The sequence below is a fragment of the Onychomys torridus genome, chromosome 4 (genome assembly GCF_903995425.1).
Source record: "Onychomys torridus chromosome 4, mOncTor1.1, whole genome shotgun sequence".
NCBI classification, from domain to species: domain Eukaryota; kingdom Metazoa; phylum Chordata; class Mammalia; order Rodentia; family Cricetidae; genus Onychomys; species Onychomys torridus.
Window position 1 is genome coordinate 15,005,050 of NC_050446.1, and position 288,358 is coordinate 15,293,407.

Genomic DNA, 288,358 nt, shown 5'->3' on the forward strand with positions numbered 1-288,358 from the left:
GGTAGACCCAAGGAAAGGCCAGCTTCCTTTCTCCCAGAAGAGCTTGAGTTTCGGCACTTTACAGCCTTGATGAGTAGTCATGCCGCACAGGTAGATATAAGCGGAAGCCCATAGAAGCTCCCTTCCTTAGTCACCCTTGCCTGTTTCTGTGCAAACACTACGCCTCCATACCACATCTGTCTCAGGACAGAGATGTCCATGTTGGTAAAATCAAATTTGTGTGGTGTGGGGTGTGTTGTATACTTCATGCAGCATCCACACAGTACCTAAACTTTTGTTGATAAACACAGGCCTATTTCCAAGGTTCCACTAATAAAAGCTGTGCTGGAAAGAAGAATCTTGTACATTGTCTTCTTTACTAGTCATGTTCTTGGGTAAGGGTACCTTAGTTAGGGTTTCTATTGCTGTGAAGAGACACTGTAACCATGGCAACTCTTACAGGGGAAACCATATAATTGGGGCTGGCTTACAGTTCAGAGGTTCAGTGAATAATTGACATTTGGAGAAACATGGAAGCATGCAGACAGACATGTGCTGGAGAAGTAGCCAAGAGTTCTGCGCCTCAATCTGCAGGCAGCAGGAAGAGAGAGTGACACTGGGCCTGGCTTGAGAATTCGAAACTCAGAGCCCACTCAACAGTGACACGCTTCCTCTAACAAGGCCACACCTCCTCCAACAAGGCCACAGATCCTAATCATTTCAAATAATGCCACTCCCTGTGAGTCTATGGGGACCATTTTCAAGGGGATAAGGAGATAGATATGTGTTGTAATGTGCTAGGAAATGAAGCCACAGAGTACCAAGACCTGTCACAAGGTTTGAAGACTGAACATAGTTGTGCAAGTCCAGCCAAAGGCTTGGAAGGCACTGAAGATCTCTTGACTGAGAAGCCCTACTAACTGATGAGAATACATCTGCAGTTTAAAATTTCTGTCAGCTAGTGAGGTACCTCCATAGACCCTTTTTGTATAACCCTCTTTCTACATTGTCCTCACAACTCAAGGTTGACCTCGTAGGACTCTGAATTGCAATTCTGTGTTTCCCAGTAAATGCTATTGACTTTTGCCTTCCTATCTTTCATTTAACAGTAACTTTGGAATCTATTAACAAACTGCCATAGAATGGCTTGGGTACACTTCATCCTATTTCATTGTCTGAAGGGAAATACTGTAGTGTGCTGTTGTGCACTTCTTTGATTATTGGTAACATTAACATTTGTTGCAGGTTGATGTCCCCTCCCTGTGAACTGCCTCTGTACAGTATTCCACTGTGCTGTGTCTCACTGATTTTTTTATTGTATAGTCTATTTAGAAAGACCTCCAGGGCCAGTCATAACGGCACACACCTTAAATTCCAGCACCTAGGAGGTAGAGGCTGGGTTGGTCTGTGTAAATTTGAGGTCAACTTGGTCTTCATAGCAGGTTCTAGGCCATCCAGGGCTACATAGTGAAACCCATGTCAGACAGAGAGAGAGAAGGAGAGACAGAGAGACTGGGCCCTTCATCAGTACACCTTCCTCTATTTTGGCTTGGACAAGGTCTCACCAAGTTGTTCCAGCTGGCCTTTAGTTCATTTTTTTAACCTAGGCAGGCTCCTCACTGGGGTGGTGGGCATACTCCTCCATGTCTGGCTTCTACCCACAAAATCATAAAAGACGTTCTCCAGCAGCATTCTGGCACATTTTGAAAAGTTTGCTCTTGTATACAAGTGGAGTTCCTGTATGATGTGTGGTAACTCTTAAGTTGACATGGTTTTCCCAAGGCATGACTTACAGGTTTAAACCACAGGTCTTGTCATCCCAGCCATGTATCTGCCAGGTAGCCTTACCATTTCCCTCACCCAGTAAATACCTTGGCTTCTTCCAGGCAGCTGCTGCAACCCCAGGCTGTCTCCTGTGTTGACTTCTGTCACAAATTGGTTTGTGTGTGGTAGATTTCATAGAAGTCTATGCAGGCGAACTTGCTTTGTGTCTGGGTTTTCTGCCCTTGGCTTGTAGAGCACTATACTGCCACTGTATTGGTCTTTTTTCAAACCCCCCCCCCCCCCAAGGAATTGCATAATGGGAGACTGTAGTTACTCACTCTCCTGTGCGTGTGTGTTTAAATCTTTCCTAGTTTCTGCTGCTGTTATCGAAGCGGCGCTGAACTGAACATTCTTGCCTAGGGGCATGTGCTTTGGTTCTTCTGGGATGACTATTGGAAGTGGATTGGCTAATCCATGTAGTGTGTAAAGTTTACATGCTGCTGTGGCTGCGTCATCATACATGCATGCTAGTCATGAGCACTTGTCCCATCCCCCTTACCCATGCTAGGGCCCAAACCACTGAGCTTCAACCCCACATCTCCAAAAGCATTTGCCACTTGCAGCCTTAGGAACAAAAGTGTGTTTTGTTTTGTTTTCAGTATCCCCTCCCCCTACTCCCATGTGTAACTCACTCATGTCTTCTGTTGGTTTCTTCAGAAGAAATAGAAAATTCTTTGCTGTGTTCTAAAGCTCATTGTGGCCTGGATGTGGTGTCACACATTGAAGTTCCACCTCCCTCCCCTTGAGATATTAAGAGGATGGAAATTCAATCCAAATGTGTGCGGAGGGGACCTTTGTGAGGGGTCTAAGATAGAATGAGGTCATCAGAGTGTTTCTGTGGAGACAGGCAGAGAACCAGAGCACGTGCACACATCCTCTCCCTGCCTGTTGTCATGTGGGACTTTATCGCCACCTCAGGTCCCTGCCAACAAGATGGCTATCACCAGGTGTGTCCTGGACCTTAGGCCAGGATTGTGACCCACAATGAACTTTTTGTCTTTATAAGTTACCCTGTCTTAAGCTCTACATTTTATTAAAGTAATGAAAAACAGGCCATACAAATATTGTAATTGGGCCACTTGAGGTGGCACATACCTTTAATCCCAGCACTTAGAAGGCAGAGGCAGGCAGATCTCTGAGTTTGAGGCCAGCCTGGTTCATAGTTAGTTCCAGGACAGCCAGGACTAACTACATAGAGAGACCCTATTTCAAGAAAACAAACCACAAATGCAGTATTAGAGTTTGAGTACAACCCATCTTCCATTCATTTTTGTAAATGAACAAACGTAGATATTGAGATACCTTTTGTTCAGAGACCCAGCAGTTACAGCCTCATTTCTTGACTAGAAACTTCTTTACCCTGAATGAGCTCTGGTGGTAAGAGAATAGTGTGGAGAAACGGGAGCATCAAGATTATTATAATGAAAGAAACAAGGGATAGAGAAGACTAAAAACCCTTCCCCACTAAGGGTTGATACATAGTAGAGCATGGCAGACAAAGTCCATACTACTAGAATATAGTATACTTGGGAAAGTATAGCATTTGCCATTGAGATTTTAACCTTTCTCACTTCCAAGGCCCAAGTACTTGTTTCAAATTGCTTTCTTAATACTTTTTAAATTCTTTCTGTTTCTGCCATTATCTGTACATCACTGGTTCAATTGTCTTTTCTAGGACACAATCTGGAAGTCCCAGCAGGTGCCCTCTGCATCTAGACCCTTGCCTGTAGCAGAACTACATTGGCCCTCGTAGAACTCCAAGTGACTTATGCTTATTCCCAAACTATATTTTTATATGCTTTATTGTCTTTCTATATATAAATACTACAGTCTTACTATTGTAATTTTAAATAATGAAATCACACATAGCATTTCAACTTCTATTATCCCTCAAAAAACAAAATCAATACCAGCGCTCAGGAGGCAGAGGCAAGTGAATCTCTGTGAGTTGAAGGCCAGTCTGGTCTACAAAGAGAGTTCCAGGATAGCTGGTGCTATACAGAGAAATCCTGTCTCAAAAAGCTAACGAAACAAAAGCAAAAACCCAAACAGGATATTGTTGACCTTTAAATCAACTTTAGTGGAATCTCAGTCACATGTTATAAAATGTTAAATATCACTGGCCCTTGGAAAACAGGCCTAGCCTCTTGCTGGGCACCACAGCAAGAGAGCTGGCCCCTACACTGGGGAGAGATAGCCCCACCCCTCACCACAGGCCATGGTGAACTGACCCTAAGGATGTGGACTGACCAGTTCAGCTACCACCCTGGATTGGCCCACCCTAGCATCTACCCCATCTAGGACCTGCTGGAGCTCATGAAGGGACTAGTCCTGCAGAGCGATAACCACAAGGTCTCCAAGACTCAGGGCAGCCACAGGATATCCCAGAGGAGTTCCAGAGAGGATCCAGTGATGACGGTGTCAGAAACAAGAGGCCTTGAACCAGGCCAGTGACTCATTGCAATGAACATTTACTAGTAAAGCTGACAGGACAAAAGGGTACACTGTGTGACATACTGAGGCCCCCAGTGACACCAGGACGAATGATGTGTTGGAGAGGCAGGAAAGATGGAGAAGCAAAGAGTTCTTGTTGTTTTGGTTTCTTCTGTTCTTGGGTTTTGTTTGTTTGCTTGCTTGCTTTGTTTTATTTTGTGGGGGGTGCTGCAGGGGTGAGGGGAAGATATGGGGGGCCAGGAGGTGGGAGGAATTGGGGTACATGATGTGAAACTCCCAGAGAGTCAATAAAGAAGTTAAATTAGAAGAAAAAATAAGTATCTGGAAAATTTTGATCATTATATGGACATTTATCTTGTTGGGGGCAGTTTTATTATATTTTTACATTTTACATTTAAGCCTATAGTCAATCAAGTGAATTTTTGTGGAAAGTATAAGTCATGTGTCTAGATGGATTTTTTGCTCCATATAGAAATATAAAGATGCCTCTATTCCCCTGAGAGAGAACACTGCAGGGTCCATCGAAATCCAGCCTGGGGGACCACTGAGTGAGAACTCAAGAGAGACACTGAGGCAGATTGTCCTGTTGGGTGTGGGATTTGTTAGAGTTATTAATGCCATAGAAAGACAGCATGGCAGGGACTCTGAAAAGAGTTTAGGTACACAAGGCAAAGCAGGGGTCCACTCTTGAAGGTTTAAAAGAGGGAGAAAGGTTTCATGATATAGTGAGGAGTAGCCCATAGTATGTGCTTGCAGTCAGGTTGTCTCTGATTCCTGATTGGCAGGGGAGGGACAGATTCTACCCTTGGTTTAATGTGTATCCATCATATGGGGTGTTCCACTTGTAGCCTCTGATAGCTTAGGGTACTTGATAAACTTCTGTGGTGGCTCCCACAGGTTCGTGCATTTGAATGCTTAGTCTCCAGTTGGTGGACATGTTTGGGAAGGATTAGGAGGTGTGGCCTTGCTGGAGGAAGTGCATTTTGCTGAAGTGTAAGCCAAATAAACCCTTTCCTCACCAACCTGATTTTTAGTCATGGTGTTTCATTGTAGCAATAGAAACCCTGACTCAGACAAGTTGGTACCATGGGTAGGGTATTGCTATGGCAGACTTGACCTGTGTGGGTTTACCTCTACATTTTACATCTTGTTTATCTTAAAGGTTTGTATCCTTGTTATGTCTGTAGATCATTAGACAAACTTGATTGTTAGTAATATTTTAATCTAAACTTACAGTTTTGGGGGTGGAGAGAGCTAGATTATCAGCATTTGGGTGGAATAGCAAACTTAACAGGCTGACAACAGGAGCCCAGTGTTTCCTGGTCTTCTGTAACTGAACCTTAGGCTGACTCAGTGTATTTAAACTAGACCATCAGACTTTAGTGCTTACAGGTGTAAGCACTAGTTTTGTTTCACTCCATAAATTCTCATAAGTGATAGTTTCAATTAAGGTTGGTTTAAAGTATTTTCAAAATTCATTTTTGCCTTTGTTTTCACCCATGTGTCAGCTCTGTGGGATTTTTTTATTCCATATATTTATTTATGTATGTGTGTACATGTGCTACAACATGCCTATGGAGATCAAGTGTGAGATCATAGTCTGTGCCCTAACAATCCAGGTTCAGCCACTGGTCCTCCATAAGCCAATCAAAAGAGATAAATTAATAGTGAAAACCATAGAATGATTTGTTAATGTGGCCATATTGGGAGAAGGATAATGAGAACCAGTAACCACATCCAAAGTCATGGGTCCTGACATGAGGTAAGTTTTAAATAGAAAGCAAGCAAAACACAAAAGTAAGCAATCTGACCAAGGGTCCTGCCCATCCCTCCAAGTCTCTGCTGTAAGGTCAGTTGACAAGATCTTCCTCTGCCTGCGCCAGGGCTCTCTAGTTGTCTTTTCCTCTAGAAAGAAAGGGTTGCTGGGAAAATTCTGTCTTGGAGCCCATTGTTTTAGTAGTCTGATAGCAAAAGAGAGGTACAAATACCTTTTTAGAATATATTCATTCCTGCAAGGTAGATGCTACAAGGGGACAGCTTATGGGAATTGGTTCTCTCCTTACATGATGTGTGTGGGGATTAAACTCAGGGGGTCTTCTTGGTGGCAAATGTCTTTACCCATTGAGCCATCTTGCCAGCATAGCAGTGTGTGTGTGTGTGTGTGTGTGTGTGTGTGTGTGTGTGTGTGTGTGTGTGTGTGTCTGTCTGTCTGTCTGTCTGTTGTGCACACGCATGATAATGGACTAAACCTCTGAAACTGTAAGCCATTCCAGTTAAATGTTTTCCTTTATAAGAGTTGCTGTGGCCATGGCATCCCTTCACAACAACAGAAACCCTAACTAAGGCATTCACTTTCAATGTCTTCCTTAGACTAATCAGTTGTTGATTTTGATAATATACATCTAATCATCCAATCATTTTATATAAAAATAGATTGAGGAATGGGTATTTTAATTATCTTCTATTTCTGTGATGAGACACCATGATCACAGCAACTTATAAAAGGAAGCATTTAATTTGGTTCATGGACTCAGGATAAGAGTCCATGATGACAGAGCAAAGCCATGATGACAGGAACCGCTGAGAGCTCACATCCTGATTTGCAAGCAGGAGACAGAGAACACACTGGGAATGACAGGAGTCTTTTGAAAACTCAAAACCATCCCCAATGACACATCTCCTCCAACAAGGTCACACATCCTCATCCTTCCCCCAAACACTTGGTCCATCAACTGGACCAAGCGTTTGAGCATATGAGCCTATGGGGGTCTATTCTTATTCAAACCCCACATCTAGTAAGGTTGGCACACACTTGTACTCATGGCACTTAGGAGGGAGGCAGGGCAACCAGGAATTCAAGGCCAGTTCTGTCTATATGTGCTGCAAGATATTTGGTCATACTATGAACCCCAAGATTGTGCAATTTACTAGAAAAATGTGTTTCTAGTTGTGGTGTGGCTCAGCACTAGCACACACCTTTCATCCAAGAGAATTCTTCTTGGATATTGTAAACAGGATTAAATAAAGTCAACCATAGGTCAAGAGGCAGAGCAACCAACCAGTGACAGGAAGTGAATGACATAGAGAGTAAGAGTGAGTCAGGACGATGGATAGAGAGACATACAGGAACTAGAAGGGAGGGACTTTGTGTTGCAGGAGCCTTGTTAGAGATAGTGTAAGAGAAAGGTCCTCTTTCTGGGATGTCAGTGGAGGAGGAAGGTCAGTGGGGTGCTTTCTGTGCCTATCTGAGCTAGCAGGTTATCACCCCAACATCTGGCTCCCAAGTTTTTATTGGTAAAATTGAACAATTGAGACTTAGTTAAAAACAACATATATGAGACCCTGTCAAATCCTGTCTCCTCTGCAAATATATAGAGAAACAAGGGAAGTAGTTAAACTCTGCTCCTTCTGTCTGTCCTATGTACAGTGTCCCAGCTCCTACTCGGGCTTTTCAAATGTAAGTCCCTTTGTTCTTCATAGTGACTCTCTTTAGGAGAATTGCCTCCCCACACAAGCAACCAGCATGGAGCTTACACAGCTCATAAAAGCAAAGTTGCGATCTGTGTAGTGTCTGCTCCAGAGTCCTGGAGTACCAGAGTTGTTGCTTCATCTCAGGACAGTCCCATTAAATGCCTGCCAAGAATCTAAAAAGCCTGCACCATCAGACCTGTAGTCCTGTATGTGGAAAATTCTTTTGGGATAGTAGGCAAAGCAACTTTTCACATCCTTTCCCTGTTTCTGGTTGAATTACTAATGCCTTTATTATTGATCTTAAAGAGCTCTTTGAATATTGAGAAAATGCATTCCTTGTATTACAGATTGCCAGTATTTTAGTTGTGATTATTTGCTTTTCTGATGATGTTCTTAGGACATTAACTTTGAGTGATTTCCTACATTTTCAACTATTCTGCAATTAGGTGAGCTGTCTGTGCCTGAAATTGGTGGCTCTCGGCCCCAGTGGTACCGTGGGCCCCTGACACTTCTGACCTGGTTCTCGTATGAGCGGTAGGCAGTGACCCTGCCTTGGCCTCCCCACTTGGACACCATAAAATCACTGCCCCCTTGCATTAGCGACTTTTCTTGCTGTTGTTTCAAATACCTAGCAAACACAACTTCAGGAGGGCAGGGGCTGCTTTGGCTCAGGGTTTAAGAAGGGATAGCAGGGCAGCAGAGGCAGGGTAGCAGCCACATCATGTCCAGTCAGGAAGCAGAGAGGCGCTCTGGTGCTCAGCTCATGCTCTTCTTTTTATTCAGTCCAGGACCTTAGCCAATTCTGTGGTGCTGCCCACATTCAGAGTGGGTCTCCCCTCCTCACACTGTCCTGGAAATACTCAATAGACACACCCAGATGTGTGTTTCCATGGTGATTCTAAATCCAGTCAAGTCAAAAATGAAGGTTAACCGTCTCACTCTCCTTGCTTCTCTATAGCGTGGTCTGCGCTTGCCTCATCTGATCTAGACTTCATTGCAGTGTCTACATGCTGCATCATTTGAGTTGTGGTCATTCTGAAGAATGTTTTCATGTTATCCTTCATTCTTCTGCCTCTGTTGTCTCATTTTCATTTCTCAGCTCTTCCAGATTAGCTTTCTTATAAACTTGACAATTCTCTCCCGACTGTCTGAAATCCCACTTCAGTGTATAGGAGAGAGTGTCTAGAAGAAAAATGGACCCTTAGGTGCGAGGGCCTGGACAGAGCTGTGGGTCTGGGAACTCAAAGCACTGGGCAGCAGTTTTTACCTGGAAATGGCGCAGGGTTGACATGGCAGGCAGTGACATCACCCAGTGTGTAGGCCTCACGAGAATACTCCAGGGACTTGTCTAACCCAAATGTCAGTGCTGTTAAAGGGCCAGTGCAATGATGGACAAACTAACCGAACTCAGACTGCTGGGTGTTGTTACCCGGAGCATCCTTGGGAGACATGGGGAGGCCGAGAAAAGGTCGTGATACAGTGTTCTAGAGACTCAGCAGCCATGAGTTCCACAAAAGAGTCGGGGAGAGGACTCTGTTAACCGTGGTTCCCATGAGCCTGTTGGGGAACACAGGTCTGAAAGTGGCAGTGAGGGAGGGGGATGAGGTTACTGTTGTTCTCTGAGGGCTAAAGAAGGGCACAGAGCCCACTGCTGGTGGTGCTGTGGTTCCTAGTGGGAGGCAGGTCTACAGGTGAGATCTAGGTGACACAGTGAGAGAAACTGCAAGTCTGAACTTAAAAAATTCAAGAGGGAAAGTGTGTGGCCAGCAGTGTTTGGCATTTGGCCAATGGCTTTTTCATCCTGCCCAGTACGGTACCACCAGTCAGAGGGCAGTGCAGACTGGCTCATCCTCAGACTGTCTGCAAAGATGAAATGGTATGCACAGTGATGGATGAGCAGAGATGGGTAGGCTTCTCCAAGACCTGAGCCAGCATGGCCCATGCCAGGCCTGCAGAGACATGTGGTGGACATTGGTGGGTAAGTTTTTATTTGAACTATGCTTTGAGGTCTATTAATTTTGATCAATTCCAACTCAATTTCATTAACAAATAAAGCCTTTGCTCCTGGATGGATAGCTGTCTCCCATACGCCACCGTCACAAACTATAACCTTGTACACTGTGCCATCAGCAGGATGCCTTTAAATCTCTTGAGCATTGTCTTTAAATTGCAGAGTTCTCTATTGAGACCATGATTGGTAAAAGCACAGGGACAAACAGCCAAACTAGTGGAAACACATGAATTATGAACCAGTAGCTGAGGAGCCCCCATGGAACTGGAGCAGGCCCTCTGGATAAGTGACACAGTTGATTAGCTTAAACTATTTAGGAGGCCCCCAGGCAGTGGGACCAGGACCTGTCCTTTGTGCATGAGCTGGCTTTTTGGAACCTGGGGCCTATGCAGGGATACTTTGCCCAGCCATGTTGCAGGGAGGAGGTGACCCCCCTCAACTGAATCTACCGGGCTGGGCTGACTCCCCAGGGGAGACCTTGCCTTGGAGGAGGTGAGAATGGGGGGGGTGGACTTGGGGGGAAGGCTGGGGGTTGGGAAGAAGGAAGACAGGGGAATCTGTGGCTGATATGTAAAATTAAATTAATTATAAAATAAAAATATTTTAAAAATTGCATAGTTCTTACAGAGGAACCACAGACCAATACCCTCAGATTTATCTGGCCAAGAAGTAAGTGTGGTGGGCAGAGTATTAACCTGCCCATCCTACCAGCTTCTCCCTCCTAGGCTGGCTGCCTCCTTCAGCAGTAGGTCCCAGGCCTGAAAACTGAGGCAGGGATCTGAACTCTGGACTCCCATGTTTAATTACATCCATGCAGCATCTTGAACCCAGATCGCCTCCACATAACTCTGGTTTTCACAGAACAGCATGGCCTGGTCTCTTCCACTCAGTGATAGGTGCTACTATGGGGCACGCTGATCTGCTGCTGAGACATCAGCTGCTGAGATAGCTCTGTCTCCTCATCTTCCTGCAGGTTGTTTGGACACAGGAGTCAACCAGTACCATCTTTATGGAGCTTGGTTCCCCTATTGCTGTTGCTCTTCAAAGGCCTCATTAGGCACAGCATTTTCTTCTTCAGGTTGCCTCTAAGATCACCACTCATGAAGCTCCATCTGTGTCAGGGACACCTACCTCCAACAACTGGGGAACCCCCTTCTTCCTTGTACGATGGTGCTGGAGCCAGTTCCACATCATCTCCTGATGCCATGTGTATGGGGTTCAAGCCTTCAAGACACAGGTACAGCTAGATTTGTGTGGGTTAGATCAGGCCTCATGATAGAGTGATGATTAGATATTATTGAAATTCCTAGAATTAAACCTGGGGACAATTGGGAGCGCAAGCAACCTGAAGTGTTGCAGTTCCAACTTCAGTGAGGATGAGAGACAGAAGGTAGGGGAGCTCTGGACCAGTGGCGAGACTTCAGCATCACCATGGGGTAGATCTAGATCCAGAGCATGGAGCTGACCTTGAATCACGCTTCCTGTGGTTTCATGTTATTGCATGGAGGCAATAATGTCCTAGATGGATTTTTCTTTTTAAAAGAAAGCCCCCAAATTGAGCAAAGACAAGGCAGTTGGGCTAGTAGCTGGGTTGGTAAAGGCTTGTCTTGCAAGTGTGAAGATCTGAGTGATCCCCAGAACTCACTTTTTTTTTAAAAAAAAGATTTATTTATTATGTATACAGTGTTCTGTCTGCATATGTCCCTGCAGACCAGAAGAGGGCACCAGATCTCATTACAGATGGTTGTGAGCCACCATGTGGGTGCTGGGAATTGAACTCAGGACCTCTGGAAGAGCAGTCAGTGCTCTTAGCCTCTGAGCCATCTCTCCAGCCCCAGAACTTACTTTTAGGAAGCCAAGTATGATGGTACACACTTGTAATCTCCACACTGGGAGCTGTGTCAAGTGTATCCCTGAGACTTGACGATTAGCCATTCTACACTTGCTGGTTAACTTTAGGCCAGTGAGAGACACCTGCCCCCCCTGCCTCTCCTCCCTCCCCCCACCTCCTTTTTAAAAAAACAAGGAAGAAAGTTCTTTGGGAATGACACTTGTGGCCCATGTCTGGCCTCCACTTACACCTGAACATATACATCTGTACATACATGTGCATGTCTACCTGAACATACATGGCCGCATACATATGAAAACTGTTTACAAGACATCAGAGGTGAACAGAGACTCTATTAGGAACAGGGCTAGAGGCTTAGTTATGCTCCGAGGAGAAAATGTGGTTGCTTTCTTCCTGAACATTTGACCATGCTGACTTAAAAGATAATGGACAAGGGCATTTGCTACAGGAAATCTGAAGACAGGTTAGCATTCAGACTGCAACACAGCTACTGCTCACTGCTTTTACTCAGATCTGCAGGAAGAAAGAGCAGCCAGAGGAGCAGAAGGATATGAAAAATGTGCTTTTTTTTTCACCCAAGGAAGGAAGTGTGAGCAGTGATAAGGTTGCAGAAAGGAGTGTAGAGAAAGCAGCTGTGATGTTAAAGTGATGCATACACTGAAGACAGAGCCTGGAGATCTGCATGGGACAACAGGAAAGACACAAAATCACGACACTGAAGGCTCCAGCCTGTGGAAATGCAAATTTGATTCGAAAGGAGGCAGACTCAGTTGAGAATGCCACTATGCTGGGGTTCCTGCTCAAACCGTCTCCTAGGGAAGTGCTTTCTCAGGCTCAGCCTCCAAGACTCACAGAGGCTGCTACAAACTGTAGTCCGAGAGCCAGGCCACATCTCAAGCTGACAGCAGAACTCGGCAGTGTTGTGCTGCTCATCTTGCAGGCAAGAAAGCTGAAGGACTGAGGGAGTCATGGAGACTCGTGCAGAGGTTCCAGAAAGACATCAAGGATAAGCAGTGCACAGTGGGATCAGATTCCCTACAAGGAGACCCTGAGAGGCCACTCAGCCAAGTGGCAGAGGTGAAGCCTAAGTTGCAATGGAGATGCAAATATGTTGGGGATGCCAGGACTGTGATCGCATAGTCCTGTGCCAAAGAGAGCTGTTGGTCCAGTGGGCAGCTGGCCTAAGAGGAAGTCTGTGTGTTGCAGATGGCAGCGTTGAGAAGGGAGTACACTTCCAGGGCTGTGGAGCTTAGACGATGCCACCAAGAGTGTCATTTCCACTGGAAATAGAGTTGCAGCGGTTGTTCACCCTGCATGGTTTCAGTCTTCGTGCTGGCCTGGTCGTTCCTTGTTGTGTCCCCATTCCCCTGTTTGGTTAGAAGAAAGTGGACTCGGAGAAAACAGAGATGGCAGCGGCAGCCAGCACCCACCATGGAGCTCCTTGGGGTCTTGAGAGACTAGCCTGTTGGAGGCTCCAAAGGGTGATGAGATGGTGACAGAGACTAGCCTCTTTGGAGGCTCCAAAGGGTGACAGAGCCCACATCAGCTATGGGAAGATGCTCTTAGAGGGTGGACTCCATACATTGGTAAGAAAGATGGCCGAACAGAGAGTCACCAGCGCGGTGCGGAATGACCAAACTATATCCTCCGCTGCAGTGTCTCAGCCAGGAGGCTGCAAGCACAGAAGTCCTGTTTGATGAGCCCTGGGGGCTACCAGAACCAAAGATAGGGAGATGTGCAGCGGCCTGGAGCTCCTGCAGAAACAGGTCACTACTGATGAGGGCCCGCCCTAGACCTGTAGGCCGGCTCCCATGGTGGAACCCCGGGTGCTGCTTGCTGCTTCCCTGCTGGGAGAGCACAGGACACTGGTGCTCCCCACAGACTACAAGATCAACGGTCATGCCTGGTGAGCCATGAGGCAGCCGGCACTGAGGACAGGGTGGTATATAGCAGCCTAGAGCTCCCTCAGAAACATGTCATTACTGAATAGGGCTGGTCCTAGGCCAGACAGCTGACCCCACAGCATGGAGCTTCTGTGGCTGCAGCCTTTGCTGGGAGAGGGAGAGCCCGGGGCAGTGGAGAAGATTGAGCACAAAAATCGAGCCCAGCGAGCCTTCCAGTGAGTGGCAGCCAGGAGCTCTTGTGGAACCTGTCCCCCAGAAGCCCTGCTTAGCCACAACATCGCCCTGACTCTGGGCAACAGCAAGATATCCAGACGAGTCTCTGCGATGGTCCAGTATTTATGGTGCTTCAGAAACCAGAAACCTTGTACCAGACCAATGACTATTTGCAACAAAAATTTGCATGTAAATCTGTTTGGGCAAAAAATACATTTTGGATATACTGCATTTTCCAATGCCACTATGATGACCAAATATGCAATGGAGAGGTGGGAAAATGGAGGAATGGATTGGTGACTGCAGGTGAAGAGAGGTGGAACTAGAGGCTCAACAATGGTGGCAGGTGCAAAAGGAGGCTGTGGTGGATGGGGAACATGTCCTGGCTGAGTAGGGCCAGTGGGGTAGTGTGCAGGAGCCTGGAGCTTGTGCTGACTCAGCCCCTGAACATGCTGCCCAGCCACATGATAGCCCTGGTTCTGAGCAATGACAGGATGTCCCAGATGAAGAACAGTTAATTTTCTGGATTTAACATCCTTGAAAGACCTCTATGGTCCATGCTGCCCCTGGAGGTCATGTTGGTATCCATGGTCCCTTGCATCTGGCCGTGTTGAAACTTGATGTTCATGTGGATGTCTGTGGTCTGAGCTGCCACTGGAGGCCATGTGGATGCCCAAGGCCCTTGCTACTACTGGAGACCAGGTGGACTTCCATAGTATATGCTACCACAGGAGGCCATATTAGTTAGTATTCATGGTCTGGGTTGCCACTGAAGGCCATGTTGATGTGAATGGCCTGTATTGCCACTGAGGGCCATGTTGGGGTTCATTGTCCTGTTGCACCTGGGGCCACGCTGATGTGGTGGCCTGCGCTCTCACCTGAGGCTATGTTGATATTTGTCACTTGGGCTGCCATCAGGGACCATATTAGTGTCCTTGGACTGTGTGGTCACCAAGAGCTGTGATGGTGTCTATGGCCTGTGCTGTGCAGAGGGCTGTGTTGATGATGTCCATGGTCTGTTCTTCCACCAGAGACTATGCTGAGGTCTGTGGCACTTGCTGATGCTGGAGACCATGTGGGTGTCTGTGGTCTGTGCTGTCTCCAGAAACCAGATAGAAGTCCATGATAGGTGCTCTCTCTGACTGTAAAGGGCTACTTCTGCAGTGCCATCGACTGAGACTCACAGTTCAGAAAGAGGGACGTAGAAGGCTTCTGTGACAACCCCTGTTGCCCCCCTAAAGTAACAGACTAGACAGGAAACCAGCCAAGAGAACTCTTAAAGATTGTCATAGGGATGCTGAAGTGGAGCTCTCCACAGCTGAGGGCCTCTGGTGGAGGTGCAGGTGGGAAGTGTTGGAGCCCACTGGGTTTCCTCGTGGCTGTACCCAGCAGGACTGCATAAGAAGTTGATTAGACCACAGGCCTGGGTTCCAGGTGACTGTAACTAGCAAGGGGGAGGTCTTTTGCGCCACCCCTTGGCATGGTTATAAACAGACCTTTGGAATAAAGTTCTGGCCTGGTGGATAAGGATCCAGACCCACCCGAGTCTATCCTACATTTCTCTGTTTCTCTCCCCTCTATTTCTAACTAAATCTCTTATTCCTCAATCCTCAAGAGTCCTGGGGTAAATAAATGTGGGGGCCACTCCCCCACAGGGAAGGACTGTTTTCTCTAAGGGGCTGGCCACTGGGAGTTTGGCCATGCTCCAGTGGGTGTATAAGCAACACAAATTGGACTTGTATTTGTCTCTTTTCTTTTTCCTTTTGTTTTTGGTGTGTGTGTCGGGGAGGTGGCAAGGGTGATGGGGGCTGACCTGGGAGGTCTGGGAAATGTGTGTGACGGGGTGCATGATGTGAAATTCCCAAATAAAAATATTGTATTGGAAAAACAAGAATGTTTACTGTGTCATTGTCGATTGGAAATATATAAATTGCATTTTAATTTCATAGAGATTCATAGTTAACAGAGCACCTTGAGTCTCAGAAGAGACTTTGGGTTTTTGAACAGAGATAAAATAAATGCATCTTGTATTATTAGATAAATATGATGATATGTTATTTAAAAAGCTTGTGTTTAGAATCTGAGCATGGTGGCACATACCTTTAATCTAAGCACTCAGGAGACAGAAACAGGGGGATCTCTGTGAGTTCAAGGCCAGCAGGGGCTACATGATTTCAGAAACAAAACAAAACTTACATGTTTAGGTGTCAAGTTGACAAGGGATAGGATTTTCACAGTTAGTCCTCACTGTCAGCTTGACTAGATTTTGAATCAGCATGGAAACAAACTTTCGGATGCTTGAAGGCAGAGGTTCTCAACCTCTTGAAGAACCCTTTCACAGGGGTCACCTAAGGTCATCAGAAGACACAAATATTTACATTACAAGTCATAACAGTAGCAAAATTATAGTTATGAAGTAGCGACGAAAATAATTTTTGTGGTTGGGGATCACCATAACACGAGGAACTGTATTGAAGGCTGGCAGTGTTTGGAAGGCTGAGAACCACTGCTCTAAGGGTATTCCAGAAAGGTTTGATGGAGGAAGGAAGACTACTCTGAACATAGGTGGCACTATCCCATGGGCTAGGGTCCTTCACTGAGTGAGAAGGGGAGAGAGCAAGCTGAGCGCCAGCATCCATCTTTTTTCTGCTTTCTGCCTGAGGACGTAAGATAACCAGCCTCCTCACGCTGCCATACCACCACCCCACCACAGCACACTGCATTTCCTTAAACTTGAGCCAAAATACATTCTTCCTTCCTTAAGTTGTTTACGGTCAGGCATCTAATCACAGCAGAGAAATAAGTAACTAATCCTATTATAGCATGAAAACAGATAGAACATCTCAGAAAGCAGCAGCATAAATGTGTAGAATTTTTATTAAAAAGTGAAAGATTTGACTGAAATGCACTAAGAATGGTCCTACCCATCAGAGATACATATTGCTCTGGTATCAGAAGCTCAAAATTACAAGGATTTATATTTGCCTCTGATTATCTATTGATAGTAAGTCATTTCTGCGGAAAGCCCACTATGTGTATGTTTAACTTGACAGGATGATTATAAAATCTACAAGGGTGAATCAAGGCTCAAGAAGAGTAAGGCATTTCCCAGTGAAAATCGAGTGTGGGGATATTTGCCTTTCTGTGAGTCCATGCCTCACACTTATCTGAAAGGAAGGCTGAGCCAGGAACGACAGTCCTTCCCATAAATGGTGTTGTGGCAATTTGATACTTTAATAAAAACAAGCAGTACCTCCCTTAAATCATGCAAGAAAATTAGCTGACGTGGTTTAAAACAGAAAAGCCAAATCATACCAGTGTTAGGAGGGAGCACAAGAGAACGTATCATCAGCACTTCACAAGGATGGCAGAGGGTTACTGTCATAGTGGTGACTAAGAACCTCTTCGGGTTCAGCACCCCAAAACATAAAAGCCAGTTGGATGGGGAGTTTAATGGAGCTATTCAGGGTATAGCAGCACAGATTCATTTGAAAGGAGAGTTCCTTACCAGGTGAAACCTCACGGGGTTGGCAGGATGGGGCTGCCAAACCTGATGACTTGAAATTGATCCCCAATACAATGAAAAGTTAGGAGAACAAACTCTCAAAGTTGCCCTCAGACCTCCACACACAGTCCTTAACGTGTGTGCTTGTATGTGCACATATGCATACATAAACAATAATAATAAACAGAAATTTCTGAAAGGATGAGACCTCGGGTACCTTGTTGGAAAGTGACTGCCAAGGGAAGTGAGTTGGGGAGACTCTAGATTTCAAACAGTGGCTGCTTCTTAGATTTGGTGTCTCTTAGAAATGGACTAAAAGCATTTTGCATTATTAAATGTTGGGAGCGCAAAGGCCCTTGGGCCTGGAGATCACTAGGGAGACCAGGAATGTTAAGTAAGCATGAAGTTTTGTCTTTTCAAAGAAAAAGATGTATAACCTGTTTTTCCACCCAGAAGGCTAGAAATTGGAGATGATTAATAGCGTGGTAATCTGTGTTATCTGAAGGGCCAGGCCATATCAAGCTCCCACAAGCAGGACCAGAGGTGGCTGTTAGTCTGGGTGATTTTTTGCATTATCTTTATGGCCAGGGGCTCCCCCAAGCTCCCACAACCAAAACTGAAGGTGGCTAATAGCCCAATGCTATCTGTGTGACCAAGACCATATCGGATCTTCCCCTAGGCTCTTAAGCTAATCTATGTAGCCTATCTCTAGAACCCACCTTCTTGGAAGAAGTGACATGTACTTTGAGTTGAGTTTCCTGTCCGTCTAAGGACGTCATGCTGAGCCGAGTTTCCTTCTTGGCTCTCGAGAGGTTCCTTTCTCTGCTTTAGTAGAGCTTGCAGATACTCCCATAAACAAAGCGATCATGATACTTCAAGGGCCGTGGATGCAGTGTTATGTGTAGTGGGTAGCCATCCCAGCAGAGGCCTGGAAGTTCCAACTCCCACTGAGGCTTCGGTAATGGTCACGCCCACAAGGCAGGGCGGAGGAGGAAGCGGAAGACCCAGGGCTCTCTCTTGGTTCTGGGATGCTGGACGCAGGAGGTAGACTGAGCAGAGTTCTCCAGAGAACACCTCCAGACTGCACCATACCTTTGCCAGACCCTACAACCTATCCCTTCATTTGTAAGTTACCCCACAGAATAAACCTCCCTTTTAACTACGTGGAGTGGCCTTAATAATTTCACCAATAGTTACGGTTTGAAGTGACGTGTTTGGGGTCAAGTTGATGTAGACTGTGGTAGCTAATTTCAGGTTTTAACTTGCTTAAACTAAGAAGCACTTAAGGAGCTGGGCATGGTGGTGCATGCCTTTAAATCTAGCACTTGGGAGGCAGAGGTAGGAGGATCTCTGAGTTTGAGGCCAGCCTGGGCTACAAAGCGAGTGTCAGGACAGCCAGGGCTACACAGAGAGACTCTATCTCTGAAAACAAAACAAACCAAACAAACAACAAAGCATTTAAAGCATTAATGAGAGCATAACTTGGGGTGTGTCTGTGAAGGCATTTCCAGAGAAGATTAGCGGAGGGAGATGAGCTGCCTTGACTGTGGGCAGTATCTGGGCTGCAGTCCTGGACTGAACGGAGGGAATAAGAAGAAAGCCCATGCTGGCATCCCTTTTCCCTGCTTGCTGGTCTTTCATGTGCCTGCTGCCACACCTGTAAGCCTTTCTGGCTGACTTGTCTTTGTATCCATGAGGGACTGTACTCCTTATGTCATTAGTCAGAATACACCCTTCATCTCCTACGTGGCCACACCCACAAGAAACAGAACTAGCACAATATGTTTAGGCTATGTTACAGCTATGGAAGCTGTAAACTTCCACATCAAAAGAATCACAAAACAGCAAGAGAGAAGTCAGAATAAGGGAAGATACTGTGACCATACACTTGTAGCAGAGGACTCACTTGGGAGAGAAAACTCCGCTGAGAAGTGAATGAAAATTTCAAAGAGCCCTCTGACAAAGAGAAAAACTCAAATGGTAACAACTGTGAATACATCCTCGGCTTCATTAGTAATTAGGGAAATGTAGATTAACACCAAAGTGTGACACTTGAAATACCGAGCAGATTGGCAAAATTATAGCTGACGTCACAGGAGTCTCAGAGGGGATGTGAAGTACTATGCTGTGGGTGCTACCTGTGTTGTGGCAGTATTAGCAGCGTCTCGTGGGGTCACAGAGCATGTGCTATGGCTACAACTTCTCCCCTGGGGTTGGATCAGCAGGTTCTTGGCTCACACCAGAAGAACCACATCAGCAAGAAATAATCCAGTACGTGGGTGAAGAGCAAATGCTTACACAACAGACTAATACGTGTGGTAACAACAAACGATTCATACTGAGGTGCAGGACACGTAAATCTGTGTTCATGTATTTCCCAGGGTTACAGCTCAGAGAGGACAAATGCTGAGCACTGTCATGGCTTTGAGCAGGCTCAGGGCTGCAGAAGAAAGGGGGTAGGGATCAGGTGGAAGACAGGGCTCCTCTGCCTTGTCCATAGAACCGCTGGTCGTGTCTCTCACTTTTAAGGTAAATGCTCATCCTACTCAAAAGTTCTTGTTCCTCTGTATAGCCAGGAGGATGACACAGTAGCAGAGGAGGCTTTACCTAGCAGACATCAAAAACAAAGAAAGAAAGAGGGGGCTTGCCAGGCTAATGCAGAGGCCATGTAGTACCCATTCCCACTGAGAGTAGCGGGGGCCTGTCCTTGGACATTGTCAGAGCATGGTTATAAGCAACCCAGGGACTGTAGGGTCTTCCTGGGAGATGTGAATGACAGCAGTCTGCAGTGCGGGACTGTCAGCAGCTGGGACCTAGTAGGTATGACCCTGGGAATTTGAGCATTTGGGGGTAAGGTAGGCAGATATGAGGAGGAAAAGAGCCAGAGGTGCTGGAGTGGGAGAAGTTAGAAGCAAGTGAAGGAGAGTGGTGCCTGGCATAGTGATACAGACCTGTAATCCCAACACTCAGGAAGCTGAGGGGGCAGGGTTGAGTGAGGTTCCATATAGCAAGAATCTGTGTCCAAAAAGTGGAGGAAAAGGTAGGATTACTGAGAGCCATGCAGTTTCCAGGAGGTGGAATAGGCCCATGGAGGTAAGTAACAGTTTTCTTGGTCATTCTTTCCCAGCCTCCATCCCATTCCCTGACATTTCTGTAAGGAGAGTTCCTAGGATGTCCTTGAATAACCATTGAAAACCCATTCTTCTCATGGCTGACCAGCACCTATCATGCTGTCTTAGTCAGGGTTTCTATTGCTGTGAAGAGACACCATGACCACCGCAACTCTTATAAAAGGAAAAACATTTAACTGGGGTGGCTTACATTTTCAGAGGTTTAGTCCATTATCATCATGGTGAGACATGGTGGTGTGCAGGCAGACATGGTACTGGAGAAGGAACTGGAGTCCTACATCTTGACCCACAGGCAATATAAAGTGGTCTGAGACACTGGGCATGGCTTGAGCATATATAAGACCTCAAAGTCCACTCCCACAGTGACACACCTCCTCCAACAAAGCCACATTTCCTAATAGTGCCATTCCCTATGAGCTTATGGGGGCCAATTACATTCAGACTCCCACATGCACCCATCCTGAGAAAGTACAATCAAGACAAAGTCTTTGACTTTCCCAGTTAATCTACAACCCAAGCCGCACAAGCAGCTTGGGCTTGGCCTCTGTTCCACTGGAACAGGATTTCCCCAAAACCAAGTCTCCTATCTAGACCTGGCACCACAGCATCCTCCTGCATCAGCAGCTTTCCTTTATAATTAGTCAGTCATTAGTACACAAGTCCAAGGACATTGCTTATCACTAAGGAAAAACAAACGACAAAACCCTCAAACTCCTGGTGGATTCCTGAAGCTCACTGACTAGCCAGCCTGGCTACATAGACAAGGTTCAGTGAGAGACTTTGACTCAAAAAATAAAAACCATAGAGAGCAATTGAGGAAAGATACCCAACAGTAGCCCCTCTTCTTTGCACACATGCATGTGCCCCGCTGTAGCTGTGTACAACTGCTGCATACACCTCCTCACTGAATAAACTGTCTATACCCCTAAGCTGTCTACACTCCTGTGTGCACTTCCTCACTAGACACGCTATTTACACACCTGCTCTGGGCAATTCCTTACTGAATAAGCTGTCTACACCCACTGTGGTCACTTCTTCATTGGACAAGCTATCTACCCTGGTGTGGGTGAGTCTGCTTAGGAAGAACTGTCTGTGGTGCTATGAGTATCTCCTCCACAAAGACGTTATCTGTGACTGGTGTCCCATGGTTCCTACTGCTCTGTAACACCTACTTTATGGAGGTGACAGTTACTCTGATTTCCTCCTTCAGGGCTGCATGTCTGTCCACATTTCTCTGGGAGGCAGAACACAAGTCCACTCTTGGCTTACGAAGTCTTGGTGTTCCTCCTTGCCTACTATAAGCTGGACTCTTAACTGTCTCCCTTAGTCCCCTGGGAATGTTGATTCTGAGGCAGGTTGACAGAGTAGAAGGTGCACCCTACCAAGCTCTGTGTATGGTACAGTGAAGCCTCAAGAGGGCATCTGTGTATTGTGCCCATAGGGTGTAGAAACAAAAGAGGAAACAAGAGCCAGAGGGAGAGAGAGGACACAGAGTGGGGGCTGCCTGGCGGACCAGGCCTTGGGGTGTATGTATGTATCCTGCCTTTACCCCGTTCTTTCCTTGGGTGCCTGCTGGCGCTTTCACTAGCCACTGAAGCAGGGTTGTGTGGGAGAAAGGAAGAGGCCTTGGGATAGGTATGAGGGACAGCCCTACCTATGGCCTTCTATGTGGACCTCTTTTGACATCTGTGCCCAATACCCTGTGATGAACAAGCTCTTCTCTGTTTCATTAAAGAGCACAACTACCCACACCATTCCTCAGGTCCAAAGCCAAGAGTCTCAATTTCCTTTTCTTTTGCTAGAATATCCAACTTACCCACAGTTCAGTTTGCTCTAGACCAGCCACAGCCTTTTCTTTTTTTTCCCCTCAAGACAGGGTTTCTCTGTTTAGCCCTGGCTGTCCTGGAACTCACTCTGTAGCCCAGGCTGGCCTCGAACTCACAGAGATCCGCCTGCCTCTGCCTCCTGAGTGCTGGGATTAAAGGTGTGCCCCACCACTGTCCAGCAAGTTATGGCCTTTTCTATTATTCAAACCATGCCACTCAGTGTTGGTGGCCATCAAAGCCATTGACTAGCCTATTTCTCTCTGCAACGGGGCAGTTGGCAGCCCCATACCTCTTCAGTCTTCTCTTTTACTATTCAGAGAAAGAAACCAATCCTGATTTCTGTCTGCCCAGTGAAATTTAAGAGTTTAACTAGGAAAGAGAGAGCTCACAATGAGGTGACCAAGGTTGTAGTTTTCCACGTGTTGTGTGACCAAACTTTTGTGGGGAGATGCAACACACACATCTACTCACCCCACCTTGGGATCCCATGACAGACCAAAGTATGGATACCACCACAGTCCCAACTTGGTGAACCAATGAGTTTTATTCAGGTTACTTACAAATGTATAGGTGAGGGGTTACTTACAGGAACAGAAATGACTCAAAGATAACTGCATTGCCAAGGTCCACATCAGCAAGGGTGACAGCTCACAAGGCTGGGAAACCTAGAGCACCCTGCACTGCCAGTAGGCAGCTTAACATGTTGGAGATTGTCCTTTCTAAGTGACAGTGGTGTAAACCCCTTCCAGGCAGTTCAGCTGGTTCTTCTTCTAAGTATCTGGTCTGGTCTATCATCTTTGCCACTTGGCTAGTCTGAGCACAATGCTCAGCAGTCTTTATTGCTTACTCAGACAGGGAGGGCCTAGTCAATTTGGTCAGTTTCAGGGACTTCCTGAAGCTATTTTGAGTTGTTTACCCTCCTGCTTAAAAGAGTGTAGATGGATTTTTCTTTGGGCCACCAGTTCACAAATAATGACATGGAGACTTATTATTAATTATGAAAGTTCAGCCTTAGCTTAGATTTTTTTCCCCTAACTAGTTCTTATAACGTAAATGAACCCATCTTTTAAAATCTACATTCAGGTGTGTGGCTTAATACTTCATCTGTATTGTCCATCTTCCTTCCTCTGCGCCCGCTGTCGACTCTGCTTTTCTTCTTCCCAGAGTTTTCTCTGTCCCTGGAAGTCCCACCTAACCTCTTCCTGCCTAGCTATTGGCCATTCAGCTCTTTATTAAACTAATCAGAAGGCGCCTTGGCAAAGACTCATCTTCACAGTATAAATAATTTTGCAACATTTCCCCATTTTTTATCTAAATAAAAGAGAAAGGTTTTAACTCTAACACAGTAAAACTATATACAATGAGGACAATTATCAGGTATTGTCTAAATAAAAAGGAAGGATTTTAACTCTAACATAGTAAAACTATATACAATAAGAACAATTATCAGGTAAGAATTACATTTACAATATCCAGTCCATTTGTATTTGGCAAATCAGAGAAAGTACTGTTTTATGTATTGTATCTTAGTGAGTCCAAAGTTTTGTAATTCACTTTCTATCCTGACTTTTATTACCAACCCAAAACTATCTTTTTTAGGCCTCAAAAAATTTTCTTAGATAAACAATCTAGGCTTTTATGTCTCTCAACCTTATACACTTTATACCTCTTTTGTGAGTTTCTTTTCTGAATTTGGTAACAAGGAAAACTGTAACTATAACTATCTAGTCTTCAACTCCATTAGAGACCTGAAAAGGATATAACATCACCCATAAATAGAAAGTGCAGTGCAAGCAACTTCCAAAACTATAGAAATGACAGAAACAGTGGGCTGCCTGGATAGTCACCCAAGGTTCCCCTGCATTGTTGGGGTACCTGTCTTTGGCCCATGGACCTAGAATATCTGACAGACTTTTCTGTGAAGCAGGAATTTTGAAGGGCTGTCCTGCCTTGTCTTGGCAAAGTTTGGCAGTTGCCTTCTTTTGTGTCCTGCACATAGTCAGCAGTAGAGGCAAGGGTAGTTTCTTGCCCAGTGGCTACCTTTGCCACAATGAAAGCAAACTCCACATGGAGTTGCTTTGATGCCCATCATCTTCTCTGAAGGAGATTGGTGCTGCAGGAGCAGATGTGTCTCATTGTCATAAAAAGCCTTATGTTATTGAAACATCTTAAATGCCATATTCTCTAGATCTCTGAAGTGTTTGAAAACCACCTGTTTTTTTTAAAAATAGATCTCTGTTTGACCTTAAAAACATACCTAACATGGCCACAAATTTGATTGTTATAGATGACTAACTACTAATCTACATGTCTTAACTATCTTTTTTTATTTCTTTCTGAGACAGGGTTTTTCTGTGTATCTTTTTGGTGTCTGTCCTGGAATTTGTTCTATTATAGACGAATTTCTAAATGGTCTTATTAAATAAAAAACATGGAGACAAATATAGGAGTGAAAGCCTTAGAGATCAGGGAAGCCACCAGCCAACCTTAACTCAGCAACTCTGCTGCTTCCAAATGTGTGCTACTTCCTATCTACCTGTGCTTTTATGGCCTTGCTGTTCTGCCCTCTCTTTGGCTCTTAGCCCAGCTACCTCACACTTCCTTGTCACTGCCTGTCTGTACAGACTTCCAGGTCTCTATGGTTGGTACTTAGATTAAAGGCTTGTGTCACCACGCTTGGCTCTGTTCCCCAGTGTGGCCTTGAACACACAGAGACCCTGCCTGCCAAGTGATAGGACTAAGGGCGTGTGCTACCACTGCCTGACTTCTGTGTTTACCTAAAATGGCTTGCTATTTCCTCTGATCTCCAGGCAAACTTTATACATACAAATAAAATATCACCACATTCTGTAGCTCAGGCTGCCTTCAAACTCACAGAGAGCCACCTGACTCTGCCTACCAATTGCTGGGATTAAAGGCGTGTGCTACCACTGCCCAGCTGTCTTAATTATCTTAAAGAGTTTGTTATAATAGCCTTTAAGGACTACAACTTTATATACACTTTAAAATGAGCTGCATAAGGTACAATACCTTAAACAAGAATCGAAATGTAAGCCAGGTGGTAGTGGCTCATGTCTTTAATCCCAGCACTTGGGAGGCGAGACAGGCAGATCTCTGTGAGTTCAAGGCCAGCCTGGTCAATAGAGTGAGATCCAGGACAGGCACCAAAACTACACAGAGAAACCCTGTCTCGAACGCCCCTCTCCCCCCAAAAGAAGAGTAGAAATGTATGTACAGTTTGTTATAACAAAAATAACCTTAAATTTGTATCAATATACAAAATTCCTTAAACAAGAGTATAAAAATATATACAGTATAACAAAAGTAGCCTTAAATTTGTTTCAATATACAAAAATCTATACCATTGTAAAGTATTTAAGACTTTACTTTGAAAGTTACTGTTTTAGTTTAAAAGTAGATTCAATTATCTACTCTTTTATCTAACATTTCGCCCTTTTTCTTTTCAGAATGAGATCCTGAATCTAATTTCCTTTGTTCAGCTTTTTCCCCCTGACCATTACCAATAACAACTTGTAACAAATCCCCCTAAATTATGATAAATATCCATAACCCACTGAATGACCAAAACCCACTCACCCTACCTCTTGGGAATGTGGACATCATGTTCTCTAGACTGCTTGTCTGGGAGGCAAACAGCATCTCTAGGGGATCCTGAGAAAATTGAAGGAATGGTTAAGTCCCAGGAGAGCTAGCTGCAACCTTTGCTGCCAGTCTCTGTGAAGTGGGAAAGTGTAAGGCTTATCTGAAGTCTTGGCTCGAGAAGTGCATGAGGCTGGATCATCTCAGCTGGCTGTCTTAAAATTATCCTGAGCAGTTTGTAGGCCAAAGCTGATCTCTGGGTGGTGTTTGACAGCTTAGTGGCATTACCACAATCCAGGTAGAATTGTTGTTGTGGGGCTCCATCATCCTTTTGGAGACTTCAAAAGTCACTGTTGGGAATGGTCACAGTTCACTGCAGAAAACTTAAATATTTTATTGATTGATTGATTGATTCATTTATGAGTGCTCTGTCTGCATGTATGCCTGCATGCCAGAAGAGGGCATCAGATTTCATAGATGGTTGTGAGCCACCATGTAGCTGTTGGGAATTAAACTCAGGACCTCTGGAAGAGCAACCAGTGCTCTTAACCACTTAGCCATCTCACCAGCCCCCAACTTAAACATTTTAAATGTCATATGCAGCAGATCTTGGAGAGGTTAAAGGACCACAATTTGTTAAGTACAACTGCGGTACACAAACTTAATTCCTAGTTACCTTATTCAGACTCAAGCCTGAAATCATGTACAGGAAGCTAGATGAAGCTTTTTTCTAGAATTTGTTAGTATTCTATATGACCATTAATATCATGACAGAAAGTTTAAATATATATGCTGTGGGATAATGCTCTTGTACACTGGTTTAATAAAATGCTGATTGGCCAGTAGCCAGGCAGGAAGTATAGGTGGGATAAGCAGACTAGGAGAGTTCTGGGAACAGGAAGGCTGAGTCAGGAGTCTCCAGCCAGACACAGAGGAAGCAAGATGACAAGGCAGAACTGAGAAAAGGCACCAAGCCATGTGGCTAAACATAGATAAGAATTATGGGTTAACTTAAGTGTAAGAGCTAGTCAGTAATAAGCCTGAGCTAATGGCTGGGCAGTTATAATTAATATAAGCTTCTGAGTGATTATTTTATAAGCGGGCCGCAGGACTGAAGGGGCTTGGCAGGACCAGAGAAAACTTCTGACTATATATATATATATATGTGTGTGTGTGTGTGTGTGTGTGTGTGTGTATTAATCTTATAAATTTTTGAGATAATATTTATACCTTAAGGAAAGTTTTAAAGAGTCAAAACCAAAGGATTATAAGATTAGTAGCAATAAAATAATCCTTTAATTTTGTTTTTTCTTCTGTCCCATACCAGGTGGCTCTTCTCACATGAGACAGAGATTTTGGATTTTCCTTTAAGAGATATGTTTGGATTTAGAGAAGGAGAGAGACATGCTCCAACCCCAAAGACAGCTTTAATTTTCAGTTGAACTGGGACTAAAAAAAGACCATATGCCTTATATGTCTGTAGAGAACAGCAGAAACAAACATTTGGGAAGATTTATGATATTATATCCTATTGAAAACGTGCTATATCATTAGGCCAATTTACTCTTTTTCATGGGATATTTTCTCTAGATGATTCATCCTCTTTCCTCAGATGTCTCATTTGTCCAGTGGTCTTCAGATTCCTTAGTTGGATGCCTTCATTTTCCTGGAAAGACAAACACAAAACTGCTCCAACCCCAATTTTGGGGAGGTTCCTTTTTTGGTAAGTTATATCTGATCAAATGAAAGGCATTTGGTAGTCTTTTTTTTTTTTTTTTTTGTTTTGTATGTGGAGCTGAGGATTGAACCCAGGGCCTTGCGCTTGCTAGGCAAGCTCTCTACCACTGAGCTAAATTCCCAACCTCGGTAGTCTTATAAGTTAGTTTAGTTTGAATGGCCACACCGTTTGATGAACTATAGACTCTTCTAATCAAGAGGGCTCTCCTGTTTGAATCTAATCTTTATCAATTTTGATAGTATCTGTAGCTTTTCTTCTCCCATGGAAACAAAAGCAAAACATCTTCCCCAAAATAACACATATCCTGGTTTCCACTCTGAGATCAACACATCTTTAAAGTACACAGGCTGACTTAATTCAGTAGTTTTTTTTCTACTATGCAGTGTCTCTCTGAAGCTGTCATTCCTTTCTCATTAGCATTTAGAAAATTTAAAGTTAATAAAGCATTGTGCAATCTATTTCTGGGGATCTTTTTATCCTTTTCTGTTTATTAAGCATATCTTTCAAAGTTCAATTAGCTCTTTCTATAACTGCTTGCCCTATAGGATCATGTAGTATACCTAGAATATACTTTATATTGTAACATGAAAAAAACTGTTTCATGTTACTAGAGACATATCCTGGAACATTGTCAGTCTTAATTTGTGCAGGTATCCACATAATGACCATAACTTCTAACAAATGTGTGATTACAGAATCAGCCTTTTTAGAACTCAAGCAGTTGCCCATTGAAATCCAGAATATGTATCTATAGTATGGTATACATATTTTAATTTTCCAAACTCTGCAAAATGAAACACATCCATTTTCCAAATTTCATTTCTTTGAGAACCCTTTGGGTTACTTTATACAGGTAGTGGAGTTTGGTTACACAAAGAACAAGTAAGACATTTCTTTATAATTTCCTTGGCTTGTTGTCAAGTGATAGAAAAATCTTTCTTCAAACCCTTGCTATTAACATAGTGTTTCTTATGAAATTCTGAGGCTTCTAGCACATTTCCTACCAATAGCTGATTAATTTCATCATTAACTTGTGGTAGAGCCATATGGGATCTGATATGTGTTATATACAAAGGCTATTTAAATATATAATACAACTCTTTCTGCATATTGAGAGTCAATAACTATTAAGAGTTTTTGAAAAAAAAAATTTTTGTGTGTGTGGAGCTGAGGATTGAACCCAGGACCTTGCGCTTGCTAGGCAAGTGCTCTACCACTGAGCTAAATCCCCAACCCCTGAAAAATCTAACAATACCATGAGAATAACATATCATTCTGAGTTTTGAACAGAATCATAAGGACTTTGAGCCACTTTACTTAAATTTCCTGACTTATAATCTACATTTCCTGGTTTATTTGCATCAGTATAGAATGTAGAGTCTACAGAAATCAGTGTTCCCCATACAATGTAAGGATCAAATTAATTCTCTTTGTAAACTGAAGTCTCTTGCTTTTGGGATATTTGTTGCTAATCTCTTAACAAATTACTTCACGCTTTTTGCCAATGTTCATTTTCTGTCCATAATGAGTAAATTTCAGCATCAGTAAAAGTACCATAATTTCTACTGGGTCTATTCCTATTAATCAACAAAGTCTTAGTTTTCCTTTCAGAATCAATTCAGAAACCTTTTCTACATAGGTCTTTAATTTTTTACTGTTTGTGTGGCAAAAACATCCATTCCAGAACATTATCTTTTCTCTGCATAAGAATTCTTGTCGGAGAGTGTGTAGAAGTTAAAATAACCAGAATACAATCAAGCTCTGGATCCACCTGATCCACATGTGCATCCTGTACTTTCTTTTCCACCAGAGCCGATTCTCTCTCAGCCTCAGCTGATAATTTTCTTGGATTATTTAAGTCCTTATCACCGTGTAAGGTTTGAAATAAATTACTTAGTTCTTGAGTTGTCAGTCTAATTGTGGGCTGTAGTCAGTTAATATCTCTCAACAATATTTGAAAATTATCAAGTGTTTACAATTGATCTCTCCTGATTTGTATTTCCTGTGGCTAATTTTTTTTTTGTAAACCTATCTTATATTCTAGGTAGTTAATAGAATCTTTTCTTGCCGGGCAACGGTGGTGCCTGCCTTTAATATCAGCACTTGGGAGGCAGAGGCAGGCAGATCTCTGTGAGTTCAAGGCCAGTCTGGTCTACAGAGTGAGTTCCAGGACAGGCTCCAAAACTACACAGAGAAACCCTGTCTCAAAAAATCCAAACAAAACAAAACAAAACAAAACAAAACAAAACAAAAAAACCCACTTCTGTTTTAATGTTGAGGAATATTTGTTTACACAGTGAAGATGTGTCTTTTGCCAAGGTGCCTTCTGATTGGTTTAATGAAGAGCTGAATGGCCAATAGCTAGGCAGAAAGAGGTTAGGTGGGACTTTCAGGACTCTGGGAAGAAGAAAGGCAGAGTTGTCGTCAGCTCAGAGGAAGCAAGATGGGCAGTACAGAGAGATGAGGTACTGAGCCACATAAGTGAACGTAGATGTAAAAAAATATGGGTTAATTTAAGTTCTAAAAACTAATTAGAAACAAACCTAAGTTAAGGCTGAGCTATAATTAACAAGAAATCTCCATGTCATTATTCGGGATCTGGCTGCCCAAAGAAAAAAAATCCATCTACCTATATATAGTTTTACTGTGTTAGAGTTAAAACATTTCCTTTTTTTTTTTTTTAACTTAGACAAAAGGAGGGAAATATTGTGGGATAATCTTTTTGTACACTGTGAAGATGTGTCACTTGGACTGGTTTAATAAAAAAGTTGAATGGCCAATAGCTAGGCAGGATTTCCCAGCACAGAAGATAGGGCAGAGATGTGAGGAGACATTGAGGAGGCAGGAAAGCAGGGTGGACAGTACATCAGTGAGGTAAAGGAGCCTTGGGGCACCACATAGATTAATAGAAATGGTTAATTTAAGTTATAACAGTTAGCTGAAAGCAAGCCTAAGCTATTGGCCAGCCTTTCATAATTAATAAGTCTCCTTATCATTACTGGGGAGCTAATGGTCTGACAAAAAAGTCCGAACACACTTCTCTGAAGGAAAGAATGTTTCAATCTGGAGGAAACTATTACATAACACCAACAATGCCAGCTACTCAGTGGTGTTTAGCTTTCCTGGAGAGATAGGAAATTAGTGATGTGGGGAAGTAAATAAATGGGCTGGCAAATACCCACAGTAGAGTACCCACAGTAGATTGTTTATACCTGCCTGTCTAGATCTACAGCCATAAGATCCCCATGTACCCATATACAGACAGTGTTACACATATAATTTAAAACAAAAATTATTATTATTTTTTGGAAAGAGTCTCACTATGTAGGTCTGGTTGGTTTGGAACTTGCTGTATAGACAAGGTTGAACTTGAACATAGATGAGGCTGGACTTAAACTCACAAAGACAAACCTGCCTCTGTCACCTGAGTGTCTAGATTAAAGGATGTGTCCATGACATCCAACTTCAAAAATATTTAAAAATTTTAATTTTTTGAGATTTTATTTTTATTTCATTGTATGAGTATTTGTCTGAATGTTTGTTTGTTGTACCATTTTCATTCAGTGCCCTTGGAGGCTAGAAGGCATTGGATCCCCTGTGACTGGAGTTATAGACAGCATGAGCTGCCATGTAGGTGCTGTGAATTCAACCCCCATCCTCTAGAAGAACAGCCAGTGCTCTTAACCTCTGAGTTATCTCCACCGCCCATCAAAAATAAATCTTAAGGTAAATAAATGTTTTAAAGTGAAAAAAAATCAAAAGTTTAAGAGTTCCGAACAAATTCTTTCCTTCATTATAAAAGATATAATAAACTGATTTTAAAAATAGGTGCTTTTATACCTTCCTTCCCTTGCTTGATATGGTAAAGATGTAATGGCACGGCAGCCCTTGAGTCACAAGGTAACAAGTGTGAAGACAAAAGGAGGAGTATTCAGTGAAAGAAGGGGGATAAAGACAACGGTTCTAGAGCCAACTTTTCATTACGTGATGTTAAAACTGTTTCTTATACGCTGCTGCCTGCCTCTGCTTCCTAAGTCACCATGCACTGTGTCCTGCAGTCTCTGTTCTTTGTGCAGCCAGTAGGATGCTTTGGAATGTGTCAGATGCCTACAAGGAGAGCACCCCACTTCCACTTCCGGGAGAGGACTGTCCTGGCTGTGTCCTCTGCTAGGTCTGGTTTTGCACGCCTCACCTCCCAGGAGCACTTTGGAGGCACATGTGGATCAGTTTTCATTCACTAAGAGCAACTTTAAGGAGGAAGGGTGTATTTTTGCTCACAGTTTCAGAGGTTTCAGTCCATGGTTTCTGTGGTACCACTGTTTGAACCTGTATCATGCCAGAAAAGGTGAAGTACAGAGGAGGGAGGGAGGGAGACAGAAGAATGAGACACACAGAAAGCGCTGTAGACCCATACAGACCCCCGCCCCCATCCCTGGCAGCATGCCCCTCAACGGTCCGCTCACTTCAGCTAGGTCCCACCTCTGCTTTCCACAGCCTCCTAGAAGCCCATCCATTTATGAATCCATCAACGGATTAATCCATTCATGAGGTCAGAGCCCTCTTGTGATCCCAACGCCCTCGCTTCTGATTACTGCTGCAATGGGGACCAAGCTCAACATCTCAGATCCAAGCCATAGCAGGGCAGAGAGACTCCCCCCGCCCCCCTTCCACAGGGCTGTGGCTCTGTGACCCGCCTTTGTTTATTTTCTGCAAGGATGAAGAGGACCCTTTCTCTTCCTCTGCCACTCAAGTGTGATTTGGGAAGGGGTTAATCCCAACGCTGTTAAGACCCACAAGCCGTCCTGTGTACTCACCTTGTCTGCTATCACCTATTAAGTGCAATATAGATGTTGCTATCTTTGGTAGAAAAATGTCAGCTCGGTGAAGGTGGATCCTGGGCGTGGCAAACAGGTGCACCACGAAGGCTCTGTCTGAATGTTTATAGAATGAATGGCAGAACAAGGACTGTCTGAACTGAGATCGTGGGGCGTCTCAGAGTCCGGTATATATGAAAAACCGCAGATGGAACTCTTGACAGGGTCCATTGCGAAACCTTCAGGGGCCAGAGATTTCAAAGTAGGGCATGTAAGTATATCAAGAAATGGAGGGGCGACGATAGCCTCAGCATCCGATGGCCAGCAGCGAGAGGGAGTGGCTGACGACATGGCCTCCGCAGGACAGGGGTGTGGACGCCAATGGGAAGCTAGGCTGCCGCTTCTGGATGCCACGGACATCTCCCCACCCGGGAGGGTCTGTTCGGGTTCGAGGAGCGCGAGGGCACCCGGGGACCTCTCAGGCTGCTGAGCTGGGGAACCAGAGGCAGCGAAGGCTTTGGGCGGCGCCCCGGGGGCACGCAGAGCCTCACGCTGCCTCGAGCTGGGGACACGCAACTCGGCGTCCCCCGAGGACCGCCGCGGACTCCGGCGGGGGCGGCCGCGGGGGCGGGGTCTGGAGGGTCCGGGGGTGGGACCGGCGCGGATTGGCTAGGCGCGGCCGCGTGACCGACCCCTTATAGGGCGTGGCGTAGGGCCGCGGCTCGGGTGCGGTAGCAGCTGGCGGGCGAGGTCCAGGCGGCTCGCTGCGGCTCGGCTAGGAGCCCCTGGCGCGCCGCGCCCTCGGTGCCGGGCCGCGGAGCCGGGGATGCTCGCGGCGCCCAGGAGTCATGGTCCGCTTCGGGGACGAGCTGAGTGGCCGCTATGGGGGCACCGGCGGCGGGGAGCGGGCTCGGGGCGGCGGGGCCGGCGGGGCGGGCGGCCCGGGCCAGGGAGGTCTGCCGCCGGGCCAGCGGGTCCTCTACAAGCAGTCCATCGCGCAGCGCGCACGGACCATGGCCCTGTACAACCCCATCCCAGTCAAGCAGAACTGCTTCACCGTCAACCGCTCGCTCTTCGTCTTCAGCGAGGACAACGTCGTCCGCAAATACGCTAAGCGCATCACCGAGTGGCCATATCCTACGGGGGCCTGGCCGGGCGGGGACCGGCGGAGGTCAGGGGCAGGGGCGACGTCGGTGTCCGCGCGGCGGGTCCGGGAGGGGCGGCTGGGGCCTGGGCGGAGGCGCCCAGTGGCCATCTTTCTGGTGCTGGGAGGGGGTGCGACCCGGGAGAGGCGCGTCGCGGACCCCACGGCCCGGCGAGGAGGAGCGGGGCGGAGCCTCTGGGGCGGTCTCCGAGTGCGTGTGTGCGTGGTTTGGGTGTGCGCGTGTGTGGTCGTGGAGGCCACCACGGACCGGGTGCACGCTGGGCGGAGCCCCTTCTGACCTGGGGCTTGTCTCTTCGTGCACTTGGTCTTGGGGAGCCAGGTTGGGTCACACAGCATGCGGCCGGCCTGGAGGACACGGGAGGGCGAATCTGAGGCTTGCAGGTGTGAGGGCTGAGTGGCTGCAGGTCCGTGCGCGTGCTGACTGCAGGTGCCTGCGTTTGTGTGCGGGCATCGCATGAGCCGGTGCTGCGCGTGCGTGGGTTCGGCATTCTTGGTACATTATGTTCACGTGCGGATGTAGATACTTGTGGCTGTGTCTTTAGGTAGAGTGTGCGCCTGCGCAGGGCCCGCTTCTGCTGCTCTTGGGGGGCTACAGGAGGGTTCCCCTGTGGCGCTGGCGGGCTAGGCAAAGCAGCTGTCCGTGGTGCTGACGGCGTCGGAACTAGCGGAGGGGCTGGGCAACTGCAGAGGCCCCGCCTCTTGGCTGCCCCCAGAAGTAGGGCGGGGAGCTGAGAAGACTAGCCTTGAAGCGGGGAAGGTGGGTGTAGGCCAGCAGTACTCAGCCCTGGCTACTACTGCACTGCGCTGTCCTCATCTTCACTACCTCCGTAGCGCCTCCTAGCCAGTCCTTAACCCACACACGCCCTTCGAATACATGATCCTGGCCACCATCATCGCCAACTGCATTGTTCTGGCCCTGGAGCAGCACCTTCCTGATGGGGACAAGACTCCCATGTCTGAACGCCTGGTGAGTGCTGGCTGAGGGTCTGGGGGACCAAAAGCTGGGGGTAGTGCCAGGTTGTCTGATGTACCTAAGCTGGACAGGCAGAGCCCAGTCTTACATCTGAGGGCCCTTTGACTCCCCATCCAGTCAGTGCCAGGAAACTGGGGTGGCCAGTTGAGCCTGATGAAAGACCAGGGAATCACCAGCTGGTGTGTCTTGTGTCTTTAGGTATCCCTACTCCACAGATAGTTGGGCATGCTCTGCTGGTCTTGGCTTAAGCACCCAGTTCTAGACCTGGAATGAGGGGAGGGGCATTTCTCATAGACAGAACAAGAATATCAGGCTTTATGGGTAGCCCTGTAGCCAGCTGACCACCCTTCCTGCCATGCTCCCTAAGGAAGCACTCCTTCCCAAATGTTCTGAATCCATAGTTTCCTCTAGTGTCCTGCCAAAAGTTTCCAAGAACCCAGTGGTGTCCACTTATCCACTCCTGGAATCAGGGGCCGGTGCCTCTGGGATTAGGACTCTTAGGGTGCAGGAGGCAGAATTGAAGGCCAGCGTTCTGGACTCTGGAGGTTTGAGGGGCTAGCACAGCTCACAGGTGAGCACACAGCCACAATTCTCTCCTGTTGCCCTTTTACCTGGGCTTAGCACGTGCAGGGTATGACTGTGAGACTGTAGCACTTCATAGTATGGAGGAGAAGCGAGTGGGGGTCAGAAGGGCTCTGGGGACTGAGGTCTTTAAGGAGAAGAGGCTGCTCCATCCTTTCTCCATCCTGGTTGTTATTTCCCTGACTTCAGATCAGATAAAGCAATGCTTAGGCTGGGACCTGCTGAGCTCTGGGGTGGCCTGTCTTCCCACTCTCTTTTGAAGTTTGGAAGGGGGGGTGGCTCTGGGTAGGTGGGCATCAAGACAGACCAACTAAGAGCATGTCTAGGATGGCCACCTGGGGTCGAGAACCTTCCTGGAGGACAGGAGAAGGCTAAGTGGGCTTAGAGATTGTAGGTTGGGAAGGAGGAGTGTGAGTTAAGACACATTTCAAGGCATGCCCAGTAGGGTTCCTCTGTTCCTCTGGGCTTCTGGTGGAGTAGGTCCTCTGCCTGCTCTATCCTTGTGGTGAGCATCCATTCCAGAGTCCAGAGAAGGGAGTGAACTTGGAGGTTTCCCAGGTTGAGCATCACTAATGCCAGGCCACAGGCCATGACCATGTCTCTAGGGAACTCTGGCAGGTAGGGCCAAGAGGGTCACAGGCCAGACTGAGGCCAGCGCAAGGAGGCCATGAACGTAAGCATCCTTTCATAGACAAGTCTAGTGTTCATCTTTTTGAGTACCTGTGTCAGTGGAGCAGGCTTGCTTGGTGTTGGTGACGATGAGGATGGGGAGGTGTATCTTTTGTGGCTAAGCTATTGGGAAAAGAAGCAGTATATGGAGGTCCGAAAAGCTCTCTGCTGACCCCAGTCTTGTCTGTCGGCTCAGTCCTCAGCGGCTGTTAGGATGAACAGAGGAGAGATGGGCTTGGAAACGAGTTGCTTTCTACCTGGCAGGAAGGGGTTGAATGGTGTTAGGACCCCCCATGTTTGTAGCCTTGCTTGGCTTGGGTTTCATCTCTTGGGACTCTGCTTCCTATTTACTTATCTTCTCTGGCTGCCTAAGCCTCCAGCTTGCAGCCCAGTGGCTCCCAAGCCATCAGCATGCCCGTCCTCCAGCCCCATCAGCCTCAGTCATGGGTCTGGCTTATAGGAGCTGGGCAGAGGAACCTAGGGGAGGACTTCCTTGCTAGTGGCCCTGGAGTCTGGTCTGCTCTTCTAGTTCTGTCCAGGAGCTTTCTGTAAAGGCCTTCTGAGGTCAGTTATTTTTTTGGTGGAGAGTCAACAGCCCCTCCCCTTGAGGAATGAAGACCCTCCCGCCTAAACTAGACCAGAAACCTTGAGGCCAAGAACAGTTCATGCATTCTTCCAGGAGCTTCATCCTTCATGAGTCAGCATCGGGAGGCCGGACAGGGACACCAGCCCATCATGGATGGCTTAGTTGCCAGGCCCCTCAGATACTTCCTCTCGTACTGCTCATACCTTCTCATAGCCAGCTCCCCTTCCAAACTTCGGTGTCGTCAGTCAGACAAGAGAGGGATGGCCAAGCCCATGTGTTGGCAAGGCATGGGGCCCTTGAGGGCCTTACTTTTCACAGAAAGGCTCCAGCTGCAGAAGTTAGGGCCCCATCTTATCGGACACAACCTTGAAATATCTAGGCCACAAACCTATTCTTTCTTCATGGGGCTATTGTGGCTCTTGAAGAGCAGTTTTTTCTGGAGCTGGTCCTAGGGGCCAACCCTTGTGAATGGACTCTGGAAACTGGCCTCCTCCCCATCATTTCTTCCTCTTTTTAAAGCCACTGTTTCAGAGTATAGCAGCTGACCATGCTAATCCTCCTTGTCCAGCTCCCTAAAGCTCTCTGCTCTCCTCCCTTACACATGATGCTCCTCTTGCTTTCTACATCTGTGGTCCTGTAACAGTCTTTATACCCTTTGCTCAGTACCAGCCTTCCCCAGCATCACACTTTGTAGACGTGGGCTAAGAAGTAGACTCGGGGATCTTGTTAGAGTCCCTCTCTCTATTCTGTTTGTCCCACTGTTTTCCCCAACAATAAGATTCTGGCCTTAGAAACCTTTGTTGCCACACCTTTGACGAGGCTCCCCGAGCCGTGGTCTATCTGGGTTGCTCCCATCTCCCAGTCTCGTGCCTACTACCGGGCTTTAGGCCTGGCCTGTAAAGGCACCGTCCTCTGGTCTTCACAGTATCATCACTGTAGTATCCTTAATGCTGGAGCATTTCTTTTCTTTCTCCCCTGTCAGAATTTGCATGTTCTGCTTGTCTGTGTGTGTTGCACATGTGAGTGAGTCCCAAAGCAAAGACTGAGGATGTCAAGCTTTCCAGGTAACTTGGCATAGTGGCCAGAGCCCAGGGTCAGACCCAGCTGGCTGCTGGAGTTACCTATGGTCTCTGGCCTGGTTCCGCCCACTGTACCTTTGTGCCCTTAGAATGGAGAAGACGTGAGTGTATAGAAAGAGTTGTTCCAGTTAATACAAGGACTTGATTTACAGGCGTTCCCTATGAGCACCTTTTTACCTCCTTGAGCGAAGTCTTCCTGATTCCAGCAGGACAGTCCTGGTACCCTGTAACTGGAGCAGAAGCTGGGGTAACATAGTAGAGGCCCAAGGACTCCTAGGCATGATCAGGACCCTGTTGTCATATCAACAAATGATAGATCCCATTATTAGTTATGTCAGATGAACACACTCATGCTAGTAGGAGCAGTGCATGCTAGAGAAGTCTGCAGCGTGCTTGGCAGGGTCAGCCTTGGGGTAGCAGGTATGCCCATCAGACAGGGACTGCTGTCTAGCTATTTTGCTGAGAGGACAGAGGTGAACACTGACCTGTGCTCCTCCTCAGGATGACACGGAGCCTTATTTCATCGGGATCTTTTGCTTCGAGGCGGGGATCAAGATCATCGCACTGGGCTTCGTTTTCCACAAGGGCTCCTACCTTCGAAATGGCTGGAATGTCATGGACTTCGTGGTGGTCCTCACGGGGTAGGTGGGCCAAGCCTGAGTGCACTCATGCGTGCTGCCCTGCTGTAGAACTGAGGTGGCAGAAATGTTCATGTTGGTACCCCATCCCCTGACTGTAGTGCGGAGTGTAAAGAGGTCTCTGATTGTACTTCTGAGTAAATGGGGACTGCTTCTCCCCACTCAAGTAATGGCCTCTGGGCTCTCAACTAAGGCCGTCAAAGACATTGGGGGTCTGTTCCCATCTGCTGCGCTGTGGTTTCTGGTGTAAGGACCATGTTTGTGTTTGTAACATGTTTTCTCAAAGGGCTCACTCCTAGTGGCCTATCTGGAGGAGTCTGCTTACAGACCCTAAAAGCAAGGTGGACACTATGGTCATAGGGTCCTGGGTACTATAGATGGTATGACCAGCAAGTAAGGGGCTTCTTCAAGGCTCTTATCCATCTGTGATCTTGGAGGATCACCTGGTATATGAGCCATTTCCTGTCTGAGAAGCTGCCTGGGACATCTTGCTGATAGCTCTGTGCCTCTCCACTGTGTGAGGCAGAGTACATGGTCCTGGTTCTAACCCTGGCAATGTTTTTGTTTTTAGATTTATTTGATGTATGAGTGTTTTGCTTGCATGTGTGTATGTGTACCACATGTGTGCCTGGTGCCCTCTGAGGTCAGAAGAGGGCATCAGGAAGTCCCTTGGAATGGGAGTTACTGTGTGGGTGCTGGAAACTGAACCTAGGTTCTCTGCTAGAACAACAAGTATTCTTAACTGCTGACCCGTCTCTCCAGCCCCTCTGCCCTGAATGTGTTTAGTCACAATGTATGCCTGCTGCTTCCTGTCTATCCTTCCTTGTAAGGACCAGAATAAAACTCCCTACTCTCCAGGAGCTTCAGAAAGCCAGTGTGTGGCCCATCTCCTGGCCACCTCAGTTGATGTATCTCCCTAATGGGTACTGTACGTCCTTCTTCTGTTTCTCTGGTGTCGGTTGAGGACTGTGGAACTCCTATGTTGGGGACAAAAGCTATGGTTGGGATGAGGACTACTCACACAGAGCCTGTGGCCTTCCCAGAGGCTCTGTCCTGGTCTAGGGATGGCAGTGTCATCTTCCGTAGGGCCTTGTGGTTGGGGATTAAGTGCCAAGATGAGAGCACAGGGAGCTGGCCCACTACAGGTGAGAGCCTCTGATAGCACTTTTTAAAATGGGAGCTGGGGTGGCTCCATCTCTGCCCGTTGACCTCCATGAAGGCCTGGTGCATGTGGGTGTGTGTGGGACGGGGCTGAGCAGATGGAGAGCAGGAAGGAGGTGACTGGGAAGCCTGGGTCTGGGGCCTCAGCTACCATGGCTCCCTGTATTTGAGGAATAAAGGAAGTCAGGTAACGATGTCTGTCCTGCAGAGACATGAGGGGCCTGCCCCCCATCTTTGTGTTGTAGCTTCTGTTGGGAGGACCATGTTTGTAAGGCTGAGGCTGGGGAAGATCCATATGATGGTGATCTTTGCACACTTCTGTGGGTTGCTCCTTGTTCCAAAGTGGGAGTGTGTTAGCCTGGTGTTTACAGAAGGTCCTCCGTAGTTTTATGGAGGCTTGCTTTCCACTGATGACATAAGTGGACAATCACGAGGGTTGGTGCACAGTGTGGCCCCTGTGGGTCGGGTGTTCCCCACGTCCAGGGCTACTACCTGGGGCATCCGGGAGTAACTACAGCTGTTTACAGTTCTCCTTCTCTTGAGATCAAGTCCCTGAAGACAAGAATGGCATCTTATTTTTCAGAGTGTCCCCTGAGCCTATCTTGGGGCAGGCATCCAGGAGGAGGCAAAACTGATGGATGTTGAGGGGAGAGGCTGGCAAGGGAATCTGCCACCCATGACGTGGGGTGCCTGGGAATAAGGAGGCAAGGAAGGAGACCAGAGCATCCCATCCCACCCCTGCCTATAGGACCTCTAGATCTTCTGGAACTCTGATCCTAGGAGAGGCCCGAGGGCGGGAGACGCAGCCCATTGCTGGTGGTGGAGGACAGGAGTGCTCATCTTCCTGTGAATGCCCGTGAAGAGATGCCAGGGCCCCACGAAGGAGGGCAGACTGTCTCACTCGAGTCTTGGAGATCCCTTGTCCATTTTCTGTTTACCCCTTCTCCTTTCTGTCTCTTTGTACAGCTGTCTTTTCTCTTCTTCCACGTCCCCACCCTTCCTGTGTCCCTCTCCCGTCTTCTTCCCCTCCGCTGTCTCAGCCTCTTGCTCTGTGTCTCCGCCCTCTGCCCCGTGTCTGCAGGAAAACTGGCATTACTGTCAGGGTTTAAGGCATCTCCCCTCACATTGAACTCCTTGAGGTAGTGCCAGGTCTGGGGTAACCCCCAGGGTGAAGGAGTGATCCATGTCTCATGGAGGCCAGCATGCAGGACCAGAGACACACTGGGAGCTGCTCTGAAGCTCCTATAGGATACAGAGTCACAAGGACCTGCGTGTGTCTGTGTTTGTGGGAGGTTTTGGTGGGAAACCCAGGGAAGAACCCATCTCTAACCCTCCTGAGCTGAGGTCCCTGTGGCAGGGCATATGTGGCTGTGTGGCACATTCTTGTTATTTTGTTGTTTTAATTAGGCTTTGTTTAATTGGTGCTTAGGGGTTTGAGACCCAGAGGGGAGAGGCAGACAGCACCCTGGCCTGTTGCTTAGTGAAGCCAGGCATATCCCCAGTGGCCAGCAGGGGTCTCTCTGCTCCTGATGCTGGTGTGGTGGTTGTGAGAGATGCCTGGGCAGGGGTAGGATAGGGAATTGTGTGCCACCCCCCTGCTCTTCGAGAAGCCAAGGCTGGTGCCTACTGCTCTCTGCCTTGCTTCCTTCTCTGGTGCATCTTGTCATCCACACCAGTGTATATGGTGAAAAGACTGTAATAACTAGATGTGCTGGGTGGGCGCTTGCTGCTCTGGGGCACAGATGTGATCTGGTTGGGGTCTATATTGGTCACAGGGATGCCTCTGGGACCCTGGGGATTATGAGAGATGTTGGTAGGTTCTGAGCATTGAGGCTGGCCTGTGGAATATGGGCCTGTGCTCAGGGAGTCTGGCCCCTCAGTTGTGAGTTCCTGTTCCCAATTGGAGCAGCCCATAGATTACCAACCAGACTGTTGTCCCTTGGTAGAGTAGGGACAATAGCCTAAATCTCCTAATATGGGCTCTGACTCACTGCTAGGAGAAAGGTTCCCTTCCTGGTTCTACAGCTGATTGGAGGGGTAGGGGAAGGCTTCCCTGCCCATCTCCTTTTCCAAGAATACTTCTTTCTGCACAGTAGGATGAGCAGGGCCCAGAAGTGCCCTGATGGGAGCCCTAGTTGGAAGAGGACAGAAAGAGCCACCATCCCAGCGCAGTCAGGGGCCACCTGAGAACTGCTATTCTTCTGCCTGTCCACCCTGTGTCTGTCCACATTCTGTCTACCTGTAACTGTTCATTTTCCGGAGCGTTTGAGCTTCTCATCTGCTGACATCGCTCCATTCACCATTAATCGCTTCCATACTCAGTGTTTGCCAGATGGTGTGAACGTGAGAACAAAACCACAGAGCCCTTTCCGGTGAGTGGTGTCCAAAGTGGCATGTGTTTTTCCCAGCCTGTTTCTTATCAGTACATGTAATCTCATGCCTGGATGGGGCTTAGATATGCTGTAGTCACTGGCTCTGGGTTCCCACCACCTAGACTGTAGCTGGGGCAGGTCTGCATCTTGGCTGGGCCATAATGCTTCTTGGCATGGACTAACTCCACATACATCAAGGAAGGACTGAATAATCTTGATCTTGGTGGGAAAGTAGGTAAGGATTTCATAGGGCAAGCTTTGTCTGTAGGCAGGCAGGGAAGGCTTCAGGTTTGGGAGGGCATGAATGGGCTTCAAGGCTTAAGGTTGTAAGCTACTTGATTTCTGGGGAGAGCTGTGGCTATGGTCCTGACCAAGAGTGTAGAGAGACCAGACAGGATCCCCAGGAACTAGAGAAGCTATCTTGGACTGTACCCTCGTGCCCATAGCTATAGGCTGCCTGGGCAAGGAGGTGGTGGAGAGCCAGGGGAGCACTTGTGTGTGCAGCTGGGGAGTCAGGAAGAGTATATTCTGCACCACAAAGCTGACATTGGAGGGAAATGTGTGCCGTGATCTGAAGTGGATTAGGTGTGTGGGAGTGAGAATGGTGGGCCCCGGGGCCTTGTGGGGGACCTGTTAGTAAAGCTCATTGTAGCATGCTTCTCAGCAAAGTAGAGAGGAAGTTGGGTGGTGTGGGTAGAGGATAGAGGCCCAGCGTGCCTACTTGAACATTAGTGGGAGGTCCAGGAGGAACTGATGCAGTTGGAGGAGGCTGGCCCTGGAGTCTGAGTGAAGACATGTCCAGGGCCTTGGTCAACGTATGGGTCTGTCCAGTGGAAACGAGTGTCTGGGTGCTGAAGATGGGTGTGCTTAGGTGGGCAGGGGTGGCAGAGATGGCTGGAGTCTTCACAGACTGTTGACTGAATTTGGAAGCAAGTGCGTCAGCTGAGATGTGTGAAGACGAGTGAAGGGATACAGCAGACAGAGATGTAGGAGAGAAATGTAGGGCAGAGCAGGGAGGGATGGCTGAGAGAGGGGAGAAAGCGAATGAGTGGGGCCGCTGGAGCTCCCCAGCCCAGCACCCCAGTCTGTCCTTCCTTGACTGCCTGGTCAGCAGCACCTTGCCTGGTCACCTGAAAGGTACCTTCTGGAGACACCTCTTGCCTTCTACCCTGTGTAGGTAGGTTTCTTGGGACACAGAGGTGACCAAATACATCTTGCTCTTCTGCAGGCCATGTTTTTCTGGATACATAGAGCAAACTGTCCATTTGGGGAGAGGGAAGACTCGAAGTCGCTAGAGTGGAGAGTACCTCACTGTCAGGAAGGAGATCCCTGAGAGACAGTTTCGGTGGATGGTGGGGAAGAGGATGCAGGGCAATCTAGTTGGGCTGACACTGGGCACAGGAAGGAAAGCAGACAGTTGAGAGCCAGGCTACTGGATACAGCAGCAGCTCAGGTAGAGGCTCCAGGGCCAGTCACAGAGCATTCAAGAGGCATACTGAGAAGGCAAAGTCTACAGGAACCTCTGGCACCTCCCATACCCAACACTCACTTTTGCAGGCTGCTGTCTTTTTGTGCTCTCTATGGTGCCCATCATGCTGCTTCCCCACCCCCACCACGTTGCTGACTCCTCTCTTCCAGGCCCCTATAACACCATGCTATAGCCTTTTGCCTGGAGGTCTTCAGTCCACAGGTAATAAGGACCTCTGTTGTGGCCTAGCCTGCTGCTTTCCTCATGGCCTATGGAGACACAGAGAAACATGTCTTGGCTCAGGCAGGTGGTTCCCTGGGGGACGTTTCCAACCACAGCTTCTCATTTTACTTCAAATTAAACTGAGATTCCTTTCCAGGACGTGTAATTAGAGCTCAGGCTCCTCTCTCTGGATCCATCTCCTGTGGGAAGAGGCGAGGAGTGTGGGTTGCCTCGGGGGAGGGGAGGTGGACAGTCAGTTCAGAATAAGGCATGGCCTTCTTGGACTCTGAACTTAGTGCTGCTGGTGTCTAATGGCTTTTAGGGGACAAGGACGTAGCCTGATTTGGGAGGTGTTCCTGAGGACTGGGGAGGCACAAGGAATTAAGGACAGAACAAATAGATGAGCACTATGGATATCTGCCACAGGGCAAGGGGACAGTGCTTAGGGATACTGTGCCTGCCAGAAAGTGACTCGAGACATATCTGAACATGGTAGGAGAGACAGGGGGTGCCAGTGGCATGTGTTTGAATGAAGACTGACCCGCTGTGTGTCAAACAGTGGTTAAAGCCAGCTCCATACAATGGGGCATTCTCTAGCTCCCCAGTGTTTAACTGTGGCTCTGCTGGGGGATGGCTTCTGGTGCTGGTCAAATTGAGGTTCACTGGACTCCCTTTCCCTTCCTTCATCCAGGGCCCTGATTATTTGCTGCCCCTAAATGTGGCTAGAGCCATTGGGGTTAGGAGTTCAGTTTTGAGAGATAGCCTCTGTAGCTGCATGGGGGAAAACCTTTGCTCCCTATCTTTTAAGATCAGGGTTCAGGTTTTCTAGCTAATATCTATGGGGCTTTATTGCAGGCTCATGGGGCTTTACAACCTTTCCTGGTCCTGTGGCATCTGAGAACTTGCCAGACCCAGGACACGGGGAACCCTACCTTGTACAGCAAAGCCTCTGCTCCGAGCAGCCCTGTGAATGATGCCATGTGAATGTGGGCACTGGGTGAGTAGTGGTGACATTGTGGGTCATCACTGGTGTTCATATCTCAGATGTCCTGTGTTGATAGTGGCCTCCCACTGGACTCATGTCCGTGGGACAGCTCTAGAGCCCTGTGCTGGTTACATAAAGTTCCAGGGATGCCCTGCTCTGATGAGTGGCTCCCAGCCTCCCTCCTTGGAACACACCCCTGCAAGTGGGTATTTATAGAGGACCCAGCTCACTCTCTGCTCTGTCTCCTCCCTCCCCCAACTTTTTCCTTTGCTTTAGGACTCTACAGTTCTGGATCATGGAATAGAACCAGGCCCTTCTCAGGGGCAATCCTCATTGACTTGTGTTCAGGGGTTCAGGCTCTTCCCTGGTGCTAGGTAGGTTGGGATCCACAGTCCCCTAGCTGAAGTAGCTTCAAGCTCTCATCCTGTCAGTCATTTCTAGGATCTAAGAGTCCTTATGTGCTTCTAGGTTAGGAGCAGCCCCTGGGAAAAACTAACTGTAAAATCTACCTTATATGAAGGTAGAGCAGGGCCTTCTTGATGAGTTGGGGTATGGGCTGGTTGGTGTGCAGGCCTCAAGGCCCTATGCTACTAAGTGGGTGTACAGAGGCCCACCTTCCTCTGGGCTAGACCACAGGTGAGTGTGTGGGAGGCACTCCTGAAGTCCACTAACCACTGACTAGTGGTGGAAAGCATCCATGATCCCCAATAGCCCAGACCTCTGGCTGGCTACAGGGTCTAGGAGTGGGATATACTTCCAGTTGCTTCCTGCTATTGCTAGCCACCACCTTCCAATACCCAGCTGTGAGAAAGGGTAGAGAGCAGGAATCCTAGGCCCTCGGACACATGCCCACTTACCCCTCATACTTCCACAAACTGTGCCCTCAGACTTGGGTGAATTTTAGGCTAAGACACTCCTAAATCCAGCCTCCACTGCCTCTCAGATTATTCAGAAAGAAACCCAGAAGTTTCTTTGTAGTCAGCACCTGGGGTGGTCAGCCAGGAGACTTGCCTGTTCCCACTTGATCCCTCTGCATCTGACCACTGCAGCTCAGAGATGAGGAAGTGAAGCCTTTTTACAGAACCTCTCAGGGAAAGGGGCATGCATTTGTAAAACCTAGCATAGTTGGTGCCCAGGCTGATGAGGGACTACAGCCAGCCTGGCAAGGTCTATAGAGCTTGGGACACAGAGTGGACCCAGGGTGCTAGAGATGCCACTGTGAGTTATGAACAACAGTTCATGGCCAGGGAGCTGGTCCTATAGTACCCATTGAGGGCCTGGCACATACAAGGTGTCAGACAAAGGATTAAGGGTCTGGTGCAACATGGACCTCACTTGGGTTTATGGACTCTTTTCCTGACTAAGCCAGTAGCTGATAGGCTGTAGGCCTGGCCAAGGTTTTGAGGTGGGCTCTAAATTAGGTGTCACCATTTAGGAGAGGGGGCCTTGTAAATCCCCAAGTTTCCATTTTGAATAGGCATTCTAATTCCATCTAGTGGTCTCTGCCTGTCTGGTTCACTTGCATTGCCCTGTCCTGATTGGCATTTCCTTGATAGGCTCTGGCATGGGTGCTCCGGTGTGTGGTGCTGTGTCCAGGCCAGTGATATAACCTGGGGCAGTTGGCATTGCATCCTGTGGCTATCCCCCACAGATGTCACAGGAGTTTAAGTTCACACCCAGTGAGGGTGGCACTTGGGAGCAAAGGGTAGTGGACTCACTGGCTCCACCTCTTCCGGCTGGGCTCACTATCCCTCCACACACCACGGGCCAGAGCTGTGATTCACACTGAGGTGAGAATGATTGCTAATGGTTTCTCTCTGTTACTACTAGGCTTGGAGCTAGTCCCTGGCCTGAGAGCAGGGTGGCAAGCAGGCCTCTTTCTCAGCCTGGATTTCTTGATGGGGGCTCAGGAGCCTCAATCTCAGGCTCTCCCTGGGCTGTAACTTCATTGGTTGACCTGTTTTGCACTCCACCATGCAGCCAGGCAGATGTTTCTAGAGCGGCTTCTCAGCAGTCCACATAGCTGCTCCTGCCATCCCATCTCTTATCTGCTTTCCTGCCTTGTTGCTGTCACACCCTTTAGTGTTGTTCCAGGCCTGGGGTAGGCTTCACTCTAGACTTCGCATCACACCATCACAGCAGAGCCCTGTCTGTGGGTCTGCCCCTTGGAAAGGGCCCTGTGCCTAGGAGGCAGTGCAGGGCCCATTTAGAATGGGACTATGTCACGACCCTCTCTTCTCCAGTGCTAGTCTTAGCCGTAACTCCCCCCACCCCCAGGGCTGTGTGTGTGTGTGTGTGTGTGTGTGTGTGTGTGTGTGTGTGTGTGCAGGCATAACACAACCCAACACAGGCTGGATGGCTTTCACTCAACTGTAATCTTACCTGTTCTGGGGGCTGGAAGCCCAAGCTCCTGGTTTTACATGGGTACAGGGGGACGTGATTATGGGCGGGTTATTATTATGGGTTGCAAGCCCAGTTGTTTTGTGACCCCTTGGCACTGGCATCCTGGGCTGGCCTGCTCTTCTAGTGCCGTGAGGCCCTAGCTAAGCATTGTGGAGTGCTGCGTCACCCTGCTTGCGGCCTCTCTTGATGCACTTCTTTCATTTCCTCCCGTTAGCCACAGAACCTGGCCACACAGCGCCCAAAAGAGGCTGAGGATGGGGAGCAGGAAGTGGGTGGCGTATGAGGGCAGTAAGTTGTTTAAGGTGGACTCCCTGGTTCCACCTTTTCTCAACACCTGCCTCAGACCCTAGCTCAGGATGTGTTGCTCCCTGGTGGGTAGGAGGCCAGAGCTGCCTTTTCTGCTTGCAGTACAGGGGAGGTGGTTGACTCCTGCCACACATGGACAGACAGGAGGGACCATGTGTTATAACTGGGAATGGTTGACATGTGGGTTTCCACAGAATCACCAGACTCATACCGGGGCACACTGGTAGGATCAGGGCTAGGAGTATAAGGGATGTGCGCCCGTGGACCAGGCATGATCAGTGGCTGGGCACTGTGAGCTCTGAAATTAACACCGTCTTTTCCTTTCTTTCTTTCCTTCTTTCCTTCCTTCCTTCCTTCCTTCCTTCCTTCCTTCCTTCCTTCTTTCTTTCTTTCTTTCCTCCCTCCCTCCCTCCCTCCCTCTTTCTTTCTTTCTTTCTTTCTTTCTTTCTTTCTTTCTTTCTTTCTTTCTTTCCTCCCTCCCTCCCTCCCTCCCTCCCTCTTTCTTTCCTCCCTCCCTCCCTCCCTCCCTCTTTCTTTCTTTCTTTCTTTCTTTCTTTCTTTCTTTCCTTCCTTCCTTCCTCCCTCCCTCCCTCCCTCCCTCCCTCCCTCCCTCCTTCCTTCCTTTCTTTTTTGTAGCTCTTTTTTTATTTAATTTTTTTTTTCATTTTTCATACCAACCCCTGTTATCCCCTTCCCTTTCGCCCCTCTCTCCATCCAATCCTCATCTCCTCCTCATAGGAGGTAAGGCCTCCCTTAGGTAGTCACACAGGTTGGCATACCAAGTTGGGGCAGGACCAAGCCCCTCCTCCCCTGTGTTTATGGTTGAGTAAGGCATTGCACCACAGGGAATAGGCTCTAAAAAGCCAGTTCGTATTCCTGGGATAAGTCCTAGTCTCATTTGCCAGGGGACCCACAAACACATCAAGCCGTGCAACTTTCATTCACATTCAGAGGGCCTAGTGTGGTCCCATGCAGGCTCTCCAGCTGTCAGTCCAGAGTCCATGAGCTCCCATTTGCTTGGGTCAGCTATCTCTGTGGTTTTTTTCCATCATGATCCTGACCCTCCTTGCTCCTATAATCCCTCCTCCCTCTCTTCAACTGAACTCCAGGAGCTTGGCCAAGTGCTTGGCTGTGGGTCTCTGCATCTGCTTCCATCAGTCACTCACCATTGCTGAGTCTTAGCTGGGGATATGCTTGTGAGTTCCTGGGGATTTCTCCCTAACTCCTTAATGGTTCACTCTGTCAAGATCTCTTTCATTGCTTTCCTTCTCCGTCCCTCTCTCAACTCAGCCATCTCAAACTCTCATGTTCCCACCTCCTATCCCCTCCACTCTATTCCTCCCTCCCAGTTTACCCTGGAGATCTTAACCCTTTCTCCTTCCTGGGCAATCAATCCATGCTTGTCCCTCTTAGGGTCCTCCTCTTTACCTAGTTTCTCTGGGATTGTGGATTGTAGCCTGGTTATCCTTTGCTTTGCATCTATCCACTTATGAATGAGTACATACTGTGTTTGACTTTCTGGGTCTGGGTTACCTCACTCAGGATGATATTTTCTAGTTCCATCCATTTGCCTACAAATTTCATGCTGTCATTTTTTTTTTACTGCTGTATAATACTCTACTGTGTACCTGTACCACATTTTCTTTCTTTCTTTCTTTTTCTTCCTTCCTTCCTTCCTTCCTTCCTTCCTTCCTTCCTTCCTTCCTTCCTTCCTTCCTTCCTTCCTTCCTTCCTCTCTCTCTCTCTCTCTCTCTCTCTCTCTCTCTTTCTTTGTTTTTTGTTTTTTTGTTTTTGTTTTTTGTTTTTTTTTCTGAGACAGGGTTTCTCTGTGTAGCTTTGCACCTTTCCTGGAACTCGCTTGGTAGCCCAGGTTGGCCTTGAACTCACAGAGATCCGCCTGCCTCTGCTTCCTGAGTGCTGGGATTAAAGGCATGCGCCACCACCGCCCGGCTACCACATTTTCTTTATCCATTCTTTGGTTGAGGGGCATCTAGGTTGTTTCCAGGTTCTGGCTATTACAAATAATGCTGCTATGAACATAGTTGAGCCTATGTCCTTGTGGTTAACACCACTTTTTTTTATAAGATCTTTATTGACAGATAATTCACATAGTATACAATTTTTCTGTTTGCACAATTTGATAGACTTTAGTCCAGCATCCTCATAGGCCCATGACACCATCACCACTTCCTGTTTTAGAACATCACTGTCTTCAGTTTCTTTCTTTCCTTTTTTTTTTGAATGCTGAATGCCATTTATTGAAGGAGGGAGGAGGTATTGAATACAGGCTTACAGCACAATGGGAGAACCCTGGAGGACAGAAGTTCGCTTCTGATGTTTTACAATCTTGCATCTAAGCTGTTAATGCCCAATATGCAGGATACACAGACAAGGAACTTCCCTTAAGCATTCAGGAGGGTGGAATCTTGCAGGGAATTAGCATAGGGAGGATATCAAGGTCAAGGTCAGCAAGCAAGGCAACAGTTACCCAAAATGGGGGGAGGGGGGGGGGGGGGGGCGCCCGCAGGGCTAACACCACTTTTTTAAGAAAGGTAAAGTTTTGCTTTTGAGCTAATTGTAGATTTATCATATATTCATAATAAGTATTATGGAATGAGTATTGCATCCTTACTCAGATTTCCCAAGTGACAACTCCTCACAGGTGCAATACAATACCACAGCTAGGACATTGAGCTTGCTGTTCCCTGAAGGAGCCCTCATGTATCCTTCTGTAGCCTACCAACTTCCCACATCCTCCCCACCCTGACCTCTGGAAACTCCTAATCCTTTCTATGTTTCTGTTGTTGTTGTTTCAAGAATATTATGTGAGTGGTATATGCTGCCTTCCGGTTCCCCTTCCCACACTGAGCACAATCATTTGCAGGTAATGTGGCCACAGTTTGCTTCTTTTATTGCTAATTTCAGGCATGCCTCAAAGATGTGGTGTGGGTCTATACTACATTGAAGTACATTTTGCAATAAAGCAAGTCAGGGGTTTTTATGGCCATAATGCATATGAAAGTCATACACTTTATCTACTAAATTAAGTGGAACAACATGTCTAAAACATGTGCATTCCTTACTTTAAAAAGTGCTTTATTGCTGACAATGTTAACTGTCATTGAGCCTTTTTGTTGAAATCATCTTTTTGTTGGTGGCAGCTGCCAGAAGTGGTGCCTGGCAGTTTCCTACGGCAACGGTAAAGTTGGCCTTTGGACAGACTCTTTTGTTCACATCTCTTCAGTCTACAGTGCTGTTTGATAGCACGCTATCCACAGCAGAACTTCTTTCAAAATTGAGGTTGCCACTGCCCTGCCAACCAAGTCATGTGATGCTGTGAAGTGTAAACATTGCTTGTCTGCAGCCTCTTCATCAGGAACAGACTCCACCTCAGGAAACTTGTGTGCATCCTCTAAGGAGCAACTCGCTTGATTATGAAATGACAGTATTCAGATAGTTCTTCAGGACCCATTCCTAACTCCAGGTCTCTCACTATTGCTCCATAGCTACAGTCAGCTCCTCTGCTAGATCTTTAGACCCAAACATCCCCATGAAGGTTAACATCCTCTTCCACTCCATGTGAGTTGGTGTTTTGATTTGACCCACCCCAAGTTGCCAGTGTTCCCGCCTCTTAGCACAATGAGTCCTCAGAATTGGTGATGTTTGTTTTCCCAGATTTATCAGGAGAGTAAATTGGAATTATGTCTCCCTTTGTGAGCCTCAGAATGGCTATTGTATTAGCCGGTTTGAAAACAACATCCATCTCATTTAAGATCGACATCACAGCGCTTTAGTGATCAGGTGCATTATCAATGGATAGTAATAGTTAACAGAATCTTTGCCTCTGCAGTGGGCCCTGTGTTCAGTAAAGCATACTTTAACAGGTGTCTGGTCATTCAAGCTTTGTTCATTTGCAGAGCCGAATAGACTTAGTATAATTTTTAAGGCCCGAGGATTTCAGAACAGAAAATGAGCAGTGGCTTCTCCTTCTGCATCAGTACCCAGTGGAGTCAGCCGGTCCTGTCTTTATACCTGGGACAGCTTTCAGTGGCTTCTTCCTCCCAGGAAGCTACTGCTTCTGTCCTGTGAGTCAGCTGCTCAGCTGGGCCTTCTGGATTTCCTGCTATCACTGTTTCAACAGCATCTGCTGCTTTCACTTGGCTCTTATGGTGCAGCCTTGGGCCTTGGAGAAGGGGAGAAAAGTTGGACTCTGCTGAGTGAGGTGTTAGTTTAGGGAGCTGTGGTGGCTAGTTGATTTCTGCAGACCACTAGCACTTTGCCCTTGTCAGCAGTGGCTGGTAGCTTTTCCTTATGTGGATGTCATTAGACTTCCAGAATGTTCGTTTAGATTTACAACTTGGCTGTTTGGAGTAAGAGGCCGCTTAGCCCCTCTCAGCTTCTGACATGCCTTCCTCACTAAATTTCATCTTTCTCAGCTTCTCCTTAAGGTAAGAGATACACAATTCTTCTTTTCACTTGGACGCTTTGAGGGTCATTATAGGGTTATTGCTGATTTTAATATCGTGTCTCAGATTAGAGAGGCCCAAGGCAAGAGGCAAGATGGGAGATTTGCTGATTAGGGAAGCCATCATATCATAACATTTCTTAAGTTCATTGTCTTTTGTGTGTAATTATGAGTCTTATGATAAATGTTGCTCCCAAACAAGCATAGTCAGAGTGTTGGGTATCAGCTTCAAGGGTGGGGCTGTGTCCTTTGCACTGAACATTACTGAGGTCATTTTGACAGAGCATCTGTGATGTCTTACCTGAGACCCTCGGGGATCGGTCTGTTAGTCCCTTTCCTTGTGAGAAAAGGCTTACAGCATCCCTTTCCCCACTCTGCTCTTCATAGTACAGCTGTTCAGAAGTTGCTAAGTGCACTTCCTGGTGGGGGAGCCACCTCTGAGTTGCCCACATTCCTATAGATAACCAAGTAAACTCACTGCTTGTCAGACCAGACTTAGAAGCAGTCTCCTTTGGTTTATTGGTGCCGTATTCAGGGTGAATAGATGTTTTTATATCTCCTCATGAAAAATCATGCCACATAGGTCACCAGAGCAAATCAGTAAGAACAGTACTTAGAATACTGTAATAGTTACTAAGTTGTGGCAAAAGCCAAAAGCAAGAAAATGATGTTGGAGAGATGCTCAGTATACTTGATGGACATAGTTATCGAAACACTGTCTGAAGCACAATAAAGCCAAGTACAGATAAAGGGGTTCAGTTTGCTGACCATCTCCCTGTGCAAAGTCCAGACATCTCCAAATGTGTGAAGCTAAAGAATATATTAATCAGGCTATATTCTGGCTCCCGTGTTTAGTGTTTTTAAAAGAAATTATTAAATGATAGCCCAGAGTAGGTCCACTATTGCTGTGTTTGCATTCCCACTGGCAGTGTGCAGAGATCTCCATCTTTGTTGCCCTTTGGTGTTGTCATTATCTTTATTTACCTGTCCTCACAGGCACGGATTTTGCCTATGATGTATTGAAATCATTGTAGTTTGATTTCTGTTTCCTAATGACCAGTGAATAGACATCTTGTATCAAACACTGGAACTGAGCTGAGGAGGTAGCTCAGTGACAGAGGACTTGCCTGTCATGTATGAGACCCAGAGTTCAATGCCCATTATCATAAAAAATAAAACAGACAAAAAAAATCAGCAAAATATATAGAGACTCAGTTCATGGGCTAGGTCTCAACAGGTGGCAAAGCACTGTAGCTTCCTTTATTTTGTGTTTTTCTTTTAAAAAATTTAAATTCCCCCCCCCCTCTCTCTCTGTGTGTGTGTGTGTGTGTGTGTGTGTGTGTGTGTGTGTGTGTGTGTGTGTGTGTGAAGGTCATCAGATAGTTTGTAGGAATTACTCTCTCCTACATTGTGGGTCCTGGGGTTTGAACTTTTCACTGGGTTTGGCAGCAAGTGACTTTACCCACTGAGCCATCTTGTTGATGCTCTATCTTTTAAAAATCAAATTAAAAAAGTTTTTGTATTGTGGGTTTTGCTAGTAGATACAATCTTTTACAAATTAAATTTGGAAATGTTCTCTTTTCTGGAGTCACTACATCAATATGACAGTTCTTGAAATGTTCAGTAGATTTCTGGAGTGAATCCATCTCTAATACTGGAGATTTATTTCTTTGGGAGTTTAAAAAATTTAAAATTCAATTTCTTTCATTGTCATGGGGATATTCAAATTATCTGTTTCATACAAGGTGGGTTGTAATAACTTGTGTTTTTCTGGAAGAATGCCAATTAGGCTGAAGTCTCATGAGAGGCAGCTTCTATAGGGGCTGTAACTGGCATCTACCTTTTTGTTTTTGTTTTGTTACTGTTGCTGGAGGTTGGTCAATTTTAGAAATCTTCTGGAAGATTACTAAACCCTGATTTTTTTTCTCATAATGTTTGAAAACCTGTTCTGCTCTTATGTTGTTCCTTCTCTCTGTTCTCTTTAAGTTTATTCTAACTTCTCAGTCTCTGCAGTGAGGGTTTAGAGTTTTTTAATGCATGTATATATGTTTTCAGTGCTGTACATTTGCCTGTTAGCACTGCCCTAGCTGCCCATTTCTTCTGATACAGTGTATTGCCAGTTTAACTCAGGTCCCTGTGTTACTGAATTTTACTTTGGATTCCTGCTGTGACTTAGGCATTGTTCAGTGATGTGCCCAGTTTCTAAGTGCTTGGAGAGTTTCCAGAGTCTTGTCATTTCCATTTGGATTCCATTGTGGTCAGAGAGCACGCTCAGTATGATTTCAGTTTTAAAAGTTTGTTAAGATTTCTTCTGGGGACAAATTTGATTTATGTTATATGCTCCCATGGATACTTGGAAAGAGTGTACATAATGTCATGTAGAACGTTTCTCAACAGTTTCTGTTAGTTGCATTATTCTAGAAATCATTGTTGACTTTTCCTTGTCATTAGAGAGTGGTACTGAAGCCTTCAGTCCTCACTCTGAGTCTATATATCTTCTTCCAAACTCACTCTGGGTTTCTTCTTTTTTTCTGTTTTGCAGCTCTGTTGATTGGTGGACACACTGCTTTGGTTTAGAACCAGTGGTTCTCAACCTGTGGGTTGTGACTCCTTTGGCACTCCAAAAATATTTACATTACAATTCATAGCAGTAATGAAATTATCGTTATGAAGTAGCAATAAAAATAATTTTGTGGTTGGGGGTCACCACAACATGAGGAACTACATTAAAGGGTCAGCACATTAGGAAGGTTGAGAACCACTGGGAACTTTAGATGTTTGTACTCACTCAAAACTCACGTTGAATCTTAATCTCTTATGCAACAGTATCAAGAGGTGGACCTTTCAACGGCAATTACAATGTGAGGACTCCCCCTTCGTGGGTGGGATTAGTGCCCCATAAAAGGCCTTTCCATTATTTTGGCTCTGTAGAGATGCAGCAACAAGGTGCTGTCTTGAAAGCAGAAACTGGTCCTTCACCAGACATCCAATCTGCTGTTACTCCATCTTGGACTTTCTAACCCCCAGAACCATTAGAAATATAAACCTCCAAGTTTGTAATTGTTGGTCTTTGATATTTCATTATACCCAAGAAATTGTGTATAGTAGCACAAACGGCAAGTAAATGAAAAAAAAAAAAAAAAAAAAAGGAAGGCTATGACTGTTCCTAGTTATGGTGGAGGAGAATGTTTATTGTAGATAAAAGGGAGACATAGCCAGAGGCAGGAACATCTGGAAGAGTCCAGAGCAGATATGACCCTGAGCCATGTGAGGAGAGGAAGGAGGGGAGGGGAGAAGGGAGAGAGGGGAACCAGGTACAGAGGCCAAGAGGGCAAAAGGTAAAAAAGAGACAGGTAACCAAAATGGCTGGATTATAGGGAGGAGCCTGTGGGGGAAGGGTAGCTGGAGAGTTAGGAGGTACAGGTAGGGACTGAGGGATGATGGAGAACTTGGCAGCCAGGTCTGTTTTGATATACTAAATAGGCACCTCAGCCATTTGTCCCAGGGTTTGAGACTTAACAGCAAGGACCTTTATGTTTGGAATCATCGTATAGTCTTGGTACATATTGGCAATATTTTTGTTCTGAAGTCTGCTTCCCTCTCCCTTCCTGATATAAATGTAGTTCTTTTTTTTATATCTGCTTTTCTTTGGGTAGTATTTACATAATAGTTCTTTTTCAATCCTTTTTTTTTTTTTTTCTTGCCAGAGCTGAGGACCGAACCCAGGGCCTTGTGCTTGCTAGGCAAGCGCTCTACCACTGAGCTAAATCCCCAACCCCCTTTTCAATCCTTTTATGTTCAACCTACCTATGTCATTATATATACAATGATTTTAATTAATTACTTTTAGATTGATTTTTATTTATGTGCATGTGTATGTCTGTATGTGTATATGCCACATGTTTGCAGGTTCCCAAGGAGGCCAGAAGGGGTCATTGGATCCCCAGGAGTTACAGACAGCTGAGAATGCAGCTGTGTAAGTGGTGTGTTGTGGATGAAAAACTTGCCCCAGTCTCCTGAGGATATTTTACTAATCTGCCATTACTATACTCTGCTTATAATTGCCTTAAGTATTTCTTCTGTATATATTTAGAAGTAAGTTAGTAAGTCTAAATAAGTTGACTTTGATTCAACCATCAAATATATTTCACAGAACTCAGAAGGAGAGGAGATTATATTTACTCTTCACTCATTTGAGGATGTCCTGATTTCCCCTTCATTCTTGAAGGATATTTTTGCAGTTGACAGTTCTTTTCTTCTAGCCTCTAAAATGTGCCATTTCCTTCTGTCCTGTGTGGTTTGTGATGTGACATTAATTAATGAATTGCTTTCCATGATCATCAAGATGTGTTTTTCTGTCTGCTTTTAAGACTTTTTTTTTTTTTTTTTTTAAGTTTTCGGTGGGTTACTGTGTTGTGTTTTGTTTGGAGTACCTATGAGTTGGTCCTGTTCAGAGTTTGTTCATATTTTTAAGACTATATTTTTGAGTACTGTTTCAGTCTGTTAAATCTGAAAATCACAAGAGAAAGACAGTTCTACAATTTTTGAGCCAAATTTGAGGAAAATGTTAAATACTGGCCAGGATGATGGGCTCTGGCCAGGACCACTACAGAATTCCCAGAAAATGGTTTGCAGAGGCTTAAAAATGCCACACCATAGGGCCACTTATTTTTCAGCAGGTCCAATCAGGGCCAAGCACACATCCTGTTGTATTTCCTTCCTACATACCTCCCGTCCACATCCAATCAGGGCCAAGCACATATCCTCTTGCCTATGTACTTCCCGCCCATATGTGATCAAGCACATCTGGTGCAGATGGGTCAAACAAACCTGTTTAGGGGAATAAAAAACACTTTGCTTGTTACTTCTCACAAACAATAGCCTACAGCATTTCAGGAACTATCTGTCCTTGGGCAAGGGGCTTGTAGATCAGAAATATTTTTATTTCATGGATCTCTTAGGCACAATAATTAAAACTTGAAACATAACTTTGGCTCCTCCAGCCTTTCTCTTTCCCTTCTGGAACTGTGATGGCATTAATGTCATAGTTTTAGAGGTGCAAGCCTCTATTGTTGTTTGTACTTGTGTTTTTCCTTATGTCTGTGTTCTGTCTGTTCACAGTGGATAACGTCCATCATTCTGTCATAACAGGTCATTGGTTCTGTCCTCCGTCCCTGTCAGTCTGGTGTTGAGCTCATCCACTTAGCTTTTCACTTGAGGGGTGTGTGTGTGTGTGTGTGTGTGTGTGTGTGTGTGTGTGTGTGTGAGAGAGAGAGAGAGAGAGAGAGAGAGAGAGAGAGAGAGAGAGAATGTGTTGCACACACATGACACTGCACACTTTTGGGAGATCAGAGGACAACCTGCAAGATTCAGTTCCCCCTTTACGCCTTGTGAGTTCCAGGTGTTGAACTCAGTTTGCTCAGCTGGGCAGCAGGTGCTTTCCCCACTGAGCCTTCTCTCAGGCCCTTTGTGGTGTTTTCTGAGTTGTTTTTACATGAAAATATGGACATTCCCATGTTATATTCTGGTCTCTGGATCTTACTTAGACCTCCTGCTCTAGCTGGGCCCTTTTGAACATAACACTAAAGGTGTAGAGGTTGAGTGCTGAGGGCTCCTTGTTGAGGAAGGAGGTAAAACTATTCTGCTAGCTAGAACTCAGAGGTGTTGGGCCCCGGATCACAGATACAGAAGGTTCAGCACCAGAATGAAGCTGATTCTAGCTTCTTAGTTCCTAGAGATGCATGAAGAGTAAAAATTGCTGGAAGGGCTGGTGCACAGCTCAGGGAAGGGCACTTGCCTGTCACGCCTGGAGCCATGACTTCAGTCTCTAGCACTGCACATACTGGGTGTGGTAGTGTATACATGTGGTTCCAGCACCCAAGGTGTGTATGGGGTGGTGGGAGAGGCTGGAGGATCAAAGTTCATGGTCACCCTAAGCTACTCTTTGAATTCAAAGCCTGTCTCAAAACAACAATAACAGCAACCAAACACCATTCAAAAGAAAGACAGATGGTGCCACCTGAAGCATTTCCTGGTCTTGTGGACGTCCTCGTCACTCACTGAGCTTTGCTGGCCAGAGCCCTCCTGTACTTGATCATCCCTAGGCCTCTTCTGAGCGATCTAGAGCTCTCTAGCCAGCCCAAGGACTAAATGTCTTCCTAGGTCCCTTCCTCCCAGTAGAGGTGAGTGACAAAGGCCTGAGGATGCTTGTGAAGGGCAGGGCAGCCTGTCAGATTGCCTTCCCTGCCTTGAAGAGGAAGTTTGAGGCCTGGAAGTCACTGGATAATGTATTGTCTGTCTGTCTGTCTGTAGTGCTTCCTTAGGGATGACTGAGAGGATGATGGCACACAGCCAGAGCCTTTCCTGAAGGGACTGTGACATCCCTCTGCACGTGTCACTATGGGAGGAATGAGGCGTTGGGATTTCGTGGTTGTGATTCGAGGTCTTTCCTGAGGTTGGTTCTGTTCCCAGCTGCCTTTCCTGTGTCGGTGCTGTACCCTGTGCTCTGTGCCCGGGTCTTCTGCAAGTGGCCCTAGCAGGGTGTCGTGAAGGAGCCTGGCATGCAGTGGGCAGCCCACAGTTGCCTGCTGTCGAGTGTGTTTGCAGGGTCTCTGCATGACAGGCCAAGCCCTTGTGCATCCTACCTGAGATCTCCTGGGTTTAGAGTGGAGCAGGGGCTTGTACTGCTGAGAGGCAGGGAGCCCTGGGTCTGCTCTTCTTGTCCGCTAGGAGTGGGGATGGGACTTGGAGGCGGGGATAAAGCCAGAGCGGCTTTGGATGAGACTCAGAAAGTCTATCTCCATGGAAACCAGCAGCAGCTTCTTGGGTGACACCAGCACCTGGAAAGTCAGTGACAAAGCAGTTCCTAGGAGATGATGTCTCTGCTGCTCTGTCTGCTGTGTAGCAGGCTGCCTCCCTGGGCCTGCCCTGGCCTAGAGGCTCTTCCTTTGCCCTGGATAGGCCAGAGCCAGGGTGTGCAATGCAAACCTTTTCCAAGCAGAGCATCCTGAGCTGTGGGACCCAGATGTAGCAGGTCACAAGGACACTGGTATCTGATCCGGCCACTAGGTGCCAATGCAGGTGGGCACATCTGCAGAGTGTTTCAGGGGAGTCTCACTACAGACACGACACTTGTCTATGACCTCTGTGTCAGGGATAAAGGATATACAGATAGGCTGGGCAAGCAGACACGCCAAGTGTCTGTCACTCAGATTGCTGTCACTTAGACCTCTAGCTCTTAGCCGCAGGAGCCTATAACTTTAAGTTCCTCCAGGCATGACTTGCTGAGCTGGAGTGTCAGTCAGTCGAGAGTGGAGGTATCCCTAGCTGCCTGGTCTAGTAGATGAAGAGATACCTCCCATCTCAGCCCTTAGCAGGACAGAGGCTCGTCTCAAATTTCCATCACTAGAGTGGCAGCCCATTAGAGACGGGCTTCCTTTTCCTCTAGGCTTTTCTTTTAAATTGCCCAAATGTTTCTAAGTGTTAGAGGGTTTCCTGTAGTGATGCTGGGATGGCATTGTCTTGCTGTCTTGTTCTGGTGGCTGGAGACACCAACGGTCATTCTGTGTTGTTCCCTTCCTGGGACTTTATGTAATGGGAACTCCAAGGTAGGGCTGCCAGCTCTGCTCAGAGGATCCTCGGCCACAAGACTGGCAAAGCGGAAGACAGTTGCCCTTGCCCAAGAGGCAGTCTGGGCTCAGTAAGCCTGTATGTGCCTGCTGGGCAGAGATTGTGTGCAGACTTGGTGCTGCCATCATGGTTTTGATGGCTGTCCCCAAATAGCTCCCAAAGTATGCACACATAGCCTTGGGACTGCTGGGTGCCATGAGCTTTGTGGCCACCCCCATGCTTGGTACTGGTGCTCTGAGGAGCCAGCCCCGGTGGATGGGGCAGAAAGAAGCAGAGAGAATATGCAGGCCGGGCCAGGCCAAGGTAGCCCCAGGTGCATGGGGCCTGAGGACACCAGTTTTCAGTCACCTCTGGTGTTCCACCTGGCATGGCTGGACTCAAAGGATGAGACCTGCAGATCATGGGAGCAGCTAGCTGTGAGGGCTCAGATGTTGCTCCAGACAGATATTTACTCAGTCATCTTTGCCAGCTCATGACTTGTGGGTAAATGGCTTTGAACACCCAGCTGGGACTCCAGGTTTGAGGAATATGGGGTTAGTTTCAGGGTTGTCTCAGGGTTATAGTTATAAGGGCCTATCCCTTCTCCATGCCTCTCTGTTCCTGGGAGGGCTTCCCTCTGTAGGCACTATAGTTCACCAGGGGAATGCTATTGTAGCTATCCATGTGTCCACATGTCTCTTTGTGTGTCCACATGTCAGTGCCATGTGTCCCTATGTCCATGAGTGTACCCCTTGCCTGGGTTGTGTCCACCTGTCTGGGTCATGTTGGCTGTGTTTCCATGTCCTTGGCATGCTTCTGTGTCTGGCTGTAGCAGTGTGTGCAGGGTATGGAATGAAATGCCCACAGTTGCAAGCTGTGTGGGAGTATGCTCTGAGGTTTTTATAAGTGAGGTAAAAGTTTGCACTTGACCTTTGTTTTTTTAATTGAGGCTTATTGAGACAGACATTGTCACCTTCATCTTTTGTAGCATGCAATCACTGGCACTTTGTGTGAGATGCTCATGGAGTTGTACACCTTGGTCTAATTTTAGGACATTTACGTCACTCCCTAAAGAAGCTCTGTGCCCACCACTCCACTTGGTGCCACTGCTGACAAATGCGTGTTTGTTTTTGTCACATCTGTGAAAGATCACAGGATGTGACCTTTGCGTGTGATGGCTTTCTTTTAGGATGTGGGAGGCCTATCTGTTCTGTACATGTGTCAGCCTTTAACATTGTGTCCCATGGAGACGTCCACATATTGCTGTTGTCCACAGTGACCACTCTATGTTCTCTTCTTGTATGAAGTGCTCTCTGCTGAACACCGAGAGCTCTGAGTTGGGGTCATGGATTGTAGGCCTGCAATGCCCAGCCTTGGCAGCACTTCTTAACTCTGCATTGTTTTGATGGGGCAGGTTCCCAGAATGCGTAAACAAGTATGTGACTGTTACAACACCAATGTTTTGCCAGGTTGTTTCCAAATGGGCTGTGCCAGTTTATGTTCCCACCAGTTCGGTTATATCTTTATTTTCATGTCTACTTTGCTGCCACTCAGCATTCTGTTTTCTAAGCTTTTGTTAACTCATTCTTTATGAGTCTGTACGCCATTACTGTTTAGCTTCCATTATCCACACATCACTGAATTGTGCTCACTTTTATAAATTTACTATGGGTCCTTTGCCATTAGGTTTAGAAGTTTCTGGGCCCTTCCACTAGAATCCATGGAACTTGTATTCCTTCCCAGGATTCATGCTAACCCTCATGACAGGTGAGTGAAGAAGGGAGGTGAAGGGCAGCTGGCTCTGAGCATCTGCCAGGCTGTTCCAGGGGTTTGTAAAGCCGAGAACTTAGGATGTACAAAGCACTCAAGAAATACTTGTTGACTGTAGAATGTGTGTTAGACCAGGCTGGCCTTGAACTCAACAGAGCTTGCTTGCCTCTGCCTGCCAAGTCCTGAGATTAAAGGTATGTGCCACCATTTCTGGCATTGAACTTTCTTCTTTATCATTGTTAATATAAATGTTTAGACAGTTACCTTGAAGTTGTTTTTTTGTTTGTTTTTATTTTGTTTGGGTGGGGGATTTATCTGTGACTTTAAAGGATAGTCTGTTTCTCTTCATTTCAGATGGAGAGGGCAGCAATAGACCAAAGGGATGATTCTGCCCAAATGTAGCTTGGCAAAGCAGTGATTTTAACTGGGTTTACTTACAGGAGCATGGGTAACTTAAAGGCCACTGCACCCCTGAAGAAGTTTCCTACGCCGTCAACGATTTGTTAACTGCTCATCTGTGCTTAGAGAGGGGATGGGCCTCCTGTGCCTTGTAAGGAATGTTTATAGATTCCAGTGTATCAGACTCTTCTGTGGGCAGTTCCAGCTGCCCCCTGATTTTAAGATAGCAACAGCCATGGCATGCTTGGGAGACCGAAAAAGAATCCTGGCCACAAGAAGGATAGCAATTTTTTTTTAAATAATTAAGATACCAAATAAAAACAAAAGTAATTACTGTAAAATGCTTATTACAAGGAGTATGACGGTGATACTAGTGCTGGCATCTGGCAGGAGGGGCAGTTCAGAGTCCTTTATTTGTCTTGTCTCTGTCTGTCTGTCTCTGTCTCTCTCTCGTCTCTGTCTCTGTCTCTCTGTGTGTGTGTGTGTGTGTGTGTGTGTGTGTGTGTGTGTGTGTGTGAGTGTGTAGATGTCAGAGGACAACCTGTGAGAAAGAGTCAGGTCTTTTATTTCACCAAGTCCTTGAATGTCCAGCTCAGCTCTCTGACTGTTGGGCTTGGCAGTGCCTTTACCAGCTGAGCCAGCTCACTGGCCCTCATATCTTTTGAATTAGACTCACAGTGTAGTTGCTTATGTTCTGATAAATTCTCTTAGTCATAATTAAAAAATATTACCACAGAAGGTTTGAGTTTTCATAAACATTTTTGTGTTATTCAGGGTTCTCTAACTTCCTGATGCTGTGACCCTTTAATACATTTTAATGCATGTTGTGCTGACTCCCAATCATAAAATTATTTCATTGCTACTTCATAACTGTAATTTTGCTACTGATATGAATCATAATGTAAACATCTGGCATATGACTCCCCCACAGACTGAGAACCACTGCTTTGGAGGCCCAGAACTGGTGCAATGAATCTATATGGAGAAGGGGGAGTTACTAGACTGTTGTCCAACTAGTCCAGAAATGGCTGTCGACCAACAGCAAGCCTAAGAATCCAGTAGTTGTTCAGTCTGTGAGGCTGAATGTCTCAGCTGGTCTTCAGTAGATGCCTGAATCCCGAAGAGGTAGGCTCCAATGCCAGTGAAGGTGCAGACTTGACACTGAGAGCGAGAGCCAGGGCCAACACGAAAGCAGGCAGGCAAAGAGAGCAGGTTTCTTCTTCTGCATCCCTGTATATAGGCTGCCAGCAGAAGTCGGGGTCCAGATTAAAGGTGGACCTTCCCATCTGAAAAGATCTGGGTTAGAAGTGGGCTTTCCCACTTCAAATGACACAATTAAGGAAAAAAAAAAATGCCTAACAGGTGTGCCTAGCGACTTCGATTTTAGTTAATCCCAGATGTAGTCAAGTTGACAACCAAGACTAGAACCATGTTTACTTCCAAGTCTTTCTGGAGCTTAGAATGCTAAATCCACTAAGGAACCTGCCCCTGAACAACAGATGAAGTTGAAGATTCTGGCACCTCTGGCACCATTTGTGGGTTTTAGCATAACACTTGATGGCTAGCATAGTGGGCTAGGACAGGGGCTCTTGCTTAGGTTAGACCCTGGGGTCTCAGAGCCTGTAGTGACAATTGTCTGTGAGCTATTACACAGGACTGCGTATGGTATTTGGGCACTGATCAAATTCAGGGCTTCACGCGTACTACGTAAGCACTCTACAAACTGAGCTACAGTCCCAGCCCTGTTTTAAACATTTTATGTATTAATGTATGTAGGCCTATTTAATTTCGCATACTCATCCATTTTTAACTGTAGTATAATGTGCCCAGTATATGCATATTCCATGATTATTTCTCCCCCTTTCTTTGTGAAAAGCAGTAGGCTATTTCTGATCTTGACTTTTATAAGAACTACACGAGCATGCCTGAATATATTGTCTATATAGTTAGCAGTGGCTTCCTGAGTCACAGGCTGCTCATTTTAACATTTGCTGGGATTAGCCGGGCACTCTCTGACATGATTCTGCAATTTTTTTTCTTTTCTTTTCAGCAGAGCTGTTGGGAGAAACAGCACCAGGCTTAACATAGCCTGCTCAGCTTGGGGTGTGAATTTCCCTGGCTGCCAATGGCTCTGAATGGCTTTTTTTTTCTTCTTGTGACATTTGATTTTTCTGATAAGCATTTTGCAATTTTCATGTGAATTTTTAGGAACTTACTTCCCTGGGTGTCGTTTGGCTTCTTCTAATTGCACTGGAAGTACTTTTCCCTTCCTTTCTTTTCTTTTTTCTTTTGTAGTAGTGGTGACTGAACCCAGGTCTTTCACAAGCTAGGCAATACCCTACCTGGTAACAAGGCATCCCAGGCTTCTTTTCACTTTTAATTTTGTGACAGCGTCTCACTAATTTAGGCATGCTGACCTTGAACTCAGCCTGTAGCTGAGGATACCCCAGAACATCTGGTCTTCATGCCTCAGCTACCCAAGTAGCTGAGATTGTAGGCCTGTATCCTAAGGCCAAGCCATAAATATTGCTTTCCTTTCCTTCATAGTATTCTTTGTGGTATTGTAGTAAGACTTTTCAATTATTACTTTGTAATTTGTGATTTTTGTGCTCTTTGACATACTTCAGTGTTTTAATACCAGTTTTAAAAAATTTATGTATATGGATATTTTGCTTGCTTGTATGTCTATGAACCAAATGCATGCAGTGCCTATGGAGTCAGATTATGGCATTAGATAGATCCCTTGGAACTAGAGTTAGGGACTGTAGTGTGACGTGGGTGCTGGGAATCAAACCCAGGCCCTCTGCAAGGGTGGCCAGTGTTCTTCAGCTCTTCATTCTTTCCTTTCTTTTTAAAAAAGATTTATTTATTTTATGTATATGAGTGCTTTTCATGAATATATGTGTATCATGTGTGTGCCTAGTTCCCAAAGAGGCCAGAAGAGGGTGTTGGATCCCCTCCAACTGGAGTTGCATATGATAGTGGGTCACCATATAGATGCTAGGACCCAAACCTGTGTCCTCTATAAGAGCAACTGTGTTTTAACAACTGAGCCATCTCTTCTCCCCCAGATATTCTCCAGTGTCTCCCAAGACCCTTTGTCCTGGGACAGGCTGGTCCCCTGACATGATGGCAAGGGACAAGGAGACCAGCAAACAGCCTAAGGGGACAAAAACATTGTGTCTTTGAGAACAGCTAGGAGATAAACCATTTCCAGCAGAGGTTATGTTGTTTAACCCATGCTACAAAAATACAGCTAAGGTGGGAATGGGAAGCTGGAAACCCATCTGTGGAGAGACCTCTGCCCAGAACACTAACTAGGGTGAACACTCCAGCGGTGTTAGTAGGCTTCCTGGTCCATTTCTGCAGGGTGTTAAGTGTATCCAGTTGGATGACCTGACCTGTCTGCCACTTGCTACTTGTTTTGGACTCTTGCTTGCTGCATATTTAATAAGCTCGTTCCAAATGGAAAGTCTGGTGGTTGTTTCAGGACATTCTCTGAACCAGCAGCTTATCCTGCGCTAACTTCACCTCTTGGACTACTCTTCTCTATCCCATATAAAGTACGGTTCTCCTGGCGGGTGTTCATGCAGTGAGAAGAATTGTGTTCTGTCCTTTTGGTCTAGACTTCATTTGGTTAATGTTCTTTGTTGATTTTCAGTGTAGGTCATCTGCCGTTGGTAAAAGCGGGTTTTGAGACTTTCAGTTACTGTTGCAGGAACCTGGCTTCCTTGTAGGTCTAGTATTTGCTGGTGTTTCATATATATTTACAGTTGTTGTGTTCTGTTGCTAATTTGTCTTTCCATCACTATACAGTTACCTTCTTTGTCTTTCTTTTTCCAGTTTGTGAAGTTACTTGAAGGCAATGTGTGTCTTGTCTTTCTTTCTTTCTTCCCTTCCTTTCTTTTTTTTTCTTTTCTTTTTTTTTGAGACAGGGTTCCTCGATGTAACAGTCCTGGCTGTCCTAGAACTCACTTTGAAGACCAGGCTGGCCTCGAACTCAGGGATTTGCCTGCCTCTGCCTGAGTGCTGGGATTAAAGGCGTGTCCCACCACCACCTGGTGTGTGTCTTTTCTTATGAAGTGAGTTCCTTGTAGTCAGCAGATAGTTGGGGCTTCTATTTAAATTCATTTAGCCAATAGGGATTTACTTAAATTAAAGATTATTATTCATAGGTAACAAGTGACTCCTGTCATATTAATTACTTTTTGGCTGTTCATGTATATATTTTATTTTTCCTTTTTTTTCACTATCCCTTATAGTTTGGTGGTTTCTATAGCAATATGGCTTTCTTTCCTTTCTCATTTGTATATCTTCTCTACCAGTGAGTTCTTCATTTTCGTGTGCTTCATGGTGGCTGTTTTCACTTCTAGATAAAGGATTTCCTTACTCCTATATCATAGGGCTGCTCTGGGAGTGATGATTTCCTTCCGTGTTTGCTTATTTGAGACAGACCTTAGTTCTCCACCTCTGAGGGCAGGCTTTGCTGGGTGTGGTATTTGTGGCCCACATTCCATTTCAGCACTCTGAATGTTATCCTGTTATCTCTCTGCCTGCGAGATTTGTCCTGAGAATCTACTGTAACAGGAGTCCTTTAGATGTGACTTTTTCCCCTCTGATTTTAGAATTCAGTCTTGGCCTTTAACCTTTGACCATCACGTTCTAATGTGTCTTGGAGAGAGTCATTTTGGATTAAGTCTCCTTAGGCCAATGGTTTCATGAACCCAGATGTCCATATCTCTCCCAAGTTGAACACTTTTCAGATATTGTTTTGTTAAATGAGCTTTCTGTGCCTTTCTCAGTCTTACTCATATGCAAGTTTTTGTTTGTTTAGTCATGTCTTGTAGGCCCAGGCCCCATAAGCTTTGGTCACTGTTTTCATTCTTTTCATCTGGTTGAGTTAGCTAAAAATGCCCATCTCCAAGGTCAGAAAACTTAACTTCTACTTAATCTAGCTTGTGTAGCCATCACCAACTATTCTTATTTCATTCATTAACTTCATCAGCACCAAGTATTCTGTTTGATTCCTGGTTGACTGCTGGGCTGGGCATGGGCGCCTTAAAGTACTGCAAACCAGTGTCTTTGTGTTGGCTTAGTGAGGGCAGGGCCATTTTCTGGTTGGTTGTTGAGCTGGGCATGGGTGTGTGCGATTGATTGCTTCTGGCTGGCTGACTACAGCAGGCAAGTGTGGTAGCGTTACCATCTATCTGGCTGTAGGACTAGGCTTGGCTATGTGTAGGGTCACATAGCTGTGTGTGGCTTTCTTCAGAGGGAGGAACAAGGCTACAGCCTGACTATTTGTCAGGCCAGGTGCAATATATGTGGGTGTTCTGGGCTACTGACTGTGCACGCTTCCTTTCTGTGAAAATTGACCTGTATCTGTGAGATAGGGGCTATATTAGTTTAAATGCCAAGTTTCAGTCTTTCTTCTGAGTCAGTGCTCTGAGCGGCTCTTGGATCTTGGTGTTGCAGCCATTTCTGTGTTCATGGCAGTGTGAAGGTAGAGCCTTAGAAATGAAGATCACCATGGCAACTCTCCTGGGGCCAGAGAACTCAAGTAGTAGCCAAGTTTCAAGCTGCTATGGAGCTGTCTTAGCGTGGGTCACTGGGTGAAGTGGAATTTATAGTGGGTGGAGCACCTCTCTGGCAGTAATGCCATATGAACTCTGTGTTGAGGGTCTGTGAGGGCTGTGGGAGTCTTCTGTGCAGTCACTGGCACAGCAGTGACTTGACAGTGTGTTATGGGTTTGTATGTCAGTTAATTAAACCTCTGCCTTCAAGGTAGGAGTCTCACTAGTTCATGGCTTCTAACTCTAGTAAGAATGACAGTTTTTCCCAAACTTTTCACTATTGACCCATGGGAGCCAGGCAGCAGGAAGAAAGGAACTGACATGTATTATTTACTGCTTGTTGCTGTGATAAAATACCATGACAAAGGCAACTAATGGAAGAATTTGTTTGGCTAATGGTTCCAGCCTTCTTGATGACATCACCCCATGATGATGTTTTTCCGAGTCCTGAATCTACCTTCCATTCTCTATTCTCCTAGAATAACATGAAGAAGGGTGATGGGAGGTGTGGCTCAGGCATCCTTCAGGGTCTAGTCTACCTCTGCTGCTACACGCTGTCATCTTTTATGAAGCAGCAGGAAGTGCGGTTAGGGTTGATTTGGGAATGTGGTTTAGGCATGGACTCAATTGGAGTAAGATTCACCCCCAGGCCAATGGTTGCGTGCCCACTCAGATGATGTCCCTCTGTGAACTAGAGGGACAGCATACAGATAAATTCCTTGTCGGCATTCCTTCAGGAGTCGGCTCTGTCCCCCTTTGCTTGGCCATGACTTGCCCTGGCTTGTGGGTGGATGGCAGGGGACACAGGAAAGAACGTGTGCTGCTCTTGGGAGACAGGACCCAAGTAGTGAAATGAGTGTTGTTTCTTTGTAGACTCAGTGCAGAAACTCTTATATCCCTTGCCCTTGTTTTTGCCAGGATTCTCGCCACAGCTGGAACAGACTTTGACCTCCGGACCCTGAGGGCTGTGCGTGTGCTAAGACCCCTGAAGCTGGTGTCTGGAATTCCAAGTAAGTCTAGACATTCAGGCCCAATATAACTCTTCCACCCTCATCAAAGCTGTGGCTCCTAAGTATTGGGCCCTTTGAACACTCTTGTGTGTGTGTGTGGGTGTTGGGGATTGAACCTTGAGCACATAAACACTCTACCACTGAACTACATCCTTACCCCCAAGATGTTTACTTTTGACTTGTATTAGTTACCTTTTCCTGCTGTGAGAAAACACCATGACCAAAAACAACTTACCAAAGAGTTTATTTTTACTTTTGGTTCCAGAGAGAGAGTCCTTTGTGGTGGGGGGAGGCATGGCAGCAGGGGCAGGAGCAGGAAGTCGGAAGGTCACATCCCAGTGACACTTAGGAAGCATCGGGAAAAAACTGGAAATGAAGCCAGGCTGTAAAGTCTCACACCCCCTCCTCAGTGATGTAATTCCTCCAGGAAGGCTTTATGTCCTAAAGTTCATAACCTTATCAAACAGTGCCACAAACTGAGGACTAGGTATTCAGATACCTGAGCCCCTGGGGAGCATTTCTGTCAAACCACTACACAACCCTCTTCAGTTCATTTTTCACAAAATCCCAGAAGGTGGCTGTCTCAGTTAGGGTTTCTGTTGCTGTGAAGAGACACCATGACCACAGTGACTCTTAAAATGGAAAACATTTAACTGAGGTGGTGGTTTATAGTTCAGAGGTTCAGACCATTATTATCATGGTGAGGAGTATGGTGGCATGCAGGCAGACATGGAACTGGCTCCATCTCAATCAGAAGGCAACAGGAAGTGAACTGTGACACTGGGTGGCATCTTGAGCATAGCAAACCTCAAAGCCTCACAGTGACACACTTCTTCCAACAAGGCCTTACCTGCTCCAACAAGCCACACCTCCTAATAGTGCCACTCCCTATGAGCTTATGGGGGCCAATTACATTCAGACTACCGCAGTGGCCCTGCTGTTTTTCCAGACTTGTGTTTCTACCTCTTACCTTCATTTTCTGGGATTGAAAAACAGATTAGAGACCTGGCAAGGTTGTAGAACAGGAAAATGTCTAAGGCTACAATGGGCAACCTTGTCTTAGTGCCAGAGGGGCCTGGTACTGAGTTGGCTAGGAGGCAGATATGGGCAAGAGATTGGCTGGGGGACTTAGTAAGCATGTTGGACACAGGCTGTTCTTGTGACTATTTCCTTGGCCTGGCAAAGATTTGGCTTCACACTTACTAAGGGCCTGAGTGGGCAGGGACTTGGTGTTGTGCTGTCCTGAGAGCACTACGAGAAAACCCGTGGTTGACATCCTGTTCTTCTCAGAATAGACGAGGGTTCAGCTCCATGTCTAAGAGCTGAGGCCAAGAGGAAAGGGTAAAGGATTGCGGGTTATAATCTATCTTGGCAGTTTCTCTGGCCAGCTCACTTGTGCCCTGTGGCCAGTGACAAAACGCTTTCTGGTTTTGGAGAATTGCCTTCTTTTCCTGAGGAGATTGGTCTGCTAGGAATCTCTGTGTTTACTTTTCCAGGATCCCCTGCTCCTCATTCCCAAGATTCCCCGGTCTTCCCCTAGGATGCTTCTTTTCCTTCTGCATACTTCATTCTCATTCTTTCTTATCCCCCATCTCCCTCTCCCTCCCCTCTCCCTCTCCCTCTCCCTCTCCCTCTCCCTCCCCCTCTCCCTCTCCCTCTCCCTCTCCCTCCCCTCTCCCTCTCCCTCTCCCTCTCCCTCTCCCTCTCCCTCTCCCTCTCCCTCCCCTCTTCGGCCCTTTTCAGACTCTGACTTCTCCTTTCTCTCTCTCACCTGTGCCCATTCCCTATCCCAAACTCCTGCTCTTCGAATCCCTTGTCTGTCTTCTTCCCTCACTTCCAGATCCTGTTGGTCTCACTTCTTCCTCAGACCTCATACTTGGCCATAGAGGACTCCCTGTCTTGCCTACATAAGCACCCCCTGTCATGTCCTTCCTCTCCTGTCACTCTGCCTCTTCTGTCCTCTGACTGCAGGTTTGCAGGTGGTGCTCAAGTCCATCATGAAGGCCATGGTCCCACTGCTGCAGATCGGGCTGCTGCTGTTCTTTGCCATCCTCATGTTTGCCATCATTGGGCTCGAGTTCTACATGGGCAAGTTCCATAAAGCCTGCTTCCCCAACAGCACAGGTGAGTCGTGCAGTGCTGCTCGGGCTCAAGGGAGGACCCCAGATGTATTACTCACCAGACAGACCCTGGTCCAGGGCCACAGGGGCTTTTGAGCTTCCAGACCAGTAAAGTAGAACTTATATTCTAGTAGCCTTATAAATAGTAAGAAGTAGATAGATACGTGAATAAAATAACACTATAAAAACATCTATGAAGGAAACAAAAGTATTTGATATAGAACAGCTTGGGGCCTGCTTTGCATGAGCTCCCAGGGCAGCCTTCCTGCTAGCAGAGGGCTGCTGCTGAGCAGAGTAAGGACAGCTCCTGGTCACCCTTCCAGAGCACTCCAGTTCCAGGGACAGTAAGTGCAAAATGCAAAGTGGAAGAACACTGAGATGAGGAAATCATGTGGTTTCAGGGCCGTGCTTCAGAACTTGAGCCTGTACGAGAAATAGGGAGGCTAGAGGGCAAATCATGGTGTTTTTGAAGGCTTAATCAAGCAATTGGAGAAGGAGAAATAAACTTAGTAATCATTTATGAGACATCATTTATCAGTCCCTCTCACTCTTCCGCAGGCTGGGAGAAAGAAGAGAAGTTAGAGTTGGCACATAGGTGTCTGCTTGAGTTGCTTTCAAGATGAAGGGGTCTTGAGCCCATTTGAATGGCAATGGGAAGGTTTCAGGAGGGAGAGGGAGAGAGAGAGAGGTGAGCAAGTTGCTCCAGAGAGGGCAGATGATTGGCTGCAGTGGAGGCGGGTGTAAAGTTAGTGAGAGGACCGTTCAAGTGCAGGCATGATAAAGGGTGGGGTGATGGTGGAGACTTAGGGAGCAGAGATTCACGTTTGCTCCTCCTCACAGATGCAGAGCCTGTGGGTGACTTTCCCTGTGGCAAGGAGGCCCCAGCTCGGCTGTGTGAGGGTGACACTGAATGCCGGGAGTACTGGCCAGGACCCAACTTTGGCATCACCAACTTCGACAACATCCTGTTTGCCATCTTGACAGTGTTCCAGTGTATCACCATGGAGGGCTGGACTGACATCCTCTATAATGTGAGTTATATCTTTGCCCTAGCCCTGGTGGTATGGTCTGGAGCTCTCAGGATGGTGCTGCAGGGGGCTGGGGTATGTGTCTCTCTTAGGGACACTTCTGACTGAGAACTCTTTCCCAGTCCTTAGCCCATTCTCCTACTCTAGGGTACAATATAGGCCCCTTTATCCAGGTGTTTCTTCAAGATACTGTGGTCCATGTCAACTCCTGCTCTGGCTGTAGGTCTTTCTGCAGTCTTCTTTTATGAAGATGAGACTGGGGGCTATTCGATAGAGCAGATGAGCTAATGCAGAGATGACAGCAACTGATGCTGTGAGCCTGTGCATAGTAGACCTGGTGTGACATATCATGCCACACCCCTGTTGACTTGTACAAATGATTAAAAACGGGTTTTAGAGAAGTTGATTACTTTGTCCAGGCCCTAGGCCTGTGTCTGCTGTTAACCACTAGTATATTCCTGTTGGAATTTTCTAGATTGAGTCAAGGGCCCGTGAGGTCTGAGGGCCAAGTAAAGATGGTATGGAGTAGGATTAGGACTGCTCCTCCATGGCATGCTGGGACTCCTCCAGAGCTTGTGTTTTGTATGGTTGTTTTGGGTATACTGTGTCCATTGTCCTGGTTGGTCTGCCAGCTTGACACAAGCTAGAGTCCTCTGAGAAGAGGGAGCCACAATTGAGAAAATGTCTCTGTAAGAGCGGTCTGTAGGCAGGCCCATGGCACAGTTTCATAATTAGTGATTGATTTGGGAGGCCCGCTGTTTGTGGGTCATGCCAGCCCTGGGCAGGTGGTCTTGGATTGTGTAAGCTAGCAGACTAAACAAGCCAGTGCGCAGCACTCCTCTATGGCCGCTGCTTCCGTTCCTGCTTTTAATGTTCCTCCCTTGACTTCCTGCATTGACTTCTTTCGATGATAATTATGTGGAAGTATAAGACAAATAAACCTTTTCATTTTCCCCCTCATTCTCATTAGGATTCTAGCCTGTCTCAGCAATTTGAGGTAGTCTGGATATGGTGGATGACTTACTTAGTCAGTGTTCTGTTCCTGTGAGGACACACCATGACCAAGGCAGCTCTTATGGGGAGAATTTAACTGGGGACCTGCTCACAGTTTAGAGCTTTAGTCAATTATCAGCATGGCAGCAGCAGCAGGTGCTGGAGCAGTAGCTGAGAGCTACATCTTGATCTATAGACAGAGAAGCAGACTCTGGGCTTGGTGTGGGACTTTGAGCCCTCAAAGCCCACTCCCTCCAACAAGGCCACACCTCTTAATCTTCTCAAATAGTGCCACTCCTGAATGACCAAATCTATGAAACTGTGGGGCCATGAAGGATGTCCAACATAAGGCCCCTGGAGGTGCTGGTGACCCATTTAATTACTATTTCCCAAGGTTTTTCTTAATGATTCTACAACCAACTCTAGAAAATCTCAATCTTCTTGTAGGAAGATAGCCCTGTTACCTCCCTCACCCTGTCCCAGAGTCTTGTGAACCATCTGCTAGGGAACAAGGATAAGGAAGAGTACCTCATGAGCTTTGGGAAGTAGAGGATGAAAGTACACTCGAGCCAGGAGTCTGGGAAGGTGTGACCAGTGGACACTTGGTTTTGGATAGGTAGAGGATACAGTAGGGATTTAGAGAATGGCCATGAGGTACTGTCTTAAAAAACTGAGAAGGGGGGGTGGTTCTGAGTGTTAGTTCTGCATTGGAGACAGGTATTTTGGTGATCGTCAGTGCTGAGGGCTCAGAAGTTAAAGCTGCACTCAGTCTAGGTATCTAGGGCTATTTAAGAACAGAGTCTGCAGATCTGCCAGGCTGGGGAGCAGAGATCCTGACAGTTGCCTTGGTGACCAGCCTAGCTTGGGACAGAGCTCCGGGGTCCTGCTGTCTAAAGGGAGGTGTCCATCCTCACCATCCACTTCACTCACAGTTTGCTTCTGGCAATTGACACACACGGAGATTCATTATACTCTTTGGCCGAGTCCACCGAGTTCATACAGTAAAATAGCCATGGAATTAAGCTGCGTTCGGGGGAGCTTTCTCTTCAGTGGGCTTTGTTATAAGCAAAGGGGATGGCCTTTATGTTTTCAGCTATTCAGATCATGCCTGGGTGCTGCACCATCTTGGGCTAGGCATAGGACGAGAGAGATATTCTAGGGACTTGTGGAGAATGCATTGTGGAGGCACATGTAACCTGAATTGGGGACCTGCTGAAGACATGATTAGACAGGATGAACCCTAACCGTGGAGCTTATGGGGTTCCATTTAGGAGGAAGTATCCTTGGAGCTGCTCAGGGAGGCCATGAGTATCCTATCAAGGAGCTATCCTATCAGACAGAGGCCAGGCATGTAGTCCTCAGTGTATCCTGAGCAGCGGTTGGCTATCTGGACTGGCTCTTGGCTTTTTAGTATCACTTGGCAATGACTGGAGATGCACAGTTTCCCTGGTCTCTGGGAGCCTCCACCCAGGGAAGGCTTTGTGGGGCAAGAACAGGTCCGACCAAGCCTGGACTCCCTGCCTGGACCTTTCTGAGGAAGCCTGGAGGCCAAGCCCACTGATGTGGCCATGGCTGTTTGTCTCATTTCCTCCTTTTTTTTCCAGACAAATGATGCAGCTGGCAACACCTGGAACTGGTTGTACTTCATCCCTCTCATCATCATTGGCTCCTTCTTTATGCTCAACCTAGTGCTGGGTGTGCTCTCTGGGTAAGAACTACAGGCTGTGGTGAGCCCTCTGGATTGGAGCCTGTGAGCACACACAGCACCCTTCTCCTCTGCACTTGGGCTCCTGTTTACAGCTCCCACCCTTGTATGGTCCAAGGAAGTTTATGTCACAAAGATGATAAAGAGGACAGGCCTGACCTGACTCTGCCCCTACTTCAGCAGCAGAATCCCTGGATGGCTCTATTCATCTCACCCTGAAGACTTCTGACCAGGCCTATGGCTCCCAAGGTGGATGGGAATAGAGCCTGGTGGGCCCCCAGAACAGCTGCCAGGATAAAGACTAGATGTAGAGGACAGCATGCTCTGGAGCTGAAGTGGCCTCTGGGTTCCATGTGTCCTATAATAGGTGTGGCTGTCACTAGCATATCTTCCCAGGTTTAGGTGACTGTCTTAGTCACTGTTCTGTTGGTGTGAAGAAGCACCATGACCAAGACAACTGTTATAAAAGAAGACATTTAATTAGGGCTTGCTTACAGTTTTAGAGGTTTAGTCCGTTATCATTCTGGCAGGGGAATCATGGCGACATGTAGGCAGGAGCTGAGAGTTCTATATCCTGACAGAGACAGAGAGACAGAGAGACAGACAGAGTCAGAGAGACAGACAGACAGAGTCAGAGAGGGAGGGAGAGACAGAGGGACTGAGGGAGGGATGGAGGGGAGGAGAGAGAGACAGAGACAGAGAGAGACTGAGACTCCTACTGACTGAGACGGACTCTTTGGGCGTGGCAGGGAGGGGCTTTTAAAGCCTCGAAGTCCACCCGCAATCTCTCTCAAATAGTGCCACTCCCTGATGACGAAGCATTTAAATATATGAGCCTATGGGGGACATTCTTATTCAGATCACCACAGTGACAGAGTAGAATTAGTCTGATGAGGAAGTTTAAAGCTGAGAAGGCACCTGAGGATGAGGTATCTGAACTGCCATCCAAAGAGAGGATTAGAAATGAGCCAGGTAGAGGATGGATGAGAGCCGGCTCAGTAGAGCACAGTGGGCTGGTGGCTCAGCAGTAGTGAGGGGTATGGATTCCCAGAGCTGGAGCCGGAGCATGTGGTGGGTGAGGTGAGGGTGCGGGAGCTGGAAGGAGCCTGCCTCCAGGCATGACGCTTCTAGAGCAACACTGTCCTGCAGACTGTGTCCGCTGGAGCTGCTTGCTTTTCTCTCCTACACAATATAGCGAGTTCGCCAAGGAGCGGGAGCGAGTAGAGAACCGCCGTGCCTTTCTGAAGCTCCGCAGGCAGCAGCAGATCGAGCGAGAACTGAACGGGTACTTGGAGTGGATCTTCAAGGCGGGTGAGTCTGTGAAAGTGGGCAGCTGCACTTCCGCTCTGTCCACTGTCCACCCTGCGGCCGTCCCGGACTCCTGGGCCCTGGGGCGGAGCGGTGAAAAAGGCTGATCATAGTGCATTGCTATCTGACAGTCACAAACCCTCTGAGCACCCTGCTCTTGCCTTTTGTTTTTCTGTCCTCCTTGCTCTGGGCACTGTAAACCTAAACTCTGACCTGCCTCCTCCGTCCCAGGTAAAGTAGCTCCCCTCTGCATGGGCTTCTTTCCTCCATCTGGGAAACTCCCTTCATAGGGCTATCCCTCTCCACGTGGGCTGTTCCCTCCATGTGGTGTACGCCCTCTGTGGAAACTGCTACCTCTGGGCTGCTCTTCCATGTGGGCTGATCTATCCATGCTGGCAGCTCCCTTCCATGTGGGTTGCTCCATTGGTGTGAGCTGCTCCCTTCTGTGAGGGCTGCTCCCCTCTGTGGGGGCTGGGGGCTGCTCCCTGCTGTGTGGGCTGCTTCCTTCTGTGGGGGCTGCTGTCCTGTCCTGCCTGAGGTCCTTCCAAATGATCCGTCAGTGGTGAAGTCACAGCTACAGCTGCCGTCTAGGAGGACCATTTGTAGGTTGGACATGGGATGGTGAGGTCACTGGGCCTCTGCTTGGGGCATGGTTTGGGTGTTGGTAGAGGGCATGCAGTCACAGCCTGCTGATGTGGATGTGTATAGAGGGCAGGCAGGTGCTTCCAGACTACTTTTACAGGTTTTCCTGGAATGAGTCCCTTTTGGGGGAGGGGTAGAAAGGCCCTGACCTGAGCTTTGCCCCTCACAGAGGAAGTCATGTTGGCCGAGGAGGACAAGAATGCTGAAGAGAAGTCCCCTTTGGATGGTAAGTGGTCTCAATGGCACTCCTGCACAGTGGGAGCTCAGTTACCTGTTTCCCTGGGGCCTTGTGCCATGGTAGGCCCCTTTAGATCTGTCATAGTAGCACAGGAGCTATAGAATGTGAGCAGCCTGGGCTTCTGACACATGCATAAATTACCTTTTGATGGAAGCTATGCTGGACAGTGTTGCTTCTAGAAGCTTCATACCTGCAGGATTTGAGATGAGCTGTCTGTCACTGGAGTTGCAGTTATCTCTAAGGCCCCAGAAGACTCCAGGCACTGTCCAGAGCCCTTAGTAGACAGAGTTGGGGGCCTCCACTGCTGTTGGTGCCTGTAGTTGCCTGCACAGCCTGAGCCACAGGCAGGCTTAGGTTGGGACCAGACAGCATGGAGTGCTGTCACCTCTGCAGGTCACCCCACTCTGAACAAATCTGTACCCGCACCTCTGCATCCCTGGCCCGGCCCCAGATGATAGATCTGTCTTCTTGGTGGTCAGGCCTCCCTAGTGTCCTCGCTTTGGGTGGAAGAGGAAGAAGTGCGGCCCTCAAAGTCCCATGTCCTTTCCACGGGAGGAGCGAGAAGGGCCTAAGGGCCAGGGTCAGGGAATTGCTTTGCCTCAGTGTCAAGACAGGAGCTCAGATAAAGTGGACCATTCTCAGGAACGATAGTGCCACACAGCTAAAAGATGCCCTGAGTGGGTTCCCTGATGCTGCAACTCACACTGGTCTCCACTACCCATTGTTTAAAGCAGTGTTGAAGAGAGCTGCCACCAAGAAGAGCCGAAATGACCTGATCCATGCGGAGGAGGGGGAGGACCGGTTTGTGGACCTCTGTGCTGTTGGTGAGTCTCTGGAGGTCCTTCTCTGAGGCTGTGAAGCCCTGACTGGATGCATATATAGTGCAGACACGGGCTTCTTCTGTCATCCGCCCGGGTTCCTCCCTTTACGGTGCCTCAGGGGAAGTGCCCTTCTCTGGGTGCTACAGCTTTTGGCTCCACGACACCCTGTAGTCAGAACCCAGGGTGGAAGGCACAGAGGGTTTCTGCTGGTTCTCCCCTGGTCCTCCCTTTCCTTGGCCTGGGCCTCTAACACCCTGGCTCTGTGCCCTCCCTCTTACATAGTGAAATGAGCCTGGTTGATTTCTCCTGCAGAGTTAGGCGTTTTAGTTCCCGTAGTGCCCAAAATACCTGGCATTGCCCTACCAGAAGCCTTACTGTGCTTCATTCTGCCTGGATGGTGCAGCCTGGGTCTCCTGCAGCTGTGTAGGAGAGGCACAGACCCCAGCCGAGGCCACACAGCAAACCCATCTGGCCTGCCTAGGCCTTCTGCGGTCTGAGTGTCCCAGAGTAAGGTCACAGTTGGAGCCTGCCTCCTGCTTGTCGGTGTCTGCGCCTCTCTCCCTCTTCTGGCTGTCCCCTCAGCCATGCCATTTACTTTTTCTATTTTTTTTTCCTCATAATGAGAAATGTTGCCCTAAATTCCTGTGACCATTTGTCTTTTCTTACCAGCGCCTTTGTCTCTACAGATGGGCTCCCCAGGGTAGGCTACTGAGGGTAGAGGTGTCTACACTTTTGAGAATTTCAGTTTTGGTATCTTTCATTAGCAGCTCAAAAAGATATTTGCCTTCACCTCAGTGCCTGTTCCTTTAAAACTTTTTCCAGGTTTTTTGTTTGTTTTGTTTGAGATGGGATCTCTGTAACTCTCACTGTCCTGGAAGTCACTGTGTAGACCAGGCTGGCCTTGAACTCACAGAGACTGACCTGCCTCTGCCTCCCAAGTGCTGGGATTAAAGGCTTGGGCCGTTGTACACGGTCATTCCCCCAGTTTTGAGGCTAGTTGGGTGGGCACAAAGTGGCATTTGACTGGGACTGTCATTCTCGTTTTGTTGGCGCTGGTAGTTTTGGTCCTTCTGTGACCGGAAACGAAGTGACAGGCCGATGTGTGTTAGAGGTCTAAATCTAATTTTAAAAATTACTGTTATAGTTACATAATTGTCTTTGAGAATCATTTTACCTACATTCTGATTTTGTAAAATGAATTAGAATTTTTGAAAAACCTTTTTTAACTGTGGTGTATACGCATTTAATGACTATTAGAATTGTGTGGCTCCTGGTTGGTTGGTTGGTTGACCACACTTCACTGGATGGCCCCACACCCACGAATGTATCGGCAGTACAGAGTGAACTTGGTGGATTATTTTTTAAAAAAGTAAATAAGGATATGAAGTTTGGAGGGGGTGGGGAGTGGGGGTGGGTCTGGGGGGAGTTGGGGGAGGAACAGGAGGAGATATGATCAAGATAAATTGTTAGAATTCCTCAAAGGAATTCTTGAAAATATTATACTAAAGAGAACACTATAATTGTTTATTGGTGAGATTAACTGAAGACCTGTGTGGTCCTAGAAAAATCGAGGGGGGTGGGAATGTACTTGGGCCAGTTTTGTAATTTGTACTTTATTAAGAAATCTAGTTTTTTGTTTCTGTAGAGTTGCATGTTGTATTCCCTTAATTAATTTAATCTCTTGTATGTTTAGTCATTTGTGTGTTTATTCACTCAATAAATATTTAGTAAATACTACAGGAGTTCTTTGAGGCATTTGAGCTGTGGTGTAGGACAGATGATCAAGGCCCTTCATCTTTAGGGGGTCTGTTTCAGCAAAGCATCAGATGAGACAATGATCATCACGTGTGGCTCATCAGATGCAGCTGTGTTAGAAGGAAGACAAATTCGGGAAGGGTCGAGATGTAGTGTTAGAATTTATGGCTCTAGGACAAAATACCCTTGAGTAAGGAGCTGGGAAAGAATGGGAAAGAATCTTCTAGAAATAAGTATCCAGGCAGGAACGGAGCTAGCGTTCACGAGCAACACCGAAGGCTAAAGGTAGGCTGGGTCCCAGCAAGGATTCCAGGTGGCCATCCTTGGTCTAAAGTCTGCTGTCTGGCTTTCACTGCAGTGGGAGCTGTGTCTCCTTGGGATGCTGAAGAGAAAATGAAATGGGAAAAGGTACAAGCAGGGAAGCCAGTGTGTGAAGGCCAGGGTATAAATCAAACAGCCTGGATGCTGGGCCTGGCTTTGTGTGGTAGAAAAGGAGATGATAAAAGCTTGGACTTCAGGTCGATTTGAAGACAGTCCAGTCAGGTGTGTCTAAGAGCAGGGGAGCTTTCAAGGAAGCTCTGGGTTTTGTCTGAGGAAAGCAGGGATGAGGAGCTCTGGTTAGGAGATGGGACTGTGGGCTGAGTTGGGGGCACAAAGGTTTGGTTTGTTGAGAGCACAGGGTATTGGAGATGTCTGTTGGAGGCCAGGCACAGGCCCAGCCAGGTGTGTGTATGTGTGTAGTGTGTGCAAGCTGCTCATGGCTCTGAGGAGGATACAGACTCTGTCAGCACAGCTTTGCTGCTGTTGGTCCCCAGTGTATCCTTTGGTTTCTTTTTTTCCTAATTAGGATCATACAGATGACATATGATCATTATTATTGTATCACATATTAACATGTATATATTAATGAATGTTAGAACCTGGAACTCCTGCAAGAACACTAAGCACTCTTAACCACTGAGCTTTCTCTCCAGTCCTATTTTCTTAATTTCTTTTTCTTTAAAAAATTATTTTATTTTGCTGGGCAGTGGTGGTACATGCCTTTAATCCCAGCACTAGGGAGGCAGAGGCAGGCGGATCTTTGTGAGTTCTAGTCCAGCCTGGTCTCCAAAGCGAGTTCCAGGAAAGGCACAAAGCTACACAGAGAAACCCTATCTCGTTTAGAAAAACAAAACAAAACAAAAAAAATTATTTTATTTGCACGAATGTTTTGCCTGCATATATATGTATATGCAACCGTGTGTTCCTATAGGTAACTGTGAATCACCACGTGGGTGCTGAGAACCAAACCTGAGTCCTCTGCAAGAACAGCAAGTGATCGTAACTGCTGAGCCATCTCTCTAGCCCCTTTCTCATTTTCTAAAAACAGATCACTTGTTTCAGTTTTTCTTTCTTCCTTAATAATGAAGGTGCTTGGATTGTGTGTCTTCCTTTCTATACAGCTTTGCTATAATGTATCACTTTTTGTTGGCATCTATATCATATTGCTTATTTTCCTCTTTGAGCCAGAGGTTGTCTAGGAGTTTGCTTCTTAACTGACAAGTAGGGGCAATATCTGGATGAGCTTCAATTTGATATAATTATACCAGATAATGATTGGGAAATGAGGCCTATAAATCTCCTTAAGTTTATAAATTTTCAAAGTAAGGTTTGTAACTAATCTTAATATTTCATTAGCATAAACAAAAAGTATGTGTCCTGTAGCTGAGAGTTATCAAGCTTGTTAATTAAACTGCTACTTCTTTGCTTTCTGTCTTGTAGGACTGTCACTTTGGAGGGGCGCTGTTGGTGTTTGGGCTGCATGCTTTTTCTCTTGTATTCCCGGGTTGTTTGTGAGGCTGTGATCACCATGCCTTCCTCAGTTCTTCTGAGGGTCTGTCCTTACTCCACTGGACACTTGGCTTTCTCCCTCCCTCCCTCCCTCCCTCTCTCCCTCCCTCTCTCCTTCCCTCCTCCATTCCTTCCTTTTTCTTGACAAGGTCTTACTCTGTAGCTCATGCTGACTTGGCACTCACTGTCTAGTCCAGTCTGGCATTGAACTCATGATGGTCCTCCTGTGTCTGCTTCTTACCTACCAAGTGCTGGGATTATAGGCACGATGCCTGGCCTTGATCTTGTCTGATGTTATGCCATGGTTCTGTTCTTTTTATTGTTGCTATCAGTGTTTTTGGTTTGCATTTACCTGGTAATTTTTTTCTTCTTTATTCCTCTTTAGAATATTGTCTTAGAATTCCTATTGCTGCAGTGAAGCACCATGACCAAATACGATGGGTAGAAAGGGTTGATTTGGCTTACACTTCCACACTGTAGTCTATCAGTGAAGAAGTGGGATAGGAACTCAAGCAGGGCAGGAGCCTGGAGGCAGGAGCTGATGCAGAAGCCATGGAGGGGTGCTGCCTACTGGCTGCTTCCTCAGCCTGCTTTCAAATAGAACCCAGGACCTCCAGCCCAGGAAGGGCAACACCCACATGGGCTGGGCCCTCCCCCACTAATCACTAATTGAGAAAACGCCCTGCAGGCAGATCTCATGGAGGCATTCATTTTCTCAGATGAGGCTCCCTCCTTTCAGGTAGCTTGGGTCAAGTTGACATAAGACCCGCCAGCACATGTATCAAGTTCCTTTATAAAATGTATTTAACTGGCCTTAGCTTCCCCTCAAGTCCTGGTCTTGTGTCTAGTGTGACCTCTTTCCTTGTTGCTTCATGTTTATTATTTGTATGACATTTCTGTGGTGTCTGGATCAGGTTGGTATTTGTCATGTTCCCTGTTCCTTTGCCCATCTCTAGGTTCCAGTTCTGTTCCACAGATGAGCTTTTCCCTAACTTGCTCTCATTAATTAGAACGGATATTCTATTTACTTTCCTTCTTTAACTTGGAGATGCCTGTTTCAGTCACTAAATTGTGGTTTCCACTTACTCTGTCCCACCCGAACCTAGGAGGTGTGACCTTTGCGGAGCTTCTGCACATGGTTGACCCCTTGCATCCTGCTGTGGGATTCCCGAGGACCCCCTGCCTGAGAGCCTTTCCCACTCGCTCTCTTCTTCAGGTCTTCCTCACAAGATGGTTTCCTGTTTTCCCACTGTGCTGCCCACGTTAGGGTACAGACTCTGAGTCCCTCCCCTGGTTCCTGTGCTTTTCCTGGACCATCGTCAGGTGGCACCTGGACTGCTGGGGACAGTTCCTCCTTGGCTCTGGCTGTGACGTCGTCAGTTATTGGTTCCTGTTGACCTCTTCTCTGCCTCAGTGTCAGGCTCAGGCTTGCCATCAGTGGGACTGTTTGTCCACCTGTTCATTTCCTCTCTTTTCACTGGCTGAATGGCTTAGAAATGAAATTCTTTTTTCTCTAAAAAGTCTCTCTTAGTTAACTATTATGTTTCTGTGAAGAGACACTAAGACCAAGGAAGCTTAAAGAGAAAGCATTTAATTGGGGCCTAACTAACCATTTTAGAGGGCCACCAAGACCAACATGATTGGGAGCATGGTGGCAGGCAGGCATGGTGCTGGAGGAGTAGCTGAGAGTTCACATCTGATTCACAAGATGGAGTCAGAGAGAGATGAAACTGGGCCTGGTATGGACTTTGGAAACCTCAAAGCTGGTCCCCCATGACACACCTCCTCCAATAAGGCCATACCTTCTAACTCTTCTTAAACATTCTATCAGCTGGGAGCCAAGCATTCAAATATATGAATCTAGCAGGGGGCATTCTTATTTAGACCACCACAGATTCTTTCTCTCTTTGAGTTTCGTTTTGTTTCGATTAACTTGGTGCTATCCTTAAATCTATAGGACTGTGAGATTACTCCCTTTCCCCACAGAACCTAAGGATGTTGGCATGTGGCTTATACTATGTCACTTTCAATGCCACATCCTGGGATAGGCCAGTTAGGCTGGAAGGATGCTTGGAACCTTCCTTCTTCTTAGTAGTCCTTGATAGGCAATGGCAGTGTGAGTCTTGGTTATCCTTTGTTTTCTGTACCTTCCTTAGAGCCTGAAGTGGATAACCCATTCATGTATACATGTTGTTGAACTAGTGGTGCTGAGGACCCATAAGGATCCTGTATTCACTGATGCTCCTTGTAGTTGAGTGGAGGGAGTCTTTGTGTGTATCTGGCTAGGTTCTGCTGTCATTCATTTTAATGCTCCAATACCTGTAGCTTGAAGATATCAGATCTTGTTTTTCTTAAGAGACATGCTTTCATTATAGATAATACGTGCTGGCATTAGTTATGCCCAGGAAACAAAGAAGAGTGAAAAAGGGTCCCAGTCTCTGTGGTTTCCCTCATAGCCTACAATGTGAATGGTGTGTTTACCAGAGACCTCGCTGGAGACCTATCTAGAGCAGACTAGGATATATATGGTCTGCTTGCTGGGAAATGCAGCCCAGAGACCCAGGATCACAAAGCGCCCGAGAGGGATATTGGCATGGTTGCCTATGCTTCCTGCCCAAGGGCACCAGGCTTCAGTGTATCTGCGGCTGTCATGTCTATTTTTTTGGTGCCGAGGAGTGGAAGTGCCTTCAGATTGCACTCTGAGGGCCCTGTCATGCTTTGAGTGTGTGTTAGAGTGAAGAGCCGGGGGAGGAGTGGTGTGTGGCTGGGGAGCTGTAAAAAGACATTCCTGTGAGGCTTTCCTACATAGTCTTGCTGCCCCTTTCTTGGATGGTATGGTGAGCTGGGTGTGGATGATCTTGCTGTCTCCCCTGAGACTTTGTTGAGTGATTCAGTGGTTTGTATGTTCTCTGTATTGTGTGTGGCCCTGTGCATGTACATACATTCCTGCTGTGTGCCTGTTGAATATGTGAGCACCTGGATGGGTCTCCAACCAGAGTGAGCCTGGCCAGGCACTAGATGTGTGCTCAATGTGCATGTATGACTCTGAGGTTTCTGTGTGACCACCGTGTGAGTATGTACTATGTATGTGGGGTCTGAGGCGGTGCCTTGCTCTGCACGTCTGCTGTCCTCCGGGTAACAGATCTTTGCTTGTCTGTACAGCTGTGTCTTCACCAGCCCTGTGGGGAAGAACAGTGCCTTATTTGCACCCCTTCCCAGAGGTTTCTTTATATGACTCAGCCCTGGTTTGTGGAAGTAGCCACCTCCATAGTGCACATGTGAAGCTGAGGCTGGCTTAGTGGGGAGTTGTGAGGGAGCACAGGCTTCTGTAGGAGTTTGATGGAGTGACATCCAGAACCAGGCCTTCACTGGCTGGTGGACTTCCTCTGCACCTTCCTCTTGGTCCTGGCCGTTGTGAAAGCCTCTGCCTATGGAGATGGAGAAGTTCCTCCAGAGGCTCAGGGACTTGGCTACATTTCCCCAGACTGATAATGTTTTCAGTGTACCTGGGTGTGTACACACTTATGTGTGGGAAAACATCCATTCTACATCCATTCTCAGAGACCACCAGTCCCAGATGTTCAGAAGCCCCTTAGCTGGGATGCAGTGTATGCTTTCAGAGGAACACAGAAACAACTGATATCTAGGCCCTCTGTGCAGAAACTATGACAGTAGTACAGACTTGAAGAAAGATTCAGTGGTATCTAGACACACCCTTTATTCTACACCCACCCATCTGGAACATCAGGTACCCAGAGACTAGTCTCATTTATATGTCAGCACTTATGGAAACCATCTCTGAACAGGGCTCATCGGCAAACAAACTGATTATTGGTGATGAGGTTGTTGTCATTGTTGGGAGTGGGTTGAGGACCATAGTTTAGATAGTGTGTTAGAAAAGGACACTGTAGAGGTAACCTTGAAGCCAAGACCCAAATTCAGGAGCCAGGATGTAAAGGAGCCAATGAAGAGAACTGTAAAGGGCCAAGGGAGCAGGAATAGTGAATGCTGGAGGGAGAAGAAGGTAGCCATTTGGTTATATTTAGAATCGGATTACAGCAGGGGTCAGCAAACTTTCTAGACCATGATGAGTATTTCGGGCTCTGGACAAGATAGTAGCTGCCACTAACACATACATACATTTAGCTGTGTTCCAGAAGAATTGCTTAAGAAACAGGAGGACAGTGGTTGCTGATCCTAGTTGATAGGGAGAAAGGGAAGGCCAGAGACTGCAGAGCCTCAAAGATAGAATTGTGGTAGGATTTATTTATATCTTTGGAGGAAAATCATGGAGTACTTATAGAGGGTACCTGTGTCAGAGTTGTCCTTTTGGAAGTTGGCCAGGGTCTTGGGGACCAGAGTCATTGATTGTTGATCATCAGATCTGGTACCTAGTAGCCCTGGACTCCCTAATCTGAGAAATGAGAAAGTGTTGGAATCCATTCAGGGGCCATGGAGGTAAGCAGCTCAGTTGCCTGTGGTCAGGAAGATGTCTTCAGAATGCTTAAGAATGAGTATATACCTGAGGGTTGTCTATAGGTGGGTGGTTGCTTGTCCTGGGAGCCCACTGTTCCCTGAGCCCTCATCAAGACTTGTCCTACAGGGTCTCCCTTTGCTCGTGCCAGCCTCAAGAGTGGGAAGACGGAGAGCTCATCATACTTCCGGAGGAAGGAGAAGATGTTCCGGTTCTTCATCCGGCGTATGGTGAAAGCACAGAGCTTCTACTGGGTGGTACTGTGCGTGGTGGCCCTGAACACATTGTGCGTGGCCATGGTGCACTATAATCAGCCTCAGCGGCTTACCACTGCACTGTGTACGTACTCTAGTCCCTTCTCCAGGGCCCTTCCCAACCACTCTACTCTGTAGCCTGGAAACCCTGGTACTGGATGCTCTAGATGGTATCCCATTTCTACTGTACAGTCATGGGCCTGGCCTGTGTTCAGGGCCTGAAGATCCCTCCATCCTTAATTGATCTGGCTAGATGCTCATCATGTTTGTATCATGATATGAAATGAGTGGTTCTTAGGGCAGTAGATCAGTGCATGACCAGGGGCAAGCCAGACTAGAAGATTCAGTCATTTGGTGACTTAGTTCCTGGCCTCTTTGCCCTGAGGCGACTTCTGGATGCCTGGGGAGGCAGAGTCGGGTTTCTGCATTCTCCCAGAGCTATCCTAATCACTCCATCTCTTACCGTGGGCTAAGTTGGGGAGTTTTCCATGTTCCCCACAGGGCCAACTTGATGTCTCATGTCATGAGCCCCTCACTAGTCACTGGGATGTGAGTCATATTCAGCTGGTCCCAGCTACAGTTCAGAGAAAGCAGGCAGGAGGACCCTGGAGGGTTGAGACTTCCTGTGCTTGCCGAGCATAAGTACTGATCCTCAGAGAATGATCCCCCAAGTCATATGAGAAACAGCTCACTCAAGTGTTAAAGAATCTACCAATGTTCTACGGTCAATGTGTTGCTTTCCATTTCCTCAGGACTCAGCTGCACTAACTCTTGTTATCTGCAGTGGGTATGGAGGGATAGGACCTAATTAAGTTCACTTTCTCCAGAGGGACCTGTGTGCCCAAAGTTGCCTGAGTCCTTCAGGAGAGCCCTGTCTGACCTAGCGAGACTCCATCCTGGCCTCTGCTGGCTGAGTGCTCTTCCCTGATGGTGGCCCTTTTGTAACCACACTCTGTGGACCACTAAGCCTGCTAATCCCTTGAAGAGCTCCCATCTGGTGTAGGCACTGTCAACCCCATAGTAGTCAGTCACATGCATGCATGTGCATATTGTTTGGGGAGTAGGGTTCTAGGCTATATCTTCCTAAATTTCTGTGCTGAAATCTATTACTTGCCTCAGAGGGTAAAGGTATAGAGGCAGCAGAGTGAAAAGGAACAGAGGTGGTGTCAGCTGTCAACCTGACTTGTGCTCCCAGGGTAGGATGAATGGCAGGCTTAGTTAGTGTATGTCATGCAGCAGCAGGTCCTGGCCTCCAGGGCCTGTGTCCTAGGGCTGGTGGTTTGATGTCTGAGGACTTTTCTATTGGTTCTCCAGGCTCATGTTTTCTCTACCATTGGGTTTTGGTGGGAATCGAAGGACCTGATTCCTGCTTTCTCAGTTGTTGAGGCTTGTCCTTCTCTCATGGAAGCCATGGTATCTTGTCACTTTTAGTTACTCCTGGGTGGTTGCTGTCTGACCAGGTCATGTGTATATGTTGTGGGGGCATTTGTCCGCTTGCATGTCTAATGTGTGGGGCACAGGCTAGAATGGCCCCAATGTTGGCTTAGGCCACAGATAGCCTGCTGGGCAATGTGTCCCTTGGTCTTCTGTGCTTTCTTTTCTAATTTTTTTCCTGTAATCCCTGGCTCTCTTGGCCTCATTGAGGGAACATTACTGAAGGACGGTGGGCCTTTACAGGAACTGAATGTTTCTACCTAGAGTCTGAGGCGTTGTCTTTGATAGCTAGACTGACTCAGCAAGGTAGGACAGCCTTGCCAGAGGCTGAGGGAGTGTTGGATCTTGAACAGACCAGTGGGAGCTCTGCCACAAAACAGGTGATCCCAGAGCACAACCAGGACCTTTGAAACCAAAGCTTGGATGGTGAAGGGGGAAGCTGCTGAGTCTTGTCATCCTGTGAACCCTATGAAGTCGCACCCATAGATAGACATCATTCCCCTCTGTTCCTATGGCATACTGGTCTCTTACTGTAAAGAACAAATAAAACCCCCAAACAAAACAATTTTTTGAAAAATATTGTGTGTGCAGAGGTCCTTGGACAGTTTGTGGGAGTTAGTTCACTCCTTTTACTGTGTGGGTCCTGGGAGTCAATCCTCAGGCTGTCAGTTTGATGTCAGCCTTTACCACTGAGCCATCTTACTGACCTTAGAAAAACACATTTCCTCATCTCTCTCTGCTTCCCTTTAGCTTGTAAGCCTTACAGAAAGAAAATGATGAGTATTGTCTCCCAGCAGCTCTGGTGCCAGTTGAATGAATGACACAGGAGTGAATGAAGGAACCTTTGTTGCCTCAGAGGGAGGTTGTGTCTAACGCTGTGGCCCTTTGACAGGACATAAGGGCATTTTTGACCTTCTCTCTGAAAGTTTAACCCCTGGCAATTCTGTCCAAACCCTCTTATTTTATTTTTCTGAAGAGCAAGCTCAGTGCATGGATGGACAGCCTCACTTTGGTATGTAGGTGGCAGGTATTCCAGTTTCCATGGGGAGCTAAATGGAAGGAGCTTGTCTTTTGAGTATGGAGGCTTCAGATAGGAGAGTTGGGTCACTCCATTCTGCTATGTGTCTCCTTTGTCTACTGAGCTGTTCCAGGCTGGTATGTGTAACGGTAGCTTTTCTTCTTTATTTCACACCTGCTGACTAGGACATTTAGGCTGGGTGTTGGTCACTTGGGCAGTGTCAAGCCTTACTGGGGAGGGTCCTGTCTCTGACAGGCTCCTCGGCCTACTGATTAGCATCCCATGCTAGAAACAGGTACCCCCTGGCTCTGAGGGTGTGCTTACTGGGTTGAGTTGTTGTTGGTGTATAAAATGCCTGCCCCCACCCCATTTGTATGATGCATGGAGCTGGCATTGCAGCTGCTGCAAACTCGCCCCCAGCTGAAGCATTTGGATCTTCACAGAATGACCTTTGGAGAGTGGTGGGTGCAGGCAAATCTCAGAGTGTACTGGCATGGAGGATGAATACTCTTCTACTCTTATCAGAAGCTGTGTCTGCTTGCAGTCCCATCTCCTTGACAGAGACCCTGGGATGGTGACAGGGATCTTAGAAGCTTGTCTTTGCTTCTTGGTTATGACTTTGTGCTCTGTGTGGCTCTGCTCTGAGTTGAGGTCACAAAAACTGTTGGCACCTTTGGGAGCTCACACGAGATGGGTGGTGGAGAGTTTTCCACTTAGTAGTTGAGGCAAACACATGAGTAAAGTTAAAATCAAATCTGGTTCTCTTGGGGTCCTAAGAAAGGATGTCAGGAAGTTTTTATGGGAGACTCTTAGGAGGAGGCTGGGATCCCTAATGGAGACTGGAACATGGTAGAAGGTAGAGCAAGGAACTGGAACATGGAACAATGTAGAAGAGCCATTGGGCTGTGCCCAGCCTTATTGTCCCAGCCTTCTCTGAAGTGTCCTAAGGCAGCTCACTCCTAAGTGACCCTGTACTTGTGTCCTATAGACACTGAGCATTTGTTACCATTGGAACTGGTGCATCTCATGACCTTTCAATTCTTTACCCCTCTCCTGAGCTGTGGCCAGAGCAGGGCAGGGGTGGAGTGGGGTGGGGTTCAGACCAAGCCCAGAAGGCTCAGAGGTGTGCTGCTGTCAGGCTTGGGCTAGAGGCTGGGTGAAGGAGCCCGAGCTAAACCTTCTCTTCTCTGCCTTCTAGACTTTGCAGAGTTTGTTTTCCTGGGTCTCTTTCTCACAGAGATGTCCCTGAAGATGTATGGCCTAGGGCCCAGGAGCTACTTTAGGTCTTCCTTCAACTGCTTTGACTTCGGGGTGAGTAAGATGCCTCACTAGGTCCCTTCTGTTGAGTGAGTCTGAGATGTGCACAGCCCCACCCCTATATATACTCAGAGTGGGCTGAGCTCTATGACCCTGTGTGGGCCAGAAAGGCTGCTGGAGACTGGGAGGTAATAAGAGTTGTAGAGGGAGGCCTGTCCTAGCTGTGCCCAGTGGCAAGAGTGTCAACAGCTGCTTTCCTGAAGGAAATATGCTCTTTCCTCCCTGATCCTATGTGTAGATTGACAGTTAGGGCAAGGCTCTGTAGCTCCTTCTGTACCTGAGACCTTGTCACTTAGCAACTCAATTTTCCCAGTAGATTTGGGGACTGTGGTCTAGCATCCTACCATCCTGCAGTCTGGCCTGGGCTAGTTCTGAGGAAAAAAACCGTGCTAGACTTGCCGTTTTGGAGAGTGTGTGGTAGGATTGGCCTGGTCTCCTCCTAACCTCTGTGGGTCAGAGAGGCCTCAGTGAGAGCGGTTGCTATGGCCCACCCTGAGAGTAGCGACCAGGCTCAGGGAGGGGCCACGTAATAGAGCATGCAGGGTGTGCCTAGCCCGAAGTCCCAGGATTGGTCCTGTTGGCACCTGCCGAGGTGATGAGTGGAGGCCCACAGCCATGTGCAAGACTTGGAATGCTGGAAGCAAACACGGAGGGAGACTTGGCCAGATGGACAGAAACTTCAGCTTAGAGGGAAGTTTTCTCTTCTCAGGCTCAGGTGTGCAGTTCTTGGAGTCCTCAGTCCGCTGGCATGTGAAACTGTGACAAGTGACCATTTCCACAGTCAGGATCCTTCCTCACAGCAGCAGCAGGCTAGGGTAACTGTCATAGGCATTTCTATCAGAAAAGGGCCTATAGGAAGCACAGCGGAGCCACAGGAACAGAGAGGGAATGGTGCTGGTATCGCACCTGCTTTCAGCCTGGGTGTCCACGGGGCTCTGAGTTCTATCCCTGGAGCTCTTTCTCTTTCTGTGAGAAGTACATATTTGCAGCTGGACAATTTTCTCAACCTGTCCCTGTTAGTAGGGTTTTGGGAATCAAAAGACCTAATTTTTTTTAAAAAAAAAATTTATAGAGGGCTGGGGATTTAGCTCAGTGATAGCTCAAGGCCCTGGGTTTGGTCCTCAGCTCCGACAAAAAAAAAAAATTATTTTTAATTATGTATGTATAGGTGCCTCTGGAGGCCAGAGGTGTCAAATGTCCCCAGAGCTGGAGTTACAAGTGATTGTGAGCCATCCAGTGTGGGTACTGGGAAGCAAGCTCAGCTTCTCTTCAAGATCAGTATGTGCGCTTAAGTACTAAGCATTCTCTCTCACCCCAGAGACTAGTTTTGTATTGCCTTGGTTCTTTTCAGTCAACCTGGTATGCCTCTCCATGCATTTCTTTTCAGAGCATATTGGGCATTTGAGGTTATTTTTATGGATATATTATAGACCTTCTTGGAGTTTACCCCATTAGATAAAAACCAACTCCTACGGAACAGGTCCTTTGCTCATATTTCCTTGAGATACATTAGGGTTAATATCCTTTAGTGTCCTGGGGCACTCACCATCTCAGGAGTGAGTATTGGTCATACCCCAGTCTCTTACCTCCTCAATACAGAGTTGATAGTGCACCCCAATGTCCTATTACCTCAAGACTAGGTGGAAAGTGCACTCTAACCTAACTCCTTTACAGCTGGTCTGGGAGGTACACCCTAACCAGGACCAAGTTGGGAGTCACACTTCGATTTTCTTGTCAGAACTGCCTTTAACCTTTTTCAGATCCAAATGGAAGCCATAGTGGTATTCTTGGAATCCTCTTTAGACCATGCTCTCTTGCAATGCTGGCACCTTTTGGTATCTGGAAAGGCTGGGCATTTTCTGAACCAGCAGGTCCTGGCTCCCTTCTGTTGCTTGTTCTTGCCTTTTACATTTGACCTAAGCAGAAACAGAGTCCAGGCGGTCCTGTAGCACTTGGCTTGAAAATCTCCAGAGCAAATTATACCTCACAGTTTATTGAGCTCATTTTCTGCTCTTCCCACATCTGCAGGCAACAGTGTGGCCAGATGTCTTACCAGGGTATCATGGCACACACCTTCTCTTGTTGTCTACAAGATGTTCCTTGTGTTCTTTAGGTCCTGCTGGGCAGTGTTCCCAGTGTCCAGGGCACTTTATGCTTTCACTGACAGGCTACTCGGTGCTTGTTCTGTGGCTCCAGAACCACGACTACTGTTCCGTTTCATTACAACATTGCACTACTCTGTTTCTAAAACATATGCTGGTGTTTCCCGCTTGGAAACAAATTATCTTGATGGTGAGTGGCTTAAAGGAATAAACACATGTTGCCTCACCGTGTCTGAAAGTGACAGATTCTACTGTGACCCACTTGAATGCCTCTGGCTCAACCTTTAAAGAGGTCTTAAGTTATCCCAGTTTCATCTGGGTATAGAGAATTCACTCCAGGCTCATCTTGAAGCTATTGACCAGGCTCACTGCCCAGCCTGCCACAAAGCTCTGTTCCTAGTCACCTGAGTGCTTCCACAGGTTACTAGAATGTTATCACAGTGGTGTATCAGGGAATTTGGGAAGATGAACCCAGAGCGCCAAGATAGACCCATGGTATTTATGGCTTGTACAACATTCTCTGGGTTACCAAGCCCATGTAAAACATACACTAATGGACAGGAGGTAGGGTGGGTATTTACTGAGAGAGGCAGCCACACCAGTGCACACGCGAGGACATGTGCATGTGTTTGTCAGTTTTGTCCATATATGCACATGTGTCCAGGTACATATGTGCCCTGTGTTGATGCTGTATTTCAGGTGATTGTGGGGAGCATCTTTGAAGTAGTCTGGGCTGCCATCAAACCAGGAACCTCCTTTGGAATTAGTGTGCTGCGGGCTCTCCGACTGCTGAGGATTTTCAAAGTCACAAAGTATGTCATCTCTGTGCTCCCTGTGGGAGAATGGACCGAGGCCACATGTGAGGCTGGATGGGGGTGGATGGTATCTGGAAGCTTACTCTGTGGCTTACTGCCTTAAATACAGCACTGGTTGTGAAACAACACACTCAGGGACTATCATGGCAAGAGCCTTTGGACCTTTGGGCATCTTTAGGGTTGTCCCCCTGCTCACAGTGCTACGGTCATTTTCCTGGTTCTCCTGATTGATCATTTGTCATAATTCTATACCATCTCCTCTTAAAGCTACCAGTTTTATCTTCCAGACCTTCAATTTTTTTTTTTAAAGGATACAACTAGAGGTCATCATATTAAGTGAGCAGAGTAAGTTGGAGTCAGAAAGATACATATTGTATGTTTTCTCTCATTTATGGGTCCTACACAGACAACATCAAAACAGAGGGAGACAAGGCTGTCTGGAGGAAGGAAGGAAAGGAGTTGGAGAGAGTGAGGGGTGAATGTGGCAAAAAAGTACATGATACATTTGAAAGAAAATGTCTTTATGAATATATGCTAATAAAAGTAAAAGAAAGCAGTTCTCAGAAATTTCCCCTTAGCCCTGTCCCAGGTTTGCCCACCCACTGTGCAGAGGGTGGGTGGCCTTGGCCCTTGCCTCATGGCAGCCAGCCTAGTGCCTACATGGCTCCTTTGCCCGGGCTGGATTTCTCCACCCTCTTGATCCCAGCGCTGGTAGTTATGATGGTGACAAGACTCTGTTTTTAGTTCCATTTCACATAAATCTTAACTCTGGAAGAAAGTTGTTTCGTTTGTCTGTGAGGAGCCTGGAGCCCAGGGAGGTTGATGTGAGGTTGAGCATGGGGCCGGGAGTCAGAGATGCAGGTGGGAGGAGCAGGGGGAGAACACTCTCCATGGTGGACCTGGCAGTTGCAGAGGCTGGGTGGGCTGAGCTCGTTCTGTGTTTCAGAGGTCCTGTGCGTCATGCTGTCCCAGTGGCTGTGGTACCAAAGCTGTTGACGCTGGGCCCGTGCAGCACATGGGCTCATAGTTCCTCCCGTGTAGACTGAAGTTCTGCTCACCCTTTCCAACTGTTTTAAATCTCTAATCCAAACCTTTTGAGGACAGAGATGGATGACTGAGAAGAGGCTGATGCAGGAATTCTGTCCAGTTAGGTTTACAAATAGGCTAAGCATGTCCTTTGACCTGTCCTCAGACTTCCTTGAGCACCTGTGGGGCCGGTAAGAGAGGCTTCAGAAAAATGCCTTTTACCCAAGTCTTGGGGCTTCAGATTCCCCCAAGGAGGTCAGTGACCCTTGTCCTGAGGTGGGTTTGCGGGCCAGAAGGCTGGACCCTTCATGAGTTTTCTAATACTCCTGAATCTATTCATGTTTCTTATAAGAGAGGCTGTGGAGGGTGTCTTGGCCCCTGACATGGGACCAGGAGGAAGGAGAGTGCATCAGAGTTCCAGAAGCCCATAAGAGGGGGGGAGCACAGGGAGACTGGCATCTGTTCTGCTGTCCCTCATTCCCTGTGTCAGGGTGTCAGAATAGCATGTGCACAGGTGCAGAGGCTGGTGGCATCTCTCCCTGGGGGAAAGCTGAAGGCTCCTGGGAAGCACATTCTAGAGACCAGGATGGCAAGTGGAGCTGTCACTCAGCAGCAAAATCATTGCCGATAGAGATGGGCCCTGTATGCCATGAAGATTGGCTGTGAATGAGGGAGTCATATTTTCTCTTCAAGGAGTGTGGTGAAAGGGGCCTTAGGAAGCACCAGGTCAGCCATAACTTGGGTGGCCAGTTGAACACTGGGGTGGTGAAGGAGCTAGAGCAGCCGTCCTCAAACTGTGACCCTTCCACGGGGTCGCCTAGGACCATCGGAAAACACACATATTTACATGATGCGTCGTAGCAGTAGCAGAATTACAGTTACGAAGTAGTAATGAAACTAATTGTGTGGTTGGGAGTCACCACAACATGAGGAACTGTGTTAAAGGGTTGCAGCATTAGGAAGGTTGAGAACCACTGAGCTAGAGGGTTGGGGAGTGTGAAGTCTGGGTTTGGGCCTGGCCACCTGACAGGCAGTGGTATCTTCTGTTAAGGAGAATGGTGCAGTTGGGGAGAGTGGATGAGTCCAGCATACAGTCAAGTGTCTGCTGTTGCTGCCCATGGCTGGATTGAGGGTCCAGGACCGTGGGTTTTGGTTCCTGGGGAGATGCATGGTTCATGTGGAGGCTGGGCTCAGCTTGAGTACAGGGGCCTGATGAGTGTGAAGCAGTACTGGGTGGCCCAGCAAGGCTTCAGCCATCCTTCCTGCCTGACAGGTATTGGAATTCCCTGAGGAACCTGGTGGTATCCCTCCTCAATTCCATGAAGTCCATCATCAGCCTCCTCTTCCTGCTTTTCCTCTTCATTGTGGTCTTCGCCCTGTTGGGGATGCAGCTGTTTGGGGGACAGTAAGTAGCCAGGAGGAGGAGGGCAGGCCAGGGCCCCTGGGGAGGCAGAGCTCGGAGCAGACACTGCCACCCCAGGCCTTTTCCACCTGCCTCCTTCCCGAAGGTCCTCTAATGGGGCTGAGAATACTGAGACACCAGAATTGAGCATGTTGATGCCAAGGGACTGGTCCCCTGGCTCCTGATGGGACTTGTTCTACTCAAGACTTCTCTTTCCCTCAGGTTCAACTTTCAAGACGAGACCCCGACCACCAATTTTGATACCTTCCCAGCTGCCATCCTCACTGTCTTTCAGGTGAGGCTTCTTGCTCTCTCATCTCCTCCAGGAGCTAGGAAGGAGTTAGTGAACTTAGAAGTCCCATGTTTAAACATAACTACACAACAAAAGATAAGCCTTGGCAGGTCCTGGGTCTGGGTGTCCAAGGGAAGGTGGGTTGCCAGTCTGGGGGACCAGATGGAGCTCCCTTGGGTGTCTGTCTTTGTGAGCCTCCACTTCTTTAGGTTATTAGCTCTCAGGCATGAAACCACTTGTTTTCTATCCTCAGAACAAAACCAAAGCTCTTCCTGAACTTCTCCTGTGGGGTCTCAGGCCCAGTGGCCTCCTATTCTCTTTTATTCTGGGATATGTGCCTACCATTCCCCCTTGGAAAGCCACAGCTGTGGGCCTATTGTCTGTTTGATGGGGGCCGCATTGGCTCAAGGGATCACCTCCTCTCTTGGATGGTTCATTTTGGGTGCTCTTGGTTGTATACTTTCTCCTCCCATAGTAAGCCTTCTCATGCTGCCAGAGCTGGCCTCACTGGTCATGCAGCATCCTGTGTATGTGTTCCATGATTCCTGCTTGGATACCCTGTCTGAGACAGGACAGGACAGAATGAGCTGCCAACCTGTCAAGGTAACTCTTGAGAGGGAAACCGATAGTCTGAATGGGGCTTGGTTCAGATCTTGGTCTCTGAAGGGGCTGAGCTAAGCCCAGAGCTGAGCCCACATATGTGGAAGAGCCTTTGCTTCCCACTCAGAGGGAGGGCATGTTGACAACAGCTGATCTAAACCCAATCGACAACTGGCCAAGAGAGTAGTTTAGTCCTGGGATTTCCGTTCCTGCCCCATCCTTGGAGTCCAGGTGCTACTGTCCTTCCTCCATTTCTCTCACAGGTACCTGGGAAGGGACTTTGTGCTAACAGGTCAGTGGCTTCCAGAATTTGAGGCCCTAGTGTGGGATAGGGCCTGTCAGCCTCTGGAGACAGAGAATGTTGCACCAGCCTGGGTCCTTGCAGAGTACATTGTGTCTGCTTGGGGAGTAGATACTCATGATGGGAAGGAGAGCGTCTTCATCTGGTTCATGGGTCTAGGGTGCTGTGATACCAAGGAAAGGAAGCTGGGGGGACCATATCCCAAGGCCTACAGTGAGCAAGCACGTCAAGAGAGCAGGCATGGACCGAGGCCCAGGGGTTTGGAGGCCAGGTTAGAGGGCCCTGTAAGCAAGCAGGTTTTGACAGATTCTGTCCAGTGGTGTGGCTCCAGGCCATGGTGGGTGACAGGCTTATTGTGACTCTGCTTTTTGTGTTTGTTGCCAGCAAGGAACTAAGCATAATGGGGGCACAGTTAGGAGAACTGGTTCTTTTTGTCTAAAGAGTTCTGACTGGACCTCTGTTCTTGTTTGCTTTCTGGGGCTGTGATAAACACAATCACCAAAAGCAGTTGGAGAGGAAAGGGTTTATTTGGCTTACACTTCCATGTCTGAGTCCATCACTGAGGGAAGTCAGGGTAAGAGCAAAGATAGGAGCCATGGAGGAAAACTGCCTCCTAGTTTGCTTTCAGTCTCTGAAGCAGAAGGTAGTGGTCAGCTACCTTTCTTAGAACTCCCGGGACCACCTGCCCAAAGGTGACACCACCCACAGTGGGATGGGACCTCCCACACCAATCAGCAATAGGGAAAATGCCACACAGACCAATCTGATGAAGGCATTTCCTTAATTGAGGTTCCCACTGACAGAAACTAACCATCACGACCTCACATACTTTCTGCTCTGAACACAGCAACAGGACAGTAGCAGAGGATTTTAGCCCACCGCATCAGTGGTGTGCACGCATGGCTAGGCACTGAGTACTGGAGGAGGCCAGAGATGTTGACAGGCCAGCCTGTCTTTAACAGGATGTCTTTGGACTGGAGTCTTAAGACCCAGGAAGGGAGACCCTGCCTCTGGAGTAGGATCAGAGTGTGTGTGGGAGGGCACAAAGGGTGAAGAAAATAAAAATCTTCCAATTTTCCCATGGGGGCATGCAAGTTAAATACTGGGAAACACTGGTACCCTAGAAGGGGACCAGCACCCACAGTTGGGAGGTGAGATGACTTTCAAAGAAAAGGGAACAACAGAGCAGGTGTACCTGATTCTGGGCTGAGTCAAGGGACAAAGGAAGAACCCTCAAAAATCCCCAAATTGAGGAAAAGCATCTAAGTTAAAGAAAAAGAACTAAGCAGCAATCCTAGACACTAAAGCTGTAGCAATTCAACTTAAAAATGTAGATAGACAGCACTCTGGATACTGTCTAAGGGAGGGTGGACAGCTGAGTTAGAAAGAGTAAGATGCTCAGCTGAGTGTAGCCTGGAAACAAGGGGGTTCATGCATTGTATGTGCTGGGCTTGGAGATCAGAGGGACTGGGTGGGGATGCAGCTGAGTGGTAGAGATTTTGCTTAGCATGCACTGACCCTGAGTTCAATTCTGGAAACTACAGAAGGAAACGAATAAAAAGAGAGAGAGGAGTGGCCAATTATAGGTAGACTCAGAGTACATGTGTTCATAGAACAGAGTGAAGAGTAAGTCTAGACCAAGACATACGACAATACAGAAGACCATATCCTAAGGGCTTCCTTAGAATAACGCTTCATAAAAAATGACAACTCTTCTGATGGCTGTTTCATGAGTGACAGGTACCAGGTCATGGAAAGCAACTTGGGAATATTGGGGTGCAGTGTCAGAGCCCAGAATCCTGAGTCTTAGAGCTGTCAATGTGAGGGAAGAGCAGAGAGTCCTTTAGGAGAAGAAATAGGAGGCCTGGGTTACTTCTGACCAATGCCAGCAAGTTAAGATAGCTCTGTTAAGAAATCCTCCTAAATATTTAGAGGTTATTGCAATTCTGTGTGGACTACAGAGAATATATAAGTTCCTCACTCATTTGATGAGGCTAAATGTCATGATAGGAAATACTAAATGAGGATAATAAGAGGGGAAAAATGTATGTCATGGTCACAAACAGAGGCTAAAACATCCAGAAGGAAAAAACTGAGGAGTCAAATCTAGGCACACTTTAACTTGTCTACATAAACTTGGTGTAGTTGCTCATATGTATAATTCTAGCATTCAGGAGGGTGAGGCATGAGGATTGTGAGTTTGAGGCCAGCCTGGACTGTATAGCAAGGAGTGCCCTCCCCCCAAAAAAAGTTAAAACAGAATCATAAAATAGTAAGGAACAGAAGAAAAAATTGTCTTTATAAATAACTCACATTTTTTTTCTGAGAATACCAGATAACTTAATGTTAGGGAGTCCTTGAATGTGACTCATAATGTTATCTCAGGTAATGGAACATGAGACAAAGTACATCTGGCAGGGGGAAGAGACAGGTGTGTGAAATTCTAGCAGATTATGCTAGCATTGGCAGCCTAGGTACAGTAGGATAAGAAAAAAAAAAAAACCCGAAATTTAAGATTTGTGTAGAATTGACAATTAAGGAAAATACTCATTAAAAATAAAATACATGTGCTGCCATTGCATGTGGCATGGATAAACTAGTTAGTCATATAGAGGAACATGAGACTGGGCTGTTGAGATGGCTGACTGAGTAAGAGCACTTGCCATGCAAGCCTGAAAACCTAAATTCAACTCCCAGGGCTTACATAAAGTTAGAAGGAAAGAATTAACTGAACAAATCTGCTCTCTAACCTTCACATGTATACCTAAACATGCACATGCCCCCTCCTTCACATGTATGTCGCAGCATGCACATGCCCTCAGCATTCACATGCCCCCTCTACATGTAGACCTCAGCATGCACATGCCCTCTCCTCCACACGTACACCTCAGCATGCACATGCCCCCTCCTCCACACATGTATCTCAGCATGCACATGCCCCCTCCTCCACACGTATGTCGCAGCATGCACATGCCCTCAGCATGCACATGCCCCCTCTACATGTAGACCTCAGCATGCACATGCCCTCTCCTCCACACGTACACCTCAGCATGCACATGCCCCCTCCTCCACACATGTATCTCAGCATGCACATGCCCCCTCCTCCACACTTACACCTCAGCATGCACATGCCCTCTCTCCACACGTACACCTCAGCATGCACATGCCCCCTCCTCCACACGTACACCTCAGCATGCACATGCCCCCTTTGTCTCCCACTCTCTTACATGCTAATAATGAATTTAAAAATGAAAAAACATAAGCAGGATTTCTGCATTGTACCTGGTATGAAAAATAAGCAAACCTAAAATTTTAGAGCCCATGTGAATGCCATGTCATTAACTAATGGCAGGAAAGGCATTAAAGAAAATATAAACACAGCATAAAGGCAGTGATCAACCAATTTGATTATGTAACAAGAAGTTTCTGTGCATTGGAAGATACCATCAAAATATCTTCCTAGTGTCAGCAGATAACAAAGGATTAGTTTCTAGAATGTATTGAAAACACTTACAAATCAAAAGAAAAGATGCTGTCGTAGGAGAGGGCTAAGATAAAGACCAGTGACAGGTTAGGAAGGCCTGGTGAATAAGCTAGGAAATAAGCTTTTACTGAATCCAGGGAGATGCAAATTAAACCCACAGCGACCATCTTCCCATTTAGCCAAAATTAAGAAATCTTACATCAGAGTTTAGAGTGGATGTGGCTTTTAGAGCCTCCGTGTGCTAATGGTGAGTGGTTAAAGTTGTGCTGGACAGTGATTTTCTAATGTCCTGTGAAATCCATGTATCAGCAAGTCCTGTGCTAGCTGTGCTGCCCTGCTCAGGTATATCGATGTGTGGGGCGGCTGAGCAACACCAGCTGTTGTGATGAGACCAGAACATCAGTGCTCATGTAGGGACTGTGTAAGAAGCGTGTAGTTTGGAACCAGGAAACAACTGACCTAGAACTAAATGTGTCAGCTTGGATGCATCTCACAAATGTAATTTTGAGCAGAACAAAGTTTCAGGGTAATTTTATATTGTTACACACTGTTGTATGCCATGTAGAAGGAGCTTTCATGAGATGATAAGCACCAAAGTCAGGAAATTGTGACTGGTGGGAAGGAACAAAACTGGAGAGGCCCATTGAGAGACTTTGGCCTCATTTAGTCGTTTACTTTTATTTTAAAATAACAAAAATTATTTTAAATTATGTGTATGTATATATCTCTATGTGGGTATATGTGAGTGTGAATGCCCACAGAAGCCAGAAGGGGAGAACTGGAGTTTACAGGCAGTTAAGTATTGTGAAATGGTTTCTGCTTAAAATGTTACATAATTAGGGGTTAGAAAGATAGTTTAGGAGTTCCAAGGAATCTGACAGATGGTTATGAACCACCATGTGGGTGCTGGGAATTGAATTTGGGTCTTCTGCAAGAGCAGCAAGTGAGTGTTCTAAACTGCTGATCCATCTATCCAGTATGAAATTTATAATCTCAAATGCAATGATCAAAATCTAAGTTTTATACTTTAATGAGAGTAATAATTAAGAAAAAGATTTTTGAAATCCCCATATTTTATGGCAGCTTTTAGCCAATAAATTCGAAAACTTTGATGAAGCATACATTTTAAGAAGAAAAGAGTAATTACTTAATTTGACTTAAAAAGAAAGGAAAAGAGCTGGACACTGCCTTTCTGCTTCCTGCCCTGAGCCTGTTAGCTATAAATTGTGTTTTATAGCCTTCAAGGAACAGATGATAGTTAGCAGAAGCAAGACATTTCAGGGAAAACAATTTGTCCATGGTGTCAGTGTGTTTTGACACCATGGCCACAGTAACAGTATAAGTCAAGCAGAACACACACCAGAAAGTGAGGTCTAGAGTGAGGCCCTGAGGTCTTGCCTGTCTCAGCTGCCAGCTTGGGCCCAGCATCAGACACGCATGATGTGGACGGGAAACATCCAAGAGTGACCAAGACTCAGGAGGGAGCCTCAGGACTGCTTGGGCGGGTCCAGTTATGGTAGTGACGGCATGTGTACAGATAAGATACTAGAAGTAGAATATGGTGCTTAGGGACTTGCTTTCCATGGAGAGAAAATGGGTTCTATGAGAAATATAACTGAACTCAATAGGGAAGGCTGGGATATTCAAAACATGGGTCTGGAGAAATGGACTCCATTAAGAAAAAACAGGATAACCATCCCCATAATACATAAGATTCCATTTGGGTTAAAAAGCTAGAAACTTATGTGAAAAATCATACTTTACAAAGATCAATAGAATATCTGACCAGGACAAAGGATGGGAAGGGGTCAGGGCAGGGAGAGAACTCATGACCCTTGGGACAAGGGAGCTGCCTAGGATCTGACTCAGACTGGAACTGCCCATGCTGCTTCTACTTTTCAAAATCAATCAATCAAAGTAGAGATAATAGTTCACTGGTGGAGCAAAGATTGCACATATCATGTCTGTGAGAGTGGACCTACATGGCCAAAGGTGGCAGGAACCTGGAGAGTCATGTGACATTGAGCAGCTCGTTTCCTTCTCTGACCCTTGCTCTCTATGGTAAAATGATAGTGTGGTCAGGGTGGTCCCGGATGGCTTTACCTTCCTGTGTCACCACCCTCTGTTGCCTGGACCTCTGGAATTCCTGTCCTCTAAAGACACACTGCCCATTGATGTATGTGTGTGCTGACTCAAGTCTGTGTTTGTGTGTGTACATAGATGTGTGTACATCTGTGCTGTGTGCTCTTGGGCGTGACCCTCATGTATTCCATGTTTCCCTCCTGTAGATCCTGACGGGAGAGGACTGGAATGCAGTAATGTACCATGGGATTGAGTCACAAGGTGGAGTCAGCAAAGGCATGTTTTCCTCCTTTTACTTCATCGTCTTGACGTTGTTCGGAAACTGTATCCTTCTTGGGGCCAAGGGCAAGCGGCTCATACTCAGCACTCTTCCTGTGGCCACCTCATGGCTTCCTCCAGAAGGGCTGGGGTATTCTAAGCAGTTCCTTTTCAGAATGTGGGTGATGATGCCGGAGCACTGAGTATGGAGGTGCTGTATGGGGAAGGGGTGTCTAGAGGTTGGGATGGGCCATGTAGTTACTGGGGACAGAGGAAACACTGAATAATCTTGGAGTCCTTATAAGAAGACGTGGCTATGGAATGGGTGGGGAAGAAGGCTTTTTTCCTCGTTAAGTTTAATGGCGTAAGTTTTGGCACTGGACCTTAAGTAAATCTCCCTACCGGAAATAGAAAGTTGCAGAGCTTGACTCTCACCTTTGCTTCAGGCCAGAGATAGGCCTGCAAGGCAGGGGAGAGTGGGGATACCCACCCTCTGGACCAAGGCAGACCCAGCAGCAGCCGCCCAGGGACAGTGTGGGCAGAGAATTGGGGCCAAGAAGAATCCACATGGCTCACCATGCCTGCCGGGGTGAGGGCTAGAGGACACAGGTGTGAATGTGGTTTGAATGCCCTTGAGACAAGAAGTGGAGCCTCAGCAGGGTTAGGGTTCCTATCTTCTGTGGAATGCAGCTGGGTATCAGACCTCTGAGATGATAAAGCTGGGGTCCTGGCCTTTGCTAATAGGTTTGGGTTGGGGTCTGAGAATGTGTCTTATACCAGATTCACAAGCAGGACCTGATAGACTGGTCTAGGAGCCCCATTTAGAGAATGTGGTAGAATGTTGTGGAGCCCAGAAACAAGTTGTAAGCTGGAGCCAAACATCTGTGAATTGTTTTATAGATACCTCTGCAAAGGGGATTCTTTTATAGCTCAGGATTGGTGTTTATCCTTTCTCATGAGGCTGTGTGAGGCCCGGAGAGCAAGTGTAGCCCTGGTGTCAGAGAGGACAAAGTCACAGCAGTGGTATTAGGCAGGGTTCTCTAGGGTCACAGAATTTATAGGATGAATCTTTCTCTATATATATTGAAAGGGGATTTATCAGGATGACTTACAGGCTGTGGTCCAGCGAGTTCAACAATGGCTGCCTATGAGCAGAAAGTTCAAGAACCCAGCAGTTGCTCAGTTTACGAGGCTGGATGTCTCAGCTGGTCTTCAGTAGATGCCAGAGTCCCGAGGAAGTGGGCTCCAGTGCCAGGGAAGCGATGAACTTGCTAGCAAGGTGAGAGTAAGCAGGCAAAGAGCAAAGCCCTCCTTCTGTATCTCCTCATATAGGCTTCCAGCAGAAGATGCGGCCCAGATTAGAGATGGTTTCTCCAGCTCAAATGGTCTGGATTAGAAATGGACCTTCCTCCTTCAAATGAAGCAAAAATCCCTCTATATCTGGGTTTTAGTAAATTCCAGATGTAGTCAAGTTGACACCAAGAATAATCATCACAGCCGTTAAACACTGACATTAGGTCAGGCATATCAGCCATCAGGTGTCTCCCTTTCTGTTCAGTTAGGATGGCTTCTGATGCTTTTGTCTTTCCCTCTGCACAGGAATGCAGCCTTTAGCTTTGCTTTGGGCATGGAAGAGCCTCAAGGTGTGTGTGATACGGTTAGTCCATAGGGTATGTAGTGCTTGGAGGTGTCCTGCTTGCTGTCAGTCTGACCATGATGTCCTATCCCGTGGGTGCTGTTTAAGCCCTGAGCAAGAGGCTTGCCTGTAGCAATTCCCTGGGCCATGGGCACCAGACAGAAGGCCTGACTTGGGTTGGTTATGGCTACCCAGTTGTTGTTTGCCTGGGTAGAGGCCAGGGCAATAGGGAGAATGGCACCGCCTGACGAGGATGCATCCCCAGACATAGGTGAAAGCGGCTTAGTCCAGTGATCACTTCCCCCAGGGGACATCAAATAGGGTCTGCAACATTTTGGATTGTCAGGATTAAGGACATCAGGATTAATGCCAGGAATTGCACTGGCCAGTGTGCCAGCAGTATCAAGATGATCCCCAACTTTTAAGATAACTGAGAAGGGCAAACCTACATGGGAGGTGAGCAATAGCAATGCTGTCATTACCGGCATAGTTCTCTTCCCTTGTGAGAAGAGGTTTATGGGAACGGCAGTGACAGACTAACCAGGCCCTGGTGAGATTCAGGGAAGACACGCCACTCTGGGACCTAGTGCAGCTGTTTTATTGATGTGAAAAGATACTATGACCATAGCAACTCTTATGCAAGAAAGTACTTGATGAGGGCTGGCTTACAATTTCAGAGGTTCAGCTCATTGTCGTCATGCCCTGTAGCATGGCAGCATGCAGGCAGACAGTGCTAGAGAAGGAGCTGAGTTCTACATCCGGTCTAAAGGCAGTAGGAAGAGAAAGACTCCGGGCCTGGCTTAGACTTCTGAGACCTCAAAACCCACCACCAGTGACACATTTCCTCTAGTAAGAGCACACTTTCTAATCCTTTCAGAAATGCCACTCCCTGGTAACCAAGTATTCAAATCTATGAGCCTGTGGGTCCAATCTCATTCAGACCACCACACACGCTGTGTAACTGTGGCCTCCTTGTTCCCAAAGGGTGGTGGCAGCACTTCACCATAGGGCTTCAGGGGCTAGTTTAGGGTGGGGTGCAGTGTTGGGCACTCAGACCACTGTATGTAACCACCCTCCCATTTCCAGTGTTACTCAGGGGAATATGTTGAGGAAGGGTGCCCAGGATTTCACAATGAAACAAAGTAAAAAACAAAACAAAACAAAAAAATGGGAACTTGTGAGCCTCGCTTAGGAACTGGTCTGGAAGGTGCTGGTCATGGGTGGATTTGTGTGTTAGATTGGGTAGGTTATATTCACAGCCATGTCTGGAGCCTGTGAGTCAGGGTGTGTTTGTTTCAAGGCTTCTCATACAGACTAGAAAAGAGAAGAGTTGGGGCTAGTGGTCTGTGTATCCTCTGAAGGAGTCAAAGGTAAATGGATTGAACACGACCTTTAATCTCTGGTTCTACAGCATCATCCCCAAAGATCTTGGTGAGAAGAGAGCGCACTCTCACCCCTCTCCCATTGTGTGTGTGTGTGTGTGTGTGTGTGTGTGTGTGTGTGTGTGTGTGTGTTTATGTGTGTATTAGAGAAGGCTGAGCTATGTGAAACTGTAGTCACAATCCTGCTTGTGAGATCAGAGGCTATGGGGGGAGGGTCTTTGTGCATCTGGTACAACATCCTGGAATGGGCTAATGGTTTTGGGGGATAGAGACTGGGGATTTGGTAGATGGGTGTTTCTGTCTTTCATGGACAACCATGGTGGGATGCTATGAGACAGTATGTGGGGCAAAGGGCTCTCTTCCTTAGCTGGAGCCAACCAGACACCCTGCTGAATGTTTTCCTAGCCATTGCTGTGGACAACCTTGCCAATGCCCAGGAGTTGACCAAGGTATGTAGAAACACCACCTGCAGCCTAGAAGGTGCTAGAAGGTCTGGGATTCAGTACATGTTACTGGGTGAAGTTATGGAGTTATGAGGAAGGACAACTCCTAGGTCAGGGTCCATGTGACTTCAGGGGAGTTTCCCTAAAGTCATGAACAAAGGGACATTAATGAGAGCTCTGGGTATAGAGGACTGCAACAGAAGCAAGGCAAGATATGGCCATAAAGGTAGGTACATGTGTGGACAGGCTCCCAGAGAAGCTATGGCTTTGGAAGAAAGCCTGGACAGCGGGATAGGGTGTCGGAGCACAGGAGGTACAGACTGGCCAGGACTACCCGTGTCACAGAAGTGCAGGGTCCCGAGATACGCTGAGCAGTGTGTGATGAGCGTGGGAAGTGTTCCCAGACAAGAAGATGTAGGAGTGGGCCTAGGACAGACTCAGTTGTGAGAACCCGAAAGGGCAGTGAGAGGACGCCTGCAGTGCTGTCCTCAGATGTGCAGCTTGGCTGGAAGCTGGAGAAGCAGGGGTGGTTCTGTCTGTGCACATCTGTGTCCCAGCAGGACAGCTCCTTCTCTAGGCAGCTCTACCCAGCAGGGACCATTCAATATTCATTTCCTATGTACAAGCCCAGTGGGAGACATGATTATACACAACCTCTCTCTCTGGTTTCCCTCTAGAAGACATCACCTCCTATCTGGTGACCTCAGTCACCTGTCCTGCTGCCTGCTAGGTAGCTAGACTGCCTGCTGTCAGCCTTAGGCTTGTGTTTTGATTCAAGTTTTGGGTCTAGTATGGAGGCTGCTACCGCGTGCATTACAAATGTTGTATGTGTGTGCATGTACTGTCTCTGTAAGGGGTGCTGTGTGTTCTCTGATGCTCAGGTTGGCACCTGTGCACTTCTCCCAAGTCTGACCTTCTCAGTCCTCTGTTTTCCTCATGCTGGGTCTAAGGAATGCAGGCTTAGATGCTTTGAAGAGGGCCTCACTTATTCAGTGTAGTGGGCCATGAACCTCCTTTGGCTTCCACTTAGCCTTCCTCTTCTGCATGCAGCCCTAGGCTGTGCCTAAGGCCTGGGATACCCCTTTTGCTCTGATCCCTGGCTTCTGAGGACTCAAGAATTCTGTCAGCTTGCTTATTGTTGTCATCAGTCTGGCCAGTGTTGATGATTGCCATCCTGTTGTGGTCAGATCCCTGGCTGAGATGCACAAGCCGGGGAACCCATATATTTCCAGAGCTGTCTTTGGTGTTAATGTTTCTGGAACCATGTGAATTTGGGATACCAGCAACATTAGTTCCTGTGCAGAAGAACACATGTGTCCTGATGTCTTTCTTCTAGTTCTCTTGTGGGCAAGAATAAGCTGAGGAGGCAGTATCTTCAGGGACCTGTCTGTATACAGAACTCTGTCTGATGGATCCTATACAGGAATCCTCCTGCCTTGGGAATTGGGACCAATGGAGGCCTGTCTGATCACATGACACTGCCTAGGTTGGACAGGAGCCCTAGAAGGGAGGACTTAATCCATTCCGTGTTAGCTCTGCATTGCTGTGACACCTAGAGAAGCAGGATGAGTGGGTGGAAGACTCGATTTTGCCTCATGTTTTCGGAGCTTACAGTCCATTGTTGGCTGACTCTTCTGTCCCTAGGCCCATGGCAGAGTCAGACATCATGGCAGAAAGTTGTGGTGGATCACAGTGGCTCTCTTATTGGTGGTTAGGGAGCAGAGATGGATAGGAAGGGGCCAGATCATGATACAGGATCCAGTGACATCCTCTGGTGACCTATGTCTTCCAGCTAGACCTCATTTCTTAAACAAACATTTGATAGATGAGCCTATAGGGCTTATTGAATAGTGAAATGGTAATAACTTAACACTTTGATAAGTGTGTTATAGCACTAATTATGTTTCTGTGAAGTGGAAATAAATTCAGACAAATTATTCATAGGATATTTAGGGCATTTAACATATACCTACCTTGGAGTGATTAGGAAGGCTCATTCCCCAGGGGCTGTAAATCAGGACTGGTGTCCTACCTTTAAAGAGTACGTGGTTGGGAGTGCTGTATGAGGCAACTAGTTATCTCTTTCCTGGGCCTGAAGCCTGAGGGTCTTCACTTTTGTGCTCCTCAAGCAGATTAAGGTACATTTTGAGGGATGCTAGCTTTCAAGGGAGCTAGGTAGGCCTAGGCTTGGGGGTTTTAAGAAACCATGGGGGCCCAGTAGCTCACATGAACAACATGGAGGTCTTCCTTCTTGGGTCATGGACTCAGCAGCGGTATTGGTTCAAAGTCCTGGAGCATAGCTTGTTGGTTTTGCTTAGCGACATGGGATCAAGGTCAGAGGGTCTCTCAGCTGGTGACTCCTCTTCCTGGACAGGTAACTGTACAAACACAAGTCCTATTTCAATTGCAAACAGCCATGTGGGGCTTCATGGAATCTGAGTGGTTCAGGCAGAGAAACTCAAAGGTGGAATATAGTTCTAGTGGGAACAGGAAAAGCTTGGCATCTTGTCCTCATTCCTGGCCTTGTGGGGTAGGCCACATTTGTTCAAGTGGTTCAGGAACTCCTAGAAGGCCATGGGGATGGAAAGAGGGACAGGTTTGCTGGTCTAGGGATGCTCAGGAATAAGGTCTGGCTACAGGCACATATATGGAGTCATCACGTTGTGAAACATGCTGGAGACGGCACAAGCTAGACAACACTGATGCAGGAATCTTGGATACTGTCACTTCTAGCCACAGACTTAGGAGGGGAGGCCTTGAAGAATACTAAAGAGCACTCATCCTGGGTCACCCTGCCCACCAGGACCTAGATGTCTACCCCAGGGTCTGGAGGGCAGAAGGCACATACAGGCATTAGGAAGAAGGACCGGTAGGTAGCCTCAGAGTGGCCACAGAACCACAGAAGACAGTCTGTTTTGTTGTTCATACAGGATGAAGAGGAGATGGAAGAAGCAGCCAATCAGAAGCTTGCTCTTCAGAAGGCCAAAGAAGTAGCTGAAGTCAGCCCCATGTCTGCTGCCAACATCTCCATCGCTGCGTAAGGCTCCCGGGGATGGAATATGGGTGGCTTTGGGGAGCAGCAGAGCCTATGTCTTCCTCAGAACCCCTGCCTTGACCAGGGCTGGTGAAGACACAGCCGACCCCTTGGACTGTGTTGAAAGGAGCCTGAGCAAAGGGCTCACTTGAGCATACTTTATGGCTTTCCCCAGCCTGAACATGGGCAGAGTGTGAGGGTGTGGCCTTCATGTTGGATAGAGTTAGCTGGTCTTCTGATTCACTGGATGATGTCTGGGTGGCCCGAGTACTCATTCCTTGGCAAAGCCCTGGCTGGGGTCAGGGGAGCAAGGAGTCAGCATGTAGATTTTACACATAATTTTCCAGAAATGTACTTTGTGAGACACAAGGTTCTAGTGGCACCTTGACAGCCCAGCCACTTCCAAAAATGTCTCTGCAAATGCTTGGCATGGAGGCATCTGTGATGAGAAAGGGCAGGTGTACTCTGGGAAGATCCAGTCTCCTTGCCAGCTTGCTGGATCTCAGGTAGTGACATTCATAGAGGTCTAGGGACTTTGGGAGGAGTTTAGTATGTAGGAGTCAGGACAGTTGGGCATGTGGCTTGGCCATAGGTGACTCTTTGGAGAAGTACCCTGCTGGCATTGAAGCTGCACACTCATCTTGCCGCATACTTTTCATAGGTTGGCACATGACCTTGACTTGGCACCTTGTGGTGACTTATGCCTGCACTGCCAAATTATGTGTTGGAATTGGTTGGTTTTGGATGTTGGTGTAGTGATTGAGTGCGTGAGCTGGTGTGTGTGTGTGTGTGTGTGTGTGTGTGTGTGTGTGTGTGCGCGCCCAAAGTGGTGGTCTGTTTCTTCCAAGAGGTCATCAGATAGTATTTTCAGAGCACTTGTCTCTAAGCGTGGAGAAAGCATTTGGCATGGGAATTGTCAGCCAGAATGGCTGCATCCCATAGGGACTGAGCTCCTGGGAACCAGGCGGCTTGGGGCATGGCATTTGTTGCTTAGCTGGCTTGTGGAGCTCAGTGTTCTACCCTGTTATTTCACTGTCTGGCTAGTTCAATTACTGACTAGCTGGCCAGGTTAATTCAATAACTAGATCCTAAGGTTGATGAGACCTGACAGGTCTCTTCTCGTTCATGTCTTTTATATGAGCTCTGTGAGCTGGTGGTGGTCAGTTGGAGAGAGGATGGCAGGTAAACATTTGCTACGATGAGCTCCCAGCCTCATGTAGACCTGTGGCATGAAGTGATGGTCTTTTTAGCATGTGCCTTCTCTGCTGTTCTTAGATATGAGCAGCTCCTGCTGCCTCTAGGGCTGCTGTTCCTGGAGGTGTTCCTGTCTAGACTGATGCCTAGGGAAGAGAGTCTAGGGTCCTTGGCATAGCCCAGAAGAAACTGCCCATACATTCCTTCCTCCACTGTCCCCACTTGGAGACACTGTTGCAGATGTGCATTCCCAAGAGTGGGCTATGTACAACAGTATATGTTAGTCTGATTTGACTAGAGCTTGTGGGGAATCGGCCACACTCGGCGAGCCCTCTTCTGTGTGTGTGGTGCTGAGTGTGAGGGCTGCTGCTATTGGCTCTTGCCACTCTCACTGAGACCTCTGAGGGCTCAGGAGCTGTATGCGAGCCCCCTCTGGTGGTTTGCTGCCAGACTCGGGAGAATGTAGCTGTCAGAAACCTTGGCAGTCTTAAGGCAGTGTCTCCCGGGGTGTCTGGGTGTCGTGGGGCTGCTGAAGGACCTTCAGTATGCATGGTGAGTGAGTGAGACCTTCTGTGCTCTGGGGAGCATGGCAGGTGGTTCCAGAATTGCTGGTGTGAGGCACAGTCCTATATAGCCCCCATGGCAGCTCCTAAGGAGTAGGCCACTAAGTGTGGGGTATCTTCCTGCTGTCTGCTGTGACTCCTCATCCTTGCCTAGTCTTCACATGCGCGCGCGCGCGCACACACACACACACACACACACACACACACACACACACAAAGACCACTCATGTCTTGCATAGTCTCACATTCACAATATTACATGTTATCACACACATTCACACATATGCTTATAATCTCCCACTCACAATTCACACACTCAAAAATCTCACAGTCACAAGTCCTGTATTCATGCTCCCAATCTCACACTCACAGCCACTCTCTCAGCATAACTGTGACATACTTACATGTCTGCTCACACTGGGGCCTTTGTGAAGGTGAACTACAGTGTGTAAAGATCTCGGCCTTTAGAAAGGGACACTGGAAAGCTTCCCAGCCATCCCTGGGAAGCCAGTGTGAAAAGAAATGACTGTAAAGAGATTTTTGCTTTCTCTGTTGTTTTTGGAAAAACTTCTACCTATCACTTGGAAATGGCTACAATAGCTACATGGAAGGTGGGTTGGTGACATAGTCTGACTCCTTCCTGGGGGTCATTGTGACCTAGAAGCCATGGGACTTGAATCTGGGAACTGAGGGTCTGGGAGCAAAGACCAGGTGCTTTTGGGGAAGGTAGGTGGGGTGGGTGCCAGTAGCCTCGCATGGTATTTGCCATGTGCTCATTCAAGGCCCACAGCTTTAGGTCAGCCTGCCCGGGTCTCTGGGTGTAGGAGACTGCTGGAATTGCTATAAAGGTGGCTGTAACTCTTCCCAGACCATTCCTCCTAGGGCAGTGTGGGCCAGGCTGTGGTGATGGATGGTCTCGGAGAGAACTGTGTCTTGTCTTCTGGCCATGTAGGGTTTGCTGGCTCACTTTAGCCTCACTTTTCTGCACATGTAGAATTGGTTCTCAGCTTCTCTTTAGCCCTGCTCTTGGCCAGTGCCCGTCTGGTGGATGCATCTGCAGCCTTCTGCCAGATGTGCACTGCGGCCCGCAACTGCACTGATGTGGTGCCCAAGTGCCACTTGTGTCTCAGAACGTTCCCTGGTTTTCTCACTCCTGTTTATGTTTTGTTTCTTGCATGTGCAGTTTTGTAAAGCAAACTCGAGGTACTGTATCTCGCAGCTCATCTGTCTCCAGCGTAAACTCACCGTGAGTGGCTCTGCTATGATTCTCCATCTGTGGCTCCATGATAACTATGTGCACACACCTCCCCTGCACACCCGACTGCTTCCCCAGTCATTTGCTTCATGGGCAGCTCCAGCCCAGCCTTCTGTGGGAATAGTGGGCATGTTCCCTGTTGCCCCCTAGTCCTCCTCACAGGCCCAGATCTTTCTGAGCTTGGCCCTACTCTCCCTTCTGGTCTCTGTCCTTTTGTCTGCTGTCTGTCTGTGTGCAGTCACTCTAGTACCTTGTATGTATCTACTTCTTGGATAGGGTGGCACTCTGTAGTCTCAGGTCTTCTGTGCTTTTCATGAAGTCCTGTGCACAGGGGTGGCAGAGAGAGTTCTTGATGACATTTCTTGGCTCCTCCTAGCCCCTCCTTACTTCGGGGAGATATGTCAGTTATTCTGAGGCAGCCTTGTTTTAGTATGAACAAAGCTTCTATAGAGCTTGTAGTACATAGATAGGCTAGGGGAGAAGGAAAAATCCAGGCACGAATGCTGAGGGCCGGAGCAGAATGGGGTAGGTAGCAGACCACGCTGGCCTTCCTGGTGGTGACACTAGCCTGCCTAGTTGGCCTGAGGAGCTCTTCCTGGGAGATGTGCTCCTGATTCTTCCCTCAAGGAAGGGGCCAGGACCTGTTTCTCTCCTGACTTCATCTGAGCTCCCAGGGGAGGTTTTGGTGCTGGTACTGCCAGCCGCTCCTCACGTTAGGGATAGTCAGGTCCCCTGTGTCTTGTGGCTGCTTTGTGTGCCTCCTTGACTGACAACAGCACAGAGCAGTATGAGTCTTCTCACAAGTGTGAGATGCCCCTGGATGGGTGTGGGCCCTGATGCCTGATAGAGTGAGAAAGCCTTTTGAGTCCTCAGTAGCTTCCAGGTGGCAGAAGTGAGGAGTCAGTGGTACACACCGGGGATGTCTCACCCTTCCGTAGCATCAGGTGACAGGCCAGCTCTGTCCAGAGACCTCACAGCAGGAGCACAGACACTCAAGATTCCTTTCTGAGCCTTGAGTTGTCCAGGGTGCTTTAGCTGAGAGCCTTGCACCTTCCATATATGGCTGGATAGCATTTAAAACTGGTACCAGGACATCCTGAGAGCAGCTCTTCCCCATGGCTCTTTAGAGAGCCCTGTTCAGTATGGATTCTGCCTGAGTAGTGCTGCCAGCCATATAGCAAGATAGGTCAGCAAGGAGTCGCCCTTCAGGAGAGGATCTTGAATCGCTTGTGAAGTAGTTGAAGAGGAACAGAATGAGCTGTCTGTCCTAGGCAAAATGAGCAGAAGTCAAAGAAGAGCTGTAGAGAATGACCAGGGCAAGGGCAGGATGGCCCAGATGTGTAGAGTGAGACTTGGGAATCTGTTCTGGGAGGAGCCCGTGGTCTCTATGGGTTTGTGAATCAGATAAACGGTCTGGTGTTATTTGGTCCCAGAGCAATGGACTGGGGGGCTGTAGCAGCCAGCAGAGGTGAGTGGGTGGCCCTTGCCCAGCTAGTTGGTATTGTTCTATGTTTTGAGGGGCCCTGCAAGCTCAGTGATACCCTTCAGTCCCATGGGCAGCCTGTATTCTTTCTGTACTTGAGGTGGTTCCTGAGAGAGGGTCATACCTGGGGCAAGGCTAGGGCTGAGTGAGCCCGGTCCTGCCATCCCACAGAGCTGGAGCATCAGGCCTGTGTATACCCTTGTTGTCTTCAATGCCCATCTTTCACAACAGAGAGCTGTGACGCTGGCCCTAGTGCTCGTTTGAGCCAGCCAGCTCTCTGCTGATCAGAGGACTCGGAAGCCAGGCCCATCTTGGTGTACTGACTGGTTGAGAGGTCCAGGTAGTGAGTAGACATCAACCCTCCCAGGATTCTTGAAGATGGGTGCATATCTTCAGGCCCTCTTCCTTTTCTTGTCTTCCAGCCTTGTGCAAAGATGAGCCGTACAGGGACAAGGAAGCTCTGTGGGTATTAGAGGGCATTCTTGGAGCAGAGATATCATGGTTGTGATGCCCTGGTGAGGACAAGGAGCAGATGCTTCTTGTTGTTCTGTCAACCTCACCTGAGCTCCTAGGGGAGGAGGCACAGATTCTGTTGTTCTTTATTGGCTTTCAGACTTGCCCGGGGCTGGCTCCTCACACAGAGAAAGGATAAGATTTGCTGGCCTCCCACTGAACAGTCTGTTACCGTGACTGGGCTGTTCCCTGGGGCGCGGTTTGCACCTGTGTTTTGAGGCAGTTGGGGTCTGACTGAGAGCTTGCGTGTTGTTCAGGCACTTCTTCCCTCCTGCCCTGTATGCATGTGAACCTAACTCCATCAACGACTAACTCTGGACCCTGAGGAGACCATGCCCTCTTTCTAGGCTCAGTGCTCATCCTTTGCAATCAATGGGCACAGGAAAAGCACCTGTCCTCGAAGTGGTCATAAAGGCTGTATGAGGTGGGTATGGAACCCAAAGCACTGATGCTGTCACTGTCATTGTTAGCGATCCCACAGACAATGCTGGGGTTGTTCAGAAGCCTCCAGACTGGAGGATGAGGCTGTAGCCTCAAATGAGGTCTCTACTTGGCAGAGGTGGGCCTGAGGCCACATCCTTTGCTGGTTTTATTCAGTAAAGAACCCAGAATGGAAAAGAGCTCCTTGTTTAGGATGTGGGAACAGAAGATGACTGGGCCAGTGAGATTTGAATGAAGGTGAGGCCTTTTATGGTTCAGTGAGAACTGAACTGGACTGCCGGCCACCCCTGATGCTGGAGGTATGTCTAGGTATGTCCAGCTCTCTTCTCAGTGGAGTGTGAGGCTCTCCACAGAGCCAGCAGAGAAGAGGGCACCGGTGCCTGCGAAACGGGCTTTCCTTGGCTTCAGACAGGACTTTGGCTCCTGGAAATTGGTTGAGCCAAATAGTGGGGGCTGCCTGAATGCTTCAGAATGCAGCAGAAGTTCTGTTTGCTCATGACAGGGCCACATGCTCCCTTGGGAAGTACCATGGGTAAGTGCCTCTAGAAGTGTCCTGGCCAGCTCCCATAGCAGACTGCAAGGTGCCTGCCTCCATCAGTTCTTCTCAGTTTGCAAGATGGTCTTCCTGGCTAGCTGCCCGTTTACCTACTCATGCTGGTACCTGGCATCCTCACAGCCTTGCACCTTTCAGACTTAGGGCCATTGTCCTCCTGCTGGAGTGGCGTCCAGAGGGCCATTGACAGGAGCTGAATTGCACCTTATCCCCATTCTTCCCCCATCAACAACATTGCAGGGGTCTCTAATGCTCTGGTTACCTCTCCTTCCCTGTCCCCACATTCCTCCATCGCTTGTGTTCATCTGCGGCTTCCCTGTGAGGCAGAGATAAACTGGATGGTGACACTCATGATAGTCTCCCCGCAGCAGGCAGCAGAATTCGGCCAAGGCGCGCTCAGTGTGGGAGCAGCGGGCCAGTCAGCTAAGGCTGCAGAACCTGCGTGCCAGCTGTGAGGCACTGTACAGCGAGATGGACCCCGAGGAGCGCCTGCGTTATGCCAGCACACGCCATGTGAGGCCTGACATGAAGACACACATGGACCGGCCCCTAGTGGTGGAGCCTGGCCGGGATGGCTTGCGGGGACCTGTGGGGAACAAGTCAAAGCCTGAAGGCACAGAGGCCGCTGAAAGTGCAGACCCGCCACGAAGGCACCACCGGCACCGTGATAGGGACAAGGGCTCAGCCGCGGCCCCTGCTGGCGGTGAACAGGAAAGGACGGACTGTCCAAAGACCGAAAACACTGAACCGGCGACCCGGGAAGAACGCCCGCGCCCTCGTCGCAGTCACAGCAAGGATGCTGCAGGGGCTGAAGTGCAAGCACGCTGTGAGCGCAACAGGCGGCACCACCGGCGTGGCTCCCCGGAAGAGGAGGCCACTGAACGCGAGCCCCGGCGACACCGTGCCCACCGGCACGCACAGGACTCCGGCAAAGAGGGCACCGCACCAGTGCTGGTACCCAAGGGCGAGCGACGCCCACGACATCGAGGCCCCCGCACGGGCCCCCGCGAGGCAGAGAACAGCGAGGAGCCCACACGCCGGCACCGTGCAAGGCATAAGGGGCCACCAACACTTGATCCCCCAGAGAGGGAGGTTGCAGAGAAGGAGAGCCCCGTGGCAGAAGGGGATAAGGAAACCCGAAACCACCAGCCCAAGTACGTAAGAGGCAGGGTATGCGGGAGGGGGTTAGGAGCCCTTACCCGAATAATAGAAAAGTACAGGATGACTCGCCAGGCTGCTCCTGTTGTCTCCCCCCCCCCCCCACACACACACAAACTCCCAATTTTCCCTTTGGTAAATCCCTTGTGGCAACCAGTGTGTACTCAGTGACACACAGGGAGGGACAAAGGACTTAGGGAGAGACTGGAGACATTGGGAACACATTGACCTGGGAAGGAGCAGAGTACCCAGGAGAAGAGAAAATTGGGGGTACTGTAGATGAAGGGGAGGATGTTGGGAGAGGAGAAACAAGAAAGGTTGCCTGCTGAGTTTACAAAAAACGGACCAGAGGGTACTGTCCTGCTTTTTGGCTCTAACTGTTGAAGAGTCCTGGAGACTGGAGGTTGAGGCTGAAGCCACAGTCTTTGTGCAAGTTAGGCACAGCTGGAAAACAGGTTAGGCACAGCTGGAGGCCGTTGTTGACGAGCAGTCTACAGAGCACTGCCGTCTGTGGGTAGAACTCTGTGCTGGGCCTTTCCTGGGGAGTGGGGTGGAGGACATCCCTGGCAGGGTGTCCTGGGGAAATGGCCTACTTTAGACTGCTTCTTTTTCCAAGGGGTTTTGATCCTCCTACAGACTATGATACCAATAGTGTCTGGCTCTGTTAAAAGCAGATGGGTCAGCTCTATACCCTCCTTTAGACCTAATTAATGACAATGTGTGTAGGGGTAATAGGAACCATGCAAAACAGGAAAGGTGGTAGCCCAAGATTTACTTGCCTTGCATAAAGAGAAAGCCATAAGGAGTTTGACCTACTGCATCAGACTAATGAGCATTCTGGTTTCAGGGAACCTCACTGTGATCTGGAGACCATTGCAGTTACAGGTGTAGGCCCTCTGCACATGCTGCCCAGCACCTGTCTCCAGAAAGTGGAAGAACAACCAGAAGATGCAGACAACCAGCGTAATGTCACCCGGATGGGCAGTCAGCCTTCAGACCCCAGCACCACTGTGCATGTCCCAGTGACACTGACAGGCCCCCCCGGGGAGACCACTGTAGTTCCCAGTGAGTATCTTCCTGTACCAATGGCAGGCCCAGCTACCCCAATTGCTGCTGCTCTCTATCAGTGACTGGGGATCCAGATTACTTCTCTGAATCTCCCCCCCCCCCCCCCATGGAGACCAAGTTCTTTGCTATCAGTATCTGTCCTTTGATATCTCTTGGCTTTCCATTGCCCTGGAGCAGATAGATGTTGAATATCTTTGTCCGTCCTCCTAAAAAAAATCTTTTCACATTGCTGGCTTATGCCAGGCTCAGTGTCAGAGTGCTGGGGACACAGTGGAACGTGGCCACTTCCATCTTCATCTTTTGTTGCTTGCCAAAGGTGGTAAGGACTGGTGCTGGGGTGGGTGGGTGAGACAAGGATCTCAGCTGTCGTCTGCCTATTCATGTGCTCCTGTAGCCTTGTCTAAACCCTGCCCCTTGTGCAACTTGCTCTCTTCCCCTGCTCATTCCTATGTGTGTGAAACCAGAAAGGAGCATGTAGCGAGAGCACAGTGAATAAGCCATGTAGTAAGAAGGGTGATGGATGTGGTCCCCACAAGGACAGACATTACAGAGAAAGAAAACATTCCAGAGAGAGGCAGAGCCTATGGAAGTCCAGGCAGCACTGAGCTCTGAAGGAGGCTGCATAAGCTATACACACCATGCACACCCTCGTGTGCCGTCAGTCACACACGCTTTGGGAAGATAGAATGGTGGCGAGGGGTGGCGTTTAACTCCTTAGCCAGCAGTCTCCCTGAGGAGAACTTGATCTTGGCCCGCTCTTGATTCACTTGCTGTGCACACAAATGGATCTATCTTCTCTGAAGAGTAGCCTAAGACTGAGCCAGGGACCCCACTGGGATTTTGTCCACAGCTAGCCCATCTGTACTGGAAGCCACAGGCTTTTTATCAGAATGTCACATACTTGGAATCACACAGCACACATATTTTCAGGTTGGCTTAAAAAAGAAAGAAAGAAAGAAAATGAACTTTATCATTATACGCTTAGGGAATTCTGTGGGTTGGTAGTTCATTTCTTAGCACACTGCAGTTCCACTGTCTGGATATATCACGGTTGTCTGTGCACCTATTGAAGGATATTTCAGTTACTTCCAGCTTTAGTAGTTACATGTTCAGGGTTCATGTTGTTATACTCCTGAGTGTGTACCTCCTAAGCATGACTGTGAAGCTGTATGTGGTAAGACTGTTTTAGTTTTGTATGAAACTGCCAAGTGTCTTTAATGTGGCTGTGCTATGATACATTCCCATTAGTGACCGATAAAGCTATCTCTGCTTCACGTAGTCCTGAATCTGTGGTTTGGATTTTTGTTGTTCTAATGAACTATATAGCAGAGTTTGTTTAACTTTGCAACTTCCTAATGAGGTATGATTTTGAGTATTTTTCATTATGTTTACTTGACATCTGTGTATCTTCTTTGGGGAGATTTTTATTCAGGTCTTTGCCTATTTTTTAATTGGTTTGTTTAATAGCTTAATTTTCAACACACACACACACACACACACACACACACACACACACACTTACTTATTTTTATTTTATGTGTTGATGCTTTGCCTGCATGTGTGCTTTTGCACCGTGTGCATGCCTGGTGCTGGTGGAGTCGGAAGAGGGAGTCAGAAACGTTACAGACGGCCGTGTGCTGCCAGGAAGTGCTTTTAACCACCAGACTAGCTCTCCAGTACCTCCTTTTATATTTTTCCACAGAGATCTTTTATCAAATGTATTTTATAAGTATTTTCTCCCAGTCTCTGACTTGGATTTTTAGTGTCTGAATGTCTGGTATATATATTTTATTTTCTTCCTGAGACGGTCTCACTATGTAGCTCAGACACTGACTTCTGTCTTTAAAATGCCAAAATTATAAGTGTTCACTACCAACTTGGTTCTCTGTCTGGTGTTCATGATTATCCCTTTTGGGGTTAATCTGATACTACTGCTAGAAGAAGAAATCGAGGGTATTGATTTTAAATTTTTTATATGTTTACTATTTATCCTGTTTTTCTGAATCTTCAAATCAAGGCATTAGTTTTAATGTTGATTCTGTTTGTTTTGTTTCCCTAGTACATTATCAAAACTTCTGTGAGTGAGTTTATTTCTCTTCCAAGTTTGAGATCTCTTAATCTGTCTGATAGCTTTGGTGGAAACACTCAGGTTATTGGGTACCTTTGCCTTGTTTTATCTTTACTAATCTAAAAATTCTAGCTTTAGACATATGTAGAAACATGTTTCTAGTATACATTAATTCCTATTTTAGTAAATTTTTTTGCCTGTTCAAAGAGTTAAATTTTGTTAAGTCTTTAAAGCATCCATAGAGGTCATATTTTCTCTTATATATGGAGATAAATAGCAATGGATTTTAGATCTGGGAATGTCTTTGCAATGTTAGATCTCAATTAGTCATTATTTATTTATTTATTTATTTATTTCTGGTATAAAAATAGAATGAGCTAAATCTGCTAACAAATAAAAATGTGGTAGCCACTGATGCAGCCTAGGTCCTCTGAATGGAGGAGACTTTTGTGTAGAGTTTCACAAGATGGACAGTGAATTCCTGATAGGGAGACTTGGTCTCTTTCCAGAGGTTGGGGGTCAATAGCTGTCAGTCTTGGAGATGGTGTCAAAGGTGGCCTTGGAGAAGCTGCTAGAGTAGCAGTGTAGTCCTAGTTCAGTGGCCCTCAACTTGTGGGTGGGTCTTGACCCCTTTGGGGTCACATGTCAGCGACCCTGCATAGCAGATTATGATTCATAGCAGTAGTAAAATTACAGTTATGAAGTAGAAAGGAAATAATATTATGTTTGGGGGTCCCCACAACATGAACTGGATTAAAGGGCTGCCGCGTTAGGAAGGTTGAGAACCACTCACTGGCCTAACTGGTGTGTAGCAATCATCAGTACTGCTCAGTAGCAGCAGCTTCTTGGGTGGAGGAGCAGAGACGATGCCAGTGGGTCTTGGGGCACAGGAAAGGCACACCTGCACAGAGCCACAGTGGCCTGCCACCTTTCACGGGATGGCCAATCTCCTTTCCCCCATAGCCTCTCCATATAGAGATAATGGAAAGCTTTGGCCAAGATGATGGCCCCTGAATGACAATGGCTACTATCTTAGAGCATTTACCACCAGACACGTGATCGTTATAGTCCCCAGTAATGACAAAAGCTAGTGAGGAGACTTATGTGAAGTGGCTGGTGGTGCCTCACAGCACCAGAAAACCTAGTGTGATTATGCAGATTAAGACAGTTATACTTACTTTAATCATTTTTTGTTTTTGTTTTTTGAGACAGGGTTTCTCTGTGTAACAACACTGGCTGTCCTGGATCTCACTGTGTAGACCAGGTGGCCTCAAACTCCCAGAGATCCGCCTGCTTCTGCCTCCTGAGTGCTGGGATTAAAGGCATGCACTACCACTGCCTGGCCAGTTATACTTATTTTGAAATGCGCTGTTGGATTCCATTAATATTTTCTTAAGAGTTTGGCTTGGTACTTTAAAGTGAAGTGTATACTGTGGTTTTATCATTCTATGTTTAGCATTGTAAGGTTAGGATATTAATACCATATAGTCACATCATACTTGACCTCAATACTCCATTCCTGAAAATCAGATGTTCCAATTATAGCTAGTATTTTTTTAGATTATATTTTATTTTCCTGGTGTTGGGGATCAAACTAGGACCTTTCACATGTTAAGCAAGGAATCCATTCCTTTTTTATGTAACATGGTTTTAAAAAGTTACCATGTTTCGTGCTAACCCAACTGCACAGTTTCACAAAATATGATGAAATATCAGTTAAACACTGACAAGTCACACAGTATCATGTTAGGGCATAAAACATTTAACATAATTTTTGCTGATCACTGGTTAAAATAGCTGTTAGTAAGGAATTGCTTTGGATACGTCCTTTCTTGAAATACTTTTAAAAACATCTGTACATGATTCTGATAATCTGCCACTGGAATTTGGACTCCTGCCTGTGAGTTTTTCTCTGATTACTCTGTTAAAAACATTATATTGTGTTCTGGGTGGGCACACCCTTCTACATGAACATCAGGCAGTAAAGGTAACAACATTGTAGTGACATGTTTTGTTGGAGTGTTGGGCATTACAAAAGAAGAGACTGTGAACTTGGGGAATTTGCCTCAAGTGAGGAGCTGGCCTGTGGAATATTATTAGTTCATAAAAAGAATTGGAATGTTTTACTGTTTGGTGCTGTGGCACAGTCTTTGTAGAACTTTATAAAGTTATCTCATGGACTTATATAATGGCAGCTCCTTGTATACTGGTCTATTTGTTTATTGTCTCTTGAAATGAATTTGGTAAATTATATTTTCCTTTAAAAAATACCCATTTAGGGACAAGGGAGATGGATAATTTGGTAGAGTTTGTCCCACAAGCATAGGGACCTTAGCTTAGATCCCAAGTAGCCATGTAAGGTCCAGCAGTGAGCCTGTAAGCTCAGTGGTGGGAGATGACCCTGGGGCTTGCTGCCAGTCAGGCTAGTTGACTAGTAAGCTCCAGGTTCAGTAAGAAACTCTGTCTCCCCCAAATAAGATGGAGAGAGATTAAAGAATACCCAGTGGTGATTGGCAGCCTCCAAATATACACCTTTACACATGTGTACACATGCATATGTACACACCAAACAAGCAAAGCATTGGCTTAAGTTCTTCCTTTCCTTTTTTTTTTTTTTCTTTTCTTTTTCTTGGTCAAGACAGGGTTTCTCTGTGTAGGCCTGAGTGTCCTGGAACTCTTCGTAGATCAAGCTATCCTCAAACTCACAGAGATCCACCTGCCTCTGGCTCCTGAGTGCTGGGATTAAAGGCGTGTGCCTTAAGTTCTTTTTTCTTTAATTTACTTCTTGTTCAGTGTTTTTTTTTTTTCCCTTGTCATTTTTAGAATCTGAGCATTTCTGTGATTTCTCCTTGATTAGATTAGTTGGTGGTTTATATACTTCATAATCTTTATAAAATGAAAACCAATATTTTAATTCATTTGTTATTTCTACCATAATTTGTTGTAAGAAAATCACTATTTTCCATTTTGTCATTATTTTTTTCTTCTTTTTTGTTTTATTTTGTTGTTGTTACTTTTCTAACTTCTTAAGTTACTTATGTATTTTATATTAAACATGTATGTCTAGATTCCTCCCAAAGTCTCTACATGAAAACCACAAATGAATAATTTAATTTTTTCACTTTTTATTTTTTCTTTTTCTCCATGTCCTGATAGTGATATCAATGCCACAGTTTCTCAAGCCTACAATTCTTCTGCCTTAGCCTTCCAGTACTGTGATTATAGACCTGGGGTACCACAGTCAAGTTTAGTTTTCTTTTTCATGATGTCCTTGTCTGGTTTGGGTATCAAAGTAAAAATGGATCCATAAAATGTTTTAGCTAATGAAACTATTCCCTCTGCTAATTTCCAGAGTATATTATGTTGAACTGGGTACTAATTGTCCTTTAAATTACTAATTGTCCTTTAAATAATTGGTAGAAATTGCCAAACAAGCATTTCCATCTGAGTTATTTTAAATTAGTACCTACAGGGTTATATTATTGGTATCATTTTGGATGTTTTGTACTTTCTGCTTTTAAGGACATTTACATATCACTGACGTTGTCAATTTTATATTATATATATGGTGTGTAGAGTACGCCATAGTTGGTCCTTGTTATCCTTGTGACGTCTTCAGGCTCCTACCTCATGCCTTTGATTGGCATGTATGGTCATCTCTTCCTTTTCTTAGTCTTGCCACATTGTTGGTCTTATTGATGGTTTGAAAAAGTTAGATTGCTTTGTTGATTTTTTTTTTTTCTGTTTTCAGGAGTTTCATTTTAAAATTTATTTTTGTGTTTGTGGGTACACACGCATACAGAAGTCAGAGAACACCTCTGTTAGGTTGATTTTTCTTCTCCCTTTATGTGGGTCCTAGGAATTGTATTCAAATCACCAGACTTGGGCAGCAAGTGTCCTGACCCACTGAAACATCTTGTTGGCCTATTTTCATGTTTTAGTTTAATTTGATTTCTATTTCCCATTGCTTTGTGTTTGCTTTGCTCTTTTTTAGTTTTCTTGTGATAGGAGTATATATTAGTTTGATTTTCCTGCTTTTCTTTCAAAAATTTTTATTAGGCTTTTGCCTGTGTGTGTATGTATGCACAGCATGTGCACGCCTGACACCCTCAGAGATTGGAAGAGCATCATCAGATCCCCTGAAACTGAAGTTAGAGGTGATTGTGAGCTGCCATATGGGTGCTGGGAACCTCTGCAAGAGCAATAAATGCTCTTAACTCCTGAGCCATCTGGCCAGCCACCTGCTTTTCTAATACAAACATGTAGTACTGAAAGTTTCTCACGTTTCTCCCAGAGGTTTTCGTGGGATACATTTTAATTTGACTCATGGGTTGTTGAGATGATACCAGGATAATTTCCAGTGTTTGCAGATTTTCCTTTGTCTGTCTGTTATTAACTCCTCCTTTTATTACTTTGTGGTCAGTAGCTACATTCTATAGTATTTCTTTTCCTTGAAGTCTTTAGGTTTTGTTCCATGGCTCAGGATATAGGCCACAATAGATGTTTTATGGGAGTTGGGAAAGAACATGTGTTCTGCTGTTGCTGGGTGGAATGTTGTATAAAGGCCAGTTCCATCCTCTTGGTTGGTCTTCTGTGTGGGTGTTATTTATGTCTAGATCTGTCGGTTGTTGAGAAAAGGATACTGGTCTCTAAATGCAACTTTGTGTCTAATCTACCCTTGCTTTCACACTGTGAGTTGTTACTTTCACATTTGTGAATTGCTGTTAGATATGAACACATTTATAGTTTGTCCTTTTGGTGCAACAGCCTTTTCATCATTGTGTTATGCCTTTCTCTGACCCAGTAATTTTCCTTGATTTGACATCTATCTTATCTTGCAATAACAGCTTTACTGTTTTTAATTAATATTTGCATAGTTGATCTTTTCTACCTTCCATTTTCAGGCTAGCTGTATAGTTATATTTAAAGTGAATTTTTATAGATAGCATGTAGTTGAATCATGGTTTAATCCACTGCAAATTCTTTTATTTGGCATTATAACATTTATATTTAATGTAATTGTTGGTAAGAGTACAGCTTAAGTTTAAAATCCTAATTTTTGTTTCTGTTTGTTCTCTGTGTTTTTTTATTTCTCTAGTTTGTTTTTGCTGCCTTTCTTGGAGATTACTTGAATGTATTTAAAAGCCCAATTTGGTTTATCTATAGTACTTTCAAGTGTCTGTTGTATATGGTAATTGCTTTAGCTATTTTATTATATAACTTAATCCAGTTTATTCATTCTGCCAGTTTGAGTATAGTATAAAATTTCTCTATATATACCTCTCGTTTATAATATAATATTCTTAAATTTTTCCTCTGCATAAGTTTAGAATCTCAGCAGAATGTGTTTGAATTTTTATTTCAGTTGTCAAACATAACTTAGGAAACGGAAGAAAAGAAGGAAACGATTATATTTAATCATTTTTCTCTTATTCTTTCTTCCTTTCTGGTATTCTATATTCTTTCATAAATTGTCTCTGTGTGGAAGGCTTTCTTTAGCTATTCTTTTGGAAGAGATCTGCAGGTGACAGGTTCTCTTTAATTTCCTTCATCCAAGAATGTCTTGATGTTCCCTTCGTTCCTGAAGGATATTTTCATCGGGTCTAGAATTCTGGGTTGACAGCTCTTTTTTTTTCAGCACTTGAAAAAAACGTGTGCCTCTTCTGAGCCCATGGTTTCTGATGAGAAATCTACTGTCACTCCAATTGTTCCCTTCCCATAGGTAAGACGTTGTTTCTCTCTCGCTGGTTTCAAGGGTTGTTTTGTCTTTATATTGCAGAAGTTTGAGTACACTGTATTTTGATGTGGACTTCTTCAGATTTATCCTGTTTGGGGTTCGCTCAGCTTCTTGACTCTGTAGGTTAATGTCTTTTGCAAATTTGGAACTATTTCATCTTTTATGTCTTTGAGGACTTCCGTGGTTCCACTTTTTCCTTTTCCATCCTTAGCTCAGTAATATGAATGCTTAATATTTTGTTGTACTCCCAGAGGCTCTTGAGCTCTATTGATTTTTTTTTTTTTTTCGGTATATTTTCTCTCTGTTGATCAGACTGGGTGATTTCTAGTTTCCTGTCTTCTAGTTCATTGATTCTTTTCTCTGTGCTCTCCATTCTGCGGTTGAGCCTGCCCACCTGTCAAGTTTTTAATTTTAGTTACTATGTTTTTTCAATTCTAAAGTCCTCGCTTGGTTCTTTAGGTCTTCTGTTTCTTTGCCGAGATTTCCTACTTTTTGTTTGCTTCAAGTTTTGTTTTTGGTTTTTTTTCAACTGTCTGTTAAGAATTTCTGGGATGCTGTTTTAAAGTCTTTGTCAGATAGACTTAACATCCGTTTTCGTGGTGCCTGTTGGTTGTTTTTTCTTGTTCAGGTTGATTTTGTGGTTCTTAGTGTGGCAAGCAGGTTTTTTGTTTTTATTGAAACCTAGCTACTTTGGGATTATACCCTGAGCCTCCGAGTCTCGTTTAAACCTGCTTTGGCTTGTCCGCTGTGATATACTCAAGGAGGAAAATGGAGACCTCCTTGTGAGCCCCAGGTGAGGTGGGGAAACAGATTCTGGCTTGGCTGCTGTGAGCATCAGTGGAAGAGACCCTTCATTATTGCTGGCCTAAGGGGAGGTACCAGCTCCCCAGCAGGTCTGCACTGCTCCCATGTGACTGCCGTGAACAGCAGGGTGGACCTGATTACCACCAGCTGGTAGTGTAGTTCCTGGTTCTCCGCCAGCACTCATTTTAGTGAGATGGGGAAGGTACTTCCTTAACTGTTGGTGAAACTTGAAGTCTCCATGTGATCTTCACTGGTATTGCATGGCTTATGGGTCTGGTTACTTGAGGGTGGGGATGGAAGCCCGTGCTCCTACTCGGCTGTCTCTCATCCTACTCCAACTGGGGCTTTGGGTTGCCTCTTACAGCAGGGATGGTAGAGGTCTGGATTCCTTCCTCAGCCTGTGCTGGTGTGAGTAGAAACGGCCCATTTGTTTCATTGTTTCTGTTGAGTTGGCAGTGGTATAGCGATTGCTGCCTGCATGTCGTCTGGTTTACTCGGCTCACGTTCCCAGGTCCTTTCGCCAGGGAAAGGATGTGCCTGTTGGTGTTTATGAGTTCTAAGCCAAGGCTGGATATGTGAGGCATAAAATAAAACCCAGAAAAGGAAGCGTTCTTACTGTGCTGCTCCTTGGCTCTAAAGTTCCTTAGCCGACCTGCCATTTTCTTCCTGTTTTTCAAAATCTCTCTACGTTTATCTTGCCCAAGGATCACATATATCCAGGTGTGCTTCGCTGGATGGAGAGGGGAGGATACTTTAACTGCATCTGTCCAGAAGGTCACATCTTGAGCTAATTTCTCTGTGTGGCATGAGGTAAGGATTAAGGATCTCTCCTGGCCTCTGGCCCTTATGGGATCTCCAATCACTTCATTACCATTTGTTAAAAAAAGGACTGTCCCCTTTCTTTTAAATTACTTGTGCTGAAAGTCAGGTGGTAGATGATACTGAATTTCATAAATGTCTGGAATTACATTTTAGTGGCTTGTTCTTTCACATCGTTTTACTGTTGTGTGGTAGACGTTGTAGTCGTGTCTGGGTTTGCCTGCCTCCTGTGTAACTCTAATCCTTTTAAAAATCGTCCCTTATTTAATGGTTTTTTTCTCTTGATGCATTGCACTCCATCTTTTCCTTGCAGTACTTTCAGCCATCTCTTCTGTGGGCGCCTTGTAATTTCTGAAATGACTTAGGTGTATTGTTGAGTTTGTTTTCCTCACGTCCTCTCCTCAACTTGGTGAGCTGTCATCCCCCATCTACACCGATCTTCCCTGTGGCCGTTAGGTCTGTGGTACTCTTTCTCATTGGCAATTGGCTGTATAATTGTATTCATATTTCATGTTTGATATTTCATGTTTGAGAGTTGTTTACAGGTGTGTGTGTGTGTGTGTGTGTGTGTGTGTGTGTGTGTGTAATAGCTTCATTAAACAGTTTCCATTTTCTCCTTATAGAAGCTGTCCCTGTTGGATACTGTTTCAGATGAGGATAAAATAAAAGGTTGTGTTGTTGTTGTTGTTGTTTTGTTTTGTTCTTTGCTAGCAGTTACACTTGTTCTGTGGAGCACAGGTCAGCAGTTTGGGGCAATGTGTTTGCTTTCTAGTTAACGGTGTCCTTTTCTAGGGGTGCAATGGAATTTAGCATTCTTGTCAGGATTTGGGGGGGTGCTCTTCATTGTTCTAATGCTCTAGTATGCTGAATCCCTCTGTTGCACCATTGACCTCGGCCCCTGAAGCCTCACCAGCATACAGTGGCTCACTCCCTCTTTGTAGTGAGTCTTGTCTTCAGTAGCAGGATCCAGGTGGCTTCTTTCAGGCCCAGGGACTTACCAAGTCCACTACTTTTAAGTTCCCAGGTGCAGTGTTCAGGTTATCTGGCCTCAGACCTATTCTTAGTATTTATTTATTACCGATGGGATCTCTCTTCTAGAACAGGCATCAACTGATGTCCAAATTTCATGTCACCAGGACTCTGATATACTCTCCTCCTCCTTTGTCTCTGCATGGTTCTTCAAATCTCCGTTTATCTTCCCATTTCCTGTTAGATCCAGACTCAGACTGTTGCCTAGACCATGCTAGCCTGCAGTCGTCGTCGTCCCCCCCCCCCCCCCCACCTTTTCCCTAGCTGCAGTAAAGGACGTGGCAAGTTCACTTCTGAGAGCCTGTCTGGGAATCCCTGACCCCCTCAACAGACTCCCAGGTGCCCTGATTCCAGAGAAATGGCAGACACCAAGGAAGTTCACAGGCTCACATTGCCAGACTCTGGGGTAGTAGAGGGTTACTGGTGGCAACACCCCTCCCACCTTTTAGTGGGTGTGCTGTAACTAAATGTGCCTCTCCTTCCCCACTTCCTGCCCTGGAATTCCCTTCCCTCCCTGTGTTCCCATGAACCTGAAAGACAGCCTGGCTACATGAAGTCCCCCTTTTTCCTGACACTTACAGGAAGGAACCCTGACTCTGCCTCATGGGTCTGAACTCCTTCAGAACCCCCGCCATGCTGCTGTCTTTCTGTCTGTGTAGTCATGGCATTAATAATGTTTAAAAATGAAAGTGTTACCTAAATGACGATCAGTTATTCCCTTGAGCTCCAAATCAAGATGGCTCACTTCTGTGTCTAAGTTCATAGGATTAATTTTTGTTTGTTTGTTTTGTTTTGTGTTTTAATCTCCTGTATGTGAGAGATGTTGACTAGGGATGGCTTTGTTCTCTCTCCTTATCGACCTTATGGCTTGTGGCAGGTTCAGGGAGAAATACAAATGTAGAAAACTGACACATCTATGTGAGGCGGTCTCCTGCTCTGTCCAGCCATATTTATTTTAGATTTTAAACAAGTGTTCTACCACTGACCTGTATCTCCAGATTTCTTTTTACCTTTTGTTTTGAGGTAGGGTCCAAGGTCTTACTAAGTAGCCTGGGCTGGTATTGAACTTGTTCTAGTGCAGGCTACTCTTGAACTTGGGGTTTTCCTTTTCCAATCTCCTGAAAACTGTAACTTCAGGCCTGGGCCCCTTGGAGCCCTGTCTATGTTTCCGTGTCCCTTCCTCTGTCTTCCTCTAAAGGCCGCTTCCTTTAAGTCACTCTCAGTGGCAACCTGCATCATGGCCTTCTCCTCCGCTGTGTCTTTGTTCTGGGCTTGTTAATTACTGCTCTTACCGGTTCCTTTTTTCTTATCTGCATTGCAAGGTCCTTTCTCCTGTGTTTTCCTTTGATGTTCTCAGCTCATGACATTTGGGCTTCTCGACTTTGTGCATTTTAAGCTTTAGATTTCACTCTTAAGGATTCTTTTGATTATAAGTAAGTTTTGGAAGCTTGTTTTTGTTTTAAGTCTGCCTTTCAAGTTTCATTGTTCCTTGTCTGATTCATCTGTGTGGTTTGAATTTGCAAACAGTGGAGGTTTCTCTCAGGGTGCCCTACCTGTGGCAGTGACTCAAGATAGTAATGAGTATGGCCCAAGTAAAACGTAAACTTTACTTAGAACAGAATGAGGCTTTCAGGGGAGGGCCAGCCGCCCAGTTCTCAGTTGTGAACTTTGTAGATGGCTGTGTTGCAGAATCAAAGGCTTGCTCTCCCTGGTATTTTTCTCCTTTCTTTTGTTGACTTCGTTATCCCTCCTTAGCTTTCATTACTTCCATATTTTAGATCACTTCTGCTTGAAGAAGCATTTCCTAACTTTTTTATTTATTTATTTATTTATTTATTTATTTTTATGGAGTTTGACAGTGGCAACTTCTCTGGACAACCTGTATTCCGGCATTGTTGTGAAAAGTGCTTTTCCTTTGGATGGAGTTCTAGCTGCTGGTTATTTTTTCTCCTCTTGAGACTATTATTCCATTGTCCTCTGCCTCCTGTTCTGTTCAGAAGCCAGTTGTTAATTCAAATTATTGTTCCTTTGTATAGCTCTGTCATCTATCCATGGTTGCTAAAATAAAACTCTTTTTATTTGGAAAATTGAAATGTATGAAAAGTAGAGACAGGCATAGTGAACCCCTGTGTTCTGTTCCTTGCCCTTAGCTTGCTCTCATGTACCAGTCACATTCTGGTTGTTTCTTGTTTTCCTCTGTATCGTGTTCAGAATAACCATGCCAGTAGGCATCTCAATCAGGGGTTTAAAATAATCATAGTAGCTTTATTGTACTGAATGCTGATAGTAATTCCTTTATGTTGTTCATTACAAATTCCAAGTTCAAATCATACAGTTGTCTCAGAAATAGCTTTTTATAGTTATTTCATATGAATCATTATCCAGACAAGGTTCATTCATTTGCCTTTTTAAAAAGTCTGTCTAAACTTCTCTTTTAAGCATCTCTCTTGTGTTTCCTTGTTTATCTGCTGGATAGAACTTCCCGTATGCTGGAGTTGGTTGATTGCATCAGGTATCCTGTGTACCTTTCTTTACCCATACTGCACTCTGCTAACTGATAGGGGTGTAGACAAGCCTTCTGAACTGTGATTCCTCAAGACTGTTGTTGGCAACTATGTTGTGTTCTAGTAGTCTCCTTGGCCTCCACCTAGTAGATGCCTTTGCTGTTTTGTGAGAATCAAAAGATGTCTTTAGACATCTGATGCCTACATATCTGGAGACCTGATGGTAAGATGAGCCCCAGTGATGACAACTTGGCCCAGGGCAGCATCACATGCATCTCCATAGGTGATGTAAGATGAAGCCCTTTCTTGTAAAATTCCCTATCAGCCTTTCCCCCCAGTAGCTCCAGTGATGAAGACAGTTGTTATCCGATGTGTGATTTCAGGAAGGGTCACATTTTCCATTATTTCTTCTGCAGTTATTATTGTGATCTTTACTGGGAGGAAGATCATTGCTTATGAAATACTTGGTTATCTCCAAATACACTTGTGTTTGTGTTAAGAAAGGTCGTGCTTATGTTTGTCCACTTGCTTATGAATTTTCAGAGCAAGAAATCAGTATCTTAGCAACTAACCCAAATATAATCAATAAGAAATATTACTTTGAGGGATTGGGGATTTAGCTCAGTGGTAGAGCGCTTGCCTAGCAAGCACAAGGCCCTGGGTTCGGTCCTCAGCTCCGAGAGAGAGAGAGAGAGAGAGAGAGAGAGAGAGAGAGACAGAGAGAGACAGAGAGACAGAGAGACAGAGACAGACAGAGACAGAGAGAGAGAAAGAAAGAAATATTACTTTGAAATTTTAGATTTTGATGTGTTTTGATTTTTTTTTTAAATTACTGTTACTTTTGATACTTCAGGTTTTCCCATGTTGACCCAAGGAGTTCCTTTAAATTGGGTTTTTGTCCTTCTCACATACTGTGGACATTTTTAAAGATTTCTTGTTCCCCTGTGTAGCATATTCCAAGGACCATTATGTATGTCTCTTCCAGAAAACCATGTATCAGACACTGCCATTATGGCCAAATTTCCCTTCCCTTCCTGCAGGAATCCCTGCCTTCAGTGACAGTCCTTTCAGTTCCTTAAGGCTGCTAAGAACTGTAAGAAGGTGTGGAAGCTCGCCTCCCTAGGGTGCCCTGTGCTTGCATATGAGGGCCCAGCCCTGTGGCTACAGGTCAGTGTGACCTTTAGGGCCCCTTGAGAGTGCTTCTGCTGGACTCCTGAATTCACCCCTGCTTGGTCCCTTCACGTCTCTCTCCATTTCCATTTCCTTCTGGTTGCTTCTCTGCAGCCTGACACAGACAGACGGCACCAGGATAAATCACGGCCTGTGTGCGTTGCTATTGCGTCAGTCAGTCTCACTGCAGTCAGTCCAGCTCCGTCTGTGGCATTTGGGATGGAATCTAGGGCCTCGCCCATGTTAGGCCAACTCTGCCTCTGAGCTGTATCTCAAACCTGCCGCTGGACTCTTTCGTAGCTTCTAGACTTCAGTGCTGAGGTTTAGTGTTTAGTGCTATTGTTAGTTTTGTTGTTCATTTGTTTGTTTTGAGAAGCATGTCACAGATATGCCACATTTATTATTAAATATAGGATTTATGTCTGACTTCTTTAGTTTTGTATTCTTGTTTCTTTTATCTTGAAAAATTTGTCTTTTTATTTTGTTTATTCTTTTTTCCAGAATGGTGCTTTTTTTTTTGTTTGTTTTTATCTTTTAAAAAAACTTCTCAGCCGGGCGGTGGTGGCGCACACCTGTAATCCCAGCACTCAGGAGGCAGAGGCAGGTGGATCTCTGTGAGTTCGAGGCCAGCCTGGGCTACAGAGCAAGTTCCAGAACAGGCTCCAAAGCTACACAGAGAAACCCTGTCTCGAAAAACAAACAAACTCCCCCCCCCCCTCTCTCTCTCTCTCTCTCTGTGTGTGTGTGTGTGTGTGTGTGTGTGTGTGTGTGTGTGTGTACCTGAGGGCCAGTATCCTAAGAGGTCAGAAGAGGACGTTGTATACTGTTAGACTAGAGTTACAGGAAGTTGTGAGCCACCTGATGTGGGTGCTGGAAGCTGAACCCCAGTCCTCTTTCTCAACTGTTGCGTCACTTCAGGCTCAGAATAGTGGCACTCAACCAAGGAACGTTGAGAGTGGGAGAAAGAGTCTCCTTGAGGGAAGAGGAGCACAACTGGTCAGCCCCCAAAACATAGCTCTGTATGAGATTATACAGACTGGGCAGGTTAAGAATATAATTGTATATACGTATACATATTTGTTGTAATAACAATTAATGAAAAAAGAGGTCATACATTTGCAATGAGCCTCTGAGTGTTGTGATTACAGACATATACCACCATGCCTGGCCAATGTCTCACTTTTGATTGATGTGATCTTTAAAGTCCATTACTCAATTACCAAATGTGAAATTTTTATTTTAATCTTTTTTGATTGTTACTATGATTTCTCATTTAATTGTGCCATGATTACAATATTGACCTGTTTGATAATTTACCTTGAGGTTTGTTGATAATTCATTCTCTGAAAGCTTGGCTTATGGTTGTTTATATCTTAAGCTACTATTTTGTAAGTACATTGGCATCAAGCAGTGGCATGTGTCCTGTTTTACTCAACTTCCCTGTCATTGCTGCTCAGTGTTTTAGTCCTTTTTCACAATCCTGTAAAATAGAAATCATCATTGTTTATGTATAGAGATGATATTTATAATTTCCAGTTTATTGGCATATTATTATTTTTTTTTTTGCTGTAACATGATTTATGTGTTCCTGAAAATGCAACAGGCCTATTGGAAAGGGGTCCATATGACTGCAATGAACGTGAATGAAACAAGAGTGGTCTCTATAAGGTACAGCAGACCCCTTCTACATGGCGTTTGCACCCAGAGTGGAGGCCAGTTAGTCCTTGGCAGTCTGAACCCTCCTCCAGCTGTGGCTGCTGCAGGACTGGGAGGGGACTTGCTGCCCAGGGAGCCTGGTCTCTTCTGTACCCAGGGCCATTGGTCTGTGCAGCAGAGTTGCCTGTAGCTTCACATTCTCCTTAGGGGTCTTCCCTCAGGGCTCAGACACTGTTGTCTTCAGACTCCAGTCTTTTAACCCTTGTCTCTATGGAACAGGTGGTTGCTGTTAAATTTTGTTGCTGAGTCCAACAAATGGGAAATGGTCTGAGAGAACACATTGGTGAACACGTGGGGCTCTTGTTCCTTCCTCCCAGAGAGATTTGCTCTCGGGTTCCCTCTGGTTCTGACCTCAGTTTCTTCAGACAGGCCGCACCTGTGTTTCTTCAACTGTCCCAGGGACTGGGGGTGGCTGTGAACCAGTTCCAGAGTTTTATTGCTTGACATTTTTGAAAAGATTCACTTTTTATTTCTCACATTGTATATTTGTCACCCAAAAAAATTCTAAATCTGAAGTCATTGGGGGTGCAATTGATGGCCTGTCGTATCTACCTTTTGGACTGTGGTGGCCTTGTTTCCTTGTGTGTTCGTTGGCATTTGCTTTTTTTTCTTTAAAATGTGATTACTATCTATCTGCCTTCCCTTCCTCACCTGGCAGTGTGAGGTCATTTCCTCCTACAAAGGACTCACTGGCTGCTCACTTCTGTCTTTCTAAGGACAGTACCATGCCAGATGTGTAGGAAAATGGGCCTAAATTATTTTAAAACTCCCTTGGTCTATAGAGATTTTGTGGCCTAAATACAGTAAGCTTTTGTCAGGAGGACTTACATGTCCCCACCTCATCAGCCCAGTGTTGCTCAGGGTAGCCACTTCTGGAATGTGGTTTGATGAAGGAGGCCGTTTCTGCCCTGTCTTACTGTGAGTGCCAGCCTTGAGGATCCCATTTCAGCACCAGTGGTCATTTTCCTACACAGCCATTCCTTGGGTCAGTTCAGAGTTTGGCCTGGAGGAAGGAAAAACTACATCAGTGGTGGCTGGCACTCCACTCTTGGAGTCTGGCTCTCTCCCTGCCTCCCCCGTCTGCAGCCGTCATTCTGTGTGTGTGTCCTCCGTCGGTATAGTGACCTGTTATTAGAAGTTGTTTAAACAAACTGCTTTTGAGAGTGGTTCACACAGCCTGTGGCAGCTCCATCCTGGCCCTTCCTCTTGTTTTGCTCCCTCCGAACCCTGTCATGGACACTGCTTGCTCTCTTTCAGATTCATGGCCTCTTTTCACTAATTGTCATTGCATACATACATGCATATGTTTATAATATTTTCCATGGTTTTATTATGGCAAATTCTCAGTAATAGTTCCATCCAGGCTCTGGTGTCTTTCATTTTTTAAAAATAATTTAGTTCTTTGAATCCAGATTGTTTTTTTTTCCTCATTTACTTCTTGGCTTTGCTGTATTTTGCAGGGAGGAGTTAAAAAAGTCCCAATGTTAAAATGATACTTTCTTTAAAAGCAGTCTGTGCTCATCATGGAAACATTTTCTAAATGTTAAAAGTGAAGAAATAGTTGTTGCAGAAATCTACTCAGTCAGTCTTCTTGTCCTGTGTCCCCATGTGCAGTGCCTCTGCTGTGACAGGGCTCCTTTGGGACAGAAAGCATAGTGCTCATGTCTCTCCACTGGTACCATTTCATATACCTCGTGTGTCTTTAAACTTAGATGCTTTCAGTACCCTTTATGTGAGGATTTTTGTACATTACCTGTGGTTGTATGTTTTGTAAAGAACTTGAAAGGCTCTCTCTACCACCGGAGAGGATGTCGTATGAATTAGTAGAATGTTGGTGTGTGTGTGTGTGTGTGTGTGTGTGTGTGTGTGTGTGTTTGTATGTGTACTACTGATTGTTTTCAGAAGACTGTGTGACTTACATCTTCAGCAGGAAAGTTTGATGGTGTTCATTTCAGAGCATTTGCTTTAACATCCTCACAGGTGGGTGATTCTGGAGGCAAACTCTGCTGCTTTGCTCTGGCTGTTCTCTGCTGCATGTGAGTGGCAGAGATGAGGGAGAAGCTGGACTCTTTGATCTCCTCTGTGGGCTTTGGCATGAGCACCTCCATTTCTGTTGCTCTTTAACATCTTCTTTGGTTTTGTGTATAGTCTTTAAAAGCGGGGGGGGGGGGGGAAACTTTGCTCAAGTCACTGCCCTGTGTCCTTTGATGTCTCTGCTGAGGTCTTAGCAACCCTTCTATCCACAAGAATTGAAACAATATGTTACTATAGCTAAGAGTTAAGAATTGAGAGAAATGTATAGCTTACCTGCAAAGGACGCCACTCCTGGCTCTTATAACCTAGGGAGGGAGCTGAGATTATGGCACAAAGAGGGTGGGCACTAGAGAGCAGAGGAGGGGACAGTGGAGAGGCAGCCATGAGTGGGAGTCAGAGAAGAGCCCAAAGAGCTGGGTCTAGAAGTGGAGTGGCTGCAAGGCCTCTATTCTGCAGAGCTCTGTAAGAGAAGCCCCAGACCAAGGCAAGCTAGATCTGGATGATAGGGTTCAGGGAGTACCTTTAGGTTTATGGGTTCCTGGAAGTCCCTTGCTTTATCCTGTCATGCTGCCCAGAGATCCCAGGCAGAGGGAAGGACTTACTAGGTTGGGAGGCGTTGGTGTCCACATCAAGGGCGCGGTACCACCATGGTGTCTCACATCACAGTAGAGGAGGCAGGCGGGGCCTGCTCAGATGTGTTAAGCCGTCCTTTTCTCCAGGTCTGGCAGTGGATCATGTTCTGCTCAGTAAAGCATTGTTCTTAGCCAAATAGCCTTCCTTGGCTGGGCATAAGATAGCCTGCCTCACTTGTCCATGGCCTGGAGCTGGGAGAGACCCATGTGCTATGGCTTTATGTGTGTACACCCCTAATTCTGAGGCCCTGTGTCCTTATAGGTGGTAATGTGGACGTGGAAGGCCAAACAGAGGGCAAGAAGGAGGCAGAGGCTGATGATGTGCTGAGAAGAGGCCCCCGGCCCATCGTCCCATACAGCTCCATGTTCTGTCTCAGCCCCACCAACCTGTGAGTCTCCTCAGTGCCCACGGCCTGGGTTTGTCCTACCTGTGTCTTTGTCATGAGTGTGTGATCACACTAGCCAGCATGTGTGGGTTATGCCCCTTGTAGGGACTAATTCTATTCATTTGTTGAACATCTCTGTCATAGCAGTCCTGTGAGACACATATGTCACGTTGTTTTATAGATGAAGACACAGGAAGAAGCAGAAAGTTCTGTGTCCTGTATAGACACAGCCACATAGTCTTGGTGGGGGGCGGGGTCAGAGGCCAGTTCCTTTCAGAGGCTGGGCATCAGCCTTCTTGTTCACTGCTATGTGTGTCGCCTCACACAGGCCCTGTTTATACTTACGCATGTAGCTCACGCCATTCGCCTTCCCTCTGTTGCCATTGTGTGTTCTTTCCCATGTTGGTCATGATGTATCATCCACTCATTGTTTCGGTACTTTGTTAATCTAAACAACATGTACATGCAAATAGCCTTGTAGTGCTGAAATCCAGTGATGATGAAGACAGGCAACACTTGCCTTTGTTTAAAGCATGTGGTTCAGTGGGAAAGACAAACAAGCAAGACGATGCAGTGACATATAGGATACTGACAGGATGAGTACTAGGAACAGTGGGCTGGTGATGTGGGCTTCTGGAACTGTTAAAGTTAGTGGGAGGATCAGGCCGGGGCCTCAGGGAAGAACGGCTGGCTCAAACACTTGCAGATGGGACGAAGGACACGCTGGGAAAGAAGAGAGGGGTTAAAGCCCTACAGAGGCCAACTGGCCAGAGTCGGGTGGGTGGTGAAGAAGAGGTCAGAGGTGGCGACCTGAGAAGAGTGACTGTTACTGTTCAGCTGCCTTCTGCCCTCTGTTTTCCAGGAGTCTCCACACAGCTCTTCTTACCAACGCTCACCCTTTCCACCCTTTGTTTCTTACTCAGCACCCGGTTACTGGGTGCTTATGCTGCTAGGCTCGGGGTTAGGAGTAAAGGGCCGCAGAGACATCCCTTTCCCCTGCCTCCCTTGGAATGACAGTGTCGGTGAGGCAGAGAGATGTGAGATGGTGTTCTGGAACAGGCGGGAGAAGGCTGGTGGAGTTATCCTCAATGGAGCGATGTCTCAGTTGAACGTGAAGGATGCGTCAGGGTGACGTGGAGAGGACATTTATGATGGTCCAGAAGTAGAAGGCACCTAGTTGGATGGATGTAAAGAGAAGGTCCCTTTGGCTGTCTTGTTGAGGACTGAACACAGTGGGGGCCTACGTACTGCAGTGCAGTGCTGTTCACTGGTGGAAGAGTGTGGAAAGGAGACTGAGGAGGAGACAGACAAGGAAGATGTGACCTCGGTAGTCGGAGTAGAAGCTTGGAAGTGAAGTGCTGGGGGGACATTTTCAGATGCAGAATATGATAATGAATTAAAAATAGATGGAAGTGGGGTATCGGTGATAAATGAATTCCTGTTTGCTGACGAAAGGCAGGGAAATCAGTGAGACCAGAAGTATTCTTGAGAGACTGGCTGAGCTTTGGGGGTCTAGATAGTGGTAGCTAGTTCATATTATGAGTCCATATGACTTTTTCAGCCATTCTTACTGGTTTTTTTTTAACCCTCCTTGTGTATTTATCTCCTTGCTCCTTAAGCAAAGCCCACCTCCTTTATTCCATTTCCCAAATCAGATCACTTGTATCTACTATTCACACAAAAGTAGGACATGTGGGCATCTCATGGCCAGCTGAGCTAGGAGCACAGCTGAACAGAAGAAATGTAGCTAGGAGCTGGATGACTGAGTTAGAAGAGGAGAGGGCATGCTGAGGGATAAAGGGCTAGCAGGCTGCCTGGATGTGGGAAGAGTAGCTTTGTTGGATAGGCAGAGGGTTAGAGGAAGCGGAAAGAAATAGGTGGATGGTGGCTGAGAAGTTGCAATCCTTTGACAGTAGACATCCCTGGGGATGTAGAGTTGGGGAGGGACCTGGAAGGGTTGGTGGCAGGGGTAGACTGGTGGAGCCTATTGAGGCTCTGGTGGTAGTAGGAGAGATGTCTCTTCTGCTTGCCAGGTCTCTGGCTGTTCTTTATTGTCTGCCATGTGGGTTCAGTCTTGCTGACCTGGCCAGGCGGCTGCTTTAGTACTTGGCAACTGAGAGACTCTGACTTGTTTATCACTGCACTGCTCAGTGGTGATTGCTCACTGGAGTGGAGCATCATGTATCCAGGGACTTAGCTTTCTCATTTGATGCACAGTGATGTTGAAAATCAAACAAAAGTCCTGGTCAGCTGATGTGAGCAGCAAGTGCATAGTGGTGGCTGGCACCCATCACAGGCTCAGGCACTCTGGGGCAAGAGTGGCCTGCTTTCCACCAGGCTGGTGCACTAAAATATTTTCTTCATGGACCACCTCCTCTAACCCATTCCCTCTACTTACATGGTCTGTGAAGGGCCGGGTGGTTGCTGTCATCTGCTCTGGGGCTACAGACAGTGCACAACTGAGTGGAAGCAGTTATGCTCCCACAGAATGCTATTCACAGGCCTAAGGTCTGGCCTTGAACTGTGGTTTGCTGACCCCTGACCTGAAATGCCTTTTTAGGAATCTTGGTCACAGTCACCTGGCTGCAGACTTTTCACCACAGAAATAAGGGACGGGCAAAGCTCCATTCTGATGCTGCCTTGCTTTCCTGTGGTAGCCAATGAGCCCTTCTTGTGGGAGAGATTGACATACTCAGCCTATGGTGACCTGAACCTTGTCCTCACAGGCTCCGTCGCTTCTGCCATTACATTGTGACCATGCGGTACTTTGAGATGGTAATTCTCGTGGTCATTGCTCTGAGCAGCATTGCCCTGGCTGCTGAGGATCCTGTGCGGACTGATTCATCCAGGAACAATGTGAGTGCCAACTACTGGGACACTGCTAGGACCCGAACATGTTCCCAGGGTCCACAGGGATGAGGCGGTGCTGGTGTCCTGTTTTACCTCTCTGGGGGTATTAGAACCAAAGATCTGGAAAAGCCTGTCACCTTTAGCCCTTGTCTTGGTAACATACCAGACTTAGCAGGGCAACCACCAAAGACTCCTTCACAGAGGGATGCCCTGGCACTGTTGCCAACTGATTCTACTCAAAGACCTGGGGGGAAGCTAGGAGCCAATGATGTATCCCTGGCTCTAGATTTAGTCCTACCTAAAGCAATCCTACTTTTGGTTCTAGGCTTTAAAGTACATGGATTACATCTTTACAGGCGTCTTCACCTTCGAAATGGTCATAAAGGTGAGATGTAATGACTTCTGCAGCTTCCATGGAAGCATGTAATGTGTGCCACCAGGCATGAGTTCACTTGGCAAATGTGCATGTGTGCATGAAGTATTTTGATGACTGAAAGCCTTACAAGCCACAAAGGGTCCCCTGGTGTCATGCGGCCCCATGAAATGCTGCTAGGGTCCTTGGTCCTGCTGTTCTTGGCTTCTGAGTATGGAGACTTTGGGCTTTATTTAAAGTGTGTGTGTGTGTGTGTGTGTGTGTGTGTGTGTGTGTGTGTGTTCAGCTTCCTCTCCCGGGTTGCTTCATAGCCACAAAGAAGGAGCCATATAAAAGGCAGAGAATAAAGACCCTAGAGAGAGATGGCTGGAGCATTGTTAGATGCTGAAGACTAAATCTCCATAGGATCTAGAGGTTTCCTGATAGGCTGAGAGCCTGCCATGTCATCACAACTTCTACTTTCTTCACAAAGTGCCCTTTGCCTGGGTCTGGCATGCACAGATGTGCGTTCAGTGCAGTGAACTGCACACACATGCACATATAGCAGTGCAGCTGAAGGCACATGTGCCCCTACATGCTTGTCGTCGGTTCAGAGAGACTGCACACGGAACAGTTACACATGATGCATAAGTACATTACTTCCGCTGCTCATATGCTTGTGCTCTGTGAGGAAGGGACGAGCTCACTTTGCAGATGAGGATGTTGAAGATAAAAGATGGTGGTATTTGCCAAAAGTCACTGTAGCAGAAATGGCAGAGTTAGGACATGAAGCTTGGAGCGGCTTGTTCTTCTCCCCTGAGCTGAGCTCAGGTCTGGGCTATGTGAGTTCTCAAGAAGAAGAAGGGAGCATGTCTGTTGCTAGAGAGGTCGGGGGTGGCGAGACAGACCTCTTACCACAGTGGAGCTTCAGGAAAGTTTGGATCCTAGGCAGGACTTAAGACAGTTATATCCTCTGTAGGGACATTGAGGTCAAGGCCCTACTGAAGCCATTTAAGAGAGTGACCCAGGGACTGGAGAGATGGCTCAGTGGTTAAGAGCACTGACTGGTCTTCCAGAAGACCTGGATTCAATTCCCAGCACCTGCATGGCAGCTGACAACTGTCTGTAACTCCAGTCCCAGGGGCTCTAATGCCAGTGCACATAAAGTTAAACAAAAAAGAGTGTGACATGTGTTGTGTCCCCTCTCTGAGAGGGTATGTAGAGTGTGTCTGAGCTACGCTGAGGTCATAGTGTACACAGTATGTGGTGTGGTCTGAGCAATGGGGCTATACTCAGAACTATGTCCCTCTGCGGCTGGGGCCTGCCTCTGCCTCTCTTTTCCTTATGCACTGTACTCTAATATCAGCTTATCCCCTTAAGATGATAGACTTGGGGCTGTTGCTGCACCCTGGAGCCTACTTCCGGGACCTGTGGAATGTTCTGGACTTCGTTGTTGTCAGTGGAGCCCTGGTGGCATTTGCTTTCTCGTAAGTAAGCCTCATCTCTAGTCTGGAGCCCGTGGGTGTAGTGAGAACTACAGTGGGGTGTGAGGGTGAGGAGAGAGAAAGGTGAGGCTTGGGATTGGTCTGTAGCTCTGCAACTGCACAGGCAGGGCTGTCTTGCCTTCTGGGGGCTGGAATGTGGGGTTGAAAACTGAGGCCATCTGTTCCTGACACTACCTGTGGTCTGGGAACTGGCTGGGCAGCCTTCTGATTTGGGGCACCTAACTTGCTCCTTTGGTGCCTGCTTTCCTGCTCTGAGGTGAGTGCCCGATTGAGGGATTGGTGTGTCACTGCCCCAGCTGGTAGAAATCTTTGTTTGTTGGGGTAGATGAGACTATTCTCTCTGATTCCTGTCTTGGTTACCCTTAGCTTGGTGATAGTTGGGACTAGACCCTCCACGGAGTCTAAGTTGGGCCAGGCATAGGGAAATAGAAAGGGAGTTGTGGGATGGGATTTAGAGACAAGAGTAACCCAAGGGGAGGGTCGGTATTTCTCTGGCCTTGGGTGGGCCAGTGGAGGCTTGTGTTCTGCCTCCCCAGCACTGACTCTGTTCTCTTTGTCTTCTTGTTGCTGGACTCTGGTAGGAGCTTCATGGGGTAATGCCTCCCCTTCCCTTCATATTGCCTAACATCATGGCACGCCTGTGGCCTCTGGCCCATCCATCATGGCCTCACTCCTGCTCATCCACCTTCACCTTATTTAGGCTGCATGCTACCTACCAGGGGCCATCCCCAGGCCACCATTCCTGCCATGCCTCTGGGGACTGGTTGGGGGCTGGGCTGGGCTAGGCATGGTCGCCCTTGGTAGGGAGGCCCTCAGTGAGCAGAGTATCTGAGTGTGAGTATTAGAGGCTGGAGCACTGGCCCAGAGAACAGTGAGGGGGTCTGGTTAGAAGCTGCCAGTAGTGACCACAGTCCATGATGCTGGATGTCCTGAAGTGCTTTGCCAAGTGGCTACTCTCTGGATGTACGGCTTTCTTTTTTCTTCCCTCTGCATAACTCCCTTCCCAGTACCTCCCAGTGTCTCCTCTGGGTGTCTTCATGGACCCTCTGTCCATTAAGGAAATGACAGGAAATGAACAGTTTGCTAGAGTGTTAGCAAGGGCCCTGGAGAGCTCCAGGAAGTGTGTCAGAGAGGCTCCAGATGGCATTAGGGAAAGGGTGGGACTCAGCCTGTGGTCTCTGAGTGAGCAGAGGGGAAGACATGAGTCCAGAGGGTAGCTCCGATAGACAGTTCTTCTTGGAAACACCTCTCTTGCTTGGCCCCTCACCCTGGCCAGTCAGTGTCTTGGTTCTGCCAGCGGGAGGCGGGCCAGGGTGGGTCCTGGAAATGTTGGGTGACAGAAAGGCAGGTTTTGTTGTCTTGTGTCACCAAGCCAGCCCAGGATAACCTCGGACTTGAAAGCCTTCTGCCTCAGCCTCCGTATTTCTGAGATGTCCAGCTTTAAGGATGGTTTGATCTAATTCTGAGATGTGGAAGTGTGGGGGGTCATATCTCTCCTTTCCTGTGAAGAAGGCCTAGGATGTACAGCTGCTTTCTGTTTATCCTAGAGTTTTGCTTGAGCCCAAGGGAAGCCATTTGGGGCAGACTTGCAGGCCAGGTTCAGGGGTCTGGGTAGGAATGATATCTGAGCTGGCTAGGATAGGGCTCCCTGTATATAGGAAGCCTCCCTAGCCTTGCAGGCCTCAACCTCTAACAGGCAGAGACAGCATTTGTGTCTGCTCTGGTTTCCTGGGGCGGGGGGCTCTTTTCTAAAGATTTATTTATTTATTTTGTGTGTATGAGTGTTCTATCTGCATCAATGCCTTTATGCCAGAAGAGGACATCAGACCCCACTATAGATGGCTGTGAACCACCACATGGGTGCTGGGAATTGAACTCAGAACCTCTGGAGGAGCAGCCAGTGCTCTTAATCTCTGAGCCTTCTCTCCAGCCCAAGTGTTCTTTCTAATCCTAGGATTTTGAGCTTGCTGCTATTACTAACTTTCTGACTCTCCCATCCCACTTTTCCTGTCTGCTACTTTCTTGATGGTCCTGGCATCTGGCTGTTTCTCTGGCTCTGTCTTTCTCCTTCCTCCTCTCTACCTCTCCTTCTGCCCTTCAGGTGTCCCTCTCCTCTCCCCTGTCCTTTTACCCGTCTAGTCCTTCCCTGTCCCTTTACTCCAGTATCTGGCACTGCTTCTGTATTAATGTGTCTCTTTCTTGCTCTCCCCTACTTCCATTTTGGTCACTTGAGGGCTCTTCTGCAGCTGATGACAGTCAGGTGGCACCCCCAAATTCTAGCATAGTAGGTGGGCTCACAGACCTCTACTCTGCTGGCTTGGAAGTGTCTGTCAGGAACTCTGGGCAGGTGGAAGGAGCTCTTAGAGCCAAGAGCCTGGGGTCTTTCCTCTTGAGAAATCAGCTTTCCTTGTATACCAGCGGTGTCACTCTGGTTTGGTACTAGCCCTAGCCCACTGTTCTCAGACAGCCATGGGAAGAGTTTCTCCACTAAGTCCTCTACCTGGAGCCTGAGACAAAATGCACAGGCCTTATTAGACAGACCAAGTGGATTGGGTTGGAGCTGGACTCAAGCCAGCTCTCTGCCTGTCAGCATCAGCAACTTCTCCCTTCTAGAGGATCCAAAGGGAAAGACATCAATACCATCAAGTCCCTGCGAGTCCTGCGTGTCCTGCGGCCCCTCAAGACCATCAAACGGCTGCCTAAGCTCAAGGTTGGAGTCTGGAGCTGGGGCTTAAGGAGTGTGCTGTGCATGTGGGTGTGCTGGTGTGTGGTGGGTACGTGTGTCTTCACAAACTGTTCACCTGTATGAGGAGGTCTGTTCCCAACAGAGGACCCTCTTCCTTGACCTCAAACACCAGATGGGACACTATGACAGGGCAGGGAAGAACAGAGGACAAAGGGCACATGAGTAGGATGCCAGGAGTCAGGGACTCCAGAATGTAGCTGGTGGGCTCAGCAAAAGAGGGTGGGTACTGCTGAGTTCCTGGACGAAGGAAGTGCAGTGTAAACCTAGTCTAATAATTAGTAAGCCTGAGTCAAAAACAAAAGACTGGCCTGGGGATTTAGCTCAGTGGTAGAGCACTTGCCTAGCAAGCGCAAGGCCCTGAGTTCGATCCTCAGCTCAAAAAAACCAAACCAAACCAAAACCAAAAACAAAAGGCTTTGTGCTCCTTTACTCTACTAGACTTCAAGATCTAGGCAGTAGGTTTTCATTTCAACAGCTTGGACTTGTAAACCTCAGAGACACTAGTCAGAGTGTCAGGGAAAGGAAAGGTGGCTTAGTACTTGTATATCAAGTGGGCAGTGGGAAGGGAACTAAAAAGGCCTCAGGGAGTCCCTGGGCCAACGCAGCACTTGGACTTGAGGCAGCAGGAAAAGAATGCTGTGCATGGGCTGCAGCTTCCTTGGCCCAGCCAGCTGGCAGCATTTGGAGTGTGCTAACGAGTGTCTCCAGAGATTGCTTTCCGTCTTCAAGGTAGCTAGCCTGGAAGGTAGATCAGCTCTGGGAGCAGGGTGAGGATCCTGAGTAACATCTAGATCCCAGAACACATTCCAGTTCTCTGTCCCATGGTCCTCAGGGACACAGTCCCTTGTCTACAACTTTAGTCTTCGCCCATATCAATGCTGCTACTGGGCAGGAACAAAGCGGGCACAGTGTACAAGGTCAGTGCATTTTCTCTGTACAGGCCTGATCCCTTCTGGCTCCTTCCTGTGGCCTGGCACCAGTCTATTGCAAGGCCAGTTTCCCTGGGTGTCCAGGTGGCTGGTCTAGTACCTCCAGACCACTGGTAAAAGCCAGAATCATGCTCCCTTCCAGAGAGAGGGGGAGAGAGGGAGAGAGAGAGGAGAGAGAGGGAGAGAGAGGAGAGAGAGGAGAGAGGGGAGAGAGCGCGCGAGCAAGCACGCTGTTAAGGTAGCTTGCAGTAGCGCCTCCTGTGGTCATGGTTTAGAGGGCCTTACACGGTTCTTGAATACCTCTGGGAGTCTGGGCCTTGGGGGTGTTGAGATTCTGAGCCTGTGATCCCCTCCATGCCCTCCCTTTCCTACCTAACCCCATCTCGTGCCCTCTCTCAGTGACCGACTCTCCCTAGGAGCCCTGACTCCACGTTGCCTCTCCCTTGTGGAGTCTCTCACGGCCCTGCCCTCTCCCTTGCTCACAGGCTGTGTTTGACTGCGTGGTGAACTCCCTGAAGAATGTCCTCAACATCTTGATTGTCTACATGCTCTTCATGTTCATATTTGCCGTCATTGCAGTGCAGCTCTTCAAAGGGAAGTTTTTTTACTGCACCGATGAATCCAAGGAACTGGAGAGGGACTGCAGGTAAACTGAGGCTTACTGATATGAAGGTTCATCCCTCATGTGAGCACCTAGTTCCTTTTTACAGCTTAGTATCAGCTCTGTAATATGTCACATATAAAAAACATTAGTTACTCTTTTTTATATGCATTGGTGTTTTGCCTGCATGTATGTCTATGTGAGGGTGCAGATCCCCTGGAACCGGAACTATAGACAGGTGTGAGCTGCCATGTGGGTGCTGGGACTTGAACCTGGGTCCTCTGGAAGAGCAGCCAGTGCTCTTAACCCCTGAGCCATCATCTCTCCAGCCCCACGTATTAGTTATTGAGTCACTTGTTACCTGATATTTGGGTTGTTTCTGCTTATTGCAGATAATGCTTGCCATCAACACTTTGGACAAGTTGTTTTGTTGTAGATGTGTGTTTTAATTTCTCTTGCATGTGTGGCTAGAAGCAGGACTCCTAGGCAATATGGTAACTGTTTTGGTATTTGAAGAGATGCCAGATGGTATTTAAAGTGGCTTAGCCATTCTGTGTTCTCCCAAGAGTTCTGGTTTCTCTCGACACTCACCAGTATTTGCTAGTTTCATTGCTTTTATTTTTAGTTGTCATTCTTTTTATGTGCGTGTGTGCGCGCGTGCGTGTGCATGTGTGCGTGTGTGTGCGTGAGTGTGTTGCGTGTGCGTGTGTGTGTGTATATGCGTGCGTGTGTGCCTGTGCACCTGTGCGCGCGCGCGCGCGCGTGTGTGTGTGTGTGTGTGTGTGCACGTGTGTGTATGTGCGTGTGCGCCTGTGCGTGTGTGTGTGTGTGCGCGTGTGTGTGTGTGCGTGTGCGCCTGTGCGTGTGTGTGTGTGTGTGTGTGTGCGCGTGTGTGTGCACGTGCGTGCGTGCGTGTGTGTGTGTGTGTGCGTGTGTGTATGTGCGTGTGCGCCTGTGCGTGTGTGTGTGTGTGTGTGTATGTGCGTGTGCGTGCGTGTGTGTGTGTGTGTGCGCGTGTGTGTGTGTGTGTGTATGTGCGTGTGCGCCTGTGCGTGTGTGTGTGCGCGTGTGTGTGCACGTGCGTGCGTGTGTGTGTGTGTGTGTGTGTGTGTGTGTGTGTGTAAGGTGGGGGCCATGCATACTTGGCACAGTGTGTGCAGTCAGAGGGCTCTTCCCTTCTTCCACCGTCTAGGTCCCAGGGATTGAACTGAGGTAGTCAGGCTTTGTAACAAGCACCTTTACATGCTGAGCCCTGTCACCCTGTTTGCTTTTATCTAGTTACATTTACCTCAGTGTTGTTTTGATTTGCTTTTTTCTGATAATTAATGATGTTGAGCATTTTTCATGTAATGGTTGGTTTTTTTTTTGTTTTTTTTTTTTAGAAGATGTGTTTGTTACATATACAGTGTTCTATCTGCATGTACCCCTGCCTGCCAGAAGAGGGCAACAGATCTCATTACAGATGTTGTGAGCCACCATGTGGTTGCCGGGAATTGAACTCAGGAGCTCTGGAAGAGCAGCCAGTTCTCTTAACCTCTGAGCCACCTCTCCAGCCCATGGTTGGTCTTTTGTATGACTTCTCGAAAGGAAACTTTTATTCAGATATTTGATCCATTTTGAAAATTAGGTTGTCTCTCTTGATGTAGATTTTATTCATATTTTATATGTTCTAACTACAAGCGTTCTGACTGACAAAGATTAACAATAGTTTCTCTGATTATTTGGATCATCTTTTCACTTTTTTTTTCTCTCTTTCTTGAGACAAGATCAAGGCTAGAACTTATGACCCTCCTGCCTCAACTTCCGGAATACTGGAATTGAAGGCATGCACCACTACCCCAAGAGAGCTCTTATTTAAAAAATTACGTACTGCATTTATTTTGGGTGGGGGCAGATGCCAGAGCATCCATGTGGAGGTCATGAGACAACTTGTGGAAGTCAATTCTCTCTCTTTCTCACTCACATCTTAGGGATCAACCTCTGGTCATCAGTCTGGGCAGCATGTATTTTCACCCACTCACCCAGCTCCTTTTTAATGGCGTCTTTTGAAATGACAAAAGTTTTTAATTTTGCTGAAATCCACCTTTTTTTCACCTTTGCTGAAAGTTTACCTTTCCATCTGTTTGTTGTTCATGATTTTGATAATCTAGCTAAGAATCCATTACCAAAACAAGCTCACAAAGATTTTCCATGTGTTTTCTTCAAAGCATTTTATAGATTTATATAGATTTATGTACATTTGCAGTTTTGGTCCAGTTTTTTTCACTCTTAATAAAATTTAATTATAAAAAAATAAAACGGGCTGGAGAGATGGCTCAGAGGTTAAGAGCACCAACTATTCTTCCAGAGGTCCTGAGTTCAATTCCCGGCACCCACATGGTAGCTTACAATCATCTGTAATGAGATCTGGCGCCCTCTTCTGTGTATATAATAAATAAATAAATAAATCTTAAAAAAAATAAAACAGTGAACTCAACCAGTTCCAAAGTCTATACATCTCAGTGATAAATAATGAAATTGATAATGAAAGTGGCCCGATTTTCTAAAATCTGTAGCAGGGTATAGGTGGTGGGTTTGCATGTTGGGTGGTTGGAATGAATTTGTCTCACCACCATCATTGCGGAGACTGCACTTTCCACATGGAATAGTGTCAGCTTTCAGGACCCGTTTGACTGGAGAAACATGGGTGTGTGTTTGAGCTGAGTGCCTTTAACTCTTATTCCTGTGTTCCTATTTCCAGGGGTCAGTATTTGGATTATGAGAAGGAGGAAGTGGAGGCTCAGCCAAGGCAGTGGAAGAAATATGACTTCCACTATGACAATGTGCTCTGGGCCCTGTTGACGCTGTTCACGGTGTCCACAGGAGAGGGGTGGCCCATGTGAGTGCTAAGCTAACCACTGTAGCTAGTTTGGCAAAAAATGAGTAGCCTGAGGCACAGTCTGCTTGGTTTATCTACTTCTAACCCCATAGTGAGGTCAGGTGTGATATAGATAAGAGCCCTGTTCTCCCAGGAGAGAACTGAGTTTCACCCCTAAGACATAACTATGCACCACATTCCCAGAGTATGACTTGAGCCCTTTCTGTGAAGCAGACTTGTGCCCTGTCCCTGAATACAAGCAACCTCGTCCTGAGGTACACACATGAGCCCTATCCCTGAGATACAGTCCTAAGTTCTATTCTTGAGATGCAGACCTGCTTCTTCTCCCTGAGGTCTAACACTGAAGTGAATACTGGATCCCTGTCCCTGAGGTGCAGACATGAGCCCTGTCCCTGAGGTGCAGACCTGAGCCCTGTCCCTGAGGTGCAGACATGAGCCCTGTCCCTGAGGTGCAGACATGAGCCCTGTCCCTGAGGTGCAGACATGAGCCCTGTCCCTGAGGTGCAGACCTGAGCCCTGTCCCTGAGGTGCAGACATGAGCCCTGTCCCTGAGGTGCAGACCTGAGCCCTGTCCCTGAGGTGCAGACATGAGCCCTGTCCCTGAGGTGCAGACATGAGCCCTGTCCCTGAGGTGCAGACCTGAGCCCTGTCCCTGAGGTGCAGACATGAGCCCTGTCCCTGAGGTGCAGGCCTGAGCCCTGTCCCTGAGGTGCAGGCCTGCGCCCTGTCCCTGAGGTGCAGACATGAGCCCTGTCCCTGAGGTGCAGACATGAGCCCTGTCCCTGAGGTGCAGACATGAGCCCTGTCCCTGAGGTGCAGACATGAGCCCTGTCCCTGAGGTGCAGACATGAGCCCTGTCCCTGAGGTGCAGACATGAGCCCTGTCCCTGAAGTGCAGAGATGAATCCTGCTCTTGAAGTACAGACCTGGGCTCCATTTCCTGTATGCAGACTTGAGCCCCATCCCAGAGGTGCAGACCCAAACTCCCCTGGAAGCTCTCCTGAAATCTGCTCTCCCCTTACCTAGGGTGCTGAAACATTCTGTGGACGCCACCTATGAGGAGCAGGGGCCAAGCCCCGGGTTCCGGATGGAACTTTCTATCTTCTATGTGGTCTACTTTGTTGTCTTCCCTTTTTTCTTTGTCAACATCTTTGTGGCCTTGATCATTATCACCTTCCAGGAACAGGGGGACAAGGTGATGTCTGAATGCAGCCTGGAAAAGAATGAGGTAGGTAGATGTTATGGGATCCTGGGACATGGGCATATGGGCAAGATCACCATACTTCCTTCTATGTGTGTCTGGCTTGTGGCTGGCATAGGCGGGGCCTCTTTCTTTCTACAAATAGAGATTGTGCTGGTCAGACGGGCCTACCTGGAGGAAGCTTAGCTGCCTATACTGCCTTCTCCTATCTGGGCCCCTGAAAGGGCATGGTGGGAAAGTTCCGGTTGTAGTGGGCAATGCGTTGTGTTCATGGCACTCCCTTCTCTTCCTGCAGAGGGCTTGCATTGACTTTGCCATCAGTGCCAAACCCCTGACACGATACATGCCCCAAAACAAGCAGTCATTCCAGTATAAGACATGGACATTCGTGGTCTCTCCACCCTTTGAGTACTTCATTATGGCCATGATAGCCCTCAACACAGTGGTGCTGATGATGAAGGTATGTAAGGCCCACTATACTTGCTAGGGGTTTTTCTGAGGAGACATTTCTTTCTCTCTCTCTGTCTCTGTCTCTCTGTCTTTCTGTCTCTCTGTCTCTCTCTCTCTCCTACTCGCCCCAGATAGAGAACCCATAACAGACCAAGTAATGATTCTACCAAAGTCCAACCATGAAAACCAAAGAATTTTTTATTGAGATTACTTACAGAAATGGACAGGGCAAATGTGGCTGTATTACTAAAAAATGAAACAAAACAAAAACCCACCTCATCATCAGTGATGACTATCTTAGTTAGGCTTTTTTTTATTGCTGTGAAGAGACACCATGACCATGGCACCTCTTACAAAGAAAACATTTAATTGGAGCTGGCTTATCGTTTCAGAGGTTCAGTTCATTGTCATCATGGCAGGATGCATGGCAGTGTGCAGGCAGATGTGCTGCTGCCTACATCTTGTCCAGAAGGCAGCAGGAAGTTGACTGACAGGAAGTTCACTGAGTGAAGCTTGAGAAAAGAGACCTCAAAGCCTGCCCCCCTGTCCCCTCCATCCAGTGACACACTTCCTCTAACAAAGCCACACCTCCTATTAGTGCCACTGCCTTTGGGGGCCATTTTCTTTCACACCACCACAAAAGCTGTAACTGAAGAGCTCTCTCCACAACTTACAGGTGGCTCAACATGTCTGAGAATCTCTTTTTCTGTAACTAAACTAGTCAGAGCCCCTCCCCCAGCAGTTCACCGTTTCTATACTCCTCAGGAAGGACCCTTATGGGTCTTGCAATTTCAGCTAGAGGGAAAGTTTGAATTCAGAGAAAACTGCTGTATAGCTTGGGTATGGGTCTTATTTTGAGGCCCAGTAGAGGATCCCCTTCTTGCTGGCACATGTTGGAACTGAGTGACCTCATGTCCTGGCCATCACATGGTGCCTATGGGATCCTATTCTCTCTTATTTGTAGCTGAGGCAGTGAGAAGGTTCTGGAAGAACTGGAAAGAGCAAGGAGGGGTGACCCAGGTACGGGCAGATGTAGATAATTTTCTAACCACTGGGTTGTCAGGGAGATACATTGGTTCCAGTTGGGGTGCTGGGGCTAGTGTGTCCTTGACCATCAGCCCTTATTTCTCTGGGCAGTTCTATGATGCACCTTATGAGTATGAGCTGATGCTGAAATGCTTGAACATTGTCTTCACATCCATGTTCTCTATGGAATGCATATTGAAGATCATCGCCTTTGGAGTTCTGGTATGTGCCTCAACTTCCTCTGTGCTTTTTGATAAGCTGCCTTCTAGTATTCTTTCCCTCTTTTGAGTGGCCTTTGCAACACATGTGATACAGTGGGGTTCCCAAGGAAGAGCTGCTTTGCTCTCAGTTGCTTGAGTCTTGTCCTGCCCCTGGTCTGGGAAGCATGCAAGTCTGAGATTCTCCTTTCTGGGCTTTTAGCTCTCAGTTGTGCCCCTTACCCAGGCTGCAAGTATTTGCATGCTAAGATCTATCCCCCTTGACCCTTTCTTAATTAGTGGCCACACCCCCCAGGTCTTTGCCAGGATAAGCCTTCACCACTAGCACTGACTGTCCTCTTTTTCTCCAGAACTATTTCAGAGATGCCTGGAATGTCTTTGACTTTGTCACTGTGTTGGGAAGTATTACTGATATTTTAGTAACAGAGATTGCGGTAAGTAGCATTTCCTGTCCCCCATCCAGGGTCCAAAGTGGCTTCCTTCTAGAGGGATTCCCCTTAGGTGTGTCCCCAGGACCCACTGTTACTGCCTTCTCATGAGCCCCAGGAGTTCCAGCACAGGTCGCTGCTGCTGCTGCTGCTGCTGCTCTCCAGAGATGGAGCTGGATGACTGGGGATTGTGTCAGCAGTTGGTCTTCTTGGATAAGAATATAGTTCTGGGGCTGGAGAGAGGGGTCAGCAGTTAAGAGCACTGTCTACTCTCAGAAAGGATGGGGGTTCAATTCCCAGCACCCACATAGAGGTTCACAACCATCTGTAACTCTAATTCCAGGAGATCTGACAGCCTCTTCTGATTCCCTTGGACACTAGACTTGTACACAGCCATACATGCAGACAAAATGTGCATATACACAAAACAAATGAATCTTGTTTTTTAAGTGGTTCTCAGAGGTCTTTTAGGTTGGTAGCCTAAGAATCTCCTGGAGCGCCATGGTAACTGCTGGCCAAGAAGACAGGACTCTTAAGGGGTGTGTGTGTGTGTGTGTGTGTGTGTGTGTCTGTGTGTGTGTCTGTGTGAGTGTGTGTTGGATGTATTTAACAACTTGGTATCAAGAATATATAAGCCAAACCCAGTAAGAATTTATAACCCAACAAGAATTTATATTTTCAAGTCTCTACTTCTCTATTGAGAGATATTCTTATTAAAAATATATAGATATGCTCTCTTTGCCTGTTCACTCTTGCTGGTAAGTCCATTCCTTCACTGGCTTTAGAGCCTACTTCTTCAGGATTCTGGCATATACTGAAGACCAGCTGAGACATCCCCCCTTGTAGACTGAGCAACTACTGGATTCTTGGACTCTCCATTGGTAGACAGTTATTGTTGGACTAGCCAGACCATGGCTTGTAAGCTGCTCTTATAAATAAATATATATATATCCAAAAATTGTCCAATTTCAGGGCATAAACAGATTTCAAAGCGTTGGAATAAAAAAAGCAATATTTTTTAGTATGACACATTAAATTGGAAACAGAAAGTCTCATCTCTAGGAGCAGCTGCTGAAGTGGATATTCATATAAAAGTTATTTCTTAAAAAGGGAAAGTAATTGGGGGGGGGGCTGGAAAGAGTAGAGGGAGTGGAAGTTGTGGTCGGTGTATTATGCAAGAAGAATAAATAAAAATTTTTAAAAAAGTAAGTAAGGACTAGGAAATGGCTATGGGAAGAGAAGGGTAAGAAATGCTGTGTCTTGAGCCAAGTATGAAGGGAGGCTTGAATCATCCCCAGGGACCTTTGGGACGGGGCAAGCCTCCCTGCAGAGATGTCTCTGCAGTAGAGGAGAACTGCAGGATCTTACCTCTGAACTGCATGGGCAAAGGGCTGTACCAGGGTTCAGGCTGCAGTCCTTAACAGCTCCCTGCATGTGTGTATGAAGGGAAGTGGACTCTGGCTACATTTGTTGTTGAGCCAAAGGATACCACTGGTGCCATTGTCACAGAAACACATTGGAGAGCAGACTCTTACCTGGCCCTACTTTACTCAGAGCTCTTGTTGAATATGTAGCATATTTTCAGATAGTACCTCCTGGTTCCCTGGGAGACAGACTGGAGCCCTCTGGTGTGTTAGTTCAAGTGAGCTGATGTCATCATTGTGTCTCTACTCACTTCTAGAGCCCCAGACAAATGGCCAAGCCTCTACTGCTCTGGTTTCTGGCCTAATGAGGCAATCCATATCCTTACCCTGTTTTTTGCCATTCACTTGTCTGCCTCTGGCCAGTGTGATAGTCCAGTCACAGGGTAAGACTGACCATGGCATCTGGAAAGGCCTTGGGAGCTCTAAGTCCTAGGTGGACTTGTCACTTGTCCATCGTGTGACAGCAGCTCTGCCCTTGTCAGCAGGTGGGGTCAGATACACTGGCCAATATGGAAACTCCTTGCATAGCAATGCTGGACTTTCGGAGGAAGTCCCCTTTCAGTCATGTGACTGCCATAGCTTCAGGTGTTCTTTTGTGGAATTTCCCCAGCCTTCAGAAGAGGATTCATTGATTCCAAAGTTGGGAAGATGAGCACGAATCCACACTGGGTCCCTGGAGGGCTGGTGAGAACTCCAGTAGCCTCCATGGGGCACTAGTTCAACTTGATGTTTAATATTCTCTCCCCATAAAGCACATGTCCAGTGCTTTGGCCACTGTCTCACCGGTGCTGTACTGTCCCAATGTGGGTTCTGCCATCAGTGTACTGCCCCCTGGAAACAGGATTCTTTATTTACCAGATAAAGTGATCCAAACATCAGGCTCCTAATTGTAAGAATAGTGCTGGGGGCTTCCACATGGGTGAGTCTCCTTTCCTAGAGCGAGCTGGACTACTGATTGCTGAAAATACCTAAGAAGAGGGCTGCAAGCAAAGACCAGAAACTGGCTGACATCACTGGTGTGTAGAGCGTTGTTCCAGGCAGAGGCATGCGGTGCAGGAGCAGAAATTAACCAGCCTTTCTGTTCCTGTGCTGCTGGATGCTCGGCTATGGCAGCCTGTGATTGTGTGCGTTCTGGTCCAAAGCATCAGGAGCCTTAGTGCCCAGCAGGGCTGCTGGGAGGCTGGGAGGCTACTTGCTCTTGGAGCTCAGGCCCCCAACTCTTCCTGTACCTGAAGGAGATGAGATGAAAGGAAAGTCATCATGTCAGTTGACCAGTGTTCTGTTTGTGTTTCCATTTGGAGCCATTCTATACATTTGCTTTGCAAATGCTCTTTTTTCCTTAGGCAAAAATTTGAGTGTCAGTTCCTATCTCCAAGTTCAAAACCAGGAGATGTTGCAAGAGTGCCTGCCCAGAAGAGGGCTCTAAGCTTCATAAAACTGACACTGATTTCTTTGCCTGGAAATAAAAATAATAATGATAAGTGTCTGTGACTCATCTTTGGATTTGCATTACAAACAAAAATGCAAATGGATTCCATTGTCTGCATAACCTATAGATTTCAGAAACATGCTTTGAACGGACACACTTTGAGAAAATTGTGTGGGTTAACAAAATCCTACATTTTCTAGTTAAGTATTCAGAGTTTGAGTTTTGGCTTGTGTTGATGACTCATTATCTCTTTTGTTTCCTGTTTTTGTTCTTGATTTCCCTTAACCTACCGCTGACTCACGTCATCCAACCAACATACAATGCGAAAACCCATGTCTCCGTCTGTATGTTGTGCACCTGCTGCTCAAACCACCCCAATTTGTAAATAATATGCAAAAACCCATCCATGAAAACATCACATATAGGAAACGGTTGGTTTCATGACTTTCAACAGTTCTTATACTCTTTTCTCTGCTTGCTCTGCTCCCCTTGTCTTGTTTCGGGGCCTCTGCCCACTGCCTTCTGAGACATGAGCAAGATTTTGCTGCACCTTACTCACCTCTGGCCTCATGTGTTTTCGAAGGCAGCAAGGGTTTCTGAAGACCTCTAAGAGGCTGTTTGAATCTGTCTGGAGAGAGGAAGTGGGGCTTTCTGGGCTGCGTGGTGGGCAGTACCTGGAGCAGATCTTTTTGCTGAAATTCATTCAAATTTGCAAGGTTTTGTAGGGTGTATTTGGTCCTCACCCTGTGAACCCATGGTTTCTGTTGCACATTATCTCTCTGCTGCCCGACAGAGAATACTCATCCTTGCCAAGGTGGCCTCTGGTGAAGACCCCACATGGTAGTCTTGGTTTCTATTGCTGTGATCAGGCTACGTGACCGGGCAGTTTACATAAGGGGAAGTATTTGGGGCTTCCAGCTGTAAAGGGGTCAGTCTATCACCATAACAACAGGGAGTGCGGCAGGCAGGCCCGAGGCAGAAAGGGCAATCCTTTTGAAACTCAAAACTTACCCCAGTCCTCACCCAGTGCTGTTCAAATAGTCTCTGGCTGTCCAAGTATTCAAATGTCTGAGATTTACAGGGGACATCTTCAAACCACCGCAGTAGCATCCATCCTTTGTAGACAAGCTCTTTCTCAGAGTGTCAGAGCTGAGGCATAAGGTTTAGGGGGGCGTTTGGAGACTCAGTTTACGTGACTCAGAACAGTGTGTTTGGGGCCTGAATTGGAGGAGACTGCCCCAGTGTATTAGAACACGTGGATCCCCATCCATGTCCCTTTGCATATCCCAGATATGTGAGCATGTCTTGGGCTGGTTCCTAAGTGCCACTAGGCCTCCTCCAGGTCCTCAAGGATTTTAAGAAGTTAAGGGAGTTTGGTAGCAACTCATCTATTGTGGCTATGGAATTTCAGCCACACAGGCAGATATTTAATATCCCTTTTATGGACGATGAATACTTCATTTAGGGTGTTATAACTGGAATTGTAAAAGCTTGAGTTTTGAGGAGATACCATGGTACTGCAGAAATGCTTGTGGCATGTTTTCTTTATGGCCTCCAGCCAGGCCAGGCAGCGTCACCTCTTTGTCTTCATAGCACACATGACCATCTAATGTCTGTCTGTCTCTTTCCCTCCCCACCCCCCTCAAAATGTGTCCCCTTTAGAGTCAATGAAAGAGAGTGACTGGTTTAGAAATACAGTATCTTCTCTGTTGGTGCTTGGCCAGCAGGTGTCCATAAGTCTGGGCTTTATGCTCAGGTGACATTCAGGAGCAAGTTCTCCATATCTTGAGACTAACTCAAGGCCATGGTGGGGTTGGATGCCAGGCCGTAGTCCAGCTGTCCTTGGTGGGAGTATCTTATGATGCTTAGTGTACTTTCAACCCCCCTCGACCAGTTGTGCCTCATTACCTGGGTATGGATTCCTCTGGTGTCTCCAGGTTGTGAGCAGGAAGGCCGAGGCCCAAGTGTTAGGGACTGGTGTCCCCCCCTCAAGGGCAGTGATCCTTACAGTGAGACTACCTGTAGCTTAGGGAGGCAGAAGCAAGGACAATCCCAGGAGTGGAGCCACTTACTGTGCAGCAGAAACCGTGGGTCCTGGGAGCACAGGGCAGGTATGCTTACTACCGGTGAGATGACCAAGCCAGAGGTGAAAGTACACGATGCACAGCTGTATGCTTGTCCTTTGCCATCCTGCATGTGACTGGCATGGTGGTGCCTAGCCCATGACTCAGTGCTTGGGGCATCTGGCAGTTATCACCATCTATGGTACTCTAGGGTTGCCTATCTATTACTGCCCCATCCAGTCCTGAGCACTTATGGAGCTCCCAGGAGAAAAGCTTGGGAGGAGGGGTGTGAATCATCATTAAAAAAGTAGAGATGATGTGGTCCAGTCTGGTATTCCTCCCCAAGGTCATCTAGACATACTGTTGTTTACAGCACCTCCTCACCATCCCTATTGTCTTCTGTCCTGCCTCTAGTACAGAGAGCCTTTACTGTCCCCCAAATCTTCAGGAAGTCATCTCTCTGACAAGTACCTCAGTACAGGCTGCTTTGAGTTGGGCAAACACTGTTCTGTTTTAAAGTAAAAGCCTGGAGGGGGAGGGTACTTACCTCTCTGTCTCCTCATCCTTGGTATTAGACAGTGAGTGGTTCTTGGCTACCATACCTATAGTGAGACTGTCCTCATTTTGAGCTAGGAATCTGCCAGGCTGTGTCATCTTTCAGGGTCATGCCCTGAGGTGATATTTGCCCCCCTGCTGATTTGGACATAGTTTGGGGCCCCTGTGTCTGCAGACCCTTGTGTGTAGTATTTGAAATGAGTCCTGCTTCTAGGTCTCCAACATCCTTCCTTCCCAGAGTCACCTCCAAGGTGACTATACCACCCCCCTTGCATAAACAGTCCAGAAATGCTGTTACTCTGATTGAGAACCATACAAATATGTCACCAAGAGTGGAAGCAGCAGACAAGGCAGAAGTGTCCACTGAAGGTATGAAACCCGTTCCCCCACTGAATGTATACTCTGCCAGGATGGGCAGCCCTGGAGCATCTTCTCAGGCTCACCTGCTTCTGTGTCTGCATGCACTGTCCTGCTGTACTGTTTCATTCAACATACGTGTTCTCTTTCTTTTTTGTTTGTCACCGAATCTTGACAACACAAACGTGTATGAGCCTGAGCTGCTTGCATATTGAAAAATGCCAAATGGCAGGAAGTTGCTTTCAGGTGATAGTATAGGCACCTGGGGTTTAAATAGGCAGAAAACACCTGGCTCCCAGGTCCCCTACCAATGCATGGATGCCTCCTCAGATCCAGAACCCTGAAAAGGCCTGCTAAAAATTCAAGGTGCCCAGGGTCAGGTAATCTTTAGAATCTGGGGTTTAATGATTTATTAATTTTTGTGTGCTTGGTTTTGAACCCTTGGTTGAGGGAGCAATGCCAGATGCCCTGGGTTTTCTAGAGCAGAGTCCTGTTGAATATGGGTGGCACAGATAGATGCTATGGCGAGAACAGCAGTGACCATACCTACCCCTGAGGAGAATGTCTGCTGATGCCTGTACCAGTCCCAGAGAAGCCAGTGTCTCAGACAGGCAAGACCTTTACTGATTGAGCCCAGAGTGGAAGATTGGCTGCTAAGCTCAGGCAGCGGTCACTTCAGGAATGCCTACTGGAGAGTTCCTGGGCAGTTTGGCAGTGTTCTAGGAGAGGTTGCCTGTCTTGGAGGCTCATAAGTGATCTCCCAGCACTACTTGGCAGAAGGAAGGACTTTGGAGAGTTTTTCTTTATGTCCCTGACTGTTGGGGAACAGCCCTAGTGTGGAGGGAGTTTTCTCTGACTTGCTGCATGAGAAGTAACTTCCACTGACAAGCTTTCCTTTTGGAAGGATTTCTGGCAGCCAGTTGCTGCTTAGACTAAGGCAATGACTTCATTTTTGTTTCTTTTAACTGCATTTCTTTGGAGGGGGGTCATGGGGCCTTGGGGGAAAGTTGTCGGGTGGAAGCAGCGTGTTGGCACTTAGCGAGAGACTCCTAGAGTGGGAACAATACCTCCTCTTTGCAGAACAACTTCATCAACTTGAGCTTCCTGCGCCTCTTTCGAGCAGCACGGCTGATCAAGCTGCTTCGCCAGGGCTACACCATCCGCATCCTGCTGTGGACCTTCGTCCAGTCCTTTAAGGTAAAGCAGGGCTCCAGTGTGGGCTGGACAGCTCCCTTCGGGTAGTGTCTGTTTCTCTTCCTGTACCAGGCTTCCTCTCACCTCCCCTCCCCCGCCCCCAGAGTGGACCTTCCTCTAGAAGGCAGAGCTTGGGCAGGTCATATGTGCCCCTTTGGCATCTGTTATCCTAAAGCAGCTGTCTAAAGACATTCTCAGTGAGTCGTAGATTATTTCGCTAATGCCTGTACAACTCTGAGTTAGGCTTCTGCTCCCAGGTCACAGAGAAGCAGACAGGGAGGGTCTCTTGCTGCTGAAGGGCTCAGTGGTGAGCGGGGTGGAGCTGGGCCAGGGTGAGGTTTGTGTGTAGCCTCAGGGATGCCCTGGAGCTGATGTGCTCATGTGTCTCCAGGCGCTGCCCTACGTGTGCCTCCTCATTGCCATGCTGTTCTTCATCTATGCCATCATCGGCATGCAGGTGGGTGCCTCCTGCCCAGATGGGAATGGACACAGGGTGAAAGGGATACAGGCCACTGTCACTAAATGATAATAATACAATGAAGTGATCATCTGCTGTGAACCAGATGCTGCTGTAAACATTGAATTAGGCTCCAGAAGCACTGCTTTGTAGCAGAGGAAGCCAAGACATCACAGGTTGGGCTCTCAGCAACCCATTTTGCTCATTCCCAGTTCTCTGGGAAGCCATACTTTGGTGTTTTTAAAAGTGAGGGCTTAGGATGTGCAGGCACTTATTTTTAGATTAGGCGCCAGCATCTGGCTGGTGGCTGTTGTCTGGCAGCCAGTTAAAGGGCTTGCTCCTTCACAGGTCAGATGTCCCTGGTGAAATCCTTCCCAGAGCGTAAGCAGAATCCCTCCAGACCACTGAACTTGACAGTAACTTAGCTTTCCTTTATTTTGTCAAAGGACACTGTGCTAATTCTTTGGGGCAAAAGAACATTTAAAAGCTGTAAGTCAGCATCCCAACTGTAAACTTGGCTGCTTCCTAACAGTATGGATGGGAGTACCAAAGCCTTGAGCTTTATCTGAGTTCTGAGACTCTTATTTCAGATTGAAGTTCTCTCCGTTTAAAGCTTTTCTGAGATTTGATGCTATTTAAAACAAACATGCACATTTTCTGTTGCTTTTGTCTGTGGATATCCAATAGCTTGTGTTTCCCTGATCTTTGTGGAAGTGTGGTAGTTCATAGACTTTCACTTGGTCTGGGTATTAAGCTCAGCATGACTCTTGACTCAACTGCATTTCTTACCCTGAAAACAGCCTATTAGATTACCTAAAAGCTCACTGTGCTATTTGTACAGGAGATTCCAAAGAACATTCCCCAAGCCGTTAGCAACCTACTTACAGTTTTGGATTAGAGAGTGACCAGAAAGGCTTCCTTCCTAGTCAAAGCAGAGCCCAACCCCCTTTTCCCGGCCACTCAGACTTGCATTGCGGGTAAGCCTCAGTGCCCCAGCTGCCTGCACGGAGCTGTGGAACGTGAGTGTGGCCCACTGAGCTTGCCTGTGCTGGGAACCACACCAGTCCCAGGCAACCCTTGCCCCTTGTGTTGTCCTCAGTGTTGCACGCACACTTTCTCTTGCTTGGTCGAGTGAGTATAGCTCTGGAAATTCAGCGCTGACACTCTGTTTCTTTTCTCCTTTTCAGGTTTTTGGAAACATCGCCCTTGATGATGACACCAGTATCAACCGACACAACAACTTCCGGACGTTTCTACAAGCCTTGATGCTGTTGTTCAGGTGCGCTGTTTCTAGCCTAAAGACGTGCCCGTCTTCCCTTGGGTAAACAAGGGTCAGTTCCATTCAGGGGCCCGCCCTTCTGGCACCAAGATTAAGCCATTTCTGTTGAGTGGGCCTTCCCCTTCTTTTACTTTCTATTTATTGTTTCTAAAGGGCTCTTGTCTGCCTTAGCCTCTTGATAGACAGAAAAGAAGTGCCTGGGGGAGGGACCCCTGTGCCAACCTAGCCTCTAGCACATTGTTTCTGAGCAGAGAGGGGGTGATGTGAGGGTAGGAAAAGGTTGCAAGTTCCCGCATCCCAGGAAAGGTTTGGGAATTTTGGCTTCTGCAGTGAATGACAAGAATTATGGAAACAGTGAGGACGTGAAAAGACCAGCTGCACTTTGGACCTGCTGGGACATTGTGAAACAGAGTGGGAGGTCACTTAGGCACTCTCGCTCAGGGGTGACAAAGGAGAACAGTGGTACTTCCTGGTGGCAGGCAGGTGGGCAGAATGTAGAGAGTGGCAGCTAGCCTGCCCAACTGAGTTAAAGGCTGACGAGGATGAGGAAGACTGAGTTTTGAAAGTTAGGAGTGTGCTGGAACATGTGTCTACATGGGAGCGAGAGCCCACAGTGGGCAAGCTCCCAGTGCAGTAGATCGCTTCCAGTACTTTCTCAGTTAGTGGTCGGTTTGGAAATCTCCTGTCATAGGTTCTGCACTTGTGCAGGAACCCAGGACAGGAGGTTCCCTCTACCCAGCTGTCCCAAGGACGCTGCCAGTCAGGCTCCCTCTGCACTTGCCTGTGTGCTTACAGTTCTGTCCTTCTCAGGAGTGCTACTGGGGAGGCCTGGCATGAGATCATGCTGTCTTGTCTGGGCAACCGGGCCTGCGACCCATATGCCAACGCCAGCGAATGTGGGAGCGACTTTGCCTACTTTTATTTTGTCTCCTTCATCTTCCTTTGCTCCTTTCTGGTGAGTTCTTTCTTTTCCATGTCTACCTGTCCTGGGGCATCACCTGGTTCCTGGTTTTGACCCAGTCTACATTATATGTCAGCCCCATGCTTGAGGCCTCTGTCCACTGTGGTGATGGAGTTCAGTGAAGCAGTGTGCCTGGGGCGATGAGTGAACGACTTTAGGGTGAGGTGTAAAGGGTTGGTGGGCTGGTCCTTAGGCACGTGAAATTCTGGGAACCTTGAGCAGTAAGGGATGGAGCTGCAGAGTGAGTGGGGAGACAGTTGTGAGCTACAGTGGTTCAGAGAAGGTTGTGAGGATTGGGAAGGACTGGCCTACAACTTGAAGGTAGGGCTGATTGAAGAAGAGAAAAGAAAGCCACTGTCTGGAATTTTCTAAGCATTAAGTGTGGGTCCTCCCTGTGATGGATGCAGGAAGCTCAGCAGGCATGGATTAGAAGGAAGGAGATACTGCACAGAGCTTGGGGCTGGAGATGTGGATGAGTTATCCTTGTGTTGGAGTGTCCGTAGAGCTTAGCTGTGTCTTCCGTGTCTGTGATGCACAGCCCAGCCACTCATGTGTGGCTTAGGCAGCACGGAGCTCTTGAGTGCTTGTTAGAAGTGCAGAGCCCTTGGGCTTGGAAAATGGCTCAGTTGGTAAAGTGCCTGCCACCCAAGCAAGAGAACCGGAGTTCCTCAGCACCTGTGTGAAAACTGGTACTTGTATGTAACCCCAGTGCTGAGGGGAACACAGTATGGAGGCGATTGGGCGCCTGAAGCTCTTTACACAATCAGTATAGCAGAGTCAGTGAGCTCCAGGTTCAGGGAGAGATCCTGTTTTAAAAAATAAGATGGGGGCTGGAGAGATGGCTCAAAGGTTAAGAGCATTAGCTGCTCATCCCAAGGTCCTGAGTTCAATTCCCAGCAGCCAAATAGTGGCTCACAACCATCTATAGCAAGATCTGGTGCCCTCTTCTGGCCTGCAGGAATATATGCAAGCAGAACACTATATACATAATAAACAAACAAACACATAAATAATTAAATAAGTAAATATTTTTTAAAAAGATGGATAAGTGATTAAGAAAGACACCTGTTGTCAACCTCTGGCTTGGATGTATGCATATGGACACACGGTGCCCAGTGCCCGGACATATGCATACACATCCATGTACCCGGTGTCCACACAAGAAAACAAGAGAAAGTGTACACAATACACACATACACACAAGAAGAAGAGGAGGAGGAAGTGCTGGGCCCTGCCTCGGACTTACTATATCTCTGGGGAAAGGATCCAGAAGTCTGAGGTGTTTTTCCTTAAAAATAAGGATTCCCTTACGGTTTTTATTTTTGCATGTATTTGCCTCACTGTGTGTATAAGTGTGCCCCAAAAGGCCAGAAGAGGTCATTGTATTCTCTGAGCTAGGGTCACAGGCAGTTGTGCACACCTACACGGATGCCATAACCTAACTCCAGTCCTCTGAAAGGGCTCAGGTGCTCTTAACTGCGGAGTCATTTCTCTAGCCTCCGCCCCTTTTATGTTTGTGTTTTAATGAGTATGTGCATGTGTATGGGGGGTGCATGCGGAAACCAGGGGTTTGTGTCAGGTCTCATCCTCAATTGCTCTCTACCCTATCTGAAACAGGGTCTCCTACTGAACCTAGAGCTCATCACTAGGCTAGGCTGGATAGTTCATGAGCGTGAGTAGTGCTGGGGTAACGTGTGTGTGCCACTATGCTTGACTTTTACATGGGTGCTGGGAATCCAAACTCCAGTCTTCATGTTTCTGCAATGGGCATGCTACCAGCTGAGTCGTCTCTCTGCCTGGAGTCTGAGTTTTAGTGAGCTACTGGGTCACTCTGTGAAACTTTGAGGAGCAAATGAAGACTGCCAACACTCCTGAAAAGAAGGAAAAGAAACCTTAATTAACCAGGAAAAGACGTCACATGTCCGGGAATTGGAACTTAGTGTTATCACAATGGCAATACTCTGGACAGAAAGGGAAAGGCAGGTCCTCAAATGCATACTCAATTGCCAGGAAATAGCCAAAACAATCTTGAAATATAAAGTTGAAGGATTTACCTTCCTCAATTTCAAAACTTACTTCAAACCTATTATAAGGGGCAGCAGAATGCTTGCCTAGCCTTCACGAAACACTGGGTTTGAGTCCCAGCATGGCATAAACTGGGTGTGGTGGGCACACATCTAAAAATCCCAGCACTTAGGGGGTGTAGGATCAGAAACTTAAGGCTATCTTCTACCATACAGCAGGTTCTAGGCCAGCCTGGACCTCAGACAAAACAATAGTAATCAAAATAGTGTTGTGGACATAAAGATTGATTTATAAGCCAGTCAAGGAAAGTCAATACTCTAGAAATATTCTAAAACACTATGGCCATTGGTTTTTATAGTTGTTTATTGTTCCAGATTAGTAACATAGGGTTATTGAGTGTACTGCAGGGCGCCGTGGGCTAGGCAGTATGAGAGAACGTCTGGCCAGTTCATTTTTGACAGGGGTGTGTAGGGAAATAATTTTAGTCTTTTAGTCTTTCTGTCTTAAATCCTTGAGACTGAGGAGACGCTGGAAGTCCCAGTGCAGGGAGACCTGTGGGGACAGCAGGTCTGTCCTTATCCAGTAGGAGTGGCCGCTGCTATCCAGAGACCTCCTCATGCTTGTGGACAGAGCTTGAGGGCAGGTAAGAAGGCACGCTGGAGTATGCCTCACCTCTCCTCCTTCTTGTCCTGCAGATGTTGAACCTCTTTGTTGCTGTGATCATGGACAATTTTGAGTACCTCACGCGGGACTCTTCCATCCTAGGGCCACACCACCTAGACGAATTCATTCGAGTCTGGGCTGAGTACGACCCAGCTGCGTGGTGAGTGAGCTCCAGCGCTCTATGGTCCTCAGGGTTGTCATTACCTGTGGCTCTCAAGATAGGGCCAGGGTGGTCTTAGACAGTTCCATGTGCATGTCCCCTCAGGTGTTGGTCTGAGGCCTAGGGACGCCCCCAGTTTTGTGTGTGATAGCGCTGGTCCCCCTTTCAGGAGCATGTTCCTTTTGACCCCATGCCTTGGTGCAGCTCTGGGACAGAGACACAGTCTTTGAGACCTCAATATGGTCCTCAGGAGAGTTGCCTATGCCTGGGGGTCAAGAAACATTTCCAGGGCTCTTTGCACAGAAGTGTCCTGCCTTCTCCCAAGGCTTGTCTTGTGATGGAACATGGAGGCCCAGTACGGGAGCAGGGGAGGGTGAAGAGACAGTGTGGAGATGCTCTGTATAATGCTCAGAGGGCTTTGAGAGCAAATGTAATGTGTGGGATTTTGTTGTTGCTGCTGCTGTTGTTTGATGTATTGGTGATTGAACCCAGAGATGTGTGCAAATTATGCAGGCACTGTACCAACTGACCCTACTTCCATAATGTGGGCTTTAAAAATTTCCCTAGATGGACTTAGGTTTTCCTCTCTTCCGTTTCTTTTGGAGACAGGAGCCAATGTGTATGTCTGCTCCCAGCCCTAATTGCATGTGAGAGTTTTATTAAAACCAGAGGACCTGGGAAGGCTTTATTGTGTTTTAGCTCCTTTAACCAATGCAGAAACAGTTACTGTGCTACATAAGTTAGGTGTGATTTGTTTCTAGACAGAAAGTGCCTCATGGAGTGTTCTGAGTTCAGAAGTCAAAGTTGTTTGACGCCAGGTTCCGCTGACAGCCCTGCACAGTCACGTCATATGAATCTCCCATACCAGAGACCACATTCAGGAAGGCAGACAAGCAGAATGCCAGGGTCTCTCCATCTGTGTGCATGTTTATTCCTTCACCTGCCTGCTCACTAAGTTGATACTCTTGACTACTCATTTCGTTTACTCACACACGCCTTCATCTTCTCTCACCTATTTACTTGTTCACTTGTTTGTCATGTTAATGACTTGATTCTAGGATCGTATCTCACAAAATGCAATTTAAGGGAAAAAGTCTATTTTGACTTAGTTTTTTTTTTTTTCTTTTGTTTTTTTGTTTTGAGACAGGGTTTCTCTGTGTAGCCGTGGGAATCCTAGAACTTGCTCTATAAACCAGGCTGGCCTCGAACTCACAGAGATCCACCTGCCTCTGCCTCCAGAGTGCTGGGATTAAAGGCAGTGCCACCAACGCCTGGCTAATTTTGGCTTATGGTTTAAGAAGTTGTGTATCTAGCATGGGGGCACAGCATGGGGGCAGTAGCGGGAAATAGCTGGTCACAGTCCTAGATGAATGCTGGTGTCAGCTCCATTTTCCTTTTTCTTCAGTCTGGGACCCCAGCCCTTGGAATGATGCTCCCTACATTTAGTCTGGTGAGAAAATGCTCAGAGGCTCATCTCTTGGGCGATTCTTGATCCTGTTCTGCTGACAGGCAGCATTGACCATCACACCCACCCATTCACTTGCTCATTTATTTCTCATCTGTTTAACTGCTCGTTCACTTGTTTGGTTGTTCAGTCACTCAGGTAGTAATTACTGAGGGCTCTTCCCTGAAAGGTGGGATATAGAAAAGGAAGAGGCCAAGAGAACTGGCTGCTGGGGAAGATGTAGGCCTCTTCTTGTCTCATTCACCATGATTATTCAAGAACAGTGCAGGGAATGAACAATTTTCCTTGAATGAATGAGTGTTCACCTCCTATGCCCTAGGGATGGACCAGAAGGCTGCAGCTGCATGCAGCTCCCCACCTGCTCTTGTCTGCCTCTCACAGGTCTGTGTTCAGCATTTTGCTATGGGATAGTCAGGAGAGTGAGGTTGGGTTCCTGGTGGAGATCCTGGGGCATGAAATCAGGGTGGACATGTTTAGGTTTCTGGTGAAGAACTAGAAGATATGATTGGACTGAGGATGACAGTCCTGCTTCCCAAGGAACCCCTTGGGTTCTGCTTCATTTTCCTTAACTTGATGTTCAGCATGAGAGTGCTCAATAAACCCAGAGGGCCTGGGGGATAGTTGGGATTTTTTCTGCTGGGCTAGATTCCCAATGTCCCATCCTTCAGCCTCTCCTATGCCCCTAGAGATGGACAAGAAGACTGTGGTTGTGTTCATTTCCCTACCCGCCTGCCCTTGTCTGCCTCTCACTGTGTGCATTCAGAGGTGCTGCATGAAGTTGTTGTCCTAGAAGTTTTATGGCATTGCATTAGGGCCTGGGATACAGGTCCTTTTGTTTGTTTCTCAAGACAGGGTTTCTCCATGAAGTTTTGGTGCCTGTCTTGGAACTCACTCTGTAGCCCACGCTGGCCTCGAACTCACAGAGATCTGCCTGCCTCTGCCTCCTGAGTGTGGGATTAAAGGCGTGTGCCGCCGCCGCTGCCACCACCATTGGCACATGTCCCTTCTGTTGGGGTTATTTGAACTGACATCATCCCCATGCATATTTCACATTTATCTGTGAAATCTTCAGTTTTTATATAGTCTGGAAGCAGCAGAACCATTATTACATACTGTACTTGACCAGGTTTTGACTTTGTAGAGTCTTCTCATCTCTGATATATCCATATGCTTTCCCTGCAATGCCCAAGACCGTTACTGAGGTGCATAGGCCCAGGGATACTGCATTCTGTGGTTTGGTATGTCACTGGGGTGGGGTGCAGTGCAGAGACTGGACTCTGTCATAAAAAGGGCAGGACAGGCTCTAACTGCAGAATTACTCATTAGCACTCCCCAATTATCCTGTCTATGACCTGAAGAGTCACTGCTATTTCTGGAATATGTTCCCAAGAGGAATACGTGCTGCAGAAAGCAGATGTTCTGTATCATGCACTTTGCGTGAGTACAGCTTTGTGATCATGCACAGTGAGAATTCAGTCTGTTTCCTACTCAAGACTTGGAGAGCTAGGGGCCCAGGAGGTTATGGGCAAGTTGGAGAGATGGCCAAACACAAGCCTTGAGGCAGAGGTGACACATGGCCAGGAGACAAGATCAAGCAACCTAGAGTACAAGTACTTCAGTGAACACTGAACAGTGAGCAGATGACTCCAGGAGGTGGATGCCTTGACAGTGCATCCAGACAGGTTAGAGCTGGATCCTACATCTCGACAGGGTCACTGCAAACCTGGCAGCTGGTTGTCTTTATTTCTCATCATTTGGGAAAAACTTTGAAACCACACACAAATGGTCAAATTTTCTAACATTTGTATATGTGTATACACAAACACAGATGTGTGTGAGCATATGCATGTGTGTATGTGAATGAGCCTGAGTGTCCTATCCATGTGCACAAAAATATGTACATACATTATCACACATAGGAACATGCATGTATACAAACATGTTTTGTGTATCCACGTGAGTTTATCTCTGTGTGTGTGTGTGTGTGTGTGTGTGTGTGTGTGTGTGTAACAGGCTGTTTATGTATACATGTCTGTGTATGTATAGTAAGTGTACGTGTATGTTGTGTGCATATGTTAAATCATTACATACATGTATGTACATGTTAGGGTGTTTATGTGTCATCTGTGCATTGTGTGAACTTATACACGCTGTGGGAGCTCCCAGTAGCTGTGGCTGCCTATCCCCAGCCTCCTCCCTCTTGTTGCTTCACACAAGTGTCAAAGCGTGGAGACTCAAGATGAGAAAGACAGTCACATATTCACCCTCTGTTCAGCAAGCATTTCCTAAGGTCTGCTGTGTCCTGGTCTCGGGTCCCAAAGGTGAAGCCATGAGCAAGGCTGTGTGGTGGATGGGATAGTCGTGTGGCCATAGCTTGAGGCCAGGGCATTTTTGAGGAGGGAGGATCACGTGGCATTGGAACTGTATGAAAGGAGGCGAGGTGAACTGAGTTCTAGGTGACAGATGTGAGGCGAGAGCCGGGTAGGACTGTGTGAGGCTGGGGTGAGGCAAACCCTGGGAGAGGGTGAGATAGAAAGAGTGGTACACGGTAACTTCGCTTTTTTTAAACCTGGTAGACAGTGGAAGAGCCTTTGAATATTTGGGGAAAATATTCCACAAAGAGCAGTCCTAACAGTGTTGTGCCCACGGCTGTCATATTATGGACTTGTTGGGCAGTCCCTCCCCCTCATCCCCTCTGTTGTAATGTTCCTGGGGTCCAACAAGATTAGCAAGTATGGGGGAGGCCCGAGTAGAACTTCCTCTTTTCCAGAAGTAAACTGGGCATGACTTAATACTGACTGGGCTGAGAGCGTAACAACATACGAGGAAGCAGGGTCAGTGGTGACCAAATTCCAGGGACACCAGTGTGTCCAGGGAGAGGGAACAATTGAGAAGCATTTAGATGTGGACTTCTACATAGGGTTTCTGCATCCAGGAAATGGATGGTCGCATCATGGTAGTGAGGGCAAAAGTCAGACATGTGGAGAAGGGCTCTGGCATTCAGCCTCTGAGGGAGGGGCAGACCTCAAGCACATGGGCAAGTTCTGTTGAGCCTGGCCAGTGATAGGCATGGCACAGTGTGCATAGTGGGGCTCAGGAGGCTGTGAGTGTAGACAGAATATTATTCTGAGTGTTGCCTGACCTCCTTCACTGTAGGGATTATCTTGGGGCTGACGCTTTCTGGGGAGCACTAGACTCCAGGTCCCCTAGGAAGTATTGTGTAACCGTAGCCCTCACTTCCACCTCACAGCTCATCTTCCATTGCAGACTGGGTGGGTCGGTGGGATGGGCTCCATCATGCCTTGTTGCCATAACCTGTGACATTTCCTTTCCAGTTGCCGGATTCATTATAAGGATATGTACAGTTTGTTGCGTTGTATTGCGCCACCCGTTGGCTTAGGAAAGAACTGCCCTCGTAGGTTGGCCTACAAGGTTTGCAACTTCAGAGCCTCCATCTGACATACTTCCCTGCCCGAATCGCAAACACTGCACACACTCCCTGCCTGATTTGGGAATGACAACACCTCACCTTCTCTTTCCTCTGTCCTGCCCTGCCCTGCATTCCAGCATCCTGGATACTTTGGTTCCCTGTCTTATCTCCCCAAACCCTCCAGCTGGCTGGAGGCAGGCAAGCCTTCAAGACAATGTCCAAGGAGTTTTCTGACCTGGCGAGGCTGAGTCTGCCAGGACCAGCTGGCTGGGTGTGGGGAGTGGGGCTGGGGGGCGGGGTGTGGGTGAGGCAGGTCTTGCCTTTACCAAGGAAACAGCTATCACACCCAGCATTCCTGCAGGCTCTTATGAACGGGCTGATGGTCAGCCAGGCCAGAGGCTGAGAGCCCAGAGGAGAAGTATGAATGTGGGTGCAAATAAACAAGGAGCAGTTGTCCCTGTGGGTCAGAAGAGGCTTTCAGGTCCCTGGGGGAGGGGTGAGTGGGAGCAAGAACGAGGAGCCCTCCTGCGCCGCTTCTGGATTGATGTGCTCAGCTCAGGGAGAAAACCCCTGGCCTGGAACTGTGAGCGGAGGGCAGGGTCTGGGCAGATCTGCCCTCTGGAGAAAGGCTGGACTCTGCTGTGTCTCTGAGACCCCAAGCCCACAGGCAGGTGCTCTGGGGTAGAGGGAAGCCCCAGCCTCTCGACTTGGGAAGATGCTTCACCAGCCCCAAGATGCTCCCCTTAGTCCCCAACCTTGGGTTCTAGGCCCCACAAGGGGCACATCCAACCTGTCGGTCCCAACCTGTGCTGTCAGAGGCACCAGTGGCACCAGGCCACAGCTTACTCAGCTCCTCCCTTCCTGCAGTCTCCTTCCCATCCAGCCCTTGACCTCAGCAGCAGCCCTGCCCTGGGCTGGCCTCGGGCGTCTCTGGGCTTGGAGCTGACTTGCCCCGTCGTAAAGCTTAGTCCCCTAAGAGCTTTGGGGCTCCTTCTCTAGTTTTCTAGCCTGTTGTAGATCTTTCTCCACTTTAGCCTCTGGCCTCATTTGGAAGCAAAACTGCCCTGCTCACTGAGGCAGGCGTGGCTGCTGTGGCTCTGAGCAGCGGCCATCCATCTCCACACGGCCTGGCCAGTGCTTCCTGCATGGCGAAACAGCTCCTTCTGATTTGGCCTTGTCTACGGTTCTAAAAGAGTGAAGTCAGAAATTTATAACCCAAAGCCGCCCCGATGCAGCCCTTCCTCACCCCTCCATGTTCATTAGCTCAGACGTCACCCCTGCCCGCTGCCCTGCATTGGGCTGCTATGAGGAGGTGAGGCTGGGGGTGGGGGCAAGCAAGGGTCAAGTCAAGCAGAGACTCCCTCATTTTACTTGTTTTAATTTGGGGCATTTACCCGACACTTTGGTTAACTGAATCTGTTTTCTTGTCTGCTTCCTCCCCTGCCCGCTCCCTGCTCTACCCCTCCTGCCGTGTGCCTCTCCTGTGGACCACCCCACTATGCCTGGCCTCTGGAACGGGTTTCCAGTGGGCGCATCAGTTACAATGACATGTTTGAGATGCTGAAACACATGTCCCCACCTCTGGGGTTGGGGAAGAAATGCCCGGCTCGAGTTGCATACAAGGTAGACCTTGACCCTGCACTGATCCTGCACCCAACCCAGGAGCTATCTGTGCTTGGCTGGGCCCACCTGGGCCTTGCTTAGCCCACAGAGCACTCATGGGCTCTCACCTGCTTTCTCAGGGTCTGTCTGGCTGTGTGGCTGTACCTGGCTGCCTTACCGCTGCTCCCTTTACTACCCTGAAACCCTTTGCTCCCATCCCAGATAGAGGGGCATGCCTTTGCACTAACCCCTAAAATCCCATCCGGCTTCCCCACTACTGACATCCTTGAGAAGCTCAGGACAGCGGAGCCAGAGTCAACTCCACCCCATCCCTGCCCTTCTTCCTCCCCTTCCCTTGCCTTCCCAAGAATGAGAAGACAAACAAGACAATGGTTTTTGGACAGAGGGTGCTTTATTCTGGCTTGGGACTACCGGCTGCCCCTCCCTGGACTCCTGTCGTGGGTGGTCATCAAGTCTGCAGGTCTGGCCTTGGGGGCTATCGGGCAGTGGGGCCTCTGCTGCTTACCTCTCTCCCTGCCCTTCTACCCCATAAGCTCAGCCTTGTAGGGTTTATGCCCAGCTGCAGTCTCCAAGGGCTTCCTTCCCAAGCTTCCCAGTGGGAAGGCTGCTTTGATGTTGAAAAGGGATTGGGTGTTCAGATACCCTGGGTGAGGGTCCCAGCCTGGGAGTTGGGAGTCACAAATCACTGAGTCATGAGGAAGGAGGTGAATGAGGACACCTCCAGGCCTCCTTCCTGGCCCAGTCGCAAGCTTCTTCTGCCCGAAGAAGTGCTGCCTCAGCACCCCAGCCCCACTGCTCCCCATGAAACAATGCCAACTGTGTTTGCCTCTGTCTGCGAGCTTTCTGCCAGACCCTCCCTCTTTGGGTCACTGTCCTCTGTCCACATTCTGTCTCTGTACCCCATTCTAGGTTTTCGTCTGCCACTTCGTTCAGTGTAGTCTGTGGGGACCAGTCAGCTCTCCCACCACTCACAGATGCCTCTGGGTTCTTCCTGCCTTTATCTGCCCCCGACTAGCATGTGTGTTGAAACTGCAGAGGCCCTGCATGCATGCATGTCTATCCACAGGAGGGAGAGCTCTGTTCCTATGACACCCAGTCAGGAAGAATGGCAGGTAGGAAGGGTTGTGTTGCCCTTTCTAGCCATGCCTAAGGATCCTGAGGTCCAGGGTATGACCAGACCAAGGGAGACTTCCGGGTAGGAGGCAGGTGGCTTGGGGCAAGATGGGAAGGCCCGGGAGACGCTTAGAGTACCATTTCTGGAACTTACTTGTTCTGGTCTTGCCACTCTGCTTCTCTGAGGTTCTTTCTCTGCCCTCCATGAGTAAGGGCAAGCCAGTGGGAGCCTTTATGAGGGTAACCCTTGGTGTCCTGGACAGACCTCCCCCTCTTAGAAACAGTCTGCTTGCTTTTCTCTCATCCCCATCCTAACTCCCCTCCCTGGAAGAGGAACTCCTTGGCCTCTCACACTGCCATCGGTGCTGGTCTGCAGGGATGCCATGCTCCGGGAAGCAGGTTTTTCCTGGTGTGTAACATATGTGACATGTGAGGTCCTGGTCCTGTAATTGGATGTGCCCAGTGGGGCTTTGCCAGCATTCATAGGACAAGAGCCTACCTCCTATTTTCTGTGCCCATGTGCCCCCTCCATCACAGTGAAGATACAGAACTTGGGGGCAAGGTACTAGGGGCCGGACTGTGTGGCCCTCCCCCAAAGAAGGGTGCTTGCTCCAGGGAGGAACTCCTGTCTCTAGTTTTCTTCCTGTATAGAGGACACAGTGGGGGTACAGTAGTACTCCTGGGGTGCTTCTTGGCCAAGTGAGTGCTCCTCAGATGCACCTGAGACCTGTAGCCTCTTGGAGGCCTCAGGTGCTCTCAGCCAGAGGCTCTTGTAGCTACTGAGTCGCCCCAGAGGACTGATTCAGACATACCGTTGTGTTAAGGTGTTTTGTCTCTGAAAACCAAAAAAGGAAAGGGTGCTGGCCACTCAGAGAGATGGGAGCAGAACAAGCCTGAGACCCCGTGCAGCCCCGTCTGCTCTGGCCCCTAGAAGGTCTCTTAAGACTCCTGAGGCTTTGACTATGATAGCGCCTGTCTTCAAGTACCATCAAGCGTGTCTTCCCGGCCCTGTTACTGTGGTAAAGATCTGAGTTAAAGCAAGAGTCTCTCTCTTGAGGAGTCCCCCCTTTTGGCTGCCACTTCTAGGTGTTCCAGTTGCAGATAGAGGGCAGGTAAGCAACGTCATAGGACAGGGTCCCATCTATTCTTTAGGCTGTCCCAGAGAGTAGCACTCTGTCTTGGATCCTTCTTCCTCAGCCAAGACTACTGCAGCCTTTTGACATGCACAGGCAGAGGGCAGGATGCAGGTTCCTGACCCAGCCTCTGTTATAGCTTTTACTTGGATTTCTGCTCTTCTCTAGCCAGGAGAATCTCAGCTCAGATGAGAGTGGGGTCTGGGAGGAGAGAATGCTGGCAAACTTCCACCAGCCTAGCCTTCTTGGACCAGGCACCTGCCAGGACCACTCTCAGGAAGCCAAGCCAAGCTCCAGAGCCCAAACACTAATTGTAGGGTGGGAGTGACCCTGACATGCTTGGCCCTGATCTGCCCCTACTCATCCCCAGCGCCTGGTTCGCATGAACATGCCCATATCCAATGAGGACATGACAGTGCACTTTACATCCACCCTGATGGCCCTCATCCGGACAGCACTGGAGATCAAGCTTGCCCCAGGTGAGTCAGGTGGCCTTGGGAAAGGGAGGGTACTTGCCAGCCAATCCTTAGCAAGTTTACTGCCATCGTTGGGTAACTAGTGTGACTTCCTGTTTCAGAGCAAAGCAAACACACACACACACACACACACACACACACCATCTACTTCATGTAAGGATAAAGGGATGGCCTCTGTCTGGGGACAACTGGATAGATCTGGTAACAGTGACTGTTACCTTGATGATTGCATTAGCACTGTAATAATGACCTCACATTTAGGGAGGAAACCAGCACAGTGAAATGAAATCCCTTGTTCTAGGTCATCTAGCAGTGAGAGCCTGCCCCAATCCTGTAACAGGGAGCATATACCATCTTTCCCTTCTTTTCCCTGCCCCTCTACTAGAGGGACCCTGTATCCCATTACCCTCCCTTGTCTGTGCCATAAAGTTTGACTACTTCTGTTGTGAGGCGTGGAGGCCACCCCCTTTGTACGCCAGGTCCCATCTTTTCTCACCATCTCCCTAAGGACATTACCCACAGTTTCATCCTCTGTTTCTTGGTTTTGTTAGTTTTTCTCTGTTTTGGGTTACTTATGTCAGTATGTGAGCAGACTCTTAATCATTCCTTTCTTTGAAAAGGTTATCTCTTAACCCTCCCTTGATGTTCCTCTTTTTTAAATTTATTCATTTATGATGTACACAGTGTTCTGTCTGCATGGATGCTTGAACACCAGAAGGCACCAGGTCTCATTATAGATGGTTGTGAGCCACCATGTGGTTGCTGGGAACTGAACTCAGGACCTCTGGAAGAACAGCCATTGCTCTTAACCTCTGAGCCATCTCTCTATCCCCCATGTTCCTTTCTTTCTTCCTTCATAGGAACCAGCTACTTGAGGATCTAGTCTCTGCTGATTTCTCTCCTCCAGTTAGGCAGTTCTCAGGCTTTACTTCCCGTGTCACTTTTTTTTAATCCTTTTTTTTTTTTTGGCTTCTCTGGCCCTCCCCACCTCTGAATTGTGGGTGTGACTCAGAGCACCCTTTTTGTCCATCCCTTGTACATCTATTGAATTCTAATCTTGTATTTTCAGTCCAGACAAAAATAGCACAAGTTATTCCATCTTTGCTCAGAGCTCTGCAGGAATTTTCCCGCTGACTTGTCTAAACCTGGATTCCAGCTGATACCACATCCTTCCCTGGCTCCATCGTTGAGAACTCTTGTTCTTTGATTCCTGACCAAAACCTTAGAGTTACCCTTAAAAATTCCATCATTTCTGATTCATGTCTGATTTACATATCTATGCTGACTTCAGAATGCCCCCAGCATGTGGGCACTCTGCCTCAGCCCACTCTCTCTTCTTGTTGCATTGTGCTTGGCCTCAGTCTGGCTTAATGGCCACAGTGGCCAGGTTAAAATCACAGCAAGAGTGTAGGTCCACCTCCAGCTAGAAGCAATCAAGGAGAAAGAAGGTGCAGATAACAAAAGTAAAGAGCAGAAGAGGTACATCATCCCAGCTGCTTCTAACAGTAGAAGAACAGCAAGGGTGAGCACCATGTCAGTGAGTGTAGCATCTTAGGGGAAGTCTGTGAGTTCTGTGAAGAATATAAACTGCAACGCTCATTCAAGGATAGATAAACTCAGGGCTAAGGGAATGAATGACTCATTTGATAAATCCAGAATCCACATAAAAATGCTAGGCATGGTGTGTGTGCTGGTGGCTCCAGCACTAGGGATGTGGGAACAGGATTTCTGGGGTTTCTGGTCAGACTTAATCTGTGAGCTTCAGGCTCATAGTGGGAGACTGTTTTAAAGAGTATGTATGTATGATGTAGATGGTTTTCCTGAAGATGATGCCCAGGGTTGTCTGCTGGCCTCCAGATGTGCACAAAGAGGTACCTCACACATGCACCAGCATACACACATGCACCTGCAGGTGCATATGCACCCTTACAGCCTCATGCACCCCACACATATGCTCCTATGCATGAAATGTGAGATAACCTTAGTAATTCTCCATTTCTTAGATAAACTGATAGCAAACTACCTTCCAGCAGGAAATTCCAGGCCTAGATGGCTTCACTGATGAAGTCTATCAAACATTCCAGTGAATACAGACTCTCTAGACTCTTACAACGGAGCCAGGGAAGGATGTGGGATCAGCTGGAATCCAGGTCTAGACAAGTCAGTGGGAAAATTCCTGCAGAGCTCTAAGAGAAAATAGAAAAGGAGGGGATATTTCTCAACCTATTTTTAATGTATTTTATTCTGAGACAATAAACAAAGATATGACAGGAAATAAAATAACATGAATGTGGATGTAAAGTTCTCCAGTATAATTTTAGTGAACTGACTCTAGACATAAAAATCTTCAGTGCAGTTTTAGCAAACCAAATCTATCAGTACATAAAAGAAGATGATGTACGATGCCATTATTGAGGTTTATCCCAGTAGTGGAAGGCTGGTTTATGTTCTAAAGCCCAGCAGTATAACTTACCTGTAAACTATATGATATCCTCACAGTCACATAAGAAAAGAAGCCTCTGGAAAAATCCAACATTCATTCATGCTAAGAACATTTCTATGTAGAGTTTGAATTAAATGAGATGTTCAATAAAGGATATCTATGAAAAGTTATAGCTAATCTAGTGTTTAACATAGAAACTCCCTTGAAGTCAGGACTGAGACTATGGTCTGCTGTCATCACTCATTTCCAATGATGTGCTTGAGGCCTGGCCACTCCAATAAGATAGGAGATGATGGGGGAGGGGAGAATATGATCAAATATATTTAAATGTAAAAATTGTTTTAAATAATAACAATATAATAAAAAAGAGCAAGAAATGAAAGTACCTGTGTTCAGAGTTGGTTTCATTATCTGTGCAAAATTTCCAGTCTGTTTCTGAAGTTACTGAAACTGACAGGTACACAAGGCTAGCCATACAAAAGCATTTGTGTTTCTGTGTATTAGCAATTAACAATATAGCTCCTTGAAAATAACACCTCAGCTATGAAGTGCTTCTGCATTGTGGGTAACTCTAAAAATCCCTCTGCACACTTTATTCTGTGAGTTTCAAAACATTCATAAGAAGAATCAAAGAAGACCTAAATATATGAGTAGTCTGTTGTGTTTACAGTTTGAATATGTTGTGGCTAAGACACATCAGCCTTCTCCTATTCACAATTAATTCAGAATATGTATTAATTTTCTTGTTTCTATGACAAAATCCCTGACAAAGAGTAACTTCAAAAAGGAAGGGTTTATTTTAGCCAACCATTCCGGGGGGTGTAGTCCATCATGGTGGGGAAGTACAGTGGGAGGGGCAGGAGGCAGCGGGTCAGATTCTCTCTCTGGTCTAGAAGCAGAGAGGAAAGCTCCTGTTCTTTCGCTCTTCTTTTTGTGTGGCCCACGACTGGTGCTGCCTGCCTGTGCCTTCCCTCCTAGTTAGACCTCTTTGAAGACACCCTCACACATGCCTAGAGTTGGTCTACAGCACGGCTCTAAATTCTGCCAACATTAAACATCACAGAAAACTGGCATAAAATACCATAGACTGGGTAACTTGCCCAGGAAATCCATTTCTCAGAGTTCTGGAGGCTATACAGGATGGTTCGCTTCCGAAGCCTCTTGCTGTGTTCTTCCAAGGCCTTTCTTTTGAGGATACAGTGAAAGGATAGGTGAGATTTCTGCGATCTTTTCATAAGGGCACTTTTTTCTTTCTTTATTTCAAGACAGTTTCTCTGTGTAGTCTTATTTGTCCTGGAACTTACTCTGTAGATCAGGCTGGCCTCGAACTCACAGAGATCCGCCTGCCTCTGCCTCCCGAGTGCTGGGATTAAAGGCGTGCGCCACCACTACCTGGCTCTCATAAGGGCACTTTTAACACTTAACTCATTTAATGATAACCATCTTTTAGGCTTCTCCACAGTCACTGGTTCTTATGACTTCCGTGTAGGAATCATGGTATACCTTTCAATACATAGCACATATTTTGACCTCTTATAAAGCTTAACCTGAAGTGGGTCATAGATATAAATTGAAAATGATAAAAATTTCTAGAAGAAAAAGATACATTGGCAACTGAGTTAAGTGGAGATTTCTTTCTAGAAAGATGCAAGTCAGGGTTGACTACACGTGCTTCTTCCTCTGTCAGAGTATCAGAGTTTGGATCCTAGCACCACATCAGGAGGCTCACAAATAGCATCTGATGCCCCTTTCTGGCCTCCATTGTCAACCCTACAATCACACACAACATACATACATAAACAAATGAAATAAATGAACCAAAAATACATGAACCATACAAGAAAAAACTGATAAATTAAGCTTCATAAAAATTTAAAGTTTTACTCTTCAAAAGATATTTAAAGTGCTGGGGTTATAGCTCTGTTATAGAGCATGCATGCACACACATGCACACGCGTGCACGCACACACAGTTCCACCGTCTCCAGGACTACTCTGAAGGAAGAGCTGTACCTAGTGTGCAGGTCAGTGTGTCTTCATGTGTCTTCCTTTTAGCGCCATCTCTACCCTGTCGTCCCTCTACCCGTGCCTCCACACTGCCTCCAGCTCTGCCTGAATGAGCAGTCTGCAGGACTGCTCCTGACTCATCTTCCCTTTCTCCCTTTCCTGGCCCAGCAGGGACAAAGCAGCACCAGTGTGATGCCGAGCTGAGAAAGGAGATATCTTCTGTGTGGGCTAACCTACCCCAGAAAACTCTGGACTTACTCGTACCACCCCACAAACGTAAGTGGAGAGTGAAAGGCACCCATTTTCCCTCTGCCCCCACCTTCCATGGTCCCTCAAGGTATATGGGAGTATAGACGGGGAGTGTATTGCCTTGGAGAAGTGGGCTCCCCCCTCCCTCTGTAGCCATGCTTGAGGGCCCAGGAGCCATGAGAGGTGATCTGGGGTCCTCCAGTTTTGAGACTATAATCCTACAACACTTAAAAGAAATGCAACAGGGATCATACAGACCCAAAGAAGAGATGTTCAGTTCCAAGGACCTCTTGTTGGGATGCGTCAGTCCATCATAAAGGACACAGGACTAGTTAGTGTTGCTCAGAGTGGGATGCATTCTAAATCTAGAGGAGACGTGGTACTCGCTCCAGTGGCTGAGCCCTCATCTGAGCTGCTCAGCCCAGTGCATGTCCTGGAGTCCACATGGGGAAGAGGGAAGGAAGCTGCCTCCTTCCCCAGCTACGCTTTCTGAGGTTTCTTTGTGCTGTCTGCCCTCCAAACCTCTGCCTCTGGCTCTTCTCCATCTGCACTGTTCAGCTGATGGGATGACGGTGGGGAAAGTCTATGCAGCTCTGATGATATTTGACTTCTACAAACAAAACAAAACCACCAGAGATCAGACTCACCAAGCTCCCGGAGGCCTGCCCCAGGTACAGTTGTGGGAGACCTAATACCACTGGGCGGGGTTCTGGGGCGGGGGGGGGGGGCGCACAGGCTGCCTGCTGTCCTTTAGTACTTGCTTGCTAGTGTTGTGGGGTTTCGAATCTGAGAGCTGGTTTTCAAGGGTGGCGACAGAAGCTCCGAGCAGAATCACGTTTTCTGTGGTAGACAGAGGAGGGTGTGATGGGCCAGAGGAAGATTGTCAGCGATGGAAAGAGAAACTGTGTGAACACACAGGTACAGCCCAAAGAGATCCATGTCGATAGCCCAGAGTTGCTGTTGGCTTTGCTCATGGCTATGTGGGAGGTTTAGAATACATCTTCCTGCCACCGTTACAGCCATGTCTTCAGAGGCCACCACGTGGAGGTTCTGTTAGAAAAATCTTGTAGACACACAGAACGTCTTGTGCTATTTACCTGACCCTGGGTAGGAAATGAAGGTGTCGCTCCTGCAGTCTCCTCAGCCAGGAATTCCAGGTGGCAGTCACTGTAAACTGAGGACGGGATAACAGTTCTATCATATGAGCAGCCCTCAACTGTGTAGGTGGAGAAACTGCCTGCTGAAGAATAAGGAGCCCCATACTGTCCTGAGCAGACTGGACTCTCACATGCGGTTGCGGTTCCAGGCTGAGGTCCTCAGGCACAGGGCTCCTTTCCCCTGCTTTCCTCTGTAGATGGGCCCCGTGTCCCTCTTCCACCCTCTGAAGGCCACCCTGGAGCAGACCCAACCCGCTGTGCTTCGAGGAGCTCGGGTGTTCCTTCGACAGAAGAGTGCCACTTCCCTCAGCAACGGTGGTGCCATGTGAGTCTGGTGCAGAGTGGGAGGGGGAACTCACGGCCGGTCGGGGAAAGAAATCTGTGACCACACTCTAGCTGCTTTTCAATGCCATCCGGCCTCTAACTTACCTCCTGAAATACCTGAGGGGTTCATCCACAACCTGAACAGTCCTCTGAGGATAGGACCCATCCCACTTCCAGGGATGAACTCTGGAGCAATTCCTTGTCTGCCTCCACCCATGGGTACACATGAATGTTTGCTGCTGCTCGTGGTTTTCTATCTGCCTGCTCCTGTGGCGGACTTTGGGGTTAGCTGCATAGCATTAGGCAGACAGCATGGACTTGGGCAGATAGCTGTGCTACTCCTGAGGTGACAGCCACTGTATGTGCCTGTCTCTTAGATTCTCCTGTCACTGGCATCTAACGTCTGTGGGCTGTTAAGAAATTGTTTCCGCCTTGAGCTCCCAAATACCTATTCACAGACAATTAATTCTGATCTTCCTGGCTCCTCTGAGCCATCTCCCAGTTTGTCGTTTTGGCTTTGATTTCTGAAGCTGTTGCATTTCATAGACAAATAGGTCAGTCCTTTTTTCCCTTAACTCTTAGACGGTGTTTCTTGATATAAATTCAGAGTTAGATATCAAGGATTACCTTTCTCACCAAAGGTTGTGGACAAACTCTGGGCAGGGCTTGTTACACACTGAAAGCCACGCTCTTTCAGCTGTCCTTCATGTGTATTGATCTTTTCTCATGTGTGGACTCTAAGGGACTCACCACCTCATGCTGGCCCTGAAAATGGCAAGAGACGAAGGTGCAGCTCTTGTGTGGACCTCTTCTTCTGTCTCACAGGCAATAACCCTATCAGCAGCACACAGTCAGGCCCGAGTTCCTGTCATGGGCGGTAGACAATGCAGAGGGGATCCTGGCTGCAAGTGCTGTTGGAATTGCTCCAAGTTGAGGAGGTCCATCCTGGAACTTGCCACAACAGAGCCCTGCAAACACCCTCACTCATCTGCTTTCCCTTGAACAAGCTGGTTAGGGGCCCTCTTCTGGATTTAAACATAAACGTAAACAAAAACTCAGAACGTGTGTATAAGAGTGTGTGAGAGGGAATGTGTGCTTGGGCATACAGGACTTAGAGGTGTGTATGTGAGAGGGGCACATGTGACTTTTCTAGAAAAACATCTTTGATTTGATTTGATCCAGGCTTCCAGGAGGAAGATAAGCTTCAGGTACTTTGATGATTATAACCTCTGCATAAAGCAGTTAGAACTTTTACCGGAAGGTCAGTGTCTTAGTTAAGGTTTCTATTGCTGTGAATAGACACCATGGCCATGGCAACTCTGATAAAGGAAAATATTTAATTGGTGCTGGCTTACAGGTTCAGAGGTTTAGTCCATTATTGTCATGGTGGGACAGGGCAGTCAGTATACAGACAGACATGGTCCTAGAGAAGGAGCTGAGAGTCCTACATCTGGATCAGCAGGCAGCTGGAATAGAGAGTGTCACTGGGCCTGGCTCAAGCTTCTAAAACCTCAAAGCCCACCCACTGTGACACAGTTCCTTCAGCAAGGCCACACCTAGCCCAGCAAGGCCGCACCTCCAATAATGCTACTCCCTATGAATATGCGGGGACCGTTTTCATTCAGACCTCCACAGCCAGAGAACGCCCTCTCCACTGCCTCAGCAATGGAGGGTCTGAGATGTGCTGCGACCCCAGAGCTGGCAGTGCCCCAGGGTTTAGCCTGGACCCTCGCTCAGCTAGAGTTCTTTCCTGGGGTTGCTTCGAGAGTCATTGAGGTAAGATGACTTGCAATGCTCCCAGAAGACAATGGATGATTCTTGTTAAAAGTGCCCAGTGAGGACAGATCTGGCCTACTGCCTCAGTGTACTTGGGGTTCAGAAGTCTGGCCCTATGCTGAGTGTGCTAAGCTGACCCTCCTCAAGTGTCACTCAACCTGTGTGACACAAATGAGATCATTGCAGAGAGGCTGCCTGGGAAGATTCAGTGCTGTGGGGGAGGGGGGTCTTGCCCTGAATATGAACACTCCAAGCACCCGGAGGAGCAGGCGCAGTGAGTAGCAGGTGCTGAGGATATATAATCTGATAAGAAGCTGATGGAACACCACATGGGTCTTTTGTGGTGAAGAGGTGGTTGTAAGGAAGAGCCATCAGCAAGGAACTTCTGAGGAAAGAAGCCCAGGAAGAATTACGGAGTTCTCTTAGCTGCTGGTCATTTACCCAAGCTTTCTCACACGGTCACTTTATAGCTTTGTCCCTTCCCACCATGATCTGTGGCAAACGACATAGAACTGGTGCCCGCGCTGAAGAACTTGCCGATTGTCCCCAGACCAGGGAATGATGGATCTGGCTTTCCTTGAGGAAAGCCCTCTGCCCTCGGGAACCATCTAGAGCCCATGCTCTGTGATATATCTCAGTTTGGGGGCCGTGCCGGAGCTCCTGAGCTGGGATGCCAAGGTTATGGCTGGTGGAGATTCCCAGCAATGGCAATGCTCTGCAGCCCATAGGTCTCTAACCCTGCAGAACATTTCTCTCTCCAGACAAACCCAGGAGAGCGGCATCAAGGAGTCGCTGTCGTGGGGCACACAGAGGACCCAGGATGCACTTTATGAGGCCAGAGCCCCTCTAGAACGTGGCCATTCTGCAGAGATCCCTGTGGGGCAGCCAGGAAAACTGGTGAGCCCTCCATGGAGGGGTTATATGAGATCAGGGCAGGGATGTAAGATGTATGGGGAGCATGTAAGGTGTGGGTGTGTAAATTGGGGTGAGAATTGGGGATGAGAGAATGAGTTGAGGATGGGGTCAAGTAGTGTGAGAGTGGTAGGTAATAGGTCAGGGGTTGGAGCAGGTGAGATGGGATGAGCAGGGCCAGATAGCTCTATGATGTGTAACTGAGGAGGCACCATCCTCCAGGCTGTGGATGTCCAGATGCAGAACATGACATTGAGAGGACCTGATGGGGAGCCCCAGCCCGGGCTGGAGAGCCAAGGCCGGGCTGCCTCTATGCCACGCCTAGCGGCAGAAACACAGGTATGTTATCTTGGAAGGGTCTGGGCTGTGGGAGGATGAGGTGTCAATGGAGGAGGCTGCTTGATGACATGCATGAGAGGAGACTGGGGGTAGATAGAGCAGGCAGCAGCCTGGAGTCACCTGCCTGTGCAACTTTGGACACCTTCCCTCATGGGACATGGTGCCTGCCTCACCAGGACAGTCTCATTGTCAGAGACAGAGGCATTCATCCTGGAGTGGATCTACAGCTTTGGTGTCTTCATCCCAGTCTGGTCCTCCCAATTGTGGTGTCTCCTAGCCCTTGTGCCCAAGACTCTGCTGTCTCCCAGGTGTTCTCCTTCTGGCTCTCATACCCCTCAGCTCTGCTGTCTCCAGCTGTTTTCTGTCTTCCCCTCCCGAAGCATTCTACTCTAGGACCAGAACAGCTACTACAGTCCAGAAAGTCAGGCCTCGTGCCTCAGTCTACCCTTCTGTTGTTTGAGGCTCTGGGATGACCCTCACTGCCCTGTCCCTGAACCCCCATGCCTTCTCTAGCCTCTTGGGAGGTTTTTCTCATTAGGCACATTTATCTAGGATCAACAAACCCTTTCTCAAGGTCACAGAGAAGCATCTGTGGCATTGCCATTCTTGAAGCCAAGAAGGGACTGCAGGTTGACCTGTGTCTTTAGGACCTACCCAGGCCTGGGTGGTTCACCTCCTGGCTCTGTCCCTCCTTCTTCCTGTGGTCATAAATATGTCATGTGTTCTTTATTTTCACCCTGGTCTCCTCCCCTCTGGCCATGTCTTCCCTTTACAGTGTCTCCACATGGCTGTAGCCTACAGTGCCTCCCATCTCCCATCTTCCTTCCTTCCTTCTGCTGTTTTCTCTTCTGTCCTGTGGCCCCGCCCCTTGGTGTCACATGCTGATGAGGTGCTTCCTTCTGGCATTTAACCTTAAGGTGTCTGTGGTGGCTACGGTCCCCAGCAGTTTCTTTCCATAGCTCCTGAGTTTGTATGTCATAGTTGGAGGGTGGGGATGGGGGCAGCATGTAAGTCAGTCAGTCCTCCATGGCCAGACACTAGGCTGAGCTCCAGGAATCCAATCAATGAGAGAGAGGAGGGATTCTGCAGGTGGGGGACGTCGAGATCATGATGGGAGGACGTGCAGAGATGACCGGCCACACTAGTGGAAGCCCATGAACTGTGGACTGGTGCCTGTGGAGCCCCCATAGGACTGAACTAGGCCCTCTGGACAAGGAAGATGGTTGTTTGGCTCGAACTGTTTGGGGGGCACCCAGGAAGGGGGATCAGGATCCATCCCTGGTGCATGGGCAGGCTTTTGGGAGTCCAGTGCCTGTGGTGTGATGCCTTGAGCAGCCTTGGTGCAGTGGGGAGGGGCTTGGACCTGCCTAGGCTCAGTGTACCGGGCTCTGCTGACTCCCCATGGGAGACCTCGAATTGGGGGATGTGGGGTGGCTTGGGAGGGAGGGCTGGGGGGTTGGGAGGAGGTGGGATCTGTGGGTGCTATGTATAGTGAGTAGAAAATTTCTTAATAAAGAAAAATGAAAAAAAGTCAGTCCTCCAGATGAAAGCAATCACCCCTATAACCAGCTGTGAATCACTCTGGGATTCCCCAGTCGAACCAGCAGCCCCTCTCCTTGGACCCTCCAGCAGAGCCCACATGAAGCAACCCTGCTTCCAGTCTGCTTGTCTCTCAGACGTGGCTCCTTCTGCCTTGACTGGGTCATGATCAGGTTCATTTCCTCCGCCAATTAAAGAGTGGAAGGGTAGGAGAGGACTTGGAGTACACGGGGAGCAGATCTCCAGCACCAGAGATGGCAACAGGCTGAACAAGCAGCCCGAGAGAAGCACTTATGGGGGTGAGGAGACAGACGTACACATGCAGCAGACACATGGACATGCTTGGCTGGGGGAAACTGAAAAATCCACTCTCTCTTGACTGCTGGCGTTTCAGCCTCTGAAGAGTTTTCTCCCTCTCGTTTAGGGTTGGTAAGTTTGGAGACGGTGGATTGGCCTACAGTTGTTGTGTAACACATCCGATCCAGCCTGCTGAGCCAGCCCTGCAGCAGGAAGGGAGAGAAAAGTCGCACAGGGTCTTTGTTTTAAGATGCCAGGCTTTTGTCTCAGGTCAGGAGCCCGAGGAAGAAGCTGGCCATTTTGGAAATCCACCACCTTTATTACATAGCCGGACCCCTCTCCCTCTCTGTCTGCCTACCAGGAAATCTGTAACTCCTGGTCTCTCATCCGCCTGCTGACTCAGGCCATGTGCCTCCTCATCCCTTGTCCTCTGTCTGCAGCCTGCCCCTGATGCCAGCCCCATGAAGCGCTCCATCTCCACACTGGCTCCGCGCCCCCATGGGACTCACCTTTGCAACACAGTCCTGGACCGGCCTCCCCCTAGCCAGGCATCACATCACCATCATCACCGCTGCCACCGGCGCAGGGAAAAGAAGCAGAGGTCCCTGGAGAAGGGGCCCAGCCTGTCTGCTGACACAGAAGGTGGTACGTATACAGGGTCCGGGAAGCCTCAGAAGGGTGTGGTCTGATTTGGGATAGGGTCTAGCAGTCCACAGGACCATCTTCTCTTGGTGTTCCATATGGTCCCAGAACCTACCCACAACAGGGTATGAGTTCCAGTTCTGGGGACCAGGCAGGGCTAGTGGCTACCTCAGGCACCGAGTCTGTCATTTTGCCTCAGGAGACCATGTAGGTCTAGAGCCAGAGGTCTCTGACCTGCTCTGGGCTCAGCTGAGCTAACCCCTCTTCTTCTTGGCCAGCACCAAGTGGTGCTGCAGGATCTGGCCTGCCCCAAGGAGAAGGGTCCACAGGCTGCCGCCGGGAGCGCAAGCAAGAACGAGGAAGGTCCCAGGAGCGGAGGCAGCCTTCCTCTTCCTCTTCAGAGAAGCAGCGCTTCTATTCCTGTGACCGCTTTGGGAGTCGGGAGCCCCCACAACACAAGCCCTCCCTCAGCAGCCACCCTACATCGCCAACAGCGGCACTAGAGCCAGGACCCCACCCACAGGTAACCACACAAGACAGCATGGCTCACACGGTCCAGCTTTGCCTTCCCCAGACCTTTGAGTATCCTCCGCACCCTGCTGCCCAGCTCAAGCCTGCCTGTCTAGCCACTGCCTCCCGAAGCCGGTTGTGTCAGCTGCCCCAATCCTCAGCCCTCTCTTCCAGCCACTGCTTTGTTTTCCTCTCTGACTCTGAGCACGTGATCATTTCCTGCTTTCCCCTCCATTTGCCTTGCATCCTCCTGCTTCCTTCGTGATGATGCCTCTATTTCCTGTGTGCTGGATTAACGTGGTTTTTTATTTTTATTCGCTGTTGCCTTTTTCATGTAGGGCAGTGGTTCAGTTAATGGGAGCCCCTTGATGTCAACATCTGGTGCTAGCACCCCAGGCCGAGGTGGACGGAGGCAGCTCCCCCAGACTCCCCTGACCCCACGCCCCAGCATCACCTACAAGACCGCCAATTCCTCGCCTGTCCACTTTGCTGGGGGTCAGAGTGGCCTCCCAGCCTTCTCCCCTGGCCGTCTCAGCCGCGGCCTTTCTGAACACAATGCCCTGCTCCAGAAAGAGCCCCTGAGCCAGCCTCTAGCCCCTGGCTCTCGCATTGGCTCTGACCCTTACCTGGGGCAGCGTCTGGACAGTGGGGCCTCTGCCCACACTCTACCTGAGGATACACTCACTTTTGAAGAGGCGGTGGCCACCAACTCTGGCCGCTCCTCCAGGACTTCCTACGTGTCCTCCCTCACCTCCCAATCCCACCCTCTCCGCCGTGTGCCCAATGGCTACCACTGCACTTTGGGACTCAGCACCGGCGTCCGGGCACGGCACAGCTACCACCACCCAGACCAGGACCACTGGTGCTAACTGCACCATGACTGCCCACCCATGCACCAGCTCCGTGGGTGCGGGTTCCAGTTGATGAGTTTTATCATCCGCTCTGGGCTGTGGGGTCACAGCCCTGGGAGGAGGGTCCTCACATCATGGCCTCTGTGGTGGAGGCTCCTGCTTCTCTCCTTCCCTCCCTTTTACACTGGATGGACTAATAAAGCCCTTTCTTAGAGGGATATGGTTCTCTCTATCCTCCTGTGTACTGCCTTCCTGGGTTCCATGCCAGATGTTGGATCCTAAGCAGGAGGTAGCTGAGTTGAGATGGACCCAGCAAATCCAAATCCTTTGTCATGGCCTCCAGCATCCAGGGTGGGTACTTGGGACTTTCTTAGGAGGCCTGAGTCTCATGGAGAGTATTGTTTGTCTGAATGTGTAGCCTGGGGGATAGGGAGACCTTGAAAACAAGGAAAGGACCCCAGCTGTGTCTGGCAGCACCTGCCAGCATCAGTAATCCCGTGTCTGTTGTCTTGGAGTCAAACAGCGCGTGTGTGTGGAGATGCACTCAAGGCCTTCCATCTCTGCTGTCACCATAATAGGGACCAAATCTGGAGAACGTTGATGCTATTGATTCTGGTTTTCAGCTACATCACCTGTCACTGTTTGTCCTTTCTATATAGTTGATCTCAAAAAACCAGAAAACAGGGAAGGAAATGTCCATGTAACTTTAAAAACTCAACGTGTAGGGAGGCCTCTGTTTTGCATTGTTTCTGTGACTTGTATGTGATGTTCCTGTATGGATTCTACCCTGCCCAGGAAGTGCCCAATGCCCCTGGCTCCTCTGCTCAACCAAGTGCCTGATCTCCGGCTCTGAGCATCGTATATGAGGCCAGGCCTCGGGGACTGTCGGGTGGACTGGATGGGAACTGCTCAGAGCAGCATGGGAGCGTGTGTCAGAGAAACAGCTGCTGCACTCCATGCACCTCCCCAAGTGATGAGCTCTGAAGAAGCTGCAGAGTAGCAGTGTGTGCTCTCATGAGGCATTTTCAATCTGTTTTTTAATCTGATTCTCAGGGACGGGATGCCTGCCAAGTAGGGTATGATCTCTGTTGTGTTTAAAAAAAAAACAAACAAACTTGTTTTTACTGGATGCTGAAGAGTGAGCGCTAGGCACTAATAAAGAAGAGAGGGAATAGGGCAGGGGAAAAGGAGCTGGAAGCATAACAAGAAACAGGCAGGGAGGAAATGGCTCCTGGAAGGAGGCTGGGTGTCTAAAGCCTAGTGGAGTCCCTGGCCCCAGATCTGGGGAGGCAGCAGTCAAATAAAGCCTCACCTCATGGCTACTTTGCAAAGGGAAAACCCATACCCAGGAAGGGGTGAGATATGCACAGACAGCTGGGAGCCCATTAGGGGAAGGTTGCTCTCGGCAGGCAGGCAGGCACTCCTAGGTGTGTTTTGTGTTTTGAAATTTCTGATGACTTCTTGGTGGAAATGTTGGCTTCTATCCCACGTTTCTCACAGAAGCTGTGTGTGATTGTGTATGTGTGTGTGTGTGTGTGTGTGTGTGTGTGTGTGTGTGTGTGTGTGTAGGTGTGTTCACTGAGTGGCTGTTGTCAATCATAGGGCTATGCAACAAAAGACACATTACTAGAAACAAAACACAAGACCGCCACGTGGTCTAGGGTTTCAGCATGATTGTGACCAAACCTTTTATAGAATTTCCTTATATGAAGGCACAATACCCTGAAACTTTAATGATAACAGAGTATTTTATTCCAGTAGGGTAAAATTAAACAGGAACCTTGGACTGTGCATGTGACTGCACCTATGTTGCAAAGTAGAAGGATGTGCATTTTGATACTGACGTTCTGTCTCTGTTCCAAGCCCAGCCCTTGTTCTCTGGAGTGTTGAGTGTATACATTCTGTGTGGAACTACAGATGCCCCAGACAGCCCTGGGTTGGGAATCATCTTTACCCCACATTAGCATAGCTGGCTTTTCTTCCAGGCATTGGTATACATGAAAATCACAAGCAGGGAAAGGAGACATGGAGTCTTGTTTCCTGACTTTGGGTTTGTTTCTGTACTGTCTCTTCCTGTCTGTTCCCCCTGAAATTTCATAGTGAGTTGCCAAATTTGAAATGCAACAACCAGCTGTCTGCATCTGGAACCTGTCAAGCAGTGGCTGTAGTTTGGACAAGTTATGTGTGCATGTAAAATATATCCATATATACATTATACAAGTATGCGCATGAAATGTATATCTTCGTACTTTTTGATACAATGTATTCATTTGTTAATTTTTAATTATATTTGATATAAATTGAAGGTTTGTTGCAAAACTTTATATTTAACAGTGTTGAGAGAGAGAGAGAGAGAGAGAGAGAGAGAGAGAGAGAGAGATCCAATCATGCAACACAAATGGGATCTACTTTAAAAAGCAAAAACAAGTCCCTTGACTAGTTTGCTGCCTGAATAATATTTACAAACCAAACTTTGGATTCTGCTCTTGTTTCTACAATGACTTTTTGTATAAAGCAAAGTCCTTGGATTAAATAAAAACAACCAAAAAAATTCAAAATCAAAACCCAGGATGCTGCTGGGTGGTACCTGAGGACAGTGTGTCTCAGTGCGTCGGTGGAGAGGGTGCACTGTCAGGAATGCTCAAGAAAAATCGAGAACTTCAACAGTGTGCTTGTGAGCTCTAGGGTAAATGCAAGAGTGAGGTATGGTTTGACAAACAGGATGAGCATTGCTTGGAACCCTGCAGATGCCAGGATGGGAGTTGTCCAGATCATGCAGAGCAATATTACCCAGAATCCTTTGATGTAGGATGGATGTTGGTGCCCTGTAGTTCCAAGACAACACTACAGTGGGGGCTGTGCATGCAGGAAAGACGGTACTTACCCAGAATCCCTCAGTGCCCAGTGTGAGTGGGTGAATTGGGTTCTGCAGCTCTTAAGGTCACTAGGAGATTGTCTTCCGAGCTGCAGGTTCTGACAGTGGCTGGTGCTGGGCTGTTGTTGACTTCAAAGTCAAGAGCCTAAAAAGGCATCAGTCTCTGGCCAAGTCCCTCCAGCTCAAAGACTACGCTTGCTAGAGTGTCCTCGGAGCTGTGTCTGGTCTGCGCCCAGCCCTTGCTGTTATCTGCCCACTGATGTACGTAGCAGGGACACATGGTGTCCATGGACCTGTTCCCCTAGTGGTCAGGGCAGTCAAGTGCAGGGGCTGGAATTGATTCCTTGCCTCTTTTCTCTCCTGAATTTCCATGTTGGTATTGGAGGCAAACTCAGCAAGGCATCAACTGAAGCCCTCGAGCAGATTTTACTCTACTACCAAAGGAGGGAGGAGCCCAGCACCATTTTGATTGGTGCCGCGGTGACTTGACTGTTTTAGCTCTAGAACAAGAGATGTGGAGTGTGAGCTGTGGGCATCGCTACAAAGTGAGGCAGGACAAAGAGTCGGCCAGGCATATGATGAGGACAGCAGTATATGTAGCAGCTGTCTAGGTGGAACAGTGGTTTTAATGCTACTGCCATCTAAGCAAACCAAAACAAAACTAGGGTCGGCCACCTTTCTCAGTATGACAAAGATAGGAAGAATGGTGGGAAGCAGAGATTTAATCATGTGCAGGAACACCACAGGGGTCCAAGTTCATCTTCTGGGCACTGACATGATGTTAGGCTTAAAGTGGAAGCACTGGGAGGATGGCCAGAGAGGCAGGCAGAATTAAGTCCTCATGGGGGTGGGGATAGAGTCTAGTTGATCCTTGTGTCAGTTCCAAATCTACAAGATGGTCCAAAAATCATTGGGGGTACAAACTGGTTCCTAATAGATGATTACTTCTCTGGGTGCAGTTTTGTCATGGTGGATAATAGAGTCTGTCCTCTGAGCCTCTGCTGTACCTGAAATCCAAGATAACTACAGGCTTAGGATGATTGGGTACTTTTAGGTACCCTTTGAGAGTGTCTGGAACAAGTCCATCTAAAAATCTGACTGTAAGATGCCTTACAGGCTACTCTTCTCTCTACCTTCAGCCTTGTCTGAATGAGATAGGCTAGGTACCACCAGTTCTAGGTAGACCAGATGACCCAAAGTAAAGTGTAGACAAGTTTCTAAATGGTCTTATTAAATAAGAAACATGGAGCCAAATATGGGGGTGAAAGCCTTAGATCAGGGAAATAGGGAAAGCCACCAGCCAACCTTACCTCACCAACTCTGCAACTTCCAAATGAGTTTTACTTCCTGTCTACCCACGCCTTTATTGCCTTGCTCTTCTGACCTCTCATTGGCTATCTTACTTACCCAGCTACCTCACTTCCTCTTCATACACAGCTCTGTCACTTTCTGTCTGTCTGTACAGACCTCCAGGCCTCTATGGTTGGTACTGGGATTAAAAGTGTGTGTCACTACACTTGGCTCTGATCCCTAGTGTAGTCTTGAACACACAAAGATCCTGCCTGCTAAGGGATTAAGGGCGTGTGCTGCCTGACATCTTGTTTACTTAAAATGGCTGGCCTTTTCACCCTGATCTCCAAGCAAGCTTTATTTATTAACATACAAATAAAATATCACCACCTTAAGGAGAAAGATAAAGGTTGAAAACAGAAATGCTAGTTGTTTTTGTTTTTTTCCTGGCTTTTAATTACATTGTGGTGTAGTGTAAAAGCAGCTTCAAGTGCTTGGTTTATTTGGACTGTGTCTTCCTGCAGAGTTTTGGAAACTGGTCTTCTCCTACTTGATGATAGATTATACCTGATGATTCTATTTTCAGAGAGTCGGAGTTGGGTTCTGAGGCCCTTCAGAGTTGTAAGAGAGGCATAAGCCTTTTTATAAACACTTCTGTTGTGTGACCATTTCCTTAGCTGCATTAGGTCTATGTAATAGTAATGGGGTTTTGAATTTTTCCTCTTGGATGTAGGGAAGAGGTTGAAGATACCCTCCCAAAGATTCCATTTACCACCTCCACCCATCCAGGTGGTGTGATGCTAAATGTCTAAGAGGGTAGAAAGTTGACTGGGAGCCAGGCGGTGGTGGTACACCCTTTAATCCCAGCACTCGGGAGGCAGAGCCAGGCAGATCTCTGTGAGTTCGAGGCCAGCCTGGTCTCCAGAGTGAGATCCAGGACAGGCTCCAAAGCTACACAGAGAAACCCTGTCTTGGAAAAAAACAAACAAAAAACAAACAAGTTGACTTGAGGTAGGAAGTTTCAGTCGCCCACACTCCTGTGAGTAGCCATAGTAACTCATTTATGTCCGAGTGGGACTTGATGGAGTCTTTCTTTGTTCTCTTAGCTCTTGCACAGTTAGATGTTTGTTTTGTCCCCAGGAAACTTGTGAAATAACTTCAAGAAAGGGAGGTCAGAGGTCTGTTAGGTTGGTTGGAGCACAGCACATTCTTTTCTGTCAACACGGAGCCTTCCTCAGGCAGATATTGTAGTAGAAGGTTGTGTAGAGGGATGTTGTTGTTATCACGTAGGACACAGTCCTTGTCCTCTCTGACAGCAAGGCTGGATTAGTTTGGTCCAATCTCTCGGTGCAGGCATTTTGACTGAGTTACCATGTTCCAACAGTTCTTTTATTCTTACTGGTCCCACTTAAGTAGTCCCTTGAGAGCTTGTTTGGAGTTCAACTGGGGACACAGCTACTAGTATATTCTTGACTGAAGACGGGCCCTTCTCTAGTTGGGAGAAGGTTGTCCTCTTTGACTGGGCAAGCAGCCTCAGGAGGATGGAAGAGGACTCCAGCCTAGCTAGCTAGGTCAGCCAAGTCAACCCTGGTGATTCATGAGGTGACACATGTCACAGCCACATTGCCCTCACATCCTACATGTTCCCTAATAGTTTTGAGTGGAGATACTTGGTTGCAGATTTGCTTCCTACATGTTATCTGTAGTCTTATGCATTGGTTTATATATTTCAGGAAGTCCTGGCCAGACTGAACTAATCTCAGCATTTTTTTCTAATGGAAAAAGTAGGAACATTTTTGAAAAGGTTTTGTGGTGAAAGAATATCTCAGAGATGGGGGTGGGCAAAGAACACCACAAAAATCACAACATGCCACAAACCTCATTCTAGAGATTTATTGGGGGGGTGCCTCTGAGCAAGGATGGGGTCAGCAACAGGCCAGGCCATGGTGGCAGGCTTTATAGTGGTTATGGAGCATGCACACAGGGAAAATATCACAGTGGCAGAGCCATTGGCATTGACTTTTTAAAGGGGGTTGAGGTGGGGGTTGAAGAAAGGGGTGCTCCAAGGAACCTGGTTCTCAAATGGGGGCAAAGGACTTTTAGTGGTTCTTAGTATACCCAACAATCTTCCTGTATGTTTTTACATGGTTGTATTTTAGCAGAAGAAAAGAATTGTGGTCAGATACAAAAGATGAAGTACAATTATGGTTTTATACAGCACTGAGGCTGCTTTACCTGGAAAGCTCCTGATTGAATGAAAACCAAAAAAAAAAAAAAAAAAAAAAAAAGATGAAGAAGAGAAAGGAAAAGAAAAGATGAAAATATTTGATGGTTTTTACACAAAGAATTAAATCTTAGCTGAATATTGATACTGCACACAAAGTCTCTGTCTCATATCAGAAGAGCCACCTGGTATGGGACAGAAGAAAACCAAAATATGGATACTATTATTGTCACAAATTTCATATCCATGGACTTTGACTCTTTAAAACTTTTCTTAAGGTATAAGTACTATCTCAAAATTTAAACTTCCTGTTTTGATATTAATATTATTATAAAGTACTAATTCTAATCTTAGGCTTCATGTAGTTTCTTACATGTGATTTCAGGCTTAAGTTTAAATAGATATTTAGAAATTAAGCCTAGATAACCCAGATGTACTTAGTAGATTATGGTCCACCCGAAGATTTATAGCATATAACATTTAATATGTTCAAGTTTTTCTGCAGTGAATGATAAGCATTCCTAACAGTGATCTCTGAAGTCTCCAAATGATGGGGTCCCACAATGATGATTCAACCCAGATTGTGATAATGCCACTAAGTTGATAAACACTACCCAAAGATCAGCTTTGGACTACAAACTGCTCAGGATAATTCCAAGGGTCCCCTAGAGATGTCATCACCCCCAGACAATAGGAAGTAATTTTAAAAACACAATACCCACATTCCTAAGAGATGGAGCATGAAGTGTGAACCCACAAAAGTCTATTTGATAATTTATTAAGGGGGGCAATGGAAATACAGACTCACTAATACAGAGTAAGGTAGACACCACTGTTGATTCTGCTGATCCAGTTGCTGCTGTCTTGTCCAAGAATTATGGGTACCAACCACAAGCTGCTCCAGGCAGCTTGATCTAGTCCTGGTCACCCAAGAAAGCATATGATCTCTATTCCTCTGCTCTTAAGTGGTCACATATGCAGGCAAGGCCACACCTTAGAGCTTTTACCTCAAAGCCATTGGCTGAAGAGAATGAATTCTCATAACACTTCCTCTTTTTTGTCTAAATAAAAGGGTTCTAATCCTAACATAAAGCTATATACAATAAGAACAATTATCAAGTATTGTCCAGAAGAAAGAAAAGGTAGTAACAAACAAAAATGGAACTACAATCAATAAGATCAACATCAAGCAAGAAATACATACTAAATGTCCAGACCAAAGGTAATTGGCAAATTACAGACATTACTCTAATAGCTGTCCTATTCTTAAGGATCTAAATCTTGTACCTGATATGTTCTTAGCTAAGATATGACAGGGTTATAACTGTACCTATATTATAACTCAGGTCTTTAACTCATCAAAGACCTGAGAAGGAAAATAATATTCCTGAGTAAGTAGGAAGTACAAGCAAGCAACTTCTGAAATATGCAAGAAATGACAGAAACAGCTGGCTACCTGGACAGTCACCCAATGTTTCTTTGCAACATTGGGGCATCCACTTTTGGCTACAGGCCTAGAATATCTGACAGACCATTTTTAGAAGTAGGAAAATTTGGAAGACTGTCCTACCCTGTCTTGGCAACGCTCAACAGTTGCTTTTCCTTGTGTCTTGCTTATCTGTATTGGGCAGCATGCTTACTGTGAGCAGTGGAGACAAGTAGTTCTTTGCCCTACAGGCCAGTTTTGTCGAGAAGAAGACATGGGTTGGGGATTTAGCTTAGTGGTAGAGTGCTTGCCTAGCAAGCACATGGCCCTGGGCTAGATCCCCAGCTCAAAAAAAAAAAAAAAAGGAGAAAAGAGGAGGAGGAGGAGGAGGAGGAGGAGGAGGAGGAGGAGAAGAAGAAGAAGAAGAAGAAGAAGAAGAAGAAGAAGAAGAAGAAGAAGAAGAAGAAGAAGAAGAAGACGACAAACTCGATATGGAGTGCCTTTGATGCCAAGAAGGAGGAGGAGGAGGAGGAGGAGGAGGAGGAGGAGGAGGAGGAGAAGAAGAAGAAGAAGAAGAAGAAGAAGAAGAAGAAGAAGAAGAAGAAGAAGAAGAAGAAGAAGAAGAAGAAGAAGAAGAAGACGACAAACTCGATATGGAGTGCCTTTGATGCCAAGAAGAAGGAGGAGGAGGAGGAGGAGGAGGAGGAGGAGGAGGAGGAGGAGGAGGAGAAGAAGAAGAAGAAGAAGAAGAAGAAGAAGAAGAAGAAGAAGAAGAAGAAGAAGAAGAAGAAGACAAACTCGATATGGAGTGCCTTTGATGCCCATCATCCTCTTGGGAGTAGATCAGTGCTACCAGGAGCAATTGTGTCTCACATCAACAGAATTCTAAGTTCTTAAAACATTTAAATGCCGAATTCTCTGAATCCTTGAAGTGTTTGAAGATTACCTATCCATCTGAAACACATCTCTGTTTATTTACAAAACCTAACTAACACCTCTATAAGTTTGACAAGCATGGGTGACTATTAACCTGTAATTCTTATCAACCTATATAGCTTAACGACTAAAGCTTTATATTATAAAATAAAAAATCTCTAAACAGATGTACAGCTTAAGGACAATAACCTTGAAGTTGTGACAATATACAAAAGTATCTTAACCAGAGGTAGAAATGTATATTGCAATATGACAAAAATATTCTTAATTTGCATCAATATGCAAAATATCCTAAACAGAAGTAAAACATATGTACAGTATGATGAAAATAGCTTTACATTTGTATCAATATTCAAAAACATTTTAAACAGAAGTAGGAACATATGTACAATATGATAGTACAGTTTTGAATTTATATCAATATATAAAATATCTTAAACAGGAATAGAAAACTAATTTTACATTTGTATCAATATATAAGAATCCATATTAAGGCAAACTATCTAAAACCAATAGTTTCTATTTTAGTTTACAAGTAGATACAATAATCTCTTATTATCCTATCCTAACTATCCCCCTTTTTTCTATTCCAAAAGAGATTCCTGAGTCTAAGCTTTATTGTTCCACCCCGACCCTATAACAACTTATAACCAACCCCTTAAAGATGACCATTATAATGTATACCCTTAGGGTTACTTCCTGCAGGTAATCTAATTTGGTTATAGAAAGAACAAGTAGGATTTATTTTTTTAAATTTCTTTAGCTTGTTTCCAAGTGACGGAAAAATTCTTTTTCAAACCTTTGCTATTGACATGGTGTTTTTTAATGGAATTTTGAGGCTTCCAGCACATTTCCTATTAATAACTGGTCAGTTGCATCATTACTTTGTGCTACAGGACTTGGCAGATCTGTATGAGATCTGATGTGTGATATATATATATATATATATATATATATATATATATATATATAATTTCTATTCCTGACTATTTCCTGTAATTGTATAAATAACGAAGTTAATTCTGTTTTATCAGGAATAAATTCAGCAGTTTTAATATGTAAAATAACTTTTTCTGCATATTAAGAGTCAGTAACTATTTTCAGAGGTTCTGTAAAGTCCATTAGTACCATGAAAATGGCATACAATTCTAACTTTCGCACAGAATCATAAGGGCTTTGAGCCACTTTATTTAAATTTCCTTTTTTATATCCTGCCTTTCCTGATTTATTTGCCTCAATATAGAATGTAGGGTCTCCATAGATTAGAATTTCCTGTATAATGTGAGGAAGGACTCAACTGGTTCTTTTTATGAATTTAAGTCTCTCGCTTTTGGGGTATCTGTTGTTAATCTCTCCCAACAAATTACTGCAAGCTCTTTGCCAATATTTATTCTCTGCATATAAAGAGGAAATTTCCTCATTAGTTAAAAGTACTACTATTTTTGCTGGGTCCATTCCTGTCATTTGATGAAGTCTTAATTTTCCTTTTAAAATCAAATAAAAAATCTTTTTGGGGTTCGGGATTTAGCTCAGTGCCTAGCAAGTGCAAGACCCTGGGTTCTGTCCTCAGCTCTGAAAAAAAAATTAAAAAAAAAAATCTTTTCTACATATGTCTTTAATTTCTTACTCTGTTTATGTGGTAGAAATATCCATTCCAACATAATATCTTCCCTCTGCATTAAAATCCCTGTAGATTTTAGAGGGTAATATAACCAGAATTCAGTTAAGCTCTGGATCCACATGATCCATATGTGAATTCTGTAATTTGTTTTCCACCAAAGCCAATTCTCTCTCAGATTCAGCTGATAATTCTCTTGGATTATTTAAGTCCTTGTCACCATCTAAGGTTTTGAATAAATTACTCAGTTTTCCAGGCAGCAGTGGCAAATGCCTTTAATCCCAGCACTCGGGAGGCAAAGCCAGGAAGATCTCTGTGAGTTCGAGGCCAGCCTGGTCTACAGAGCAAGGTCTAGGACAGGCACCAAAACTACACAGAGAAACCATGTCTCGAAAAACCAAAAAAAAAAAAAAATTACTCAATTCATGATTTTTTACCCCAATAGTGGGCCATAAATCTTTGAATCATTGAGAGTCTGCAATCAGTCTCTCCTGATTTGTGCCTTTTGGGGTCAAATTTTTTGTAGATTTATTTTATATCCTAAGTAATTAGTAGACTCTCCTCTCTGTATTTTTTTCAGGAGCAATTTGTAACCCCCAGCAAGGCAAAACTTTCTTTACTTTTTCTAGCGTTTTTTCCTTTGAACCAGCTAATAAGATATCATCCATATAATGGTAAATTACAGATTGTGGAAACTATACATGAATTATTCCAATGGATTTTGCACAAAATATTGGCACAGGGTGGGGCTACTTAACATTCCCTGTGGGAGAACTTTCCATTGCTGTCTCTTAACAGGCTGAGAATTACTATAAGTAGGTACCATGAAGGCAAAATTTTCCCTATCCTTTTCTTGTAGAGGTATAGTGAAGAAACAGTCTTTTAAGTCAGTAAATATAATAAGCCACCCTTTAGGTAACAGAGAAAGCCAAGGCATTCTAGGCTGTGGAGAGCCCATTGGCTGAATTACTTTATTTATGGCTCTCAGATCTGTCAGCAGTCTCCATTTTTCAGATTTCTTTTTAATAATAAATACAGGAGAATTCCAAGGGCTGGTGGATTATTCAATATGTTGAGCATTTAGCTGCTTCTGAACCAGCTGTTTTAAGGCCTGTAATTTCTCTGATGTCATAAGCCACTGCTCAGTGCAGACAGGATTGTCAGTTAACTATTTTAAGGGTACCTCTGAGAGTTGAACAGCTGTTGTCCTCTGCTTTTGTACAGCTTGAATGATCAGTGTCTGTTTTTTTTTTTATAGTGGCTTATAATATTTTCCCAGAAACATGAGTTGATTTATGGTCTATTTCTGAGAGTGGAGGAATGTTAATCTGGGTATTAAATTGCTGTAACAGATCATGACCCCATAGATCCATTGTCACATTAGCCACATATGGCCTCAGTTTTCCTCTCTGTCCTTCTGGCCCTATACATTCAACCTATTTTATGCTTTGTTTTACCTGAGATAGGGTTCCAATTCCTAAGAACTGAATATCTATCTTCTGAAGAGGCCAATTTGGATGCCATGGTTCCGTTATTATGGTCACATCTGCCCCTATGTCCAATAGACCCTCAATTATAATATTATTTATTTGTACCCTTAGCTTTTGTCTTTGATAATTTATAGAAGTCTGCCAAAATATTTGTTTTGCATATTTTCCTGGAATTTTTAAAATTAATTTTATAAAGCTGTTCTACCATCTGGAACAGTATGTTTTTTGTTTTTAACATTAGATACTGGATCCTCTAATTGTTCTGGGGAGGAGTTTCCTTCCTAGGAAATGTAGGAAATTCTGGGAATGACTGGACCACATTTGACTTGGGGGCCTGTGAGAGGCCCCACTGAAGAGTTTCCCAATGGTAAAGGGTTGCCTTGTTTGTCTCCTATTTATCTGTATTCATTGGTCTAATGTCTGCCTTTGCCACATATTCTACATAATCCAGAAGATTTGGGCCTTCTATTTGGGTCATTCCTAAAAGAAACATTGTTTCTAGGAATACCCTCTCTACAATTTTTTTCTTAGATGGCCTGGTTTACTAAAATTAAAAGACTTGACATTTTGATGTTTCTTCAGACCTTTGGAAATTGCCTCTCCTATACAAGCCTCATCATTATATTCAAGAGACTCAATATTGACTATGTGTTGAATCCATTCTTCTATGGGTGCTGATCTGATCTTTAAAGGCCCAAGTATCTTTTTGCATTCTAAATTAGCATTTTCAAAATCCAAAGATTCAACTAGTACTAACCTAATTTCTGGATCTGATATTATTTTATTTACAGATTTAGTCAATCTTTGCAAAAAGTGTTCTTTTGAGCACTTTGTATAACTTTAGTAAGTAGCTCATTTATTTTTCCTGATTCTTGACTCTTATCCCAAGCAGTTAAGGCTGCTGTATGGCATAGGGAGAAGGTATACTCATCAAAGGTAGCCTGATTATTTTCATCAGCAAAATGGCCCTTGCCAAGTATTTGATCTTGGAAAATCTTAAAACCTCTAATCTTACTTGGATATTCAAGGGCCTTAGCTTCTTCTCTCAACCAGATTTTCCATTCTAACTGAGGACCATATTCTAATACTGTTGAGACTAATTGATCATAATTGTTTGGAGTGATTCCATTCCTAGAAGCCATCTGTTCAACATCTGCCTCATATGCTAAATGTATACCATAGGAAATTATTGCTTCCTTAATATCTTCTGAATCTCTCATATGTATAGGTTCTCATTTCCAGTCTGCACATCCTTTGGGATAATTGTTATTTGCTGGCCTTTCATAAACAGTAACAGGATAAATCATGTCAGGTGTCTAACAACCCTAGGCAGTTCATCTCTAACTCTGTAAGGTAGTGGTGAGGTTGATTCCCTTCTAACTTCTTTCGTCTGTGTCTGAACACTCTTTTTTTTTTTTTTTTTAATCAGTTTTAATAAGTTCTTCTAAAGTCTTGGAATCTATTGGTACTTTCCTTTTGTAGGGTCTGAACCTCCTGAACAGCGAGTGCTTCCAAAGCCTTTATTAAATCAGTTTCTTGTTCTTGTCATGCATATATAATTATCTTATCTACCAAGGCTGCCTTGTCTTCTTTAGTGACTATCTGTACGTTGCAAGTTACTCTCCAAAGCTACTGTTTGTCCTGACAATGTTTTATAACCATTTTTCATGGTTTATATAAATACCTCTAAAGCTTTTATTCTGTCTGTCAAGGCTACACCATCATCCTTAGTGAGTATCTCTACAGTATACATATTGCCTTCCAAAGCCAATGTTCTATCTGCCAGTTTCTCATAACAATTCTGCAAAGTCCGTATCATTTTGAGTCAGTTTCTCATTTTTGGCACTGTTATCAAACCATTTTTTTAGCGATAAGATATGAATTGCCAGACTAATAGCAATTATAGCTAAAAATGTGTACATTACAGCTAGGTTTTTTTTTTTTTTAATCTCTCCTAGCATCTTGTCCATAGCAGAAATAAGCAGGTGTCTAATTTCCTGCTTAGTGATATTTCCCGCCATTGGTGTGGAAGGGGTTTACAAACTGTAAACATTTATTTACTTACTTACTTATTTATCAGTCTAAAGTGTAAAGTTATTACCTCAATTAAAATTCTCGGAAGATTGTCATAGGTGTAATACTCTTGATTGACCTGCAGATTTGGACTGTTGGTTTGCGGGAGGATTTTAGGATGCAAAAACTATGTTTGGCCAGCAGGTGTTACAGATGTGGCACCAAAGCAGGTTGGCTCAAGCTGACTCAGGCTCCTAGCGTGGGCTCCTGTGAATTAAAGACTCACTCAGGCAAACCTGATACCCGTGAGCACTACTAGGCAGAGCTGCAGAGACCACATCAGCGACGATGCAATACACTGAACAAATTTGGTTAGAGAGAGAGAGCCTTTGGGAGTCCTCAGGCTGGGCGGGTGCTCCAAAGGCTGGAGGAAACTCTGACCTGATGCCTAAGCAGAGCAGAACAATGCCGTGCCCAGACTGCAAAGCAGGTGCTTAGGGAGTGCTGCACACGTGGGCACATGCTCGCAGGTGCAGTTGTGTGAGCTCAGAGGCTCAGGGGCACATGCAGACAGCTCAAAGCAGGGATTTTATAATCAGGGGGTTATAGTATTCGGCCAGCAGCTGGCGTGGGCAATTTAAACACTGCCAGGAATTCGCCGGTGTGAATGCAAGGCCAAGTGGGGCAGGGTTATGTCTAAGTGAGACTTGGGGATGTGCGGGTGGCCAGTAGGCCATGCCTTGGGCACTGGTTCACGCAGGCACATGTGGCTGGAATGCTGGCGGGATGCACTGGGGCCAGAGAGGAGGCAGAGACACCGATGCTGCAGGCCAATCTGCTACAGGTGCGTTCCAAGTTAGGAGTGTGGATTTTTAAAAATCAGGTGGGCTGAACTGAGCTGGGAGCACAGCCCGGCTGTGGGGCAGAGTATGCAGCTCCGGCTGGGCTGCAGAAGGGCCCACAGCTCCATGCAGCTAGCCATTGGCCTCCGTGGGCAGGCGGTGGAGCTACCGCTAGCGGGGGTAAGGGGGTTGGGGAGAAGTAGGAGGTGGGGGAGAGGGGGGCGAAGGGCGGGGTGGGCCTTCATGGACAGGTGGGCGCTCAAGAGGCCACTGGGGCCATGGGGATGCCCCTCCCACACACTGAGGTGCCACGTGAAGTGTGAACTCACAAAAGTTTATTTGATAATTTATTAAGGGGTGCAATGGTAATATAAACTCACCAAATACAGAGCAAGGTAGATAACCACTGCTGATCCTGCTGATCCAGCTGCTTCTGCCCTGTCCAAGGACAATGGGGACCAACAGCAAGCTGCTCCAGGAGGCTTGATCTGGTCCTGGCCACCCAAGAGAGCGCAGGACCCCTACTCCTCTGCTCTTAAGTGGTTGCATATGCAGGCAAGGCCATGCCCTAGGGCTTGTTACCTCAAAGCTGTTGGCTGAACAGAATGAGTTTCCACAACAGAGGTGGGTGTTTTGGTCTTTCACTGGGTATGACTATTTGTCATCATGTAAGGGGGTTGGTTATAAGTTGTTCTTGGGTATGATAGAAAAAAGTGGGGAGAGATATGATAGGATACAAAGGTAGATTATTGAATCTACTTCCAAACTAAAAAAGTTTTAAATAATTTACATTGGCATGTACTTTTCATATATTGATACAAATTTAAGGTTATTTTTGCTGTACTGTATATATGTTTCTACTTCTGTTTAAGATGTTTTTGTATATTGCTACAAATTTAAGGTTACTGTCCTCATTCATACATCTGTTTCTACTTTTGCTTAAGATATAACCTATACAGCTTGTTTATTTATGCAATGTGAGTTTTAGTCCTTAAAAGCTATTTAGGATAATAAATACAGGTTACCCATAACTATCAAATTTGTAGTCATGTTAGGTTTTCTAGGTATATGGAGAAATATTTCAGATAGGTAATCTTCAAACAACACAAAGACTTATGGAATGTTGCATTTAAAGTGTTTTAATGTAGTGGGTGGCTGTTTGAGCCACGCCCTGAAGCACCACCCCTAATGAGGTAGCAGGTAGCTGTTACACCTGCCTATGACCTTGAGGTACATGCCCCTGGGGAGTGGCCGCTGGGAGACCCTTAAGACCTGGGATGCATGTATGCTCTCTCTCTTTGCTACCTCATGGTTTGGGATGCTGGTACGGACCAGGGCAGAGCTCACCAGAGAAATGCATTAGACCGCGCCTCACCTTCCAGGATCCTGTGACAAATTCCTTTATTCTGTCTTGTGAGTTAACCCCCAAATAAATTCCTTTGATCATTAAATAGACTCCATGGATTAATCTCATTATTTTAATATCTTAGACTTTTCTTGACATGAGACACATCTGCTCCTGGCAGCACTGGCCTACTTCTAAAGAGGATGACGGGCATTGAAGAAACTCCATATGGAGTTGGCTTTCTTTGTGGCATAAGCTAGTATTAGGGCAAGAAACTGCCCTTACCTTGACTGCTGACAGTACGCTGATCAAACTGGACAAGCAGGACACAAAGAAAGGTGACTGTCGAACTTTGACAAGACAAGGTGGGACAGTCTTTGAAATTTTCCTGCTTCTTAAAAAGGTTGTCAGATATTCTAGGCCTGTAGGCCAAAGTTGGATGCCTCAGCATTGCAGAGGAACCTTTGGTGACTGTCCAGGCAGCCAGCTGTTTCTGTCATTTCTCACATTTTTTTGGAAGTTACTTGCTTGCACTTCCTGCTTACTCAGGTAATATTATTTCCTTCTTAGGTCTTTGATGGGGTTGAAGACTAGACAGTTGCAGTTCTCCTGAATCTTGGCAAAAGGCATAACTTTGAACTCTTCAGGAGAGGACAGGTAATGGAGTAATCTCTATAATTTGCCCATTACTCATGGACTGGACATTGAGAATGTATTTCTTACTTGATAATTGTTCTTGTATATAGTTTCATTTTTGTTGAGTTTATTACCTTTCCATTCTACTTGGACAATATTTGATAATAATTCTTATTGTATATAGTTTTACTATGTTAGAGTTAGAACCTTTCCTCCTTAATTAGACACAAAGTGGGAAATGTTATGGGAATTCTGTTACTTGTCCACTAGCCAACTGAGAGGAGTGTTTTGGTTCAAGAGGCAGGGTTTTCATTGGGGATGGACATGACCAAGAGAAAAGGCAGAGTGGAGAAGTGCATGGCCCTTTCAAGCTTGGGAACAATCAGTGTTGGCAGTGGCTTGTGATTCAGTTCAGGTTCCTCTTTTGTTCTTTTATATTTGTGCATGGGATTCTTCATTTTAATAAACCATAAAGAAGTTTCTAACAAGGAGCATGGCAGTGTGCAGGCAAATGTGGTGCTGGAGCTGAGAGTACTACATCTTGACTTAGAGGCAATAGGAAGTCGACTGACTGTCACATTGAGGGAAGCTTGAGACTTCAAAGCCTGCCCCTACAGTTGATGGTTTTTAGCAGTGCCTTACACTTTGAGGAAAAGTCAAGAAACATGAAAGAATCTACTAACAAGAGCTTTATTAAGACAAGAGAAAGGGATAGATGTGATCAGGCCTGCTGAAAGGATGCATGTGTGAAGTGGGTGGGGGAACATGGGGGCCTGTCTTTTAAGGGCCAGCTTGCACCTGCGCACACAGGCCCACATAGCTATTCCACACATGGGCATAGATCATGTGGTAATGCTGTGCAATTATGCGACCACGCAGCCTATGTAGGAGTAGGATGTATGACCCAGAAATGACTAGGTGGAAATGACTAAGTGTCCCGCTGGGCATTCGTGACCATGGGGGCATGGTTGGAATTCCTATCAACAGTGACATACTTCCTCCAGCAAGGCCACACCTCCTAATGGTGCACTCCCTTTCAGGGCCATTTTCTTTCAAACCACCACACCTATGTTTAGGAAAAGCAATAGACACAGGTTGAGGAGGAAGCAAAGCAAGGGTGGCCCAAGCTGCTTTACCCTTAGATGTCTTTGTATTTACACTTTTAGATGGTCTGCCTACTTTTGCTCAGCTTTTCTTTCCTGTATGAACCTAGCCATTTTGGCTACATGCTTTCTTGGCCTCTTGGTCCACTTGCCATCAACACCTCTTCCTCTCCCTCTCATGCCCAGTTGAGTCTCATCTGGACACTTTCAGATGCCTCTGGCTTTTCTCTCCTTCATGTCTACAATACAACCCTTCTCCTCAACCATCCCTTGTCATGAATGAGGTCATGTCTCATTTTTATTTACATAAAAATCCATAATGAAATCTGAAAAGATTTCTAATAATCTCCCCAAAGGAGGCAGAGAATATATAGTTTAGTGGTATTATGCATATGTTTGATTTTTTTAAATTATGAATGCCTGGCCTTAGCTTGACTTAGTTTCTAGCCAGCTTTCTTTATCTTCTCTTTTTTATTAAAATTTTTTCATTCATTTTACATACCAATCATAGATCCCCCTCTTCCCTCCTCCCATCCCCCCAGCCTCCTCCTCCCAACCCACCCCCACTCTATCCCCCCTCACAAGAAGGCAAGGACCTCCCATGGGGAGGCACATCCAGTAGAGGCAAGTCCAAGCTCTTTCCCCTGCCTCAAGGCTGCACAAGGTGTCCCATCATAGGTAGCGGGCTCCAAAAAACCCCGCTCATGCACCAGGGATGGATTCTGATCCTACCGCCAGGGGGACCCATAAGCAGGTCAAACTACACAACTGTCTCACCATGCAGAGGGCCTAGCCCAGTCCCATGCAGGCTCCACAGCCATTGATGCAACTTTCATGAGTTCCCACTAGTTTAATTTGGTTGTCTCTGCAGGTTTCCCCATCATGATCCTGATGCACTTGCTCATAGAATCCCTCTTCTCTCTCTTTGGACTTCTAGAGCTTGGCCTGGTGCTTGGCTGTGGATCTCTGCATCTGCTCCCATCAGTCTTTGGAGAAAAGCTCTATGATGACAGGGTATTCACTAGTCTGATCACTGGGACAAGTAAGCTAGTTCAGTTCAGGGACCCTCTCCACTATTTCTAGTAGTCCAAGCTGGGTTCATCCTTGGGGCAACTTCTCTAGTACTGGGTTTCTCTGTCCCCATATCTCCCTCTATCATGGTATCTCTTTTATTGCTTTCCCACTCCATCCCTGTTCCAGCTCAACCATCCCTTCTCCTTATGTTCCCACCCCCTATCCCCTACTCTCCATTGCCCACCCTCACCCCCAGTTTACTCATGGAGATCTCATCTATATCTCCTTTCCAGGGCGGTCCATGTGTCCCTCTTTGGGTCTTCATTGTTAGCTAGCTTCTCTGGAGTTGTGGGTTGTTGTCTGGTTATCCTTTGCTTTACATCTAGTATGCACTTATGAGTGAGTACATACCATGTTTGTCCTTCTAAGTCTGAGTTACCTCACTCAGGATGATATTTTCTAGTTCCATCTATTTGCCTGCAAATTTCATGCTGTCATTGTTTTGTTTTGTTTTTTTCTCCTGCTGAGTAGTAGTCCATTATGTATATGTACCACATTTTCTTAATCTATTCTTCAGTTGAGGGGCATCTAGGTTGTTTCCAGGTTCTGGCTATTATGAATAATGCTGCTATGAACATAGTTGAGCATGTGTCCTTGTGGTATGATTGAGCATTCCTTGGGTATATGCCCAAGAGTGGTATAGCTGGGTCTTGAGGAAGATTGATTCCCAATTTTCTAAGAAACTGCCACACTGATTTCCAAAGTAGTTGTATATGTTTGCACTCCCACCAACAGTGGAGGAGTGTTCCCCTTGCTCCACATCCTCTCCAACATAAGCTGTCTGTAGTGCTTTTTGATCTTAGCCATTCTGACAAGTGTAAGATGGTATTTCAGAGTTGTTTTGATTTGCATTTCCCTGATGACTAAGGATGCTGAGCAATTCCTTAAATGTCTTTTAGCTATTTGAAATTCTTCCTTTGAGAATTCTCCGTTTAGCTCTATAGCCCACTTTTTAATTGGATTGTTTGTTATTTTGATGTCTGGTTTCTTGAGTTCTTTATATATTTTGGAGATCAGCCCTCTGTCAGATGTGGGGTTGGTGAAAAATCTTTTCCTGTTCTGTAGGCTGTAGTTTTGTCTTATTTACTGTGTCCTTTACCTTACAGAAGTTTCTCAGTTTCAGAAGGTCCCATTTATTAACTGTTGCTCTCAGTGTCTGTGCTACTGGTGTTATATTTAGGAAATGGTCTCCTGTGCCAATGCATTCAAGACTATTTCCTACTTTCTTTTCTATCAGGTTCAGTATAACTGGTTTTATATTGATGTCTTTGATCCACTTGGACTTGAGTTTTATGCATGGTGATAGATATGGATCTATTTGCAATCTTCTACATGTTGACATCCACTTATGCCAGCACCATTTGTTGAAGATGTGTTCTTTGTTTCATCGTACAGTTTTGGCTTCTTTGTCAAAAATCAGGTGTTCATAGGTGTGTTGGTTAATGTCAGGGTCTTCAATTCCATTGGTCCACATGTCGGTTTTTATGCCAATACCAAGCAGTTTTTATTACTATAGATCTATAGTGGAGCTTGATGTCAGGGATGGTGATGCCACCAGAAGCCTGTAGGATTAACATAGTAAAAATGGCAGTCTTACCAAAAGCAATCTACAGATTCAATACAATCCCCATAAAAATCCCAACACAATTCTTCACAGTCCTGGAAAGAACAATACTTAACTTCATTTGGAAAAACAGAAAACCCAAGATAGCTAAAAGAATCCTGTATGTGTTTGATTTTTGATATCTAATTTATGGCCCAATTTTCTCATCTGAAAGATGGTAAAAAGCATGTGGCTTAAAACTTTTTTCAAATGATTGAATTATAAAGTTTCCTTTGGTCAATGATTGGTTTACCACTAATACTCTTTAGGAGTTAGCTACTGATATTATTGATCTACCATTATGAAAGTAAGGCCCCCTCAGCCCTTCACAGGTTAGAGTATATAAGAAATTAGTCTAAGAAACATAAGATCATTGAGTTGACAAACTCCCTCTGCAAAGGGCCTTATGTTGCTTAAATATCTTAGGCTTAACCTTATGAGTAATTGTTCACTCTAAAAGCTGAATAGTTCTTGTTTATACTTTACTTGTGAAAATTTAACATTTGTTCTTAGTTCATGGCTCTATACAAAACCAGCTTTGACTGTGCCCTAGTTTTAACAGCCTGGTAAAATGATAATGATAATGACATAGTCAGTACTTTTTAAAGGCCATATAAAGAACTAACTGTCTGTTAGCCAAATTTGGTTGAAAATATGCTGCCTCAGACTTTTGAAAGCAGGATAATATACTCTCATCTCTATATAGTGCTGATCCCAAAGGACTTTTAATTTTTGTCATATGGCTTCTTTGCAATTTTAAAAAATTATGTTTATTTATTTTAAGTGTGTGTGTGTGTGTGTGTGTGTGTGTGTGTGTGTGTGTGTGTGTGTGTGTATGGGTGGATATGTTCATGTGAGTACAGGTGCCCACTGAGGCCATGAGAAGGTTTCAGTCCTTGTAAGATGCCTGATGTGCATGCTGATAATTGATCTCAGATCTTTTGGAAGAACACTACATGCTATTAACCACTGAGCTATCTCTCCAGCCCTTCAATGGAACTTTGTCTCTTTGATAGTAAAGACAGTAAATTTCTTTCCCATGCTCCACTCTTGTGTGGATCAGCTTTCATCCTCATTCATTTAAGTGGACCTCTATGTCTTTTAGATGCTTTTATAAATCTGTGAGACACTCAGCAGTTAGGATATCATCTATGTAATGAGACTCTTTTACAGAGTACAGATAGGCTAACATAGCAAGTCCCTAGACTATCATATGACAAGTAGTGTGGCTGTGAAGTTAACCTTGAGCTAGTACTCTGCAGGTCCACTGTTGACTCATCCAAATGAATGCAGATTGGTTTTGGGATCCATCAGATAAAGGAATATTAAACAATACATTAGCAAGGCCTAATGCAACACAGAAAAACCCCATTGTTTGTTATCGGTTGCTCAGTCACAAGAGCAGTGGTGAGCACAGTGGTGAGCACAGTGGTGAGCACAGTGGTGTGGATGGGGAAAGCATTTTATCTCTCTAAAATCTACAACTATTCTTCAGGAGTCATCTGGCTTCTTCACAGACTATGCCAGGCTTTTGAAAAGACTGGGCAAACAAGCCATACCTTTTCTGACCCTGTGATGCTTGTGTAGCGTTGTCATGGCTCCCAGAAAGCCTGTACTATTTGACATTCACCTCCATGCTTGGGGTAGCAATTTTACATGTTCCCATACTGACCATCCTCACAGTTTTCATCTTGAGGTGAAAGTCTTCAGTGGTGGCACACAGTATGTGTTTCAGCAATACAGCCACCCCTGAATATTCTCTTGCAGTAGAGAATGTTCTCTTGGGTGTGATGGTTGCTCATCCCTAAGACAGCTTTATCCTTTATCCTTCCCGTTCCCACACTGTTCTCTTCCTGTATTCATCCACTGTATGCTTTTTGAAGTGGCTATATGTTTAGGTCCTTGTCTTATTAGTTTGTGTTTCTGTTGCTGTGAAGAGACACCATGACCATGGAAACTCTTATAAAGGAAAACATTTAATGGAGGCTGGCTTACAGTTTCAGAGGTTTAGTCCATTATCACCATTGTGGGACATGATAGTATGCAGCATACATGGTACTGGAGAAGGAGCTGAGAGTTCTACATTTTGATCTACAGGCAGCAGGAAGTAAGCTGTCACACTGGGTGTGGCTTGAGCATATATGAGACCTTGAAGCCTGCCTCCACAGTGACACTTCCTCCAGGGCCACATCTATTCCAACAATGCCACACCTCCTAATAGTGCCAAACACAAGTACCTCTATAGACCAAACACATGAGTATACATGGGGGCCACACCTATTCAAACCACTACATTCTGCTCTCTGGCCCCCATAAGCTTGTAGCCATAACATAATGCAAAATGCATTTAGTCCAACTTCAAAAGTCCCCAAGGTTTACCACAGTTTCAACCATGTTTCAAACATATGAGTGTATGGGTGCCATACCTATTCAAACCATTGTGGAACTCTTGGCTACTATACCAATCAAAGCACACGTATTTTTTTTACAGTATATATATACCTGTATACAGTCATAAATATACACACATACACATGTATACAGTCATAAATATACACATGTACACAAATGCACATGTATACAGTCATAAATATATACATGTACACACATGCACATGTATACAGTCATAAATATACACATGTATACACATGCACATGTATACAGTTATAAATATACACATGTACACACATGCACATGTATACAGTCATAAATATACACATGTACACACATGCACATGTATACAGTCATAAATATACACATGTATACACATATGCACATGTATACAGTTATAAATATACACATGTATACACATAAATATATACATGCATACATACATAAAATAATCCTGGATCAGATAGACAAATACGTTTTCTCTCACATACATGTTTCTGTCTATGAGTTTTGGATAGGGAGAGATTTGGTGTTGGTGTTGTTGAGTAACAGATTAAAGGGGAGAAAAACCGCAATCACAACACACAGCCGAGTTTAGTTGGAAGCAAAGGTACACATAGAGCACACAGCACGTCAAAGAGACGGGCTCCACAGAAGGCACATGAACTGAGTCTGCATTTCCCTCTGGAGAGTCTGGGATTTTATATGTTTAGGGGAAGGGGCAGGCTACCTTTTCTTTCTTCTAGATTGGTTGGTTTAGGCTGTCTAGGAGGATTGAGCAGCTTGGACAAAACCAGAAAAGCTGATTGGATTCCACCAGAAGACAAACGATTCAAAGGCCCCTCTGAACAAGGAGGGTGATGCCAGCACCTGTATGTGAAAATAGAGGTAAGGAGGCGTGGGAGTGGAAGGGGGGGAGGGGGAAAAGTGGGAGGCGATCCAACCTGTAAACAAATTTCTAAACGGTCTTAGTAAATAAACACAGAGCCAAATACACAGTCAAACGCCCAAGAGAGCAGAGCAATAGCAAAGAACCAAGACTATCTTTAGCTTACCACTCACTGCTGTCCTTTCCCTGAGAGAGAGTTTCTTCCTGCCTGACTTGTCTTTTTATTGCCTTTCTGTTCTGCCTTCTCATTGGCTCTAAACCCAGCCACATGACTTCCTCATCACTGTCTGTCTATAAAGACCTCCAGGTCTCTATGGTTGATATTGAGATTAAAGGTTTGTGTTACCATGCTTGGCTGTGCCCTTGATCACACAGAGACTCTGCCTGCCATGTGATCAGATTAAGGGCTTGTGCTACCACCACCTAACTTCTGTCCTGGCTCCATAATGACCTCTGATCTCCAGGCAAACTTTATTTATTAACATACAAATAAAATCACATTTCAGCACAATTAAAATATCACCACATTTCCCCCTATTATTCTAATAAAAAGAAAAAAGGAAAAAAGTTATAACCAATATAAGAAAAACTAAATACAATAAGTACAATAACTATATACAATAAATACAAGCAATAAATACTTAATGTCTAGTACATTTGCATTTGACAAACTCAGAGAAAATATTTCATTATATATCCTGTTTTGTTAAGTCCAAAATGCACCTGATTCACTTTCTATCCTAACTTATATTACTAACAGAGAACTGTCTCATAATGTCTTTCAAATTTGTATACTTTACACCTCTTTAGTGAGTTTCTTTTTTGAAATTCTTAACAAGAAAAACTATAACTATCTAATCTTTAACTATAACCATAACTATCTAATCTTCAACTCCCTCAGAGACCCAAGAAAGAAATAATATTACCTAATAAAACAGGAAGTGCACACAAGTGGCTTCCAAAAAAACGTGAGTTGTCAGAAACAGCCAGCTGCCTGGACAGTCACCCTAGGTTTCTCTGAAACTTCAGCTTCACCAACCAAACTAAGTATGTGCAAAACTGTCAGGGAAACCGGTTACCTTCTATGTTAATTTAAATAAACTTCCAAGAAAAAAGAAAGAAAAAAAAAAAAACCACGAATATAGGCAAGAAGACAACAGAGAAGTTAACTTGATATTGCAACAGGTCAGTGCAAAGAAGCTAGGGAGAGGAGGAGGCCGGCCAGGAGATTCAATAGTCACGACAGCCAAACTGAACTGTCCAGTCTGTTTGGATCCTTACACTCACAGACTACAGAAGGATCATTTTGGTGTAGCTGAGGGAATTCAGTTATGACCAAGTAAATAGATGATACCCAAAAACTAAGGTTAATTGTATTAAGTCATGATTGCGTCATCATTTGTGGTCTCTAAGAACTTCAGTCTTTTCGGGAACCTTCCCTCATAAAGAACACTTAAAAGACATATTTATGAACTCATTAGGATAAAGATTAACAGAATCCAGCACGCATAATATTATATACAATGTCACTTCTTTTTATGACTTCAAAACAAATACAAAATTCAGTTTTCTAGGCACCTAGTGTACCATAGGTCCCAGGTACTGTGTCTACAGTGTATCAGCCCCAACAAAAATGCCACAAAGAATTGAAAGAATTTCCATAATTGCTTTATTCTCTAGAACAAATTAGCAAGAACTGATTTCAAAATTCAGGAGGAGCTCAAAGAACATAAAACGGAGTATGAGGTAGGAAATTGTAAGTATAGAGGGTAATTAAGAACACACATAATTTGTAAATTAGAATCAGCAAGAAAGAGAATAATCATCACTAAAAATATTTTGCTAACAAAATCTGGATGATAATGCAATGAACCAATAGAAGAAAGACTATAAATTAAAGAAATTAGTCTAAAGACCCTCAGCTCTACCTACCAATCCACAGTATGGTGGAGGGATCAACAGGAGCTGAGGTATTCTGTTCTTCATGAGCTCTGCGGGGCATACATCTCCCGGAGCTGGAATCCAGAGCGGAACTCAGTTACTGACAGACCGAAAGACAGTGGTGATACCTTGGTGAAGTTAGCATAAACCAAGGGTCAGAACAGTGATCAATATATCTGGGCCGATGAGGGAAATGGACTTCAGTTGAGATTCTCAAAGGAGGAGGCACTACTGCCTGGGAACTCTGCTTATCCTATAACAGCCAGGTGCACATTTACACACAGTAGCATTTGCTTGGAGCTGAACATGAGTTCTGTTTAAGTCAGGCACATGCTTTACAGGTCAACAAAATCCCACATGTGCCTGTTTATTCACTTCTGTTCCTTACCCAGCCTTTGCAGACGGTTAAGTGGCATTCCTGGTGTAAGATGTAAGCAAGCACAATTTGTCTGACAGAAAAACCATTACTGTTCTGTATTACAATATGTCTGTGATACGTGGTAAAGTAGATTTGTAAACACGATGCTCCATGGGGAAGTGGGAGGCCTGAGATGGGCTCTCCCACTATAACCAGCTGTAAAACTGAACAATGGGCAGAAAGCAAATGAGCTTTAGGCATTGGATAACAGACAATGTAAGCCTTGAAAGGAAAAAAAAATACCTTAAATCTGGAGGATGATGTTAAACCATAATGAGAATAAATAGCTGTTATATCAATAAATAAATTCTCACAAATAGCTGGCTGAGAATCTCTTTGTATTATTTGAGTGGAAATCACAAAAGAGCAGAGGCAGTTCACCTGGAGCTGGGCAGCTCTGAGCGTCTGAATGTCAGAGGTCTTGCCATCCCAGACGCCTGCTTAGGGGAGTTAACTTGATCTTTGCAACAGGCCATTCCATCGGACTAACGGAGAAGAGGGGGTTGGTGCTCCGGTCTGGGCTTTGAGTGTCCACAGCTCAGCTACCAGCAGCTAATGTCACAAGCTCTGGGGACTGGGACACTCTGCTCTTGAGCTTTCATAGCTCTTAAGAACCCTTCCAGGAGCCAGGGCTTATGGTTCTCATCCTCTAGGGTTTCGGCTCTCAAGTTTCTGCTTCCAGAAGCTTTGAAAGCTGCTGGATGGGTCTAGGTAAAAGCACCAGGAGCTCTTCTGTTCTTTAACTAACTCAGCCCCCACCAACCATAATAAAGATTACTACCCAACAATAAGCAATACAAAGACCACTTCCCGCAATCCTTCACTAGTGCCTAGTGTTGTAACACCATGGGATAGTACATAGGAAAGAAAACTCCAGGCTGGATCCAACCAGATTGAAAACAGCCTTCTTGGATAGCCAGAAGAGGAGCGGTACAGGTTGGAATTCCACCAATCACAGCCTGATATGTGGACAGCTCCAGTTCCACCCATCACTAGCACTATACAAGAACCAATCATAAATCCCCTTCCCCATTAACTCCACCCACAAGCCTCTCATTGCCCTAATCACGGGTGATTAGTGATATTCTGGGGCGGGGGGGGGGGGGATATTTTCACTCCTGTTCAAGGTGAGTGGGTTGTGCAGAGTTCACCAAGGCTTGTCTTGGCCACCGCAGAGTTACTTCAAAGCCACCGTGGAATATTTGAAGTGACTGGCCTGCTGCGGTAATAGTTGAAGATGCTGCTTTGCTGACAAATCTGTGTTCAAGGCAGCTAGGCGCCATGCAGCCTGAGCACTTCTTCTTCTGAGACACCAAAGGGGGCTTATAGCAAAGACCCGACACAGAATTAGCATCTTTTACAGTGCGTAAACCCTCGCATGTCCTTAGAAAGAGCCGGGTCCCCCTGATGCGGCACCACAGCCACCCCAGCTTCCTGCCCAAGGAACATTCTCTACAGCATGACTCTTCCAAGTGCAGCCTGTCTGAGTGGAGGAAACAGATGAGAGGTGAGGACTGCTGAAACAGCAGCCATATGAGGATCCAGCGTGAGAAGGTGCCCTAGAAATCTGTATTTGGGTCATACTGAGCCTTCGGCATGATAGTGAAACTCTGGCAGCGAATAGCCACAGAAGCAGTGTGGGAGTGTTCCAGCTGGGCTGAGATTCCACACACCCTATGTTTTGGGGGTGTTCGGTGTTCGCATCTAGAATGAGATCTTCCTGCACACCCTGGGCATTCACTTTAGTTTCTCAGAAAGAGCGTGGTGTGGGGGCCACGGAGGTTTCTTAGTGAGATCTGAGCTTGTTGTACCTTGCAGGGCTGCATTGGGGGATGGCTTGACCACATGAATGGTTATCAGGTGTTTGGAGGGTCTGCACTTGGCTGTGCTGGGGGGACGTCTTTTGCCCCGCCCCTTGGCATCTGTATAAAAAGCCCTTTAGAAGAGACAGAAGGGGCTGGTGGGTATTGAACCAGGTTCTCCCAAAGCTATCCTGTGCTTCTGTCTGTCTTCTCCACACTATCTTTCTATCTAAATATTTCTTATCCCTCTCTCCTCAGGAGTACCCTGGGAGATACCCACACAACCCTGAGGCAGGGGAGGGGCTTGGACCTGCCTGTACTAAATGTACCTCCCCATGGGAGGCCTTACCTTCTTGTAGGAGGGAGTGGGGGGATGGGTTGGGAGGGGAGGCTGGAGGAGTAGGAGAAGGGAAGAGGGGATTTTTTTTTTTCCTTCTCTCTGTAGCTTTGGAGGCTGTCCTGGAACTCGCTCTGTAGACCAGGCTGGCCTCAAACGCACAGAGATCCGCCTGCCTCTGCCTCCCGAGTGCTGGGATTACAGCCGTGCACCATCACCACCCGGTGAGGGTGATCTTTGATTGGTATGTAAAATGAATAAAAAAATTTTCTTAAAAAAAAATCCTCAGAAATCCACAATGATACATCTTCTGTAGACTACTGGCAATGGTCGAGAGAAAGCCTGATCTGACCTAGTCTGGTGATCAGATGGCCAAACACCCTAACTGTTGTGCTGGAACTCTCATTCAATAACTGATGGAAGTGGATCAGAGACCCTTGGCCAGGCCCCAGGTGGAGCTCCAGGAGTCCAATTGTTGAGAAAGAGGAGGGACTGTAAGAGCGTGAATTGTTGAGACCAAGATTGGAAAAGCACAGGGACAAATAGCCAAACTAATGGAAACCATGAATTATGAACCAAAAGCTGAGGGGCCCCCAGCTGGATCAGGCCCTCTGGATAAGTGAGACAATTGAATAGCTTGAACTGTTTGGGAGGCATCCAGTCTGTGGGACCCGGACCTGTCCTTAGTGCATGAGCTGGCTGTTTGGAACCTTGGGCTTACACAGGGACACTTTGCTCAGCCTGGAAGGAGGTGACAGGACCTGCCTATACTGAATCCACCAGGTTGAGCTGAATCCCCAGGGGAGTCTTGGCCCTGGAGAAGATGGGAATGGAGGGGAGGGGCTGGGAGAAAGGTGGGGGTGGAGGTGGGAGGGGGAGGACAGGGAAACCCATGGCTGATGTGTAAAATTAAAACACAAATATAATTTTAAAAAATGTTCTTTTCTTTAAAAAAAAAAAAAAAAAGAGTACCCTGGGAAAAAGTGGGAGCTGGCCTCCCACAGTGTGGCTACCAAATAGGATCTCTAATCATAGGTGAAGGGGGAATTCTAGACCTTTTGTGAGTCTCCAGGCAAAGGTCAGTGAGATCAACAAATGAATTCTGCTGTTTTTCATAAGAAAAGGATAAAACCCAGACCCTGACCAACATATTGATACTGTTTGAATTGTCCCCAGGATCACCCTTGTCTTAAAGCAGCAGGGCCTTTGGGGCTGGGTTACTGGGGGCATGCCCCTGAAGGAGACGGTGGGGCTCAGCTTCTTCCTCATCTCCGTTTCCTGGCTCAGGGTGAGCAGAACGCTCTGCTTTCTTCTCTGGTGTTCTGTCCTTGCTGGGGTCCCAAGGAGCAAGTTCACTTGATCTTGGACTAGAACCTTCAGAATTGTGAGTCAAGAGAAACCTTTTTGTTTTTGTTTTTGGTTTTGGTTTTTTGAGACAGGGTTTCTCTGTGTATCTTTGCATCTTTCCTGGATCTTGCTCTGTAGCCCAGGCTGGCCTCAAACTCACAGAGATCTGCCTGGCTCTGCCTTCCGAGTGCTGGGATTAAAGGCGTGCACCACCACTGCCCGGCTCCTTTTTTTTCTTTAAAAGAGTATTCTCTCAGGTATTTTGTTATAGTAATGGAAAATTTAATAACACATACCATATCCATTATGTCTAGTTACAACAACAACAACAACAATTCCGGGAGCTGTGTCAAGAGAAAATATATCTGGTAGGAAAAGACCCAGAAATGATGCTGGATTTAGAGAATGGGGATATTTAAAACAGTGTAATCAATGTGATCAAGGCTTTAAATGAAAGAATAATTACAACAAGTGACTTTATAAAGAAATATTTATAGAAAATAGTGATTATTTTAAAAAACAAATGGAAAATTGATAGCTGAAAAATACAATGTCAAAAATGTAAATTGAATACTGTTTAATTTTGTCAAAACAGATTTAAAAAACCCCAACAAACTGCACCAACCAGAAAGTGGCTGGAATCAAAGGAGTGAGCTCAAGATGCTGCCGTCTAAGAAGCCCTGTCTACTCTGCTTCTCATGGAAGCCCCCACTGAAGATGTCGTCTGCCTGTTGGCTGCTCCCAGGGACACTCTGGATAATTTTCAATTTCAGCCTGAAGGACCCAGTAAGGAAAGTACACTGTGGAGTCCCCTGAGCCACTCACTTCTTCAGTGAGCAGAGGTCTAGACCAGCAGCCACAGGACAGGAAGGGATGGTGATCAACAGTGCCCTCTATGGGATAAGAGAGGGCATGGCAGTATTGGTATTGTGTTCCCCAGGTCCTGGAGTTTGCAGATTCAAGAGACCAAATTTGAGAAGCATTAAATCTTCTTTATGACCCAAGAGCTGGACTTTCCAACAGTTTGGACATCCAAGCAGTTCAGTTTAATTTTCACGGTCATTCATAGCGTTTATAGTTGCATGAACTGAGAAAATATAGCTTTTCTATCATGATAATTGCTTTTTAAAATGATGATAATTGCTTTTTTAAAACAAGTTAATATTCTTGTAATATGCTTTCTCTTTTGTTGGCTGGTCAAGCCAGACTTTTAAATAAAGAGCCATACCTTGGTTTCGATTCCTGGGCTGATATTTTTTCTATTTCAATTTTCTGCTCTCTCTTTCTCTCTCTCTAATTTTTTTGACTTTGCAATTAGATTTTTTTCCCCTTGCAAGGGATGACTAATTTGTGGATTTTCTAGCTGTTTTAATTACTTGGTTAGGTGTTCCATGTAGGATTTTATTTTTCTTTTTGGATTAATGCATCATAATTTCGATTTGCTATGGCTTTTCTTGCATTCTCCTGGGTTGCCAGCTTTATCTCTGGTCCATCTATCACCTCAGGATCATTATTCTTTTTTTTTTTTAGTGCTGAAGCTATTAAATATGCACTGTCTCTGTTTGTGTGCTCATCTTTTGTGTGTGCTGGATTTTGATACTGTCCATAACCACATCAAAAACAAATAGGCAAGCCTAAAAAAGCAGTTGCCCTTACTTCTGACTACGGAGTTCTCTGTGGCGGCTCTCAGGAGAAGGCACAGGAGACTTTCTCAGAGCACTAGGGTGACGGCTCCTTTTGCTATAGTACAAGAAAGTGTTTATGTCAAAGAGCCACTTCTTTGACCTGTTTGTAGCAGTAATAGTAACTAGCTAGTAGAAACAATGCTGGTGTCCATTGATGGGTGAATCCAGAAAATGTGGCATATATCACAACAGAATATTATCTAACCATAAAAAAGCTCAAGTCCTGTTATTTGCAGCAGAATGGACAAAGAGGAGGCTATTAGGTGTGGTAAAGTAAGTCTGGGACACAAAGATAAACAGCCCATGTGGAGGGTAAAGGTTGATCTTGAGGAGCGAGTAAAACAGTGTGAACATGCCTGAGAAGTGCGTAGAAGGGAGGATGGGGAGGGTGTGTACTGGGTACTGGGTGAAGTTGGAATACGCCGTGATAGAGGGAACTTCTATACATTGTTCTATACAGAACAATGACATACCATACAGATAGCTCTTAATTGGGTATTTGGACACAGTTGATAAAAGAACTTTTAATATCCCCAACCCAAAGAAATAACTGAGGTGACATATGTGCTATCTATCCTGCTTATCATTACAGATTGTGGGCATGTATTGAAATGCCACACTGCACCCCATAATTATCTACAATTAGGAATAATTCTGTTTTTTTGTTTTGTTTCTTTTTTTGGTTTAGACAGGGTCTCTCTGTGTAGCCCTGGATGTCCTGGAACTCACTATATAGACCTGACTGGCCTTGAATTCACAGAGTGCTGGAATTAAAGGTGTGCATGACTATGTTACTAAAGTCTTCAATTTTTAAAACAAAATGTCCCTTTATACATATCTTAACAAATCGCTCAGAAAATTCCATCAACATTTCTAAACTTTGGCATATGAGAACTATAAACCTGAGTGTTGTGGAATAATCTTTTTGTGCACTGTGAAGATATGTCACTCTGATTGGTTTACTAAAAAGCTGAATGACCAATAGTTAGGCAGGATTTCCAGGCACAGAGGATGCTGGGAAGAAGGGTGGAGTTGCCCGCCAGACATTGAGGAAGCAGGATGAGCAGTACAGAGTAAAGGTAACCAAGCCACTTAAAAGAACGTAGATGAAAAGATAAGGGTTAATTTAAGATACAAGACTAGTTAGGAACAAGCCTAAGCTAAGACCGAGCCTTCATAATTAATAAGAAATCTCTGTCTCATTACTGGGGAGCCGAGAGTCCCAACAAAGAAGTCCGAGTACACCTGAGTTCTCCTTGGGGAACCAGAAATGTTTTCGGCCCTCAGTGCACCCGAGAATCACCAGAGTCCCACTAGCAACAACATGACCAACCTGTGGGGTCCAGGCAAGCTTCCCAGGTGGCTCTACCCAGTAGCAAATCTTGGCACTCTTGATTTGGGAGCAAAAGTTGCTAATTGGGTCCTTTCCGCTGGTTGGAACCATGGAATGCACACGGTTGGCGTTAGTGGAGAGTGAAGAGTTGGGAAGGGCAGCCACGACTCACCTTCTAAGACCACGGGGGACATGCAGCCAAGCACTGCTGTCCCCCAGTGCAGCTGCTCTGCTCTGGCTCTGCCTTATTGGACTTCTTTTCCTGGAGGTGGCAAATTGGCAAGAACAATGGTTAAAAATAAACCACTTGATTATTTTTAAGAAGGCCCTGTTGTTTTTTGTTTTTTGTTTTTTATTCTTCTCTCGTTCTTCCTAATTTCCTTTATTTTTTTTAAAAAACATTTGCTTATGTGTTTTGTGGGTATGTATGTGCTTGCTGAGACATGTATGTGGAGATGAGGGAACTTGGAAAAGTTTGTTCTGCTCTCCACATCCACCATGTGGGAGTCAGGGACGGAACTCAGGTCATCAGGACCAGCAAGCGCCTTTTACCCGCTGAGTCATCTCCTGGGCCCCTTTCCGCTTTCTTCAGCAGTTCTTAGAACCTGGGGCCTAGTTCCCCTTGACAACCCTCCAAGGCTGTCTGCATGGGTCTGAAGCCGCACTGGAGCCTGAAACATACAAACCACACCGTGCTTCCCTGCTTAGTCTTCTAACTCAGCTGCTACCTTTATTCCCCATTCCTGACTTCTAGTCTGGGTCTGGGGTTCTCGCTGGGTCTCATCCCCAAATGAAGTCTTTGGAACTTTTAAGTTCTGAGCTGTGGGACAGCAGACAAACACCTCGCCCCCACCCCCCTTCCCTTTGCTTCTAGTTCTTTCCTCTAGCCGGGATGTGGTGTGAGCTGACCTCAAGCCAGTATGAGGAGAGGACGTGCAGAGGAGCTCAGGCTTCCTTCTTCACTGGAGGGTCTGCAGTGACAGCTTTTCATTTCCCGTGTCCCGCCTGCTTGATTTCCTTCCTCTCTCCTCTTTTTCAAATTTTGAAATTAAAATATAATTACATCATTTCCTCCCTTCCCTCCCCTATTTCTCTCATGCCCACACCCTTGCTCTCTCTCAAATCCATGGCCTCTTTTCCTTAATTGTTGATATAGTGATATAGATAGGTAGACACACACATGCATATATTCCTAAAAATATACAAACAATAAAATCTATTGCTAAATATACACATAACAAATAAACAATATATCCATAAGGTTACTTGCACATATGATTTCGGAGCTGCCCACTCAGTACTGGGTTTTCAATCGGGAGACTTTCCCCTGGGGAAGACTATTTCTCCCACTCCGAGCATTTTTGCACGGAAGGCTCAGGGAGCATGGAAGAAGAGGGATGGAAAAGGCTAGAAGAGCCAGAGGACCGGGAAGTTTGCTATGAGATCGTGTCTCCTAGAAACGTCGTCGGGAAAGTCACTCCCAACGTGGCTACCGGAACAAGAACGACACCAATAACAGGGAATAGGGAAATCTCATGGGCGCCAACGTAGACAAAGAACGACACGCAACATCCTCTTTTTGTTCTCTTAAACATTTTTTCCCCTTTTTCAAGACAGAGTTTCTCCGGGTAGCCCTGACTGTCCTGGAATTCACTCTGTAGACCAGGCTGACCTTGATTTCGGAGATCCACTTGCGTCTGCCTCCGGAGTGCTGGGATTAAGAGTGTGCACCACCACTGCCCGGCTATTTTAAAACTCTTTTATTCCATACTTCTGTTTCCCTGCCTTTCTTCTCCCATTTTCTTGAATTTATAGTTAGTCTAAAAATTGGCTGCTTGTTTGAGCTACTCCCTGGTCCACGTTGAAACCCCTAGCTTCATTTCTGATCACAGCTGTAGATTCACAAACACTAACGGGAAACACTCAAGTTTTCTCTCTCCAGTTTTCCCGAGGCCAAGAGCATTTTCAGGGGATCCCAGCATTAAGAAATTCATCCCTAATGAGTGTTTGAGCTCGTACTGTGTGGTATGCCCTAGCTCAGTGTTCTTACGTGAATCAAAACCTCACCACTAGTGCACACCTGTAATGCCACCCCATCCAGAAGCTGCTCCCTACTGATACAGAACTGACTAACTTGCTTCCTTTTCCTCATTAGCTCTGTGAAAGAGCCCACCACTATCAATCCAGTTCTGAGGCTCTTTGGCTGTGCTTACATTGTATCGTCCTTTTATCTCTAGCAACTAAGATTTACACTGTTTAGGAGCAAGAAAAAGACAGCTAGTTCACTTACCTGAAAACTTTCTACATCGAGGGGCCGAAGAGATAGCTCAGCAGTTAATGCTTGCCGCTCTTGTTGGGGACCCCAGTTTGGATCCCAGCATCCTTATCAGGAATGCTCTATTTGGGGGTAGAGTCTGTGTGGGGCAAGCAGACCAGCCATTCTCTAGCATTCCCCTGTTACTGAAGAACAGCAAGTGTCATTTCCTAGCCCTCCACCAGCAAGAGACTCACCTCAACACTCCTCACTGTGGTTAAGCTCAGCCTCCTGAAACAAAGTGACTGCAGGGGTGACGGCACACACCTCTAATCCTAGCACTTGGGAAACGGATGCAGGCAGAGTTCTGTGAGTTTGAGGCCAGCCAGGGCTACACAGAGAGATCCTGTCTGTCAGAGAGAGAGAAAGAGAGAGAGAGAGAGAGAGAGAGAGAGAGAGAGAGAGAGAGAGAGAGAAAAGAAGAAGAAGAAGAAGAAGAAGAAGAAGAAGAAGAAGAAGAAGAAGAAGAAGAAGAAGAAGAAGAAGAAGAAGAAGAAGAAATTTAAACTGACAGGAAGAGAAGTTCCACATTCTGTACTATGGAGCCATTGCAGGGAATGGTGAATGATTTGATCATATAAACATTCACATATATAATGTATATAAATATATAATACAAGAGCACCTAACAGTTCTCTCCTAGCTTGTCTTTCTCTTTGCTGACTTAGCCCTTCTCTTCCTGTGGAGAGCCTGATGCCATATCCAGACCCCACTGGTCAAATGCAGCTCAGAGCTGACTAGTCGGTCCATCTTGTATTCTCCTGCTGTATGATTGGTCTCTAGACAACACACACACACACACACACACACACACACACACACACACACACACACACACGTGATCACGTCCTCCAATCTCTTGTCCTTTTAGCCTGTAAATTTTGCTTTTGTTTAGGACCAGCAAATTGGTTTGCTGTCATCCGCATCCGTTACAAACTCTGAAGTCTCCTCCACAGGGAACCTGTGAGGTGTGCACCTGGAAAGCCAGCTACCAAGGACTCAGAGCCTCACACGTGACCTTGAGCTGTGGTTCCATTGCTTTAACTGGAAGCTTCCGGGAATAGAAGAGGTATCTAAGAGACACCATAAGGTATGAGTGACACAGGGTGGGTCCACAAATGGTTATCAGAATGAGCACCCCAGCATCTCAAACCATCAGCCAATCTTTGCAGGCCCTTCCACCCGACTCCTCTCTCACCCTCTTCTCTTCTGAGTCTCCTTTGCCTTCCTTGTAATCAATACAATCACATAATCATGTGCGTCACTTTTCAGACCCAGCCCAGACTCACCCATCACTCTTTCAATATCCATGGCTCTGCAATCTTCTCCTCCTACCCCACACAGCTACAAGAAAGAGCACCTGGTACTCATTTAGGATTAAACAAATGGAAGTGTTTCCTTCTGGAAAAGACCAGAAAAAAACCCACCAAATCCTACCACAAGGGGGCAGCATGTGCACAGTCAATGGAGAGAGCCTCTGTCCCACCAGGACAGATGGTGACATTATCAGCTGTAAGGAACTTCCTGCCTTTCTGTACCTGTCTAAAGCGACTACAGTGAGGATCAGTTATATGGCACTGGCATGGAGGTGAAGATCATAACTATTTCCTAGCCCTCTTCAGTTGTTTTCATAACAAGCACAACAATGTTCTTTTCAAATACTGAACATTATTTAAAAACTGCAAAGTAATTTAAATTGACCCCAAATGTCACAGAAATTGCATTTGCAAGACTTTTAAAGATGAGGGTAGAGACCAATACTGTGAGGGGTAGTCAGCAAAGGGTAGAAAAATTTATATGTGTTTGTTGATCAGTCTTTAATAATAATGAATTGATGATATACAGTCTTGATTTTAATAGATGTTCCCCATGTGTTTGGGAAGAAAAATAAATACTTGAAGTAGTTATATGTTAAGTGTTCCAATTTGGTAGTTGGCTCAGTTCAAAATTAAGATAGCAATGAGCTGATCGAGTAAGTCAGTGGTGCAGAGCTTGCCTAACCTGCAGGGGGCCCTAGGTTCCATCCCTATCACTGTAAATAGAACATACAAAATACAAGAGGATAGATAGACAGACAGACAGATGATAGATAGACAGACAGGACAGGGGTGGTGTGGAAGAGGCAAAGTGTGCACTGTTTGAAGAAAGAAGTCCTAAGTTTGAATACAGCTGGAGGGGTTAGGAGCTTGACCCTAGAGTATCTGGTTTGGTTCCTAGTGCCTGGCCCATGCAGACTCCATTTTCTGTGTTTAACACTATCTGCTCCATGCATAGTTATAGGGAGAGAATGATGGTAATAACTCTAGCTTCTGTAGTTAGGAAGATTAAATGAGAGAATAAATTCAAACAGGCTTTGTAGTTCATAAAATGCTGTGATAGAATGTGTGTTTTACTAAAGGCTAATTATGTGGCCAACAACAAGAGAGCCTGAGGCAGAAATGGAAGTTGAATGTTCTCTGGAGACCCAGGAAGGTTTCCCAGATGTGGGAGGAAAGGCTGATCTTGCAAATCACCTGTCTCCTCCAGCACCAACCAACATGAACCCAGCAGACACATCAGGTGGCTGAAGTCTGCTTTGTTCTTTTTGAGAGGTTCTCATGTTCCTATCTGGGAGCAATTTCATGCCCCGAGGCCAGAAACATGCCCCCCCTCTGCAAGGTCCTTTCTGAATGACCAACAGTTGCTTTGTAGACAGTTAGATCTGATCGTAGCTCTGTCAGGACCCCTTCTAGCCCTACCCTGAGCATATTAGCATCCTCAGAAGAAAGATGCTCAATCCATTCAGAATCATATTATTGCTACTATAATTATTATAGCTATGACTATGATAGTCATTAGATGAAAAAAATCCAAATGGATGCAAGCAGAAGATGCAGGCACCCTGAGTCTGAGCAAAGGTAAAGGGCTTGCAGAGAGAAGCATTGGACCCTTGTATCAGGCTCCCTCCAGGTATGCGGGCAGCTGTGTGTATGTGCAGAATGGGGGAGGGGATAATTACACTGTTGTCAGAGGACATTCTTTCCATCTCCTTTCTACCCACAACTTGTCCATTGTCTGTCCTTAATGTCTCTAGTATCCCATCTGTGGGTGCCCTAGATCAGACCATTTTACCTAGATTGTCACAACACCCTCCCCGCCCACCAATGGCTTACCCACTCCATCTAGGGCATCCCTGCAAGATTCTTCCCATTCTCCAAGCTTTTCATTGCCTGGAGAATATATGCTGGTGTCTTCCCTGTGGCTAGAAAACCTTCTTGGTTAGAGTTTTTAAAAATTTTAATTGTTATTTATTTATTTTTATCAACTTGACACAAGCTGGAGTCATCAGGGAAGAGGAACCTCAGTTGAGAAGATGCCTCCATCAGACTGCCTGTAGGGAAGTCTGTAGGGCATTTTCTTGATTAATGATTGATGTGAAAGGGTCCAGCACACTGGAGCAATGGAGTAGATGGTCCTAGATGAAGGACAAGGGATAAGAAAATGTGGTGATATTTTATTTGTGCTGAAATGTGGTATTTTATTTGTATGTTAATAAATAAAGTTTGCCTGGAGATCAGAGGTCATAGCCATAAACAGAAGTCAGGTGGTGGTAGCACATGCCCTTAATCCGATCATATGACAGGCAGAGTCTCTGTGTGTTCAAGGATACAGCCAGGCATGGTAACACAGGCCTTTAATCCCAGTACCAACCATAGAGACCTGGAGGTCTGTATAGACAGACAGTGACGAGGAAGTCATGTGGCTGGGCTTAGAGCCAATGAGAAGGCAGAACAGCAAGGCAATAAAGGCTCAGGTTAGACAGGAAGATGCTCTCTTGGGAAGCTATGGCAAGGTGGTGAGCTAAGGTTAGTTGGTGGCTATTGCTCTGATCTCTACGGCTTGCACCCCTGTGTTTGGTCCTGTGTTTCTTATTTAATAAGACTGTTTAGAAATTTGTCTACAAGAAGATAAGGAAGGGATGGGCACACTCAGGGAACAAGCTAGTAACAGTGTTCCTCCACAGCCTCGGCTTCAGCTCCTGCCTTGCCTTCCTTTATTGTTGATAGACTACAAGCTGTGAGCTGAAATAGACTCTTCCCTCCCCAAGCTGCTTTTGGCCATTGTGTTTTTATCACATCCCTAGAAAGGCAACTAGGGCAACTGGTTCTGTGCTCTGAATGTTTTTGCCACCACCTCCTTCTCCACACCCTTGGAGTCATAGGCTGGAAACCTAACCCCTAAGATGATGGAATTCCAAGGTGGGGGACTTTGGGGGGTCATTAGGTGCTAGAGATTGTGCCTCCATAAATAGGATGAGTGTTCCTATAAAAGAGGCACCAAAGAGACCTGCACCCCTTCCACAAGGTGAGGCCACAGTAAGAAGGTACCACCTAGGAGCTGGAAAAGAGCCTCCTCAGACGGTCTGGGTTCCCAACCTCGAGAACTATGAGAAATGCACTTGTTATTTACAAGCTGCCTTGTCTATAGCATTTTGAAATAGAGACCAAGACATGCTCCTATTGGTACATGCAAAAGAGTCCAAAGAGACAGACTCACCTGGCACACACAGGATTCCCACATCAGGCCTGGAGTCATGCTGTTCTCATGGGCTGATTGCTTGGGAGTGCCTTACCATCCTCTGTCTGCTTCCAGAGGCTTTCACAGCTATAGTCAGACCTCCTCCTCCAAACATGTCTCCACACTAGAGTTATTTTCTCCTCACTTCTCTGTTGACACTTGGAATCCGGTCCCTTGGCTTTGGCTGCTAAGTTCATACTGGTAGTTCACTGATCTGCAATTCCTCAAGTCATCTGGACCCAGGTCACCATCGCCTCTAACATTATGTACCAGCAAGTGGTCAGAGCTGAGTACATGCCTGGTGAGTCGAAAGTATATTTCTTAACTTTCATTTGAGTTGGCCTTGAAATGGCCTGAGAGGGTGGGTTCTTTGTTGTGATGACTATGGCAGTGCCCATGTACAAAGAGGTCAAGCAATGTTGTCTGGGTCAGGCACCAAGGTTACAGGAGCATGCACAGAGCCCAGCTCAATACAAAAAACAAACAAACAAACAAACAAACAACAACAAAAACCCAAAAAACAAGAGTAGACCCACCTAGGATGTCAGAGTCTATGTAACATAGTTAGAATCTGGACCCTGTATTTAGATTCTGGTTTCATTATTTCTACTATCCAATCCTAGGGGTATTTCTTCACCTCTCTGGATGTCATTTTCCTCAGTTATAATAACTTCCTGGCAGAATTGAAAAGGGTAAAGCAGATAGCATAAAATAATAGTGTTGAATCAGGAACATACTAATACTGAAGATAGAGCTCTGCATAATAAAAAATTCACTAAGAACACTGTTATCACTAGCTGCAATTTTTCCCTTTGTTCCTGGGAATAGTGGCAAGGTGTCCAAAGTATCATTCTAGGAATGGGGAGGAGAAGGAGAAGTTGGAAAAACATCCCCTGGTCTTCTGAGTACATTCCCAAGATACCAGGCCAGCCACCAGCATTTCCCAAGCAAGTTTTTCCTCCCCCATGCCCTGGGAAACTGCACAATAGAGCTCATTCCACAAGCCACTCTCAGGAACAGTCTTGAGCCCCCGACTTGCTATTTGATACTCAAAGAGCCAAGTATCAGCCATGTTGGATGTGGTCCTCCAGACATCTGTAGACATAGGAAAGATGAAAACAATTTTCCTAGAAAATGTTAGAGTCAATGTCTGGAAGAGAGGCCTCCATACATACCTATATTCAGAGAAGTAGTAACAAGAGAAGAATCCAGTCATCCATATGGAAGGCAGAACATGTAAGGAAAAAAGAGAAAGTTCAGTGGCCGCTGAAAATCAGGATGGACCTGTTTCCCTGACAGCAATGACATGGGCTGAAGAGTTCAGGCCTGGAGTCTGAATACTGGGTCTAAATGTCTACCTAAATGTATGGCTTTAGAAAAAACTATACATTTCCAAAGCAATTTTTTCATGTATGAATTAAGAGTACTGCAGACCTCTGTATCCTAGAAGGGATGTGAGGAGTACACGAGGCACGTCACATAAAATGCCTGGCAACATTGTGCACGGCAAGCATCCCTTTGGGAAGGGAAGCAGAAGTGACCATGGTGGTGGCATCTGACCTGGGCTAGATGAACATCCATATGCCTGTTTCATGATGAACAGATTCAGATGGAATGTTACAAAGGCATCTGATGGTAGACATAACTAAGGAACTACTGCTTCTTTCTGGAATTTAATGAGAAATCTCGATGCCCTACAGAGCAGGGGTTGGGACCAGAATAGACCATCTTCATGAGGGACAGAAAAGATCCAGACCAAAGCCAGGTTGATCCTAACAGCTAAGTCAATTGTTAAACATTCCACATCATTACCTAGGACTAGGTAAGAACATGCCTTTTGAAAAATCTTTCCTTGGCTTTCTGAAATTGCCAACCCACTCCTCCCTGCTTCTAATATTTATCTCCACCTTGGATCATTTAACATATGAAAACCTTACAAGGTGTCTCCCAGAAGGAGCCCTGAGATGGAAGGTTTCAGCAACAAAGGCAGGGTAAGTCCAATCTCATCTAAAGGCGATTTCAAGAAGACCTGGGCCAGAGAACAAACCCACCTGTGCAGGGTGGAAGGGGCTCCCCCCTGGCAGTGGTTAGGACCCTTTAATACAGTTCCTCACATGGTGGTGAGCCCACCCATAACATTGTCTTTGTTGCTACTTCATAACTGTACTTTTGCTACTGTTATGAATCATAAGGTAAGTATCTGTGTTTTCTGATGGCCGCAGCCCATAGGTTGAGAACTGCTGTCCTTCGGGCAGGCTATTGTTCTCCAGGTGAACCCTGCTCAACAGCAGCATTTATTGAGCAACTTATTCAAGGGCCGAGGGTCAAGGACTGACGCTGGTGCCAGGATCTGAAGGACCGGAAGGTTGTAATGAGCTGGGCGCTCTCCACCCTGTGGTCAGTGTTACAATACCACTGTGAGCTCACCTTATAGCATCTATAGGCCAGTATATTTATTCCATAGATACCTGTCGAATCTGAAGAAGTAGAAGTCACCATCAGCCGCATGGAGCTTAAGAACACTCTGGAAGCCATCTCCTTACCCCAGGACACATTCTTGTCCACTGACCCCTATACCTAGCACAAGGAATATCTTGATAACATGGTTCTAAGTACAGGTCCCAGGATGCCTCCCTGCCTACTTCATTCTGAGAGTGGTCAGCTCATGGCCTCTTTCCTTTCCCCTGCACTACCTTGAGAGTAGAGTGGCCCCCTGGCAGCCTGCCTTACAGTGTTCTGGAACCCTATCTAGCCTATGGAGCACCCACCCAGACATTTTTAGAAGTATTAATAGCTTTTGGCTGGCAAGTTCTGAGCTCCAAGCCCAGTTCAGTTCCTGGTTGGCCAAGTCACAAAGTTACTCCTGTTACATAGTTTCTGTGTTTGTTCCTCAGAGGGTGGTAAAGCCGACTAAACAAAACAGGAGTAAGTAAAACAAGGTTATGGAAGGACTTCAAGTGGCACCAAGTGCCAGAAAACAATCATGTCCGGGGATAAAGTAGGAAATTTTATGCCAAGCCGGTAGGTCGCATAGGGCCTGAGATCAGTAAACACTCTAAGTAGGATTATTGTTTCTGACCAACTTCCATCTCTGGGTGACATCTGTCTAACACCCTTAATCCAGGAACTATCCCTTTCTTCAGGAACTCTGTACATGCCATCAGAGAGAGCTAATCCACCACATGGCCTGTCTGCAGGGCAATGGGGAGAGAGAGTAACAGTGAGTAGCAGGGCCTTGATAACACATGGGTGGGAAATGTGTCTGAGCCTGACTTCTGTGACTCACTGGCCCCAGAACCTAGAGGGAAATTGTAGTTACTCAGTAATCATCCAATTACTCATGGCCAGAGTTGATACATAGTAAATATTCCTTTATTGTTTTCAAAACCCTCCCAGGAATGCTGGTGTTAAGGATCAAGTTGCCTGCTTCTCTGCCTTATTATTGTCTTTTCCCCTTTATGTTTACCCAGGACCTGAAAGAGGAAAACCTTACCAACTCTCCCTAACCAATTGGAGATGCCCCAGAACTTCCTGACTAGACTGTTTCTCCACTTGTTGAGCTTGCTCACGAGGGAAGTTCTGTTCTGAGGAAGGAAGCATAGTGGGTTGGTGAGTGGGCTGGGTTCTGAGTTTTAGCAGTCCTGTGTCCTCAGAGATGACAGCACCCCTGTGGTGAGGGCCACTGGTTCGTGGGCATCCTCAGACGTTGGGTAGGAAGCTGACAGTAGAACTCTTCTGTGGGGGAGACAACACAGAAGTGGGCAGATGGAGTGTAGCAGCAGCAGAGAGGAGCCTGGGAACTGACTTCATATGTAGGCTCTGTAGCTGTTCATCTATGTGACACAGGACAAGAGCTTGTGCCCACATGGTCTCTGTTTGAAATTCGAAAGCCAATCTTTGGTTCTTTGATGAACACCTGGAGGGCTGTTAAAATGTGTGTACTGGGTGGTTTTGCGTGTCAACCTGCCACAAGCTATAGTGTCATCAGAGGAAGGCACCCCAGCTGAGGAAATGCCTCCTTGAGATCCAGCTGTAAGGCATTTTCTCATGTAGTGATCAATGGGCAAGGCCCAGCCTATGGTGGGTGGGGTCACCCCTGGGCTGCTGGTCCTGGGTTCTATAAGAAAACAGGTTGAGCAAGCTATGGGAAGCAAGCCAGTAAGCAGGTCCCCTCCATGGCCTCTGCTTCAACCCCTGCCTCCAGGATCTTGTGCTGTTTGAGATCCTGTCCTGACTTCTTTAAGTGATGAACAGCAATGCTGAAGTGTAAGCTTAATAAATCCTTTCCTCTCCACCTTGCTTTTTGGTTACAGTGTTTCATCACAGCAGTAGAAACCCCTACTAAGACAAATTGGTACCAGGAGTGGGGTACTGCTGTGACAGACCTGACCATGTTTTTGGGAAGATTGTGGAAGGACTTTGGAACTTTGGGCTAGAAAAGCCATTGAGTGTAGAGACCTTAGTGGGGTTCTGTGGGAGCTTGGAAGAATGTTAAGAACAGTGTACAAGATGCAGGCCTGGTTTGCAAAGTTTCAGAGTAAGTCTAAAGACTCTATCAGGGCCATTTGTTATCTATCTATCTATTTATTTATTTAGGTTTTTTGAGACAGGGTTTCTCTGTGTAGCTTTGCACCTTTCCTGGAACTCACTCTGTAGCACAGGCTGGCCTTGAACTCATAGAGATCCGCCTGGTTCTGCCTCCCAAGTGCTGGGATTAAAGGCATGCATCACCACCGTCCGGCCCATTTGTTATTTTGAATTAAGATCCCATGGTTCTGGTAAGCTAGGGCTGAAGAGTCAAGCTGTGATTAACAAGATACCAGAACTACTGAAGTGAAATCTTTACTTTACTAGGACAATTGATGCTGGTTAGCTGGGGCTAAGAAATTAGCTATGATTAAGAAGAAACCAGCATCCATGGTGAAATCTTCTGGGAAGTGTTTCCTGAGAGTCAGCACACAGAAGCTGTGTTCCAGAGGTGGCCAAGGTTGGACCTCAGGCTGGCAGCTGGACTTGGTAATGTGTAAGAGTCACCCACATGGTACAGGTTTTGAAGGCATGAAGGGGCCATGGAGAGCAGTTGAAGCTTGGCACTGTGAGAAGCCAGGAGAGGCCATTGGTGAAGGGGCAGCCTCAGTGGCAGTTGAAGGCCCAGGACTGGAGGGGTCATGCAGAGAAGTTGAGGTGTGGTACCATGAGGAGAGCCTCCTAGAGGCCATTGGTGAAAGTGCAGCCCAGCTGGAGCAGAAGACCCCAGCGTTTTGGAGATGCCAGCACCCTGGGAGGACCACCAAGACCAGCAGCAGCAATGATGGAGTGGAGCCTGCTGGGCCTAGAAGACGAGCTGTGTGTGCTGGAGGATAGAGATGGAGGAGTGACCCAGGTACTTCGGAGAAGCCCAGGAGACTGTGAGTGAATCCCAGATATTGGACCTCCAGATCTTTACCTTCATGGGGCATGGCGGGGGCAGGAAGAGGGCCAGAGAGCAGAGTCTGAGGCAATCTGATGAGTTCCCATATAAAGCTGACATTGCTGCCCCAGAGGTTGTGTTTGGAGAACCTGTGACCAGATGACTAGTTTCTTCCAGCTCTGAGATTGTAGGAATCTGTTTCTAAGAAACAGCATAAAATGAAAAGAAGAAATTGAGAAATAAAGTCAAATTATAGAAGAGGCCAGAGAAATTTCCAAACATGTCCCCTTACCTATGACAAAAAGCAGGTGCCTAGTCATTGCCCAGCAGAAATGGGGCTGGCCTTAGTCTAATGGGCTGTTCTCACCTCCATCTGCGTTCAGAGCGTCTTTTCATTTGCTTTTCATGGATCCTACATCTAAGACCGTGTTTTATGACGGCAGCTGCTGGAGTCTGTAATGAAATACTTTATGAGGAAACACATTGAAAGCACGAAGTGCAAGGCAGGAGGTTTATTCTCAACGTATGTTTGTCTTTTCTGCTTTACCTCCTTCGGAAAAAGCAGATGATGGCTGCAATAAAAACAGAGTCGATGGTAGACAGTTGAGGAGGAGGCAGGGACGAAACTGATCTGAATTAAATAAGAGATTCATTATCTCTCAAAGTAACCAAACTCTGAATGAGTGTGGAAAGGAAATCGGAGAGTCTGCAAAGATAAATACCACACAGATTCTGCTAGGCCTGGAGAGGCACTGCAGGGCACACGTGTGTGGGTACCATGGGACATGTTTTCAGAAGCCCGTAGAGTCACATGGCTACTTGCAGCCCTAAACTCTAGCTGGCCCAAAGCTCTTAGGATCTCTGGTCAGAAGGGTTAGTGGAGGGAGGATTCAGGCTCCCTGGTGCTTGCTTGGTGTCTTTTCTAACATCTGGAACACATAGACTTGGATACAACTCTTTATGGGTGTTTTTCTGTCTCTGCAGGTTCAGTCACTTTAAATGTTTACCAACTCTCTTACCTTTATCATCCCACAGGAGCTTATAGAGGGACAAAAACTTGAAGGAGGAGTTAGAAGTTTGCTCAAGAGCAAAATCACCTTAGGCCCTGGAGCAGCCTTGGAGGGTTCTGATCTGGCTCCTCAGCCATGATGTTTCCGCAGTGAGGTAAAGAGTCTGGTGGAACTTGTCTGGGACTTGACACCACCTGGACACACTCCACCATACACATGTACATCTGTGAGTGACCACAGAGCGGCTGTTTCAGGGAAGTGTATGAAGGAGCCAAGACAGCTCCAACAGGGTCAGAAGCAACACCTTGAAGCTTTAGGTGAGAGCTGAGGAAAGAAAGATGTCAGGGTAGACCTTGAGCCTCAGCCTTTGCCTTCTGTCCCAGCAACACTCTGGCCTGTCTATGCAACTGACGCAAGCACCACTTCACAAAGGGATCACAGTCTGTTTGCACAGGGAAAGAGGCTACCGAGGGACAAGGGAGCTAGGGTTCCAGACGTCTCCAAACTAACCAACCCGTAGAACTGGCTCGAGTACTGTGCCAGCCGCACAGGTACATTGTCTGCACATCTTGGAGACCCCCACCTGTTGGGAATTATCCAGCCTCACACAAGAGCCCTTCTCAAGGGATCAGCAGAGTTGTTTCAAGCTGAGGTCCCCGTTACTCTTGAGAACATCTCTAAGTGGCTGGCTGGCCAAGGTGGCGCCAGGCAGCTCAGGTCTAAACAGCCCCTGACCTTCCCATGACCTCTGGGGACAGGTTGGGCAAGGGCTCCAGCATTGAGCCCACTGGGTGATGTGATATAGAAACCTACATGAGGCAGCAAGAGATTGCTTTCAGGGGCCATCGCTGGCCTTCTAACAAACTCGAATTTAGCATTATTACCAATCAGACAAGTGTAAAATTTTGGATTTATGTTCAGGAAAATCAGTCAAATCAATGCCAAACGGAGAGACTTGTCAAGTGCTGAGACCTCAGCATACTGACCACATAGCTATACCAATGGCTCATATGAGCCATTCGGCTGCTAAAACAAAAACGGAAAATTAATGAAAGTGTATAGCTAGTTTTTTTGTTTGTTTGTTTGTTTTGTGTTTGTTTTTGTCAGTTTGACATGAGCTAATGCCATCTGGGAAGAGGAGTCCTCAGTTGAGAAAATGCCCCCCAGCAGATTGACCTTTGTAGGCAAGCTTTGTAGGACATTTTCGAGTTGCTGATTGCTGCAGAAGGCCCTGCCCACTGTGGGTGGGGCCATGCCTGGGCAGGTGGTCCTGGGTCTGGAAGAAAACTGAGTGAGCCAGGAGGAGTGAGCTAGTATGCCGCAGTTCTCTGTCCCTTCTGCATCTGTTCCTGCCTCCAGGTTCCTGCCTGGAGTTCTTGCCTCAGCTTTCTTCATGATGGACTGTAATGAGGGTGGAAAAGGCAGATGAATTCTTTCTTCCCCAAGGTGCCTTTGATCAGGATGTTTTGTCACAACAATAGAGACCATAACTAAGACAGAAACCTCGACAAGCTAGACTGCATTTGCAGAAATAGAGGATACCAAATAAAAGAATGAAAAGAAATGAGTGAGTCTACATTTGATGTATCGGATACCATTCTAGGTAGCACCTTTAAAAACCATAACAAAAAACCAGAATATTTTCTGGTCCATAAGCCAGTAGTTCAAAGAGCTTAGAAAGTAACCTTTAGAGCAATCCAGGAAAATGAGTGTTAGCCTAGAGAGAGCAGGACCATAGACAGCTTGAGAGCTGCCTTCCTGTATGCCACGGCCTGTATGTAAGGGTGTTTTCTCTGACCTAGGGAGTACAAGGAGATGCTGAAGTTACTCTCTACCGTTAGAAACTGACCCAGCCTGTCTGGAGACAACACTGTCCTGTAAGTGAAAGTCCTTCAAAATCCTTACCTCCTGAGGTCACAGCCTCAAAGCCTAGGAAGCTGTTTTGGAGAAGCAATCAGGAGGCAGCAGAGGTTTCCCTGCAATGATGTTATCTTTCATGTCATGCATAATAGTGAAGAATTAGAACCAATCTAAACAGCCCATATGTAGGACATGCCATGCAGGTGACACATCTTGGCCACGGAAAAGCTGTCATCTATTGAGAAGGTGTCTCCAAAGACAATGTGATGATAGCAGAAATGTTCCCAACCTCAGTGAGAAGAGTAAGCTGCATGCAAAATCTATAGTCACGTGACTCGAATTTTGTGAATGCATGCATGCCCACACAGGCTCAAATAGGATGAAACAGAGCAACACACTAACGGTGTGTTTGTCACTTCAAGTTAATTCACCAGTGATTTTCTCTGTATTGACTTGTCCATGTCTTTAAAATCTTCTGCAGTGTGTACGTCCCATCTCTTTAATCAGAAAGTACACTAACGATGCTGGGAGAGCAGCCACATGCAGATGCTGATACCCCTGCAGCTCTGTAGTGACAACTTCCCGGGGAGCCATGGTCCCAAGGTCCTGGGGTGCAGATCTGCAGGGTGGGAGGCTGAATGAGAGGCTGCCAGGGCTAAGGACTTATGGCTAAGGGGAAACAGTGTTCTTTGAGTGCCTGCTCTGGGCTAGTCTCTCTGTTCCAATCTGAACTTCAGACTCAAGTAACCACTGCAATGAACTGAAGCCAGTAATGGGCAGAGAAGAGACGGGCAGCCATCCTCTTTCTGCCCCTTAAGCTCAGGTCTGGAGCAGGGCTGGAGGGAAGACAGGCCCACTAACACATCCAGGAGCCTCCATGCCTCTCAAGATCAAGGTGATCTCCAGGTCTGTAATAGAAGGTAACCTGCTGATGGACTGGAATGGCCTTCAGGCAGAGACCCCACCGTGAGACTGTGCTCAGGGAGTGGCTAGAACAGAGCTGAATTCTGATTCCAGGGTCCCTTTGTCACAGATGTCTTCAGTCAGTCCCTCTTACTTAGATGAGCATCCCTTTTGAAGCCTGCAGCACAGACTTTTCCATCCCTAAAGCAGAAAGCTACACCATCTGAAGTCAGCAGTCCCAGTTTCAAACTGCCTGTGCTGCTCTCCCCACACATCTCCTTCCTCTGCAGCTATTTCCCAAAGGTGCAAAAAATAAAACAACAAAAAAAACCCCAACACCCCCCAAAAAACAAGAACAACAAAAAACAACAAAAAAAAAACCCAAAACAAAACAAAACAAAAACAAAAACAAAAAAACAACCAAACAAAAAATGGGTAGCACAAAGGCATAGTATGGGTGCCAACAATCAGTCCGCTGAGGCCAAGAGCCATGGGTGAGACGGGTCCTGACTGGGAACTCCAAACACCATGCATGGAACAGCAATCCATCTATTTTCCATAAGGTTTCTCAGTTCCAGAGGATTACTAAAGTGAACTCTTATGAGGTATCCTCAATAGATTCCAGAAAAAAGTTAAAGGCAAAAAAATGCCACAGAGACATAATAGTTCTTAGGGTCTTTTAAACAGTGGTGTGTTCCTGAGCTTTTGTCTCCCACCACACACATACACACACACACACACACACACACACACACACACACACCACCCCTCCTATGTTAGGCTCTGGAAATGAACTCATCTAAGTGATTCCTGAATCAAGCTAACAGGATATGGAAAGCTGGCATTGTTTTAGCCAACTCTTGCCCAAATGTTGGACAAAATGTTTCACCCCCGCCACACACACCTACCTCTGCCACAGGGTGCACCTCTCTAGCTAAAAAAGCTGTAAAACCTACATTTGCAGGCACTGGCCATCAAAGACACAGTTCTAGGTAGTCAATGATACTTGTAGAGACTGTTGAAAATCAAGTTTCCTCCCATGCCCAACACAGAGATGAGGAAGGAGTCTTAGAAGAACACCCCTCTTATTTCCATAAAACTTGAAATAGTCTCTTCTCTTCTCTTCTCTTCTCTTCTCTTCTCTTCTCTTCTCTTCTCTTCTCTTCTCTTCTCTTCTCTTCTCTTTCCTCCTCCTCCTCCTCCTCCTCCTCCTCCTCCTCCTCCTCCTCTTCCTCCTTCTTCTTTTTGAGGCATGGTTTCACTGTGTAACAGCTCTGTCTGACCCAGAACTCACTTTATAGACCTGGATGGCCTCGAACTCACAGAGATCCACCTGCCTCTGCCTAATGAGTGATGGGAATTACAGGCCTGAGCCACCAATGCCCAACTAGGCTTTGATGTTCTTAAAAGTCTACTATATTTTCAAATTCTCCCTGTTAGAAATGTTCCTAAGAAAAGGCAGCCTTTGAACAATAAGTTACATTGAAGATAGTCAGAAGGACCCAGCACTGGAAATGGCCAGCACTTGGTTGCCAGTCCTTAGCCAGGCCTAGCACCCTGTAGTATGGCCATGGAGAACTTGGCCATACTTCGATGTCTCTGGATGTCACCATCCTCCTCTATAAAATTGTGCAACCACCAGGATGCCTCCCAGTCTTAAAGTATATGCCTTTTAAACAACCCAGAATTGGTCTAAAGCAAGGATTATAAAATTGTAGCTTGCCTGTTATATTCTGCCTGTTCCTAGTTTTGAAAATAAACTTATTGGAGTCCAGTGTGCCATTCATATACACAGTCTGTGGAGGCTTTAGTACTGCAACAGCAAGATAGAATGTGGCTGCAAAGTAGGCCACAAAGCTGAAACTATTGCCTGTCTGATCTGCAGAAAAGGTTTGCTGACTCCTGGTTTGGAGCATTAGAAACTGAGGGAGCATGAATTAAGACAGCGAGAAACACGCCATTCTGTAGGGAGCTCTCGGAGACACACCCCAGGCTGGGATCTATTTATATTTTCAGCCTGTGCCACTTCTTGGGGTCACACAGCAGGCAGCAAACTTATGGAACGTGTTAAGTAGAACTTCTTGTCATCGTCCTAAAATGGCTGTATGCAAGCTTCAGTGAGCGCCTTGTTGGCAGGTGCTCTGGTCTCCCCCTCTTCCTTCCCAGGCTGTAGACTTCCATTGTTGCTCATCTGGAGCTCTCTTCCAGACATTGCTGCTGCTGGTTATTTTTAAACTTCTGTCCTCAAACAGAAGTCTCTCTCCCGTCAAGTGTTCTAATTGCTCTTCTCTGGACCAGGTCCAGGTCCATTTGGTCTTCACAAGCGCCTGGGACCAGAACCACACACTTTTGAGAACAGGCCGCGGTTTCTAACGAGGAGAACATTTCAGGCCATTGACTTGGGATGAGGGCCAGACTTTGTGGTCAGAGTTAGGTTGAATCCCAATTTTCTCTTTGTATGTTGTGTGATCTTTGTCATTAATGTCATCAAACTTAGTGGTCGCAACCTGTGACCCAAATCAGGTCTGGCCACCAGTCCTCAATGAGCCAATAAAAATGGCCAAATTTACAGTGGAAAACAGAAAAGGAGATTATTCAATGTGGCCACATTGGGAAGGAGGACAAAGAGATCCCCAAATCCACCAAGTCCATCTTCGGGGTCCTGAAGTAAGAGTGAAGTTTAAACAGAGGGCCAAGGAAGTCTCATTTCAAGGTGTGGCCTCTCCCACCACTGACTCATCATGGCCTTGGGTCCAATCGAGCATTGAAGAACTGTGAAATCTCTTTCTAGGAGACAAGTTCTCCATCTGGTGTCTTTTGATTCTCCCAGCATAACATATTTTTGGGGAATTCCCATTTTTGGGGCTCCTTCTTTCAGTAGTTTGACACAGTGTCTGCTTGGATTCTCCTTACCAGTCCCGTAACGCTAACAGTGGAGCAGTTGTGTGCAGTACGCTGGGGCACTGAGGATGCATGATACGAAGTCAACAACTAAACACAACTGCTCCCGAGGTGTGTGGTTAGATGCTAATGCTCCGAATGTGCACTGTTGTCTTTCAAAAGGCCAGTTGTGATCTCAACTCTGCAGTTTTGTGATATTCATTAGTATGTTCACCTGTATATTATATATGTGTTTGTGTACACACACACACACACACACACACACACACACACATACACAGAGCTGAGATTGGAGCTGAACTATTTGAAGGCAGGAATCCACAAATAACACACACACACACACACACACACACACACACACGTGAATGCATGTCATATATATGTATATATATATGTGTGTGTATATATATGTGTGTGTATATATATGTGTGTATATATATGTGTGTGTATATATATGTGTGTATATATGTGTATATATATGTGTATACACACACACACACACTAAGTTTTCTATTATTTGTTTTCGTTCTTTTATTTTGCATTACTGACAATTGAACTCAGGGCCTCAGGTATACTTAGCAAGTATATACATTCCATATATATTTGCATAATACACAGTTGTATACTATGTGTATATATGTAGTGCTTTATCCACATGCATACATGCATAGAAATATTTATTTTAAATATTCACATCTTTTAAATTAATAAAATTTATCTTCCCATCTGAGCATTAGGCAACTGAAAGAGATGTAGCTTCTCTGTGCCAAGTGGCTAGTGAGGTGTATGACGTACCAGACAAACTGAATGAAAGGGTATTTCGTAGTTAGGGGTTGGGGGGAGTCCCTTTGAAATTTAAAGCTATAAATGAGGAATTGCTCAAAATACCCTCGTGAACTACTGGATCTCACAACCCTTGTTCAAAAAGTTGCTTAGCAAGCATTTATTGAGCAGCTAATGAAAGCAACCTGCCTTCCCATGGGTGTGTCTCTGGCATTCCTAATTGTCACTTTCAGCTCATCAGATGTTTGAAGGGAAACTGAGAAGCAAGGATTGGAGGGCAGCGTGACTCTCGAGGGTCCCTAGCCATTGCCACCCGGAGATAATGAACTTTTGGGATGTTAAGGGAACCCTGTGAGAATGTAAGTTTCCATTCACTATCCACTAATGTGGAGTCTAAGTACAGGAAGTGAGGAATAGCCCAAGTCTTTGCAGGGTCCTGTGAGTGCAGTTTGCTCCATCCCCACCCCCAAACTGCTTGAGATTGGCTCTTGGATAGCTCACCTGGCGTCTAAATGCTAGAACAATGACCCTGTGCTTTGGGAGCCACAGCGGGATATCAACAAGAGGCTCTTGTCCTTAATTTAAGAGTGACCCTCGCAGACACAGACAGCCAAAGGAACAATGCCTGAGAGTCAGAGTCCACCTCGTCTCCCTTCCCTCCACCTGGATTTGCCCTGGGAAAATCTGGGTGTTTTAAAAAGCAGAAAAGTTGCCAAAGGCCCGTGCTTGAGGCTCCCGTTACTCTTGCGCATACTCCTATCTCCAACAGGGATCATGTATTAATGACAGAGACAAGTCCTTGGGAAGATTAAAGGCCTTGTATAATTAAAAAGATAAGAGCCAGGCTAGGGGAAGGAAATTGGGATTCAATTAACACAAAACCCCAGCCCCCATCCAGCCTCTCCGGTCCTGCTATCAAATGTTCCACTCAAAAGTGTCCTCTCCACTTGCTGAGAGTGAAAGGCTGAAGGGCTCTTATTTATGGCCTGCTTGGAGTTGAGCCTCAGGCCTTGCTTGGCTAGGGAGTTTGTTTACTTAGTGCTCAGGAGGGAGGGGAAAGGCAACACAAATCCCACAGAGGGAGCCCACAAGGTGCTTTGGACACCTTTTCTCTCCCGTCTCACTTCCTCTGATCTTCTTGACAGGGGAAGAAAAATACTGAATGGAAGGTCTATTTCCTTCCTCCCTCAGCCTGAGGCTGACAGGAGGGGCTAAGGGTCACTGCTGAGAAAGCTCTGTGGGGTTATTTGTGTTGGGAAGCCACACCACTTCCCCCGTTCCATCTTTCTCAGGTTTCTGTGGGGGCAGAAGGATGATAAGGTTGTAAAGGTAGCTGCCCAAATGGCCTGTGGGACTGAATATGTGGGGTGCCCATCCCTCAGGGAACCCCAATTCTGATGACTATCTAAAGGGCTCTGAAGCCCGGGTAGAGTAGGGTTGACATGGGGTTTCAGACCAAGCAGGTGGCTGCAGAAAGGAGGTGTCACATGACAGTGACCTCAGCAAGTTACAGGTCTGCAAGAACTGGTCTTAAAAGGCCTTTACCAGCAGCAACAGCAGCAGCATTAGTTTACAACTAACTAGTGGTAAAGTTAATCTGGACCTTACTGAAAGCAAGCACTGAGTGGCTTTGAATGAGCTGTGTCTTGAGCAAGATGATACATAGATCTGCAGCTTCTCTCCTTACAAGAATTGGGTCAGAACAAGGCCCAGCGGACCAGCAGACAGTAGCCCTGATTAGTTTGAGCATTGCATACTGCCAATGCAGTTATAGAAATAAAATGGTCTTTAGAAAAACAACCCAGGACATGTAGACCAAGGCAGAACACAGAATGACATCTGAAAAGAGCAGAGACGCCCACAAATACAGTGAAGTGATCTGATAGCGATCATGTTCCATGCTCAATTACTCATCTGGAAGCTGTATTTAAGGTTTCATATTAAGTTCACTTAATATGCACACCATAGGCACCTCAAGGTCAAGAAGGTCTACACCTATCTCCATGTAGTATTTTTTCTTTTGTGCCCCCTACTGCAACAAATAACTAACTTGGGGCTTTCTGGGCATAGGTTTTCAACCCACACAAGGGAATGAACAATGCCAACTCTGTCTACTTCAGTCGACAGAATCCAGTGTGAACCTAGGTACAAACACTTGTTGGAAAATGTCAAATGCAAGGCAGTTTACCAATGCTAGAAAACAGAGCACAGTCCTCAACCTTCTCCTCCCACACCAGTTGTCTCTTGTTGATGTCCAAAGCAGAGACTCTGTGTCACACAAAATGAGCTTGTTCTTTCTATGTAGACCACAGTAGGATGTACTTACCTGAAGAAGGCCAGCCAACACAGCTCACTACAGTAAGACCAGAGCTCCTCAGATCCCTCAAATGCAGTCCACAGCTTCTACAGAACCCTGTTAGGAACCCACCCTGGATTGTTAGTGTGAATCAAGGGGTTGGCAATGATAGAAATAATTTCCATCTAGATCCAGAATGGATAACAAGATTGGGGAAGAACTATTTGGAGCAAAGATGTAGCTGTAAAGACCTTTGAGATAATCAGTATCCCGTATTTCCTAGAGGAGCCCTTTAAAACTGGAAGAGGGCTTATCTGTCAGCCTTCACTGTGATCTCCCATTACCCCCACCCTGGAGTTCACACCTCTTTGGAGTCAGTACCTTCCCAGATTTAATCTGGCTGACCTGTAGAACAAATAGGATATTGAGGAAATCAGTGTGTGACTTCTGAGCCTAGACTATAAATCTTGATGACTTCTGCCTTGGATTGATCACTGTAGCAAGCCAATTGCTTGTTAAAAGGACCCTCAAACAGTCCTATGGATTGACCCCCACTGTGAGGAATTGCAGCTAGTAGATTGAAGCCTCTCACCAACAGCTACAGGAGTGAACCATGTTGGAAGGAAATTGCCCGGCCTAGCTTTAGTCTAGCTGTTGGACGGTCACAGCCCCACCTAGTGCCCTGAGAACCTGGAAGAAGAACCTTCCAATCATGCTACTCAGATATGTGATCCCACAGAACTGTGAGACTGTAAATGTTTCCGTGTTCACTCACATGTGCATTTGTGTAGGTACACAAGTGTGTGCAGGTCCTGGTGCACATGTGTGTCCATGTGACGATCAGAGGACAAGCTTCAGTGTTGTCCTTTTGGAGCTATCTTTGTTTTATGAGAGGTGGGGTATCTCATTGGTCTAAAGCTCACCAATTAGACTATCCTGGATGGCCAGAGAGCCCCAGGCAGCCACCTGTCTCTGCCTCCACGGTACTAGAATTACAAACAGGAGCCACGATACTGGGATTTTTGATATGGGTTTTGAGAAACACACTTAAATCCTGTACTTGAAAGACAAGCAGTTATACTATGAAATTTCTCAACGATTGCACAGTTACTATCACATTTTATTCTTACATTTATTCTCTCTGGAAATGTTGATGAGATTAAGTACCCTTTCCAAATTCACATTTTGTTGGCAGATCCAGGAATTGGCTTCCAGAACTTTCTTCTCGTTTATAATGCCAAATCACCTTCTGTGCCTGTTCTGTGTCCTCATCTATTTTCTAGGACCTGCTCTAACTCCTTGTTGGCTGTTTTATGGCACAGGTGTGTGTAACATCACAAGTGGGTTGGGTAGTCACCTCCTCTTTGGCACAACCTGATAAACTAGCCTGAGTATTGCCAGTCACCATCTGACAAGCATCAATTGAGTGCTTGCTGTATGACAAGGGTCAGAGAAGCCACATCTACAGGACGCATTTCCTAGAGGCACAGTTCAATAGAGAGCCAGGGGGTAAGAAAAAGAAGAAACGAAAAAATAAGAAAGCTATAACATTTGAGCTTGAAATGTCACAGGGAGCCAAAGAAGTTGTCTGATGGATTACCCTGTCATCTCTAAGCCAAAAGGAAAAAAATCAGATCCATCAATTTGTTCCTGCCCTTTTAATCCAAACAATATTTCACAACATCAGAATGCAAAGAAACTATTTTCTTAGACATTCTACTCTGTATATAGATTGCTGAGCACTTACCCAGAAAGTGGCAAGTAAGAAGCATAGGTTGTTTAAGTGGCCTTATATCTCTGATCGATCCAGATTTTGTATAACATGCCATAGCGTATATGAGAGCCTACATGGTAGCATATACTCATTCATTCAAGCACTAATTCATTGACTGGTGGGTAACCTATTGATTATGGAACTTGCCCGAGGCAATGAAATTAAGGGACACACCTGTGCATGTGTCTTCACTGACCAAGTTGAAGGCCACTGCACCTCTCCAGACCTGCTCTTCACTTTGCCTGGCTGGCTGGTCTATAGATGGTTTGCAGTGCTCTGACTTCTTTTCTAAGAGGATACTTGAGGCTCCTGTGGTTGTGTCTCATTGGATTAAACGTTGGGCTTTTGGGTTCAGACCCCCTTCAATTATAGCTTTGTTTACAGAATAGGCAGAGAGACTCTTTCCCCTGACAAGATGACGGGCAACATTAGTTGTACCCTGCAAATGTTTTGAGAATAACAAGCACTTATGGTTTCACAAGGAAGTTTCCTTAAGTGAGATGGGATCTAATGTGGGGATTTTCCAGTCCTTAAATCCTGCTTTCTCTTGGTTCTAGCTGTTTAACCACACTGCCCCAGTCTCTGTAAGCAACCCCATCATGTCCCCACCACATTGGTGTAATCTTCTCTTTTCCCATCATAGTTGGATCCTTTAGCTCACTTTGACTTACATGTAACTTTCTTTCCCATTTGTGCATGTAGCTTGCCTTCTAGGTTGTGAATTCCATTAGGTACAATTAATTGTATGTGTATCCCTGTACAATGTCTAACTTGGTTAATAATAAATCTTTATTAAAATGACTTGGCCAAGAGGAACTGTAGCAAGTGGAATTTCCTGCATCACTTTGAGAATGAATATGAATACAGTCACAGTGATCAGAAAGCAGCAGACGTGATCATGGGATCATTAAAGTAGGGCACCTTGGCTGATATAAGCCAAGAGATAACATGTAAGAAGGGGGTTGTCTTAGTTATGGTTTCTGTTGCTGCAATGAAACACCAGGATCAAAAAGCAAGTCATGGAGGAAAGGGTTTATTTGGCTTACACTTCTATACTGCTGTTCATCACTGAAGGAAATCAAGATAGGAACTCAAAAGGAGCAGGAACCTGGAGGCAGGAGCTGATTCAGAGGCCATGAAGGGGTTCTGCTAACTAACTTTCTCCCCATGGCTTTCTCAGCCTGCTTTCTTTCAGCACCCAGGACTACCAGCCTAGGCATGGCACCAACAACAATAGGTTGGGCCTCCCCCATCAATCATTAATTTAAAAAATGCCTTACAGCCAGGTCTTATGGAGGCATTTTCTCAGTTCAGGTTTCCTCCTTTCAGATGACTCTGGTCTGTGTGTCAAACTGACATAAGACTAGCCTGCAGAGGAAAAAAAAAAAAGAATAGCCCTCACAGGGATGAAGGAGGGTCACATATTTCTTAATAAGTTAAATATGCACCCTATTATCCAATGACTTTACTTCTACATTCCTATCTTTAATAAATGAAAATATGTTCGTTCGTACAAAGGTGTGTGTGTGTGTGTGTGTGTGTGTGTGTGTGTGTGTGTGTGTGTGTGTTGGAAGCCTCATTCTTAATAGCCCCAAATTGGAAACAATCTAAATGTCTACATCCATAATGGAATACTGTTCAACAATAAAAAGTAATGAATAACAGACATTAGCTTCAAAAATGTCGTGCTAAGTGAAAGAAACTGGACACAAAAGACTACACAGTCTTATTCTACTTATTCGAAACTGTAGGCAATAAAAAACTATGATAAAAAGTAAATCAGTTCTTGTATTAAATCATTGGTGGTGGGAAATGTATTTGAAGTTCAGAAATTAGGGACACAAGGGAGATTTGTTAGGTGACAGAAATAAAACTTGATTGTAGTTGATTGTTACTCAGCTATACAACTATGTGTAAACTTATGAAAAAGAATATTTAAAATGGATAAAGGCTATTGCATGAAATTATACCTAAAAATTGGGGAAAATGACCAGAATATGAATGACTTTGAGTATTCTGTGCTATTGGGGGCTTTTTTTGTTTGTTTGTTTTTCGAGACAGAGTTTTTCTGTAGCTTTGGAGGCTGTCCTGGAACTCACTTTGTAGACCAGGCTGGCCTCAAACTCACAGAGATCCACCTGCCTCTGCCTCCTGAGTGCTGGGATTACAGGCATGCGCCACCACTGTCCAGCTCAAAATCTTTTCCTTTTTTTTTTTTTTTTTTTTTGTTTTTGTTTTTGTTTTTGTTTTGTTTTGTTTTGGAGACGGGGTTTCTCTGTGTAGCTTTGGAGGCTGTCCTGGAACTCACTCTGTAGCCCAGGCTGGCCTCGAACTCATAGAGATCCGCCTGTCTCTGCCTCCTGAGTGCTGGGATTAAAGGCGTGCGCCACCACCGCCTGGCTAATTTCTATTTTTGTCTCTGGAAATACTGGAATGTTTGAGAAAGGGGGAAATGGGCGATATTGGGTGTACAAATTTTTAAATTCTTTAAAGAGTTACAGAATGGAGAAGAAATTGTAACTTTGATAAAAGTGACAACCAGATAAATAGAAATGTTCATAATAAATTCAGGAGAATCACCCAAGAAAGATTCATAAAGTATGATGATTGGTTCCTAAAGGGAAGAAGCTATAGGTACACTCTAACTTGGTTATCTTTGTGAAACATGTTGATAATAGTTGCCGTCAAAATGGGATGCGTTGGGGCTACTTGGAGGAGAAAATGAATAAGGTCACGTACTCAAAATCTACCACTGAAGCAGATTTCCAACTTGGTAAGGTTAAATTCTAAGACCTTCCCACAGTCATCAGACGTGTTAGAAGAGCAAAGTACAAAGATTATGGAAATAAGAAGGGAGGGTCATAAGGTTTAGTGTATGAGAGACTCAATATAGAATGAAGGCTTGTGGACATTGCTGCTTTCACAAGGACCTACCTTGGAAGTCCCCAAGTCTGTCGTGTGTGATGTACAAGATAGAGACAAAGAATGAGAGAGGTGATTTTTGTCCTAAATGCTGCAGGGCACCATGCTGTTATGGACAGATCCAGTGAACCCAAAGCAGAAGCTGTGCAAGAACATAGGAATGGAACTCTGATATCCATCTAGTCCCACCAAATCTGAGCAGCAAGCTTGTGCCATGTGCTTAACCCAACTTGGATTGACTATTCCTCCAGAAATACCAAGTTAACTGCCATGAGAAGAGCCGGTTCTATTGCTGAACAACTCCGAATGGTACTGTTGGGTACCGCGATTAAGATGAGGATGGAACCAATGATGTTGGGAGAGGGAAGGAGTGATTGATGGATAATGTGTACTGCACAGTCTCCTTGTCTCCTGGTGCTAGGCACTCTGCTAACCAATCTATATTATCTTACTCAATCTTCAAACAAGCATCATGAGGTGTAGCTATCATTATCTGTCCCACTTGCAGTGAAATGATAGCACAGAGAAATGAAATAGCTTTCTTACATAGATTTAGCAGCCACAGAGGTGGATTTGAACCAACCCACATTATTTGGCTGCAGAGCCTTCATAAGGGTAGAAAAATGTTGCTTACTAGTGATTCCATATCTACCTTTCTGTAATTTGTATCAAATTTTAATTTCTTCATTGATCAATATCAATAAATGAAAACTCCTTTTCTATATCTTTTAAAGTATATTAAGCCAGAAAAGATTTTCTTTCGACTTTCTCTCCTCCGGGTTAAATATGTCTATTTTCTGAAGCATTTCCTGAGATGTATTTAGCTTCCTTACCATCTTGCTCACTCACTATTGACTAATCCTGAGTTTGTAATTATTCTCACTGGAGGTAAAATTTAGGAGTAAACACAATACTTCAGGTGATGGTTCAAATAACATGCAGTAAGATGATACAGTGTTTCCCAGTCTGGGACGGAGCAGATGGTGGAAGACTCCGCCTGGAGAAAAGCCCACATATAGGAAGTGATGCTCAATCAGAAAGGGACAAAGGTGAGGGGCTGGCTTAGAAACGGGCCGCACATAGGAAGGGCACACTGCAGTGACAGTGTAAGTTGTCATGAAAACTGAGGTGAGAGAGGGCTTCAGAACAGGGGGTGGTCTGCATTTGTTGACTTTGGAGAGCTAGAGCAGACATGCCCTGAGAGGTGGCCACATCTGGTGATTTGAGAGGAGCAGCTGAGAAGAAATGCAGACATTTGGAAGACCTGAGGTTGACTGCCTTTCCTGTGATGGCCCAATCCTCATGAGTATATGAGTAGCACGAACTGGACTCTGGGGGTCATTACAAAAAAAAGAGGACATAAAGCTGGGAGGGAGGGGAAGGTGGGGGAGATTTGGGAGAAGTTATGATCGAGGATATGATATGAGATGATGATATGATATGATATGATATGATATGATAAAGATACATGGTATGTGTGTGTGTGAAATTCTCAAAGAATTAATAAAAATGTACTTTTTTAAAAAGCATGTGCGATGGCTTGTCATTCTCCCTGACTACAAAAGGAAAGACAGGGGCCCCGTAGTTGGGTGAGGTGGGGTAGTCATTAGGGGTAAGTAAAATGTTTCAGAGGCTTGGGAGTGGGGGTGCCGACAGGAGGTCTGGCATTGCTGCCGTGAATAGAAAAGGGGAGAGCAGGTCCGCGGTAAAGGGGGTACCTTTAGACAAGTATCTGAAGACAAGGGCAGAGTGTGGGATGACGCTAGCCTTCGCCTTGCTTCATGGTTTACAAGTTTTCCCATGTTTACTATCTCATTACAGCATATGCCAAGAGGGAGCGATAACTGTCTCTAGTTTTCAAGTGAGACAACTTCATCCAGTGTAAGTGAAGGAAAGTGACTTTCCCAAAGCTGTGAGTGGCACAAGGCCTTCTGACTTGTAGCCTTTCCTCCAACTCCATTGCTGAAGCCTACTGCACTGTGCTCCTGAGTGAGGAGTGAAGCCAAGCCCCGTCCCAAAGGGGAAGTAAGGGAAGTAGGTCGTTGTTAAGAGGAGTCGGGGCTAAGATTGTTGAGAAGATGGAGCTCCTCATTCTGCAAAAGCATTCAGTGAGGGATTAATAGGAAGTTTATCTGGCAGCCAGAGAGCATATAAGAAATTAGTCTGAAATAGACCAAAGGGGCCCAGGACAACCTTCTATTGCATTCTCAACAATCTACCAGTTCCCTTAACCTTAGCAACTCTCTGTGTCACTGAACCAGCAGGTGACTCAAAGCAGGCATGGGTGGAGGTGTGGTAAGAGACAGAGTTGTGACCAAACAGCCACAGGAAATGAAGGAGATGTCATGGAAAGGAGCAGTTTGAAAAGATAGCCAGGGAGTGTGGTGTGGGAAATTTTACACATACATAAGCACAGTCATAAAGATTACTATGGGAACTCAAATAAGCTTGGTGAAGATGAATGTGTGTAGGTAAAGTCAAGCCTGTCTCTGGCAGTATGCTGACCTTAGGGCAATGGTGAGACTGGTAGCCTACAGCTCATGTGCTAACACGGCATCAGAAAATCTAGGCTAGACTTAGTGATCTCAAAGGTATGGCCTAGACACTTGGACCTACCCTGGTGGCACTTGAAAGCATCGTCTAGCGTACTGCTTAAAGAATTCTAATTTTCTCCATTAGAAGGTAGAAAGAGATCTGGTGAGGTCTGACATGAATAAGCCACACTATGAAGCAATAGAACATTGCAATTGCCCATAGCAACTCCAAAGGGCAATGGGAGCGCATCCTGGGCATAGAATCTTAACAACAAAGTTAGAAGCAGATGGGAAGGAGAAGTGGATAAGATTTGATTGCTAAATGGGGACACTGGGAATGAGGGGGTGTTAATAAAGTTGCCTTGGAGTCAGAGCAAGCCATAGCAGAAGCTGGGCGGTGGTGGTGCAAGCCTTTAATCCCAGCACTTGGGAGGCAGAGCTAGGCGGATCTCTGTGAGTTCAAGGATACAGCCAGCATGGCGATACACGCCTTTAATCTCAATACCAACCATAGAAGACCTGGAGGTCTGTATAGACAGGCAGTGATGAGGGGGACATGTGGCTGGGTTTACAACCATTGAGAAAGCAGAACAGAAAGTCTATAAAAAGACAGACACACAGGAAGTAGCTCTCTTGCTGAGAGGAAAGACAGCAGAAGCAGTGAAGGGTAAGGCTCTCAGCTATTGCTCTGACCTCTTGGCTTTTAACTCTGCAATTGGATCTGTGTTTCTTATTTAACAAGATGGTTACATCTACAAGGGGGAGGAGAAGTAACTCAGCCATATGTGCAATGGTGGCAACGTCTATGGGATGTACCACGGTTTATGATGAAGGTAAGTGTCAGGAGAGCGCAACAAGCGAGGCACAGACATCTGGGGAGACAGAAGTGCTCACCAATAGGCCCAAGTGATGATGTGGAGCTCATCTATAAGAAGCAGGTGCACATGGCTTCTTGGATGTGCATTCCAGGCAGAAGACTTGAATTATAAACTATACCAGAAGAAGTGTATTGAACCACAGAGCTGTCTTCTTGAGTAGTCAGAAGAGCACTTCAATTAAAAAATGGGCCAGTAATGCCAGCTAATAAAGAAAGAGGCTAAGGGTATTGAATTTAAAGACAATGGGGAGATTCTTAAAGAGTTCTTAAGATTAGTACCTATGACTGGGTTAGGTACAGACAACAATATTTATATGTATAAAGGGTAGCCTGGAGTAGACAAGGGATCAAAAAATTAGAATTTTTTTTAAGCAGTTACCCTGGACAATACTTTCAAGTGCCACCAGGGTAGGTCCAAGTGTCTAGGCCATACCTTTGAGATCACTAAGTCTAGCCTAGATTTTCTGATGCCGTGTTAACACATGAGCTGTAGGCTACCAGTCTCACCATTGTCCTAAGGTCAGCATATTGCCAGAGAACCATGATTCTGACTAGAAATTTGTAGCAAATGCACCAAGGAAGCATATTAGAAGGCATTGCCATCTGTGTACAAATGATACATAAAAACCTCATTGTATTTTGAGAACAGAGAGAGTTCTCCTGGAAAAATGATCAAGCCCAGCTTGAAACTGTAACTCAGTGAGTATCTTTTGAACATCAAATTGGACTATAAGATCTGACCTTGTGCTTTCGCAGACTATGTAAGAGAATGCTCAGGACTTATTTGAAACGATCGCAGCACATAGAGGTGAAGCCATATTTGTGAAATAGAGATGGTGAATTGTCCAACTTGAGTCTGATTCGGCATCACTGCCGTGAGTGAAAAGAGGGGAGAGCTGGTACAAGTCAAAGGAGGTACCTTTAAACAAGCATCTGAAGGCCGTGTGTGGGGCTAACTGCAGCTACCTCACTCACACCATGAATGCAGTCTCGTCTCAAGTGCCTTGAACTAACTTCCTGTTTCAGACCGTCTCACTACGCTAAGACAATACAATGGACAAAATTATAGAAGACCACTTCATCTGTTATAAAGGTGCTATAATTACTTCATGATTGGCAGTACTTGATAAGCGAGCATTTCTTCATGCCGGACTGAATGAAGATCCTGGGGTTCAAGTGCTTGACAACGACTTCCTTTGCAAGGCTTTCATCCACACCTGCCATTCCCAAATTAGTAATACAAAACAAGTTTCTCTTTGCCAGTTATTCTCAATCATTTTTAGCAGAAAATGTCACAGCCGTGTGCCCTGTGAAATGAGTTTGGAACCAAGTCAGGAAGTATGGGGAAAGAGTTTGGTGAGCCGAAACAAATAATTCATCTGGAGGGTTAAGGCTCATTTTCTTGTGGGATAATTCTGAGACTTCATTCACTTTGGACTAGAGCTGTTGGGAAACACCCAGACAGCTTGGGTTGTATGAAGTGTGTTCTGTGGACTCTTTAATACTGGGAACATTCATGTCCTTTAAGACATATAGTCCAATGTATTCCATCTTTGGAAATAAACTACTTAACAGATGAAGACATGGGGGCTCAGAAAAGCAGAAAGGGGTGTGTCCATCATCACACACGTGGACACTGGAGCTAGGGTCTTAACTCTTCTAAAGTGCAAATGCTTTCCACCTCTAGATGCACCTATAAAGAAAAACTTCCTGGAAATGAATTATTTCAGCTTTTTCCCAAAGTATTTTTGACTTGAGAGCATCGCCGAGTCTGCTGGTTCATCTGCAGGATGAGATGAAGGATGAGGTACTCAGTGAAACAGATAATAGGACCCCAAATCAAAGCCATGTGCATAGGGTACCACTTACTAAAAACACGGCTGGCATCTCAGACCAGTAAGGGGAGAAGATTCTATTCAACAAATGTTGCTGGAACAACTATATAACCAGCGAGAAAACTAAATTGGAATTCCACTTCACAGCATGCACAAAATCAATTCTAGATGGCTTACTAACTTAACTGTGAAGGGTAAAATTTAAAACTTTAAAAGAAAATATGAGAGGATATCTTTATGACTCCAGGATACAAAAGGTATTGATTTTAAAACCCAATATAAAAAAGAAATCTCACAAACAAAAGATTGTTAATGTTGACTATGTTAAAATTAAGAGTGTGGACTCACCAAGAAAATAAAAAGACTGTCAACCAACTGGGAGAAAATATTTGAAACTTGTCTGATGAACAGTAGGTTTTCAAAACAAGATTTCTGCACATCAGAAAGAAAAAGGTGAACACCCTGGAAAAATACAGTACACATGTTTTAGTTATTTTATTAAAAAAAGAAACACAAATTGCTAATAAACATACAAAAATACATTTCATCTCATCAGCAATCTAGAAAATTAAAACCATGATGAAAAACAAGTTCATCTGTCCCTAAGTGTAAAGCACTCACAGTACTCAGTATTGGTGAAGAAACAGAGCAAGCAAGTTCTCATTGTTGGTAGGAATACACAGCATTGCAATCACACTGGAAAACTTGTCAGCATTACCTAGTACACTTGAAAACATGTATAGCCTGTCCCTCAATTTATACTGGTAGATAAATACTACACACACACACACACACACACACACACACACACACACACATATCCAGCGAGGCTCTGCAGCAAGAGATATTAAAATAATTTCTGGACCACATTGCTGCCCTAGAACCAAACCAGTAGGCCAAATGTTCATTAGCAGCAAATAGATCACTTACTACATATTCCTCCTGTACTGTGAAAGTGTGAAGCATACATTTACACCTCAGCACACAAGAACCTCTCAAACACCACTGCACAACTAGAAACACTAAGCTGCCCAAGGGTACCCACACATACCATTTGCTCCTATTTACATAAAAATTCAAAAATGTAAAATAACAAGCAAAATATTGTTTGAAATCTAAGACCAATGACAAAGGAAAAAAAAAAAGAATGAAAAAGCCAGAGCTCAAGGCATGGCCAGTCATGCAGGATGGAAGGAACCCAGGACCACCAGGACTTTATAGTTAGCGCTCACTCTCAAGTTGTTTGATATTTACATTGGTGTTGGTCAATTGTTGTACTTTATATATACCATATAGCAAGGTTTGCAAATGTGAGATTCATAGAGGAGACAGACAAAACCAAACCAAACCCGACCCAGAAACCAACTAGTGTTCATAAACACCCTGAGCTGTCACCTGGTACCCCGGCACAGTCCTATCCAGTACTAACTCTCCAAGCTCTGCTTGCCAGATTCAAATGGCACCGTTGGCACATTAGCTAGTCCAGGGTAAATGCATAAGAATAACCTGAGAGGGAAATAAATGGCCAAGGGTTAGTTGGAGGGATGAGTGGATAATGAGTGAGTGAATGGAATGGCCATCTCAAGTTTATGGTGTGTAAGAACATTTAATAAATACAAAAGGAAGCAGAGAATAAGGATATGACGTCAGCAACCAGAATTCCCCTTCTCTTATCTCACGAACACATTTAATCAGATAAATTAGGGTCATCTAATTTAGCATAAGCCTAATTAAATGTTTCTTTCCTAGATGGAAAGAATACTATAAGTATGTTAATTCTGTTCTCTGCTCCCCACCAACCCATCCTCACCAGTCTGCTTGGAGAACTGTCTCTTCTTGACCCCCTTGTGTCCTGATCTAATCTCTCTTTTCCAATGCTGGCAATTCAATCTCTTGGGCGCACTTTGATTAGGGACACTGTTAACTGGTTTGCAAGCTCCCACCTCCCTATGCCTTCTAGGCTGAGGCCTGTGGAAAGGAAATGCATCTGACTCATCTGTTAATTTCATACCCACTACAGCATCTGGCAGATTGCTAGACAACACACACTTCTGGAATTAACAGACACTGAGATGCAGACCATGAAAACAGTGACCCTAAAGTCAATGGCTCAAAACCACAGCAGAATAGGGGTCTCAAAACCAAAAGGTGTGGAGGGAGGGAGAGGGCAGGTGGGCTGTGGGGGGGGCAGATACAAAGTAGAGCCTAGATTGATTATGTCTGGGAGGGGGGTGCAGTTTAAACTAAACCGTGAAGTCTTGCTGGGTCTTCTGCTAAGCCAAGCATGTCTGGTGCTGGTAAGAGACATAGCAGGCTGTGTGCTGCCCTGGGCCAGGAGGGAGAAAGGGTTCTGTGATGTTTGGGCTCAGATGTCTTTGGAAAACGGAATAAAAGTTGGTTTTGTGAAAATAGGGTATTCTAAATGAAAATTATTTTTCTTGTATTTATTCCTAGAAGACACTCGCATGAGAGTACCCTGGCAGGTCCAGGCAGGTGACAAAGCCAGGGAGAGATGCAGAAATAGAAGCCGGTAAGTGTGAAGGGCAGCGATGCGTTGTTGGAATTAACGGTGCCCTTACCTCTCAGGCCTGTCTTCACTTCTTCATTGATCCTGAACTAAATCTGGCCTAGTAGCCAAAACCAACTTATAATTTTTCCAGTAGGAACTTCTGGAAACTCCTCTTTTTAAAAAAATCTAGTCCAATAGTGGTAGCACACAACTTTAATCCTAGCCACTCAGGAGCCAGAGGTAGATGGATCTCTGTGAGTTCGAGGTCAGCCTGCTCTACAGAACGAGTTCCAGGACAGCTATGGCTACACAGAAACCCTGTCTTGAAAAACAAACAAGAAGCAAGCAAGCAAACAAACAAACATAAAATCAAAAACAAACAAAAAATCTACCCAGGCACCTAATCTTATTTATACATTAAATTCTTCCTTTCAAAAATAGGTAAAGAAATGCTTTGTTAGAACTCAAAGTTGGCTTGGGCCACCAATTTCCTTCTAGTCTCATAACTGGGCTAGTTAAACAGAGTTAGAGAAAACTACCCACCTGGGTTAAATACCTGCTAGTCAATGAAAGAGTCACAACCTGTGGGCCATTCATTATGTGTTGGACTCTAAATCAGCAAACATGCTCTATCCTCATGATACATAGAACAGTGCCAAAAGGCTGGGGTTGTTATTCCCATTTTCTGTGTGAGAACAAAATGGGACTTTGAGGAATAGAAAGCCCACACTAAATCGCTGTGCTGAGGCTGTTCTCCAGGGACATCGGATTTGAGCTTCTTCTGAGGGATATTGATGAAGAGCCATCTCCCGAGAACGTGGTGCTCTCTATGAGCACCGTCAGCCATTTCTCTCTATTGTGAGTGAGGGCAAACCATCGCCACCATCATTAAACAGTGGGAAGCCTGTGGGCAAGAATCAGCATGGAAAAACCATGCAGGAATTACACCATTCAATACATCTGGTGGTTTGGTTTGCCCACATCAAACAGCAGGGCGTTGAGATGCTACCCAGTGATGACTTTGAACTGCCAAAGCATCTTTTTTCCCCTTTTCTCTGCCTCTGCCTTCCTTCCTGGGTCCCCTCCATGCTTGCTTATTTGCTTTCTTCCTTCTTCCCTCCTTCCCGATTCCCTCTCTTCCTTTTTCCCTCACTTCCTCCATCTTTTCTCCAACCCTTCTTTCTCTCTCTGCCTGCTGTGTCATTCACCAGTATCTACTTATCCCAAGCAATGTGCTAGGAGCCAAGAGCAGAGATAAAAATGGCCTGGAACTGTACAGTGAGACTCAGCATCTAGATGTGATCACTTATCACAACCCGGGGGGGGGGGGGAAGCGTGGGCAGCGAGTGCCAAACCCTTCCCTTCTTTTTACCTTCTCCGAGAGGCTATACTTCAGGGACAAGGACTCAGGTGCGTGCGCCGGGAGCCTCCAGGGTGGGTCGAGTTAGACTGCATGCAAGAAGGAAGGGTACTTCATTCCTAGAAGGAAGATTCATCAAACCAGGGATGGAGTGAGAGAGGGGACCAGAGACATGCAGACAAACCCCCAGCTCAGGGAAAGCGGGAAAGGGACGGAAGGCCAGGGAAATAACTTGGGGATCCTTGGAATTCCTTCTGACTGGCTGGCTGTGCCCACCCGCAGCCCTATCATTTGCCCAGAAGGACGTTAGCGTCTCTCTTTTTTATCCTTAATCTTGTAAATAAGAATGGAAAATATGTAAATTGTGCCTGCCCTGGGGAGTAGGACAAAGCTGAAGAATGTCTATTAAGTGTGTGGCAGGGGAGAGCCATTCCCATATTTATTATTATTATTATTATTATTATTATTATTATTATTATTATTATTATTTCAGGGAGAGGGGGTAAAAGCCAGAAATATTTCCAAAATGTCAACACTATTAAGGAAATCTGAACACCTTAATCCATTTAAATGTCAGCTAGAACCAAGTGTGGGTTTGGAAGTAAGGAGGGGTAGAGGGAATTAATACCAGATTCCACATAATCTATCAAAGTTTCTTTCTTTTCTTAATATATTAAATATTAAATGCTTCTTTGCATCTGAGTGAGAGAGAAGAGAGAGAGGGGCCGGGGTGGAACTCATAAATGCCTAGATAATTGGTTTTGAGGTTTTTCCCCCTTCTTCTTCTTTCTTTCTTTCTTCTTGGCGGATTCTCAATTTCCCTATAAAAGAGAAAATTCATTTCCAGCCGCTAATGTAATGTCAGCGTGCTGTTTACTAAGCATGGATGATGTATAGGGGGACACTACTTTCAGAGGACTACTTAATGATGCATAGAATTAAATCCTGAGCTCCTCAGCTGAGCCTCCTCCCTCCCTCCTGGTTCCCAGGCTCCCAGTGCATCTTGGGAGGAGCAGGCTTGGCATAACCTGCCTAGTTCCTTGCTGGAATTCTGGGGTCTCTGCCATGGAAGATTAGAAAGAGCACACACATTTGCCCTTGGTGTAGTCCACGATGAGTTCCTGAGCTATAAAGAGCTGGTACAGAGGGGTACACGGCCAGCCGGGGAGAAAGGAGGAGGAAGGTCATGTAATGGGATATGAGGTTCGGTGAAGAGGGCAAGTTAGGCAGCAAAGGGCTGGCCAGGAGGAGGCAGAGGTGAAGCTTTTCTGAGTTTATCCTCTGCCCCTGGAAGCCTAGTGGCCAGTTCCGCTACATCCCAGGGGAGCCTGTGAGGCTGGCATTTCCTGAAGAGAACCCAGTCTTTCTCCCGCACCGCCCGCGTGGATGGGCGTCCAGTCAGTTCACTGCTGACTCATGCCTTGTCTGTTATCCTTTAGAAAAGGCAGAAGGCTTCACCCCCCTGGGGAAGGTGACCTAGCCATGCCACTGGAGGAAACCCCTGGTTCAGCCACTAGGGTGTTGGGAGCCAATGTAGAAAAGCAAGGAAAAGGTGAGCAGGCTTGGGGTGGTGGTGGTGTAAAGGTGGCTCTTTGTGGCCACAGTTAAAGGAGAGGGCGCGTGGACACCAGGCCTTTCTGAGCGTCCTCCAGGGTCACATCAGCCGCTACCAGTCTCCTGAAAGTGACCTCCCCCTGGGTACTGTAGTCTTGCTTTCCTTGGGCTCCTGAGTGTTGGACATCACTGACAACTACCTCTTTGGGGGCATCCTCACACTGCTCCAGTGCTGAATCTCGTTGCTGTCTCTTCCACAATGTCCAGTCTGTACGGGGAGACTCCCTGGGAGACTCTCCTGATGACTCACTCTGGCTCTGTGCATTTTCATGCAGTCTCCAGGCTTCTACCTTTCCAGACTCCAGAGCCCACATCTCTAATCTTAAACAAAGCACCCAGGCTTCAGAGCACATATATAGCCACCTCTGGGCACCATGGTACAGATGCCCTGCTAGTCAAACAAATTCAGCATCATTTCCTAGGCAGCTGCCATTCCCCAACAACTTACTTTTCCCCATTAAATAAATGCCACTTTTAACTCTCCAAGATGGTACATTTTAGGATTATCATTGTCTTCCTATTTTATCAAAGTTTTGAAATGGCCCCAGATTTCATTCTTTTTTAACTCATCCCCTGACCCAGCATCTATTTGATCCAGGTCTTAGTTCCACTGTTCCATCAGCTTCCCCAAGCTTTTATCTGCCTCTAAACTATCAATTAAACCCATCCTGAATCCTGGGATCTGCCTTGCTTTCACAGAGCACTATTTCACTGAGACTAGTCACTGCCTCCCGAACTGTAACTAGACTGCATAGCTCTGAGCACATACCACTGGTAAGGAGAATCATGGGGTGGGGACACCACTCAGTTGGCAAACTGATTGCCTAGAATGCATAAAGTCCAGGTTTGATCGCTAGTACCACACAAGCCAGACATTGTAAAGCAGGCATGCAATCCTGGCACTCAGGATGTAGAGGTGGGAAGATCAGAAATTCAAGGCCAACCTACCTTATATAGCGAGTTTGAGGCCATCCTATGTTACATGACAGCCTGTTAAAGAAAAAAACATTGGAGTGTGGAGTGTGGGGTGGAATCAAGGTCCCAGAAACCACCTCCAAGCACCAGACAGTATTGGGTGGAAGCCCTGGTCACAGCCTCCTCTGGGAAGAAGAGCAGGGAAAAGAGAAGCTGAAAAGTTGCAGAATTTGATTTGAAAATCAGAAGAGTTGTTTTGCAACAGAGAGTGGAAGATAACTAGCATGGATAGATGCATCTGGGGCCACAGGACAAAGGGCACAATCACAATCTAGGTCAATTGGAGATGCGTCAGAGTCGCAAGACTTACTCCCAAGTCAATCCGTGTTCTAACAAAACTTCCTGAACACATGTATGGATATTATAGAATTCTCACACTCAGGAGGGGTGAGATAGGGAATGTTCCTAGAAGGGCTTTAAGGTTCTTCTGTACCCAAAGTTCCTGTGGTGTTTTCCCTGGCTTCAAGTTCTTCCTTCATTGGCCTTACCTCTGTGTCCATCAAGGTATAACCACATGTTTAGGCAGACCTTGATCTGCACTTACCAAACAAGTCAGTGCAAATCTTTGCTCATGTGACTTCCCTAAGAAAAATGGCCTCTCGACGATCAACCAGAACCCCCTCATTCAGGAAGTTGATTCAGGTTTTTATGTATTCTTCCATTTTTGATCCACAGCCATTCAACTACATGATCTTGCACCGAACTCCCTTCTGCTGTTTGCAATTTTTTTCTAGGTGAGAGTGACTGATCTCCTGTACTGTATGAACTATGATATCTGTTTTGTGGCCTCACTATCACTAACATAGACCTTGGCACATACTGGCCATTAATAAAAACACAGTTGACTCACCTCTATCATATACACGTTTTTTACCACTCCCCTTGAGTAGAGCTATTAGCCTTGGAGCTAAGCAACATTGCTCCACAAAAGATTCTATGTATCGCTGTCCTTCATAAAACAAACAGAGTGCTGGCTTCTAAGCATGAGACTCAGCTCATCAGACTGAATCCAAATCCTGAGCTACTTCTTTGAATAAGTCTACATCTCTCCCTTCACACTCCAGCCAAATGACACTCCAGGCCTTGTCCCATTGTTCCCCTGCCTGGACTGCCCTCCCTATCCACTTTTCAGAAACTGCAACTCTGAAATTGCCTTCTCACTGAAGCTTTCCTGATGACCTCCAAGGCAGCTCCTTCACTCCCTCCTTTGCGCTCCCATGACACTTTGGGCAGATCTCCATTATATCACTCATCATATTTTATTATAGTTAATTGTGTACACATCTGCCTTCCACACTGTATGATGTGCTTGCCCTTCAAGGGCAAGGACAATGTCTTACCCATCCCTCATCCCTCTGGTACCCAGCAGAGTGTGAGGCACAGAGTAAATAATTAATAGGGAAGCGGGGGGGAAAGAGAGAAGGAAGGAAAGGGGAAATCATTGTAAGGGAAGGAATGAAAAGAAAGAAAACATCATGGGAAGTGTGGGCGTTATGGCAAGGATCTGACAAGACACACGTTATTAGCTGGCCCCAAATAGGAAAAGGGTATTTCGTGAAGCTTCACATGTCTGACAAAGGGAACTCTATTCTTTCAGGAATATCAGCCAAGTTCTAAACAGTCTGGGGAGATGCTTGTAGTGTCCTCATATTACAGTCCATGGAATTAAAGCAAATGCCTGTCACCCTTCTGGGTCTCTGACAAGCCCTTGCATAAGACAGTAGATGGCAACTACTTTCAGAAGTACCAGAGATCTTGTGCAGTGTGCAAGTTGGCCCAAGGAACTGGGAGCATGTCTTTCCCTGAAAATGTGGTTTATTCAACCTATGAAATATGAAGATGGTCCTAAGCCTTATGGTGGTAACTAGGTGAGTTAGAGTAACTGTGTCTTTGGTGTCCATTTCAGCATGTTTGGTTTTCAGAAAAGCTCCTTGCCCTACCATGCTGCTGATTGGAATAGAGGCTCTACCTACTTGGGCCAGAGCAGAAATCCAGGTGCAATCTAGTAGCTAAGTCTGAGAAACAGCTCTGCCCAAAAAGTCCATTTGAACCCTAATTCTCATAAAATGACAATTCCTCCTGGGGGGCGGGGGGCTTGCAATTTCTAGGATTTTGTACATAAAACCCAGAAGGGAGCCAATTCTTTGAGATGAACAATATTCAGGAGCAGGGCAACATCCAAACTACACTAGAATGCCCTCCCCACTCAGCACTCCTGAAGACAAGGAAGGGAGAGTCCAATGTTTGCAAACTGGAAGACGTGTGGCACTGAATTCTGGCTCTTTGGATCAAGGCAAGCCCACTTTCAGAAGTCCTGCAATGGAGCACTGAGGGCACACTGTGCTGGCCTTCTGAGAGTCAGTAGGCAAGGCAGCTTTAGAAGAAGAAAGTTCCTCATGGTGGTGTATCTGGACAAAGAAAAAGTCTTGTTTTACCTTCCAAGTGACCACTTGGCACCCTGGATTCAAAATCCTGCAAAGATTATCGCTTGAGAAATCTATTGAGGGAATGCAGGTAAGTAGATGGGAGCTCAAAGGTAGTGGGCTCAAACTCAGAATTTAGGCATCGTCATTTGAACCCTCGATGTGGCAATAGTCAAGAAAATGAGAACATACACTTCTGTGATAGCTGTAGTCACGAGATTGAGAACATGCACGTCTGTGATAGCTGTTGATTAAATTTGTGAGTTTCTTAAAATGCATAGCCATCCCTTGGGCCTGAAGAGGAGAGAATATGATCACAATAGCAAATGCACACACATTGCACCAGGCTGTGCCACCTTGTAGCCACGCTCTCTAAACTGGACCTTTGCATGGGACATGCATCCCCTGAAGATTCCTTGCAATCCAGCCATCTGTCCCAAACAAAAATGGCAATGGCCCTAGGAGAAAGCAACAACCTCCTCCCCCAATCATCCCATCCAAGCGTGCTTCCGGCTTGCTTCTGCTCAGTATCCCTCTCCTCTGAATTACAGTCATGGGGCTCCCAAGCCTGACCTTGGGGCTCAGGCACCCCTTATCCTTCACCTCATCCCTTCCTGCTTATGCCAGCTCTGACTTCCTGGATCCTGGAAATGAGCTAACCTGAGAAACTTCTTTTGGTCTGGAAATGAATGGGTGAAGTAAGTAGAAAGGTTACATTTCTGTGGGGTTTTAAGTCCCTTGTGTTAGAGGGCCCTCAAGGCATGGACCTTCCAATCTGTGAAAAGTATTATTGACAAACACCGAGAGACCCGAGCCTTGGGTGACACCTTCATACGCTCATGCCTCACTTTCCCCGTGGTTAGTCTCGTTGCTCCAGAGCTCCACATTGAAAGTGGCCACAGCCTTGTGGGAAGTCATCTCAAATCCACAGGGTCTTAAAGATCTGGTGAAATGAGCGGAGATCCTTCTCCCTCTCTGTTTCTTCTCCGCCTCCCTTGTTTTTTTCTTTCATGTTCCTCATTTGTGCTGACTTTCCTTTAAAATAGTTCCATCAATCTGTTTCCCAGGTTAGAAGTTTTTAGAAACTTTGTCTTGTGGCCATGACAACACAAGGGAAATCTCATTCCTGTGTATGTTTTTGGAAGCATTTTTAGGTGGCTGAAACTACAGATTTGAGATGGAGAGAGATTCCCAACTGGTCTCCATCCTCCAGGGGTGGAGACCAGCCTGTGGGGGTCTGAGCAGGGAAGAGGGCAGGAAGGGATACTAAGGAGCTGAATAAACCTGGGAATGGGGGACAGGCAGGAAACTGGCCTTCTGTCTCTCCTGAGTTGCACCCTCCCATGCAGGCACTTCCCCCACACAAATGTAAACTACTGGAATGCTCCAGAGAGTTAAGCTCCCAGCTTGAGAGGGAGGGAGGAAGTCTGAACTCTGAGACATCTCTGAGTTCAAAGACTGGAATTTAGAGGATGTGTGCCTCTGTTTCCCCATAATACCCAAAGCTAATAGCGTCTGAGCCTGCCCAGAGACGAAAACTGGGAAGTTCTTTGTGGGTGCTCATTTATGTATTCCTCACCATTCCCCATTTTGGGTGGATCCTATAATTAATCCCATTAGACAGATGAAGAAAATAAGGCTGGGAGAACTTGAACCAGGGATCATATAGTCCATCTGTGATGCAAACTCATCCGTTTGTTTTTTTTTGGACTGCCTCTCTGGAGGCTTCTACATCTTTGCAGTAAGGCTATATCTTCTTCACTGTTCTTAGCTCACTATGCCATTCTGCTAGTTAGCAGGCTTGGGGTACAAAGAGAGGCAATGAAGTTCTTTGGATATTCAAGTTGGCTGATGAGTGGACTGCAAAATTAGCCAATGATAACCCGTACTCACAGATGACAGACCATTCCTGGGTAAATTTTATTCCTTTTTTGCTGGCTTTCACAGCAGCCTTAATGTATCAAAAGGTCAAGGCTTCCTCACCTATAAAATGAGGGCAAAGTTTCCTATTTTGCAAAGTTAGTATGAAGATTAAAAGATCACAAGAGAGTCCTATGACACATGTGAATTCTCTTCCTCCATGTTTGGGCTGAGCTGATAGGAAATCACAACTGTCTGTGGTCTCCCAACTGAAATTCCACCAGGCTCGACCTCTGTCAGAAAAGCTGTCTTCTTTTCCAGTGCCTCTTCTGTGGGTTACCTCCTCCTTGTTTTGTTTCTTTTTTTCTTCTCTGACCTCAACATGAGTCCCACATAGACTGGTTGCTTGGTCTTGTGGTTCAGAAGAATCTGAGACAAGCTCTCAGGTTTGGACTGAGTGAGGGGTGACCAGAAGGTAAGAAATCAGGACATCGAGGGGAGGAGAGGTGCATGGCAACAGGTGATACAGTGGATACAGACAAGTCTGGACACATTTGCAGCTGAACATGCACAGACACACACATGCACACACATACAGACACACAGACATACACATACAGACACACACATGCACACACACACAGACACACACATGCACACACATACAGACACACGGACACACACAAACAGACAGACAGACAGACACATGCACGCACGCACGCACGCACGCATGCACGCACATATGTGCACACCAGCCAAGCAGCTTGATTCTGGCATAATCAGTGGTCTTAGAAAATGGACCCCTACGCAGTACAGAAAGCCAGGCTGTCAATCTGATGCTCTCTCTTTTCAGGGACTCCTCTGAGACAGAGAAATTAGGGATGAAACATAGGTAATAATGTGCACAAACATGAGTCACTCTGGGTAAAGTGTTAGCCGAGCATGACAAGTACCTGCCTTATGTCCGCTCTCTGTTCCTCTTAGCCATCCCTGAGGCTTCTCCAAAGTCCCTCAGGGTTCTATGTAGTGAACGCTGAAAAACACAACCTTCGACCCGAGAAGAGAAGACATGGCCCACTCTCTTATTCGATGATGCTTTGTAGGGCAGGTGACCTGATGTCTCTGACTGATAGAGTCCCTGCGTCGTGAGCTGCCATCTCCATATTTCTTGCATTGTGTAAGGCTAATAAATATCTTCCTTGTTTAGTCCAGCACTGTTTGCCTCTTCTGCTGCTCATAGGTCACCTCAGGTCCCAAGTGATCCATCATACTATCCATGTCTCTCCTGGCCTACATCCGGGACTGACCTCCCACTGAGTCTTGAGGGGATTTATTTTCTTTCTCCACACAAATCACTCAGTATAATTTCCCTATCTGAATCATCACAATGACCCCAGGTGTCAGATTCATGCTTGGCACACAGTAGGCACTTAATAAATATTTCTGAAAAAGACAATGAGTGATCTCATCACCCAGGCACTCTTGTCATTGTCCAATGGCTGCTCAACCTACATCTAGCTCCCTGACGCCTCACTTGTCACCTGTCACATATTTCTTACTGTCTATGTGAGATCTCTATTTGGTGGACTTCCAATTTCTGCAACAAAACTTGTCTAAACCAGAGCTTGTTATCTTATCCTACACCAGAGGGAGGCCTCTCCCAACTTCCCAGTTATTGCCAGTGGTGCTATTAGTCTTGGGACTGCCCAGTCACTGCTCTCCATTTTTCTCTTTTCTTGGCATTTACTCCCTTTTTGCATTCCCTCTGTTCTTTCTCAGCAAAGTCTCCTGGTGTCTGTGTTCTCTGACTCAGGCTTCCACTCTCTGTCCTGAGACCACTTGGCTGTTTCCCATCACATTTTGCATCTATCATCACCCTCCTGATACAGCTGAGCTCGAAAGTGAATGTACTTCAGGTGTCTACTGTCACAAAGACACCCGATGAGTCTGGGATGACAGACAAGGGAAGGAAGGAATGGTCTTGCATCCACTTTTCCTCAAGGAGAGAGGTATCTCTAGCTGTGTCTTCTCATACATGATTTAAGCCACCATTCAGAAGACTGACATGGGTCTTCTGGACTCATCAAGTTCATGTCATTCCCAAACCAATTTGGAAACTCACTGCCTGCTCTCTCCCCATACTACCTCTGTACCATTGCTCCTTTGTCTGATCTATCAGGGCATTGCTCTTCAGTTAGAGGCATCCACACGGTGGGTAGAAAAGATGCCATGATAGAGGGAGGTTGGGAACTTACGCAGATTTCCCAAAGGAACACATAGTCTTGTCCCACCTCCTAACTGAGTGGGCTTCTCTTGATTCTGTACTTCCAAATTTCTTCCTTTACCTGTTTCCAGAAAGTGCTTTGTGGTAATGTGTTCCTTTGATGTGTTCCTAGGATGATATCTTCCAAATACATAGATAAATGACCAAAAGAATAGAGACAAAAATAACTCTCTGCTTTGTCAACTCTTTCCACAGCAAACTTCACCCTCAATTCCATCAAAAAGAGTTTCTCAGGAGAAGAACTGGGGGAGTTTGGGCCCATCTTAGCACAGTTGATTGCATAACTACACATCCCAGAGAAGCCTGTGTTGTGCACTGTGTTAGGTCCCTCCCCCGTGTCTATTCATGCTCATCGATTTATGTGAAGCTAAGACACTTCCTAAGAAAGTATATTTGTGATATTTCTGGGGTCTTCATAGAGGCCATCTTTCAATGAAGAACTTCAGTGCAAATGATCCACCGTTATGGATCTGTCTGGACGTAGAACCAAGCAGTGGACAGAATGGCTGTATATGGAACAAAGACAATACTAAACAGTATCCACATAAGCTGTTGATGGTGGTCTGGAGTCCATCTGCAGAAAAAATGCTAAGCTGAAAGAGCCAGAACATCTTGGGAGCAGGGAATTCTGTTTTGGCACCTTGTAAAGGAGCCACAAAAGAAGACAGGTTCCTTTTTCCAGATTCTTACCATAATCGCTGCCAAGAGCAAGGGTGATGTCCACCCTTCAAGAGGCAGCCTGAGCAAAGTGCTTTGGGAAGATGGGACACAGTCAAGAAACAGGTGCAACCAGCAGGTGAGTTCAAAGAGATCTGTGATAATATCCTCACGTTCCCAGGAACCATGTGAGATGAACAGAAAGAGCCCGAGGCAATGATAGAGTTGAGGATATATTCTCCAGGCCCAGGTGTGACTTCTTGAGTCTCAAGAGCCATGCCCACACTTCCATGTGATCTCATTCTACCCTTGGGCAGTAAGGCGAAGGAGTAGTCAGATTACATAAGGAATCGTCCTGTTCAAGGTACATCGGGCAAGTCCGAAGAATAAAGGAGGGAGAGAAGAAAAACATGAGTACAAAACACTGAGGTTATTTGAGAATGCCAAGTAGAGACAGTTGTGTTGGTCAGGAGTGGATGAGGAGTGGGGGGAGGGGCAGGGAGCCAGACATGGGTGTCCACTTGTCCTCGGAGTAATGGGAAGTCCACAGATGTGAAAGCCTGCTATCATTCCTCCTTTTCATGGAGAGGCTAGTGGACTTTTCAGAAAGAAAATAATGAGAAGCAACCTTGGGGGGGGGCACATCACAGAAGGCCTACCCACACATTAGCCCACACAAGTCTCAGCGTCTTCAGAAAATAAATTTCTCCTCACTTTCAAGTCAAAGAAGGAAGGGCTAAACAATATCAAGCATTACACTCAAGGCCTCCCGGCTCCCATGTGTGCTACCCAGTGTTAAAGGCGGTGGGTGGGAGGGGCGTGGCCTTGGACGGCATCTTGGTGAAATACTAGGGGCTGGCCATTTAGTGAGAATAAGGCATTGATAATGTGTGGGATGTCAATCACAGTCACCAAAGGCAACCTGTACAGATCCTTAAGTACTGCAAGCCGCAAAAACAATAGACAATGTGAGATTCTGGGAAGTGGGTATATTCAGCAGTGTTTGCTGTGGTGGGTGTGTACACTTCACCCTTAAATTACTGAAGCAGAATTTCTGGGAGCTTTGTGAGAGAGAGAAATGGAGAAATCTCCTTTCATCGTTTATGATCTAGCTTACGGATTATTGAAATTATCCAGACAAATAATTAACTAGCTTGTAAACATTCACATCTACTGATTGCCAACACATTTCTTTCTGGTAGTAACAGTGAATCTTGATGAGTATTTATGTTCTGCCCATGTACGTGCATTCTGATTGAATTTTTATCCTCACTTTATAAAAGTAGACCCTCAAGATCAGAAAGGAAGAGTGACCTGGTTAGCGCCATCTTGTGGCTGTGTGGCACAGTCCAAGCTCTGACCTGGACCTGCCTATCTCCAAACTGTACTCCCTCCTTTGTAGCCCCTACATTCCTCATCTTTTTCGTGAGGTAGAACTGGGGGGCTGGACTGGGAGATACAGGGAGAGTCTCTGTTGTCTCAAAAATGATAAACATGATTCTCAGGCCCAATATGGAGTCTTCTGTCTCCCTACAGCAGCAACCAGAGGCTTTGAGGGGATACGAAGCAAAGATGAGAGTATACATGTCTTAGGGGTTCTGTTGCTGTGAAAGACACTATGACCATGGCAGCTCTTATAAAGGGAAACATTTCATTGGAGAGGCTTACAGTTTCAGAGGTTTAGTCCACTGTGGTATTGTGTTCACAAAAGTATTGTGCAGGTAATAAACTTATCTGGGGTCAGAGAACAGGACAGCCACAATATTAAACAGGATAGGCAGTGGTAGCACACACCTTTAATCCTAGCATTCCAGAGTCAGAAATCCCTCTGGATCTCTGAATTCAAGGCCACATTAGAAACAGCCAAGAATGGTGACACACACCTTTAATCCCAGAAACCCAGCCTTTAATCCCAGGGAGTGACTGCAGAAAGCAGAAAGATATATAAGGCATGAAGACCAGAAACTAGAAGCATTTGGCTGGTTTAGCATTTGGCTGGTTAAGCTTTTAGGCTTTGGAGCAGCACAGTTCAGCTGAGATTCATTTGGATGAGGACTCAGAAGCTTGTAGTCTGAGGAAACAAGACCAGCTGAGGAAATGGCGAGGTGAGGTAGCTGTGGCTTGTTCTGTGTCTCTGATCTTCCAGCATTCACCCAAATAACTGGCCTCAGGTTTGATTTTATTAATAAGAACTTTTAAGATTCATGCTACAGTTCACTATCATCATAGGGACATGGCAGCATGCAGGCAGACATGGTGCCGGAGCTGAGAGTCCTACATCTTGATCAGCAGGCAACAGGAAGTGGTCTGAGATACTAGGTGTGGCTTGAGCATATATGAGACCTCAAAGCCCACCTCCACAGTGACACACTTCCCCCAACAAGGCCTCACCTACTCCAACAAAGCCACACCTCCTAAGAGTGCCACTCCCTATGAGCTTATGGGGGCCAATTACATTCAAACCACCACAACATGGCTTGGTCAACGTGTTTTAGAACAAGCAAGGAGGTGTCTGTTAAGATGCTTAGAGCTGGGGACAAAGAAGATATCAGTGATGGAGAGAGGGAGGTCAGTGAGAGGAATTTTAAGTAGCTCCAATATGGAATCTGGGAGGTGAGGGAGTCAGGTTGGGAGTGTTACAGGAAGGAAGTTGGGTAGATGAGAGAGGAAGGAACCTTCTAGAAGGACTTAAGGACAAAGCAGGGTGCCGTGACTGGCAAGGCGGGGGCGGGTAGTGAGAAGAAGAGCAAGAGGAGAAGGCAAAGAGCGGAGTGGGGCTGGGGAGAGAACAAGCAGGGAGAGCAGGAGGGAGAGAGAGGCAGAGCCAAGGAATGGCCGTATTCTTTCTAAGCCAAACAGACAAGACAGCGAATTACTAACTTTTTAGAAATTCTCTGAGCTTAAAAAAAAAAATCTCAAATTTTTGATCTCATGACATTATAATCTAAAAAAATTATTTAGAAAAATACTTAGGGATATTTGACTGTGTGAGTTATTGGTATCAATAGCTGTCATACTATATACAGCAAGAGTTATTAGTACATTTATGAATGGTTTAAAATCAATAATATAGCAAGTCCATTCATGTTAACATAAATATCTTTTCATAAAATAACTATATTTCCAAAAGTATTGTGCTAAGTGTCATTATTATATTTGTTTGCACAGTTTTGTTTCATATGGGTCCCCATATCTGCTTCAGCATTCAATGTGATGATATGTTGCATTGATCAAAGTATTTGGAATGAAATCTGGTCTCAGATATGCAAAGTAGGAAGTATATTAATCACTTTTTCAGAGACTTACAGACATTCTTCTTAGACACTACCTCAAAATTTCTTTCCCTCCCCCACCCCATCCCACCCCCTTCTCCAGCATATGTACCTAAATATGTGGGCAGAAGTTAGGGTTGATCCCAAAGTCTTGAAACTGTTAGCCAAATGCTCCACTGCTGAGTAGAGCTACACCCACAGCCAGCAAATTGCCTTTTCTTTAAGGGTAGCAGTGAAGTGAAATATGAAGACATGCCTGTAAAGTATTTGTACTCTCTTGATTCCCAAGGCTTGCTCTACCCTGCATCTTGAGAGGATGACGCACCATTGCATGATTTATAGCGCTAAGCATCTGGTCACCTGGAAATGCAAGCTTGCTGAGCTGTGCAGCCCTTGTACATGCACACTAGGAAACCCCACTGCACACACTGGTGAATGAGAAGGAGACTTAAATCGTGCTGACTTCCCAGACACCATGGGAAGGTCTTGGGAAGTCTAAGGGTGGCGTCTGATACTTTGGGGGTCACTATTATGGTGCAGTGGGACGTGTTCCAAGCTGGGAACCAGGCATCCTGGGGACCAGCCCCTACGAGGCTTTTCATGAGCTTGGCCATAAGCTTGAATGTCTCTGGGCCTCTTCAGCTGAGCGTTTCTCTGTGTTGCTCTGGCTGTCCTGGAACTAACTCTGTGGACTGGCCTATAGGCTCAGGAACTCACAGAGATCCACCTGCCTCTGTCTCCCAAGTACTGGGATTAAAGCGTGCGCCATGCCCTGGCCTCCTTCTTTCTTTTTTTAAATGATTTAATTTTATTTTATGTGCATTGGTGTTTTGCCTGCATGTGTGTCTGTGTGAGGGTGTCAGATCCCTGGAACTGGAATTACAAGCAGTCGTGAGCTGCCATGTGAGTGCTGGGAATCGAACCCAGGTCCTCCTGAAGAGCAGCCAGCGTCTTAATTGCTGGACTCTTTCTTAACATTTCCCCATGATTTCCCTGACTGCACTTCTCACTGCTTCCTCTAAGAGAGGCTCTTCTTCATCCCGCTCGTCAGTTGGCACCTATGAGGAACACTTCCAAGAGGCCTAGCCACTGTCCACCTCTTCTACCATGTATCCCCTATGTCCTCGCAGTCAAATGACTCTTTTCTCCCTCGGGCCTCTGATGCCTTTGTTGTGGGAATCTTATCTCCCCTTGCCCTGAGTTCAGATGACCAGAGAGATTGCTTGGTACCAACAGGTCCACCCCACTGCCCTCTACTAACTGACCCACGAGACACCAGAAAGCAAACTCCTGATCCCGTTCCTGTTTGTGCCTCCCCCGTCACTCCGCCTGACACAGAGTGGGGACCCTGTGAAAGTGGGATTAATTGGCTAGTGTGTTTCAGGAGGATCTATCTGCAAGGCTGAATGGATATTTATGGGAGAAGGAGCTGTGCAGAGGTGACTGGGAGGTGAAAGGAGAAGGATGGCGGTGGGAAATAATAATAAGACTGATGGGAGAAGGCGGGGAGAGGTCAGGGTGTGCACCTATGGGCCCCAGACTGAGATAAAGAGACGGGGTGTGACGGAGCACGGTAATCTGATGAGAAGGGCATTTTTGTGGTGGATGTAAAGGATGAGGAGGAGTAAGAAATTAACAGATAGCTGGGAAGAAAGTCTCAAGATTCTGATGGGTGGAGGGGCTGAGCCTGAGGGGCGTGGAAATGGTTATTTACACTAACAAGGAGTGTGAATTCGGTGACGTGACCGGGCTGACCAGTCCTCATATAGGCGTGTTTCTGACTTTCAGCCATTCCCAGCCAAAGATGCTGTGGGCCTTCTTGCTGAGTGCTTTTCCGAGAATCCCCTTCCCAGGAACCTAGAAACCCTTGTCATCTCTCATGCATCTGATGAGGAGTGAGCCCACATGAGGCCCAAATGGAAAAGATCAAGACACTCCAAGCCTCAGCTTCTTTCTCTTCAAATATTTGCAGAGAGAGAGAGTGGCATGAGCCTGGGGAATGCGGTGCTTATTGCTCACACTACATTAAAATTCAGATTGGCTGGAGCAATATCCCCAGCATAACCGCTCTGCACTGATATTTTTATAACTCTTAATATCAAACAAATTGCCTCTTCACTGAGACAGTTTAATGTGACGGGGGCCATGCCCGCCAGCTTCCTCATGCTGGCCCCATAAAGATCACTGTTCTGTTACTGGGGACAGAGGAGCCATGAATTTCCTATCAAAAATACGACTAGATTATGCAGAGTAAATCTTGGACCACATTAAAAAGATCATAGTGTTTTAATTTCTACCCCCTCACTCCCGTCACCCTGACGCCTACCATCCCATCTTCTCTTATTAATAAAATGAGGTAGGGGGTCTCCAGGCTGAATCAGCTATGGAGGGGCTCTCTCTCTCTCTCTCTCTCTCTCTCTCTCTCTCTCTCTCTCTCTCTCTAGCATAAGTCTCCATGTTTTCTGCAGTTATATGTCTTCCCTCAGTAATCAATTGGTGACTTCAGCTTTACCCCGCCTTCCTCTTCTCTTGGTGTGGAAAAGATTTGGGATGATGCAGCTAAAAAAATCCCTACCATATTGTTCATTTTAGGGCCAAGAGAGTGTTTTCTTGTTTGGGCATGTTTTGGAAGCTTCAAGGTCAGCTGATCAGTAGGGAGAAGCACAGTTGAAAGCTGTATCCTTCTTCCAAAGCCCATTCCATCAAAGATCCCATTGTTACCCAGCCATGAATGCCTTCATGATGAGAAAAATCCAGACTGACTGATTATTAAACCATTGGACCTTTCTTTCATGAATGAGTCAAAGACCTAGGAAAAAGTCCATCAGAGCACCCCACTTGAGACAGTAAGGATGCCAACTCTAAATGGTGTAAGTCAGCCCAAAGCAAAAACACTTGACATTTTACCTGCTTGAGATACTTGACTGTAATCAGTCATTTCCAGATATTGAAAGTAGTCTGTGGGCTTCACCCAGCCCTGCTCCTTGTTCTTATCATTCCCACTCACTGTCACCATTCTGTCTTAGAGCTGCTCAGTCACCCAACATTGAAGTTCAAAGCAAGTGATGGAAAGCATTCTCAAAGATCTCAAGAAATGGATTGGCTGTCTCAGGAAGAAACTCAATCCTATGTGTGTGTACTTTATTTTGCTTCCAATAAAAGTGTTGACGGCACACCCAAAAGAGAACCCATGGAAAAGTTCACGCTAATTCCCAGGATTCCTGAGACCCAGGAGTTCCAAACATACAGGAAAAATGGGCCATAGTCACAAATCCTTGTTCTCTAAGGAAGAGAAGTGAGTTTGTATGTCAAAGTACTAGCCCTCTGTGCAGGGTCACACACATTTTCCAGTTTTATTTCCAATATGTTTCTATCTCAGCCCTCCCCTTTCCTCTATTATATATGTTATCAGCATTTTTTTTTTTTTTCATGCTGGAGTCCTAGGTTGACCTCACCATTTTCAACTCTTACATTTTAATACACTTTGCAATTAATATCATGTATAAAAACACCAACAGAGATCATTGCAACCTTATTATAATTTGCTATATTTACTTGTCAGTATCTTATATTGATTCAGAATCATCCTTTTCTTTAAATACTCTATCTCTTTTTGATACTCGCAGCAACCAAAGCCTTCTCCACTTCCTTGCTTCTAGAACATTCTCAGGTTGTCTTGGCTTAGAGACCCAGAATGTCTTTGGAAACTTGCAAAATTCTAGAGGAGCTGATCCAGCCTGAGAACTCCAACCAGGCCCAGGAGACTGTCAACTACTATATTAATAAGTATCACATCTTGTCCTTAGGAAACCTGGGAGGGGCAGATATTGATAAAAATAAGATAATTAGACAAATGGTGCATCAACACCTTTAGAACAGCAAAAACCATAGAAGTAATGAGAATGAACAGAATATGGCCCTTATTAAAATTATCATATGCAGAACATATGAAGGAGCAAAACACCAGATTCACTCAAAACTATATTTTAGGGTCCATTCCGAGTTCCACCCTGAGACAGATGGTAGGAAGAAGAAAATCATCTGCTGTACACTGGCCTCTGGAGCACACATACGTCCATACACAAAAACGCATGCAAACTAACTAACTAACTAACTAACTAACTAACTAACTAACTAAGTTAACTAACTAACTAAATATAACAAAATTATGCTTTAGGAGGAATAGGATATAAAGCAAAAAGGTATTCGTGAAGTAGTGTTGAACAGCTAAAAGCAGATCACAAATGTTTACAACATGTTAGTTTTAATATATATTTCAAATTTAGAAAAAGATCGAACTATCAGTAGCAGAAATAACAGGTGGCTTTTAGGTTCTTTTTTCCCTTCATGTTGGAGATTGAACCGAGGACTGCTGCCATGCTGACGGATGCTCTACCACTGAGCTGCGCCTCCAGCCGCTTTCTTTTCCTCCATATGCTTCTCTCACCTGCCTTGAAAGTACAAAATTTTAAAATTAAGAGAAAAGAAAAGGACCTTGAAAATCTGGGTCTGTTGCACATTCCACTGGAGCTGAAAACAGCCCTGAGCTTCCAAGACACTCTCCTGTTCCTGCACTCAGTTCGCAGGTAATATTTAACACCTAAGGTGAGCCAGCCCACCGGCACTGCAGGAATCCACACAGAGCCACACCAGTTCTGTTCCCCAATAAAACAGAAGAGTTAAATCCCTGACTTTGAAGAAAGGCTTCAGAGCTCACCTCTGCCCAGAGCCTCCAAGGCTTCTACACTCTGGAGTCTGAGGCTGAAGACAGCAAAGCCTCCTGGCCCCGGGAGTGGTGACTATAACCAGGATGTGAACCTCCATATGGGACTGGGTGTGGCTAAATTACCTTGTGCCTCAGTGCCCTGGGGCTGTCCCCCATATCCACCACTACCCCAGCCTCTGTCCCTTCTCTTCTGTCAGGTTTCTTCCAAGCCACCCAAGAGCTGTTGCCCCACCGAGGTCCCCAGTCTGTTGCTTGCACCTTTTGAGGTCCCAGACCTTGTCGGCGCCACATCCTGGGAACAGAACCGCTCCAGCCCTGGGGCTGGACGTTCTCCTAGGGGAGGGAGTTCCCTGGAGACTGCGGCGGGTGGGGGAGGCCCCAGTAGGGGGCACGCGGATGCCTTTTTGGGAGGAAACCACGTACCATCCGCTCTCACTCGATGCCAGCCAGGGTTTTCTTCCCCCAGTGAGTCTCTTAATTTTGCTCATTTATCTTAAAGAGCTCCGTAAGCGCCGTGGGGCTCCGGCGGGGGCGCCACACGGGGGCTCCGACACCCGACCCCCACGCCTGCCTCCCAGAGGAACCATCCAGCGCGGACCAAATCTCATTTTCCTACAAATAGTTTGTCAGAAGCAGCAGGGCAAGTAATAAATCACAGAGAGCGAGAGAGCGGAGAAGGAAGGGGGAGAGGCTGGGAGGGGAGGGCGGGGCGAGGGCGGAGGGAGGGTTGGGGGCGCAGGGGGAGAGCAGACCCGGGAGTGGGGGTGCGGGGAGAGAGCGAAGGAAGAAGAAAGGAGGGGGAGACAAAGAGACCGGAAAGAGGGAAGAGAAGAGAAAAAGAAGAAACCTGGGAGTTCAGAACGCTGGGGAGAGAGAGGAGGGAAAGGACAGGACTGAGTGTTGAGGAGACAGAGCAAGCGATGAATCAGGAAGCAGAAGGGGGTGGGGTGTGAAAAAGAGGGAAGGAAATGAATCTCAAGAGGACGTGGGAAGAAGGAAAAAGCCATCTGGTGAAGAAGTGAACCCCAGAAAGGATGGTGGGCAGCGCATCGCCTCTGCTTTTCCCCACTTCCCTCATTCTGAGCTATTGTGGACTCCTGCCCTTCTGCTCCATCTGTAGACTAACTGGCGTTCCTGTGCCTGGCGTGTGTGTGTGTGTGTATGTGTGTGTGTGTGTGTGTGTGTGTGTGTGTGTGTGTGTGTGTGTGTGTGTGTGTGTGTGTGTGTGTGTGTGTGTGTGTAGATCTTGTATCCGGGTTACTGAGATGGAACAAGCCAAAGCCACTCCATTCTGCCAAGCCTCAGTTTCTTGATCTAGCAAATGGGAGTAATCACCTCCATTTGCATCTTTGGGAACATTAGATCTGCCTGGAAAGCAGGGCCCAGAGCAAGCTGTTGATTAGGAAAAGGGGAGCCCTCCTTGCACTGACTGGTAAGGGTGAACTTGGTCCCGGAACTCTGGGCACAGATGCTGGATCTGCCAAGTCCTGCTACCTTCCCCCCCCCTACAGCCTGTGATCCTGAGCCAGACACTGGGATCCAGCAGCTGTCAACAAAAGCACCCTTCAGTGCTTAACCTCACTCAGGAACTGGGGTGGGAGGTGGAGGGTGGAGGGAGGGGAGGACGGGATGGTGGGGGTGGGGGATGGAGTGTGGGGGGGTGGGGTGGAGTGGGGGGATGACACACGACACAATGATCACCTGCTGTCAAGCTCTCTGGGCTTCTGGTGCAAGGACATCGATAGGGAGAGTCATATAAGGTTGAGTCTTCTATTCACCGCCCTCCACAACCCACAGCCTTCCCTCTGACAGTTCAGGAACTCACCATAAGGTCTGAGTTTTTGATCCTCCGAAAACTCCCTCCCTCCTTCTCCCTGGCCCTAGTAGGATCTGGAAGGGTGGAGGCAGAACATCTTTAGTTGTGGGAAGTAGAAAATTAAGGGGGAGGAAAATGGGTTGTTGGCACTGTAAACTGCCTGAGGGCAGGAACCTTACAGAATTACTGCAGCTCTTATATTGCTGGTAAGTGGTAGGCCCCTGAGATGAAGGAAGTTCATTTAATTTTGTGACTGTGCATTCATTATGCACTCCTTATGACCGTAAAGAAGCAGTTGTTAATCCTTGTTATAGAAAGGGAAACAGAGACAAAAATTACCAAGACAGGAAGTGGCAAGCCCGAGAGGTGTTTGAGTCTAGGGCAGACTGTCTCAGAAACTTACGCCCCTTCTGTGGCTGCCCAGGGCTCAGCAGCAGGGCAACCTGAACAGCCTCTGTGGTCTTTAGGGTCCCCATATGTCTGAGGCACCAGGAAGGAGGAAGTGATGGTAAAGGGACTCACATCAGCTTAGGGTTCTATTGCTGTGAAGAGACACCCTGACCACAGCCACTCTTACAAAGGAAAACATTTCAATGGGGTGGCTTACAGTTCAGAGGTTCAGTCCATTATTGTCTTGCAGAGAAGCATGGCGGCAGTGCTGGAGAGGTAGCTGAGAGATCTACATCTGGATCCACAGGCAGCAGGAAGGCAGAACAACACTGGACCTGGCTTGAGTTCTGAACCCCTTGAGCCCACCCCCAGTGACACACTTCTTCCAAGAAGGCCCCACCTACTCCAACAGGACCACACTTCCCAATAGCGCCATTCCCTATGTGCCCATGGAGGCTATTTTATTGAAACCACCATATCTGCCCTGCCTTCTCCTGAATGGGGCACAGGGTACCCCATTCTGATGTTCAATTCATTTGGGGTCTCCTTATTATCAGCACGTTCCTTTAGCTCTGAGCATTAGGCTGCACTGCCCTCAGACAGACACTCAACTTGCAGCACTCCACCCTGAGGAGGGCTTCAAGGACAAAGTCACCTTCCTCCTAGCCTCTCTCATTCAGCTCATTGAAACTCAGCTCTACCTCCTCTACTCCCTTTCCTTCTCAAATGGCATCAGGAGACCTCGCATCCAGTCCCAGCAAGAAACAGAGTCTGGGGAAGAGAGCTAGGCTCTGCTCGCCTGCCTTGTATCAACTAGATGTTCCTAGGCAATTCTTTTCACCTCTCAGGCTCCGGTTCCTCAATTGGAAAATGGGGACTAAAAAAATATTCTAAATTCTAAAGACTGTCATGATAATCACTAAGGCAAAAAGCTATGGAAAGACTTTCTAAGTGAGAGCATTCTTATTCTTCACACCCTGGTGGCAGGTCCCCAGCTCCCTTTGCTCAGGACCCATCCTCTCACATGACATGAACCCCATCATTGATTCCAGGTCTGAACCCCAAGGACTACAGGTGCCTCCTGGTTTTGCCTCACCAAAACAACATTTAAAATTCAGAGCAAGCTTTGTGACTGAACCATCCAGTGCGAAGAGCTCTGCGGGAGTGGAAAAATCATTTCTGAACTCCAGACCTACCACTGTTAACAGTGCTACCTTGAACAATCATCTTGCTTCTCTGTGCCTCAGCTTCCTTTCCATAAGATGGGACAATAGCAGTGCCCATTTTCTGAGGCAGGGAGTGTGCACAAGCGCGTGTGCACAGACACAGACACACACACACACAATGCAGTAAGTAGCCGCTCTAGTTATTGTCTTGACATCTTTGGTGACTTTTCTAAACTGCTCACCAGCATGCAATCCATCTTTGCCTCCTCTTCAGCCATAGCCACACCAAAGACCTTTGCTCTCCGCCTCTAAACCAGTCCAGTCTGGACTGGCCTCTTCGCTACCTTGGATTCTCACCTTAACATACTACAGGAGGGGACAGGATGCTGCAGACAAAGCTACTTCAAGCATCCCGAAGACCGTTTTGTGGCTGTGTTAAGGACTGGACCCAGGGCCTCACGCATACTAGACAGGCACTCTACCATTGAGCAATTCCCCCAGCACTCTGCTCTGAATTATCTCATCTAATAGGGATTTGATTTCCCCAGGGGCAATACCTGCGTCAAAGCCCTTCCCCAGGGGCTCAGGACTGATGCCAAGACTCCTTCAGTCTTTGAAACCAAAACCTTTTCCCATCATTCCTGCTCTTAGTTTGCTTATCATTTCCATGTTCACCTACATCATTTATCCATGGCCCATTCATTCCTGCCCGTTCTAGACTCAGACCATACCCAGCAACTACCTCTCCCCCAACCAGCATCTAACTCAGGTCATCTCTGCCTGTCAGTCCCCGAAGGCAGTCTTCCTCCATGAAGCTCTCCTGGACTATCTGCCTGATGGATGGAAGGATGCTTTGAAAACCCTTCCAAAGGGCACTGTTCATCTTTGAAAACTATACGCATGAGGTATTTTATCTCTTTTTAAAAACTGCTTTTCTGTGTGTTGCTATAATAGATACGGCTGACATTTTAAAGTCCATTTTCAAAACACATACCCTCTGATCTCTGGCTCCTGAATATAGAAGTCTACATTACTGCCTGACTTGCATTTTAAACCTCTGTAGGCAGAGACCTCAGTGCATCAGCAGGAGAGAGAAACCGTCCACAGAGCTAGCCACAAAGTCACACATACACCGCTGGGAGGATGCTGCAGCCACCACACAGGGAAAGGGCCAATTCTGCTTGTGTAAAATCTTTCTAGGGTAGCTCAGATGCGTGATTCTGATCCCCAGCAAGCACTGGAATTCTTTCTGCACTCATCTTGTGTGGACCTGCCTTAGACCATGTGATGGATTCTCTGAAGGAGTTTCAGACAGTTACATTCATAACTTTGCTTTTTTTTCCTCCATGGCTTTATTGGGAAGATTCTGCCATTTTCTATTAACTTTTGTATCCCCTCTTCTTCAGGGGCCCTGTGGTTTCATACCTGGTTCTGAGAAGATGCTCAATAAATACTAAGGAAAGAGAGAAAGGAGAGAAGAGAAAGAAGGGAGGAAAGGAGGAAGGAAGGGAGGGAGAGAGGGAGGGAGGGGAGAGGAAGGATGTGCTATCAGTTGGAAGCAACACTCAATACATGAAGCTTTCTCTATGATTGTCTGTATGCGTCAACCTGCTACCCTAGTACAGACAGTAGGGGCTGGTCAATAGACTGATTTCCTCTTGTTGAGCATCCTGTGTGGGAACTAATCCTTTGTGGATTTGTTGTTCACCTTGTTTATTAACCCAAACTTGTCCTCATCTGTAAAAATTATCTTTTCCAGTCAAGGTGGCCTCATGCCTCAGCCTATCTTTTTTTTGAAAGAATATTTTTTGTTTATTCCTTAGTAGTTTCATACATGTGTGCAGTGTATCTTGATCATTGCATCTGTATTGCTTATGAGATGTGACAGCTGCCATCTCTGTCGGATGACGAAGATGGTTCTGATCAACGACTTAAGCAGGATCCAGCCAAACAAGAAATCTGTCAATGTAACTGCTCAGAACAACAAGAGACTGCCAGGCAACGGGAGGTCCTGGAGTGGCCAGGGTCTCTGTAGGGGGTCTCTGTAGGTGCAACCAGAGCTTCTGTGTGATAACTAAGCCACAGACAGCAAGCAAAGGGTTATGGGTAGAACAGTCCCAGGCTTGAACAGGGGCCAGTCAACACGTGGCTTGCTGAAGTGTGAAGCCAGTGGAAATGTAGTCTCTGGTACCTTTTCCTTTTTCTAACTAGTGTGCACCTCGGATTCCCATGGCTGTTTTTCCTTGGTTGAGTGGGGGACTGTCACATTATAAAGAAGTCATCCTGGCCTCAAGAGCAGCAAGCTGAGTGAGCCAGAGACCTCGGATTCTGTGCCAGACTGCCAGGAGCTGCAGCATGTCATGAGCTGTTTGTTGACCTAAACTTGTCCTCATCTATTTTAAACTTTGTTAAGATAATAACGGTCATATAGAGTACTAATTAATTCTAGAGAAAAGGCTTCGATCAGCTGCCTGGACAGTCACCTGAGGTTTCTCCACAGTGTTGGGGCATCATCTTCAGCCTACAGGCTTAGCATATCTGACAGACTCTTTTGTGAACTAGGATGTATACAAGGTCAACAGTTTGACCTCACATTTGGTGAGAGCAGGCCATGTACCAGAAACACCTGAATTCCATTAGTGTCATGTCGTGATTAAGGATTTTAAATTCTGGAAATTATTGATGTCTTTTCAATTCAGCTGTCCATTTTTCTTGGCTGTGTATATGTGGCTTCATCTTGGCATCCTGTTCTTCGACGAGGAGGTCATGTGGCTGGGTTTACAACCAATGAGAGAGGAGAACAGAAAGTTTTTAAATAGACAGGACACAGAGAAGTAGGTCTGTGGTGGGGAGGAAGAACAGCAGAAGCAGTGAAGGGTAAGGTTTTCCGCTCTTGCTCTGACCTCGTGGTTTAACTCTGCAATCGGTTCTGTGTTTCTTATTTAACAAGCCGGATACATCTACACTCATCCATAAAACTTATTTTTTTTTCCAGTCAAGGTGTCTCAGTTTGTCTTTTTTGGAATAATATTCTTTTATTTATTCTAAGGCTATTTCATACACTTATACAGTCTATTTTGGTCATATCAACCTCTAATTCCCCACTCTGTCCCACTGGACACACCCAACACACACCCCTCCCACCTTTATGTTCCCCCCTCCCCCTTTTTTGTAACCCATGGAGTCCGATTCGCATTGCTCACTGGACTATTGACTGAGCTTGTGTAGGTCTTGTGCATGTGGCCACAGCTAAAGTGAGTTCATGCAAACGCTTCTTGAGCGTGGTATTTAATCTTCACTGTCAGTTTGATTGGATTTGGAATCATCTACAAGACACAACTCTGGACATGTCTGTGAGGGCATTTCTGGTGAAGTTTCACTGAGGAGGAAGACTTATCTTGAATGACGTCTAACAATTTTATAGGTTGGAGACTTGAACTAAATAAATATGAGGAAACCCAGTCACACTCCAGAACCTGCCCCATGTCCCTCCCTCTCCCTCCCGCTCCTCCTCCTGTTCTTGGTCTTCCCAGATGTGAGGGAGCTATGCTGTGTGCTTCCACCGCCATGAACCACTGCCATGAACCACTGCCATGAACCACCGCCATGCCTTCCCACTATGGTGGGCTGTACCCTCTTGAACCATGAATCAAAATAAATCTGTTGTCCCTTACATTGCTTTCCATCAGGCATTTGTTCAAAGAGAGGAGAAAGGTAACTGATAAATTGAACTGAGGGTCAAGGCAGATGCCTCAGTTGATAAAGTACCTGTTGTACAAATGTGAGGACCTACATTCAGATCCCCAGAATCCACAGGAAAAGCTAGGCACAGTGACACCCAACACACACACACACACACACACACACACAATTTAAAAAGAAGCTTCAAAAAAATGGGGTTGGGGAATTAGCTCAGTGGTAGAGCACTTGCCTAGCACAAGGCCCTGGGTTTGGTCCTCAGCTCTGGCAAAAAACAAAACAAAACAGAGCGAGCGAGCGAGCGAGCGAGAGAGAGAGAGAGAGAGAGAGAGAGAGAGAGAGAGCGAAGCTTCTTCCCAGGAGAAAGATTTTTTTTTTTTAATAAATGCATCATTAGGTATAGAGTATCACGTATTCCCTGCAACTTAATGCCATAGAATGTCAGAGTTAGTAAAATCTTAGCACTCATCTGTCCTCAAAGTGTCTGCCTCCACATATATTGACCTTAAAAATCACACTGTAGAATTTAGAAGGCCTAGGTTTTATAGTTGTAAGAAAGAGAACAGGCTGGCCGGTGGTGGTGCATGCCTTTTTCCCAGCACTTGGGAAGCAGAGGCAGGCAGGTGGATCTCTGTGAGTTTGAGGCCAGCCTGGTCTACAGAGTGAGTTCTAGGACAGCCAAGGCTACACAGAGAAACCTTGTTTCAAAAACCAAAAATAAAAAAATAAAAAATAAATAAAAAAAGAAAAGAAAGAAAGGAAGGAAGAAAGAAAGAAAGAAAAAGAAAAAGAAAGAGGTCAGAGTCCAGAGTCTCCTTACTGAAAAATGTGTAGAGATCAGTGAGTGGAGTGTAGAGTCAGGAACGTGAAGTGTGTGAGACCACAGCAGAAGCAAGAAGGGAGAGCAGCAGATAGCGGCAGTGAACTCGGGCTCCCTGCGATAACAGAGCCTCCTCACTGGATGATTTAGAAGACACATCTGTCCTTCCAGGTACTTCTGTGTCTCTAGCTTGCTGGCCATTTTAATCACAACCTCTCTAGGCCTCAGTTTCCTCTGTTGTAAACAGAGAAGGTTGGACTATATGGCTTCTGAGACCTTCCTGTTCTAACATTTTATGATCTATGATTAAAACTTCAATGACATTGTTCAGCCTGCTGTCCAGAGTGTGACCCACCAACTTTCATAAAAACAATCATCATTAGCCTATGCTAATTGGTCAATAAAACCATCACAATTTTATAGCATGAAACTTGGGACCTGCTGACATTAACACTATTGATGAGCCAAGTGGACGTTCAGCGCCACAGATAAAAATAGCTGACTGAACTTGGGAGTCTTATTCAAAGTGACACAGGCTCAGCTTTCTGTGATTGAAGTAAGAACAGTTAATGGGAAACTGACCCACATATAAAACAGTCTCATGGTTGGAAGAGCACAGGACAATCAGCTTTGGAGTGTAGGATTCCTAGGATTGGGAATGATACAGAAAGAAGTTTAGAGGGTTGTTTTCATTGCCAAGTCACATTCCTATCCCATTCAAAGGCCATAGCCATCTCCAGACTGGAGGCCAAGCTGCCTATGGTTAGCAGATCAAGACTGGAGCCTCAAGCTTACCCAACTTGTTAAATCTTCTACTTCTTCTACCCAGGGTCATTTCTTACTTACGCTCCACTTTCCTTCAATTTGATAGGAATCTGTTGATATTTTAGGCTCACCTTTGAGATTTTTCCCATTTTTTGTCACTCCGTTGAAAGTAAAATCAGGCTATCTAATATCACCATCTACTAGATGCCAAGTGATAACTGTACTTTATCACACTAACTCCTTACAAAAGGATAGGCAAGATTAGAACTTTGACTTATTCTTACCTTATTGCTGGTACCCAGGGAGTTTAAATGACTTGCCATGGTCATAAGCAAATAATTGGTGGAATCGGGTTCAAGCCCAGGTCTGCTTGCTTCTAAAGCTCTTACTCTCACATCTAGAGCTCCTCTGGGGTAGGTCTGCCCTGGAGTCATGGAGAGAAGAATGAGAAAATGATCTAGGAAGTTATCAGTGATAAGAGGCTAAATGTAAGCAAGAGAGAGCAGAGACTGAAAGCCGGCAAGCGAGTTTGGGTGGAAAGCAAAAAGACAAGACAAAAAAAAAAATGAAGAGACAGACAGCTTGTTTAGAGGTCACAGAAGCAGAAGCAGGAGGAGTCAAACTTATCGCAGAGTTTGAAAAGCCCAGATGGAGGACATTTGAGCTTGCAGAGAGAAGTGGCTTTTGGCACAAGGCACAGGAAGAGGAGGCCATTGCAATGCTGTATGCGGCTGCACAGGAGGATACCTCGAAGGTCAGCCACCCAACTTCCATCATCCTGAACCATCTGTGCCAAGAAGACCTCCAGACCAGGGCAGAAAACCAGTCGGTGAGAGCTGCATAACATTAGCTATAGAGCCTACACCGCAACTGCCAGGTTTAAAAAGAAAGCACTCCGTGTAGAACTGTAATCTACACCAGCGCCATCTTCTCCCATGGAAACAGAAAACATGCTGCTACAGTGTTTAAAATTAATCGCTCAAAAGTTAATAAATGATTTCACAGTATATTTCAAGGTCGTTCTGCTTTCTAAGAAAGCTTGCTGTACAAACGCATGATCGCGTGGAACGTAGTTTTAAAAGAAACTATTCTATAAGTTTCTCATTTCCAAAATTCAACTTAGCAATGGGTTTGTACGGTTTCTCAGGCAAAATACTGAAGATGTGCAACTATGCAACCCTAAGGCACACTGCATGCAATTGCCTTGTGGTAATTGACCTGTGCAACTGGCTGTGTTCTTCTCAGCTCCACATAGGAGGAATTATTTTTGCTGCTATGATATTCATAGTTGGAAATAGTCCTGAAGAAAGTTTGGAAGTTAAAAAAAAAAAGGTATGATGACTTATAAAGCCTATGTCCATTAACACTCCTGTTGGAAGACACATCATGTATTCTAGATGCTTGATTAGCAATACATAATGGTGTTAATATTTTAATGAGGGATAAGATCATCATTCCCAGGCACACACTAAACAAAACCCCTAATATGTGAAACACAGCAGTGAAGGCCACAGGCTTCCCAATCTAGGAAGACTGAGCCTGGCTCTGGCTCCTCTGCATGGTGTGATATCACTCTCATTTAACATCTTCATGCCTTACTTTTCTCCTCTATAAAGTCTGTCTGGGTCTATTTTCCAAGATTCACCCTCTAACACTCTTCCTCCTTCCTGGAGAGTCCCATCCTTACCTGTCTCCTTCCCGCCAGGCTATTTTGTACCTGCCGCCTATTGCGCCATGCTCAGCTTGTTGCCTCTTTGCCCACATGTTGCCCTTCAGGTCTCAGTTCCATCGTCATTTCCTCAGAGAAGCTTCAATGGGCAGCTTCAATTCAGGAAATGCCAGAGCACAGCTTTCCTTTATAGATCACAGTTCATCGTATTGAGCATGGGTGCAGACTTACTTGTATTTGTGTAAGGCTGTTTTGTTTTTATTTATCTCCTCTACAGAACTATAAGTTCCCAAGAAGAGACACACAGCATCTGCTTATTCTCACCACTGTACTCCAGGAATTACAACAAAGTAGGGATTTTATCCACATATAATGGGTGAAGTTGATGTAAAATGGGATGACATTCACCTAATGATGATGATGATGATAATGATGATAGAATGACTTACTGCCATTAGCATAACCTCCTCTTTGTAATGCATGACCTTAGTTACAACAATATTGTAACAGGAATCTTAAAAGGTCTTGTTAATAAAAAATTAAAAAAAAAAAAACCACCCCCAAACCCGGAGCCAGATATTGGAGTGAAAGCTGAAAGATCAGAGGAACAGAACAAGCCACAAGTTCTTAGTGCTAGGAAATTCTCAGCCCAAGAGAGAGCTACTTCCTGTATACTCATGCCTACATACCTTTCCCTGCCAACTTACTTCCTCTCTCCGCCCAGCCTCATCACTTCCTCTTTCTGCCCCACTCTATCATTTCCTGTCTATCTGTACAGACTTCCAGACCTCTATAGTTAACTAGTGCTGGGATTAAAGGCATGTGCCACCATGCCTGGCTCTCTTCCCAGTGTGGCCTTGAACTCACAGAGATCCAGATGAATCTCTGCCTCCCAACTGCTAGAATTAAAGGTGTGTGCCACTACTGCCTGACTTCTATGTTTAGTATAGTGGCTAGCTTTTTCCTCTGATCTCCAGGCAAGCTTTATTTGTTAGAGCACAAATAAAATATCACCACACAATATATAATCTCAAATTATAAACACTGACTTTTAAAATATTTCTTCCACCAGCTGTCCTCCACCCACCGCTGACCTACCCAGCCAGCATGTCCCCTGGGCTATCCCCTTGGAGCAGAGGTGACTGTCAGCTTCCAGGCTTCTCTACTGCTTTCTTTCTTTGCCCCCGTGAACATTTGTCCTTCTTCCTACTTCGTCTCTTTCCTTCGGGATCTAGTGCAGCAAACTTTAAACTGTTTTAGTATCCTAAAAAACAAACAAACAAACAAACTAAAAACTGTTTATCCCTCTCCCAGCCTCTCACTTTGTCTTTTTCCTTTTCATTGTTCTTTGGTTTTTCTCTTTGCTTTCTCTTTCTGGTTGTTCTGTTTATGAACCAAAATGGGTCTTAGTAGTGACTGATACACACAAGAGCACTATTCAAGCGATCTGTCTGAATCAGTGAGAAGGAAGATAGAATTAGATGTTGTGAAGAAACAGAGCCACCAGCCTGGAAAGTCCTTGAACATACCTAATGGCCTTCTCCACAGTATCCCACCCCCCAAAGTCTACCCCATCAACATCCCTCATGAATCCAGTTCTGCCAGAGGTACTCAGGGAAGTGTAAGAGCTGACTGAGCTGGTAGATCTTGAAGGCAATGTTTAATTGCTTGTGGACAGCACCACTGAATGTTATTCCTCTTATTCTAGATGCACAACATTTAGTTATGATGACTGCTGGTCTTAGGATTATAAACCAGATTTATAATGTTTTTCTATCAAAAGTCAGGACTTCTGAACTCTGTTGTAACTTTAATTCTCTCTTCTGAGAAGGTGGAACCAACCTGGTAGTCATGAAGAAGGTTCACTGGAGGAAGGGTCAACCTTTAAAAGAGTGTTGTTAATGGCATGGAAGTGTCTGCCTTCTGAGTATAGAATTTATCCAGCACTCCCTAATATTTGTCCTGTGATCCACACTGAATGAGGTTTCTGCAAAGTTTGCAGCAGCAGGTCACAGTAGAAGCAATAGTACCCAACAGAACATCTCTGCCACTCGGGGGCTCTCTACTATGCCTGGACTTTCTATCTCCCTGTGTCTCTGGGAGGGTTAGGCTCTCCCCTGCCTCACCATAGCTCCTCGTCATCCAGTCCTCTAGGGGGCCTGCAGTCAGACAATAAAAACAGCTCCAGCAAAGGTTGCTGCAGCTGTAGCACCCACCTTTCATCGAGCATCTTTGGAGCACCGTTTGCAAGACAGGAACACCACTCACAAGCAAGAAACACCATCTCCACTTAGAAATGAGAAGACTCAAGTGAGGTGTCAGAGCCTGGGTTGGGGAGCTGAAGTCCATGGCTTTGGCAGCGCTTTCTTCTAAATTCCTGAGTGTCCTAGAGCTTGACGTGTGTCTGGATTCCTCATCTAAGGGGCTGCTAAGAGCCCAAATGGCAAGTGTGAGATGTATATGAAAGAGAAACCCAAATGAAGCCCCAAAAAAATCCAACATCTAGAGGGAAGAAGAAGAAAGAGAACATAAAAATGGCCTGGAGGTGGGAAGTCAAAAAATGGAGGACAGCAAAAGGAAGAGATCTCCAGGAGAAAGAATTAGGATGAGAGAGGGTGATGCTGAGATATTTTTCACAATGCATATCTCAGTATCACACATACCAGGGCAATGGGAACACCCAAAGACATGAGCCTTCCAGGCCCTCCAGAAAGGGGACATCCACTTGCAGAGCCTTCAGGCTGTCAGCATCATGCAGCAGGTGGAGCTCTGAGATGTTATGTAAATGAACCAAGACCAATTCTAAATGCACCGGGGAGATTTGCTTGTTAAGGGGTCCCCAAGAGGAATAAAGGGATTCAAGACGACTAAATAACTAGCCACCCCCAGCCTTCCTGTCTTCAAGCTAGTTCTCACAAAGCATGTCTTCTAGAAGTGGGACAGCTCCGCTGACCCTGGCCGATATTTTGTCAGCCCACCCCAGATTCTGATGAGCAGCGAACCACTGATTATTGTCACTGATGGCTGTGGTGTCCTATTTGCAGTAGCCTCTGGGGAAGAAGAGCCACAGTCTTCTTCACAAACTCATTTCAAGTCCTAAACTTCTTCTAGCCTGAGACTCCTCCTTTGTTCCCAGTCACATCCTCCTCACTTGAGATGAGAAAAGGTCCCCCCACCCCTGAAGTCCCCACGTGGGATGTAAACCCCCCTGTGACTTCATACTCTGCTTCTCCTGGATGTCTCCAGATCTCCTTCTCTCTGAAAACGGAGAGCTTCCAGCCAGAGAACTATGCTGAGGATGACCTGAGTGGGATCCTGGATGGGTCCCAGCCCTATCTTTTTTCAGAGTCCATCTGGCCTTTTGACCTGAGCACCCTGAGCCACACTCAGGGACAGTGTGCACAAGGCAGGCAGGAGCACTGAATACCACCATGGCAGTTCTCAAGACTAAAGAAAATTGTGCACAAACTAAACAGCCTTTATCTGAAATGCTTGGGAGCAGATGTAGTTCATGTCGAATATGTATGTGAGAGAAGGGTGGGGAAGATATTTGGATGATTTGCATGAATGTAATGAAATATTTTCAAAGTTCATTTATGTCTCCTATTACCTTATATGTACAATCTTAGGGCATTTTTAAACCATTTTTTTTTTAAATAACTTCGTTCATGTAGCAAAATTTCATGGTATATAATTTTCCACCCGTGGAATCATGTTAGTGCCAAGAAAGTTTTGGATTTGGAAGCATTTTGGATCTTAGATTTTCGGGTTAGGGATTGCCAGCCTTTATGTGAAACATGGCCAGTTCTGGCCCTACTAATGTCCTTTGTATGGTTACATTTAAATCATGTTGACAAAAACCCATCGAGACCTCCAACAGTAAGCCCAGTAGGACTCAGGGAATGATACTGACGTATTCAACACGATCGTCTCTGCGAAGTGCTTAGAGATTATTTGGCAGGAACACACTGACTGTGCACACACACCTTTTCATATCTCTGCCGCAGCGTGGCCAGCCAAGCTGGTCAAAGGAAGGCAGCAGGTCCCAGACGAAGGTCCTTCGCCCCAGGCCTCTGAGATTGTGTGAAGTCTCCAGATGATGGTCAGGAAGGTTTTTCTAGAGGGCCGTCAGATTACTTTGAGAGAGTAAGATAGAGCGTGAGGTGGGGGGGGGGTGGAGGGGTCTAAGGTTGCCTGGCACATGCTTACTCATTATTCAATTTTCTTCTTAGGGAACACAGTAAAGTGCTGTTCTTGGACACTGCCCCATGCTCTCCCAGTGCCTGCTACCCAAGACTGACAGACTCATTGTCTCTCTCACACCTCTCTCAAGCTAACTGGGCTTGGATGGAGAAGCTCAAGCCATCCAAGGCTGAGCATCACTTCCACTGAGCCACTGACAGGCTCTGTCAAAAGCCTGGGCTCTGGTGCCCCAAGTTAGAGTCACTGCACAGGGTTACCCAGGTTCAGGGCTCTGCATGCCTTCCATGACTGCTCAGCTTCTGTCTCTGCCTGTGCATGCTCTCTTCCCTTCTCCCATAGGTGCCACCCAGACACTCTCCACAATAGACTTCTCACATAGTCATTTCCCTCTGGACAGTCAGCGAAGCTGACGGTGGTGAAGAAACTTCTCCTACCCTACACAGCTTTGAAGGGACAGGGCTCAAACCCAGGTTCCTATGATAAATTATTATTTCAGTGCACAGGGTAGAATCCCCATTATTCTTAGATATTACCTGAATTCTAAAGCTCTCCAAAAGAAGAATGTGTGCTTTTGGGCAGTAAAACCCAAATAAGGTCAAGTCTAGTATTTAGTGGTGTAGGACCCCTACCGGCTTTCCTGGGGAGCTGTCAAGTGCAGCAGGACTCAGCTGGATGGTCTGCCACAGAAGTCCAAGGACTAGGGCTTCAGAGTCCCTATATGTGTGATTTTGAATAACCAATTCACCACCTCTGCCTCAGCTGCTGTTTCCTCGTTTTTAAAATGGAAATGATGGTTCTGCTTCAAAATTGCTTAGAAATGAAATGGCATGATAAATAGTTTAAAGACCATTTTAGAATGTACAAATGCATTCAGTTTAATGGGAATTTATAGAACTTGGAAAAATTATGTAAAATGCAGTTGGCCCAGTTCCACCAGCTTCTCAGTTTGGCTTCATAGATGGGTGATGCTCCCAAGAGAATGGGGAGCAGCCTAGGTCTCTCACGTGTACAGAGGATTGGGTATCAGACATCTAAATCATAGCCACTGCTTTCTCAAAGCTGAGCTTAATTTCGTAAGCCACTTCCTCTGTCTGGGTCCTGGACCCTATGGTTGAGATGGGCATGTTGGACTGGTTGCTCCTTCTCAGGTGTATAGAACTCTGTGGTACCTGGTGCTGTCTAGAGATGGTGCTCCTCTTTTAGCCCACTGGTACTCACCAACCTGCCACCTCCATCCTCTGAGCTGGGGAGACGAGCTCCTTGAAGATGAGGGCTGGATGATAGCTCAGGGGTGAAGAGTACTGGCTGCTCTTCCAGAGAAACCGGGTTCAATCCAGCACCCACACAGCAGCTCACATCTGTCTGTAACTCTAGTTCTTGGGGATCTGAAGCCTTTTTGGGCACCAGGCCCACAAGTGGTGCATAGACACACATGCTGACAGAACACCCATATGCATAAAATAAAAAAATTAAAATGTTTATTAGAAAAAAAAAGAACAATAAGGATGCCTTAGTCAGGGGGTGGTGGCACTCGCCTTTAATCCCAGAGCTCAGGAGGCAGAGCCAGGTTCTCTGTGAGTTTGAGGCCAGCCTGGGCTACAGAGTGAGTTCCAGGATAGGTTCCAAAGCTACACAGAGAAACCCTGTCTCGGGGGAAAAATGCTTATCTTACATGTACAAAGCCCTAGGTTCCATCTCCAGCACCAAAAATAAAATAGTTAACGTCCAACACATTCTGCCCAAGCCAAGCCCTGCCTCCTCAACTACCATGTATAACAGGACTATAGGCAGGTGTGACTGTCATCCTGGACAGTATTCAATGCACCATTACTGTAAAAGACAGATGTGCTGCTACCCAAAGAATGAGAGAAAGAAAAGAAAAGAAAAGAAAAGAAAAGAAAAAGACCCCCCCCCCCCCCCCCAAGAAAAAGAAATAACTTTTGTCATCAACTTCTGAATCACCTTTGGTATAAGTCTTATGATCACGGGAGCTCCGGCCATTTGGTAGCATCCATGCTGCTCCTGCGGCCAGCAGTAGAGCCCCGGGCCACTGCCCAAAGAACTCAGATATGAGAACTCTCAGATACAAGAGCCCAAAGTCATTGTTGGTGTCGGGTCTAACTTTGTCATCCAGAAGTGCCAAGGAGACATCTCATGTGGGATGCCATTGACTGGAGTGTTGTGTTGAGACTTGGTCTAAGGCCCATCTGGTTCCACGGGGAGACTGTGGAGTGTGGAAGGCATTGTTTAGCTTCCTGGTTTCTCCCTCTTGAAAGCTGTGTTCAGTATCCTTCAGGCCAAGTAACTAGAAGGGCTCCGAAGAACACGCTCTCTTTTTTTCAGACATAGCCCAACCAAGGTCCGAAGTACTCAAGGCTCAGATTGCCTCCCCTTCCTTCTCTGTCCAGCAGAGCCAGCCAAGGAGCAAACTCCTGCCCTCCTGGCAGACAGCAGATATCAGGTGTGGAGTAGGCAAGGCAAATCAAGGAAGGGGTGGGGAGTATGGGAGCCTTGAGGCCACTGAGTGTGGGGAGTTTTGTCCCATGGACCCCTTCTCCTAGGGCTAGGAGAGCCAGTGCCTGACAATAAACTATAGCTCACTGCAAAAGTTCCAGTTCCCTGGGAGTTAGCTCCAGGGACAGCTGCACACTGCACCCCACGTCTGACTAATTAACCAGCAGTTGTTCCTGCTTTGTGGAACATGGACCCAGCAGCCCCATGAGGTCCTGTGGGGACCTTTTCAGTCTGATTGGCAGACAATTGGCAGGAAGGCACAGCTTCTGCAATGCTTGACTGAGGGGATGGAGGATAATCCAATTTATTCTTCCTACCTGAAATTGCACTTAC

At 46.2% G+C, this 288,358-nt stretch overlaps 1 protein-coding gene across 14 annotated transcripts; it reads left to right on the forward strand.

The window, feature by feature from the left end:
* The first annotated feature begins 33,009 nt into the window (after window positions 1–33,009).
* On the forward strand, window positions 33,010–187,273 carry Cacna1b (calcium voltage-gated channel subunit alpha1 B). Of its 14 annotated transcripts, none has more exons than XM_036184139.1 (49): window positions 33,010–33,454; window positions 34,349–34,454; window positions 37,878–38,017; window positions 67,662–67,753; window positions 69,725–69,877; window positions 70,714–70,904; window positions 73,499–73,602; window positions 74,795–74,910; window positions 75,719–75,775; window positions 76,519–76,611; window positions 84,797–85,006; window positions 88,572–88,684; window positions 91,492–91,604; window positions 93,907–94,038; window positions 94,258–94,330; window positions 101,001–101,118; window positions 104,452–104,519; window positions 107,444–107,550; window positions 110,488–110,550; window positions 113,918–114,703; window positions 115,555–115,772; window positions 134,551–134,677; window positions 137,401–137,530; window positions 137,850–137,909; window positions 139,257–139,363; window positions 139,963–139,974; window positions 141,995–142,091; window positions 143,542–143,702; window positions 146,398–146,535; window positions 147,561–147,762; window positions 148,031–148,195; window positions 149,323–149,433; window positions 149,780–149,863; window positions 153,136–153,141; window positions 156,766–156,882; window positions 157,271–157,336; window positions 158,524–158,615; window positions 159,426–159,570; window positions 162,297–162,424; window positions 168,846–168,942; window positions 171,559–171,667; window positions 176,282–176,389; window positions 176,921–177,033; window positions 177,717–177,844; window positions 180,381–180,516; window positions 180,754–180,870; window positions 183,147–183,351; window positions 183,627–183,871; window positions 184,202–184,277. In XM_036184139.1, the coding sequence occupies exons 1-49, from the start codon at window positions 33,171–33,173 to the stop codon at window positions 184,211–184,213; spliced, it is 6,555 nt and encodes a 2,184-aa protein (XP_036040032.1). In that variant the 5' UTR covers window positions 33,010–33,170; the 3' UTR covers window positions 184,214–184,277. The 14 variants fall into 14 exon arrangements, with proteins under 14 accessions (XP_036040032.1, XP_036040018.1, XP_036040021.1 ...); XM_036184125.1 differs by having other exon boundaries at window positions 33,011–33,454; window positions 184,197–187,273; XM_036184128.1 differs by having other exon boundaries at window positions 33,011–33,454; window positions 176,285–176,389; window positions 184,197–187,273.
* The last annotated feature ends 101,085 nt before the right edge of the window (window positions 187,274–288,358 follow it).

Excerpts from the sequence above, each read along its gene's own strand:
- Cacna1b (XM_036184125.1), top strand. The coding sequence starts at position 33,171 with ATGGTCCGCTTCGGGGACGAGCTGAGTGGCCGCTATGGGGGCACCGGC. Across the intron at positions 104,520-107,443 it reads ATGCCCAGGAGTTGACCAAG|GATGAAGAGGAGATGGAAGA; the intron begins GTATGTAGAAAC and ends TTGTTCATACAG. Across the intron at positions 157,337-158,523 it reads ATGCCATCATCGGCATGCAG|GTTTTTGGAAACATCGCCCT; the intron begins GTGGGTGCCTCC and ends TCTCCTTTTCAG.